The sequence below is a fragment of the Podarcis muralis genome, chromosome 17 (assembly GCF_964188315.1).
Source record: "Podarcis muralis chromosome 17, rPodMur119.hap1.1, whole genome shotgun sequence".
NCBI lineage: Eukaryota > Metazoa > Chordata > Lepidosauria > Squamata > Lacertidae > Podarcis > Podarcis muralis.
This window is the reverse complement of record NC_135671.1, coordinates 39,348,701-39,591,248: the sequence shown is the minus strand read 5'-3', so window position 1 is coordinate 39,591,248 and position 242,548 is coordinate 39,348,701. Positions and strand designations below refer to the sequence as shown.

At 47.1% G+C, this 242,548-nt stretch overlaps 9 protein-coding genes and 2 long non-coding RNA genes across 25 annotated transcripts; 6 read left to right on the top strand and 5 right to left on the bottom strand.

Moving 5' to 3' along the window:
* Positions 1 to 1,871: 1,871 nt before the first annotated feature.
* CACNA1F (calcium voltage-gated channel subunit alpha1 F) lies at positions 1,872 to 67,010 on the top strand. 5 transcript variants are annotated; one of them, XM_077921040.1, is made up of 48 exons: positions 1,872 to 2,636; positions 3,330 to 3,588; positions 3,712 to 3,817; positions 5,517 to 5,656; positions 9,253 to 9,395; positions 11,219 to 11,371; positions 13,234 to 13,430; positions 13,537 to 13,640; positions 16,225 to 16,391; positions 18,601 to 18,678; positions 19,602 to 19,692; positions 22,116 to 22,142; positions 22,242 to 22,402; positions 23,861 to 24,086; positions 24,533 to 24,740; positions 26,773 to 26,893; positions 27,538 to 27,631; positions 27,911 to 27,968; positions 29,729 to 29,783; positions 31,742 to 31,886; positions 38,987 to 39,116; positions 39,287 to 39,346; positions 40,492 to 40,598; positions 41,010 to 41,097; positions 41,486 to 41,593; positions 42,481 to 42,533; positions 43,485 to 43,631; positions 44,992 to 45,193; positions 45,906 to 46,064; positions 47,670 to 47,780; positions 49,328 to 49,411; positions 49,919 to 49,939; positions 51,996 to 52,124; positions 52,360 to 52,425; positions 52,942 to 53,033; positions 53,272 to 53,431; positions 54,622 to 54,749; positions 55,875 to 55,971; positions 56,184 to 56,286; positions 57,841 to 57,942; positions 58,928 to 59,058; positions 59,170 to 59,289; positions 61,401 to 61,624; positions 61,740 to 61,880; positions 62,528 to 62,691; positions 64,476 to 64,588; positions 64,750 to 65,055; positions 66,328 to 67,010. In XM_077921040.1, the coding sequence occupies exons 1-48, from the start codon at positions 2,615 to 2,617 to the stop codon at positions 66,637 to 66,639; spliced, it is 6,213 nt and encodes a 2,070-aa protein (XP_077777166.1). In that variant the 5' UTR covers positions 1,872 to 2,614; the 3' UTR covers positions 66,640 to 67,010. The 5 variants fall into 5 exon arrangements, with proteins under 5 accessions (XP_077777166.1, XP_077777163.1, XP_077777165.1 ...); XM_077921037.1 differs by lacking the exons at positions 1,872 to 2,636; positions 3,330 to 3,588 and having other exon boundaries at positions 3,718 to 3,817; XM_077921039.1 differs by lacking the exons at positions 1,872 to 2,636; positions 3,330 to 3,588; positions 18,601 to 18,678 and having other exon boundaries at positions 3,718 to 3,817.
* A 4,665-nt stretch (positions 67,011 to 71,675) lies between these two features.
* Positions 71,676 to 98,807, top strand: SYP (synaptophysin). Its single transcript, XM_028712069.2, has 7 exons — positions 71,676 to 71,756; positions 76,371 to 76,436; positions 87,318 to 87,442; positions 88,866 to 89,061; positions 90,058 to 90,249; positions 93,491 to 93,785; positions 96,541 to 98,807. Exons 1-6 carry the CDS (start codon positions 71,739 to 71,741, stop codon positions 93,779 to 93,781), a joined length of 888 nt encoding a protein of 295 aa, XP_028567902.1. The 5' UTR covers positions 71,676 to 71,738; the 3' UTR covers positions 93,782 to 93,785; positions 96,541 to 98,807.
* A 2,756-nt stretch (positions 98,808 to 101,563) lies between these two features.
* LOC114587595 (three prime repair exonuclease 2-like) lies at positions 101,564 to 108,619 on the bottom strand. Of its 2 annotated transcripts, none has more exons than XM_028712067.2 (2): positions 108,394 to 108,619; positions 101,564 to 106,201 (listed from the first exon to the last, which is right to left on the bottom strand). In XM_028712067.2, the coding sequence occupies exons 1-2, from the start codon at positions 108,602 to 108,604 to the stop codon at positions 105,528 to 105,530; spliced, it is 885 nt and encodes a 294-aa protein (XP_028567900.2). In that variant the 5' UTR covers positions 108,605 to 108,619; the 3' UTR covers positions 101,564 to 105,527. The 2 variants fall into 2 exon arrangements, with proteins under 2 accessions (XP_028567900.2, XP_028567901.2); XM_028712068.2 differs by having other exon boundaries at positions 101,564 to 106,205; positions 108,394 to 108,542.
* Positions 108,620 to 121,121: 12,502 nt separating this feature from the next.
* EMD (emerin) lies at positions 121,122 to 130,957 on the top strand. Of its 3 annotated transcripts, XM_077921711.1 has the most exons (10): positions 121,122 to 121,740; positions 123,032 to 123,082; positions 123,745 to 123,834; positions 125,063 to 125,155; positions 125,246 to 125,326; positions 125,611 to 125,694; positions 126,299 to 126,379; positions 128,252 to 128,355; positions 128,483 to 128,535; positions 130,303 to 130,957. In XM_077921711.1, the coding sequence occupies exons 1-10, from the start codon at positions 121,137 to 121,139 to the stop codon at positions 130,556 to 130,558; spliced, it is 1,497 nt and encodes a 498-aa protein (XP_077777837.1). In that variant the 5' UTR covers positions 121,122 to 121,136; the 3' UTR covers positions 130,559 to 130,957. The 3 variants fall into 3 exon arrangements, with proteins under 3 accessions (XP_077777837.1, XP_077777839.1, XP_077777838.1); XM_077921713.1 differs by lacking the exon at positions 123,032 to 123,082 and having other exon boundaries at positions 121,122 to 121,737; XM_077921712.1 differs by lacking the exon at positions 123,032 to 123,082.
* LOC114587421 (uncharacterized) lies at positions 130,502 to 140,321 on the bottom strand. Its single transcript, XM_028711625.2, has 4 exons — positions 140,174 to 140,321; positions 139,275 to 139,407; positions 131,776 to 131,914; positions 130,502 to 131,620 (listed from the first exon to the last, which is right to left on the bottom strand). Exons 1-4 carry the CDS (start codon positions 140,304 to 140,306, stop codon positions 131,339 to 131,341), a joined length of 687 nt encoding a protein of 228 aa, XP_028567458.2. The 5' UTR covers positions 140,307 to 140,321; the 3' UTR covers positions 130,502 to 131,338.
* Positions 140,322 to 143,564: 3,243 nt separating this feature from the next.
* On the bottom strand, positions 143,565 to 172,954 carry LOC114587406 (5'-nucleotidase domain-containing protein 2-like). Of its 4 annotated transcripts, none has more exons than XR_013391126.1 (15): positions 172,445 to 172,718; positions 167,172 to 167,356; positions 165,815 to 165,889; positions 164,410 to 164,465; positions 163,815 to 163,908; positions 161,758 to 161,886; positions 159,130 to 159,190; positions 158,344 to 158,446; positions 157,407 to 157,508; positions 156,325 to 156,406; positions 155,342 to 155,428; positions 155,050 to 155,190; positions 154,409 to 154,473; positions 153,791 to 154,004; positions 144,462 to 144,597 (listed from the first exon to the last, which is right to left on the bottom strand). XR_013391126.1 is itself a non-coding variant. In XM_028711594.2 (14 exons), exons 1-14 carry the CDS (start codon positions 172,701 to 172,703, stop codon positions 144,336 to 144,338), a joined length of 1,701 nt encoding a protein of 566 aa, XP_028567427.2. In that variant the 5' UTR covers positions 172,704 to 172,954; the 3' UTR covers positions 143,565 to 144,335. The 4 variants fall into 4 exon arrangements, 2 of the variants coding, with proteins under 2 accessions (XP_028567427.2, XP_028567426.1); XR_013391127.1 differs by having other exon boundaries at positions 153,791 to 153,963; XM_028711594.2 differs by lacking the exon at positions 153,791 to 154,004 and having other exon boundaries at positions 143,565 to 144,597; positions 172,445 to 172,954.
* On the top strand, positions 172,954 to 175,899 carry LOC144325959 (uncharacterized). The gene is made up of 2 exons (XR_013391129.1): positions 172,954 to 173,606; positions 175,663 to 175,899. It is a non-coding gene; the product is annotated as an uncharacterized LOC144325959 (long non-coding RNA).
* A 1,708-nt stretch (positions 175,900 to 177,607) lies between these two features.
* On the top strand, positions 177,608 to 179,364 carry LOC144325958 (uncharacterized). Its single transcript, XR_013391128.1, has 2 exons — positions 177,608 to 178,216; positions 178,725 to 179,364. It is a non-coding gene; the product is annotated as an uncharacterized LOC144325958 (long non-coding RNA).
* LOC114587323 (protein bicaudal D homolog 2-like) lies at positions 178,802 to 204,104 on the bottom strand. Of its 4 annotated transcripts, none has more exons than XM_028711348.2 (9): positions 203,828 to 204,103; positions 199,153 to 199,372; positions 198,829 to 199,041; positions 196,064 to 196,216; positions 193,322 to 193,729; positions 186,612 to 187,379; positions 181,254 to 181,405; positions 180,269 to 180,473; positions 179,324 to 179,466 (listed from the first exon to the last, which is right to left on the bottom strand). In XM_028711348.2, exons 2-9 carry the CDS (start codon positions 199,363 to 199,365, stop codon positions 179,461 to 179,463), a joined length of 2,118 nt encoding a protein of 705 aa, XP_028567181.2. In that variant the 5' UTR covers positions 199,366 to 199,372; positions 203,828 to 204,103; the 3' UTR covers positions 179,324 to 179,460. The 4 variants fall into 4 exon arrangements, with proteins under 4 accessions (XP_028567183.2, XP_028567181.2, XP_028567182.2 ...); XM_028711349.2 differs by lacking the exon at positions 203,828 to 204,103 and adding an exon at positions 203,249 to 203,611; XM_028711350.2 differs by lacking the exon at positions 180,269 to 180,473 and having other exon boundaries at positions 178,802 to 179,466; positions 203,828 to 204,104.
* Positions 204,105 to 206,212: 2,108 nt separating this feature from the next.
* Positions 206,213 to 219,659, top strand: TEX28 (testis expressed 28). Of its 2 annotated transcripts, XM_028711352.2 has the most exons (6): positions 206,213 to 206,313; positions 209,691 to 209,757; positions 212,984 to 213,054; positions 213,866 to 214,542; positions 217,230 to 217,365; positions 218,521 to 219,659. In XM_028711352.2, exons 2-6 carry the CDS (start codon positions 209,703 to 209,705, stop codon positions 218,833 to 218,835), a joined length of 1,254 nt encoding a protein of 417 aa, XP_028567185.2. In that variant the 5' UTR covers positions 206,213 to 206,313; positions 209,691 to 209,702; the 3' UTR covers positions 218,836 to 219,659. The 2 variants fall into 2 exon arrangements, with proteins under 2 accessions (XP_028567185.2, XP_028567187.2); XM_028711354.2 differs by lacking the exon at positions 209,691 to 209,757.
* Positions 219,660 to 220,122: 463 nt separating this feature from the next.
* On the bottom strand, positions 220,123 to 225,404 carry OPN1MW3 (opsin 1, medium wave sensitive 3). Its single transcript, XM_028711359.2, has 6 exons — positions 225,079 to 225,404; positions 224,306 to 224,602; positions 223,699 to 223,867; positions 222,837 to 223,002; positions 221,733 to 221,972; positions 220,123 to 220,725 (listed from the first exon to the last, which is right to left on the bottom strand). The coding sequence occupies exons 1-6, from the start codon at positions 225,185 to 225,187 to the stop codon at positions 220,609 to 220,611; spliced, it is 1,098 nt and encodes a 365-aa protein (XP_028567192.1). The 5' UTR covers positions 225,188 to 225,404; the 3' UTR covers positions 220,123 to 220,608.
* Positions 225,405 to 242,548: the final 17,144 nt, after the last annotated feature.

The window sequence follows — 242,548 nt, the reverse complement described above, 5'->3', positions numbered from 1 at the left end:
GCTCAAACAGCTGCTGGTGTGAGTCTGCGGACACCAAGACATCATCAAAATATGGTACCACACCTGGAAGCCCTTGCAGGAGACGCTCCATAAGGCTTTGGAAGATGCCAGGAGCCACACTCACCCCGAACTGCAAACGGCGGCAACGGAATGCCCCTCGGTGGGTGACAATCGTCTGGGCTTCAGCGGTGGCATCATCAACGGGCAGTTGTTGATAGGCTTGGGCAAGGTCCAGCTTAGCGAAGACCTTACCCTCACCCAGGGAATGCAGCAGGTGTTGGACAACAGGAACCGGATAAGCGTGCTGCTGAAGTGCCTTGTTGATCGTGCACTTGTAGTCAGCGCAGATTCTCACCGACCCGTTTGGCTTGACAGGCGTGACGATGGGGGTTTCCCACTTGGCGTGGTCAACCGGCTCCAAAGCTCCTTGGGCGATCAGCTTGTTCAGTTGTTCGTCCACCTTAGCCTTGAGAGCAAAGGGGACCCAGCGTGGCTTTAGCTTGATGGGGGTGACTTGTGGATCAAGGCTAAAGGAGATGGGCGTACCTGTATATTGACCCAAAGTGCCGTCAAAAACCTTGGCAAAGTCTTTGACCAGACTAAATCATGCTTTGCGCATGCACAGAAGTGCTGAATCGTGACCTCCGCATGCGCTGCGGTTGTGAACGCTGTGGGTTGCAAATGTGCCTCCCGCACGGATCACGTTCGCAACCCAAGTTGTCCACTGTATATGCATATATATATATATGGACGCGGGTGGCGCTGTGGGTAAAAGCCTCAGCGCCTAGGGCTTGCCGATCGAAAGGTCGGTGGTTCGAATCCCCGCGGTGGGGTGCACTCCCGTTGCTCGGTCCGAGCGCCTGCCAACCTAGCAGTTCGAAAGCACCCCCAGGTGCAAGTAGATAAATAGGGACCGCTTACTGGCGGGAAGGTAAACGGCGTTTCCGTGTGCTGTGCTGGCTCGCCAGATGCAGCTTTGTCACCCTGGCCACGTGACCCGGAAGTGTCTCTGGACAGCGCTGGCCCCCGGCCTCTTGAGTGAGATGGGCGCACAACCCCAGAGTCTGGCAAGACTGGCCCGTACGGGCAGGGGTACCTTTACCTTTATATATGAAATATAGTGGTACAGTCCACCTCAGTTTAGAGTTGGCACATGTGAGCCATTCATGAATTTTGACATACCAACCAGAAAGCAATGCTTTACATTTCCTGTCCTGTGCCAGAAGGCAGGAAAACAAAGGTTGTATACACATTATGGGCTTAATGTCATTCTTTTTCTGAAGCTGGTTTTGGGGAAAACACATCAAAATGCAGTATTTCACATGAAACAATGTGAAACATAAGACAAAACATTGCTTCCCAAACCAGTGTTGAGAGTGCACTTGATCTAGAGTAATTGTATCTCATACATGTATAGTCTGTGCCAATGTTTTACATTTGTTTGACTACCTTTTCTTTTTCCACATTTGCTGGCATCAGGCTAATATTGTTTAAAAAAAGCAACCCTATATTATGAAATAACAATAGTAAATTTTAATATTTTTATTGACTCACCAATTAATTATGCCAGTTGCTGTCCTTTTCATAAGACATTGTACCTCCATATGTTTAAAGCACATTAGAAGCAGATTTTCTCCTCAAAAAATTCTGGGCACTTTAGTTTGTTAAGGGCTACTGGGAATTGTAACTCTTTGAGGGGTAAACTGCAGTGCCCAGGAATCTTTTAAGGGAAATGATGTGTTTTGAATGTGTTTTAAAGGTAAAAGTGTTTGTGCGGTAGTGTGCACAGGAGTGCAAAAGCTGGGTCCGTTCATCCCAGAATGCCCTGAGGTAAGTGAGCAAGGCCCTGCATTGGGAACAACCATCTCAGTATCCCATCCCATCCTGCACCCCAAAAAGACATGCAAATGGGCTCCTTGTGCGTAATCTGTGCCAGGGTGACTGAGGGTGGAGGTATCAAGCCGGACTGTCTGAAGAAGGAAAGGAAACTTGACATCATAAAAGACTTGGTGTCGGTCTGGTTTTGGTCACGGAGAGATCCATCATTTACAAGAGCTCCCTTATGCTGCTTTTACACAACACTCAGGTTGGGTGTGTTGGATTGTGACAAGGCCGTTCCCATTTCAGTCACATCTTTCTCATACTACCCCTTTCCAGGCCTAGGCTGGCTTGTGTGGCTGGGATGTCCCCAGCTCTCAACAGTCAGTGACCTAACCAGCTGTGTGAGCTCCCTCCTCCCTGCCTCCTGCGCTGCCCTTTAAAGTAGGCAATCTGCCTTAATCCTCAACCGAGAGCGAGGGAACGAAGCAGGGAGAGCGACAGAAAGAGAGAGAGTGTGAGAGAGAAGCAGACACGAGCAGGGGCTCAAATCCTTTTCAGCGGGAGCACTGCTGTGGAAAGCAAGGAGCGCATCTACAGGGCTTGGAAGGCTCCTGCTTCTGCCCTCCCATGAGAGCACGTAGGGTTAAGTTGGTCCTTCCTCCCCGCCCAGGGAGAAAGGCCAAAAGAATGGGAAGCCCCCCCTTGCAAGGGGAAGAGGTAGTTGGTCTAAAGTGCTAGCATCTTCTGGAGATTTCCTCATCTGCCCTCTCACCCCCTACAACCAGTCAGCAAGATGTCCGAGTGCAACGGAGGACGTGAGTAGATGTAGATGTGTTTAGTTAACAAGGTAGGGACAAGCTGTTGGGAGGTGGGTAGGAGTCTTACAGTGCAATCCTAGGCATGTTTACACAGAAGTAAGTGTTACTGAAAGGAGTTTACATTTGGGATTGCAGCTTTTAGGGGTGTGTTCAGAAGACACTGAGAGGAATAAGACAGTGGTAAGTAAGGGCTGGTAGAAGACGAATGACCTGGAGTCCAGCTATGGGGGGCATCAGGCAAACTTTTGCATTATAGTGGTTCTCAATCGTTAAACATTTGGTCCTAGGTTAGCAAAGGGGTTGAAGTAAAGGGTAGGGGGCTTGGACACTGTTTAAGATTGGAACAGCAGCTGAAAAAAACAGAGAAGTGTATGGCTTTGGTGTTGCAATCCGAATGAGGTGTTTTGATGTATAACTGGGACTGATAATGGAAATGAATGAGTGTGAAGTCCTGAGGCCAAACCACAGGTGCCAGGCAAACATCTGAAGTTTTATTTCAGCCTGAGCTCACAGAGGCCTTAGTCTTGGAAAAGTCTCCCACAGTGGAACGTGCTCTGTCATATTTCTATATTAACCAACCTTTTTGTGTTTTTCAGAACCTTATTTCTTTTTTGTGCCTTTTCTAAGAAACAGAGCAGTTAGCCTTTAGATCCATCCTTAACTCCCCCTTGCCCTGTTTCCACCTTGCAGCAGCTGGCACCCCCGAGATCCCACGCTCGGCGGCTGAGGCTTTTGTGGAGGCAACAGGCCAGGCCCTGGCATGGACACTTGCTGGCGGCGGCTCAGATACACTGGGCTCTACAGGCAGCAATGCCCAGAAGAAGCGTCTCCAGCACAACAAGCATAAAACCCAGGGGACTAACGTGGTGCACCGTTCACCACGAGCCCTCTTCTGTCTCAGGCTGAACAACCCCATCCGCCGTGCTGCCATCAGCATCGTTGAATGGAAGCATCCTATTCTTACAAATTGGGAGAAATCTGACTCGGGGTGGGGGTGGGGAGGCCCTCTTTTTTCCTTGGGGGAAGGAGGGAGAAGAAATTCCTGTTTGTTGCCTTAACTGAATGTTCCCAGACCCTTTGATATCCTCATTCTTATGACCATCTTCGCCAACTGTGTGGCCTTAGGAGTCTATATCCCCTTCCCTGAGGATGACTCGAATGTCTCCAACCACAACTTGGTGAGTGCCTTTCCCAAAGCCTTGGAGGGAAGGGTGGGGGTGGGGGAGAGCATAGTGCAATGGCAGAGCACATATTCTGCATGCTGAAGGATGCAGTGAAAAGGATTTTGGACAGCTGGAGACCTCAGAATACTGCTGTCAGATAGTACAGGTACTGAACTAGATGGGTAGGCCCAGGGTCTGACACAGAAAGACAACATCATGTGAAGCCAGGAATATTGTCTCCAAGGTCTGCTTCCTTGCTGTAACCCACCACATGCCACCTTCCGGCTAGAGATACCCCAAATCCTGGATCACGCAGCTGCTCCTTATTTTTCTTCACCTTGTATTCCAGTAAACTCCTTTGCCGTGGCCTCTTTCTTCCTTAATGATTCCACTTTTACATCTTGATTTCTGTCTGAGGCAACACGTTAATGCTAATTAAAACTATTATCTCTTAATAACCATTAATCCACCACCTGACTGGGGGCAGCTGAGGCAACAGGCTGCCCCCTGCCCCCTCATCCCCACAGCTTCCTGGTTCACTCTGGGGACCGAGGGTCTTGCAGTGAGGCCACAGAAGCTCCCCTGTGAATTTGAAGTCATCTGCTGATTGCAGCTGGGGTCAGGGCTGGAGTTTGATCTCAGCTTCCCTGGAGTAAATCCAGAATAATCCATGACTGAAACTGGATGGGGGCCAGTTTCTGATCTCTGTTTCTCCCCTCTAGGGTAAATCCAGAAATGCTTGACACCAGTGAAGTCAAAGACAGAACTTGATCTCATTTCTCTGCCAGCCATTTTTTTAAGAATTAATTTTTTTACAGTTCACACAGTACATATACTGTACCACTGTGGGAGGGCTTTGTTGTTTACAGTGGCAGGACAGAGTCCAGAGATTCTGTTCTCATTGAAGGAGAGGATAACATTTATTGGTATAAAAGGAAAGAAGCAGAAAGTAGTGCTAACTGCATTGTGTTTCTGGTTCTCTTACTAGTGGGTCTCAGTAAAGATGTGATAGGGATGGCCTATTGATCAGGATTTCTGGGTTATGTGCTATAGCTCCACATATCTTTTCTTCTCTGTGTTTTTGTGTTTGTTTATATTGAATTGTGCATGCCGTGAGTGACAAATGCACGCTCCTCTTTTCTGGGGAGTGTGTGTGCAAGTGGCCACACTTATTCCTGTAGCCATGTATATATGTGTGATACTCCCAACTCTTTGCTCTCCCTCCTATTTCTTGCCCACTCTGTAAGCTGCTTGTGCTGGTGTTGTACTGAGATAATGCTAATCCAGAGAATTTTTTGCCCATTTCCCTTGATGGGAATTTCCAGTCTCTGTCTCTAGTGTAACTTTCCAGAACTGGAGCTTTCAAGTGGAACTCTTTGGGATTGTCCTGACTTTGGAACATGTGACTGGTTTCAAATCCCAATACAGTGGTACCTCGGGTTAAGTATTTAATTCGTTCTGGAGGTCCGTTCTTAACCTGAAGCACCACTTTAGCTAATGGGGCCTCCTGCTGCCGCGCTGCCAAAGCATGATTTCTGTTCTCATCCTGAAGCAAAGTTCTTAACCCGAGGTACTATTTCTGGGTTAGCGGAGTCTGTAACCTGAAGCGTATGTAACCTGAGGTACCACTGTAAAGTGATAGATTGCTTCTCAGGACACAAGCAGGAGAAGCTTGGAAGTATAATTTGGGCCTGCTGGCCTTCTTCCTCCACAGGAGCAAGTGGAGTATGTTTTCCTCATCATATTCACGGTGGAGACTTTCCTCAAGATCCTTGCCTATGGACTGGTCATGCATCCCAGCGCCTACATCCGCAATGGCTGGAACCTTCTCGATTTTGTCATTGTTGTGGTGGGGTGAGTTTTCTCCGTGGCATAATGAGTGAGTGCAAATCACTTCTGCAGGTTGCCAACAGTCCCAAGTATATCTCTCCAAATGGACTGCCTGGCAGCAGAGAGAGGGGAGATTTGGGGAAACTGCAGTAGCGCATCTCTTCTGCAGCATCTTAATGCAAATAAGTCTGTATAGCAAGCGATTATTAACGAAGTTGAGGAATTAGATCCAGGTCCTGAGAAAAGCCCTCGTTTCTGTAAAATGTGTGCCAAAGGATGTGTCCTCTCTGGACAAAACTGTAATGTCATAATTCTTTCAACCAAACAGTTAAAAGTACAGGAAGCCCTATTGGGGGTCTGTACCTGGCAATGTTAGTAGGAAGGGAGAGGCCCAAGTCTTGTGTTTGAGGGGACTTGAAATAGTCAACTAGCCAGAGCCAGTGCCCATAGCTAAATGCTTATGCCGTGAACATATGAATAGGACTCTTATTGTAAATAGGCCATGCAGACACAACATCAAATAAAGTAGAAGGGAACGAGCAGAGCAGCTCTAAAATGCTGATGAATTTTCATGAGGCCTTTTAAAAAATAAAGCAAACTGATGTTGAAATGTGAAGAGCTGTGCTTAAGCCTAGAAAATGAGAAACTGAAATAGACATTCACCCATCCCTACCTGTGACCTAAGGGGTGGTACCTGGTAGTTCAAAGTGTGGAGCCTGCTAAGAGAGGAATGAGGCCTACTATGGTCCCAGGTCAGGACAAGGGTTGACACCTGGCACCCTGGTGCCTGAAAGGGGAGTCTGATGGACATGAGGCAGGGGAAGGACATGGAATTAATTGTAAAAGTTCTCAAGCAAAAGAATCCCTGCGCCACACCAAGCTGCCCATTTATGGAAGCCACCTGAATGCCTCTGCTGCCAGAGGTGAAGCAGCTGGTGAACATGGACATGCTTGGTTGTGGTCCTCAGTTTGGGGAACATCCTCTCCAGAGAGTTCTGACTGGCACCTTCTTTGCTACCTTTTAGGTGCCAGTTGAAAACATTTTTCAATTATTCATCATGTCTTTTTTATATAAATTAATTTTATTTCATTTTAAATAAAATAAACAAAATGGGCAATTATCTTGCATATATGACCCAACAGAGATCATGTAGATAACACTTTATCCAAATTCACCGTGACTCTTAGATACAGTACATTTAAATTGTCTTATGCTGTTTTATTGTAGTTTTAATGGTGTTTTTGTGTGATTGCTAATTACCCTGGAATCAAAAAGTATTGGGTTGGTATATATACTTATAAAAATCAATAACACAAATAAAAGAGGACAATAGCCAGAACTCTTAATTCAGTGGGAGGGACCACACTTTGCACATAGAAAGATCCAGGTTCAGAACCAGCATCTCTGGTTGAAAGGATCAGGTGATTGGGGAAAAAACCTTTGCTCAATAACCTAAAGAGCCCGTCTTGCACTGGGCAGACCTACTTCAAGGCAGTTTCCTACACCCCCTGCCAGCCTGAGATCCTACTGTACCTGGAGGTTTCTCTCCATCGGATAAAGATCCTGAAACTTGAGGTCAGCTCCAGAGACATGGCAAGTCTGTTAAAAGGCTTTGCCATCCCACTTGTTCATTTGCTTACAAATTAACCTATGACTGGTGTGGGGTATCTGTGGCCCTTCCGATATTGCTGAACTACATATTGGCCATACTTGCTAGGGCTGACTGGAGTTTTAGTTCAGCAACATTTGGAGGACCGAAGGTCCCCTACACATGGCCCATGCAATTCAGACTGCAATATGTGCTACATACCAAGCCATCCACTGGTGGGGGGCGGGGGGATATTTCTCCTGGAGCTATAACCCTCAGGCAAGCCTTCTTTGCAGAAGTCCCAAGTAAAAACCTCTCCACCATCATCAGGGCCATCAAGGACATTTTACCACCCAAAATGGCTGCACATCATTATATTAAATGTGTGCCCCAGGACCTATTGCCATGGTGTGTCAGATGCTGGCATGGATCATGAGCCAACTGTTGAGCAGCAGTGTACAGCAGTAGACAGTGTTGGGCATGGACCAGGGAGAGCTGAATTCAGATTTCTTCTCTGCTTAGTGGTAAAGCTCACTGGGTAAGCCCAGGCCACTTTCTCACTATTTTGAGGATAAAATGGAATACCCTCGTATACAATGCCCTGAGGATTCAAGTGTAATTTATCAGATATGTGGAGGCCAGCTATTGTTGCTCAAAGGAGAGCAAAAGGAATTATGCTTAATTGCCTTTATTATACCCCACATTTTAGAGCCCAGCTCTGGTATTTTGTGGGTGGGGGGAAGGGGGAAGGCTCAAGCATCTCCCCAGACAATCCCCAAATCCTTAGTTCCCTTTGGGATTAGGTTAAGGGGAATGATCTTGAAAAGGGGATAGTCCTTATAGCCTGAGGATCAATACTCTGAGTCCTCATCCGATGAAGAACGCCGATCTCTAGAATTAGAGAGGAGAGGAGAGACTGACCACCCCCTCCTTAAGGTAGTTTTAAAAAGGATTAAAATATAGGATTGGTCTATCAATGGCTGGCACCTCAACATTGTGTTTTAATTGTTGTAACCTGCTCTGGGACCATAGAGTGGATATAATAATGATGATGATAACAATAGTACCCACCAGGGCCTGCTTCACACTGTTAACCCTAGAGAGTGAAGGCAATAATAATAATAATAATAATAATAATAATAATAATAATAAAAAAATTTATTTATATCCCGCCCTCCTTAGCCGAAGCTGGGCTCAACAACAATAAAACAGTACAAAAGTACAGCATAAACAACACTCTAAAATCATTCATTATAAAATTAATTAATTCAAGCCACTGGCAACCATTGGGCCAGAGCTCCGCGAAGATTGCCGAGGGAGGGAGTCAGGCTGTGCCCTGGCCAAAGGCCTGGTGGAACAGCTCTGTCTTGCAGGCCCTGCGGAAAGATGTCAAGTCCCGCAGGGCCCTGGTCTCTTGTGACAGAGTGTTCCACCAGATCGGAGCCACAGCCGAAAAAGCCCTGGCTCTGGTTGAGGCCAGCCTAACCTCTCTGTGGCCTGGGATCTTTAGGATGTTTTTGTTTGAAGACCGTAAGGTCCTCTGTGGGATATACCAGGAGAGGCGGTCCCGTAGGTACGAGGGTCCTAGGCTGTATAGGGCTTTAAAGGTTAAAACCAGCACCTTAAACCTGATCCTGTACTCCACCGGGAGCCAGTGCAGCTGGTATAGCACCGGGTGAATGTGATCTCGCAGCGAAGACCTCGTAAGGAGTCTCGCTGCAGCATTCTGCACCCACTGGAGTTTCTGGGTCAGTTTCAAGGGCAGCCCCACGTAGAGCGAGTTACAATAATCCAGTCTGGAGGTGACCGTCGCGTGGCTCACAGTGGCTAGGTCAGGGCGAGAGAGGTAAGGAGCCAACTGCTTAGCTTGGCGGAGATGGAAAAATGCCGCCTTTGTTATAGCTGCAATCTGCGCTTGGGTCTATGGGGCTAGAAGCTAGTTTGTCATTCTTTTATCTGTGTTTGGGTGGGCTCTTCATGGGAAGAAAGGTCCCCTGCCTGTCTCATCATGGTCCTGTCTCCCCCTCACAGTCTCTTCAGCGTCATCCTGGAACAAGTTTCCCACAAGCCTGGAGAGGCTCATCACATGAGTGGGAAGCCGGGTGGGTTTGATGTCAAAGCTCTGAGAGCCTTCCGTGTCCTGAGACCTCTGCGCCTCGTCTCTGGTGTCCCTAGTAAGCATCTTTCTCTTTTACAAACAGGGCGCCTCCGGACTGGTGTTTAATTGTTGGCGAACTTTCTGCAATATGTTCTTGACACAATAATCATACATGTAGTGGTTAATTGATTCTGCTTTAGTTTGTTGTGTGATGTCTCCCCAATGCTATCCCATTATTGCTAGCCAGAGGAGCTGTCAGCACAACAAATGGAGGACAAAAATAAACCAGAACATTTGGGGTATAAAAATTAAGGGGTTTCAGCTGGAAGTTACCGGGCATGCGCTGACTGGAAATGAAGCCGTGTGACGACTACAAAACTTCTGCAGGTGCAAACAGTATTGAAAGTGGGATCACATGTAACTGCCCAAAAAACATCAAGAGCGCAAATAATCATGATGTGCAATAAAAAGGATGTCTAGAGGGGCCCCCATATGTTTCCTTGGTAGTAGCTGATAACAATCAGTGCACCATCCTTTGTGCTTACACATTGCACTGCTTTGGGTCAAATTGAGATGCCGTTGAGTTGATGCTCTGAGCTGCATTTATACACTGTACATATACACTGTACTGTATATGGTATTTTTGCTGTACCACATATCATCTGCCTAACTGTACATACAGTGGTACCTCTAGTTATGAACTTAATTCGTTCCAGAGGTCTGTTCTTAACCTGAAACTGTTCTTAACTAGAGGCTTGCTTTCGCTGATGGGGCCTCTTGCTGCTGTTGTGCCGCCGGCACATGATTTCCATTCTCATCCTGGGGCAAAATTCTCAACTTGAGGTTACTTTTCCAGGTTAGTGGAGTTTGTAACCTGAAGCGTTTGTAACCTGAGGCGTTTGTAACCTGAGGCGTTTGTAACTCGAGGTACCACTGTATTGGTTTGGCTGCTGCTAGCTACATAGTGGCTGCACTTTGCTTTGCCAGAGTAGCTTATTGAGCAGAGAGGTGCTGTACCATGTGTTGTCGCAGTGTTCTTGTGATGCCATATCCATACTGCATTGTGCACAGTTGCACTGCTATACCACAGAGCAATAAAGACCATTCACAGCAATTTGGGGGCATATGCCACATAATGGTTGCCTTATTGCACCTCACTGCATGTTGTGGCATTAGCCAGAGTCACTTTATTTTGCCAAAACATATGCTATCGTTCTGCACTAGATCACACTGCAGTATTATACTGCAGCTCATGTTTAATCTGCTACAATGCATCACAGGCATTGCACTGTATACAATCAGACCTGCACATCGAGCTTCATGTTGGTTTCCATGCAGACACACAGTATTACCCAGAGCATACCACGTGCACATATTTGCATGCTGTCTTGCTAGGCAGCACATCGACACATTCCATGTCATTGCATTATTGTGACTTACAGCCACTCTGCAAATCTCCTTAAATACAGTTCCCACAAACTGCATGCCTGCTGTGCAGGGCCACATTAAAGCACCACTTGCATTTTAGTTCATGCTTCCACACTGTATTACATGCTATGCACAGCAGCACACAGCCGTATTCACCATGCTCTGCACTGCTGCAAGCACATTGCACAATGGATAGCAGGAGCAGCTCCTTCAATGCGGTGTATGAAATTTGACCCAGAGACAATTCATCTGCAAATGATTTAGCTTCAGGTTCTCTACGAATGTTCATTGTGCTGTGAAGGAGAATCCTCCACCCCTTCTGGTTGTATTCTGCTCCTGAGACTGAGCTCTCCACCTGCAGCCATGCGCCCCTGTATACATGGCCAGTTGTGATTGCGCTGCATGTTGCAGCACTGCTCATCATGCTTCTGCAAAGTTAACACCATGTTCTGAATCCTCTCCACCAACTAGGCCTGCACATTGTCTTGAACTCTATCATGAAAGCCATGGTGCCCCTCCTGCACATTGCGCTGCTTGTCCTTTTCGTCATCATCATCTATGCTATCATTGGCTTGGAGCTCTTTATCGGCCGCATGCACAAGACCTGCTTCATCGTTGGTTCAGGTATAGTTCTGCAAGTGGAGGGGGGGGAGGAGGTATGTAGATCATTCTTGCCTCCAAAAATGTTAAATTTTAGGGAGAGAGACCAATCCAAGTGTGTGCAAATGAACTGTAGGGAATAATCCTACTCCTTCCTTCCAGAATGGGGAATAGCACTGCTGGGATGAATTTCTGTTGAATTCAGTTTTCAGTGTGAGAGCTGCAGTTTTGAAGAATGTGAAAGGCTTCTCTTTCAAACATTTTTTCATACCTATTTGCAGCTATCTTTCATCATCATCTGCTGCTTTGTTGCTGTTGTTGCTGTTGTTGCTGCTGTTGTTATAAACTTGAAAGAGCCTTTCACAATGTGATCAGGAGCTACATAGTGAGTTTCATGTGTTACAGGGAAATTGAATGGGAGAGGTTGAGAGACCCCCCCCTCCAAGCCTTGCCTCATCACGAGGCAAGAACAGGGAGAGTCTTCACTGCACATTATCAAAACCTCATTCATTTGGGTTCAAAGCTCCATTCGCAAGGTGCCTGTTGGTCAGAGGCTTCAGAGCCCTGACGGCAGTCCCTAATGTTGAGAAAAGGAATAACAGCGGAGTTTGCAGAAGGTGCCCACGACTCCCCACGGAGCCTCAGGCCTCCAACAAAGGAAAACAGGGAAAGTGTCAATACCAAATGTAGTAATTCCCTGGTAAATGTATTTACGTACTGGCTCAATGAGAAAACTTTAGAAATCCATAAGAAATTACTCATTGTATCAGTCTCAGTTCCAATGACATTTAGGACCCAGGGAAGTGAGGTATAAAGGGAGGGGTTAGTGAGCCCACCATAATCCCTGAGATGTACAGTCATGTCTGTCTGCAGGACCTTTGCAAGGAGTTTGTACTGTGAAAGACTATATTTGATTGACAGGTACATTCCTGGATCTCAGGTTCTACCTGTGACCACACCTTTTCTGTGATGTATCTATGATGTCTTGATGATGCTTCTGGAAATGTATTATGGGAAACTTTTACAACTGAGTGCAAGTAGATAAATAGGGACCGCTTACTAGCGGGAAGGTAAACGGCGTTTCTGTGTGCGGCTCTGGCTTGCCAGATGCAGCGATGTCACGCTGGCCACGTGACCCGGAAGTGTCTCCAGACAGCGCTGGCCCCCGGCCTCTTGAGTGAGATGAGCGCACAACCCTAGAGTCTGTCAAGACTGGCCCGTACGGGCAGGGGTACCTTTACCTTTAACCATTGTTTGGGGCTTCTGGCTGCTTCGTCTTTGTGGTGGTGGGAAGTCTTGCAACAATAAAGATCAGGCCTACAGGCCGCTGTTTTGCTTCTATCTCCTGGCTGAAGTCTCTTGCTTGTGACCCCCGACCTGAACCTCTGGGAGTCAAGGTTAGGCAATTGTGGGTGCTCCAAGGGCTCCCTATTACATATGCAACCTCTCTTAGCTCAGTTAGATAGTGTGTGTTGCTGATAACGCCAAGGCCATGGGTTTGATCCCCATACGGGCCACCTGCATATTCCTGCATTGCAGGGGGTTGGACTAGATGACCCTCAGAATTCCTTCCAACTCTATTCTATGATTCTAACCCAAATAGCCAGTTTCATTTTCAGCAACATAAATGCATTACTGGATTTTAAAAGCTGTCTACTGATACGCTTAAATGCCTAAATGTTAAAAGAATATTGAACTATCAAGTGAATTTTTGGTGTTTGTGTGTTTTAGTAGTTGGGGTGGGGGGTGTTGGAAATACAGGTCACATTTTGAGAGATATGCAGATGTTTGTGAAACATAGTTTGGTTCAGCACTAGAATGAACCTGTCACTCTTCTCCCTGTCCGTCCACCCCCCCCCCCAAAAAAATCTCTGCATCTCTTGCAGACCTGGAGGCTGAGGAAGACCCATCACCTTGTGCCTTCTCTGGGCATGGCCGGGAATGCTTGACGAACAATAGTGAGTGCCGTGGGAAGTGGGAAGGACCCAATGGTGGCATCACCAACTTCGACAACTTCTTTTTTGCCATGCTGACTGTCTTCCAGTGCATCACCATGGAAGGTTGGACCGATGTGCTCTACTGGGTGAGGCAGCTTCGTCCACTGGGGGGGGGGGGGGAGCAGCACTGCCAATGGCTCATACAGAGCAATCCATATAATCTTCTGCTTATTGTCCCTCTCTCTACTCCAGATGCAGGATGCCATGGGTCATGAGCTGCCCTGGCTCTACTTTGTCAGCCTTGTCATCTTTGGCTCCTTCTTCGTGCTCAATCTGGTTTTGGGTGTGCTGAGTGGGTAAGTCGGATTTGGAGTGAGTATAGCATGTGAATCAGTTTGCCAGTGTATTTCTGGGATGTCTTTGAGGACTGCTTCTTGTGCCTACATACATGTGGTAACTGGATAGCTGGATACATAGATAGCATGTAACCATTCACACAAAATGGTTCCATCAGCATTCAAATGGGGAGGTGACTTCTGTGAGAGATCCAGAATCTGCCAAAGGTAGCATGGGTTGCATCTGTACTTTGTAATATCTGTTGAATTGATTTTGCTCATTTGCAGTATCAAATGGTTATATTTTAGTGGGAAAGATTCTGCACTGCCACCCACTTCCCACCTCGCAAGTCTAGTAGTAGTGATTCTATACTGTATTTGGTTTTTCATGGTAGCATGTAGTTTCACTTGCTTGCATGAATCGTGGAATTGTTATGATTCATTCATTGGGTGCTTAAAGTAATGTTAGCCCCACGCGGGGTGTGAGGGGACAAACCCGTTCCCATGGGTTCACAGTCAAATAGGAAGAATGAGGCGTAAGCAAAAAGAGGGTAGGAAGGACATAAAATAAAACCAGGAAATGTAATTATGGTATTGTGTGATGTCTAAATTGACAAACTATTGTTGAGCAAACCAAAACCAGAAAACTTGGTTTGAAGTACTATATTTGTTAACTATGGTTTAGTGTGATGTCTGAATTAAGAAAGCATAGTTTACAATGGTTGCTTACCTTCTCAAAGACACACCTAGTAGAAATGGGAGTGAAGTTATAAACCTGATAAAATCAGTTATAAACTGATAAAACAGGAAATGGTAGCAGACCATCTCTCTAAACCATGACATCTATTGTGTAGTTAACTGGTTAGCGTGAACCATGAGTTGGTATGATATCTTTAGCCTAGCATATGCAAGTTAGTGTGTGCAATGATTGCTGACAGTTGATGTGGTCCAGGGTCTATGCTGTACTGCTCCCCCCCCCCCCCCAGCGAAGGGAGCAGAAGAAGCTAGTGGGTTATGGATTTAGGGCCAGAATGACTGATGCCAGATGCCAGGAAAAGGGAAGAGCCATTCTGCTGAGTTACCGACTTGTCAGGGCACTTTGATATACAGTGGTACCTCAGGTTACATACGCTTCAGGTTACATACGCTTCAGGTTACAGACTCCGCTAACCCAGAAATATTACCTCGGGTTAAGTACTTTGCTTCAGGATAAGAACAGAAATTGTGCTCCGGCGCCGCCGCAGCAGCAGGAGTGGGGCTTCAGGTTAAGAACAGTTTCAGGTTAAGTACGGACCTCCGGAACGAATTAAGTACTTAACCTGTGGTACCACTGTAGTGTATAATAGTAGTGGTGACTGATTTTTTTTAGCAGGTGTGCACAGGGCCAGCCCAGCCATGAGGCAAGGTGAGGCGACAACCTCAGGCGGCAGGATCCACAGGGGCAGCAGACCCGCCCTCCAAGGAAAGCATCGCCCACTGTTGCCACTGTTGCAGTGGCAGCAACAGCTGCGGCACACTTCTTGGAGAACAAGATCTTCTTGGCAAGCCCCCCCCCCCCCCCCCGCTGCCTCTACTGCAGCCTCTTTGCAAACAGGAGGTGCTGCTGGTCTTTTCCAACTCTTGTTCCTGATATAGATCTTTATTTCCCCATTGTTCCAGGTGTAGATCTCAACTCACCCCTTCTTTCCTGGCCAGAGTGGAGGCACCATTTTGTGGTTCACTGCAGATTCCAAAATGTCTTGGGGCAGCCTTGAGTGTGACACAAGCCATGCCCAAAGCATTAGACGTTATAATAGAGACCCCGAGTGGTATGGTGGTTAGAGTGTTGGACTAAGACCTGGAAGAGCAACGGTCTAGTCCCCACTCGGCCATGAAGCTCACTTGGTGACCTTGGGCCATTCACTGTCTCTCAGCCTAATCTACCTCACAGGTTTGGGATCCATGAGTGGGAAAGTGCTGATGTGCTCATGTCCTGCTGTGGAATCTCCATAAGCATCTGGCTGGCCTCTGTGAGAACAAAATGCTGCCCTAGATCTGATCTAGCAGGGCTGCTCTTTTGTCACCCTGTGCCTTGTTATGGTTTTGCCTCTAATCTATGGATCTGTAGAGCAGAGCAGTGCAGAACTAGCGTGTCAGGCAAGAATTCAGGCCTGACTCTCGTATGCCATAGCCAGGAGTGCTACAGATTTCAGGAGTGGTTCAGAAGTGCCACGAACTGTCATAACCCCATGTCACAGGTTGACCATTTGTGGTGTATTTTCTGTTCGCTGTCTGCCTGTGACACCTGTGGCCTAGCTGAGGTGGCCAGATCTGTGGGTAGCTGGCGCGTGGATGATCCTGACATTGGAGTGTATGTATTATATGTTTGTGGAGGTAGGTGGGAGCTTGTACTTAATTTCTCATTCCCTGCTCTGACTTTCTGATGTTTTGATTCAGCCCTGTGTGTCCCTTAAGCACCCAGAGAGCTTTCCGGCTGTGCCAAACACATGACAACCAGCTGGATCAAAGGCTGTGCTACTGGCAGGCGGGCTTTGCACCAGCAGGTGTCTTTCAGCAGATGGCTAAGCTGGCCTGTGCAGCTAATTTGACCCATTTCTCCCCACAGAGAATTTTCCAAGGAGCGAGAGAAGGCAAAGGCCCGGGGTGACTTCCAAAAGTTACGGGAGAAGCAGCAGATGGAGGAAGACCTGAAGGGCTATTTGGATTGGATCACGCAGGCCGAAGACATAGAGCCTGACGAGGAAGGGGACGAGGCAGACGAGAAGCACACTCGTAAGGGCTCCGCCTGCCACCCGCTGCCAGCTTCCTAGCCCTGCTTTGCCAGAGAACAGTGCCCTGCTGAAGGAGGGGACAGTTTAGTCAGTGGCCTGGATGCTACCATCTGGGCCTTGTGGCAGCTCTGGGTGAGGGGATTAGAGAGGAATCAATCCAAGCAGCAGCGATGCAAGATTAGTGAGAACCTGAGCAAACTGGCAGCTGGGGAAGGGATCCTTCTTGTGGAGAGGAGGGAGGGGAGTCGGATGCCGTGTACCTACTGGGGAAGCAGGTGGATCTGGCAGTCGGGGACATGGCTGGATGGCAGGAACAGAACAGAAGGGCAGGCCAGGCCGATCCCTCTGTCTCTTTATTTTTCTCCCTCTGCCTTTTGCTGAGGGAAGGGATACAGGGGTTGTGCTCTTTCCTTCAGCAATGCCCAGAATTGGCCAATTAGTAGCATGCTTTTACTTGTGCGTACCCTTCCCCATGGCTATAATTTGCAGCAAGGGAAAATGGAAGAGAGTTCCAAGGGTAAAACCCCTGGCACTGAGTTAATTAGTTCATTGGGACCTCATTAGTTACTTTGGGGTCGCTGAGCAAGTGGTAAGAGCAACTAAGGTCAGCATTGTGAGTAGACAGATATTTATGAGTCTCCTATTCATCTCATCTGTATTCCCTCCCCAGTCAGCTGAGGACAAATTTGGAGAATCTTGGTCCTTTCACCCTTCTGCATCTTTGACTACCATCTCAGAAATGGAGGCAACTTGAGGAGTCCCAGTGTGCTCCAACTAGGGGCTTATCCACACTTACCTTTAGCCCTGCTCTTTCCAGGCACAGGTTTCCTTGTGAAAACCTGCTCTTTAAAGCTGAAGCATGACAAAAAGCAATGCAGGTTTCAGCAGATTGCCGTTTACTCCAATTCAGCAGTAAAGAGTGGGTTTTCACAGGGAAAGCTCTGGAGCAAGAGAGAGAGAGAGCTCAGGCACAGAGCTTTAAAGCATGGACCTGTTGTAATTAAGGCAAAGAATCTATCAGGGCTTTTTTAAAGCCAGAACTCACAGGAACTTAGTTCCAGCACCTCTCAGGTGGGTGCCATAGCCATTATAAGAAAACAAGGAAGGCGAGTACTAGCACCATTTTTTCTAGAAAAATAGCACAGGTACGTGTAATGAAAATAATCACAAGTGTTTCCCCTGCTTCCCACTGCCTCCACCCCCCCTCCTTTGTTGTTTCCTTATGTCTATTTTAGACACAGCTATATAAATAGATAAATGAGGGGAAAGTGCTCTAGCGAAAATTTCCTTTTTTAGAATTAAAAACGACATGTTGCCTTTTCAATTAGCACCATTTTAGTGCCCGTTTTTCTCTGCTGATCTGTTAGTTAGCACTAAAACACTTTTTAGTAAACTTCTAAGAATTTGTTCAACACTACTTTAAAATAATGTTTTTGATCAGTTTTAACATTTCCACTGAAATATGATGAAAAATATGGTATCGGATTGTACCTTCATAAAGGTTCATGGCTGTGTCACACCCACTTGGAGTTTAGTGGGGTGTACACAGTGGTGTCGCAATGGGGGCGCGGGGGGGGGGGCGGTGCGACGCAGGGGCCCTGTCTGGGGGGGGTGTGTGTGACAAGAAGGCACCCTGAGGGGGCTTGTGCTGCCGCCGCTGTGCAAGCAGCCACCACGCAGCCACAGCTGCATGTGGAGGATCCTCCGTTGGCGGCTGCAGCCGCGAGCAGAGAATCCTGGCGCCATCCGTACAGTGCTGGAGCGGCACCACTGGCAAACTGCTATGTACAGCGCATGTGCGGCGTCGCTACATACAGTGCATGCGTCGTACGTAGCAACGCCACACATGCACCTGCTTAGCCCCACCCCGGTTGTCCCTGTGCCTTCGTTCGCCCCTGGATGTACATCCCCAGAAAGCACAGTATCAGCTGGAGTGTGGAAAGCGCAAGTCTGGCCCTGTAGCTTTCAGTACTAGGAAGTGCAAATCGGGGGTGGAGGAGCCCTTGCTTCTTTCTTTAATCTTGGCAACTTTGACATAAGAAAAAGCAATCTGAAGAGAGCGAGAGAAACTTGTCCACTTTTCTCCATTGTCTTTGTTATGTAACTCACATTAGTTTGTTATTCTTCATTCATTTACCCCTTTCCCTAAATTATTTCCTTTCCTATTCATCCCTCCATCATGTCATTCATCCCTGCCTTGCTTATGGAAGGCGTGACTGTGGCAGACCTGACGGAGAAGAAGAAGAAGAAATGGTTCAGATACAGCAGTCACTCCACCGACACCCACAGTAATTTCCTCATTTTCTTCCATAAGTAGCCATGTTTCATTCTCTTTAAGAGCTAAGCAGAAAAATATATATTCAAAACCTATCATGTATTTCTGTCCAATCCCCCACCTATGCTTCATCCACAGCCTACTTTGATTTCATTCATATTTTCTTTTTATGTTACATCCATCTTCATGCTTAAGCTGGAGACAGGTTTTTGTCTTCCAAAGTTGAATGCAGTTTGAAAATGCTTAATATGGTTACACATTTCCTGATTTTTGCCTCTTGATAAGCAGTTTTTTGAATTGTTTCGAACACCTGCAAAACTTGTTTAATAAGAGGTGGCAGTATGTGTACACCATTGGAAGAGAAGGGTTTTTCAAACTACTTCTTACTTTTTAAAAAAAACGTTTTTGTATTCAGCCTTAGAAGTACATTTGGGAACAACAACAACAAAAACGAATTTCTTGTGTTGGGCTGAGCTCATGTTGTGGGATGTTTTTGAATTTTCTGTCTCAGAGATGGACTCCCTCCTCCCTCTGGTCTGCATTATGCTGCTCCCAGTGGACAGCTGTTGGCAGATGCCATTCCCGCCCCCCTATAATTCCCCTGGAATAATGTCACATGATGATATGCATCACTCACAAGGGCATTATGGGGAAAGCAAAATGATGGCCCCAGCCAATGGCAACTGGGAATTTCAGCACCACTGTCACTGCAACAGAGGTGGTAGCAATGGAAACAAAAGGCAGTTTGCTTTATTTCATTAATTCAGCCAAAATTTTAACTTTTCAAACTTTCAACCTACTCTTATGATGAATGGGACCAGTGTCACATTCATGATACTGAAGGGAAGTCAGTGTTGTGGTTTTAATGCCACAACACTGACTTTAATGTGGTTTGTGCTGTTTTTGAAAATCCCACTTGCTTTTCTCTCTCCCCAGCCAGTCTCCCTGCCAGTGAAACCACCTCAGTGAATACGGAGAATGTTGGGGAGGAAGAGCATCACCAGAACAATTGCTGCGATGTGTGTTTGTGAGTTTGTGAGTTTCCTTAGTCAAAGGGAGGGAGGGCAGAATGGATTAGTACAGTAATGTTACATTTTCAGTTTCTTTGGGTTGGGGTTGACTCACAGGGGAGTTTACCGGGGGGGGGGGACAAAACCCACCCACAAAATTACATAATGTATTAACAAACAAAAACAGCACCCCACCCCCAATTTAAAATGCCAAGGCCTAGGAGAAGAGGAACGTTTTTGCCTGGCGCCTAAATAATGATGACACCAGGCGAGCCTCCCTGGGGAGAGCATTCCACAAATGGGGAGCCACTGCAGAAAAGGTCTGCTCTCATGTTGCTACCCTCTGGATTTTCTGTGGAGGCACACAAAGAAAGGCCTCTGGAGATGGTTGCAGGGTCTGGGTCACTTCATATGGGGAGAGATGGTCCTTGAGGTGTTGTGGTCCTGAGCTCTTTAAAGGCTTTGTGGGTAAAAAGCAGCACTTTGAATTGACCCCAGAAACTCTCAGCCCGTGCAGTCAGGCCTGGATTGGCATTATATGCTCAAATCGTCTTGCCCCAATGAGCAACCTGGCTGTTGAATTCTGCACCAGCAGAAGTTTCTGAACCATCCTCAGAGGCAGTCCCACATATAATGTATTGCAGTAATCTAACCCAGAGGTTACCAGAGTGTAGACAACAGAAGTTAGAGGCACAGCTGGGCCACCACCAGCTGAAGCTTATGGAAGGCACTCCTGTTGCTGCTGCCCTCTTCTTCCAGGTCTAGTCTGGGCTCAGTCACCTGGGCAGGTGGTCTTGCATGATGTAAAGTGGGTGGGCTGACAAGCAAGAAGGCAGGTGGGCACTGCTGCTGAGACAGTTCTCCTCTCTGCCAATGTGTGCTGCTGCACCACTCTGGCTCTTCCTCTGTTTCCATGCTGAATGAAGGAGGCTGAGTACCACAGTGACATCACATACTCCGTGTAAAATAGAAGAGATGGAGGAGTGGTAGAGGTAGGCAGCTGAGCACCTGCAGCAGCAGTGGCAGCTAGGCAGCTGAGCGGATTAGCTCAGTGTCCTGAAAACAAGACTATGGGCAAATGCAGAGAGGCTGCAACTTTACCATCCAGATAGCTTTGATTCTAGGTTTAAAATAAGCCTAGAAAGTGCTTCATAGTTTGAACCTAACCTACATCGCTAACCACTTCCTCCTGTTTACCACAGTGTGTTCTCTCCTTTCAGGCAAGAGTGCTTTGCAATGGTGCCCAAATCAGCACTGAAGGGCGAGTGTGTCTTGCCAAGAATGTAGCAGTGGCTGGAACCAGTCTAAGGCATTTTTAGGCCCTTAAGTTAAACATGACGCAGTTCCTTTACCCCTGTGACTTAATATGGCACAATTTATCAGTGCTCTTCAGCAGCTTATATTAATTTTAGTAGGATTTGCACACGAGAAAGTCCAAGTGGATTGGGTCCCATATGTTGCTACTTGCTGGGAGGAATTCAGAATAATGCTAAGCAGATTACTCTGTCAGTGCAAGCATTCCTGCTTGCCTGGTGGAATAATCTGCCCTCTCGTCCCCCTGTACACTGTTCTGGGGGTTATCCTGATCTCTGCTGGAGCCAATTTGGCAGGGAGGAGGGAGGAATGGGGGGAGGCGAGGGGAAGAAAAGCAGAAGCCCTTGCAGTGGCTTCCGTTGGCAGGTCTAGTTACCACCCGCTGTCCCACTCTTTCTCCCTTAATAGCACTCAAAATATGCTTTCTCGGGCAACTGCCTCATCTTGCCTCAGAGTAGGGGCACCCCTGGCAGCTGAACATGAGAAAATAATTGCTAGGGTAGGGCAGAATAGAGATGGGCAGAGGGGGAGACACATTGTTGGGCTGTCCCAACTCTTGATTGTTGCTTTAACCTCTGTGCACCGTGGCTTAACCCAGTGGTTACAAGAAGGTCAGATTCCAGCCCAGATCATAAAACTGAGCAACTGCGGTAAAGCTGAGATAACTTTAGAAGGTGATTCTACGGTCCTATATTTCTACGGTCCTATATTTCTAACTTTAGAAGGTGATTCTACGGTCCTATATTTACTTTCTGATAGTAGAAACAGAAAGAGATAGGCTATTTTTTAGTGTTCTTGCCTGCAATCTTTTCTTGGCATGAAGATGCAGTGATGGGAGACATTTTGCATCTCCTTCATTTCTTCCTGTCAGGTTGCAGTTAGAGGTGTAGCATAAAGGCTAGCAAAATAAATCAATAAATAAAATGTTGGGGGGGGGGCCCCACCTGGCAACCCTAATTTGGGTTTGGGATATCTGTGAAATGTGAAATGCTGGCAGTGTCTGTGAGCCTCCTCTAAGAACTGCTGCCCCTGTATCCTTGATCAATTTGTAATTTCTCAGCTTTCAACTGCAGCTGAGAGAGAGTTGTGTTTAATTCTCTTGTTGAATTTCTCCTGTCTTCCACAGAGGCAAGCTCTCCAAGACCAAATTTGGGTGAGTAGGATGAAAGCTGCCTTCCCCTCTGCCCAGGGCTCTCCTGCTCTCTGGCTCTCATCAGTGATATCTGTCCCCCCCATCCCCCCTCTGCTGCAGCCGCCGAGTGCGACGCATCAACCGTCTCTTCCGGAAGAAATGCCGCCTGGCTGTCAAATCTGTCTCTTTCTACTGGATGGTCCTGCTCCTTGTCTTTCTCAACACTCTCACAATTGCCTCTGAGCATTACAATCAGCCCGACTGGCTCACGCAAATCCAAGGTAGGGTTGCAAGACACAGGGAATGTATACTAGCGCCAGCAAGGGAGTATTGTCCAGGAGTTAGTGCAGAGCAGGGAGAGCCTCTAAGGGGGATTGACTGTTAAACCACTCTGGAAATTGTAGCTCTGTGAGGGAACAGGGGTCACCTAACAACTCCCCACACTCTTAACAAACTACAGTTCCCAGGATTCTTTGGAGCACCATCACTGTTTAAAGCGGATAATGTATGGTATGGATGTGGCCTACAAGGGTAGCTTAGTGATTGTGGTCAGGACTGAGAAGCAGGAACATGGTTTTGAATTAATTTTTAATATACAATTGGCTGAGGTGGGGGGTGGGGGTTGTTGCCTCCCTTCCCCAACTATTGATTTTTTTGGGGAAACAACATTCGGTTGTTCCACTTCTCTTAAACAAAACCACACACTGGTTTAGAAATTCTTGACTGCCATCTACTGTTCCTGTTCTGTAGCAGGAGTGGCTGAACCATGATCCTCAAGGTGTTGCTGGACTTTTAACTTCCACCATCCGTGACCTGACACTGGGCAGCATGTGCTGGCTGGGGGGGGGGGGGTAAAGGGAACCCACTGATGCCTCAAGGGGCACCATTTCTCCATCCCTATTGTAAGGCAATTTTATCTGGCTTTTTCCTGCCCTAACAAACCTTTACCAAGACATAGCGAAAACTTTGCCCACAGTTCTATTTGCAAGTAAAAGAAAAACATGTCCAAGCCATAAGAAACACAGATATTCAGATATTTTACATTCCTCTCTTTAGATTTATGTGTGCCGAGTATGTAATATGTAACTGCATATGTTTGTATGCAATGCATTGCCTGCCCTGAGCACATGTGCTTCATAACTGGAAATCCTAACTGACACCAGCTTTGATATGGAGCATGACCACTTACACATCTGTGTGGATTTTCTACCTCTGGATGGACTGATGTCTGGAGAACAAATGAGATGGTCCCTGAGAATATTGAAATTGCCCATACTTGAGCTGATATGCATGAATTGTTTGGAAATGCATGATATAAATCCTACAGCTGCTTGGTCAGTCTAGTTTGCGGGTTACCAGTTGACCATCCCTGTTTCGAACTTGTAGGCTTGCTGAAAAATACTTGGGCAGCTGATCTCATCCCCACCCATTCCAAAGTGCCTTGTATATGTGAGTTACTCTGTAGAGAAGGATCAACAGGGAAGTGCAGAAGATGGTCAAATGGAGAGCTGAGGAGTCTCCATTTACTCCTCTCTGCTCTGCCATTTTCATCCAGCTCAAAATATTTTGAGTCTTCATCATATTATTCCCATTTTGCAGATGGAAACTGTGAAGAAGCATCTGTCCTCCAGTCTGTCTGACACCCAGTGTACTGTGTGGTACTTAATTAACATTGAGGACTAGGAGCATAATGCTGTCCCATATACCTGTTGTTGACCCTCTACTCTTTCTTGCCACAGCTTATGCTAACAAAGTACTGTTATCGCTGTTCACCATGGAGATGCTGTTGAAGATGTACAGCCTGGGACTACAGGCCTATTTTGTCAGCTTCTTCAACCGCTTTGATTGTTTTGTGGTATGTGGTGGAATCCTGGAGACTGTCTTGGTAGAGTTTGAGATCATGCAACCTCTTGGAATCTCTGTGCTTCGCTGTGTCCGCCTCTTACGGATCTTCAAAGTCACCAGGTCAGGTGGTGGTCGTGGTCATGGGTGATTGGGTGGCATTGCTTAGGGCTGGGGCATGCAATCGGGGTTAGCTTAATTCAAGGTGGTTGCCTGCTAGAAAATTCAGGTTGATTTGCTTATGGCTTGAAGATATATTACTATAGGACCCTAGGCAGGTGGTCAGTATGTACTTATTGCACTTATATTAGCCTCTTCCCTCAGAAGCTAAGATCAATTTACATCTGCTTCCTCTACATCAGGGGAGGGGAGCCTGTTGCCCTGCAGATGTTCTTGGAGTACAGCTCTCATTGTCCCTTGACTATTGGCCATACTAGCAGGGCCTGGTGAGAGTTGGAGGCCAGTGAGCCAGTTTCCCCATCTCTATTCTAGTAGTGCTGGTTCTTACCTGTGAGCTGAAGTGCCCCAAGTCCCTCGACCCATTTATCCATCCCTGGTTTGCTTTCCAGGCACTGGGCCTCGCTGAGCAACCTCGTGGCCTCCTTGCTGAACTCCATGAAGTCCATCGCGTCCTTGCTGCTCTTGCTTTTCCTCTTCATTATCATCTTCTCATTGCTGGGCATGCAGCTTTTTGGGGGCAAGTTCAACTTTGATGAGACCCAGACCAAGCGCAGTACTTTTGACACTTTCCCCCAGGCCTTGCTCACAGTCTTCCAGGTAAAAGCAGGCATGGGGTACAAGTGGGGTGGCTGGGACCAGCCTTCGACAGGTTTTGGTGCTTGCTGGGGACTGGGCTATGTAAGGGACAAATGGTTGAAGCCCCTTATTTCCCACTTGGATCCCAATCCTGTCAACTTCCCCACCCCACTATTATTATTATTATTATTATTATTATTATTATTATTATTATTTAAAAAACGTTCAAGAGGGAGGGAATGGCAACAGCTGTCAATGCAGCTTCCCATGGCTCATGGGTGATCTTAGGAGCCACTCAGTTGTGTCCTTGAAACAGACTTCAAGAACAGTACAAGGAAGCAGTGTGATCCCTTCAATAATTGAAGGGTTGTTGACCCTGGTGCACAGAAGAAAAAAGAGCTTAAAGTTCCATAGAATCACATGTTACAGTTTTAATGGGTATCCATTACAGAACGAGAGGCAAAACTAGTGTGCTCACATCGGCTCTGTGGCCAATTCCATATAAGGAAGGAACAGGTGGGCAGGGTCCCTGCGCCAACCTGAGCTTTCAACCCTGTTAACCTCTGCACCTCAGTTCTCTTTTTTCTTGGTTGGGACTCCAAAATGGGAAATATATCCCACCAGAAGTAAAACAGTTGGGGTGTAGTGGTTTCACAGCAAAAATAAAGAGATCCTTTCAATCTCCATTGAGCTTTCAATTCTTGCCCTCAGATCTGTACACCATAATCACTTCTAATTTAGCTGACCCTAAAATTCTAAAAATACAGGCCTTGGTTTACCCCACCTCATCACCACAATTATAATAATATTAATTATACATTCTGTGGGAGAAGCAACACAAAACTGTGACTGGTCCTAGCTTTCTGGGGGTTTTAAGTTTTGATAGGGAAAGAAAGACATGTATGGTGTCATGAATTTAGACTTTGTGTTCTCAGTTTATAATCACAGTCTTTTGGAAGCCCTAGGCTGCCAATTTACCACCTGTAGCTGATAAAAGCACTTTAACAAAGTGCATACCTAAAACTGTGTCATGTTCAGTTTTGGTTTCGTATACAGTAACCAGGTACAAGAGAATATTTGATTTCATCTTCTATTTTATTACCAAACAAATACTTCTAATAACACATGGATATCAAAATATAAAGCATACCCACTAGGATAAGCAACAATAGTTCTGAAACATTTCTTACCGTATTACAGAGGCTAGGTATTGAGGTTTCAGTAGTTGAAAATAGGGTACCATATTCTAAGATCCAAGTTCTTATCAGCTCCTTTAGAGTAAGGTGCTGCTAGCCGTTTAGGGGCTATAAGCAAGAGAGATTCGGATGGTAGGAAGCTGATATATACAAAGATCGGCTAATGTTTATACTGTTTCTGAATATTTTATTATGTTATATTTTAAGCTCACAATCTGAACTATCTCATAGTCCCTAAATATTTCCAAGAATTTAACATAAGCGATTACTGGTTTGTTCACAGTCATCCTAATTTGCTTGCACAAAATTTACTTGGTGGTTAGACAAAGGGTTCTTCCACACTTCTGTTTATCCCATGCCTAGAAAGCGTGAGTCCAGCCGAGTAGTTTTCTCCTTGCCCTGCTTCCTTTCCTAGGGAAAACTCACTCTTTAACTCGGAGCAAATGTCAATCTGGGGAAAACTTAAATTGCTGTTTGCTCCAACTGAGCACTAAGAGTGGGTTTCCCCCAGGGGAAAGTATGAGCAAGTCTTGGGTCTGGTCTTTATTAAGCACATATTCTGATTTGTTAACGGGATGATTATATGACAATGAGTTTTTATCTTGCATTCATCTGGAGTGTCACAAGTTCCCCATCCCCAGAATACCACAAGGAACACTGCTGTAGAGTTGAGTGTTGTGCTAATTACATTATTTATTACCTCTAATTGATTTTATTATTGATTTGTTTTAATTGCATTGTAATAAATGTATTGGCGGGCAGCATATAAGTACTTTAAATAAGTAGTTAAAAAACAACAACATTTAATTGTGGAACAATCTTAATTATATTTGTTGTTCCCTTTGCTCATGCCACAGATCCTGACAGGGGAGGACTGGAATGCAGTGATGTATGATGGGATCATGGCCTATGGCGGCCCCTATTTCCCAGGTATGCTGGTCTGTGTCTATTTCATCATCCTCTTCATTTGCGGCAACTGTATCCTTTGATTGTTCAGGTGGCGGTGAAGATTAATGGACCTTAAGTCCAAGAGGATTGATGCTAGGCTGCTAGATTGCTAATGAGAAATTGCTGAGTCGGGCCCCCAAATTTAATTCAGGTCCTCACCTTTCCAGACCCTGAAGTTAGAAATCAAGCTGACCTTCCCATGGTTACATTAGGATGGAATAGTGGTTGCTACTGCAGTGGTTAAATAGGGATCGGGTACAGGGCAGGTAGCAGCAGTCAGGGCATTTGCATCTGTGAATGCTGGGATACATGCTTTGATTGGGCAGCATATATTCTTTTTACATGCTTATGAAACTGCAGATGAGGAGCATCATCTAGAAGGAGACATTCTCGCTTCCCTCACGCACAGGATGAAATGCCTCTCCTAAGAGGATGCTGACTAGGATACACTAGTGCATAATCTAACAGCAAATAATAGTATACAACTTCTTTCAGAACTATTGCTTTTACAGTTTATATAGATTTGATTGCTAGAATGAACAAATAAAACTCGTATGATTAATCTGTTCACATGTCTTTAACGGGGGCACAGCCTTCATCCTGAGGGTGTGTTGTCTCAGAGTGGTTATTACCCCATTGCATCAGGTTACATTTTTCTGAACTTTCAACCCCAGATATTCTGCTCAATGTCTTCTTGGCCATTGCTGTGGACAATCTGGCAGATGGCGACAACATCAATACCTCCAAGGAGGGGGAACACAAGGAAAAGTGAGAACTGTAATCTCGGGGGGGGGGCAGGTTGGAGAAGAGAGTGAAGTGACCAAATGTTGCTCAGTTTCTAGCTTTGTTTTTATTTGTATTGTTTTTAAATTGCTCATTGTAAGGCTTCCTTCTGATGATTTTGTTCTGAAAGAAAGGGCACATTTAAAGAAGCCCGCCTCCCCCTTGGGTCCTCCTCCCCCTGACTTAGATTGCACATCCAAGGCAGAGCCTAGATGTTCCTTTCTATAACTCTCCTCTTTCCCCCTCTTCCCTGCCACAATTCAGAGAGGCACCAGCAGAGGGGGAGCAGAGCAATGAGAAAGAAGAAGAGAAAAATGTGAAGGTGAGAACTGAAACCCTGACCTTCATTTCTGACCTTGTTGCTTCTAGAGATGCAAGTAGTCCTCCCACAGATCAGTAGGCAGCAATTCCACATGAGTAATAGATGTATAACTTTCTGTCTAAGGCAGCTTTTGCCAACCCGATGTCCTCCTGAGGTTTTGGTCTACAACTTCCATCAGCCTTAGCCAGCTGATTTCTATGTGTCTTTATGGCCTAGTTCACTAACAGAATGATCCCAATTCTGCCCAGGGAGCAGCAGATCAACCACTGCACTTGAAACCCGGCTGGCGGCTGCTGGCCAGTGGCATGGCCAAAGCTAAAAGAGAAAGCACCCAGCACCTCCTCCCCTGTCCAGGACAAGCCAGAATGGATTCTGCATGGGGCTGGCCAGGGCAGAAGGGGTTTCGGTTCAGATTTTGCTGTGCCACTGGTAGCCTGCTAAGACCCATTTGGAGCATTTCCACAATCTGCCACTGGTGGAAGCTTCCTACCCTACTGAGTACCAAAAGTCGCCACCTGCAGAAGGTCATTGGTACTTCAACCTAACCCTGTCTAGCAGCATGGACCAGATGTAAGGATTGCACTGTAAAGAAACACAGCCTGTTTCTGGGCTGTGCCACTTCAGACTTCAGGCAAAGACTTGCAAGACTGAGCACCCCTTCATGCAACCCCCCCACCACACACACAGCTATTATGACCCCCTATCCTCCACCCAGAGGGACGCGGGTTCAAATCCGCGTGACGGGGTGAGCTCCTGTTGCTCAGTCCCTGCTCCTGCCAACCTAGCAGTTCAAAAGCACATCAAAGTGCAAGTAGATAAATAGGTACTGCTCCGGTGGGAAGGTAAATGGTGTTTCCGTGCGCTGCTCTGGTTCACCAGAAGCAGCTTAGTTATGTTGGCCACATGACCTGGAAGCTGTACGCTGGCTCCCTCGGCCAATAAAGCGGGATGAGCGCCGCAACCCCAGAGTCGGGGGTTGGGGTCCCTTTACCTTTACCTTTATTCTCCACCCAAATACAGGCTTCATCCAGGTACATAGTGCAGTAGTGGTGGATTTATACTGAACCACATCCTTCCGCTTTATGTTAGGGAAAATTACAGGATTTCAGCAGGAAGCTACTGAAGCTGGCTAGAAATGAAGCAGTGCGTCTGCCCCAAAGCTTCTCCAGGCACAGAGAGGATTAAAAGTAGGACTGAGTACAACTGCTCAGAAACCATCATGAACACAGATTGTCATGGATCCCCAATAAAAAGGAGATCTGGAAGTGCCCCTGGCAGGAAAAAATGCATCCTGAATTGAGCTGCATGTTGCATGCACGAACATGTACAAGGCAGAAGTGCTTGTCATGCCCTTCTCTGCACAGGCCCTCGTGCAAGCACAACAGTCACTTGTGCAATGGTTGACAGCCTGGAAACTTTTGAGAAGGATCTCTCTCTTGCATTCAGATCTCACCCCCCACCCCATTACACACCCACCCACCCACACATCTAAGGCAGCCTCGCGCTTGAACCCTCCTGAGGAAGTGCCCACCCCCCACCTCTAGGGTGGGGACAGTCTGCCCAAGTCCAGGGAGGTGAAGTTCCCTGCCTTAGTCCTGAAGGTCACAAAGGCTGAATTGGACACTCCTCTCTCCTCACTCTATCTGTAGCCATAGCCAGCAAATACTACAGAAACTGTTGTATTAAGTCCAGTCTCTCCTGCTCTGCCCTCCATCCCACTCAAACGTGCATTGGTGATGCCCAGTCTGCTTTCTCCTCAGGTGGAATGTGGGGAGGAAGAGGAGGAGGAAGTAGAGGAAGGCAGTGAAGAAGCAGGTGAGGAAAGAAACGTTGTGTATGGTACTATGACAATCACGAGGATTGTTACCTTACTGAGACAAAAAGGCTATTTATGTTTTCACACATGAGACCAAAGCAGCTCTTTACTGCAGCCTCGTTTGTAATTGAATGTAAAACTTACAATTGACCAGGCTGCTTATTCTGCCTCTCCTCCTCCCAGCTTTTCTCTTCCACGTAAACAACTATCAGGCATCAACATAAATTGCCTTTGAGCTCCTCTGGGATATTTAAGCCTTAAGTATGAAAGGCAGCTACTCTATTGCAGTGAACCAGGAAGAGGATCAATGGCAAGATGAGTTCAGACTCTAAGCTGGAGAACTGGCTCTAAACTAACACAATGGATTTCAATAGGGACAAAGGTAAGGTCCTTCACTCAGGCAGGAAGAACCAGCTGCAAAAATATAAGATAAGGAACACCGGGCTTGCCAGCAGGTCATGTGAAAAAGATCTAGGGGTCTTAGAGGACCACAAGCTGAACATGAGTCAAGAGTGTGATGCAACAGCAAAAAAGCTAATGCTATTCTAGGTTGCATCATCAGAAGTATAATGTTCAAGGGACTTAATAGTACCGCTCTATTCTGCCCTGGTCAGAGCACACCTAGAGCCCTGTGCCTAGTTCTGGGCGTCACAATTTAAGAAGAATATTGACAAGCTGGAATGTGTGCAGAGGAGGGCAACCAAGATGATCAAGGGTCTGGAAACCAAGCCTGATGAGGAATGGTTAAGGGAGTTGGAGATATTTAGCCTGGACAAGAGGAGACTGAGATGAGATATGATAGCCATCTTCAAATATCAAAAAGGCTGTTGAATGGAGGATGGAGCAAGCTTGTTTTCACCTGCTCCAGAGGGAACCAAAGGCTTGATGTTACAAGAAAGGAGATTTTGACTCAACATCAGGAATAACTTTCTGGTGTAAGAGCCTTTTGACAGTGGAACGGGATCCCTTGGAAGGTAGTGGATTCTCCTTCCCTGGTGATTTAAAAGCAGAAGCTGGATGGCCATCTGTCTGGGATGCTTCGGTTGAGATTCCCTTCATTGCAGGGGGTCGGACTAGATAACCTTCAGAGTCCTTTCCAACTCTGAAATTCTGTGGTTCTATGCAGCCTCCTTCTCTCCTGCTGCAGCTCACTTTTTCCATTAGCCTTTGCATAGCCTATTGGTCCTCCTCCCACTACAGAAATGAAGACCTAAGTAGGTGTTTCTCTGCCAAACACATATTCATTCCTGTCTATCCTCCCCTCAACTTTCCTCCCTTCCTGTATCAACTGTTAAATTGTAAGTTTCTTGGGGCAAGTGCACCTCTTCTCTGTTGTTACTCTGTAATGCACCATGCACATTTATGGTATAGTCAAACTTCGGTTGTTAAACATAATCTGTTTCGGAAGTCTGCTTGACTTCCGAAAACTGAAAGTGGAAGCCTCAATACAATAGGGAAATTCAAAACGGAAGCCACGTAGCACGTTCAGCTTCCAAAAATCATTCAAAAGCTGGAGCTGTTACTTCCGGGTTTTCGGCATTCAGGAGCCAAAATGTTCCAAAATGGAGGCATTCAGGAACCAAGGTTTGACTGTACTATATAATTATCAGATTGGTTCATAATAAATAGACATTATTCCCTCTCTCTCTCCCTCTCCCTCTCTCTCCCTCTCTCTCTCTCTCATTCATACACACACACACACACACACACACAAAAACACACACACACACACACACACACACACACACACACTGCTGTAATGAATATGGCTCCCGAGGAATCCTTAAAACCAAATGTGGAGAACCTTTGACCTTCTAGATGTTGCTGAACTACAATTCCCATCGCCCCAGGCCATTGACCATGCTTGTCGAGGCTCATGGGAGTTGTAGTTCAGCTTCAGATGAGGGCCAAAGGTTCCCCAGTCCTTGCTTAATCCTACACCATGCCTTGTTTTCAGGTGAGGAGGAAGAGGAAGAAGAGGCAGAAGGAGATCAGCAGAGCTTGGCAGAGTCTCACCTAGACAAACTGGAGGAAACCCCCACAGAGAAGGTGTTACCAATTCCTGATGGAAGTTCCTTCTTCTGCCTTAGCAAGACAAATCCGTGAGTACAGAAAGGCATGAACCAAGGAGGAAGAAGGTGGGGCTGGCTTTCTCTTTCAGTGGAATGTGACCTCAGTTTGGTCATAATTCTGCAAGAGTTGTAGGGTAAGGTCCAGGAATTTCCTCTTCTGGTGCCAGGGCTGTGCAGGTGTCAGACCTGCAAGCAGTCACTTTGAAAGACAAAGGTGCAGCCTACTTTAGGTCAAGACCCAGAACATCAAACAAAGGTCACATACAGGTCCATAGTTACGGCAGGCCAACATGAAGGTACAGAACAGTGAACAGCCATCAGAAGGACTTGATGCAATGTAGTCTGCATGACTGTTCTAGCAGTAGCTTTTTCACACTGAAAAACCATGTTTGAAGCACCAGTGTGCTGGTCCCGGGGGTAAGGTACCTTGGGTGTAGCAGAGTCCACACGAAGAGGGGCGAGGTCCGAGGCAGAGAGCCGGGCGGGGAACATGAACGCTGGAACAGGAGGCCGAGCAGGGAACAGGAGTACCGGATAGTCAGGAACAGGAAGCCGAGCAGGGAACAGGAGTACCGGATAGTCAGGAACAGGAGGCCGAGCAGGGATCAGGAACACAGGAAGGTCCGAAGCCAACAACGACGTTGCTCCCGCAACCTGGGGCCGGGCTGACTGGGCTTTTATCCTCTTCTAAGGCCAGGGGCGGTCCCGGCCCCCAGGAGCCCCGCCTCCTCTGGCCTTAAGGCGAGCACTCCTCCTGGGGGCAACCAGTTCCCTTCGCCTCTCTGCTCTAAGCCTCTGCAGATCAGGAGAGGCCGAAGGGTTACTGGGCCCTGGAGGAGGCTCACCTGTGGCCACTGAGTCGTCAAGCCTCTCTGGGGCCAGAAGGGCTTCACCTGGGGCCAGCTCCTGATGCACTGCCACAGGTGCAGGCTCTTCAGCATCTAGGCCTTGCCCCAGTTCAGCCGGCCCTGGAGGCGGGGACTCCTGTGCAGGCTGGGATTCCTCTGTTTCATCCTCCGAATCGGAATCCCAGGCCATCACACCATCCCCCCTCCCAGGCCCCCCCCTCAACCGAGGGTCTGGACCCGGCTTGCCGGGGTACGTCGCATGGAACTCTCGGAGGCAGGCAGGTGCGTGGACGTTGGCCGCTGGTTCCCAGGAACGGTCCTCCGGTCCGTACCCCTTCCAGTCAATGAGATACTGCAGCCTTCCCCTGCGGTATCGGGAGTCCAGGATGCGTTCCACCTCGTACTCAGGCTCTCCCCGAACCAACACTGGCTGCGGTCGGGGACGGTTCGGGTGGAAATCGTCGGGTGGGGCCACCGGACTCAAAAGGGACCTGTGGAAGACCGGGTGAACCTTCAGGGTTGCGGGTAACCGGAGACGAAATGCCACAGGAGAGACTTGGTCTACGATAGGGAACGGGCCGGTGAAGCGGGCGTCCAACTTCCGCGAAGGTCGAGAGGGGTGGAGGTGGCGAGTGGAGAGCCAAACCAGGTCACCGACGCGAAGTTCCGGCCCCACCTGGCGGTGGCGGTCGGCCTGGGCTTTGTACGCTTCCTTGGCCTGGTGCAGTTGCTCCACCAAAAGCTGTTGCTGGGACTGGAGCTCTTGAAGCCACTCCGTCACCGCCGGGACCGCGGATGTCGGCAGCACCTCTGGAAACAGCCGTGGATGATAACCATAACTGGCCTGGAACGGGGTTTGCTGGGTGGACGCATTCACCGCGTTATTGTAGGCGAACTCCGCCAATGCCAGGTGGTCGACCCAGTCATCCTGCTGGTAGCTGCAGTAACACCGGAGGTACTGCTCCAGCACCGCGTTCGCCCGTTCCGTCTGGCCATCGGTCTGTGGGTGGTAGGCTGACGAGAGGCAGACCTCCGTCCCGAGGGTCTGGTGTAGTGCTCGCCAGAACCGGGATGTGAACTGAACGCCCCGGTCGGACACCACGCGCTCAGGTAGGCCATGCAGGCGGAAGACATGCTGAAGGTACAGCTGAGCAGTTTCCTTGGCTGTGGGTACAGATGGACAGGGAGCGCAGTGCACCATCTTGGTGAAATGGTCGGAGAAAACCAGAAGGCAGGTACAGCCACGAGACGAGGGTAAGTCCACTACAAAGTCCAACGAAACCGTGTGCCAAGGGCGCGGTGGAACTGGCAATGGCTGAAGTAGGCCGGGGGGTCGCCCGGTAGGTCCCTTGGCGCGCCGGCAGACATCACAACCAGCAACGTAGCGAGCCACGTCAGCCTTCAGGCGGGGCCACCAAAACTCTCGACTGACCAGATGGGTGGTCCGATACCGTCCAAAGTGCCCCGCTGCTGGGGCATCATGGGCCATCCGGAGAACCTCCAGCCGTAGTGGCCCTGGCGGGATGTACAGACGACCGTGGTGCAGCAGAAGGCCCTGATGCAGGACCAGCCCCGGATACTGTGGGCTGGACCCTTCAGCCAGCACCCGGAGTCGTTCCTGGGCGCAAGCATCGACCCGCTGCTGTTCCCGCACCCGAACCTGCAGTGGCTGCGCCTCCTGGGTGGCCAGGAATGCAGCCGGAGGTAGGATCGTGGTGGGTTCTGCTTGCTGTACCGTGTCTGCGTTGTCTTCAGGTTTCCGGGACAGGGCATCCGCCTTCTGATTCTGAGAGCTAGGGATGTAGCGGATCCGGAACTGGAACCGGGAAAAGAACAACGCCCACCGGATCTGTCTTTGGTTCAGCTTGCGGGTGGTCTGGAGGTACTCCAGGTTCCGGTGGTCGGTTCTCACCTCCACCGGATGTCGTGCCCCCTCAAGATGGTGGCGCCAGACCTCAAAGGCTACCTTGATGGCCAGTAGTTCCCGCTCCCACACAGTATAGTTACGCTCCGCTGGTAGGAGCTGGCGGGAATAGAAGGCACAGGGTAAGAGCGGCGCTTCAGGACCAATCTGTTGAGACAAGACGGCACCGAGAGCCGTACTGGAAGCGTCGGTCTCCACCACAAAGGGTCGAGAGGGGTCAGGATGTTGTAAGATTGGTGCCCTCTGGAAACAGGCCTTCAACCCCTGAAACGCCTCCTCTGCCTCCTTGTCCCAGGAAAACGGCGTCTTTGGGCGCAGTAGCCGGGTCAACGGGGTGGTGCGATGAGCATAATCAGCGATGAAGGTCCGGTAGTAATTGGCGAACCCCAGGAAACGCTGTAGGTCCTTGCGGTTCCGGGGTGCCGCCCATTCTTGAACCGCTGTCACCTTCCCCGGGTCCATTTGCACCCCATCTGGAGAGAGCCGGTGACCAAGGAAGTCCACAGCCCGCTGATGGAACTCGCACTTGCTGAGCTTTGCGTACAAACGGTGCTCACGCAAGCGCTGCAGCACGGTCCGGACATGTCCCTCATGGCGAGCCGGGTCACGGGAGTAAATCAGTATGTCATCCAAATACACCACCACGTACTTGTCTAACAAGTCCTGAAACACGTGGTTGATGTAGCGTTGAAACACAGCAGGCGCGTTGCACAAACCGAAAGGCATAACCAAATATTCGAACTGCCCGTACCGGGTCCCAAACGCTGTCTTCCACTCATCCCCGGCTCGGATCCGAATCAAGTTGTAGGCCCCCCGGAGGTCCAGCTTGGTGAACACCTGTGCCCCTTGCACCCGCTCCAGCAGCTCCGAGATAAGGGGCAAGGGGTACCGGTCTGGGACGGTAATTTTGTTCAGGGCTCGGTAATCATGGCAAGGGCGGAGTTCCCCACATTTCTTCTTAACGAAAAGCACTGGTGCCGCGGTAGGCGAGGTGGAAGGCCTAATGAACCCACGCTCCAGGTTCTTGCGCAAGAAGTCCTGCAAAGCCTCGCGCTCTGGCTCTGTTAGGGAATATAAGCGACTCACTGGTAAAGGCGCTCCGGGTTGGAGGTCTATGCCGCAGTCAAAAGGCCGATGCGGCGGCAGCTGGTCTGCCCCCCGTTCCTCGAACACGTCCTGGTAGTCCTGGTACACGGCTGGGAGCGTGGGTGCTGCCTCCTCTGAGGGCGCGGCCGCCAGCGTTCCGGATTGAGCATGGGAACATGGGTCTGGGAAGTGCACGGTCCGTTTGACCCAGTCAATCTGAACGTTGTGGGCTTCCAGCCAGTCCATCCCGAGCACCAGGGGGAAGCGGGGCATAGAGGCAATGTCCAAAGTTCGCAACTCCCGGTGCTGCTGGAGACACAGGACCAGGGGCTGGGTCTCCTGAGTAACGGCACCTGAACGCAGAAGTCGTCCGTCAATCGCTTCCACCTGGACCGGTACTGGCTTGTTCCGAAGTGGCACCTGATGATGGGCGGCAAAAGCAGCGTCCATATAGGAGCGGGTTGCCCCTGAATCTACCAAAGCATGGGTGAGGATCCAGGGCCCACCTGGAGGGTATAAACGTACCGAAACCATAAGATGTTGCAAGTCCATTGGTGCGGGCCCATTCTGTACGGTTTGGGACCCCCGGTAACTAGGGCCATCAGCTACTGGGGTTGGCGGTTGGCGGTTTCCCTGCGGCTGGCGTTTCTCAGGGCAGGACCGAGCGAAGTGTCCACTTCCGCCACAGTAAAGACAGAGATTTCCCTCCCGACGCCGCGCCTTCTCTGCGGGGGAAAGGCGTGGCCGCACTGCCCCGAGCTGCATAGGCTCCTCCGTTAAATCAGTTGTGACCGTGGGGCTGCCGGAAAAAGCTGGTGCCGTGAACTGGAAGTGTCGGCGACCCCGGGCCTGACGACGATCTTCCAACCGGTCGTCTATTTGTAGACTCCGTTGAATGAGAGTGTCCAGCGTGGTGGGGCGTTCCATTGTGGCCAACTGGTCCAGTACCTCGTCCGAAAGCCCTTCGAGATACTGGTCCCGCAGTGCCGAGTCATTCCAGGTCAAGTCCTGAGCCAACAGCCGAAACTCCGTGGTATATGCGGCCACCGTGGACTTGCCCTGTTTCAAACGCCGAATCGCCCGGTTGGCTTGACTCCCTTTCTGGGGGTTGCCAAACGCGGCCTCCAAACGATTGCAAAACCCCGTATAGTCTGCCAGCAAGGGGGAGTCTTGCCTGAGTAGAGGCAACGCCCACTTGGCCGCCTGGTCCTTTAACAAACTAATCAAAAAGTGCACCTTGGTGCGGTCATCAGGAAAGTTCCGGGCTCGCCCCTGAATATACAGCTTGGCCTGGGCCAGGAACATGGGAAAGCTGGCCGGGGCTCCATCAAATTTCTCAGGCAAAGCCACTGGGTACTTGCCCGGAGCCGGGGCGTCGGCCCCAGGAGCCGGTAGGGCTTCCAAGCGTTGCTGAAGTGCCACAACCGCGTCACTGAGCTGCTGCACGGTGTGAGTCAAGGCCTGGTTCTCCTGGGCCAAAGCCACCAGTGCAGCCGCCTGTTCAGCCATGGCCTTTGGCTCTTCCCGAACGCACCCCTACGAAGGGGGAGTGCGGGTGTGGCGGGAGCAAACTGTGCTGGTCCCGGGGGTAAGGTACCTTGGGTGTAGCAGAGTCCACACGAAGAGGGGCGAGGTCCGAGGCAGAGAGCCGGGCGGGGAACATGAACGCTGGAACAGGAGGCCGAGCAGGGAACAGGAGTACCAGATAGTCAGGAACAGGAAGCCGAGCAGGGAACAGGAGTACCGGATAGTCAGGAACAGGAGGCCGAGCAGGGATCAGGAACACAGGAAGGTCCGAAGCCAACAACGACGTTGCTCCCGCAACCTGGGGCCGGGCTGACTGGGCTTTTATCCTCTTCTAAGGCCAGGGGCGGTCCCGGCCCCCAGGAGCCCCGCCTCCTCTGGCCTTAAGGCGAGCACTCCTCCTGGGGGCAACCAGTTCCCTTCGCCTCTCTGCTCTAAGCCTCTGCAGATCAGGAGAGGCCGAAGGGTTACTGGGCCCTGGAGGAGGCTCACCTGTGGTCACTGAGTCGTCAAGCCTCTCTGGGGCCAGAAGGGCTTCACCTGGAGCCAGCTCCTGATGCACTGCCACAGGTGCAGGCTCTTCAGCATCTAGGCCTTGCCCCAGTTCAGCCGGCCCTGGAGGCGGGGACTCCTGTGCAGGCTGGGATTCCTCTGTTTCATCCTCCGAATCGGAATCCCAGGCCATCACAACCAGTTCTGTAAGGCCAGCCTGGCTCCTGTTGCCCCCACAGATTGCCTGGCCTGACTGGCCTGGTGAGCTGCAGTACTCCTCTTTGGACATTATCGGGGTGGCACTGCAGCATGCCAAATCCTCAATCTGCAAACAACCCTGGTGGTGCAAGGTGGCAGGGCCCCTGTGGCCAGAGTCCCTGGTGTGAGTGCCCTAATAACCTACAGTGTGGTGTAGTGGGTAAGAGCAGTGGACTCGTAATCTGGGGAACCGGGTTCGCTTCCCCGCTCCTCCACCTGCAGCTGCTGGGTGACCTTGGGCCAGTCACACTTCTCTGAAGTCTCTCAGCCCCACTCACCTCACAGAGTGTTTGATGTGGGGGAGGAAGGGAAAGGAGAATGTGAGCCGCTTGGAGACTCCTGAAGGGGAGTGAAAGGCGGGATATCAAATCCAAACTCTTCTTCTTCTTCTTCTACTACATGTAGAAGCATATCTATGCTACCAATTTATATATCCATTTAACTGTTGTGTCTTCCACCCCAAAGAACCCTCGAAACTAGGTTTGGCAAGGGATTTCTAGTGCTGCCTGGGTTCCTGGGGCAGAGGGCATGACTAACCAGTGTAAGAATATGGTAAAAAATTGCCAGAGATCCTGGTTTCATTGTGCTCCCACTTTGGGGACCCATTGGTTGAGAGCAGTAAGGGGCAACTGGAGGCACTGTCTGGCTATGCTTGGGCAGACCCAGAACTGCCAGGGTTTACGCTGGTGGTGGAGTTTTAGCCTTCTTCCCAGGTATCTCAACCCAAGGTCAAGGGAGTAGGCAAATCCCAAGGTCAGTCTTTGCTTGGCTTCAGAGATTTTGCTGTTGGCTTTTCTCCCCATGTCAGTCCAGCCCACTTCCAAGGCACCACCCAGGCTCTTCCCTCTAATCTTGCCCACATCTGCCAGGATCGCCTTTTAGCTCCCCATCTCCACCTCCTGATTCGCAGGGGAGTCTGCATGTGCCTCCGGAAACTTGGCTGCTCCTATTGTGTGTTGCTGGCTCACTATGGTGGCCGCCTTTCTTTCTCTCGGCAGGCTTCGTGTTGGGTGCCACAAATTGATCCATCACCACATTTTCACCAATCTCATCCTTGTCTTCATCATCCTCAGCAGCATCTCCCTGGCAGCAGAGGACCCTATCCGAGCACACTCCTTCCGCAACAATGTAAGCCATGCCATATGGAAAGGTGGTTGGGTAGAATGGAAGAGAGAGGGCAGAGGCAGAAGAGTGTCTCACCCTCCGCTCCGTCCTTTCTCTCACTCCGCTCTTATTTCCTCATTTTTCCATTCTCTTTCTCCCCCACCTCTCTCCTGTTCCCCCCTCTCATTACACAGATTCTGGGATACTTTGATTATGCCTTCACTTCTATCTTCACTGTTGAGATCCTACTCAAGGTACCAGAAGATGAGGAAGGGGAGAGTAGCCAGCCCTCAGCGGATGCCCCATTGGCCAAGTCTCTAGGGTTGCCCACACCTGCACGTGGGCCACGTCTGCAGGGTGGCACCGAACAACCAGACCTTAGCTGCTTCTGCTAGTGCCCTCATAGCCCCATGGCTGGCAATCAGGGTTGGGGTTGGGGTTGGGGTGGAGAAGGGGGTCAGCAACTGCAGAATGATCTCCAAGTCATTGGGGAGTAGGGGGTGGGAGAGAAGATGTGGCCCCCAGCAACAAGGAGGGAAGGGTCAGGGCTGCACTTCTCAGCTCCTGTCTAGAGGCCTTTGACTCTTACTACCCACCATGAATTTAGCTCCAACACAGCTATGGACTGTGCAGAACAGTGGTGGGCATAAGGAGACCAAGATCTTTGGTAGACTGCCTGCTGGTTGCTGTGATTCTTGCAAAGAAGGCTGGTCTTGATCGACATTGTTAAGCATGAGTCACGTAACTCAGGTTCACGTGACTCAGCTGAGTTATGCCTTAGCTGTTAAAGAGATCCTGAAGATGCAGCTCCATGGAAGAGCATCTTCCCTTCACACAGAGCATCCCAGGTTCAGTGCTCAGCATCTCCAGGTAAGCCTGGGAATGCCTCCTTCCTGAAACCCTGAAACTGCTGCCAGTCAGTGCAGACACAGTGCTGAGCTCGAGGGACCCAAGGGGCCATCTTCCGGGGCCAGCTTCTTCTCTGGCTGCCAGGGAAAGAGGCCCTGGGTCCTCCCAACGTGTGTGTGGCGCTTGGGGTGCTCAGCGCTCATTGTAGGCTGCACAGTGTCGGCAGAGCCAGGGCCTCTTTTTCTGGCAGGCGCAGCAGCAGCAGAAGTAGAAGCAGAAGGAGAAGCTGGCACTCAGGATGCTTGGTGCTTGGTGCATGTGTGTGACATCACACCCAGGTGTGACATCAGCCCCCTCCCCAATCTGCCTCTTAAGTTAGCACATCTGATCTTGAATATAAAAGGACTGAGTCTGGGTGCGGGGAAGGCAGGGTCACTTGGTTGGTGCAGGGCGCCTGGGGACCTAATCTCCAAGCTTCTGGGTTCCAGCCACAGTTCTGAGAAAGAGGAGTTGGGTGGAGCCGGGGTGCTTAGCATGTCTCTGTCCTTAGATGACCGCTTACGGCGCCTTCCTGCACAAAGGCTCCTTCTGCCGGAACTGGTTCAATCTCCTTGATCTGCTGGTTGTCAGTGTCTCACTCATCTCCTTTGGCATCCAGTAAGTCTGAGCGGGGAATGGTCAAGATACTTTGGGAGTAGGCCCCCAAAAGAAGAAGAAGAAAAGGATTGTGCTGGCCTGGTCCGGGATGAAAGGGCAATGTTGCGTAGTGATGCGCCACCAACTGGGATGGCCGTCTTCCGCTTCCAGCCTCTGAAATGCCACTTGCTGGGATTCACAAGCAGGGAGAGGGCTCTTGTGCTCAGGTCCTGCTTCCAGGCTTCTTGGAGGCATCTGGTTAGGCACTGTGAGAACAGGATGGTGGACTACGTTGGGCTCTTGGCCTGATCCAGCAGGGCTCTTCTTATTAAGTTCTTAGGAGCTATTTTATAGGAAATGAAAAGAAGGTGTAAGCAGTTTGGTTTTTCAACCCCAAACTCTCCCACACCTCCCTTCCTCTTTCCACCTCAGCTCCAGTGCCATCTCTGTGGTGAAGATCTTGCGAGTGCTGAGGGTGCTGCGCCCTCTCCGAGCCATCAACCGGGCCAAGGGGCTGAAGGTGAGGGACGTCTTCAAGGGCAGGTGGTGGCTCTACAGTGTGGATCTGGAAGGAGGTCCCACAGCATGGGGGCTATGAAGATGTGGTGCCTGTGTTCCCCATCCCACTCAGGGTTGGCCCATCCATGAGGCAGGGCGAGGCAACTGCCTCAAGGTGGCAGGATCCACAGGGGCAGTGGATCCCAAGGTAGACCTTTATTCCCCCTTCTTCCCAATGTCAATCTTCACTCCCCGCTTCTTCCCTGGTGGGGAGCAGGACACCATTTTGTGGTTCACCGCAGGTGCCAAAATGTCTTGCACCAGCCCTGACACCCACAGGGTCGCCCTGTTGAGAACTGGCAAGTTCCCTCCTGGCCACCTCACATCCCTTGTACCTCCCTGTCTGACAGCACGTGGTTCAGTGTGTGTTTGTGGCCATCCGCACCATTGGGAACATCATGATAGTCACCACCCTGCTGCAGTTCATGTTTGCTTGCATCGGTGTTCAGCTCTTCAAGGTAAGGAGTGCTAATTTATTTGGGGTGGTTTGGATTAAATGAGTGTGTGCAAGATGTGTATATGTGCTTGGATCAAGGACATGTTGAGTGTGGGCGTGTTGCTTTGGGGCTTGCACCCAAAACACTTCCAAATACCATCACCTTAGCAACCAATCCTGTACCTCATTATAGACACTAGTCGGGCGGCTTATTTGTTTCAGCTGTAGGTCATCACAAGGGGGGGAAATCAGCTCAAAGAGAAAGAAAGAAAATACATGTGCAAAGGCACAGACATAGAAGTTACATGGGTAAACATAGTAATAATAATAATCATATAATGATATATGGTAAATCATCTGCATTGCAAAGTATTGCTCTTGTTTTTCAGCTAGTTGATTGGTAGCTTACCTGAGCACACACTGCCATATTTGATGAAGGTGGACAGTGAGCAAGAGAGGGAAAGAGAGACCGAGAGAAAGACAGAGAAGTATGGAGATCTTGTAAAGGAAAAGCAATGTGAAAAGAGCTTAGGCAGGCCCTTCCCCACCTCCCACCTCCACTGGGCCAGAACGATCCCAATGACTTGGGGTGGGGAAGTACATGATATGATGAGGTTGAGGCAATTTTACAGGGAGATGGATGATAACCTGACACTGACGTGGCTGAGCATAACATCTTGCTCTACCCTAAGATGAAAAGTCGATAGAAGTGGGTGTCTTATTACAGGGCAGGGTAAAGGTAAGCCCTGACTGCCCCACCCTGTGTGAGGCTAGTTTACTGTTTCCTCCATGCCCAGGGCCATGGGGGGGGGCAGCACACAGGGTAGAAAGATAAGAATTTCCCCAGGATGGATACCTTCCTTCCCCATCAGTGCCCGATCTCCAATCTCCTGCCACTTCTGTCTCCAGGGCAAGTTCTACAGCTGCACAGATGAGGCCAAGCACACTCCGTATGAATGCAAGTAAGTCTCAGCTCTGTCCTGCAAGAAGAGCAGAGTGTCCAGTTACCTTCCCCAACCAAGTTCTCCAGGTGGCATTGGCATTTTAGCCTAATACCAAGAACACCAACCAAGATGTCTAGCCACCCCACAGATCAAACCGGGTCTGTTGTTAACATTGCTGCCTGCAGTTCTCTGGCCCTCCTTTCTTCTTGTCTTTTTCTTTTTTCCTCACTCCTGGACAGATCTCCACTGCCATACATTAGTATGACAAAATGTTGCAGCAATGTAATGGATTCCCATGTATGGCTGATCTGAGATGAAAGCTAGATGGTCTAGTATCGTGTAATGGCCTGTGAATTAAGGGTTGTTTGTGGGTGTCTGTGAGGCCCAAACAACACATCACATGGGAGATACAGTAATAACCTCCTACCTTTCTTCCTTCCCTTCTCCTGTTTCTTTTGCTGAAAACTAACCTCTGAGTCTGTGATTGTGACCCAAAGAGTAACAGGGAGAAGGTGCTCCTGTTGTCTTCCTGCTTCCCCTCCCCAAGCTGCTTCTTCTCTCTCCCCGCCGGGGGGGGGGGGGGGGAGAGATAATTTTGAAAAAATAAATGGGATAAAGGGAAAAGGTTAAGAGATTCCTGCTATTCTTCCACTCAGACCTGCTGCCTCCATGATTCTGCTTTTCAGTTTAAAAATAAAGAGAGGAATAAAAGAGAAAGGTGGGAGACTATTAGCATCTAGTTTGGCCCCAAGATAGCAGAGAGGGTTCTGAGAGGCAGAAAGGAGGGTGGCTGGGTAGCTTTGCAGTAAAAGGAACTGTGGTTTTTGCAGCTGGAAATTGTGTCAGGGTTACGCTCTGGGATCTGGTCTGCCTGTCTTAAGTTCAATGACTCCCAGCTGCAGCCCATACTGATGGCTCCTTCTGCTCCTTCTTCCTTTCCTCCTCTTCCTCCTCCTCCTCTGCACACAGGGGCACATTCATTGTCTACAAGGATGGAGATGTGGCTCACCCAATGGTGCGGGAGCGTGCCTGGCTCAACAGTGACTTCAACTTTGACAATGTTTTGTCGGGCATGATGGCCCTTTTCACTGTCTCTACTTTTGAAGGCTGGCCAGCGTGAGTTACTCTACTGGGGATTGTGCATGGGGCGTGCGCACACGTGTGTATATTATTGTGTTTGTGATGATTCTCACCATTCCCATAATTCTCTTGCATGTCACTATGTAAAACAAAAATGTGAACATGATAAAGCGTAACACAGCTCTTTTGCCACACGCAAGTTATCGTGTTGTTAGCTTTCTACCCGTTGTCTTCTACCATAATAAAGAAGCTTGTGTGACTTATTGAAGACTGGAAAGGAAATCCACCCATCTTTCCACGCCTCTTCCTACTTCTGCCTTCTGAATCATCTCCCACACTTTTGCAGTCTATAAAAATTCCTGACTGGATTAGACCAATAATTGGCATCAATTTCTGGGACTCCTGGGGCAACTTGGTCAAGTATTAGGAGGGAAGGCTCTACCAGACAGGCGGATCCACCAGAGGCAAGTGGCAAAGTCCAAAGCAGAGAAAGGCTGGCATTCTGAGAGGGGCAGCTGGGGAGCAGGGAGGGCAGGGAAGAGGAACTTGGTTGGTTCCTAGCATGAGGCTTTGTAGAGTTCGGTGGAGCCTCTGTCTCATGAACAGGTGCTGAGTCAACTGGGGAAGCTTGAATTGGTGCCTTGGTGGGAGTTCTGAGGAATACAGCTCTGCTTGCAGTTACTTGGGCAGGAAGACTATGCCTCAGTGGCATGGGAAGTAAGATGTAGGAGCCTGACTGCTGCAAGGGCTGCTTTGAGACACACCCATAGCACTTTACATGAACAGAGAAAATGTATCCTGCACTGCTACAAGGAACTCTGAGGTGTGCTTTAACAGATCATAGGGCTTAGGTGTGCTGTCGCTGCCTATCCACACCCCATGTCAAGTCACAGCCAAGATGGCGATGTTGGTCTTGGTCAGTGGGGCTCCTTTATGGGTGTTGGCCCTGGTAATTTGGGTGCCAGGTCAGCACCAACACTTTGAATTGTGCTTGGAAACGTACTGGGAACAAATGTAGATCCATTAAGACCAGTCTTTTATTGTCCTGGAGGCCGCTCCCAGTGGAACCACTGCATAACAGTGCCCCTAGCTCCCAACTCCTCTAGACGGTCCAGAAGGATGTCATGGTCAATCGTGTCAAAGGCCACTGAGAGATCCAGCAGAAGCAGGAAACAGCTTTCACCTCTGTCCCTAGCTTGCTGGAGATCATCAGCCAGCGCAACCAAGGCAGTTTCAGTTCCATGATGAGGCCTGAATCTTGATTGGAAGGGATCCAAATGGTAGTATATTCTGTCCACAGAATGGTAGTTCATGCTTTTTATGGGTCTGTCTCTCCTCTTCACTGTTATGCTCTCTGTTCATAGTTTCCCTCTCTTCACCACTTTGCCCTTGCCAGGCTACTTTACAAGGCTATCGATGCCAATGCAGAAAACGAGGGGCCCATCTACAACTACCGGGTGGAGATCTCCATCTTCTTCATTGTCTACATCATCATCATTGCCTTCTTCATGATGAATATCTTCGTGGGTTTTGTCATCATCACTTTCCGAGCGCAGGGAGAACAGGAATACAAGAACTGTGAGCTGGACAAGAACCAGGTATCTCTTTCTCCTCGGTTCATGCTCTGCTGGTGCAAATCTCCATTCCCACTTGTTCCCAACTGCGCTGCCACCATGACCAACCCATCCTCATTGTTCTGCTGCCTCATTAACTTCAGCAGTCGACTACTTCAAATTTGTGCAGTTCTGATGGAGCTGGTGGAGATTGTGGCTTTTCCTTTCTGTCTCTCTCCCTCCAGTGACTGTCCCACAATTCCTTGTACTGAATAAAGCAAGGGCAGGGAACATTTTCTGTTGAGGGCTGAATTTCCTCGGCGGGGGGGGGGGGGGTATAATCTCTCAGGGGACGGGAGCAGAACCAAAAGTGGGTGGGACTATCCCTTCTCGCTCTTTTTCTCTCATCCTTATCCTTCACCCTCCCCTCTCTGTCCCTCCCCTTCCTCCCCACATAGCAGTCCACAAGGGGAATAGCAGGTTGCTCTTGCCAGAGGTCTAAACTGATTGCCTGCAGAGGCCTAGGGTACTAGTATCTACTGCTCATGCAGCAAGGCTGCTAGTCTCCTTGTGGCCTTAAATCTATATCAAGTGCCAACTTGGGGCTCCAGAACCAATACCTTTGAATAAGACCTCCCTAACATGCCTGGGATCTGGAGAGCTTTCAAAGATACCTTGAAGTGGTGATGCTGTTTATGGGGCAGTTAGTGCAGGGTTGTTCATTGTTTTCTAGCTAAAACTCTTCTACTTTCCACAGCGGCAGTGCGTGGAATATGCCCTGAAGGCCCAGCCGTTACGGCGCTACATCCCCAAGAACAAATATCAGTATAAATTCTGGTACATGGTCAACTCCACCGGTTTTGAATACATCATGTTTGTGCTCATCATGCTTAACACCATTGCACTGGCTGTGCAGGTGAGAGTGAGCAGGTAACAATGAGAAGGCCAGTGTGGGTATGTGAGGGGGAGATTGGTGATGGAAGGCAGATGAGGCTAAAGAGACAGGACATTTGTCCTTCACTTGCTTGTCCTGTTCATGTCTAAAGCCAAAAAATCTACACAACAAAAAGAGCATGTGGACGAATGAAACTGAACCCTCTTCCCTTCCTTAGTTTCCTATGCCCCATTGCCTCAGCCTGGCTCCCAATATAGGAAACTGAGTGGGCTTGAAGCACAGTGAGATAAGATCAGGAGAGAAGAGGCACACTGGTTCCATTACCTTCAAGCTCCTTTTGTTGTTTTTTAAAGGAAGAATTAGACCCACCCACCTCACAACCCCCATTTTCAAACATCAGTGGAGCAGACACATGAGTCAACAAACAAGGCAGCCCCTGCCATGACTAGTTTGATTCTTAGTGAGAAAGGTGTGAGATGACAGGCACACAGTTCAGAATGTAAAGCGAAGTTGGAGAGACCAAGAAGCTCACTTGGCAGAATAGGGCCCACTTTGGTGTGGGAGAAGTCTGTGTTGTGGGGAAGGGAATTTATGCTTAAACAACCCATACACAGGGTAATATTTTGCCTATTGTATAGAGAGGCACATGCATATTTTGATACTTGTATCATTTTTAAAAAACAACAACAACACACCAATGTCTTTATTTTAAATAGAGAGAGAAAAGGACTGAGGTGTTGGAGTACCAAGGCTTGTAGTGATGGCAGGAATCAGGACTTTGTCATGAGAACAAAGGGAATGTGATGCACAGTGGCCGTGTTCAATGGCTGTGAGGTGCCAGGGCTTCAAGGGCAGGGAAACGCTGACTCTGGGGGAGATGTTCATGTGGACGGCTATTTTTGGTATTAAAGGAGATCATCCAAAAGAGCAGTGCTATTTTTTTAGAAAAAGAGATGCCGGAACTCGCCATGAACACCTCCCTCATTTTCTTAGAATGGCAATGGTGCCCACCTGAGAGCTGCTGGAACTGAGTTCTTTCAAGTTCCAGCTGAAAAAAAGCCCTGCAGAAGAGTGAATATGAGCCAGTGGGACTTGAGGGTAGATCAGGATTCCCCTCACACATCCTGCTTTCTCAAAATACCTAGGACCAGTGAAGTGCATGGCATACTTATACTTTGGGATTTTTACCCCCAAAGGCAAGCGTACTAAAGGAGACAGGCATTCTGAAGCTGAGGCAATATTCACTCCAAAGGGAACAACCCTTGAGTGGAAGGTGGGATGCTGGAGATGATGGGGAGGAGGCAGGAGAAGCCCAGGTCACACCTAGCAACAAGGTAGAAAGATAGGTGATGGAGACAAGACAGAGTCCATGGTACAAACTTGCTGAAAGGTGTGTGCACAGAGAGTGTGCCATGGCTGATCAGTAAATCAGCACCAGAGGAAGGGCCTCTGGCTGCCAACCAACAAATGTGTGGTGTGGTAGATAGGAGCCCAAAAGAACCTGGGGATGGTGGGTGGATTTTGAGAACAAGGTTGAAAGGCACCAAATCACAACAGCTCCCAGCTTGAGGGCCACAAGATCCCCAAGGTGCTCCTACATGCTTTGTGCATTTTCTCCTTTTCCAGCACTACGAACAGTCCCAGCCCTTCAACTATGTCATGGACCTGCTCAACATGGTCTTCACAGGCCTCTTCACTGTCGAGATGGTGCTGAAGATCATTGCCTTCAAGCCCAAGGTTTGGGAGCTGGGGGTTCTACTCAAGAGATACTTTGCTTAGAGCAGAGGTGGGCAGTCTGCGGCCCCCCAGATTTTGCAGAGCTACAGCAGCCATCCAGCCTTTATAATTGGCCATGCTGGCTGGAGCCCAACAATACCTGGAGAGTCACAGGTCCTCCACCCCTGGCTTAGAGTCTCACCACAAACAACCATATGTTTTCAAGTTAATTCTGGAGCTTGGCAGGAATCTTGGCATGGTGCCAGTATTCACACGTTTCCAGCTGAGTGATAATAATCCCACAGGGTCTGAGGCTTTTAGTTTCAATCCCCTGCATTGATAACGATCATTTGCTCCAGCAACTTGTGTGACATACAATTCTGACTCCAGGATTTTGTGGAGTATCAGGCAAGGCACTCTCAAGGTTGCCCCTTATCCTGGAAGAGACAGGACATGCAATCCAATAATTCCCTCCCATTGCCTCCTATGCTCTTTGGTGCCTGTGGAAAGTCAGAAGGGAAGCCAGTGGCCATTTATCAGTTTTCAGGCCTCAGCAAATGCCTGACCTTACCAATCTTTGGATCCAGGCACTGGCAAGAGAGGTTCCAGAGTAATTGAAGCCTTCTCTGTGAAAATGGCCTTTCTTGGTAGAAATCTACAGCAGGGATTTATTGTATCTGCAGAGCCTCTTTGCATGAGATCCTGAAGCATATAAAAATATTGCAAAAGGAGCCTTCTACATTTCAAGGTAACACTTCCAAGGAGTCTGAAAAAAATGTATTTAGATACATAGCCCAACTCACACCAAAGGCCCAGAGTGCATAAGAAAGCAAACCAGGATAAAGTTTCATGTTCATTTCACTTCCTCCTCACCCTCCACCTGTTTCCAACTTACTCCTGAGCTCCAAAGGCCAGCCCAAGCAGGTAGGTCTTGCAGCATTTCCCAGAGGTGTTCACACTTGGAATTCAGCGAGTCTACAGTGGGAGGAAGCCAACCAGAAATCAGGTTTTTCAAATGGCCTGATTGCAGAGTGACTTTGACATTTGAACGGCCATTTTCCCCTTTGTTATACTTAGAAACAGAAAGCAGTTTTTACAGGACTTCAGATTATATTTTTTCACCAGCAGACAGATAAATATCTCTAAGACAGTTTATCTTGTCCCAAAAGTATTTAAGAAGGAACCCACAAGGGGTCCTTACGTAGATGTCAGCTCCCCCAATTGCCTGCTCATTCTAACCTGCAGCCAAGCCCCCAGGTGCAGACAGCAGAGATCAAAGGATTTGAGGTTCCTCCCATTCAACCCCTCTTATCTTCCAGAGTGATTAATAGTCAGACCATCTGATTGACAGTCACCATGGAATTACCTTCTATCAGCGGAACTGAGAGAAGGACAGAAGTTTCTCCTCAGGGTCCCTTGCAACTCTTCAATTCAAAGATTTTATGATTCTGTATAATTCTAGAAACTATAGGGAAAAGAAGTGCATGTGGGTCTAGCTCTGGCTGCTTTTCCACAAGAATCTATGCAGGATTTGTTCCAGAATGGCCTTTTCTCTCTCTTTCCCCCAGCACTACTTCTGTGATGCATGGAACACCTTTGATGCTCTGATCGTGGTCGGGAGTGTAGTTGACATCGCAGTCACTGAAGTCAACGTGAGTCATCCCCAGCATGAAATGTGTCCTGTGAAACAACCTCAGCTTTTTTCTTCTGCTGGGAAATGTTAGCATGTTAGCAAAGCTGCGGAAAGAGTTTGGATGTGTTGCAGCACCGCACATGTATGGAATGAATACCCTGAATACTTGTATCTTTTTGACAGCATAACTCAAACATAGTACCCCGAGGTCTGGAAATCTGCTTTTAAACAAAGATATAAAAATTTGTGCTAGATCCCAGCTTAAGTTTCTAATTTTGCGTATGCATAATGCAATAAACCAAACTGATTAGATGGTTTAAAAGCAAAGCATCTTTTGGAGTTCCTTTATTCATCCACCTTTATAATTGCCCATTTCTTTGCCTTTTGTCTATCCATCTATGTATCCATTCTGCTATTTCTCTCTCACTTTCTCACCTGTTCTCTGCCATGCCGCTGCCTCCCATTGGATGTTATGAACCCTCGTTTCGTCTTTGCCATCATCATTCCCTTCATTATCCTGCGTTAGAATGGAGGTCATGTTGGAGAGGTATTGCACATGTATTTAATCTCAAGAAAGTTTGGGAAGGGGTGGTAGAAGGGCTAGCTGCGTCAGTGCTAAGTGTATGCAACAAACAGGTTCATAAGAGAGCCGGTATGGTGTAGTGATTGTCAGACTAGGACTGGTGAGGGCCAGGTTCAAATTCCTACTCAGCCATGAAGCTGGGTGGCAAACTCTCAGCCTAATCTACCTCACAGGTTTGTTGTGAGGATAAAATGGAGAGAGACACCACATACGGCTCCTTGGAGGAAATGCAGTATATCATGTAATAAATCAAGTGTTTGCAGATGGTGTAAGCTTGGGGGTAACAAGCAGTCTTGTGGTGGCTGGGTCAGATATTGAGAGTAACTGGATGTCATGGGGGTCACAAGTGATAATTTAAGGGTCTCCAAATTCAGGCAACTGTGTGCAGATGCTGTGTGTGCTTGTGTGTGTGTGTCTATGGCTGTGAGTGTGCTATGGCTGAGTAATTGCACATATGATTCACCAGGTGTTGACAGCTGATGCGCTGCCAGACCTGATGCCCGTCAAGGTGGAGGAAGGCAAAACTGCATAATTACAAAGCAAAATTGCGTATTAATCAGCACAAGGAGCAGCAAAGCCAGCCAGTCTGCCCCAACTCTGCTTTCATAGGGAGTCAGGGACTAGTATCAATTGGTTCATTCTGCCTTTTGGCACCAGGGGGCTTTATTTGCAGGCGCGCTTGGTCTTTTGTAATCTTACGCTTTGGCTAGTGCTGGTTGGTGGTGCTCAGGCTGAACCCTCCCTCACCTGACACCATTCATCTACTGTGGCCCTGGGTCCTCCTGACACACCGTGCCTACCCTTGGGTGGGTGAACATGCATCTGGCATGAGGTTTTTGTGTGTGCAAAGGCAGCATTGGCCTGATGTGTGCAAGCATTGACAGGGTTCATGTGATGGAACTTTATCAAGGTAGTCCTGAGTGGTGGGCTGCCTGGATTTGGGGCTTTTGCTTCGCCTTATTTCTTGCTGAATCCAATCCCACTGCTGCCACCTTCACAAGCAGGCACTTCCTTATGTCACCCACAGCAGCAGAAAGATGCCCAACAAAGGAGAGCAGCACAGTTGCCTGGCAACAAGACAACCCTCTTCCCCTTGATCCTGGGCCAGGGGCAAAGCAGGCAGCTCTGAACCTGGGAGAAGTTGTAGCAGGCCCTCCCATCAGATTGCTCTGCCTTCAGGGTAGATGCTAAAAGGGCTTTTTGTTTCCTTTGTCTTGTGTATAGGATGGCCCTGTGGTTGTGGGAATATGGGTGGCCAAGATACATATGTCTTGCCTATGACAGCTATGTGCAGAGGCAGTGTTCCTCCTGGCACCAGGCGCTTTGGACAGACAGCAGGGAGACTATCCAGGCTCTGCTTATGAACTCCCACAGGCTGCTGCTGACCTGTGGATTGCTGGGGAAATGACCTGACCTGAGCCAGAAGGATCTTCCATACGTGGGTGGGTTCAGTTCAGGAGTGAAGAACTTCAGGCTCAAGTGCTAAGCATGCCCCTCCAGACCCATCCTGGCCATGCCCTCTGCCCCCACTGGCCTTGCTTTGCACCACAAGCCTTTTTGCCTGTCTGGAATGTGTCATTGAGCTCTGATCATGCCTCTTGCTGCTCTGGATGGAGGGTAGAAAGGCATGCCTGAGTGGGTGCAGAAACTAATCTACTGTACAAAAGCAAAATTTGCATTTGTTGCCTTCCCAATTTTGCTCTTGATACAGGCGCCAGCATGCAGCCCCTGGAAGGTTGCCTAGAACAGAATGTGGCCCTGGGCCTGAGAAAGGCCTTTTGCATCTGCTGTGCACCAAGTTGCGTGTAGCATGTCTATACATCATACAGGAGTGGCGGGGAACCTGTTGCAGCCCTCCAGCTTCTATCATCCCTGAGCTGTAGCCATGAGGACCAGGGTTGCTGGGAGTGGAGTCTATCAATATCTGGAGGGCCACGATCCCTCATGCCTGACTTGCATGGAGTTCTTTGTTGTCGTCATGCGGGTGCTGCCAACCTGACTTCTCTCTCTGCCTCCACAGAGCTCGGAGGACAGCTCTCGCATCTCCATCACCTTCTTCCGCCTCTTCCGTGTCATGCGCCTGGTCAAGTTGCTCAGCAAAGGCGAGGGCATCCGCACCCTGCTCTGGACCTTCATCAAATCCTTCCAGGTCAGTGGGATTTCCTGGGATGTGGCCTTTCCCTCCCACAGTAGATCAAAGCATGCAGTGCTCCATCCAACACATAGGGAGGAGAAGAGCATGCTAGAGAAATGCTGAGCACAAACAGAAGCATCCTTTATAGGCTGTGCTGTGTACTGGGCTAAACCAGGCATGTCTGAGCCTGGTAGCTGGGTGGGGGGGGGTCCAGTACTCCCAGTTCACTCTGTGTTTGTTCAACCTCCAGGCTTTGCCATATGTTGCCCTTCTTATTGCCATGATCTTCTTCATCTACGCAGTCATCGGTATGCAGGTGAGCAGACAGAACCTCCCCTACTGCTCTCCAAGCTTGCCGAGAAGCAAATTAATTCATGCCACAATTTGTGTGCTATGAGTGGGCTTTGCCTTTATTGTGCAAGTGGCTCTGGGTGCATCATGTGTGTGGGTACATGCTTTAAGAAAAGGGACACCCAGCACACTTACTTATACATGCACAAACACATGTGCATGCCTGCTATTCCAGCTGGAGTACTGCATAGGATTCTGTAGCGTTCAGGATGAATGAGTGATGTCTGTGAGAAACATGAAGTGGGCTTTCGCTTATCACCACATACAGGAAGGCCTTGGACCTGGTCCAGTGCTGTAAGCACCATCCTGCTTCCTGTCATAGTTCTAGCTGTGTGGTGCTGGTGCAGTTTCATTCTCCACTCTTTTATAGGAGAGGAGGGCTTAATGGTTTGTATTCCAGTTTGCTTCACAGAGATTCTGCAGCTGGAATCTGTTCATGACATCTTGGCATGGCTCTGAGAGTGCTTTCCTTGCCTTTCAGACCTTTGGCAAAGTGGCCATGCAGGACGGTACGCCAATCAACCGCAACAACAACTTCCAGACCTTCCCGCAGGCGGTGCTGCTGCTCTTCAGGTGCCTCTTTGCAAAAGTATTTCTGCATTTAACAACTTAAGCCCATTTTAAGACCTTCTGGTGGTCCCTCAGTGTGTGGAACCAGTGAGCTGACTGAAAAAAACAGGAGCCCCTGAGGAATAATAACATCTTCCTAAGTGCCCCCGCAGCAAAGCTTCTGCCCCTTTCCCACAGGTGCCTCAGTCCTTAGCCCAAGTGGGTGGCTTTCACCATGTTCTTTCCACCTCTCTCCCTCCAGGTGTGCAACAGGGGAAGCCTGGCAGGAGATCATGCTGGCCAGTTTGCCTGGCAAGCGCTGTGACCCCGAGTCCGACTATGAGCCTGGCGAGGAGTTCACTTGTGGCAGCAACTTTGCCATTGTCTACTTCATCAGCTTCTTCATGCTCTGCGCCTTCTTGGTGAGACTCTGCAGCAGACTTCCCTCTGCTCTCTTCCGCCTCAGCCAGTTCCAGAAAAACAGATGCCAATCCTGCTTTGCAAAGCCAGACTCCCAGTTGTAGCCAACATGTGAATGGCCTTGTTTGCACCAGGCAGTGGGCCATTTCCCAACCTTGGTCCCTGAAAGCCAAAGTGGGCATTGCATCGGGAATGGGCAGAATGTTTTTGGTTTCCTTTAAGGGAGAGCTCCTGCTCTCCATTAAAGCTTAACCCTTTACCTCCCTGCCATTTGTCCTCTCAAAATTCTCCTCCTCATCTCTTGGTTGCTTTCTTATCTGTCCTTGCCCAGAGATCTCAAAATGTTTCTGCTACGGCTCTGCTTAGCCAATGTGCAAGAGAACGACAGTGCAGGGGGAACAGCAAAGTGCCTCAGTGTGTGCCTTACACCTTTCGGTGGTATCCCTGTACCAGCACTAAATCTTAGGCAGATGGTCTATGCCACATTTAACCCATTTTTTTCACCACTGCCTCTAGCTGGCACTGGGCATTCCCATGCCATGCTTAATTGCTAACACTATGACTCATCATAACCATCTTCTGACATGAAGGTTTTCCTCACCAATCCTAAACATGTGGATTGACGGAAATGGGCTTTGCCCATGCTCTCATGCGCTCTCCTCATAAGAACAGAAGAACCTGCTGGATCAAGCCAATGGCCCCTCTAGCTCAGCATCAGCAGGTGCCTGGGGGAAACCAGGGAGCAGAACGTGAGCATAAGAGCAGCCCTCTCGCCTCCCGTGGTTGCAGAAGCACTGCCATCTCCAGCTATGGAGGCAGAGCATGGCCACATTGGCTAGTAGCCATTGATAGCCCTCTCAACTGTGAATCCTCTTTTAAAGCCATTCCATCCAGGGGAAGTGAGTTCCATAGTCCAACTGTCTGAAGAAGGACTTTCATTTATCTGTCCTCAACATGGTGCTACTTGTGCACATTCCAACACTGAGTCAACATTGAGCTCAGTTTATGAGCTCTGATTCATGGAAAGCCTTCCAATGGTGGCTACAACTCAAAAGACACTTACTTGGGAGTAAGTCCTAGTGATCTTGATATCAGAGGAACAGGCTGTTTGCCTCTGAGGTCTTGCTCTCCTTGCCTCTCATGGGCTCTTTGGGTGCATTCACTGACCTTCACTCCATTTCACCTCTTCTAGATCATCAACCTCTTTGTTGCTGTCATCATGGATAATTTTGACTATCTGACCCGGGACTGGTCCATTCTGGGTCCCCACCATCTTGATGAATTCAAGAGGATCTGGTCAGAGTACGATCCAGCTGCCAAGTAGGAGACACATGTCTTTCTTCTGCAATTACAGTAACTACTTACATGGAAATGCAATGGAATGTTGCGATCATCCAGAAATTCTGGAACTTTCCACTAGGGGCAGCAGAGAGAAGTTTTGTCCTTCTCCTGGTTTATAGTTCCATTTGCAGAGGTCCCGTGATACAATATCTTGAAATCTCAGGCAATAAGAGGGGTGTTATTTTAACATTTTTGCCGGTGTAATTGTGTGCCACAAGGGGCACTAAACAGCAGGACCATCTTAAGCATATCTGGCGCCGTGGTGCAATGCTCCCTCCGGTGCTCCGGCGCTGCTGGCGGAGCTGGAGGAGGCAAGCAGCGGCTAGAGGGCGGCTTCTCCGTCGGGGAAGAGGTGGAGGCTGGACACGGCACCTCCCGACTCAGCTGACCACTTCGTGCTGCGGTGGCCACGGCAGACGGAGGCTCCGGGCGTGGCGCTGCTTCGGCGTGGCATGGCAGAGGCAGGCGAGGGCGGCGAGCTGATGCCAGGGGGTGCCGTGTCCAGCCTCTGCCTCTTTCCTGGCGCACTCCAGAACTTGGTGCCCTGGCGCCCCGTGCCACTAGCCTTTATGGGTAAGATGCCCCTGCTAAACAGTGTACTTGGACCTGTCACTTCCTGACCCAGAGAAGCAGAGCTGGAGGAGAGCAATGGCTCTGCTTCACATAGTTCACATAAGGAACAGGGGTCTTTTCTAGGCCCTGGCTAGTCTGCCACCACTCATAGTCCCATTGAGGGAGGCAGCACCCCACCTATCCCACAGCTCCTTACAACCCACTTGAGATGCCAATGTGGTGCAGTGGTTAGAGTGTTGGACTAGGACTTGGGAGACTAGGGTTCAAAACCCCATTTGGCCCTGAAGCTCCCCTTGGAGTCAGTCACAATTGCTGTGGGGATTAAATGAGGAAGGGAAGAACCACGTACACCACCTTGAGCTCCATGGAGAAAAGAGTAGAATATAAATGCAGTAAATAATAGAATCACAGAATTCTAGAGTTGGAAGGGACCCTGAGGACCATGTAGTTCAACCCCTGCAATGCAGGAATATGCAACTGTCCCTTACAGGGATCAAACCTGCAACTAATAAATAAGTTCTCTTCCTCCAGGGGCCGCATCAAGCACCTTGATGTAGTGACTCTACTACGCCGGATACAGCCTCCGCTGGGTTTTGGGAAACTCTGCCCCCACCGAGTAGCTTGCAAGGTAATCTCAAGGGGCCCACCTGAGTGTGACTCCTGGGTTCTCACTTCCTAGGAGAACATCGTGGCCGGGTTCTAGCTCCAGAGCCTATCAGTCCTCATGGGTTCCCTTGGAGGACTTTATGAAGGGAATGAGGTGGGTGGGGCTACAGTAGAGAGGTAGCTGGGGAGGACAGGTGACAAGGATTCTTGCTTTTAATTCATTTGTCTCTGCAGAGGCTGGTGGCTATGAACATGCCCCTGAACTCAGATGGAACTGTCACCTTCAATGCCACTCTCTTTGCCTTGGTGAGGACATCCCTCAAGATCAAAACAGAAGGTGAGGTACAAGACCGTTCTCATGGCGCTTGTCCTCAGTATATGCAGAATTGTTACTAGCTGATGAGAAAGAACATTTTATACTCTCCGGGAATGATGTTTTTTCTCCAAGCACGTAACTGGATTTATGCAAATCCACTTGCCCAGTTGCTAGTAGCAACTGCAACTCCCATCTTATGCCACACACCTAGCCGAAATACTCCTTCCCTGGAAATCCACAGAAGAGAAAGTGGAAAGTTAGAAACTTCTCTCCTTTCCTGCTAGGCTTTTGCAGGATTGTGGAAAGAAATACCTTGAAAGGGTCAATGGTGGCCACAAATAAAGCGGGCTATTCAGCCAAACTCTGCAGACCCTACATTCCAAATTCCAGGGCTAAGACCCAGCATTAAAAATACGATCTGGTCCCAAAGCTTCACTTCACCTTCCCCACCTCCTGCAACTGTCCTTTGGGTCAGGCCAGAAGGCCTTGCTTCAGCCACCTCCGGTTTCCACTGCCCCACCTTCACCCCACTCCGCTTTGGCTTGGACCCCCACCCACCCACCCTATGCGCACCTCGTTGTTCACAAGGCACCCCCAGTGGTGACCCTGGGCATTTGTTTGTTTGCTTGCTTGTTATTCATTATCTTTGTATTGGGATTGCTCATCCAATCAAATTTCTTACATACCGTAATTTATAAAGGTAAAGGTACCCCAGACTGTTAGGTCCCGTCGCGGATGACTTTGGGGTTGTGCGCTCATCTCACTCTATAGGCTGAGGGAGCCAGCGTACAGCTTCTGGGTCATGTGGCCAGCATGACTAAGCCACTTCTGGCAAACCAGAGCAGCGCACGGAAATGCTGTTTACCTTCCCGCCAGAGTGATACCTATGTATCTACTTGCACTTTGATGTGCTTTTGAGCTGCTAGGTGGGCAGGAGCAGGGACCAAGCAATGGGAGCTCACCCCGTTGCGAGGGTTCGAACCGCCGACCTTCCGATTGGCAAGCCCTAGGCTCAGTGGTTTAGACCACAGCACCACCTGCATCCCTTTACATAATTCAAATAGACAACAAAATACAAAACACAATAAAAAAAACATTTTAAAAGGCACAAAAATGCAGCAAGAAACATAACTGACTAGAACATATTCCACAGAACAGCTGCCTAACCACGGAAGCAGGCAATAGGGGTGATCTGTGGGGGGCATTTGTCACCTCCCCCCCCCCCAGTCATATGTATAGATGGAGGATGGAGAGAATCATGTAAGCAGGACTAGTTCAGTGGAACAGCCATTGCAAGGACTTGGGCTTGAGCTGCAGGGCCCTGAGGAGTCACAGGCAAACCCCAGAGTGCGCTGCAAGGGCACGGATTGGTGCCAAGGCATTACTGTAACCCCCTAATGCAGGAATCTAGAAGAGGGGTTTTGTTCGGATCCACCCCACAAACTTAAAGCACATTTAAAGGATTTGGGGAATTGTAGCTCTGTTGGGCGTAAACTATACTTCCCAGGTTTTTGTGGGCGAGCCATGTGCTTTCAATGTGTGGTGTGGTCCTCATTCTCCCCCCCACTCTTGTAGGAGACCTGGATGTGGCAAATAAGGAGCTTCGTGCTGTAATCAAAAAGATCTGGAAGCGGACCAAGCCCAAAATCCTGGATGAAGTTATTCCTCCACCAGAAGGTCAGTGCCCCTTTGTCCTAGCAACTGGACTCTGTCCCATCCCCACTGCCCAGAGATAAAAACTGAACCAAGCACTCTTGGCTTTCCATCCAGAACCTACTCTGAGTCCCATTTAACTGAGTGCTGGTTTGCTCTCAGGGCTGGTCCAAGCACTGAAGTAATCTCTAGGTTGCTTAGGGCATTGTTGTGTAGCAACCGGAGGTGGCATCTGCTTTACCTTCTGAGGGCCACCTTGGCAAGTTCAACAAAGGATAAAGAAAGGAAGCTTGGAAGATATGGTTCTGTAGTGATACTTGGGATTCCTGCAGCAATGACGCAAGGAGTTCAGTGGACCTAGGGGACTGGGAGAGCACTGCAGCTTGGCAAGCATCCTGGAGAGTATTGAGTGTTTGCAGAGCACCAAGTAAGTGATCTACAGCAGGCACCGGGCAAAACCACACCGTGCTTTAATGTGTCCTACCCACATGCCTCCAGAGTATCAAGAGAAATGGGGAAGTCAGAGGCTGTGTTGGCTTGATGGGCACTTTCAGCAATCATGGACCTTGGAGCAGGTGCCAGTCTTGCCCATTGCCAGCCCTGTTTATGAAGGATCTTGCATATATGAAGAATTTTGCAATAATAATAATAATAATAATAATAAATTATTTATACCCAGCCCATCTGGCTGGGTTTCCCCAGCCACTCTGGGGGGAAATAAAGTCATATTGTATTTGGCGCAAGATGGAGATCATCTTTGGGGAAAATAGACCTTCAGATTGGCAGAACCGCCATGTTAATCTGTTTCAGAGGAAATAAAGCAGGGGCTCCTGTGGCACCTTCAAGACTGCCACCATAAATTAAGGTTGTACTCTTTAAGATGCCATAGGACACTGTGACCTTTAAAAACTAGCCCACCTATTCCATGGAGCTTTTTGGAAATACAGATGTTCCAAAAAACAAGCCACAGATTCCTAACAAGAGTGCACTTAACGTCTTCCCTTGGCAGAGGAGGAGGTCACTGTTGGAAAGTTCTATGCCACATTCCTGATCCAGGATTACTTCCGTAAATTCCGTAAGCGGAAGGAGAAAGGAATGCTTGGTCCAGATGGCTCCCCAAGCAACTCCACTGCCTTGCAGGTGAGTATCCCTGTTTTGCTGTGGGCCTCCTAGCTGCTCTAATGAACAGAGAATGCAACATGGATACCAGGCTGGCTGATCCTGCTGCTTTGGTGCTTCTCTCCCATTCAGGCTGGGTTGAAAAGTTTGCAAGATCTGGGGCCTGAGATCCGCCGGGCCATGTCCTGTGACCTGGAAGAAGAGGAGGAAGCTGAGGAAACTGTGTGTGAGGAGGAAACCGTGACGTATAAGGTGAGCCTTTGGTCTAGTTTTCTCTGAGTGAGTTAACCTCCATCTGGAGTGCACCACTTTGGACTGAACATATGGAAGAATCATATGACTGAATGCTACTCCATATCAAAACATTCCCTGCACCTGGAAAACACATGTTAGGAAGAATGCTAAAGTAGAATTCTTCTTTCTGGACATACTAGTTTTCTACCTGTTGGGATTTCTCTTTTTAACAGAGCAGAATTCAGTCATGGCAGCTCCCATGGTACAGCCCAAATATAGGTTCATCACCTCAGTGATGCCTCCTCTTTGCCCACTAATTGAGCAGGGCAGAAAAGCAGACAGAGTATTGGTTATCATGGACCACTACCATAGGGATAACTGATAGCTGGGAAACACTGGCCTGCAAGCACTCCAGCTGGAGAACAGCCTTGACCAAAGGTGTCATGGACTTTGAAGAAGCTTGAACTTAGGACGAAAAGGAGAAATGAGCTAAGAGGAAGGCACGCTTGGCAATCCCTCACCATGATCAACTCCTGCCCAGAAACCTCTTTCCCCTCTGTGGATGGACATGTGGATCCAGAATTGACCTCCACTTACAGACTCACTGTTAAGACCGTTTTCATGGAAGACAATCGTACTTGGCTACGAGTGATCGCCAGAGAGGAAGATTACCATAGGGCCAAAAACATTGTCCACTGGAGTTCAGAAGGGACATTTCACTCCACGTTCACAGTAGTTATTATCAAATCTCAGGTTGGGAAATAATTTTCTAGAGGTGGAGCACATGGAGCAGCTCAGTGAGGAAGGCAGTGGATTAATAGCCACCAGGGGCCTCCTTGCCAGTTGCCAGGAAATCTATAGAAGAGATAGATGAAGTTAGACAAAGCCTAGACAATGTGAGAAATCCACGGCCTTCCAGACATTGATGAAATGCGCCTCCATCACTCTTGTTTATTAGGCCCTAATGGCTGGGGATGGCTGCTTTAACTCAAGGCACTGCATAGTCTCTTGTTTCCTCTTGGTTTTAATTTTGTTTGCTACCACCCTCCATTCAAACTAAAGGATGACAAATTAATATTTACTGTATATAAACTTCCAGAACTGTATTCTATTCAATTATTATGATAGAGTGTCATAGTATATCTAATTAGCAGATTTGAAAATAATTTACAGAATTGTTTTACGTAAAAAGTGATGGAGAGCAAATTCTTTTGAAAGGTAAATCCTGGTTTCTGCTCTTTCAACCACCTTCCCAGAGAGCTTAGTGTGGAATGCCAAATTGGAAATGTTTCCACTAACCAGTTCTCCACTGCTTTTCCACGCCCCTTGTTCTGTTCCCAAATTGGAAAAGGCTGCAACTGAATCGCTGAGAGAACAGATGTGTGTACAATATGTTGTTCCAAATTCCAGAAGAGAAGAAATTACAAAGGTTGTGAGAGATTTGGAGGAAGGAAATAAGAATTATTTCTGCAAAGTTGTAAAGTGCTCATGGCTTGTCAATACCGACTCCAGAAGCTCAGGCACTTTTGTGCTGACAGAAACCTGTGACCACCCCAGCACTTCCGCAGGCGCAATGGTATTGAAAGCATGGTTGCATATAATTGCAGCAATAGCATCATGAGAACAAATCATGATGAATGCTCAATAAAAAAAAGATGTCTGGAAAGGCACAGAGGGTTGCTCATAGCCCAAATTCCCATTATAAAAGGGAAGCTGCCTCTGGCTGGGGTAGCCAGAGAACATTAGCCTTGTTCTCAGCATGGCATCTCTCTGGCATCCCTATATCAGGGCTGGAGATTTGCACTGGAAGTCATAAAGAAAAGCCAGTTCAACTTCATATTAGAGCTGCAAGTCAGGATGGTCCAGGCAGTGAAGGAGAGAACATCGGAGGGCAGAGGAGCCTCAGAAGGGAAGAGCTGGCAGAATGCAAATTTGAGGAAGAAAGAATATGCATAAGTGGTCCGGAGCTGGAGAGATGAAGGAGATCAAAGTTCACACATTCATATTTTAAACAAGCAGCCAGATTTTGTGCTGCAGACCTTCAGTGCTCCTGTAATGTGTGAAGTGATCTGAGGGCAGCAATGGACTGTTGGTTTTTATGACATGCCCAGGCTTCTCTCTTCCCACAGAGCTCTGAGGCGTTGTATGGCAGTGCGCCTGACCACCACGTCACAGCTGCTTCACCAGACGGGGAGAACAAGACTCTGATGAATGGCCTTGTGGGCTCCCGGCACCCCTCAAGCGTCAGCCTCTACCACATGACTAATGGACCAACCCACTATGAGGAGAACGTTGGGGGCAATGATGAACCTGCTGAACTGCCCAACATCCCCACCCGGCGCAGGATGAGCAGGTGCTGGCCAGGATGAGGTCCTGGGCTTGTGGGGGAAGGAAGAGTGTGGTGTGGCTGAGTGGGGAGGCAGGAGCCAGGATTCCAGAGTTCCTTACAGCCCTCTGTACCTCTTCAGGCGGAGCTCTGATAGCAGCGGCATCCCGCCTACAGTGCATGAAGAAGCCACACACACCGAAGACTACAGGGAGGACACCTCAGTGGAGCAGGGATACTATAGCCGGGAAGAGGACTCTGAGAGCCTGGCCTCCCGTGACAGGTAAGAGTCAGGTCCTGAGACAGAACAGAGCAACTTTGGACACGGCCCTGGCCTTATTTGCAAGTTGCCATAACAAAATGACTGCTTCCCTGTAGTCCAGTTCCACATTGTTCCAGTTAACATCTCAGTGGAGGAATAATGTGGCATCTTCTGCTGCAATCCTGCTCCTTCATGCAGAAGTCAAATAGTAAAGAATCACATAATTTCCTCCTTCCGCGGTACATAACTATGTGAAAGGGGCATCTGGACCCAATGTCGCCACTGAGGGACAGCATAGACATTGGTGTCTTTATGATATATGGCCCTCATTGTTGAAGGGCCACAGTCTGTGGACAGTAAATGATTGTGGCAAATCTCAACACCAGGAAGAAATTCCTCACAGTGCAAACTGAGAGTGGAACAGACTGCCTCGGTTGGTAGTGGTGGACTCTTCATTTGAGGTTTTGTTGACCACCTGCCATAGTGGATTTCCTGAACTGGCAGAGGGTTGGATTTGATGGCCTTTTCAAATCCCTTCCAGGCGTTTGCTTCCTTGGGGCCGGCATGCTCACTCAACGCTGAGGCTGCAAAGAACGAGGGTTCCAGGGCCATTAGGAACGAAGGCTGTTTTGTCATTCACTGACTTGTGTGCTTTCTTCCCTATGCAGGCAGCCCTGTCTTCACACTCCTCAGCCCCATCGTCGTCGTTGGGACAACAGCTATGGCGGCTCTTTGCCTCTCCCCTCCCGGCGCCTCAACAATGGGATGGTTAATGGCATGCTGGATGGGAGGCAACCCAAGCGCAGGCGCCTCCTGCCTCCCACACCCACAGGTCAGGATGACAAGGAACTTGGGTTACCTGGGCAAGTGACTCTGGGAGTGCGTAAATGGAGGAGGGCTGGATTGCATGCCTCCCCTGGGTCACAAATACACCCCCTTTTTAAATACAGTGGTACCTTGGGTTACATACGCTTCAGGTTACATATGCTTCAGGTTACAGACTCCACTAACCCAGAAATAGTACCTCAGGGTAAGAACTTTGCTTCAGGATGAGAACAGAAATCGTGCTCCAGTGGCGCGGCGGCAGCTGGAGGCCCCATTAGCTAAAGTGGTGCTTCAGGTTAAGTACTTAACCCGAGGTACCACCGTATATGCTGCGGAGTCAAGAAGAAAAGCTTTTCATAGACAGTACTTCTTCAGACTTTAGTTCAAACTTTGGTTCAAAGTTCTCCTGGGAGTGGGTGGGTAGCTTCTTGCAGAGAGAAAGCTAGCAGGGAGAAGTCTTCTGTCAGAATGCAGCTATTTTATGCACAGGGAGTTTTCTTCATGAGAGGAGCATTTAAACACTGATAGAGTTACATGCTTGATGGATCGGGGGAATGCTGTGGACATAGAGAATATGGATCAGTAAGGCTTTTGAAAAAGTTCCCCATTATATTATTGCAAGGAAGCTGGTAAAATGGGGGCTGCGCAAGGCAACTGTTAGCTGAATTTGTAGCTGGTTGACTGACCAGTGCTCACTAATGGTTCCTCAGGGTTCGTCCATTTTGGCTCCCGAACGCTGCCAACTGCACTTTGCGAACGTTCTTTGGAAGCCAGATGTCTGATGGGGCTTCCGCAGCTTCCGATTGGCTGCAGGAGCTTCCTGCCTTGGAAGGCGTGCCTTGGTTCCAAATGCTTTGGAGGTCAAACGGACTTCTGGAATGGGTTCCGTTTGACTTCCAAGGTATCACTGTATATATGTAGAGAGAGACGGTATTGCATGACACTCCAATCACCAAGCAATGTGAGATTCCAGGGGTTCTCAACACTTACCCAGGGTTCAATTTATTTGGAATGAGGGGCAGCAGACACACACACACACACACACACACACACACACACACACACACGTGTATCTATCTATCTATCTATCTATCTATCTATCTATCTATCTATCTATCATCTATCTATCATCTATCTATCTATCTATCTATCTATCTATCTATCTATCTATCTATCTGTCCCTCTCTGTCCCTCTCTGGCCTTCTGGCTTCTTCTAGCCAGATCTCACAACTCTTTTCCCTTCTCACTGCCACTCCCAGACAGGTGAGGGAGCAGCGACAGAGCAGCTTCCTCACTTACACTAATGACCCATACTTAGGTGGCCATTACAAAGAACCTGGCCTTGCTATTCCTTGCTGGATCCAGGAATTGGAAGAGACTCAGCCCCGCCCCCCCGCCCCCCCACAACTCACACTACCTCCCTCCAACAACAAGACATTTCCCCCCAGATAGACAAACAAACAACAGGCCTTTTAAACCACTATAGAGTTATTGTCTCTGCTGTGTGTTTTTGTCTTTTTGTCTTTTGTTTGCTTTGCTGTCCTTTCTTCTGTATGTTATTGTGGCGTGAGAGTTTATGTTTCTTGGTGTTTGTTTGTTTTTTAAAAACCTTTTTATAAACATTGTGAGCCCCTCTGAAAACACTGGTGTGTAATGTATCAAATGAACAAACTGTTTGGTGGTTGGTGGGTTCAGCCAAATGCGCTGGTGGGGCAGAGGGCAGCCTCCCCACACTTGTGGCCTCTTATACCTTCTCTGGCCTTCCTTTCCCCACCTCCCTGCTTTTGGTAGGCCGCAAACCAGCCTTCAGCATCCAGTGCCTGCAGCGTCAAGGCAGCTGTGATGACATCCCCATCCCAGGCACCTACCACCAGAATGCGCCACCCTGCCGAGCACGTGCACAGGTAATTCTTGCACGGGGTGTGTGTGTGTGTGTGTGTGTGTGTGTGAGAGAGAGAGAGAGAGAGAGAGAGAGAGAGAGAGAGAGACTTAGTATGTACTTCTGTTCTACTGCTGAGGCCATCCCATCCACTGGCCATCTCACCAACTCTCTCCTTTGTACCAGGGCTATGGCAGCTATGACTCGTGGCACAGTGGCAGCCACTCCTCAACAGCATCCTCACAGTCGTGGGCCACACCACCTAAACGGGGCCGGTTGCTCTATGCCCCACTAATCCTGGTGGAGGAGGATGGGTTGCCAGGGCACAGCTGGGAGAAGAACAGCAACAGCCTTCCGCCCATGTCGCGAGCGCGCTGGTACATGAATGAGCCTGAGCTGCCCTACCGCTCTTATGGCCAGCTGCGTGTGCCCGGCCCACTCAAGCACAGCTACAGCGACAAGCCTGGCAGTGCCGACAGCCTGGTGGAGGCGGTGAGTGCAAGGCAGACTTCTCTTTCTCTGGGATGCAGCTCTTTGGGACCCACCTTCCACTGCCCCCTCATCCCTCCTGCAAGAATAGTTTTTGTCACCCTGAGTGGGGTGGGTGTGGGTGAATCAGTGTTTCTCAAACTTGGACCCCCAGCAGTTGTTGGACTACAACTCCCATCATTCCTGACCACTGATCCTACTAGCTCAGGGTGATGGGAGTTGGGGACCCAAGTTTGTGAAACACTGGTATGTATTTAAATCTTTTTGTTTTCCCTTGGTTACTCAGCCTCATGCAAGTGTGCCTACAACCACACATAAATCCAATGTGGGGGGTGGGGGTGGCAAGTTGTGCCTTCCCTCCAGCTTGTGAACCTTTCTTACTTAAGGATATCAGCAGCCCCAGTATGGAAAGCTCCTCTGGTTTAGTCCTCTGGTATGCTGCTTAGGGCAGAAGAGATTTTATCGCTAGGAGGGTTGTATGTGTGCTGCACTGATAATTATTTCAAATTACATGCCAAATAAAGCCAGATTTTGCAGCCTAAAACCAAAACTGCACATCAGCTGGTGTCATCCTTATTATACAGAGTTCATTCTGGTTCTATAAGCAATGGCAGAATGAGAAAGAGCCAGAGCCTCACTCCTGGCTGCCTTCTAAGGCTGTACTGGGCACAGCTTTACAAGTTGTTTTAGCACATCCCCAACACTGTGCAGGCTAAAATCAGGCATTTGCTTTTAGCAGAAATATGTGATTCTCAAATTACTGGATTTGATATCCATTCTAGTGTTTGGCTTGTGGTATTAAATGTTGGAGGACGGGAAATGAGCAACAGTTTCACCTATGAAATCCACTGGCTCTATTAAGACAGCATGCCAAGCCATGAATTGTGTTATCCATAGTTTACAATCCAAACCATGGTTTGAACTTCCAAATATACAACAGGCTGGCTATGTTTGCTTATTTGGTTTCATAAGTGTGCTCCCACCTCCGTTGTGCAGCAGCTTCTTGAGGCAGAGTGATAACCATAACTATGGTTTGTCAGTTCAGGAATCATCCTAAGCCACAGTGAGCACAAACCATGGTTTTCAAGGTCACTTCAAACCATGATTTCTATTTCCAGTTTGCCAGCTGACAGAAAGCTAGTTTACCAATTTAGACAACATAGGTAAGCTTACTTAACCATGATTTGGTTTGATGTCCAAACTGAGCTACTGACTTGGTTGGTTGTGTGCTGCATAACTTTGACTAGCAGAACCCTTTCATCTTTCTTCTTCCAGGTGCTCATCTCTGAGGGTCTAGGCCTTTATGCACGGGACCCAAAGTTTGTGGCCTTCACCAAGCGGGAGATTGCTGATGCCTGCCACATGACCATTGATGAGATGGAGAGTGCTGCCACAGACCTGCTGAGTCGCAAGGTCCCTGGTAGCGAAAGCAGCGGCCGAGGTAGTGGTGGTCACGCCTTGTACAGCAGCGACGGGGAGCACAGTGGGGCTGGGAGCCTAGGTCCTGTTTACAGCGATGAGGAGCCCTTCCGCTCCCGTGAGGAAGAGGACTTGGGTGACGAGATGGCCTGCGTCACTTCTTATTGACCAGGAAGTGCCCCCTGGCGGGGCACAGAACTGCTGCAGCGAGATACCTAGCACTCTGCAACCTTTGTAGTCTAAAGGCATAGGCTTGCCCAAAGCTGTGCTATGGTGGGAGTGACTGCGGAAAAGAGAGGCCAAAGGATGGGAGACAAAATGCTGCCCTCCCACTGGCTGATACAAAAGCAGCTGCTAGAAACGTTGTCCTACTACTCTCCTGGTTTAGGCAGTCTGCTCCTTGCTGCCCCTTCTCCAGGCTTTTGACTCCTTCCCAGTGGCCCAGAAAGAGAAAGGGACCTCTGGATTTCTTCCTCTGAGCAAGGATTGTGGATTTTGAAGAGGTGGGGGGGGCGGGGTTCCAAGGTGATTAGACAATGTCTTTTTCTATCAGAAGCAATAAAAAGATGCTTTGAAAGATGTTGCTGCCTCTTTATATATATATTATTTTATTCTTATAAGACTATGTGATGCACATCAACCCAAAAAGAAGAAGAGAAGAGAGGCATCACAACATGTTTAGGATTGCTCCCCTATTCATACCCATATTATTCAGCCATAGTATCACATCCAATATGGGGGCTGGCCTTGTGACCAGGGGCTGCTGTCATTTCATCCCATTGTGTCTTTCCACAGAAGTCCAGGCACTGATGGGGGCTGCCAGTCATGTTCCTACCAGCTATGTACATAATAAACCATAGTTGCAGCCTCTAATACTGGACAGAAGGGGGGGGCAATTGAAAAAATAAGGTGTTCTTCTCCCTGAGTTTCCCACTTTTCCTTTTCTTTAACCTCTATCAACTCTTTGTAGAATAAGGTGTTTCATAAATGCGATCAAAATTTAATCCAGTATACTTTACGGGGCCCTTGTTTTGTACTCACGTACATGGAGAGCAGGGAGGATCCACCACCCACCTGAATGGATAATCGAACAGGACACATTAGTGGTTTTCAGTTATATAAGAAGAAGAAGAGTTTGGATTTGATACCCCGCCTTTCACTCCCCTTCAGGAGTCTCAAAGCGGCTAACATTCTCCTTTCCCTTCCTCCCCCACAACAAACACTCTGTGAGGTGAGTGGGGCTGAGAGACTTCAGAGAAGTGTGACTGGCCCAAGGTCACCCAGCAGCTGCATGTGGAGGAGCGGAGACGCGAACCCGGTTCCCCAGATTACGTGACTACCGCTCTTAACCACTACACCACACTGGCTCTCAATATATGGCTAAAGGTTGGACAGAATGCCTTCCATGAGTCACCTACCAATACAGACAGATGTTTAGTGGACTGACCACCACCACCAATCCCCACAAGGAAATTACACAATTCCCCTTAGCAGTGGGGTTTTGTTTTGTTTTGGGTTTTTTTGCTAAACTGCTTTGCTAGGGAACAATCCTCCCATCAGCTCCATATGCAGTCCAGCCAGTGTGGGTTTCATGCCAATTTCTTAATTAGACTAGCTATAATAACAAAGGTGGGTTTGTAAGTTACACTGTGACTTTTGTAAGTCCACATTTACTCAATAAGATCCCACCCAGAAGGCAGAAGATGCAAAGCAGGACCACTTTTCTCAATGTAAGACTGCCTGGAAATCTGAGATTGCTGACATCAAAACTCCCAGAGTCAAAGAATTACTTTGAACGCATATATTCGTATACAGCCAGCCTTGGCTGCTGCCTCTATAGGACCCCGCTGGGTTTTATTAAACTTGCGTAACTCTTCCTACAAATGTCTGAGGCATCAAAGACACCTTTGTCTCTGCACTAATTGCTCCACAATGGACTAAATTGGGCATCTGTGTAATAGTACAGGCGCCTCTAAAAGGAAAGGCTACCTGCTAAGTCCTGTTTCCCTTTGAAGTTCTTTCTGATACGCAGAAAGAGGATGCTTTGGCCTTCCCTTTAGGCATGGTTGAACAAAACCCCAAAAACTGACGTCACCAGAAATATGGAAGGTATTGTACAGTGACTGGCAGAAGTGGTTTGCTGTGCCACTTTATTCATCAGTTTTCCTATTTATTCTTTTTATCCTACCCTTCCTCCAAAGGAGCTCTGTGTAATATGCATGATTTCTCCCTGCTCTCTGGCACATCTCCATGCTAACGGATTGGAGCAACCACATCGCCCTGCTCAAGTTGTGCAGCTGATAGTTGTAGTCCAAAACATCTAGAGGGGGCCAGGTTGGCAAAGGCGGAAGGTAAAGGACCCCTGACAGTTCACTCCAGTCGCGAACGACTCTGGAGTTGCAGTGCTCATCTCGCTTTACTGGCCGAGGGAGCCGGCGTTTGTCCGCAGACAGTTTTTCCGGGTCATGTGGCCAGCATGACTAAGCCGCTTCTGGCAAAATCAAGCACCGTTTACCTTCCCGCCGGAGCAGTACCTATTTATCTACTTGCACTTTGATGTGCTTTCGAACTACTAGGTTGGCAGGAGCAGGGACTGAGCAACGGGAGCTTACCCTCTCACGAGGATTCAAACCACCGACCTTCTGATCAGCAAGCCCTAGGCTCAGTGGTTTAGACCACAGTGCCACCCGTGTCCCTCTGGCAAAGGCTAGTGTAGAATAAATAGACTTCCCCCCAATGAAGTTAACTAATGGAAGCAAACAAATATGAAATAATAATAAATAATAATTTATTATTTATACCCCGCCCATCTGGTTGGGTTTCCCGCGCCACTCTGGGCGGCTTCCAACAAAATATTAAAAATATATTAAAACATCAGTCATTAAAAACTTCCCTAAACAGAGGTGCCTTCAGATGCCTTCTAAAAGTCAGATAGTCATTTATTTCCTTGACATCTGATGGGAGGGCGTTCCACAGGGCAGGCGCCACTACCGAGAAGGCCCTCTGCCTGGTTCCCTGTAACCTCACTTCTCGCAGTGAGGGAACCGCCAAAAGGCCCTCAGCACTGGACCTCAAAGTGAACAAATAATGAAGACATAAAATCCTGTTTCTCCTCTTTATAAGTTTGTCTCTTTTTCTGCTGTTGTTATCACTCCTCATAAAGTTACAGCCAAGTATATTCATAAATGCAGACTGAAGAGTAGCACTCTGGCTTATGGGCTGCCACATAGATGGTGGAGCAAATTGTTCTTTTTTGCTCCAGCATGCAAGACCCACACCAACAACTTCACATGGCAAGAAAGGGAACTTTGCCTGACAGTGCAAGCTGTTCAACAATGCCACAGACTCCTGGTTTGGAGGGCTGCAGATCCAGTATGCCCTAGCGGTGGATTTACTGCGTTAGCAAGGTGTCTGGATTCCATGACTTCTGAGTACTCTTCCAACCCCCCAGTTCTCCTCTGCGTTACCTTCACAAAAAGAGATAATGCAGCCATGTTGAGATAAGGTTCTCCAGCTGTTCCTGATGCAACATTTCCTTGGCAATAAGAGTTTCTTCATGGATCAAAAGATCCCAGAATTTAGAGAGCCAATTCTCCACTACATTGGTTGCTTCAGCTCTCAGAATCTGATGTTCCATCCCAGGCAGGGGTCAGGTTTGTATCCTAAGGGGTGGGTGGGTGTGCTGGGCACATACTCCAGAGAAACAAGGTCACATGGCTGGTGCCTGTTCAGGATCTCATAACAAAGGCTGGTCAAGTAGAGGTCAGGTTCTAGCAGGGCAAGGTCAAAAGAGCTGAGGTCAGATTCCAAAGAGCAGGATCAGGTGAAACAAGAGGCCAGAACCAGTTCCAATGTCAGTCAAGCAAAGCAGAGAGCAAGTGCAGGTTAGCAAAGTCAGGCAAAGTAGAGGGCAAGGTCCACCTAAGCTAGCAAGCAAAGCGAGTAGCACCCTGGATAGCTCCAAATGGAATCTGCCGGTGGCTGAACCGTAAGAAGAACTGCAGCTCCCTCTAGGCAGCTAGAGCAGCCTCCTCAACCTGGTGTCTTCCAGGTGCTTTGGTCTACAACTCCCATCAGCCCCAGACAGCATGTTCTCAGGGGTTTATGGGAGTTGTAGTCCAACAACCTCTGGAGGGTGTTGGGGAAAGCTGAGGTCCCCCTCTCCCAACAGAAATCGTGGCTATGCAGACACAAGCAATCATGTCAGCCATTGTGGGGGGGGGGGGGGAGACGCGGGTGGCAGAAAGGGTCTCAAATGTGATGATCCTGTTCCGCCCACTGCTGGCTTCCTCCTCCTCGCCTGGAGGCAGCATGTGGCTCCTGCCAGATTCCCTGCAAGGGAATACGTATGTCCCTTGACCAACAAAAAGGTCAGCCACACTGCAAGTCTGACCATGTCTCTTCACTTCTCTCCTCTTTTGTACAATGGGGGTTACTCCCAGGTAAGTGGAGTTAGGATTGCAGCCTCAGAGTGAGTATCAGCTCTCCCCTTCTTGGGACAGGACTGGAAGTTACAAGTGAAGTAGCTTCTAGGCTTGCCATATTTTAGTCTAGCAAATCGTGGCAGCTCACATCAGTGACGCAAAATGGCATCCAGGGGCCTGTGTAACCCCAGTGCCATCCTGGGCAGGTCACCACATGGCTGGAAAACAGGCAACCGATGCCTAACAGTCGCTGTCGCCCTGTAATTTCCTACACAGCACTGTTGGTGCAACAGACAGAATGAATGCACAGCATTTCCACACACCCTGCAAAATTCCTCCAAGCTAGCAAAAAGACCTAGAAAACAAATACAATGTGTGATACAGCATAGTTGTCTTTTTATAATTTTTATTATAAAACTGGCTTATGCCGCCAGTCCATTTTGCAGAGAAACTGAAGCGAACAGAGCCCCTTTCCCCGTTGACCTTCCCTCGCACCTCCCTCCAGTGCCGCCCTTGGACTGGAAGGGTCTCGGGGCACAGACCTGCCTTCTACATATTGAGGGGTATGCATCAAGCACCACGAGGGTCCTGCTCCTTAGGGACACGGGCCAAGACAGGCAGGCAGGCAGCCCCCCCCCCCCCGCCAGCCTCCATTTCCCACGGCCCTCTTCTCCCTCTGCCCACGAAGGACATGGCTCCCGCTCCGCTTCGCCCGCCCGCCCTGTGACGTCAGCCTCCGGCTCTCCAGCCCCCCCGCCCCTCGCCCCGCCCTCCCAGCTGCCCCCCCCCCGCCCCTGCCAACCTCCCCGGCTCTGCCGCGTCGCTCTCGCCTTCCCCGCAAAGATGGAAGTCGTCAACCAGGTGAGCCTCCAAGTCAGACCCCGCCAGCAGCTCCCCGCCGCCCCCCCGGACCCCCCCGGCCCGGCTGCGGGCAGGAGCCCCTTGACGGGGGGGGCGGGGGGGTTAAGCCAGTCTCCCCCCGCCGCGATTTGCAGCAGATGCGCGGAGCTCAGGGCGGGGGGGGGGGGGCTGCGCAGCAATTGCTGCAGTGAGGGCGGGGGGGGGGCGGAGGCGCCGGGCTGCCGGGATGAAAATGCCCTCGAAATAGCCGGAGCCCCCCCCCCGCTTCTTCCTCCGCAATGGCTTCGGAGAGGGGGCTGCAGCAACGTCGGCGCGGCCAGGCGACAAGATGCTGCCGTCGGTCATTGCAGCAGATCGGAAAGCGGGCGGGGGGGGGCGGAAAATGGCTGGGCGATGCAGTAGAGCTACCCCCGGGGGGACGGCGCTTGGGGAGCCGAAGGACGCGGGGGGGGGGAGGCGAGCCCGGGATGCTCTCCGTTGCAGTAAACAGGGGCGGGGGGGGAGGGCGATCGCTGCCCCCGCACGCAAGACCCGCCGCCGGCAGAAAGCGGGGGGGGGAGGGGGGCTATGCGGGCCGCAGCAAGTGTACCCTGCGGGGGGGGGAAGGGAGACAGGTTGGGGTGGGCAAGGGCTGGGGGGCACGTGGAGTTGTTTTGCAACAGAAGGGGGGAGTGCGGGTTAGGGGTGGGGGGCGGGCGGCCTTTCTCGGCGGGGAGGCGTCGGGCAGAAGGGCCCCCTCTCCGGCTGCTGCAGCAGCAGATGGTGTTCGAGAAGCATCAATATGGCTGCAGAAGAACCTCAAGGCGCAGCGGGCGGGGGAGCTAGGGATCCTGGCGGGGGGGGGGCTCTCTTCTCTTATTTTTCCAGGATCTGTGGGAGGCGGCTGTCGGGCAATAGAGAAGGTTGGAGGGTGCAATCCGGCCGCCCCATGCTGCGAGCCCGAGGGGGCTGGCAAGGAGGAGATGCCGCGGAGGGGCGTCTTCTCACGACTCTTCCCCAGAGCAACTGCAGTCAGATGCATGGGGGGGGGGGGATTTTGCATAGGATGGGGGTGTCGCTTTTGAAGCTGCGGGGGTTGCTGCTCACTCGCTTGGGCAGCTGGCCTGGGGGAGGAGGTGCAGTGATGTGTAAGTTGAGCACAGGAAGGTGGCATTAATGTTTGGGGAGGGAATTTCTGGACGGGGCACCCAGAAATTAGGTTGGACTTTTGGTTTTACAGTGGGGCTACTAGTCAAGGAGTCAGAGGGGTGGGGGATGTCTGGTGGTGGCCATTTGCAGAACTGCTTGCCTTAATTGGGTTTGGTAAAGAGAGAGTCCAGAAATGGGGACTTGAGATGTCAGTTTGTGTTGTGTTGGGAGAGGCTGCGATCCTGAAGAGGGTGTGGGCAGTTTCTTTGCATTAAGACTCTCACAGCTCAGTCTTGTGCACATTTACCCAGAAGTAAGTTCCACTGCATTTTGGAGGGTTTACTCCCATATATGGGTGCTTAGGATCACAGCCCCACTCTCTCTTTTTTCACACAGCAGAGGGAAAAGAGAACACATCTCCATAAACCTCCAAAGGTGTTTGGTCAGTGAATCATAGCTGTTTTGGGGTTTGGGCAGCATCTGGTAGATAGAATGTAGCTAAATTTGGTACTGTTGGGCTTGTTTTGCCTTTTAAACATGTGTTAATGTTTGTGTGCTTTAAGGTGTTGTGATTTCGGATCTGGAACTGCTTGATGTGCGTTTGCTTGCCAAGCCGGCCCAGCTAGAGAGGCAAAAGTGTGCAGCCCTTTAATGGGTGTCCAGCAGCATCTGACTCCACTGTGTTAACGTCTTGGGATGGGGAACTGTTAGCTGTGCTTCTGACTAGATCCACTTTCTCAGTGGAGCGTGATAGATGTAAAGCAGGGGTGCTGATTGAGGTTACTGGTGATGGTGCCCAGGATGGGTTGTTCTGAATGTCTTTTTAGGGTTAGGGATGATTTTGTGCAGGTGCAGCGTTGTGCTGGGTCATGAGCTGGGGGTTAATTGCTCATGGGCAAGAGAGTTTTTTGCTCTGTTTTGCAAGGAGAAAATATAGACTGGTGGTTGGAGGACAGTTTGGGTCTTGGGCGATGTGCGTAGGCAGTGTTGTCGCATTGCCTCTGAGTGTGCAAATCAGGGATATGTGTGTCATAACTAGAATGGAGCTTGCCAACTGTGAACCAGTATGTAAGCCTGAGAGATGATGCATGGTGGGGCTATGGGATGCACAGACTTTGAAGTTAGTGGTGATGTTTTTGTGGGTAGAGGCTGAGAAGTGGTTTATGGTTTATGTGGGTGGTGCTACTGCTGTAGTTCATTTTACTTTCACCTCCCTCCACTTGAGTGTGCAGATCATAGAACGTTATGGAGAATGGCTGCTGCTGTTTTGGATGGATATTGTTTCAGCCTATCCCAGAACAGATAAACTCTCAAGGTGGCTTAAGTAAATCACTGTCCCTTCAGCTCTGATCTGTGATATGGGGACAAGAACACTGGCCTACCTTACATAGTTGTTGTAAGCATTACTTTTATAAAATGCGTGAACACCTGGAAATGCTAAGTATTCTTTCAGTAGATGGTGAATTTATTCCTTCAGAAGGGCAGAGTGTTTTGTGTTGTGCAAGGGAGGAGAGACTGATCTGATCTCTCTTACAAGTTGGTTTTTTATGGGTGTACTGCAGGACTAATTGCACCAAGAGAAACGTCAGGGCAGAGGATGCGTCTCACCTTGCTTTTTGTGGTCTTTGAGAGGAAATAGTTCTCTGTGGCAGCCTTCCCCAACCTGGTGCCCTCCAGCTGTTTTGGCTATGATGGCATAGTGCTTGGTATGTGGTTGCCTCAATTACGGTGGTATTAGAATCAAATTATTTGTTCCTTGAGGGCGTGTGTGGACAAAGTTCAGGAGATAGCCAGAGGAAAATCTGGCCAAGTCAGGGGCTAACCCTGAAGCATACGAGTGCAAGTAGATGCGGTGGGAAAGAGAACGGCGTTTCCTTGTGCTCTGGCATTTGTCACCGTGTTCCGTTGCACCAGTAGCTGTTTAGTCATGCTGGCCACATGACCTGGAAAGCTGTCTGTGGACAAGCACAGGCTCCCTCAGCCTGAAAGTGAGATGAGCACCGCACCCATAGTCAAATTTGACTGGACTTAACCATCCAGGGATCCTTTACCTTTTTACCTAAACCAGGAGGAAGCTGGTGGATCATTGGGTGGAATCTGACAGATAGAATCAAAGCCAATCAATCCAGAGATTGAGCTCGGATATTACTGGCTTTTTAAACACCAGCACTGGGGGTTATCTGACAAAACTCAGCTTCACTGGTCAGGCAAATAAAAGGCTAACAGGCTAGCAACCAAAGTTATTTTGGTAAGAAAATATTGTTGTCTTTGAGTCCAAAAGAGGTTATGTGTGATATGGTTAAGATGTGATACATTAGGGAAGTGCTGTGTTATATATTGGTGGTAAGAATGACTGAATATTCAAGACTTCTGTATTCCACAGGCTTTTTAATTGGATTCTTGATTTTATAGTCATAGCACATTTTTTGTTCCATTGTATTCCATATCCTGTACACTGCTTAGAGGCAACTCTAATTAAGTGATATAGAAATTGTCAAAATAAATAAACATAAGGTGCAAAGGTTTGGTTTTAGAGCACATAAGAGGAGCTCACCTTCTTATCTCTCCTCATGAGTCACTGGTTAGAAGGGGTCAGGCCAGAGCAGAGACTCACACAGAGACATGAAAGGGAGTTACATCTGAGAGCCGGTAAATGTGCTGCATCTCTGTGATTTGGGAAAGGTTAAATGCTTCAGTTCAAACTGTGCCGAGGTGGGATAAAACCATTTGCCCCCAGCGCCGCAACCCCAGAGTCGGTCACGACTGGACCTAATGGTCAGGGGTCCCTTTACCTTTACCTTACTGGTGGAGGTTAGTTGGAAAGCCAGTGCAGTTAAGAGGCGGCCTCTTTGGTGGCTTGGTATTTGGGGCTCAAAGCAGACTCAGGCCTATTTGGTTTTTATCACCTCCCCTTCTTTGATGCTGCTGATTATGCAGTGAAGGCCAGGACTTCTGGGATATGGGTAGTGCCACGATTCAGGCATGATTCCAACTTAGCTGAATTCATGCCGTTCTGTGCCCGATTCCCGGTGGGGTTCCAGGAACAAATTCCTTTTTGTATGCCACTTCTGTGAAAAATGTTCTCCAGTTAATTATTGTTTGGAGAACGTTTGTGATAGATCAGTCTTCACCAGCCTGGTGTGCTCCAGACTCTTTGAATTGCCTCCACAGTTGCACTCAGATCCTTTTGGGGATTCTCCCAGCACAGCCAGATAGCCTGTGACCCTGGAGGGCTCATTGAAGTAGACGGGACTTGCCCTGATCACTATAAGGCAGCAGCATCATATACAGCTCAGTGGGAGAGCATTTGCATCCAGGCCCCAGCATTTCCAGATGAGGCTGGGAATCCTCTGCCAGAAATTCTGGTGGTCAGAGTAGACAGTGATGACATAGGTGGAATACCATAGAAGGCAGCTTCCTAGGTCCCTAGGCAGTTCCTACAAGACAGCAGCTTCTAAACCAAACTTGTCCTTTCTCTCTTCACAGCTGGTGGCCGTCGGGCAGTTCCGGATCTTCAAGGAGCCTCTAGGCTTTGTGAAGTTGCTAGAATGGGTGAGTCCAAGTCCTCTACTTAGTCACCTTCTGTGTAGGCCAAAGACGGGCTGGGAAAGAGGCTGTCCATTCTGTTCCTCCCATTCTTTGCTGGATTCATCATCATCATTATCATAATTTTATTTGTATGCCACCTTTCCGTAGTTAAAACCATGCTCAAGGTTGCTTACATCATGAAAATATTTTCATAATTACAAACACAACAAAAGGAGCTATAAACAATAAATGAAACACAACCAAAAGTGCACAATTTCCACATCAGTCATAATATCTAAAAATAAAGGTATGAAAATTTAATATCCATAACAGCAAATTCTCCCACTTTTTACTATCTGTCAGTCTTTAGGTTGGTTGTCCCAGCAGGATTGAGCTGCTTAATGCAGAGTGCTTTCAAGTGTGGAACAAGGACCCCATCTTGCTTTACCCCACCCCACCCTGCTCTGTCCCAGCAGTAAGAGCAACAGAAGGAACTTGTGGCACCTTAACATCATGTAGGGACAGAAGGATAGATAGCAGTAGGCTTCCTCTCCACAGTTCAGAGGTAAACTACTTTGCTGGCAGGCTGCTACAGGTCCAGCTATCCTTAACAGCACAGGAGCAGCCAGGCTCTTATTTACCTGCTCAGCTGACATTCCCACATGCCACAGTCACTGTGGCAGTCTGGCAGGAGGCATGGAAAAAGCAAAGGGAAATGATGGTGGTTTTGATGTAAGGACAGGGTGCATCTGTTAAAGTGGTGTCACAAGAGGCACACACCTCGGGCTCAGATAGGAAAGTGTCAAAGAACAACACTGTGCTGGGGGAGGAATGGAAACCCGAGCAGCTCATTTCACATGGTGGAGAACAGATTGTAAGACTTGAGGGGAAAAACATTTACCTTGTTCCTTGGCCTTTTGATCTCAAGTAGAATTAATGTTGGAACCAGCCACAAGATAAAATGATGTTCTGCCACTTCCTCTGCAGCAGCCAGCTTCTATAAGAAAGCTTCTGCATTGCCATTAAGCAGGACATTCCATACCAGGGGTGGGGACCTCAGGCCTAGTGGCCAGGCCTGTCCCAAGGCCGCTGCCCCTGAGGACACCCCCTCCACTGGCCCTCCACTCTGCTCCTCCAGTTCTCGTGCCTCCCTGGAATGTGTCTGTGGACTGTAATGATGCCTTTTGCTTGCCTGGATAGAGAGATGTAAGAAAACTGGGATGGGCTGTACGAAAGAGTCACATTCATTGCCCCTCTCACCACAGGCGTGCATCTCCTTGCCCCACCCCAGCTTGCCTATGGGGGAATGTGCCACCAAGCTGAAAAATAGCTTTCAATTTCTCTTCTGTATGATACAATGAATGTCCAAAATTTGACTGCTGATATTCACATGTGTCAAGAGTCCCAGACAGATTTTGCAGGTGTCCAAAAGCTCAAGATTAAAATGTGATTGTTGGAACCCATTGATATATGTGCTATAAAAAGAAAAGAAAAAAACACACACAAAAAAAGACTCTGCAAGCAGAGATCTGAGATGAGCCTGTGGCCTCCCCCATGGGCTAGGGACTGGCTGTCTGCAGTGGAGAGCCTGCTTCACCTTCACCTTCAAGTATTCCTAAAGCTTTTCATAACCAGTGGCACATCTAAACTGCCTTCTTGGCTATGTGGATTTGAACAAATCCAGATTCTGGAGAAATACTTGATCCTTTCCCCAATAAAAGATGGAGAGGGCTTTTTAAAAAATTCATTCTTACACACATGTCCTGGAGCATTTGCAGACAACAAGCACAATAACTATTTTAAACTATATCAGTATTTGAAGAAATAGTCTCTTATCCACTGTGTATGTGTAGAGAAAGAGAGAGAGAGAGAAAGAAAGAAAGAAAGAAAGAAAGAAAGAAAGAGAGAGAGAGAGAGAGAGAAAGAGATGATGCTAACATTCCTTCTTAGGATTACTGAAAACAGATTTATTCATTTACTTATTTTTGCTGTTGGCACATACCTATCATGTTGTTTTCCAAACAATGGTAATTACAACTGAACAATGAAGCACCTTTTGTGCAGTTCCTGTTCATTTGTACAAAACGAATTTCTGGTAGGTTTTGCCCTCTGTTCAGCATTTATTTATTACATTTATATGCCTCGTTTTGTCTGAGGAGCTCAAGGCGCTGCTTGTGGTTCTCCACACTCACACCCGCCCCCGCCCCCAGTTTAATCCCTGCAAGAACTCTGTGAGGGAGTTAGCGGAGAGTGACTGGCCAAGGCTACCCAGTGACATTCATGGCTGAGGGGGGATTTGAAGCCGCATTTTCTCAACTGTGGCCTGATAAGCAGAATGATCATCAGTAACCAATAGCAAAGTATCATTAATGTAGAAGCAAATGCCTGAAAGAACAGCCTTTCGAAAAGCTGGGAGGAGCTGGAGTGTTTTGGTCTATGAGATGGAAAATCCAGGTGCTCCTCCCTAATTGACCGAGGACACAATCCTCCGGGAAGTAACCTTGTCTGCCTGAAAGGAAGGGGAGCTGTGCAAGAGCATAGCAATAGGTCTTGTGCAGGATAGTTTCCTGATGGATGGCACCTGTGAAGGGTCCATTCTGTCTGTGTCTCTCTGCCATTCCAATTCCACTTGCTGGGGCCTCACACCACTGCTGCCCTGGTCCAGTTTCCTGGGTCTTTTGTTGTGCTGGTGTTAATCTGCACATAGCAGCTCTTTTGCCTCGTCAGATCAGCTTGTTTGCCATGCAGAGGAGACCAGAGAACCAAGCTTCAAGCATGCTGTGGATTAACTAATCTGCCTTAAAATAGACCCAAGCAGTATCTATTAGCAGTGATTCTGATCCAGGAGCCCTAACCATGAGAACAGAACTGGTGGTAGACTAATTACATTAAGGTGAAAATACATATGTAATTTTATCTGGAATGTCTTCTTAGCTACAACAAAAGGGGTTCAAACCCCTCCTGTAGTACAGTATTTGCAACCAGCCATTTTAGATCCCAAGGAGCAGAATCAGGATTAATATCATATATTTCCCCCACTATGCTTAGAGTAATCTTAGAGCTCAACACAACTGCAATCCATAGCCACATCTGATACAGATCTGATAAAGCTAAGCATTACCTTGGTTTACAGAGTCATGGTCACAGTTTGTTAAATAGGTAAGCCACTGAAAATGGAGACAACAGAAATTGCTTTGAAAGGCTTAGAACAATCCACAAAATAATGAAATAATGCTACAAGCCACAAAGAATGGCCGTGGTCGAGGCATGTGGATCCTGTAGCCTCTCTGGGTCTCCTTGCAATGCTGCTCTCACCAGCCTTAGCCAGATGGCCAGTCAGGTGGGGGGGAGTTGTGGTCCCCCAACAGCTGGAGGACCACAGGTTCCCCAGGCCTCTCCCTCACAGATAAAGGCAAGATATAATGTTTAGGTTGTTATATTATTAATTCATAGAATCATAGAGTTGGAAGAGACCACAAGGGCCATCGAGTCCAACCCCCTGCCAAGCAGGAAACACCATCAGAGCACTCCTGATTAATTACAGTTGTATACCACCCTGATTAATTACATTTGTATACCACTCCTGATTAATTACATTTGTATACCACCCTATACCTGTAGATCTCAGGGTGGTTCACAACACAAAATTACAATATGAAAAAGACAAAAGACATGATAAAAATAAGAACAGAAACAAATAATCCCACCTTCTGACAACACATTTAAAGGGACATTGGCTGTCACTGAGCCAAAAGCCTGATTGAAGAGGAACCTTTTCTCCTGGGGCCTAAATATGTATAATGAAAGTGCCAGCCAAACCTCCCTGGGGAGAACATTCCACAAACAGGGAGCCACTGCAGAAAAGGCCTCTCCCTGACCTCGTGTGGAGGAGGCACACGAAAAAGGGCTTCAGAGGATGATCTCAGGGTTTATATGGAGAGAGGCGGTCCTTGAGGTATAACTTGAGGTTGTTCAAATTAAACAAACATGCACAAAGAATCAAGAGTACAAAAGTCCAGAAAAAAAGATCCCTCGGTTTCCCTAATTTTCAGGGAACAAAGGAGGAAGCAAGGAACATCAGAAGAGCCTCCTGGATTAGGCCAATGGCCCACCTAGTCCAGCCTCTGGCCAACCAGATGCCTGTGCCAAGCCCCAGAACAGGACCTGAGCACAAGGGCCTTCTGCCTTCCTGCCCTTCCCAGCAGCCTTAAGCCTCTGACAGTGGAAGTGGAAGATGGCCACTGTGCCTAGTAGCCCTTGATCACCTTGTCTTCCATGAATTTGTCTATAAGAAGAACATAAGATGAGCTGTGGAAGGTGCTTGCACCCACCAAACACGCACCAAGCACAACAGAAGGAGACAAAGGACCTCCATAGCGCTATTGTGTGATGAGAAGAGTGTAGGGCCACAGGTTTCCGCTTCCTCTTCCAAAGAGCCACAGTGTTGTTGGCATCATTAAACCTTCAATAACTACTTCAACTCACACAATGTACCCTAAACACACATGCCCATTTTGAACATTTTGCCCCAGCCCCTCCAAATGCACACACAAAGGAGAGAGAGAGAGAAAGGAAACAGTTGGGGAACTGTTGTAAAGCAGGAAACCGTGGACCAAACTGAGCTCTAATCCTACCACAAATTCAGAACATCAGCTTTCTGGGTGAAGCTTAAGCCTTCCTTGAATTGTAGAGTTGGAAGGGAGCCTGAGGATCATCTAGTCCAACCCCCTGCAATGCAGGAATCACGATGAAAGCATCCCTGGCAGATGACCATCCAACCTCTGCTTGAAAACCTCCAAGGAAGGTCCACTGTCTCCTGAGGAATCCTGCTCTGCTGTCAAACAGCTCTTACTGTTAGAAAGTTCTTCCTGATATTAAAGTTACTGGTTCGAGTCCTATCCTTCAGAGGAGGAGAAAACAAGCTTGCTGCATGTGACAGCCCTTGACATATTTGAAGATGGCAATCATACCTCCTTTCAGTCTCCCCTTTTCCGGGCTAAGCACACCCAACTCCTTCAATTGTTCCTCATAAGGCTTGGCTTCTAGACCCTTAATCATCATTTCAGCTTGTCAACAACCCTGACCATACGTTCCAGCTTGTCAACAACCTTTCTAGATTGTGGTGCCCAGAACTGGACACAGTATTCCAGGTATGGTCTGAATACAATGATACTATTCCCTTGATTGGGACACTAAAGTTCTGTGGATGCAGCCTAGAATATCATTAGCTTTTTTGGCTGCTGCGTCACACTGTTGGTTCATGTTCAGTTTGTGGTCCACCAAGACCCCTAGATCCTTTTCACATGTACTGCTACTAAGCCAGGTGTTCCCTATCTTATATTATTGCAGCTGGTTCTTCCTGCCTAAGTGCAGAACCTGACATTTGTCCCTACTGAAATTCATGTTGTTAGCTTGTGCCCAGTTGTCCAATCTTTTAAGGTCAATTTGAATTCTGATTCTGTCTTCTGCGGCATTAGCTACGTTTGGTGTCATCTGCAAATCTGAGGAGCATCCCCTCAATCCCTTCATCAAAGTTGTTTATAAAAACATTGAACAACAATGGGCCCGGGACAGAACCACTGGTCACTTTCCCCCAAGATGACAAGGAACCATTAAGGAATACTCTTTGGGTTTGGTCAATCAACCAGCTACAAATCCACCTAACAGTTACCTCATTCAACCCACATTTTACCAGCTTCTTTGCAATGATATATACTTGTATAAGTAAACCCTCAAACTCTGGTGTGGCATCCTTTGGGATCCTGCCACAGTCAGCATTTCTCCTGATGCTTGTTTTCAAATAAGTACAACTATGCTGGACTTGCGTAGAAAGCAGGAGGATAAGGTGGTGGTGGTTGGGAAACTCAGCTAACACCACTTCTTGTCATTCCTGCAGTAGAAAGAGAAAGAGAAGTGTATAGCAATCTGAGCATTAACCACAGCAGTGTTTGGAGACCTTCTGGGCTTTTGCTACTCCACTATTTCTGGCCTTTTGGCCCCATCTGCACTATGCATTTAAGGCAATATCGTGTCACTTTAAGCAGTAATGGCTTCCCCCAAAGAGTCAAGGGAATTGTAGTTTAGGCTGCTGAGAGTTGTTAAGAGCTGCCTATTCCTCCCACAGAATTACAATTCCAAGAGCTCACTGGGAAGAAAAATTGATAGTTAAGTCGCTCTAAAATTGTAGCTCTGTGAGGGGAAAGGGTGTGTTCTAACAGTGCTCAGCATCCTTCATAAATTACAACCCCCAGGATTCTATTGGGGAAGCCAAAGCTATTTAAAGTGGCACGATACTGCCTCTATCTCATTAGGGTCTGGGGCAATTCTAGACCTCCCTCGCTGGCAAAATCTGCAGCTGCCCATGTTTTCCCTGCCAAGTAGTGCTTTGGCACTTCACCCAGAAGGACTTGAGCAATGGCAATGGGGAGCCCTCCTTAGTGCTGCCACCTGGAGCACACCTAGGCACGCTCCCTGGTTTGTTCTTTCGCAGATGCATGCAATTCTTGCCACAGAGGCTTTAGATAAATCCTAAATCCCTTTATCTTTCAGGCCCACCGGCAATTCTTAATCCATCTTTTCTTGTGTGCCGTGCAGTAAGTTGTCTAGAGAGGCACACCTGCATGAAGAGTTTGATAGGGTTTGTCAGTACCTTGAATGCCCTTGCAATTCCTCTGGGGCACATGAAGAGAAAGCGCAAGCACCTTCCCAGTGGTTTTTACCAGAGAAGCAGATCTAGGCTGCATAAGGGTGTCCTCCAGTGTAATGCTTGTCATACTATTAAGGATTGATGTACGTCACACTTACTGCACAAAGGTTTCCAACAGTCCTGCAAACTTATGAGAAGCTCAACATGCACATAATCATGTAAATGGGCCCAGGATGTTTGGCCACTCCAGTCAGCTGTAGTGCACAGTCCTCACCACGTTGTAAAGAGTACAGGAGTGCAATGCTTAGATTGCACACTGCTTCACTGGCACCTTTATAAATGTTGTCACCCCAAGAAACAAGCTCAGGCTGCTTGTGCAGTTCAGCCAATCCTTCCACTGCACTCCATCTAACCAGGTGCACCAGAAGCCCCCTAACACTGAGCGTGAATGAGTGCACATGAAACACAGGTGTGCTGATGTTACTCCTTCCATTTTGGTCAGCCATGGCTGAAGCATTACAACTCTGCTCATCCTCCTCTGGAGCCGTCCTGCCCAGTCTCCCCCTCCTTTACTGATTTATCCTATACAGTATATGCTAAAAGTAAAGTCTTCAAAGATGGATCCTTATGTAGTCAATATAGCACCATCCACACAAGAGGTAGGTATTTGTAGGTTTCAGGGAACCGCAGGATTTGCCGAAACAAAATGTTAGGTGGAAAAAGCCCTAAGAAACCCAAAACCGCTCAATGGGACCCGAACATGTTGCACAGGCACAGAATGCCAGCTGACTCTGGAAGGTGAGGTAGGGAGGGGATAGAAATTGGAGTATCCTGAAAGGAGACCTTCCTGGCTGGTTGGCATCCTGAACAGCAACAGTCAATATGTTGCCAGCCCCATTTGTTCACTGTAATTGCTTCTTTATAAACCACTTAATTAGAATGATGTTTAAGCTCCTCGCTATAAAATTCACAATGACATTCTTTAAAAAGAAAGAAAGAAACCGGTTTCATCAACCATCAAAGCAAAGCATGCACTTAAAACCCTGGGTATCTCCTTCCTCCCTGAAGCGTTCTTCTTCTGCACTCTGTGCTGAGCGCAGGAATGGCGACACAAACTCGATGGGTGGCAGACGGCAAAGTGGGTCAGGTGCTGGGTTAATATCTGGTCCCTGCTCAGCCACTGGAAGGAGGAGATTAAAGGGAGGGGGAAGAAGACTCCTCTCCCCTCCTCTTTATATCTCTCATTTTATACTGAGCTCACGCTCAACTCTAAAAATACCTATGATTGCACAGTGAGTTTCTCAGCTGATCCGGGATGACCGTGAACCAAAAGCCTCCCCGCCCCCAGGCTGGGATTACTGCTCAGAGCCCCAGAAGGTTGCAGCAGCAGCAGCAGCAGCCACAGCTGGAAAAGAACCATCTGTCTGTTTGCTCCCCAGGGCACCTCCTGCTGGCCTAAGAAAAGCCAGTAGCCCAAGAAAGTCTTGCGTTCCTCTCCACAGGGGCTGGTCCTGCCTCCACAGGAGAGGAGGCAACTGGTGCTCAACTCTGTGACATTATGATTCCAGCAAGAGGGCCTTTCATGAGAAAGGAGTGTCTGGCTGTGAGAAGGGAACGTCCTCTAAAATCGTGTGTGCAGATGTGTGCATACATTGTGCGTCAAGAGCCAAGGCACATAAAATGGCACAAGGTGGTCTGCCTTGCCACTCAACTCAAATAAACGTCAGAGAAGAATGATTAAGGTATCCTTCATTAAAAAAACCTGGAGGCTTTCCTCCTGGGGATACCAGGCCCAGACATACCTAGAAAAGCGAGGGAAATATGCCACGGTAGCTGCAAGAATATTAATCGCTATGAATTGGAAAGGAGAGAAAATTCCAACTAAACTGGAGTGGCAAAGTAAACTGCTAGAATGCGCCGAGTTGGCAAAAATGACAGAGAAACTGAGAGGTCATACTGATCAAACATTTATTAAAAAATGGGACATGTACAAAAAATACCTTAAGGACTATTGTAATAATATGACATCAGTGGCAGACCTCAAATGACTTCTGTGGTATGATGGATAATTATAAGACAATATATTACTGATGAAAATTAACAAAAGAAAATGAAAACAAACAGTGCGCTAGATAGATTAAGTGGTAGATGCACAATGGGGTGATGGGAGGTCATTAGAAACACAAGAAGACCTTATTGTGATATGATGTAACAAATATTACCATTTTCTTTTCTTTTTTCTGGATAAACCTTTTGTTCGTTGTTTCCTTTTAATTTCAATAAAGCATTAATACAAACAAAAACAAATAAACGTCAGAGAAACTTGGATGTGCTCCAGATATTAAGTGCTGCCTCATTCCTTTTTAAGGCCTAGTTCACACAGAGATGGTTAATCTGAAACTGGGCTGTACATCAAAGGCAGGAAACTTGGCCCTACAGATCATTCCTGAGTGTTTTATTTACATATTTATTTATTGCATTTTTATCCCACCTTCCTCCAAGGAGCTCAAGGTGGCATACAGAGTTCTGCTCCTCCCTCTCTTATCCTCACCAAAACACTGTGAGGCAGGTCAAGTGAAGGGTGAGTGACTGGCTCAAGGCCGCCCAGTGAGCTTTGTGGCTGAGTGGAGATTTGAACCCTAGTCTCCAAGATCCTAGTCCAACAAGATCTTTCCCATCCCTGCTGTGCAATGTCAGCACACACGACACCATGGCATACACAAAAATCCCTTCCACATAGAAAACCAGCCTGTCAGCAGAAGAGGGTTCTCATGGGGTGTGTAAAGTTAGGGAAATAAAGCTTAGACAAGATTGGGTCTCTCTGAATACCGTCAAACCTCAGTTGTTGAACGTAATCCATTCTGAAAGCCTGTTCAGCTTCCAAAATGTTCGACTACTGAGGCGCAGCTTTCGATTGGTTGCAGGAGCTTCCTGCACTCAAGCAGAAGCTGCGTCGGACGTTCAGCTTCCAAAAAATGTTTGAAAACTGGAGCACTTACTTCCAGGTTTTTGGCTTTTGGGAGCTGAAATGTTCCAAATGGAGGTGTTTGGGAGCCCAAGGTTTGACTGTACTGCCACTCTGTCACCTGGACCATCTCTGTTTCCGAGTGCTTAGAATATGCCTACATCAAAGGCATATAAGTGGTTCAGTACTGTATTTATTCCCTTTAAAGAGGGTGAAGCAACTGTGTTCCTGTGATGGCAGAGTGAGGCAGCGTTGGGATTCTCTAACAGACTTTTCAGCACCCTCAATGAGCTATAATTCCCAGGAGGCTTTGGGAGAAGCTGTGAAAGATAAGTTGTGGTTATAAATCATATATGTAGCAGCAGCTGACACATATTTTCTCCCACTACCACCACCCTTAACAGCTTTAATAGCTAGAAATGAAAACTCATATTCATCTGTTCCCATCAGAACCAAAGTTTAATCTTTTTCCTAGATAACAGGGGAATGCAGCTGGGGGTGTCAGTTTTGAGTGGGAAAAATGGCTGAACAGAGAGAAGATTCCTGCTTCTTCCAAGGGGTTTCTACCCGCTCTTAAACCACCTCGTTGATGTTATAATATGCACATTTGTGCACTAACACCCGCTGCCATATTTCCCATCGCCACTGCTTTGTTGTTGGAAGCTTCCAGTAACTAGCAATGATCTTAAGTGCTGCAAGCTACAATTTTACAATCTTGTTTCCTTTGTAGAACAGCCTACACTTTCTCCAATAAAATAACAAGTGTTTCCAAAGGGAATTCTCGTTGCATTTTTAAACTCTTTTATAACTCCTTCCAAGAAGTGCAGATTACTTATACATGACCACCAAGTGGGTTTGAAATCTATGCTATTTCTTACCGCACGTCAACCTTTTGCTTGTGCAGTACCGTACTTTTTTTTAACCATTGCTGATGTGTAGTACAATGGGTACAATCATTTATGAAACCAGTGGGTTTCTGTGTGAACATTTCTAGGCCTCTTTCCTGCAGCTCCTCTTCCTGTCTCACGCACCACTAGTTGTCTTCCTACATGGAATAATACCATGCGTATGTAAGTTGTCACATGTGATGATGCAAAATGGTGGTAAACCACGGCATTAAGACACAGGGATTTATGCTCGGGTAGAATTGTTACATCAAACTATACTGGGAAGTCAAGCAGGATCCTTTGTTGATCAGGATCCACGCAGAAGATCAACGGGTTGTGGTGAAATGGCCCAGGATCCTCTGAGCACTGACATTTGCTGCCTCTCTCTCTCCCCCCCCCCTCTCCAGTTCTTTTCCATCTTTGCATTTGCAACATGTGGCAGCTACAGTGGAGAATTCCGCCTGAGTGTTGAATGTGCGAACAAGACTGAGAGCGATCTTGATATAAAGGTGGAGTTTGCCTACCCCTTCCGGTGAGTTGAATCCTCAGCAGCAATTATTCAGAGGCAGATCCATACAGTTTTATTTATTCATGTATTTGAAAATTTATAACCCGCTTTTTCATATTTCATAAAATATAACAAGGAAGCTTACAGCTTGTAAAATACAATTTCTTGTATTTTTTTATTTCCATTTGTAACCACTTACTGTCCAAAAGATCTCAGAGTGGTTTACAGTAGATAAATCCATAAGCTTATATATACTGTAGCCAATAAGCACCATGAAACCATGTCAGATGAGTCACATTACAAAATATATAAGCAACGTCCATATACATAAAGGTAATATAAAAACAGAACAAATCAGAGCGTGCCACAATATCAAATTTCCATCTATACAACGTACAAACACTCACCATCCATTTCACACAACCATTCCCTGTCTCAAGCATCACCTCCATCAACCACTCATGCATAATCCACTCACACCCAACAACATCACAACCCACACACAACAGGTCATTGCCAAGCATACATACATAAGATGCTCCTAATCTCTGAAGCACTAATGGACTCCTGCCCAACCCCCACTGAACGATGTACTACTCCTCTCCCATCTCTCACCTGAGGGTCTGTACCAGAGCAGGTCTCACTCTGGAAGGTATAGCGCTGCTTCCATCCACTCACTCCCAACTACATAAGCATAAGACGCATGGTGCACCTCAAAATCTGGTAAACACACACTGGTAGCAGACACAGACATCAAGCTCACACTCAGTAAGCACACACAGATCCTTGCATACCATGGGGGGGGGGAGGGCAGCCCCCGCTATAGTGTGAGAAGGGCAGCTAATCCACCATCAAGGGCAAGGAATTTCTCCAACCACAGTGGAAGTGGTGACTGCAACACCAAGCCCCAGCTTTTGGGAGAGGGGCTGTTCTCTCCACCTCCTGCCTTGAATTTATTTGTTGTTCATTTAACACTTATGTGTGCAAAATGCAAACACAACCAACAACTTTCCCCAAAAGCAATTCTTGGTGCAATGCCTTAGCATTGTTTAAAGAACCTCATATAAGAAGGCTGGGAAAGACCTTGGCTTGAGAGCTGCTGTCAGTCAGACTAATCAGTGATTTGGTATAAGATAGATTCAAGCACTCCTCCCCTAAGTCATTCATCATTGCACAATCCTCTAACTCAAAATTCAGCTTCTCTTGGCACCAGATGTGTGTTGCTTTGGTGCAGAATTCAAACAGCAACAGCCCAGGGTATATACAGCTCTGATGGAAGGTGGTGGACTTGGAGGTTTTTAAGCAGAGGTGGGATGGCCATCTGTCATGGAGGCTTTAGTGGAGATCCCTGCATTGCAGGGGGTTGGACTAGATGGCAGTTGGGGTCCCTTCCAGCTCTCCTGTTCTGTGATGCTATGATGACTCTCACTCTTTTTCTCCATCCCAGGCTCCACCAGGTGTATTTTGAAGCTCCTACTTGTAAAGGGAACAAGGATAAAGTTTTCTTGATTGGAGATTGCTCCTCCTCTGCTGAGTTCTTTGTCACCATTGCTGTCTTCGCCTTCCTCTACTCCCTTGCCGTTATTGTAGTCTACGTATTTATGCAGGACAAGTACAGGGAGAACAACAAGGGACCCATGATTGTGAGTGCCCAAACTCCAGGGGGTGATGCAGCACAGACATGTGGCTGAATGCAGGGACAGGATGACCCAGGGACCCTTTAGGCAACTGCCCCAAACCCTGACACTTCCTAACAACCAGAAGCAGACGTCACAGCAGCTGAAGGGTGCTGTGAGTAGTAGCACATTAGGAAAGCCTGTTGCCAGGGCCACCTCTGCTGTTAGACCAATGGCCATTAGCAGTGTCTAACTCAGTACCGTCAAAGAGTAGTGGCAACATTATGAGATAGTTATATTCTGGGCAAGGTGCTTGTTTTCCTGCCTCATATGCTGCAACATCAGGGCCATAAAACTTGGTCTAGGGATGGAGGGAATAAGGCAGGGTTTCTAAAGTATTTGGACTACAGGAAGAAAGTTGAGTGAAGAACTGAAGTTCTGAATATTGATGTGCAGCTGGACTTTAGGATGATGGTGACCCACCATGCTGGGTGCAGCCAGCAGTGATGCACGAGGGGCTCAGCAGGGGCTTGACAAACCATTTGTGTTTGTTGGGCTAGCTACCTGGGGCTTTAGAAACAGTGGCTTGACTGTGACCAGCTGGTTAGTTTACTGCACACCAGAAATTCTATGTGTGTTTCCACCAATTCTGAATAGACCAGAAGGTCCTGGGAGCAAGTGTGAAGCCGGAGGCCCAAAGCAGCTAAGGAGCTTTGCAGCAGGAACTGGCTCTGGGTTAGGGGATCTGGACAAGTGGGGGGGGGGCTTCATATTTAGCCCAAGCTGAGTGAGACACATCCAAATGGACAAGTATCACCAGCGCAGTGGTTTCACAGTGGGCCCCGGTGACTCCACCTCTTCCTGGATTTTCTTTGGACGCTGGGTAGCGTCTTTGGTCCAGAGTCTGAGCACCATTGGATCCTAACAATCCACTGGTAGCCACTTGCTTCTCCTACAAGGACCTGCCTCACCTTTCAGCAACCATAGTTGTAACCTCTTGCCCTCCCTCACCCCCCACTGCAGGATTTCATCGTCACGGCTGTTTTCACCTTCATGTGGTTGGTGAGCTCCTGTGCTTGGGCCAAGGGCCTTTCAGATGTCAAGGAGGCCACTGACCCTGACAATGTGATTGAAGGCATGGCTGTGTGCCGGAGTGAAGGCAACAAGTGCAATGAGCTGCGGGAGCCCGTCACCTCCGGCCTCAACACCTCTGTGGTTAGTCCTCCAAGCACTTATCTGCTTGCTTGCTTGCTTGCTTGCTTGCTTGCTTGCTTGCTTGCTTAAATGTTTTATATACCCCTTAACTACTATAATCTCTAAGCAGTCTGCAAAGATACAACCCAAAAACAAGTTAAAACTGTAAAATGGAACCTCGGTTAGAATACCAGATGGAATTTTGAAAAGTCTTCAGTAGGTGCCAGAAGTTCAGTGGGGAGGTGATCTGTCTGACTTCAGGGGTTTATGGAAGGGAGTTCCATAAGATTGGTCCCACAACACTGAAGGCATGGCTCCAGGTTGATCTAAGTCATGTTATTAACAGCCATTCCCCTGAGGATCTCTGTGACTGAGCCTAAGGGCAGCCAGGGCAGACTCCTGAGCCCTGGAATCAAGGAGGACGGAATGCTGCTGAGCCATAGGAGGGGCAACCTGTGCATATTTGTACTCTGGCCTCTAAGAAGGTGTCTTATAGCCTGTGCTTTCAGTACCAGTTCCAGATTTTGGAGAGCCCTTGGGCAAAACACCCTCTTTCAGTGAGTCAGATGCCACACTAATGTTATTGCTGTTGCTACTCGCTGCTTGCTTGCTTGCCAGGCAGATTGGTGCCCCTCCTGCTCCTCCCCTTCACCACCCCTCTTGTTTGGGCCAGAGCGAAAGGGGGGTGAGCAGGTGAGGCGGTGGCAGGGGTGGAGAGAAGGAGCAGGTCCAGTGGCCTCATGCCAGTTGTTCAGTATGGGCCCTCTGCCAATGCTCAGCCATGCCAACTCTAGATGCCAGTTCTGGGTGCTTTTGAGCATTCAGCTGCTGTAAAGGTGTCTTATGTGGTGGTGGTGGTGTGTGTCTGTGGTATTCATGTGTATATATGTAGTTCCGTATTTTGTAGGGTGGTAGATCATTCATACTGTTATGTTTCCTCAAAGTAAATCTGCGTAGGACACCACATCTTTAATTTGGTTTTAAAATTAATCCATTTGAAACTTTAATTGAATAATCATTGGGGCCCATTTTAATCACTGGCAACAACTTTTTATCAGTGGGACTGAGAGTTCTTTAATTTGGTTGTGTTTTGCTGGTGTTCATGTTAGTGTAAGAGAATAACAATAATCTATGCCTGCAGTAATATGTGGGTATGTGTGTTTGCCAATTATTGATTGATTGATGTTCTTTATCCACCTGTCAATAAATATTCTCTGGGAGACTTACAACAAAGTGATACTAAAATATGATATACAAAGAATTATAAACAACAATAAAAATAAATTACAGCAAGAAATAAGAGGAAAAGATGTTTGCTTTCTGGACAGAATTGCTTTTGTTCATTTATAAACATATTGCTAATCTGCAGAGATGATGGCACAGCTGCTAGCTTTCAGAAGAGTAGCTGTGTTAGGGGGAACTGACAGGTGTCAGTGCTCTGTAGGTAGTGCTTGAAGATGAAGTCCATAGTTTCCCAGGGTTGCCAGAACAGATCTCTCCCTCTCCAAACTGGCTGAAGTATCAGTGGGGTGGAGGGGAGGTAATATTTGACTGCTGTCTCCAGAGCAGTGGCTAAGGGGGAAAGGGAAGACCCTCATCTTACATCCTTATCAGAATGTTTCAGGAAGCAATGGCTGAGTCTCCATTGCCCCAGTAAGGCCAGGAGTCTTCCTTCCCTTGCCGCTTGGCCGTTTACTTCTGCCTCACCTCATCAGTCATGTTGACCAAAATAAAGCCAAAGTGATTCTTCAGATGAGATATAATCTGGTGTATGTGCTTATATAAATCAACCTTCAGTTTGCAGCGGCAAAAATGAGTGAATGATGGGAGGCCTGAGATTTAATTTTTGTGAATGTGGCTGTTGGTGGGAGCCATTCCAAGGGAGCAGCCCTGCAGCAGCCCTTTAGCTGATCTACTTGTGGCTAAGCACCTATGAATAAATGAGCTGCAATGTTTATGAAATATTAGGGCAAATGGTAATCTTCAAATTGTTGCAGGGAAACCTTTGGGGGTTTCCAAGGAGAAGGTCCTAATAAAGGACAGTCTTCCCTGGTGGGCACTTGCCCACTTGCACCCCTCTTGCCCTGCAAACAGGCAGCATCAGCTGAGTATTGGACGTGATCCAAGGGCAGGGGAGGCACACACAGTTAACGTGGTTGTCTTCCTAAAACAAAACAAAACAAAACAAAACAAAACAAAACAAAACAAAACTATGCTCTAAGAAGCTCTAGAGTTCTTCCAGATTCTCTTCAGTGAGAAGACTGGAAAGACAGCAAACAGGTAAAGCGTCTGGTTTCAGGTTCAATCCCCAGCATCTCCAGGTTAAGTTGGGAAAGACTCCTGAGTGAAACTCTGCTGCCAGTCAGTGTAGGAAATACTAGATGGGCTAAGATCCTAAGGGCTCAACCAGACTAACACGATCTTTGTCACTGAATCGGAGCAAACGTCAGTTGGGTTTTCTGCAGATGGACCTTTGCTCCAATTCAGTGGTAAAGAGCAGATTTCCTTGGGGAAAGTGGCAAGGCAAATAGGAAACTGCTCAGACCTGGCTTTCCAGGCACGGAAGAAGTGGAAATGGGGACAAGCCCTAACTCTTTAGTAAAGCAAACTTGTGTAGGTTGCAGCATGTATGCATGCAAGGTGCCCATGAGTGTTTCTTTGTTTTTCAAAAGGTTACTGGCCCCTGTTTTGCAGCATTAACATGCACGCCCGCCCAGGGAGGCCCAAGACATTTTGCTGCTCGAGGCAAATCAGAAAATGGCTGTCCTCCCAGGAATGGTACTTTGCTAAGAGTGCTTCAACAGGTGGCAGCAGGAGAGCATTGGTGGCAGCAGTTAAACCCCTCACCCGGCTTTGGGTGGGGACGATGCTGGGGACCAGCGCAACTGAGCTAGTGGCTGAGGGTGGCAGGAGTGGCAGTGGCTGGGCCCAGGCACTCCTCGCCCTCTGCCTCCTCTGCCCTGTGGGGTCACCGGGAGAGGCGCTGGGCACAGGCAGGCAGCTAATGGCATTGCATCCACAGCTGAAGGAGTAGCAGCAAAGGCCCACAAGACGTCCCTCTCTTCCCTTTCCAAATCTGCCACTGCTCCCACCTGTCTCCAGCCTGCCACCTGAGGCGACTAATGGGCAGCCCAGCCCTGCGTGCGTGTACTCTCTCTCTCTCTTCCAGACGAGGCTTCTCAAATGGCAGGGAACTGGGATTGGTGAGGAAGGCTCTGCAATTAACTGTCCTTTCTCCACCCTGTCTTCATTTTGTCCCCAGGTTTTTGGCTTCCTGAACTTGGTGCTTTGGCTGGGGAACCTGTGGTTCGTGTTTAAAGAGACGGGCTGGAGCACCCCCTTCGTCAAGTACCCACCTGCCCAGGAGAAGCCGCCAGCACCTGAGGCCTTTGGCGACGCCTACAACCAAGCGCCAGGCTATGGGCAGCAAGACACGTATGGGCAGCAGGGTGGCTACCAGCCTGATTACAGCCAGCAGGGCTATGGGCAGCAGGGAGAGTATGGGCAGCAAGGTGTCCAAGGCGGGCCCACTTCCTTCGCAAACCAGATGTAGGCGGGTGAGTTGTGCTACTGGCTGGCTGGGCAGGGAGGCCGGGGGGGGGGGGAGAGAATTCTCTTCTCTCGCCCTTGAATAAGGCTGTGCAAGCAACATGTTAAAAATATTACTCTGCAGGAAAAGCTGAGTCCTGCAGTCGAGACCCATCTTCTGCAAATTAAGCACATTTGTGTCATTTATTATGGTTTTGCTGGTCATGGAGGAGGAACAAGGAGCTATGCAGGGCACTGAAGCGTCACTCCTTGACCACTTGAACCTGATCATCACACACCAGTTTTATGAAAGGGACAGTTTGCAAGTCAACCTGTAGTTCTCATACGCAGTCCTGACACCCTTTAAGACATGAACAACCCTCAGAATGTGGCACCCCAAAAGCCGTTGTGCAGATGAGTGCACAAGCACAGGTGCCAGCTGAATAGGAATTGTGTGTGTGTGTGTGATTATAGGGTGAGGAAACCCAAAAGGTAATGTGCATTAGGTAAATACATCCATGCCCCTTCTGCGATGTGAACAACTCCATGCAAATCTGGCTAGAAACACAACCAGATGAAATGACCTCAATGCGTTTCAAGCTACTAATGTGAGCATAGCCATATTCAAATGCTTCCCCACATCCAAAGCATGCAAAAAATAATAATAGCTGTTATACTACTAGCTGTTATGCTTTGTGAAGTAACATGGCATTTAGTAACAAATGTGGTCTTATTTGGCAGCTCACTGATATTTGGGACATGCACCTTTTATCCAGTTGTATATTATAGCAGCGTAGACCCTAATACACAGTTGTGCCTGAGGCTGAAAGGTGTGGAATCTAGAGGAGAATAACATCCTACACATCTGGACTGTGAGCATCTAATTCAGGTGAAGGGAACCTTTGGTCTTACAATGTTGCTGAACTACAACTCCCATCAGCCCCAGCAAGCGTAGCCAGGGATGATGGGAGTTGTAACTTAGAAACTAGAGGGCCAAACATTCCCCTCACCTGATCTGGATTGCTGACATAATGATCGTGATCTCTGATATGAGAGCCTTTGAATGGTCTGTTGGTCTGTGTGTGGAATTTGTTAGTCTGTAGGTCTCTAGGCACATTTGCCCCAGATATCAGGTTCAGATTTGAACTCCATCATGGACTACAGAAGCAGCTGGCTGCTGCTAGGACTCCTTCCCCTCCGTTGGTCTTCGTGGCCAGAAGACCCCTCTGCCTTAGCGTGTCTCCTTCCCTGAGGAGTCGTCCTCAGCTCGTGGTGCACAGAAGGCAGCTTCCTAAGCCTGGCCACGGACCTCCGAGAGTCGAGGCTTTCTCAAACAACACACTCTCAGCTGAATCAATAAGCAAAGAGTCCTTTGTCAGGATGTAAATGAAAGCAAGGCTTTGTCCTTTGCATGCAGCCGTAAAGAATGATGTCAAGATCCCTGTGTGCAAATTTATATATGCCTTTGGGTCAAAAAGTTAATAGCAGCTCTCCTACCCACCCCAAATCAAATTGGGACTGTGGTACTTAGGGAGTGAGGGATTAAATTCCTTTCCAAATTAAGCTCCCCACTCGCTACACACCCAAGCTGCAATTTGCACCATGCCTCAGATGTTTTGCTCTGCTGACAAACAACAACTGAGAGAAATGAATTATTTTAATATGTAAAATATCATACATGTGTTTTATGAGTTGGTGGGGGAGTGATTTTAATTGGTAAAATTGTGTATGCCATGGTCCCAGCCAGAAAGAAAAACCCTCATAATCAGAAATAAGAGAAAATTGGCTGCGTGCCAGTTTTCTTTGTTAACAAATACCGATTTGCACCAGATATTTAGCTAAGACACTCGTCAGAAGAGCTGTGGTTGGGGGAAAAGTTTGCTGGCTCAGCACTCATGCAAGTAGTCTGATGAAGTTTGGGCAACTGAGTCTGATACTGCTCTCTAGCAATGGGAGTTTATTTTATTTATTTTAAAACAGCTGGGCTTCTTCTCAATGGAAGCTAGCCCATATCTGAAATCCACTTAGTAGAGTTTCATGTCTTAAAATGCATTTTGTATACAACTTCCCAGCGTGGAAATAAAACTTCGCCCCTTAACCATTCAGACTCAGGAAGCCTATAAATTTCCGGCCAGGGCTGCCACCATTTGAGGGGAACTTGCACCAGGGGCCTTCCAGGCTCTTGCCCTAAGCAAGCTGGCCAGGGAGCGGGAGGGTGGGTGGCACTGCAAGAGGGGCAGCCCAGCGCTGAAAAGAGAAGTACTGAGCAAAGCAGCTGCAGCAGATGCCGCCATCTTACCTGCCCCAGAATTCACCTGTGGCCCCACCCAGGGCTGGCAAGATAAGGCTGCTGCTTCACAGGGGGGAGGCCCAGAAAGAGGGGAAATAAGCTACATCAACATAAAATTAAGTCACTAGCAGTGGTGTGTCCTCCTGGGCCTCTGCGTTTGCCCTATCATGCCAGGCCTGCGAGGAAGACAATCATTGCTTGGCACCCATCGGCCTCTTGGCTCTGTGTGGTGGTCTTCCAAGCCTGGGGGGGGGGGTAGGGGTGACAATGCCGTGGTTGGGGACAACCCCTCCCCTAAGCCGCTGAGCCAGAAAGAGCCCTTCCCTCCGCCCACATTGGAGAAACACTTCAGAGATGTGTTTCAGTTCTGTTTAGTTGCTCCTGGTGGGGGGAGAGGTTGTGTGCGAGTGTCTCTTCTGTCACAGGAAAGCTTCCTTTTTTTCTGTGTTCATCTACTTTCTCTTCTCTCTCTCTTTCTCTCTCTTTCCCCACAGGTCCCTACCCCCAGTAGGAGGCGTTGTGTGGAGGAAGCTGCCATCCTGTCCCTGCCCCCCATGTCCCCTTGAGCAGGGGAAAGGGGGGGCTGGTGGGTGCTTGCACTGGGAGGGGGCTGGTGGGGTGTCATCCCTCCCCCTCCCAAATGAATGTAGATGTTTGTGCTGTTTATATATATATATTATATATATATGAGAAACTACAACTAGAGATAGACCGCCCCCTCTCCCATTGCCTCGTGCGCACACACTCTGCCCGATCTCATTTCCCACCCCTGGGACAGCTCTGTGACTTTACATGGCTCCCTTTTGACCCCTGCCATCTCGGCTCCAGACCCCCAAACTCCCCAGCTACTACTAGCTCTCCCGTCTCTCTCTAACCTACCCCCGCCATTCCCTTGGAACCCCACCCACCCAATGTTGTGGAAAGCATGGCATGACTCTCACCACTCTTGGCACTTTGCCCCCAACGTGTGGCAAATGCTCCTCCATCTCCCCTCCGCATGCCCCCCAGGAACACCAGCTGGTCGTGGGGGAGGGGTCTGAGATTGGAGGAGATTCAGTTGCCATCTTCAGTGTCGGAATGCCCGGCAGATTTGGGGTTTATTAAGGGGTTGGGGGTTCAATATTATATTCAGCGCTTTAATTAAGGTTTTTAACACTCACTTCTCCATGCCCAGCCCCTCCTCCCAAAAGTTTAAGGGTCAGGATAGAGGGCAACCAAAATATTGGGGGACATTGTCTCCTGCTTCTCCTCCCTGTTGGTCTGTATTAGGGATGTGGGGTGTTAAAAGGAGGGTGATCCTAATGGGGACCCACAGCACTGCTGTGTTTGTTACGGTTTGGAGGTTGTGTGTGTGCGTACGTAATCTCTGCAGAAGGGTTTATTCTGGAGGGGAGACAAAAGGCAAAATGTGGGGTGGGCTATCATTCCCACTGAGTTGTATTTCTGGGGGCTACGTTATTTCCCCCAATACCAGCATGTATGCCATGATCACCGGTGCAGCTTGGGGCCCACAGCTCAGGGCGGGGGAGGACCAAGGGGGAGACTCTGTTATACATCCTTTTTCCTTTCCCCCTCTCTTTCCTTCTCCTTCTAAGATTGCATATTCAAGATACTTGAAAGTGGAGCCACCTGGATCCCTTTTCTCAACTCATTGTACTCACAGTCAGGCTGATTCAAGTGTGTCCCCACGACCTTAGTTCTGAGGCCGTTGTGAGAAGCGCGTGGGGTTTCTGTCAGGCAAACAGCCCAACAGGAATTGCACAGGACGTACAGATTGTATGAACTGACACCTCCACACAGAACCTCTATGTAGAGCTGCCATGTTACTTCTGAGCATCTGTTGTGGCTCAGAAATGTCTTGGTCCAACGGGGAACCCAGGCAGCCTGGGCCTCTGCACAGGGTACTGAGCCCGTTGGTGGTTCCACATACAATAATTATTTATTATTATTATTATTATTATTATTATTATTATTATTATTATTTATTAGTATACTGCCCTTCATACACAGAAAGGAGGCCTATGGTTAATATGGGGATTTTGCTGCACCATGACAGTTGTGAGGAAGTGTTGTAGTTATTCTTGATTAATTCACATAGAGTTGTAGGGTGTAATCTTGTGGTTGTGGTTTCAGGTCGTAATCTTTAGCAGTTAGCTGGAAGTTGGTTCCATCTGGGTTTACTTCCAAGTAAATTTGTTTAGGATCAGGATAATATTAATCTCCCCCCACCCCACCTCTTCCCTCCTTCCCCCAGTCTCCAGTTCATTTCACTGTCTGATTTACCCTTCTCCCAATCTTCTTTTTCACCTCTTTCTTTTTCTCATCTTTACGGTTCTCTTCCTATGGACCTATTTCTTTTCCTGGCCTAACCCAAAATTCCTGCTCCTGTACTCTTAATCTGCAGCCTGTGGCCTCCAAACCAACCTATTTTCCATAGCAGCCAAAGCATCCCCCTCCCCATCTCCCTCTCCCAACATTCCCAGAGGCACTCTGACTATATATTACTCAGTGTCTGTGTATCTGATCGTGCCGTAATTGTGCGTTTCAGTTTGTCCGGCTCTTTGCCCCGGTCGATATCGTGATTTTTTCTTCCATCTTTAAATGACAAAAATACCAACGACAACAGCAGCAAAATGACAGGAAAAATATGCATTAATCCCCCAAATCTGCCCCCTCACCCAAAAGGTATAGAGAAAAAAATGGTTAAAAACCAAATAAAAAGGGAAAGAAAATGTATTAAAAAATAAGTATTTGAAGTGTCCTTATTTTGTGTCGTTATTATCATGTTTTATATCTCTTAAACTCAAATGTAAGAATGAACTAAAATGGATGTAACCACCTATGTCCTGCAGACCTCTCCCCTCTTGCCCTTATCCAAGTTTGTACACCTGCTCAGGTAATGGATGCATTAGCAAATAATGCATTTGCATTTGTTATTTGGGAGCCCTATGTCTCCCAAAATCCTCCTAGAGAGATGAAATTGCCAGACCTCTTGGAGAAAGCCAAGGCCCCTTTCATAGCATCCCTCTGGTCTCTGATTCACCCAGTCACTTCAGGTCAGTGTGAGGACTCACCCACACTTCTGCTTATCTCATGCCTGCAAAGCAAAGCACGGAGCTGAGTGGTTTTGCCATTGCCCCACCACTCTGGGAAACCTGCTCTTTAGCGCCAAATCGGAGCAAACATCAATCTGGAGAAAACCCAGTTGACATTTGTTCTCATTCTGCGGTAAAGATCCGGTTTCCTCGGGTGGTGGGGGAGAAAGCTGGGGGGGGCAAGGGCAAGTCTGGATGAGCCCCGCTACTCAGCAGTTTAGAAAAGTATCTGCCCATCATAGCTTTCGGAAGGGTGTTTATGGTTGAACTGGTGCTGCTCACAGCATCCACACAATACTATCAGCAATGAAATTGCAGTCTGAACTTTTTAAAACATTTAATCTCCCCCTCCTTTTTTACATTTTATATCCCTGCCCCCTGCTTAATGCAGAACATTTGATAAGTAAAAATAACTCAATATGCATCTGAAGTTACCTCTGGTGTGGAAGCAGGTTATTGCATTATTTTTATTTTTATTTTTGGTCATGTGGGTGGTAAAATTTTGGTTGGTGGCCTCTATTGCCACACCCTTCCCCTGCGCTAGCCACGTCCCCCAGGATCCAGTCAGAAGCCGGGGGGGGGGGGCTTCTATAATGCTAGGATGTTCTGTTTAAAGCAGAATAATTGAGAGGTATAACACTACAGTCTTTACCTTGACAAAGTTACTGTGAAGATAGAGCACAAGGATTCATCCCCATTTATGTAAATACAAGCTTGCATACTTCTGTGTCAGGTAGGGGCTGCTGAAAAACAGAAGGAACACCCCAGCCAGGCCTTTGCTGGTCATGCTTTACAGACGTGATTTTGAGGAAACTGCGCCCAGGGTTTCTTAATGTTTCCTCACAGCAGTGCTTCTGAGCAACACCCATGTGTTTCAGATAGTCATGTGCAGGAAGATCCCATATTGTCTCGCGCCCAATTGAAAGATGAAAAAATAGCCTTTCCTGACTGACTGATTTCTCCATTAAGCCCTGTTTGCTAAGGGCTTGGAGGAGGCTTTGCTGTGAGGCACAAACAATAATGCCATCAGCTGTCCTTCCAGAAACGTTAGCCCCTTTGAAACAGCATTACATTAAAAATCTGGAACTCTGAGGTCATTTTGTTCTTCTTGCTTAGGTGTTTGTGAAAAGTATTGCAGGGAACCCTGAACCCTTGAACTTATTGGGGGTTTTCAGTGATACAAACAGAAATGCCAACAAGCACCCCTAAATTATAGTTGACTATTCCTTCTTGTCTTCACTTGCAATAAACAAACCAGAATCTGGCTGGAGGCCTCCTTATTGCCATTCAAGGGGTCAGGGGCAAGACTGACATCCATTGGGGCGGGGCCAGCACCCTGCATAGACAAAATATGCATCCAGAGGTGCCTGGAACAGCTGTGCAAAAGACACTGTGATCCTTTGGCTGATGTGCAAGGTTCTTCAGCATTGGGGTACGTGTGCAGGGCTGGCCGAGGCATATTGCTGCCTGATGCAGAGCCACAAATGTCCCTCCAGACACATAGTAGCCAGGGCCAGTCAAGTTTATTTGGGGACTGGAGATGGAGAATCACACACCTCACTTTGCCTAACAGTAGAGTTGGTGCTGTGGAAAGGCTTTCTGAAAGTACAAGGTGAAACGTCACTCTTCCAACCTGAGGTCACAAGATAAGAAACAGTAAAGTACAGATGTAAGAAAGAAGAATCCAGCACTTCTGCCAAGGAGTTAGGGATGGTGCAAATGCTTCTCTTTTTTCCATTTGGTTTTCACAAGCTTCTGACATATGCTGGGCTGGGGCGATGATGAGGGATCACTGAGGGAGCTTCGTGATTGATTGGGGATTTGAACCCAGGACTCACCAGGCCTATTCCAACACTCTAGCCCTGCTGTACACTGACTCTTTTGGCAATTTTGTCTTGGTATCACAAGTGTGAGAGTTTCATGTATTTAAACATGAAGCTTGTTGGGCGAAGGAAATCAGGCTGAAAATGTGACTGCATTATACGCCCCCCCCCCCGGAACTCAAAAACCTCTCCCTCCCCCATTAAAATCCATTGAGTCAGAATGTGAGGTGCCCGACAGACACTCCTGCCATTTTAATCTGGAAATTCAGAGCTGATAAAGCACTAACTGCCAGTGCACCAATTTAGGGTGGAGAACAAATGGGCCTCTAGGTACATTTTTTGGGACTACATCTCCCATCATGCCTCCTTACTGGTTGTGGTGGTTGGGGCTAATGGTTATCAAAGACTGCCCTAATGCACGAGAAGTAGGAAAATGCCATCTGTGACTGATAGATTTTGTAAGTACCTGCATTAAAAACAGTTTTTAAAAAATCTGCTCAGTCAGGCACTATTTTAACCTACCTGATTAACTGACTAAATGTTGTACACCTCTGGCCTTGGCATTGACACTGCAAAACATAAAGCAGAAGACTAACAGCAATTTTAAAAAGAGCTTTTATTGGGCATTGCAACAGAATAAATGAGAGGCACACACAAGAAATCAGGCCACTAATGAAATATACAGGCAACAGGCTTACAGGATAAACAGGAAGTATATCCTAGGAGGAGCCCACAATTATTTATGTAATTCACTGCCCATAAGATGTTGCAATGGTGAGCAGCACAAATGACTTCTTTAAGTGTCTTAGTTAATCCAGCAGCAGATCAGGCCAATCAAAGCATGATTCAATAGAAACAAATATAAGGTTCTGCACTGAGGCAGGAAGGTAAAGGTAAAGGTACCCCTGCCCGTACGGGCCAGTCGTGTCCGATTCTAGGGTTGTGCGCCCATCTCACTTAAGAGGCCAGGGGCCAGCGCTGTCCGGAGACACTTCCGGGTCACGTGGCCAGTGTGACGAAGCTGCTCTGGCAAGCCGGCACCAGCGCAGCACACGGAAACGCCGTTTACCTTCCCGCTAGAAAGCGGTACCTATTTATCTACTTGCACCCAGGGGTGCTTTCGAACTGCTAGGTGGGCAGGAGCTGGGACCGCAGACGGGAGCTCACCCCGCCGCAGGGATTCGAACCACCAACCATGCGATCGGCAAGCCCTAGGCGCTGAGGATTTACCCACAGCGCCACCCGCGTCCCCGAGGCAGGAAGATAGCCACCTGCAAATACTCCTGAACAGCCAATACTGACAACCAGCAACTGAACATGGAAGGCACCTGGTGGTAATGATGAGAGCATAGCAGCTAATAGACTGAGCTGTGAACTAAGAAGTCCCCAGTTCAAAACATACTTCAGCACAATCTATTGGTGTCTATGCAAAACTAAGTTCATTGAGGAGTTCAACAGACTTACTCCCAGGTAAGTGAGTATAGGGTTGCAATCGCCAGCGGTAAGCCGCTTTCAGTCTGCCCCACCCATATTCTGCAATTCATTGTTAATATTTTTTTGATGCATTCATTCAGTTAAATTAGTTGTATAGAGCCAAAGCCTTCACACACAGAGGGCAAAAGCAAGGCATTCCTCTAAAATCACAAACATAAGTCTATAAAAGTCTACAGCATAGACGCTTAGCCTTAGAACACAAAATTTAAAATCACAATGCATTAATATAACAAGCAAAGCTTCTTAGCTGCCAGAGCAAATTTGGCTACAGATAAGTAATTTGTAGAGAGTTTAACTATCACTTCCTGGGGGTATCAATCTGAGAACCAATAAAAATAGGAGATAAAAATTATCTGGGCACCGTATATAAAGGGCAAATCAACAAATGGTGCAAGACATCCTCGACCTGATTACATCCATAAATGCGTTTCCATGCCATCTGAGGAATTCCAAGGTATCTCCCCTCCAAGGATGCTGAGGGCATCTGCTGAAGCCGAAGCTCAACAAAGGCCCTATGCAATTGTGGGGAAGGTAGTGAGGCCTTGAATGGTTGTCCTTAATTTGAGGGTCCCAAACAGAATAACAGGCAGCGGTTGTGGATGCTCTGGCTTGCTTGGAGTCATGGTCAAATATCCAATTTCTAAGTTCACTAAGGGATAAATATTTCCCCTCTTGGAGATTTCAAGCCCTAAGTTTGTCTTGACACTTTTGTACCCAACCTCCTGTCCTCAGTTGCTCCAACCAGCTGAGCTTGGTGAGAATATGGTCCTCAAAGTCTATGCCAGTAGCTAAGATAGGCTAGATCAATTCTGGCCGCTATTGAGGGGAGACCCAACTCAGCTCTCGGATGAGCCAACAGAGTCCCAGGAGGAAGCCCCAATACCTGCCTCATAAATTTCTTGTGTAGGACTTCTCGTTCAGATTTGACACCAGTTCATCAAATTTCAGCCCCATAAAGCACTGGGGTGCATTGATAATAATAGAGAGCAACTTTACAGAGGACAGTGATTAACAATGTATTTGGGAAATTAACACTCTAAAATGCTAAGTATGATTACTGTCATAAGTTCATTATGGCAATTCATATGTAACTTGGTATGTTCTGAATGCTTTAATTAATCGTAATACTTAAATAGCTGCTTTATACAATGATTAATGATGGGACACCTAAATTATACCCTACTTCCATATAACCTCAGGAAGAAAAAAAATCCTTGGCATCTGTTGTCTTTCTGTAGGTAAGAAGGGACAATGCAAAAACCTCACAATTGTTTATAATGTAGAGTTGTAGAAAGATAGCCATACATGCACATTTTAAAAAGTAATTCTCGCTATCACCTTTTCACCAAATTTAGTGAATTTACTTCAGTAAATACAGTGGAACCTTGGGTTACATACCGTCCTCCTTACGCATGCTTCGGGTTATGAACTCCGCTAACCTGGAAGTAGATGCTCTCAGTTGTGAACTTTGCCCCAGGATGCGAATGGAAGTCATGCTCTGGGGGCGCAGCAGCAGCGGGAGGCCCCGTTAGCGAAAGCACACCTTGGGTTATGGTTATGAACGGACCTCCAGAACGAATTAAGTTCATAAGCGGAGATACCACTGTAGACATATGGGAGAAGGTTGTGCCTTATCTCCCCTCCCCCCCCCAAATAAAAATGAATTCCCCTACAAAAAAGTTTGGATAAATTATTCTTGTTAATTCGTTTTATCACATTCATACCCTTTGTTTCCTTGGCAGTACAATCTGAGGCATGTCTGCTCAGAAAACCCCATAGAACTGTGTGTATGGGTCTACAGCCTCAGAGTTCAGAGCATCATACATGGGGCTTACAAGCAGTAGCCCACCCAGGCACTGATCAGACCCCAAGCATGCCTAATGTTAGCAACATGGCTGCATCAAAGTACCTTTAGACCAGGGACAGGAAACCCCAATGTTGCTGGACCACAAATTTCTATCATCCCTGTTGGCCATGCTGGATGGAAATTATGGAGTCCAAAGGTTAGCCACCCCTGCAGTAGAACATGTCTGGAGTGGGGAGAATGTGTCCTGGGGACTCCCTCTATCTGAAACAGGGAAGCATCATTGCTAAACTATACTACCAAATATCTATTTAGTACCTTTCATCCTTATAACACTCCTTTGCCATACGCTCCAACATTTCTCCAATGAAAACAGGGACATCCTAAGAAAAAGCAGGACGTTCCGGGATCAAATCAGAAACCAGGACGGCTTCTCTAAACCCCTAAGCTATTTCAAAGCAGTTACAAAAGTAATTTCAATAACCTACTAAAATGTAGCTAAAGCTTGTTTTTAGGCAGCACTGGTTTCACTTTTAAAAACTGCGCCCATCAGGCATGAGAGGTAGTGCCTTGCTCAAAGTTACCCACTGAGATTTATGGTGGAGATGTGACACTGAGCCCCACAACTCCAAGCCAAACACTCCACCTGCTGCATCTGCCTGGCCATCCGAGGCTGGTCATCGCAGCGTGTTGCCAACGGGACTGGTTCTTTTACTGGCTCCAAATGCAGTGACCAAATCCATGAGTGGAGGATAGGAGGTGTTTATCCTAGCTGGATTACAGACAGAATAAGCAATACTTATGGATCCTTCAGACCCTAGGAACCCCTCAGAACAGCAGTGGATGGACTCCTATAGGGGCTGGGATGCAGGGCCTTCACTGGCTGTGATCTATGCCGTGGTTCTTTCCAAGCTCCAAGTATCTCTTACAAACAAACATTCTCAGAGACTGTATGGGATCCCAGTGCTCCTTTAACAGGCAGCTGACCTTGAAACCCCACCCAGAGCTGAAGTGATAGATAAGAAATTAGCCACTTTATCAACAGGTGTCCAATACAAGATTAGAAATGCTGCAGGCACACCCCCCAAACCAAGGTCTGGGCTGGGGCGATGTCCTTGCAATACACGACTAACTTCTCACAGTACAAAAGTCTTCCACACTTCCACTGCACACAGGAAGTAGCCCTGTACAGGAGGAGAATTCAAGGTTTGATTCTGTGTGGATGTGCACTTGTGGGGAAAGAGGTCGTGTCATCTTTCTTGATATCAGTTCCTGCTTCTGCTTCGGAGGTACATAGGCGGAATCTCCCCCCAGCTCCGCACATTACGAGCTGCCCATGTCATTAGCTCAGGGGCTTTGGCAAGAAACACTAGCAGAAGAGTGACCACATCACCTTCAGCTGAGTGGGCCCTAACAGGCTCACGTCCATAGAAATGTCGGAACAGTGCCCCAAGCTGGTAGCTCATGCCAGGAGATCTTTCCAGCTCCTTCAAGGCTGGCAGTGTGTCCAGGCAGCCGGTGCTCGGGGGCAGGTCAGTGTCCACTCGCCACAGCTCTGCACGAAGCAGGGGGAAGTCAAAGCCAAGGCCATTGTGAGCCACCAAGCAGATGGGGCCCATTTGCCGCTGCAGAAACCCTTTTAGTATATCCACCACACCGCGGTTGAAATCTGCTTTGCAATTCTCCTCCAGGTTTCGGTTGCTCAGCCCAGTAATCCTCTCTGCTTCAAGGGTGAAGGGCTTTTGGGGATCAACGCAGAGAGTGAGCTTGTCTATGATGCGGGGTAGCTGGGGGGTGCCCGGCAGCAGAGAGCACTGGAGTGAACGGCGGTGCACAGCAAAGAGGCAGAGCTCAGCCAAGTGAGGCTGGTCATGGGGCAAGCCAGTGGTTTCAAGATCGAGGAAGACAAATGTCTGGAAGTCCTGCAGAGCTGCCATGGCTGGCTGGCACAAAGGAAAAGAACATGAGAATCTTTATATACGCAAGCAGGGATTAAAACCACAGCACTGGGCCATAATGAAAAGCAGTAACATGAGCACAGTTCTCCCCTACATGTGGAGAGACAGCTTCAGCTCACACGAATGCCACAGCTGTCTCAGCTGCAGAAGAGAAAAGCTCACCTCTTCACCAGGGGTAAGAGCCCCACCCAGGCTGGCATGCATAACACTTCCATGCACAATTCATGAGTCCCCCACACCAGCAGTGAATTGACTGATACAGGAGAAATTACAGCCTAAATACAAATGCACAATAGAATAAATCGTCAATAAAAATATAAAACAGCAACAACCCAGATACACCACGAATTGAGCACAAATTGCATTTGCACTCCCACCACAAAGCAACTCTCCACACCAGTGGTTTCTCCCTGGAAACAGCTGCAAATGCAGCAAAGTTCTTACAATTGCTCTCCAGGGCAAGACTAGCCGGCTCCACCTCCTGGCTTCTCAACAGGCAGCAGTACACCTGGTGCAGGAACAGGAGCAGCAGAGGGGCCAGGGAGGCTGAAGTTGGCATTTGCCTCCCAGGCAGCAATTGGTTCAAGGTGCCATTTGAAGGAGCAAATCCTTGGTATGTTGACACTCTCTGTGGGCAGAGGTAGGGCATTCTGTCACTGTGGATAAACTTTTAAATTCACCAAAAAAGATTGACAATGGGATGAAGAAGAATGCCCCTCTGCGTACTACCTCTGGCCACCCCAGTCACAAAATCAGACTGAGGCATGAGCACAGCCAAGGTGAGGCGGCAGGGGGACAGCTGCCCCTCCCTCTCAAGAGTTGTTGAGTTGTTTTGGGGAAATCATGGGTATAAATATCCCCCCAAAAGGGGCAGACTTTGGTGGGGGGGCACAGCCTCAGTTAATTGAGTACTTTCAATGCTTTAAAATGCTTTTTGTGTATCGGGGGGGGGGGGCTGCCCCCCTGGCTATGCCCATTCCCAGAGCCCTGGACTGCAGACTTCTCTCTCTCTCAGCAATCTATAATTTCACATCAGATCCAATAGGGGCCAAATCCACTGCCCATAAAGGGTTTCTGGAGTCACAGTGAAAAGCTTTCTGAAAAGTGTCGCTCTCATCTGGCAATGGAAAAAAGCTCCATTCAATCCTAGTTCAAAAGGCATGCAAGAATGAAACAGCAGGAAGCACAATGTGTGAATGTAGCATGGAAACATGTAGAATGCTCTTCTTGACACATGCACACACAACGTCACAGAACTAGAGAGTTAGCTCAAAAGGACAACTCAGTGATGAAGGGAGTGCAGCGTGTTCCAGAAGACAAGTGGCTGGTGCTTAAAAAAAATAAGCAGAAGAATACACAGGAGAGGATGAGCCTAGAGACACAACAGAAACTGCTAAAACTGCATTGTGGGGCAATATGTATTTTCCTCTCCTATTAGCAAAACTTACTGGGTTGCATCCAAAGTTTGCTTTGAGAAGACCCATTGAAATTAATGGGCCAGCACTAATCATGTCCCCTAATGTCAATGGGTCTACTCAGAGTACAGTATGGCTTTATGTTGGATACACTATCCAATCTATTTATCTTTTGGTTTAAACTGTTTCTAAGTGACCTTTCAAGACAGTAGCATTTCCAAGGCAACATACATTGATAACAAGTATACAATTTCATGAATCTCAAAGTCTTAAACATACAATGAAGTTGGCTGACAGGCGTTTCAGGATCAACAGCTATGCGAGCCAAATGGAGCCCCCTGGTCTGGGGCAGTAGACCTTTGAATACTGCGCTAAGTAGCGGGACCAAGAACAAGGGAAGGCTCTGCTTTGGGAGCGTCGGAAAGGCTCTGCTTTGGGAGCCACCGGAAAGCAGGAAGGCTGCACCGGACGGGCTTCGGTCCAGGAAAGCGATTTACATGCTCTAACCCCCAATGCACACCGACATACTCGGGAGCAAGCGCAGGAAATCATTGGGACGCGCTGCCAGAGGGGGAAAAGCAAAACAAAACCGGGTGGCAAATCCCACTCCTCCCAGGGTTTAAAAACCGAAGCACAGAACCATGCGATTTTCCTCTCAGAAATTCATTTCCTCCACCATCCCTTCAGTACTGGAGGACAGAAGAAGAAGAAGAAAACTCCCGAGGTCCCCCCCCCCCAGTGGGCCAAGTAAAACTCACCGGATGATCTCCAGCTCCCGGACTCCCCCAACAAACGCAGCGAGGACTCTGGGCGGCGCGCGGCAGGCTTTTCAAGGCGGACGGCGGGGAAACCGAAAGCAACATGCTCGGGCAAGCCCGGCCAGCCCGGCCAGCCCGCCTCCGGACGTGACGGCGCGGGGGGGGGGGGCAAAAGCGGCAGCTCCACCCGGCAGGGACCTGGAAAGCGCATCCATCAGTTCAGCAGCCAAGGGACGAGAGCCGTTCAATTGGATGCAAGCCCCTCTTTGCTCTCTAGAGGGCGCTTGCGTAAAAGAGCCGCTCATCTAGAGTCCCTAAAATGGGCAGATGAGTCGCGGAATCCGGGATGGATTATCATTATCATCATTACAGATTGATTTATTTATGCCCCTTCTTTTCCCCGAAGGGTTTTTAAGTGGTTTACATTTAACAACAGCAACAGCAGCAGCCATGCGCTCAGACCTAAATGTTGAGTGTTTTTAATTTTTAATTTTTTTTTTCTTTTTGGATTTTTTTGAAAATTTCAATAAATATCTTTTTTTAAAAAAAGGGAATGTCATTTGATATTAGGCCTAACAAAAAAGCCTCTGGCTTTTTGGCAAACGAAATCTTGAATAGTTTTTTCAGCTCCTCATATACCTCTTTCCAAAATTTCCTTACAATTTTACATCCCCACCATGTGTGATAAAAGGTTCCCTTTTACATCTCCAGCGTAAGTTTGACTGCTTTTTGTAAATCTTAGCCAATTTTTCCGGAGTGAGGTACCAGCGGTAAAACATTTTCATCATGTTCTCTTTTATCATATAACAGGCTGTGAAATTGATATCCACCTTCCACAACCTTTCCTATTTTCCAGTTGGATTGTAGGACAAAATCCTTTGCCCACTTTATCATTACTTCTTTGGTTGTTTCATCCTTCAGTTCCCACTCTAACTGCAAATTGTACATTTTAGAGATGGTCTTCTTTTTAGGTTGTATTAATTCACTTTGTAATTTTGACAAAGGGTTCCACTTCCTCAGCTACACAGAGCTCAACTTTAGATCCTTTTTTCTTCACTTTCTTTTACCTTCTTTTCAGTCCCTCTCCATGACTAAGGCTGCCCTCCAGGAACCTCTGGGAAACAGAAACAAAAAGCATCCCAGAAGAATAGAAACGAAAGTGAAGAACAGAAACAAAAGACGGCGCGGGCGGGGGGCAAAGCGGCAGCTCCACCCGGCAGGGACCTGGAAAGCGCATCCATCAGTTAAGGTGAGAAGGGACGGGAGCTATTCGATTGGATGCAAATCTCTCTTTGCGTAAAAGAGCCGCTTATCTAGAGTCCCTAAGATGGGCAGATGAGTCACGGAATCCGGGATTGATCATTGCTTGCTTGCTTGCTTGCTTACGCCCCTGACTTACTTTCTTTTCCCCTGAGGGGTTTTTAAGCAAAAATTTTCAAAGTGGTTTACATTTAGCAGCAGCAGTAGCAGCACTCAGACCTGAAACAGTAGAACCTTTTACCTTGGCGTTTGACAATTGACTTGAGATATATATATATATATTAGGAGGCACCCTAGTTTTGAGATTTAAAGTTGTTTTAAATTGTTGCTAATGTTGTGTTTAACATTGTTGTAACCTGCCCTGGGACCTCAGGGTGAATGGCAGGGAAGAAGAAGAAGAAGAAGAAGAAGAAGAAGAAGAAGAAGAAGAAGAAACTAAAATAAATGAAATTACCAGATGAATAGGAAAAATCTTGCTGTTGTTGTTTAGTCGTTTAGTCGTGTCCGACTCTTCGTGACCCCATGGACCAGAGCACGCCAGGCACTCCTGTCTTCCACTGCCTCCCGAAGTTTGATCAAACTCATGCTGGTAGCTTCGAGAACACTGTCCCACCATCTCGTCCTCTGTTGTCCATCTCCGCCAAGCTAAGCAGTTGGCTCCTTATCTCTCTCGCCCTGACCTAGCCACTGTGATCCACGCGACGGTCACCTCCAGACTGGATTATTGTAACTCGCTCTACGTGGGGCTGCCCTTGAGACTGACCCAGAAACTCCAGCGGGTGCAGAATGCCGCGGCGAGACTCCTTATGGGGTCTTCGCTGCGAGATCAGATTCATCCGGTACTATACCAGCTGCACTGGCTCCCAGTGGAGTACAGGATCAGGTTTAAGGTGCTGGTTTTAACCTTCATAGCCCTATACGGCCTAGGACCCTCGTACCTACGGGACCGCCTCTCCTGGTATGTCCCACAGAGAAATTTACGGTCTGCAAACAAAAACATCCTGAAGATCCCAGGCCACAGAGAGGTTAGGCTGGCCTCAACTAGAGCCAGGGCTTTCTCGGCTGCGGCTCCAACCTGGTGGAACGCCCTGTCGCAAGAGACAAGGGCCCTGCAGGACTTGACATCTTTTCGCAGGGCCTGTAAGACAGAGCTGTTCCACCAGGCCTTTGATCAGGGCACAGCCTGACCCCCTCCTCTGGCAATCTGCACAGAATGTTGCTTAATGGTTGCCATTAATTTGATTTTAATTAACTTTATAATGAATGTTTTTAGAATGTTGGATTATTTTGATTGTTGTTAGCCACCCTGAGCCTAGCTTCAGCTGGGGAGGGCGGGATATAAATAAATTATTATTATTATTATTATTATTATTATTATTATTATTATTATCCCCTTCTCCTTGTGCCCTCCATCTTTCCCAGCATCAGGGTCTTTTCCAGGGAGTCTTCTCTTCTCATGAGGTGGCCAAAGTACTGGAGCCTCAGCTTCACGATCTGTCCTTCCAGTGAGCACTCAGGGCTGATTTCCTCAAGAATGGAGAGGCTTGATCTTCTTGCAGTCCATGGGACTCTCAAGAGTCTCCTCCAGCACCAGAATTCAAAAGCATCAATTCTTCGGCGATCAGCCTTCTTTATGGTCCAGCTCTCACTTCCATACATCACTACTGGGAAAACCATAGCTTTAACTATACGGACCTTTGTTGGCAAGGTGTTGTCTCTGCTTTTTAAGATGCTGTCTAGGTTTGTCATTGCTTTTCTCCCAAGAAGCAGGCGTCTTTTAATTTCGTGGCTGCTGTCACCATCTGCAGTGATCATGGAGCCCAAGAAAGTAAAATCTCTCACTGCCTCCATTTCTTTCCCTTCTATTTGCCAGGAGGTGATGGGACCAGTGGCCATGATCTTCGGTTTTGTTGTTGTTGTTTTTTTTATGTTGAGCTTCAGACCATATTTTGCGCTCTCCTCTCCTCTATGCCAAGCAGGGCACCCAAGATGGACAGGTCATAGTGGAGAGTTTTGACCAAACGTGATTCACCTGGAGCAGGAACCGGCAAGCCACTCCAGTATCCCTGCCAAGAAAACTCCATGGACAAAGACAACAGGAAAAATCTTACCTGGTACCTAAATCTTGTGCACCAGAAGTGTAGCCCTGAGGATAGCATCCCATTTTTTTGGAGCAACCAACATTCCCCCAGATGTGGCCCATTAACACTAAAAGTGCCAGGGAGTATGGTCAGTGGTGAGGGGTGATGAGGAATTGGAGTCCAACAACTGTCCCCCACAGGTCCCCCCACCTCTGCTCTGGGTCACAGAAGCCATTTCTCTTCATATCCAAGAGATTGTCTTCTTCTCTGTGCCCCTCTAAATGAGCAGCCCTTGACAAGGCCTCCAGCGCCCAAGGTTTGTATGAGAAAAACACAAGTCCTCAGTATTTGATCCACCACAGTTATTAAAACGAAAGCCTCTTGGTCTTAAGCTGAGCATTTCCCAGAAGCATTGTAAAACCTTTTTGCCAGGACCGAGCCTGGTCCAGAATCGGTGGAGGAGGAGGAATCTGTGTCCAAAGACCAGGGGACCCCAATACCCACTAGGGATGCTTCCCCCAAGGTCAGGGGAGATGGCAGACAAGCAACCTCAAACATCAAAGTGCTGGGTCCAGATGTCAGATGATGCCACACTCCTCACTGGGCAGGAACTCAAGTTGCGAGTCCCCTTGGCTTTCCCCAGCATGAACAACAGCCACAAGCAGGCATGGGGATGGCGCTCTGCAGTGGAAGTATCCAAATCACAAGCCAGGCCCTTCCTCGGGCTTTCCAGTGGAACAAGGACTGGGTAAGTTCTGGCTGGCAGAGTTCCCAGGGTCAATTCAGTAAGTGGTATTCTATTTGGATGTGTTGTCCACCATTTTCCTCCTTGAAAAAATACATCAAGCCTCATAGTAAATTTTAATATATGGTATGGCCCAGCCACCAGTACTTATATCAAAAATATTTGGCTGTCCTAGGGCTTTTATTTTGAAAATACCCTATCCTCATATCACATGGGTGATATGATAGCCATGTTCAAATATATAAAAGGATGTCACATAGAGGAGGGAGAAAGGCTGTTTTCTGCTGCTCCAGAGAAGCGGACACGGAGCAATGGATCCAAACTACAAGAAAGAAGATTCCACCTAAACATTAGGAAGAACTTCCTGACAGTAAGAGCTGTTCGACAGTGGAATTTGCTGCCAAGGAGTGTGGTGGAGTCTCCTTCTTTGGAGGTCTTTAAGCAGAGGCTTGACAACCATATGTCAGGAGTGCTCTGATGGTGTTTCCTGCTTGGCAGGGGGTTGGACTCGATGGCCCTTGTGGTCTCTTCCAACTCTATGATTCTATGATTCTATGATTCTATGATTCTATGATTCTCTCTTTTTTCCCATCACTGGGGTATATAAAGTAGAGCCTCCATTGGCAATGTGTAAAACAGAGAAGTAAATTTTGGAACAGCCATCATTTTAATTGTTGAAATTCTGCTAGATAAATATAATTGCATCCCCCCATCTTTTAAGATTGCTCATCATCCCTCCCCCCCGAAAACCCCCCAGCAACAACACACACAATATTCTGTAATTCATTATTAGAGACTTTTTAGGATTTCTGGTGATCTAAGGCTCTTATTAGTCAGAGGAATGTCTAAAGATTTTGATAGTTCTGATTGTTCCTGGGGAGGGGTATGTTAAAGCACCCTAGATCTAGTGTATGAAAGTTTACATGTAACTCTGCTAGTACCTCAAATTCTACTGTCTCCCTTTTAAAATTCAGGCTTCAGGCTCTTTTCCTGCCAGACTACTTCAAGGGTCTAGAAACCAAGCCTTATAAGGAATGGTTGAGGGAGTTGGATATGTTTAGCCTGGGCAAGAGGAAACTGAGAGGCGATGTGATAGCCATCTTCCACTATCTAAAGGGCTGTCACATGGAGTTGGATGGCCATCTGTCATGGATGCTTTAGTTGAGATTTCTGCATTGCAAGGGGGTTGAACTAGATGGTGCTTGGAGGTCTTTTCCAACTCTACAATTCTATGATTATATTAAATGCCACATTTGCTTCTACACTACACACAAGAGCCTTCCCTTTCCTCTTTTTTGAGTCATTAAACTTGGATAAAACTCAGAAACTCTTCGCATCAGCAATAATATAAGAATCAATTCCAATAAAGAACTATGGGTGTCCTAAATGTAATTGTGTGTGTGTGTGTGTGTGCATGCCTGTGCACACGCACATCCAGCTAGTCAATGAGAGGTTTAGACTTAGAGTGATCTCTGAGACCAGTGGCTGCCAGACAGCGTTTTCTGGAGAGGAGCCTTCCAGAGTCATCAGGCAGCTCCGCTGAATGCTGCTGCTAACATTTGAAGATTTGGAAACCCAAGAAATACAAAGGTAATGTGTGAACAAACGAATGGTGGTGCCTTTTCATGATCAGAAACTGCCAAAGGGTTCCACTTCCTCAGCTACATAGAGCTCAACTTTAGATCCTTTTTTCTTCACTTTCCTTTACCCTCTTTTCAGTCCCTCTCCATGACTAAGGCTGCCCTCCAGGAACTTCTGGGAAACAGAAACAAAAAGTATCCCAGAAGAATAGAAACGAAAGTGTTGACAAGGTTCTCAGAAAATGGGTTGCAAAAATCCTTTCCTTGGGAAACAGAAATGTATACAGTATAAGTAACTGTATAGTAGCAGAACAAGACCCACAGCTCCAACATAATTTAACATTTAAAGTACAGAAGTCCTTCGATATAGCGAAATTTCACATAATGGTGCAGACAATGAAGTCTGTATTCAAAGTATAAATAATAAAATCCCACCATATAGAATTCAGCCCTTGGAGAGCTGCAACTTATGTGTCGTTTTTTCTGCAATAGTCCACATATTTTGGTACTGTTGCGATATTTGCAAATTCTGTAACGTTTTCCCTTTCTATGCAGTGGTGATCAGTCTGCAGCCAGCATCCAAGTCAAAAGTTATTTTGACCAAAAGTTTGACATGCGCCTGTCCATAGGTTAAATGAAGAGAGCGGTGGAGATATGCAGACAGAACATTTTAATATATTAGATATTTATCTATATATGGTTGTCCAATCTATAATAAATAAATGGTGTTCCCAAATTGTGACCCTTGGGACACTTCCTTCATAAATGGGAAAAGACCCCTCTGTCCCCAGTGGCGTAGCACGGTCTGGTGGTACCCAGTGCATAAAATTTATTGTCACCCCCAAATTGAAATTATTAAAAGAAGGAAATATAAGATACTTACAGTTGCAAGTGTTATTTTCTGATTTATTTACCGGTACTTAACATAAGCACTTAAAACCTGTTTTTCATGATGAGAATTTATTATGAATTAATTTTTTTACTTAATTTTGCTCATTTGCAGCCCACTATTGATGTGGACTGCAGGAAGCTGAGGTGCTGTGTGACTACAACTGCAAAAAAACAAGCACCAGTGCAGATATGCACCCACTCTTAAAGAGCTTAATTAGAACACAAGAAGAGTCAGTGGTGGAGGAAGGGGGTCCGGGGTGTGTGGGTCACCCCGGGTGTCATCACTGAGGGGGGTGACAAAATGACAGAAATATGAGGGTTTTTGTTAAAAAAAATTGGGCTCACGAAACACCTGTGGCATTCTGCACCCATCTACTCCCCTTCCTACTCCTCTGCCTTCAGATGTCTTCTAAAAATCAGAGAGTTGTTTATTTCCTTGACATCTGATGGGAGGGCGTTCCACAGGGCAGTTGCCACCACCGAGAAGGCCCTCTGCCTGGTTCCCTGTAACCTTGCTTCTCTCAGGGAAGGAACCGCCAAAAGGCCCTTGGAGCTGGATCTCAGTGTCCGGGCTGAACAATGAGGGTGGAGATGCTTCTTCAGGTATACTGGGCCGTTCACAGGGCAGCGCTGAATTAAACCCTGTGGAGGCCCCTTGGCAGTCAAAATCTGGGCAGGGGGCAGGCCTCATGCGCACACTGGAATAACATTGAGCTAAGAAAGCTTGATTGTCATTTTCTTTCAAGATCAAAATATTATTTTGATCCATTGTCGCGGGACCCCTAAAAAGTGTGGGGCCCATAGGCCAGTGCCTACTCTGCCTATTTGGTAATCCAGCCAGGCCCCTTTGGCTGCAGGAGAGAGAAGAAACGAAAGTTGAGGGACGCCTCCTGATGTGCTGCAGCTGTTCCTCACAATGAAATGGGAGGCTCAACATTTGTCAGGCACTTTCGGATGCTCAGCAGCCCTGTGTGGTTACAACAACCCTGTAAAGTAGGCCAGTGCTATGTGCTCCCCAATTTGCAGCTGAATCCCTCGCAGATTGGCATCCAACCTCTGCTTAAAAGCCTCCAAGGAAGGAGAGTCCACCACCATCCCAGAGAGTCTTACCATCAGAACGTTCTTCCTAATGTTTAGTCCGAATCTCCTCTCCTCCCCTCCCCTCTGGAGCAGCAGAAAACAAGCTTGCTCCCTCTTGCAGTCTTCAGATATTGGAAGATGGCTCACCTCTCTCCTCTCAGTCTCGTCCTCTCCAGGCTAAACATACCCAGCTGCCTCAACCATTCCTCATCAGGCTTGGTTTCCAAACCCTTCATCACCCTGGTCGCCCTCCTCTGCTCACCTTCCAGCTGCTCAATATCCTTCTTCAAGTAGCCTGCACTGACTGGCAGCAGCTCTCCAGAGTTTCGGATGGGGGGGGGGACATTCCCAGCCCACCCTGGAGATGCCGCCCAGGACAGAAGACCTGCAGAAGGACGCAGAACAGAAGTTCTGACAGAGGAGCATCACCTCTCAGGAGGGGCCACTGTTGCCACAGTGACAAGGACCTGCCCTCCTTTGTGACATCTCTTGCTTCTCCCTTAAAAGCCACCAATTTGCAGGTGGCCATTGTGGGTTAGTAGTGAGGCGAGTTGAGTAATAGAGTGAGGAGTTGGTGGTGGTTGGAGACAATAAGGAGAGGTGTTCATTTGATTATATTGATTTTGATTTGATTAATTACTTTTATTTGATTCAATTTATTTCGATTTTATTATTTTACTTTTTATTTAAACACTTTTACTTTTTTATTTTACTTTCCATTCTTTATTTTCATATTTTTTTATTTTGCATTTTTATTTTGTGCACATTTGTGCACATTTTGTATATATTTTGTATACAGTGTACCCTCCGGATATGAACTTAATTCATCCTGGGGCTCCATACTTACCCCAAAAAGTCCGTATCTGGAGGTAGTGCTTCTGCGCACGCGCAAAACGCACAGAGTGATTCTGTGCGCAGTGAAACCTGGAAGTATACACTTCCGGGTTTGCCGCATTCTTAACTCAAAATTACGTTACCCATAGGTAACATATCGTGAGGTACCACTGTATATTTATTTTGGGTAGAGAGGAGTAGTTAGGGGTAAGTGTAGGGTTAGGGCAGTAGTTAGGCTTAGGCTTAGGCTAAGTGCTGGGGGGGGGGTCAGAGTTAGGCTTTGGTGGGCATTTTAGATAGTTAGCTAGTTTAGAGAGGGGGTGGAATTTTCCGTGAGCAAAATGTGCAGGCTGTAAGTAGGATTCTTTCCCTTTCTCTTGGTCTCCTGGGGGCGGGGGGGGGGGGTGTGAGTCTTGGGGTCCCCTGCACAGCCTTGGCTCTCTGGAAATCAACCTGGCCAGTCTTCTCCAGAGAGCTCAGCTCCTCCACACTCTTTCCCTGCCTTCCCCTTTTCTCTCCCCTCTCATCATTTACATTTACTAGGACATTCCTAGCCCACTTTCCTCCCAGGAGCTCAAGGTGGCCTTCATGTTTTTCCCAGCCACCAATTGTATCTTCACAGCAGCCCTGCCAAGTAGGCTAGGCTGGCCCAAGGTCCACCAGGGAGCTTCATGGCTGAGTGGGGATTCGAACCCTGCTCTCCCAGGTCCTCCTAATCCAGCCCTCCAACCACCACACTCTGCCTGGCTCCATTTTGCATCTCTCCAGCTGCCCTACGACCTCGGCCTTCTCCCCCTTCCTGGGGGTCTCTCTGGCTCCAAGGAAGACTCCACCACCTTCCTCATGTTCTGCTCCTCTTCTGGGACACCTTGATGCTTGGAGGACCCTCCTAGGGGTCTCCTCCCTCTCTAGGAAGGGCAGGGCTGTCCTAAGAAGATGAGGCAGAGCAGCCCTTAAACAGCTGGCAATGCTTCTCTTTCCTTTGGGCTGGAGCTCTTGAACCCATAGCACTTGGTGCCGCTCTCTCTGCCAGCCCTTCGTGCTCTGGACTGCCTCTTTCCTAATGATGCCCTTTCAGGTGATGCCCTTTCAGGTCACTGAACTGCAGAGAGATGGAAGGAATTGGGCCATATGGCCCTCCTCACCCACAAACATCCCCCAAGAATTGGGGCTGCCGGCTTCTGAGTCACTCTCTTGTCTCGTCTCTTCTAGTTTCAGGTGCTTAAGGCGCAGCAACAGGGTGACCCCCCCTGTAAGGCCCAGAGCAGTCCATGGCATCAGGTGAGCAAGTGGTCTCCTTTTTGGGACAGAGGAGGGCAGGAATGGGCTGGGGGGGGCAGCTAGTCAAAAGATGTACAGAGCCAGATGGCTGGACCGACCCACAGTCTATCTGGGCCAGCATCTGGAAACCCAACCCCCCAGTGACCACCCCGTTTTGTGGTGTCCGATGGAGGAAGCAGGGTGCTGGGCTGCGGGGCAAGGTGGGGGAGGGGGCAGTTGTCAGTGGGAGGGGCACCTTCCCTGGGGAGCCATGTTCTGGGGAGAAGGCCAGGATTGGCCCCTAAAGCCTGGGGTGTCCCTCCCCTGTAGTAGGACTTGGAACACAGGAGAAAACTCTTAGAATAGCCTTGCCAGTGGCTCAGGGATGAACTCACCTGTCCCCATGTTCTTCTCTTTGCGGATGTGCTGGGGTTCCACATCCCTTCCCTAGGGGTGAGTATAGGATAAAACGAGAGCAGGGAGTGGATCCCTCAGACCTGCCCCCCACTGCACTCTCAGATGCGGAGGAGCCCCCCCCCCCCCGGAACTGACAGCCTGACGTTTGCATTTCACCTGCTGGAGGAAGATCAGCTATACCTCCAGAAGTGCCAGGCAGCTTGGCTCAGGGGCTCTGAACCCTGAAGAGCTCCAAGCCTTTTTTGCTGCTGCATCACTCTCAGGTTGACTCATGTTCAGCTTGTGGTCCACTAAGACCCCTGGATCCTTTTCCCATGTACTACTAGCAAACCAGGTATCCCTCATCTTATATTGGTGCAGAACCTTAGATCAATCCCTACTGAATTTCTTTTTGCTTTTGGTCATTTATGATTAAGTTATAACAAAAAAAAAATGGAATTAGGAGTCGTATTCATAAAAGGAATTAAGGCAATTTATACAGATCAAACTGCAAACCTGATTGTAAATCATGCCATTACAGGAAAAATATAAGATACAGAAAGGGACAAGGCAAGGATCCCCCCTATCACTGCTTCTTCTTCTTCTTCTTAAAAAAAATTTTTTTTTTTATTAACCAATTTCCACATAACAATTTACCAATCCTCTTAATCAGTTACATTATTTTCCCCCTTTCCCCTCCCCCCCACCAAGGACTTCCCTCAGCTCCCCTCCCTGATTTCTTTACATACCATATATTGTTTTCTGCATGTTGTAAAATTGTACATATCCTTACTTTATCTATCACATATTCAGCTAATAAATTTGTGAATGTTTATTCAAAACTTGCCAAGGAGTCCAATTCATTTTGTTGTCTTTTTATATAGTTTGTAAAAAGTTACCATTCTTCCTTGAAGTCACAGTTGTCCTTAGCACACAGTTTGGATGTCAATTTGGCCAATTCCGCATAGCTCATCAAATTTTCTTGCCACAGTTCTTTTGATGGTATTTCCTCATTCTTCCATCATTGTGCTAACAAGACTCTTGCTGCTGTTGTAGCATACATAAATAAGTTCTTTACTTTTCTTAGCAAGTCTTGTCCTACAATCCCTAACAAAAATGCTTCTGTTTTTTCCCACAAATGTCAATTTAAACATTTTTTTTCAATTCATTATATATCATTTCCCAAGGTTTTTTTTTAAACTTCCCTACATTCCCACCACATATGATAAAAAGTCCCTTCTTTTTATTTACATTTCCAACATGTGATTGACCCAGTTTTATACATTTTTGCTATCTGTACTGGTGTCATATACCATCTATTTTTCACAGTTTCCCCAGTCCTCAAATTGTACATTATGTCCTATATCTTGTGCCTATTTGATCATGACCGATTTGACCTCCTCATCTTTTGTCTCCAGTTCTAGCAAGATACTATATGCTTTCTTCAGCATTTTCACTTCTTCTTCTATAACTTCCTTTTGAAATGTAGAAGTTGTGTAACTAAACCCTTTCTTGTTGTCTTCCTTGTACATCTCATGTAATTGTCTGTAGTGTAACCAACTTTGAAAATGATATATGTAATGGTTCTAGGGGTTGCTCGTGCGTAAGCCTGTGCGTAAGCCTGTGCCAACACCTGGCTGGGTTGCCTGAGTGAACCTTTCCTGTCCGGACAGCCACTCACCCGTGGTTGTCTCAATCGCTGGCAGAATCCGTCAGTGGGCGTTTCTTAAACTTCTTCCAGCAAAGAAGCTCTTTGACGCCCAGTCACCTCCTACTCTCCCTGTGTGGAAGCCTTCTGCGCAAGGAGGGCGTAGGCAGCGGAGGACCCTTCCTCTCCCCGCTGGTCCCCAGCAAGGAGTCATGGGACCGCCTCGCCGATTCCCCCATCTGCCCCCCTTCTCCACTGGAGCTACGCTGATTCCCTTCCCCAGAAGATGGGCTGCCTCTCCCACTCCCGGGACTCTCTCTGGAATCCCTTTGGAGCTTGCTCTCTCCCTCCGGCACTGATGGCAGTTCCCTGACAATATATTTCCTCATCATCTTTTAATTTCCATTTTCCTTCTTGGTCTTTCAGCAAATCTCTCTCTATATGTAGGCCACTTCCCCTTTGTGCCAAGTGGTTTGAGTAACGAAGCTTCAATTGGTGATAACCACCAGGGTGTTTTTTGTTCAATTAAATCTTTGTATCTCTCCCACAACCTCATTAGTGATCTCCTGATTATATGGCTGTAAAATCCTTTGTGCACTTTCCCTTTCCCATACCATAAGTATGCATGCCATCCAAATCTATTATCATGACCTTCCAAATCTAATGCTTCTTCCTATTCCAGTTTTATCCAGTCCCTAATCCACACCAAACATGCAGCCTCATAATACAGTTTGAGGTCTGGGCGGGCAAAACTGCCTCTTTCTTTTATATCTGTAAGTATCTTATGTTTAATCCTTGGCCTTTTGCCCCCCCCCCCCCCAGACAAACTTAGAAATATCCTTCTGCCATCTTTTGAGGCAATCATCTTTTACCATTACTGGACCCCTTATCACTGCTTCAATCATGTATCAGTCCTAGAGGTGTTGATGCGGAGGGTAAGAAATAATTCTGACATAAAGGGGATATGGATGGGCCAACGGAATTATAAGGTAAAAGCCTTTGCAAGTGATGTGGTGTTTTCTGTAGAAGAACCATTGACAAGTGCACCTAAGTTATTGGAGGAAATAAGGAAATATGGATGTGGGTGGCACAGAAGGACGCAGGTGGTGCTGTGGGTTAAACCACAGAGCCTAGGACTTGCCGATCAGAAGGTTGGCGGTTCGAATCCCCGCGACGGGGTGAGCTCCCGTCGTTCGGTCCCTGCTCCTGCCAACCTGCCTGATGAGGGGCTTGTCTCCCCTTCTCCCCCACACTGCGCTGCAGTGAACCAGGCCGGAGTCCCGCTGGCCAAGGCGAGGAGAGACTCCCCAGCCAGCCTCCCCGCCAAGATCCCCGCGGCGTCCAAGCGGCTTCAGCTCCCCAGGCGGCGGGCGTCTCCTCTCCGGCGGGCGGCCTCTCCATTGTCGGGCCCACGGCTGCCTGCGCGAGCTGGCAAGCAGCCCGAGGGAAGGGCGCGCGACGGAGGCCCGCCCCGGAGCCGGGCGGGGTCCGCGGAGCAGGGCGGCGAGATCCCGCCTGAGTCACTCGCCGATGGTGCCCGGCCCAGCGCGCCCGTAGCAGCAGCAGCAGCAGGTAGGGCGCGGCGCCCCCCCGCTTCGCCTTCCTCGCGTCTTTCCCTCGGGCGGCTTCCCCCTCGCCGCTCCCCGCCCGCCGAGCGCCCTTCGGCCGGCCGTGGCCGGATTCGGCGGCTGCCCGGGCGGGCGGGCGGGCGGGCGAGGCCTTTCTCCCTGCTGCGTGTCGCCAGGCGGGCGAAGCGCGGAGAGCGAGGGACGCCGAGACCGAGCTGGGGCGCCGGGGGCCAGAGCAGCCGAGGCCCGTCGGAGGGAGCGCGAGAGGGGCTAGGGCTGAAGGCTGGGCAGCGCCAAGGCCGAGCGGGGCCTCTCGCTCGCTCGCCGCCCCTTCGGGCAAGCCGCGCCGGGATGGAGCACGTGTGGCGCGGCGGGTGCTGCGCTCCCTCCCCGCTCCCAGTGCCGCCCGCTCGCCCCCTCAGCCCCGCGGCCCCGCGGCCTTGACTTTGGGAAACTTGGCGGAGTCGCTTGGCGCTCCTCCCTCGGCCTTGGCGTTCCGGCTAAGGGATGCTCCGGGCGGGCGCTGCTCGGGACGGGAGCCCCGCCAGGCCTCTTTCCTCGGAGCGATACCCGAGTTGCGCGGCCCTCGCCCTCGCGTTTTGCCCTTCTGGAGAAACACGGCGCACCTGCCCGCCTCCAGCCTCCCTCTCCGCCTGCTCTTCCTGCTGAACTGCCTCCCCCATTCCGGGGCGAACATGTGCAGTTGGGAGGAGTTCAGGGAGCTCATTCTGCTTCAAATTTATGTAGTTCTCTTGTGTTACCTTCCTCACCTTCAGCTGCTCCCATTTTTTAAAAGAGGAGACCATTCATATTGTACCTTATTCGGTACCAAAAGTTTAAAATCACTTAAAATGTTTATGTATTTTAAAAAGAAACTTAGTATTTGTAAAATTTCCACTATTATGTATAAAATGTGTATCAAACACCCAGGCGGCCAGCTGGAACTAGGCTTCTGGGGCCCAGGTCTCCTTTTTGCCTGGAGAGATGGACAAGGGACCAGGTGACACATCCACCTGTCCAGTACCAGGCAAACAGGAGAATTGAATCTGGCATCCACTTCCACATACTTTGAATTTTTGCAGAAACATTTAGGAAAAAATATTTTTATATTTTTCTATAGCATTTAAAATTAGCAGGACTGAAAAATGTGTGTGGGTGTTTGCATATGTACACGTGTGTGTGAAATCTTAATCTGGATATTTTCCCAGTTCAGTTTTTTTAAAGAAAAATAATAATTGAAAATCACATATTTAGTATTAAATCCATCTGGATGTGCCTGAAATGTATTCTATTTGCAGCCAATTCTACAAGAGCAGGAGGAGGTCAGTCCCCTTCCTCACCACTTGGTGAGTAGTTGGGAAATTACATGCCCTTTCTATAGACTTTGGCAACTGTTCATCTGCAAGGTCAATAAACTGCTTTTGCTTCAAATCACATTGCCCTGCCCTGCCCAACCACTTAGCAATCAATCACTTGTAAGTGTTAAGAGCTCTTGCTGAGGCAATGCTGCCTTTGGGGCCTGTCTCACCTCTCTTGGGACAGTGGAGGAAAAAAGCACTTAATTTTCCATAGTTTCTCATGTCGCATTCCCCTCACAATCCCTTTTATTGGATACTGGATGCACAGAGCAATCCTAGGAATGTTTGCTAGTAAGTCCCATTGAGTTCCATGGAAGTTAATTCTCTGTGAACTGTGTTTAGGATTGTGGACTATTTTTGTTTCCCTGCCTTAGTTCATTCTTACGTAGTTGGTTTTGTGAGTGCCTGACTTCGTTTTGCCCACTTCACTGAAATCACCCCCACTTATGAAACGGTTCTTTGTGCAGAACCTGCCACAATCTCATTTGTTACCAGCTTGCATTTTGTTTCAGGGTGAATTGTTTTAATTGCTGGTGTCGTCTTTTAAAAATATATTTATATCTGTTTATTTCCTCTTAAAATCATGGCACGAGGAGTACTGTGTGTAACTCTCCCTTCATGCTCCCCCAACCCCATTCTGTATTTTCTAGGTAGCACCATGGAGGCGTATGAAGGTTTGACAGATAAAGAGCTTATTGCCCGTTTGAAGAAATACAGCATCCCACACGGGCCTCTTGTTGGTATGGACTCCAGCACTACACCTGTCTCTCTCAGGGGAATGAAATAGCTTTGCAATTGGAGCTTAGAAAGGGAAAACTCAGTAAGCCAGGCCTGCAGCTTACATATAAAGTGTAAACAGGGGAATCTGTTAGAGTGGACAGATGTAAAAGAGAATTGGATTGAGCAGACAAGACCAATAGGGGGTCTGATGGTAAAGAAGGTGGATTCGGCATGTGGTGTCGTGGGAAATGAGGGACAGATGCCAGGGCTTGTCCACCTGGGAAAGTAACCCATCTAGCAGAAGGAAATCTCTGATCCTAAACCTGTGGGACATCTTCAGGAGAAGAAAAGGCTAAAGGATAAATCCTAAACCAATCTGGAGTAGAGTCCCAAAGACGGTTGGATGGCACCTTGTACGCCCTCCTTCTGGCAACTCCTGCAGCCAAGCTGGTGCCAAACATATTGGTCCGCTTTCCTTTGGACTGGGCAGGTTGGCACCCCAGGTTTGCCGGTAACACACCAATTGTCTTCTCCCCACACCCCCCCCTTTTAGGCGCACTCCATTGTCTCTCGAGATAGATGCCAACAAGGGGAGGGTTTTCAGCTTTACGTACTGAAATTCCCTCTTGTATGCTGAATTTGTAAAGATGTAGTAGCCCAGTCTTGTCTTGGATCAGGCCACGCAGGGCTTTTTTTCAGCTGGAACTTGCCGGAACTCAGTTGCAGCACCTCTCATGTGGGCGCCATTGCCATTATAAGAGAACAAGGTTCCAACACCTTTTTTTCTAGAAAAAAAAAGCCACCCAAAAGCCTGCCTTCTACATAGCAGAAGGGAACAGTAGGTAAGGGAAGGTGGATCCTTCCTGTCACACACCATCCTGTCCAGCTCTTTATTCTGAGTATGGCTAGGTTGGAGAGAGAGGTGTCTGGAAGAATGGAGCGTACGATGGGGAGAATTCACCATGTCCTCCTTTTAAAAATCAATAATCACCAGCCCGTGCTTTCAAGGGGACTAAGAAAAGCAGCCACAAAGAACAAATGTGGGAGCCTTTATCTTGCCTGGTTTGTCCCTTAACATTAGAAGATAGAATGGAGGGAGAAGAAAGCTGGGTGTGTGGAAAAGGCTGCAAGGTCAGGTGGGCTTTTGAAGTGGGCAGCTGTTTGAAAGAGGCAGGAGTGAGAGTCTTGTGGGAGCAGTAAACTTTTGTCATCAAGGAGTTAACCTCCAGCTTGGATTCTGTCCTTCAGGATCAACCCGGAAACTTTATGAAAAGAAAGTCTATGAATATGAGACTGAGCGTAGAAAGCGTCCTTCACCTGGAAAAGGATCACTGTCCACAGGTGAGAATAATTGGGGGAAAACAGGGAAAGGTACCCCTGTCAGACACTTGTCCTAATGCCCCTCCTTCCCATGTGTTTTTACAAATGTAGAGCCATCCACCAGCGAAAGCTACATCCGAGAGACCTTTGTGAGTCCTCAGAGCAGGCCAAACCTCAACTATGGGCGAGAAGGTGAGACGTTTTAGAAATAACTCCTGAATTCCCAGTAAAACAGAAAGCCGGTTTGTAGGGAGGAATTTAGGGACCATTAGAGCATCAATCTAGGAGATGTGGGGAGCAAAAAGGGTAGCTTTGTCAGGGTGGAATATCATCATCACTAAGGGGATCATCTCTTCAGGGGAGATCAGGGCAGCATAGCCTGGGTGTGTTGTCAGTTTTCTAGTACTTTTGGGGAACAAAGGACAACTGCTGCCACCAAACCAAACTCTCCAATTCATTTTGCCCCTCCCTCCCAGCTCTTGGCTCTACAAGGACTTACATAACAGAAAACTATGACTCTCCAGGATCCAAGGAATACTATTCTGAGTATATAAATGAAGGTAGGGGTCTCCACTGGTCTCCACATTCAAGTCTTGCTTTCTGAAAATACAGTAATTAAAATTGATAAGCCAAACGGTTTATATTGTCTCAGCTTGGCTTCAGTATCTCATGCGTAGACTAAGATTAGTCATTTATTTCATTTCATAAAATTTATACACTACTTGATTATAAAAAAGCCCCTCAAAGCGGTTTACAAAGCGAAATCCTATGAAAATTAACTTTAAGCTAGTCTAGGATCTCTTGTCCCAATGATTTGTTGATGGGACAAAGTGCAACTAAGTATCGGTGAATTTAGGTGAGCAGTTTTGATTTTGCAGTGTTCCGACAGTCTGGGTTAGCTGTGACAAGGAAGGCACGCCCTGTAAAAATCAACATTCTGCACCTCAAACAGATTAATCTACAATCCATATAATGTGAGTGCAGAAATACAGTTTGCTGAAACCTATTCTGCTGCCTGCTGTTGCTGCCTGCCTCCCACTCTCCCCATTAACATTTCCCCACAGCCACAAGGCCTAGAAATCTCATTTTTAACAAAGCCATGAAATCTAATAGGAGAGGAAAACCCTTTTGCTAAATATCTTCCCCCACCCTGTCCTTCCCTAGATTCCAGTCCCACCAGGTCCTACCTGAGTGAAAATTACCGTTTGCCTCGCCATGAAGGACGCTCCACATATGCGACTGAAGGTATAGGGGTGGGTAACCCTCTTTGCCCTGTCAGGCCAGATCCTTATCTGCCCGCACCTCCCACACGCCAACCATGACAGGTGGGTGGGACAACCCAGCTGTCAGTCACTTAACAGCATTTTGCCATTGGATGACTAAACAGATGGGCACCTGGCAGAGGAGTGGGATAGCCCAAGTCCCTTGCACAGCACTTCCCAAACATCCAGTAATTGTTGGGTGCTTGGGAAGTGCTGTGCGGGGGCTTTGCTAGTGCTATGGGGCTCACTTTCTGCAGGAGTTGGCTACCCCAGTAGTTTCCAACTTTTTCAGACCCAGGATCCACTTTTACCCATTGCATTTGGGGACCCATTTCTGATTTTTTTTTTACCATGTATTTATATGGTGGTAATTCTGCTGTTATTGTGACCCAACTACCAGCTGAAGACCAGAAGGCTCCATCATCTAGTGGGCTTGAACTCAGTCTGTCAGCTGATACTATACTTAGCACTACACTCCATCTCAGGAAGGGGGAGCCTTTTTCAGGCTGCAGGCCACATTCCCTAACCGCCTGCTAGTGGTGGTTAAGGCCAATGCAAAAGTGGGTGCACCCAGCACCTGACACACAGGGTCTCTCACTCCCCAGCAATTAGGCTTGGTGTTTTTTTTATTTAGCTTTTTAATCGCTGGCAGGGAGCAGGGTGACCCTTTTGAAGACTGCCGCTTCCCTTTCCAGCTGCAGTTCCCATGAAGATTGCAGAAACCTCTTTGAAGATTCCCCACCTTCATTGCAGCAATTAATCTTGAATCCGGCCTCCACTTGAAGATCTTTTCCCAAGCCTAATTGCTGCATGGAGTTTGACCAAATGGGAGGTTGCAGCACATAGGGAGGGTTAATCCTTCCTAGCTGTGATACACCTGTTAAGGAATTGAGCTTTACTGTCCTGAACTGTCTGTGTATCATATGGGAATGTATACGTTTGCTTCTAAGGCCCTAAACATCAAGAAAAAGGGACCTGTCACTGCTGATGTGGTGAACTGCACGTTGCTCATCTGAGGGTTGGAGATTTGAAAATACCAGAGCTCCTGAAACATGTAAAGGGAAGGGTCTGTGATTGAAATGGGGAGCTTCTAAAAACAGATGGAACCAGGAGGGTCTTCAAATCAGGGAGGTCACACATGATATACAAAAGTTTGCTGAGCCTGGTAGGAAGCAGCAAAAGCCTCTTTGGGATCTCAGAATGATAAGAAGAAATGGGATTGCTGGGGATACAGGCAATGCAAGGGAAAACCCCATAAATAGGGATTCTCCTGAGAACCTGTTGAGTTTTAGGGTCTGAATAGGTTAGGGGTAGAGGGTTGCATTAATCCACTTTGGATTTAGGTTTGCTCCAAAGGGAATATTTTTAGTTTCTCTAATTTGGGGGAGTTGCATTTCTTTCATTGTGATATTTGCACATTCTAAATTCAATATGTCTCCATTTTAGTAAATTTATCTCTGGTTTCATAAACCTGTGTGGTCTCGGCTTAATGTAAACCTTGATGCCTATAGCAATAACTTCCGCTTCCTAAGGATGCAACAGAGAGACCCCGGGGAACTTATGGAGACTGTTTGATAAGGGGCAGCCTGGCAAATAATCTCTTATCTGGTGGCATCAAGAACCTCAAATGGGAGAAGGGTGGGTGCAAGCAGAGGGGGCACATTCTCTGTTGTGGCCAGGTCCCCCTTCCCCAGGTAGCACAGCACTCACGAGAGCTGGGATGTGGCTATCACAGCCCCCCTGGAAAAATGCTGTTGCACTATTGGCTGGGGAGATCCCCTGGGTCAGCCCTTCACCGTCTCTACTCTTGCCTATTCCATCTAATGGCTTTGCTTTTTGTCTTTGTTTCCCCCAGACTTGGATGCCAATTCTTCTGAGACGTCCACATCTTCCTACCAGAGTTACGTGTCATCGTTGACCAGTGGGGCACGTCCAGAGGCACCAAGTGCCCGCCAACCAGTAGGTTGTTCCTCACCTTTGTGGCAAGAACGAGGATGCTACCCACGCTGGGCTTACACCCAACTCACCCAGGGAAGGGTCCCTTCATAGCTGCCCTGTGCTGATGGGCACCTGTCTATCTTTTCAGATTGCAGAGCCGTATCCCTACAATTCTAGCCGGAAGGATGTCCCATCTGTGAGGTAAGCAGGGCTAATGCAGAGGCACCTGCAGGAAACAATATTCCAGGCAGAGCTGGTGGTGGAGCGAGATGCTTGGCCCCTTGCCGAGGCAGACGTGGCCCATGCTGGATGGATGCTCAGTCTCAGTATTCCCCCCCCCCCCTCCTGGGTCTGGCACCACCTTCTAGCCAGGAGATGGCTTTCCTACAGGTTTGGGGCTCAAGCTTATTCTCAGGCTACTAAGGAGCTCTGGAACCTAAATTGGCTCTAGACATAAAACTAGGGGTGGTCACAGGACTGGCTAAATGTGGTGCTACCAGGTGCCTAAAGGTGAGCCTGCCGCCTCAGGCAGAGGATGCCGAGCCCTGTAATTGTCATCATCAGCATGAGAGCTGGGAGGGATCTTGGAGGCCATTCAGCCTAATTCCGGGCTCAGTGCAGAATCTGCAATGCCAGAAGCAACTATAGCCATCGCTGGCAGGTGGCCATCTAGCCCCTGGCCACCCCCAGTGAAGGAAAGGCCACTGGCTCTCGATGTAGCCCCTTCCATGGTTAAACAACACTTTCCATTAGGAAGTTTCTCTTAATGGTTAGACCAAAATCTGCTTGCTTTCCATTTCCACCCATTGGTTCTAATCCTGTCTTCTGGAGCGACTGAGAACTAGTTATATAATGATAATAAAAGTTTAGCATCTGTGTGGTGCTTTCCAGAGTTTCAAAACACTTTGCACATATTTATCTTCTGTATCCCTTACAACTGCTCTGTAAGGTAGCCAGAATGATTGTGGCTGTATCACAGGGGATGGAGGGGGAGAGGGCTTGCTTTGTGGCAGACATGAGATTAGAATGAGGGATGTCTAGATTCATTGCTCAGGTGATAGAGCTACTGTGCTGCACCAGTTCTCAGCAGGAAGGACAATTCACCAGGGTGTTCTCTTGTATGAGCTCCACTGAAACAAACTGGAGCTGGGAAACAGCATTACTGTGCTCTGAAGCGCTTCTTAATTTCACTGAGACTTAATCCATGGATAGTGCCTCATATTAATTAGTGATAAGGAAGTTTTGCTTTTGGCAGTTGCCCAAATCTGTCATTGCACAATGGTTTGCTGAAACACTGTTGTCTGTTTTGTCAATGCCACAGCAGGGCACTACCTAGGAAGAACAGCACTTGCTAATGCTTTCCAGTTCAACCTAGCCCTAGGGTGGTCTCTTGCATTCACTATAGAAGGCTTCCCCACTGGCTGGGTACAAGGAAGGGGAAATGTGTAGTAGGAGCAGAAAGGAGACGTACCCAGACTTGTGGCTAGAATTGCCAGCCACTTACAAATGTGAAAAGAGAGGGGTCATTGGCAAACATGGGGCCATTGCCCTTTGGAAAGTTGACGTATGCGGTGGGTACCATGACAATCTGTATTAGGGAGACTTTAATTTATGCAGTCTTGCATAAATTAGGTCCTGCCAACCTAGCAGTTCGAAAGCACCCCTAGGTGCAAGTAGATAAATAGGGACCGCTTACCAGCGGGAAGGTAAACAGTGTTTCCGTGTGCGGTTCTGGCTCGCCAGATGCAGCTTGTCACGCTGGCCACGTGACCCGGAAGTGTCTTCGGACAGTGCCGGCTCCCGGCCTCTTGAGCGAGATGAGCGCGCAACCCTAGAGTCGGTCACGACTGACCCGTATGGGCAGGGGTACCTTTACCTTTAATTTATGCAGGGTGGGTGGGGCTCATGCTAAGCCCTAGTGGAAGGTGGCAGGAATGATCTCTCTCTACTCTGGAATTGCCTTTTCAGGGACAGCAGTTCCTACCAAAGCATCTTCTACCGGAAATCACCTGGCTTGTCCACTCTGGGGGTGGAGCCACGCCGTGCCATCCATCCCGAGCGCCAGACCCAAGCAGCAGAAGGGGCCACGGGGACAAAACGTTACCTACCCCTGTGGCCCCAGCTCTTCCTCTTTGTGTTGCTGGCTGGCTTCTTGGCCTTCATCTACTTTTTCCTTCAGGGCGGTGCTGACGACAACCCTTTTGTGAAGTTTCTTCAGCAGTGAGGCCTCAGCTATGGGGGCACATTGTACACCTAGGCCGTCTCCTCAAAAAGAGCCTGGGATATCTCTGTCAGGCTGTCACTAAGTGCCTTCTTGTTCGTAACCCCCAAGTGGAGGGCAGAATAGAGGGGCTGAAAGATGGAGGTATCCTATCAACCTCCCCAAATCATGGCAGCTCCCCACCTCCCTTGTCAAACTTCAGCTAGCTTAATCTGGAGTATTTTTAATCTGCTATTTTTGTACTTGTGCTTTATTAATCGGGCATGGGTGGCTATTTCACATGAGCGGGAAAGAGAAATGAGGGGATATATGTAGCTTATCAATAGCATTTTCTTTAAACATGTGTGCAAACATGAAATATCCAATAAACCCCACGAAGGGTTTTGTTTTTGTATTTTTAAAGATTGTGTCTTTCATTTTTCTCTCTATGTGGACAATCACTAATTCACCTTTTCCATTGTCACTGCTGCTGCTTATCCCCCCCTTTCCTCAGATGAAGTAGCAGGTCACTCTCTAAAACTGCAGGTAACAAGAAGCGAGACTTTCTGTTTAAGAGGGCTTTTATTTTCTGACTGACAAGTGGGGTGGAGAAGTGGGATCCAGATCAGAGCAACCCCTTGCCTTGCCCCCTTCCCTTTTAGGTTATTCCAGCTCTTGGGTGCAGTATAGGCCCAACCATTTAGGACAGAGGCTGCTGTGGTGTTGCCTCTCCAGCTCTAGAGCAGAAGGGAGCCATAATGTGTCTGGTCATATTAGTGACAAGTGGGGTGGGAGGCAGGAAGCTCATGTATTGGCAAGGGGAGCTGAGGAGAGACTGGAGCCCTTTAGGGAACCCTGAAGCTGTGGGGCTGGAGGCTTGGAGACCACAGATGAGCGTGTGGCTGAGATCCTGAAGGGCTGCCGATTAGTGAGATGAGGGCGCAGGAAGGGGCTGGATATTGGGGGAGGGGCTGCACGCAGAGGAGGGGGATCTCGTGGATAGTGTGTCCTTCGTAGGTTTTCCCGGACCTGGATGAACTCTGGTTGATTCCCAACCGTATCACCTGTTTCTTCCTGTTGCTGGTTCTGTAGACAAAAAAACAAACAAACAGCTGTTTCTCTGAGGTGCTTCTGAGTGAACCACAGAGAAGACACACACCATGGCAGTGCTGGCAAGTGGCCTTTCAGGAGAGGCAGGGAGCCACATCCAGACAGCCACAGTCCCGCTCTCTGGGTGTTACCTGTTCCCGCCTTTGCTGCCAGCGCAGCAGCTCTTGCTCCAGGGACGGCTGCTCCAGGCCACTTTCCACCCCGTCCCGGCGCCGGTTCCGGTGCTCCAGCACCTGCAGCAGCTCTGGCTTAGAACGAAGGCTCAGGCCTCTGAGAGGAGGGAAGTCAAAACAAGACAGCCGTAATTTGCCCCTTCCCACCCTCAGCAGCTCACTTCCCTGATGTCTGTGGCAACCACCCGCCAACCTACTTTGCCTTCACTGAGCCAAGTAACAAATTCAGGGCTTAAGCCAGTGCTACTGAATTAAGAGGGTGTAAGACAACTTCAACCGTCTAAGGATCCCTGTAAAGCTAACAGGGTTGTGTGTTAATGTTCCTAATCTACTCTCCACAACATTGGCCTGGAGTTGTTGCATTACTCTGGGCAACTCAGTAAGTTACAAAGTACAAGTGTAGCCCACACAGTTCTGGTGGGAAAGCCAAAGCAGGAACAGTTTGGCATAGTAAAACTACAGTATTTTATTTACAAACTGACTGTTCTCCCATTTTTAATGGCATCAACACCTTCAGAAGCAGCCCAGCTCCCTTTGCCGAAAGGCAGAGAGTAAAAAGGATTGTAGATTTTCAGCTGCTTAGGCACTGATATATTTAAAATACATTGGGCTTTTGTCTCAATGAAACTACAATTTCCAGGTTTCTTTGAAGAAAGTCCAAAGGATAGTGTGATTTTTGTGCTTAAACCCTTGCCTGGTAGCCACAGGCAACAAGGCATCTCATTACAAGTGAACAAGTAGATTTGAGTTTGCCCTTCAGTACACACAGAGAGATTTTGGGGGAATGTGGTGCGTTGGAATTCTTAGAAACAAACACTATAATGTGAGCACTCCTGCAACCTAAATATACTAAATATCCAATTTGGACTCTCTTCTCTTTAAGTCTTTCTGACCGTGGGATCTCACCCAGTAGTTCCTTAAACTTACTAAAAGCACCCTTTTTAAAGTCCAGAGTGCATGTCCAACTATGCTCTGGACTTTAAGAAGGCTGATTTCAAAAATGGGAGTTTCTTAAAGGTGAAATAATGAAGACACAATGGCAGATAAGTCTAACAATGAAGAAAAGTGAGAGCACCTAAAGAAACCTGTGTGCCTGCTTAAGGAGCTTAGAGGTGAGCTGAGGTTTAAGAAGGGCATGTACAGAAATGGAAGGAAGGGGAAATCACAAAGGCGGCTGCAGGGAGAAGGACAGGCAGGCCAAACCTCGGAATGAGATCAGGCTTGCAAGAGGTTAAAGATATCAAAAAGGTTTCTTCAGCTATGCTGAAAGCAAGTAGAAGAGCAAGCAAGTCACAGGTCTTCTGCATGGAGAAGTGCTATTGGGAGCAGAGGCATAGCATGGGGGGACCAGGGGGCTGTGGCTCCGGGCACACAATTTTGAGGGGGCACAATCAGGTGCCCCCATGACAGGCATGGAGCCCTGGCAGCTGAGGCTTGGCAGCGGGCAGATTGCTCTAGTGGGCAGAAGAAACATGGTTAGTAAAGATAGATTACCAAGATGGCGTCGTTAGTGGAAGCATTGACTTGAGCTCCGCATCAGTTGTGCGGTTTTTATTAGTTTTTATCAGTTTTTATCAGCCTCATTATTTTATCTACAACATTTGGCAGCTTTTCCTTAACTAATATACTGTATTCACAAAGCTTGAGTTAAAAGCTCAAGTTAAAAGTCTTAGAGAAAGTCCTGGAAAGTCTCAGAGAAAGCCTTAATTAGCTCCAGCTCGACTCAATCTACTAACTACTTATCAGCAGGAGTGGAGATTAATTGCTCTATTTTGGGAGGACACCGAGCTTTCTGATTTACAGCAGAAATTAGTAGCGGCTGCATCTCCAGGAAAATGACTAGGAGAAAGAAGCGACCAGTTTCAACTCCACAAGTGAGCCCACAGCAGAAGTGCAAGCAGATAAACTGAATGATTTCGTAAGAGCACAGAATTCAGAACCTACCACATCCAATAGAGCACATTCCCAGGTAGGTGGGGACACTTTAATGGGTGGAGATCACCCAGGGGAGAATGCTGAGACGAGCGCCCATGAACTATCCCATGAACTACTATCAGAGGGGGCACCGCTCTGTGCAGAAATACTCGCGGACCACTGTCTGCTGACTGCCAGAACAGTGGAGAAAAGCAACAGCAAATTAGAAAAGGCAACGTCTCTTTTGACTGAGTTGGTCTTCTGGCGACCAGCAATAGCTCCCTCAATTCTAAAGACTCCCCACAGACACAGGATGATTTGCTGGCATTGATTCCATCTTTGTAATGGGTAGAGCATTTTAAGGCGGTTTTCTTTGATGACTGTATTCCACCTGATATAGTCAAGATCATACCACTTTTACTTTTGGGGATGAGTGCCCCCCTGTCTCCATCACTGAAGTTATAACTTTAATTGACCAGATGAAAGCAGGAAAGGCTGCCGGCCCTGATGCTATTCCATCTGAATTGATCAAAGCCAAGCCAGAGTGGTGGGCTCTGATACTAGAGGAACTATTCACTATGATAGATAGATCTGGTATCATACCTAACTCATGGTAGCAATCTATAATTATCCCAATCTTTAAAAAGGGTGACAAAAAGCTGCCATCCAATTATCGGCCAATAAGTCTACTGTCAAACATCAGGAAATTGTATGCTAAACATCTGTTAAATAAACTAACTACTTGGCTTGATGAGAATAACATCATAGGTCCAGAGCAGGCAGGGTTCAGGTCAGGGAAATCTACTTTACACAACTGTTTGGTGTTATCTCATTTAGCCACTAAATACACGCGGCTTCAAAAAGAATGTCTTTATGTGCCTTCCTTGATATCAAGGCTGCTTTTGACACTGTCGACAGGGGGCTGTTATGGTCCAAATTGGAGACAGTGGGCCTAGAACCTAGATTACTTTACTTGATTAAAAAGCTTTACAGAAAGAACACCTATCGCATAAGAACACCACCAGGGAATGTAATGACAGATCCTGTCATTATAAATGGAGGAGTAAAGCAGGGCTGTTTACTCGCTCTCTCTCTTTTTAATATTTTTCTTAACGGCCTTGCTTCTTTACTAAAACAGTGGATGCCCACAGCCCAAAACTCAATGCATCAAGCATTCCCATCCTTCTATATACTGATGATATGATTTTGCTTCCACGGAAAAGAATTGGCCTAAAACGTTTGTTAAATTCCTGTATTGACTATCTGTCCAGAATGAAATTGTGCATGAACTTTGATAAAAGCAAAATAATGGTTTTTGGGAATTCATGCAAAAGCTATAGCTGGGTGTTTGGTGGGAAACCCATCCAGCAGGTATTCAAATTCAACTACCTGGGGATTACATCTCATCACAGGCGTCTATGGTCCTCGCACTGTGCAATGGCGGTGAATGCCAGTAAGATGTCTATGCAAGCCATCATGCGTTTCTTTATAACAAGAGGTAATTCGCATATCCCCTCTGCCCTCAAGGTCTCCAATTCCAAAGTTATAGCTCAATTGCTCTATGGAATTCCAGTCTGGCTGCCAGGGTTTACCCAGCTGGTAGAACGAGTGCAGGCAGCTTTCCTTTTTAACATTTTTGCTGTCCCACGTTGTGTACCCTATGCAGCCTTGTGTCTAGAGAGAGGTCAACCATAGCCTGGGCGAGATTTCTTACATGCTGGTTAAACACCTGCCTCACAACAGATAAAGATCCTCTCCTTACTGAAGTTTTGCTAGATTCCTTTCTTTCCCCGGGGCTACAACGGTTTAACATAAAGGTACAGCAACTTGGACTGTCAGTGGAATTTTTGCAATTGATGTCCCCACCATCTGCCAAGGCTATAATAAAAACTAGGTTGTGGGACAATTAATGCCAGGAACTAACAGCAGTAGCAGCAGCAGCAGCAGCAGCAGCAGCAGCAGGGAAAACATGTTCCCCTCTTAACTTTCAGCTTTCTTGGGCATATGAAATTAACCACAATTATCTTGAATTTTTGCTTAATCCTCAAGAAAGAAGGGCATTTTTGCTGGCCAGGTTTAATACAAATCCTTCAAACCTCCTATGGGAAGGTTCTCTGGAATGGTGGAAGGAGAAAGAATTTGCCCATGTGAAGACCATCAGGTGGAAACTCTTACACATATGGTTCTTAAATGTAAGCTATATGTTGATCTCTGCCAGCAGTTCCTAGATCAACTCTGCATCCCCAGGTGGAAACCAGAGTTAGAGGTCATACATTTTCTATTATTGGGGAATAATCAGGAGCTCACCAAGTTAGTGGCTAAATATCTTTATCTGGTTTTTTGTCATCGAAACACTTTGCTGATGTCTGATCTCCCTGGAGACCTAGAGATGTAATGTTAGCCTGCTTTGCCTCTTTCATTTGACTAATGTTTTGTGTCACTGGGAAGGTGGGAATTCTAGATTGATTTGCTATGGATGTTTGTATGTGATGCCAATAAAAGGTTTGATGATGATGATGATAGTTGATAAATCACTTTGATAAAATATGGGGACAGAATAATGAGATTTTGGCTGATTAACATTCTATCATTTTTTAAATGTGTTTGTTGGAGAACTGGTTATTTGTTTTTGTTTTATCATGTATTTTGTATTCTCATTTTGTATTTTTTATATATGAACCACCCTCAGATCTTGCGATGAAGGGTGGTATACAAATTTAATCAGTACTCTTTTTTTAGAAAATAAATTACGAAAACAACACAAAAATGCATTGCATATATTATGAGAAAGTGCATGCAAAAATGTGTACATTAGGCAAAATTGAATATAAAAGTTGTTTATTAAGATAAATTCACACTAAAATGTTGAAGGAATTTTCATGAGGATTTATTTTGTTTTATTTTACTTGAAAATTTCTGAAGACATGTGGATGACTGAACGTAAGGTTAGAAAAATGCGAGACCAGAAATGGACAGATTCCTCCATCTCCCTCACTGCCTGCCCCCAATTGCTTTGAGGAGGAATTTCCCCATTATCAGAGTTGGCTTGAGGGAGTGGTGGGCTTTGCTCCCCTCGCCCACATGCTCTTTCTGTGGGCAGAGCTGAGCCGCCACCCCCCACCCCTGCAAAGCTGCCCTGTCCTGGCCCCAGAAGTAGGCCAGTGAGCGTGGCCAGGAAAAGCAGCTCCCCGGTGACGCTTGGCTTGGCTGGAGGCCAGCAGAGGAAGGAAAGGCGACACCTGCCAGCCTCTTGGGCTGGGGATGCGAATCAGGTTACAAAGAGAATCCTGAGCAGAAGGATGGCGATCACTCAGGTAGGTGGGTGGAAGAGGATAGTGCCACAGTTTTCTCCAGCTTGGCAGTGGGCATGAATTGTGCAGCAGGAGTGGGGCAGCACATTCAGAGCTGGCATTATTATCAGGGACAGGGTGGTGCGGGGGCTAGAATGTCAGTCTAAGACACGGGAGGCCACAATCCGCACCACGGCATGAAGCTCACTGGGTGACCTTGCGCCCGTCCCTGTCTCTCTCCCTAACCTGCCTCACAGGATCGTTATGAGGATAAAATGGGGGGAGGGAAAGCCATGTATGCTACCTTGAGCTTCTTGGAGGAAAGGTGGAATATTAAAGTAATAAACAAAAATTATTATCAATTGGAGCTCTCTCTCTGTGTAGACACAATATTTTATCTGTGTCCCTTCCCACTTATTTCTCTCACATAAACACATTCATGAGCGAATGTGAGAGGAATTATGTAGATGTATGTATATAATTATTTACTCACATTTACACTATTCACACATAGGGTAACAATTAACAAATATTTCCGCAATGCTGTTGATTCCTGCCTCTGCTAAACCTCTTCCCATCCTTCCAGAATTACTTACGCACACAAAGAAAAAGGCAAAAATGTAAAAGCAAATAGAAGAACCAGAACCTAGTAATGGACGTGCACGTGAGCATCAGTAAGACAGCAGGGAAAATAAACATTAGACTCTCCATAACTCTTTGGTTACTGAGTCAGGCTGTAATTCTATACCCACTTATCAGAGAGAAAAGCCCCTTTGAACTCAATGGGGCTTAACTTCTGGATAGATTGGTATAGGATTTTGCTTTTAAACTAGTATCATTATTAAAAAATAATAATCCAGATACCCTAAAATATAATGGGGGGGGGGAATCAGCTCTTTTTAACAATCACAAGCACAGCCCACATTCCATGCAGCCATCCATTAATTGCTAGAAGGAGTAAAAGAGTTTTCCCTGGCATTAGAATCCTAAAAGTGGAGTTGGAAGGGACCTTGAGGCTCATCTAGTCCAGCCCCATGGAATGCAGAAATCTTTTGCCCAATGTGGGGCTCGAACCCACAACCCTGAGATTAAAAGTCTCATCCTCTACCAACATGCTTGAGTGGAACCTGTTCTGCTGTGTTACTGAGTAGCTCAAGAGGACCCTCAAAAAGTGGGCAAATATTTGGAAAAACTGAGGACTGTGGTCCATCATACTAAGGCCCTGTTCCCACCCTCCGCCCCCCAATTCTGTCACATAAAGAAAACAGCCTGCTTCTAGGGTGTTACACCTCCAACATAATTTAAATAAAGTCCACTTAGATATTGTCTATTGCTACAATAAACCACCCACCACTTCTCCTTTAACTTTACATGGTGGGAGAGAAGCTGTCACCTAAATAACAAATATGCAAATATGCTTGGTATTGACTAACACAGCACCAACTTCGTTAGGGCCATTACCCCATGAGCTGCAAGCCCAAAACTGGGTACACTCTCCTCATTCCTAGAAAAATACAGTTTTTTATGTTTCTCTCTCAAAATGGGAAACATGAATATGCACAAACTGTTACAGCAGTTTCACATAAGGCAAGGAGGTGAAGTATCATTGTTTGAGTTAATACCTCAACACATTTCTCTCACGGATAGATAAACTAGGGTGATAGTTGTGAAGCTTCAGAATACTTTTTCTCACAAGTTTACAGATACATAGGAAATATTATTCTAGCTGAAGGCCAGCACTTCAGCCCAGAATAAACTAGGAAAATTTTATTATATGTGTATAACTCTGCTTGCAGAATGCCATCCAAATTGACTATTTATTTTTAAAGTCGTGAAATGGCATAGAGAAAGGGGAGTGGGGGAGGCACTGGTGTTGCCCATCGCTAACAAAGCCACAGGTGTTCCTGACACCTCCACAAAGTGGGTCTAGATGGCAAAAACCATTGCAGTAGGCAGACCAGCAGTGGAGGCAGGGAAGGGAGCAATTTTCTGAGCAAGAAGATACTACTGCATTTGGAGTGCTGGAAAATGGATTTCCTTGATAAAGGATCTTTGGCTTCCTCTCAACAAGCTATACATTTAACGTTGCAAGAAAGAAACACAGTCACCTGGAGAGGCCTTAAGAGGGATTGGAACAAAGCTGAAAGAACCCAGAGGTGTGGGTTGTTCTGCCCAGCAACCAGCACAGACCCACTGGAAAGACACGCAAGAAACCCGAAAGAGCGAGAGCAGGCCGGGAGCTTCTAGCCATACTTGCGATGGGTGAACAATAGCTCTCGATGCAGCTGCTGCTGGTTCCGAGGGCCTTTGGCAGGGCTTGTGGCCCGCGAAGAGGCGGCAGGCTGGCCCTCAGCACCCTTGGCTGGGCTTTCTGAACGTGCAGCAGCTGGAAGGAGCAGAGGAGAAGAAGAAGAAGAAGAGGATTAATGCCTCGCGGGTGGAGGGGGAGGCCGGCTGCAACTCCGGCTGGAACATAGCTGTCAACCTTCCCTTTTTTTGCGGGAAATTCCCTTATTCCAGCGCCGTTTCCCGCTGCTTCCCAGATTGTTAGATATCCCGTAGACTGTCCCCGGGACAGGGGAGGCTGCTGATCCCTTCTTTTCAAATCCGAAAGTTGACAGCTATGTTCTTCCCCCGCCTGCTCAGGTCCCCTGCTGGGGGCATGGGGGGTCCAGGTGAAATCCTAAGGAGGGAGAGGAAATGGGGCTCGGTGCACAGGAGCTGGAGAAGAAACGGCGTGAGGCAGGATTAGGGCAACTTTGCCCCATCCTCAAATTCCTTTCCCAGTCTTCAGCCACGTTGGTTTTAGATTAGGGCTTGTCAATTCAATTCACTATTTTTAGGTGATTAGTCCTCTGTCCTTTCCCCGACCACTCTCTCAACTGTGGTGTCTTTTTGAACAGTTAGAAAGGACGGGCGAGCTGCTTCTGGCATTTCCTATGTTCACCAAGTAGGAGACCTGGAGGCGGGTGATGGCGGCTTGTTCCTCCCAGGAGAGTTGAAGAGAGTGTGAAATGAAAGGAACAGGCCCTTCCTACTTTCACTTCTGCTCCTGAGTTTTTCCATTTCCCCCCGAGGAAGCCCCACCAACTTCAGGGAGCTCAGGATGCGCGGAGCTGCTCTCTCCCAGCCCAGGATCCCGCCGCCCTCACCTGCTGCCTCCAGGCGCCGGATCCAGTTGCCCGCCGTGTCCCGCTGCCAGGTGACGCCGCCGACCCCTCGCCGCTCCCCGGCTCCCCTTGCCCCCTCCCCGGCCCGCAGGCCGCGTGGCCCAGCCGCCGCCATCCTCCCGCGGCCAGTGCGCCGCTCGCTCCCCGGCCGGCCGCTCTGCCCTGCCTCCGCCCGCGCGCGCCCGCGGGGGAAACTGGATCTCGCGCTCCAGGCCGGGGCCGGCGCAGGCTCGCCCCATTCAGGGTCGGGGCAGAGCTGGAGGGGCATCGGGCGCCACCCGGGGCGAGAGAGCCGGGCAGCCGGCCAAGAAACCCCCACCCGCCGCCCCAGCGCGGCCTCTCCGCCCGGCGCTGCTTCAGCCCGGCAGGCAGCAGCTTGGCGCGGAGACCTCGGCCCGGGCGAGCAGAAGGAGCTCGAAGGACTACCAGACTTTGAGACAAAAGAAAGGAGACCAAGAACTAATAAAATGAGTTTCAGTAAGCAAAAGTGTAAGGTTCTAGAATTAGTCAGGAAGAAGCAGCTGAACCAATATAATATGAGGGACACCTGGCTTGCCTGAAGTACATGTGAAAAGGATCCAGGGGTCTTGGTGGACCACAAACTGAACATGACATGAGGCAACAGTGTGATGCAGCAGGGGGAAAAGCTAATGCTATTCTAGGCTGCATCAACAGAAGTCTAGTGTCCAGATCAAGGGAAGTCATAGTCCCACTAGGATTCTGTTCTGTCTTGCTCAGAACATACCTGGAATCCTGTGTCCAATTCTGGGCAACACAATTTAAGGAGGATATTGACAAGCTGGAATGTGTGCAGAAGAGGGCAACCAAGATGATCAAGAATCTGGAAACCAAGCCTTATGAGAAATGGTTGAAGGAGCTGGGTATGTTTAGCATGGAAAAGAGGAGATATGATAGCCAATTTCCAATACAGTGGTACCTCGGGTTAAGAACTTAATTCGGTCTGGAGGTCTGTTCTTAACCTGAAACTGTTCTTAACCTGAGGTACCACTTAGCTAATGGGGCCTCCCGCTGCTGCCATGCTGCCACCGCACAATTTCTGTTCTCATCCTGAAGCAAAGTTCTTAACTCGAGGTACTGTTTCTGGGCTAGCAGAGTCTGTAACTGGAGGTACCACTGTATCTCAAGAGCTGTCACATGGAAGATGGAGCAAGCTTGATTTCTCTTGCTCTGGAGAAAGGACTTGAACCAATGGATTCAAGTTACAAGAAAGGAGATTCCAACTAAGCATCAGGAAGAACTTTGGGGCAGTAAGAGCTGTTCAACAGTGGAATGGACTCCCTTGGGAGCTGCTGGGCTCTTCTTTTAAGCAGAGGTTGGATGGTCACCTGTCATGTATGATTTAGTTGATTTCTGCATTGCAGGGGGTCGGACTAGATGGCCCTTATAACTCTATGATGCCGAATATCTGTGCTGTGAACTTGTAACAATACCTCAAAGACTTCAAAAGTCTGTCACCACAAGTACTTCTCTTCATATCATAACAAAAGCTCCTGAATTAATGTTCCTGTTGTTCTTAAGGTTCCCTCTCACACAAGACACCTAATTTTGAAAATTGAAGTTAGCAATTTTTTGGGTGTGTGCAAGTAGTCTTGCCTGGACCACAAAATAGCCTGGCACTGGCAGAGAGACCATGACCTCTGAGAGCCTATTGCAACCAGGAGAAACCATTGTGGGTTTTCAGGGGCAACTTTTAACATTCGCTCCCCAGCTGCAATCTCCAGGGCAGATCAGCCCCTCTCCAAGAATTTGACTTCAAAAAAGCTTTCTATTGGAGCCAGTCCAGGGTCTATGTCAAACCTTCAGCACTGCAGCTAGCCTTAATTTCAGTTGGGGACCGGGGGGGGGGGGCACTGCAGGTGCCAGGGCAGCCTGTACAACTCAGTTTATTTGTAGGACTTCCTATGCCTCTCAGCATGTAGCCAATACAGAGCAGACTTTATTTTGCAGCAAAATATTGGCAGAAATATGAATTCAACCTTTATTCCTGAAGTCTATGGTGCAAGGAATGATAGGGGTGAGAGGAGAGAGGCAGCAAGTTTGTCCAGGGCTCCCAGCAAGAGACACTTGGGGCTCAATAGCTTACAGTGCATGGCCAAACTTACTCAGGAGCCCATCTGCATTCCATGGGACCTCTTCCTGTGTCTGTGTGCAGGATTGCTGCCTGTTTAGCTTCATTGTTTCTTTATGATGTTTCTTTATCCATATAAAGAATAATGTTTCATTATTCTTACTGTTGTTTTGGGGAAAATGAGCGCTTACTCCCTTGGCTTTTAGAAGGTAAAGAAAATTATAAAGCACTTTGTTAACTATTCTAGTGACCTGCAGCAGGAGATCCCAGAGCCAAATCAAGCCTCTTAAAGAACAGCACCTCACCCCACCCTGCAAAGCAAGTACTGTAAGTTAAATGGAAGCTCTGGGGCTATGGGAAAGGATGTAGCAATAGTTCCATTTTAGGAGAATGCAGAGGGAATTTGGACTGTCACCTTCCATTCTCTCCCACAGAACAAATGGCTGAACAAGGCTGTAGCTCTGTGTGCATAAAACAGCTAAGGTAGCATTGTCTTTCTGTGTGGGCACATGGCACTAAGTAACATTCCAGACATCACTCTCCACACAGCTTATTATGTGGCCATGAGGTGGCAGCAAAGTAACACTGGACTGGGGTCAGCAAACCTTTTCAGCAGGGGGCCGGTCCACTGTCCCTCAGACCTTGTGGGGGGCCAGACTATTTTTTCTTTGGGGGGGGGAGAGAACAAATTCCTATGCCCACAAATAACCCAGAGATGCATTTTAAATAAAAGGACACATTCTACTCGTGTAAAAACATGCTGATTCCCAGACCATCTGCGGGCCGGATTTAGAAGGCAATTGGGCCGGCTCTGACTCCCAGGCCTTAGTTTGCCTATCCATGCACTGGACTGTGCAATACACAGCTTCTGCCATTAGAAAGTGTGTTTCTAGTCCCTCAAGTTAAATTTTAAGAATGTGTGGGAAATGCTTATTAAGACCAAGGATGTGAACAGCATTTCCTGTCAGTCAGGGGCAGTTTCAGAGTTCTGCATTGACCCTCATATTTAGCAGAAGCAGAATACGCTAGACAGAGTAAGAAATCTTAATGTACACTTTACTTAATTTACATAGGAAGAGAAAGGAAGATTACTTTGAAAAGGATTTTTTTTAAAGTGAGGAATATACATCCACCCCAAAACCACTCCTCATCACAGGCAAATGGTTCAGAAAAGATGAAACATGTTAGGACAAAGTAGAAGAGGGAAAGTTTGGGAGCCAAAACACGTGCCCCCCGCACCTCTGATCCTGTACCCCCTTTTCTGGCAAATAAACATACTAGGAAGAGGTTTCACACTGAACTTTATTAAAGGTACAAAATTTGACTTATGAGCTACAAACACCTACCCTCCCATTAGCACCTCCTGTCCCCCCACCAAGAGACAGGATATTTCCCTCCCAGCCCCTCCCCACAGCACCCCAGACCTTCCATGGTTGCAAGCAAAAATCGCCCTCACAAAAACCCAACAGTGGGGAAAAGGTAAACTTCAAGCACTTCAGAACACCCCTGCAAGGGGTGGGGGCGGAGTAGTTTTGTGAGTTGGAGCAAAAATAACATTTCACCCCCACCCCCACGCAGCTGCTGAGTGAGTTTGCCTGTGAAATGCATCCACCCCAGGACAGGGCAGAGAGGACTGCAAGACCATTCCAAGGTGCTCCACCAGTGGACAAGCAACTGACAGGCTTCCCAGCTTCCTAGAGCACCTGCAGGAAGAAGGCCAACCAAAACTCTGCTGTTGGGCTCCTGGCCAATTTGAGATAGGCCCAAGAACCTACTTAGCTACTGGGAATCCTGGAAAGAATTCTGGACTAGTTGGACCTTGGTCTGAGCCAGCAAGGCACTTCTGACGCCTGCAAGCAAGACTGGATACTGAAGACCACTTGGCAAAGATGAATTAGGCCTTAACAATTCAGACATTCCTAGGAAGCACTCTTGCTTTGTAAATTTGGACGAATACCCCGCAGGGACTCTTAATTCAAAAAGTCAGCCCTCACTGCTGCACTTGTGGGTCTGGGGCCGAGTCTTGAGCCTCTGCAGCCCTGCCTGCGCAGGTCCCTAGCGGATATGAGCCATCTCTTCCAAAAAGGGAGTCTTCATGCAGCCAGTGCACAGCTGATCCATCCAGAGGGGAGCCTCGTGCTGCAGGGGAGTGCGTCTTGGGTAAAAGGTGTAGTTGAGGTCATAGTTGAGCAAGCAGCTGAGCGAGGCCATGTAGACGTCCGAGAAGCGGCACAGGCGGCGTGAGAAATAGGTGGGGTTGTGGCAGGTGCGAAAGATGCTGCCAAACTGAGGATTGAAGAGGTTTTTGGTGAGTGCCCTGCAGCAAGTTTGAGGGGACACAGAGAAGAGAAAGAGAAAGAGAAAGAGAAAGAGAAAGAGAAAGAGAAAGAGAAAGAGAAAGAGAAAGAGAAAGAGAAAGAGAAAGAGAAAGAGAAAGAGAAAGAGAAAGAGAAAGAGTTATTAGGCAACAGCATACAAAATTAAATCTTTGGCTTCCTAGGTTCTGTACCTAGCTAGGTGACCTAGCAAGCTGCAACAGGACAATGTGTTTTCATGGAAACTGCAGCATGCAGTGCTAGCTGAAGAATGCACCTCTCCAAGAATCTCAGCTTTCTGTTGGGTAGAATTTCGGTCATAAAAATGAGCGTGTTATTGAAAAAGTTATTTTTATTTCAAATTGCCCCAATAATTAATAACCTAAGCTGTTTTAAAGAAGGATATTTCTTGGCAGAAGGATATTTTTAGATTTATCTGGCAGGGGAAGAAACCAAGAATTAAATATAAGATATTGATTGATACTAGGGAAAAATGAGGCTTCCCTCTGCCAGATCTGCATTTATATTACAAAGCAGCATGCTTGTGTTGGTTAAAAGAATGAATAAAGTTGAAGAACACTCAACTGCTCAATTTAGAGGGGTATGGTGTTAAATTTGGTTGGCATGCATGTCTATGGTATGGCAAAGCAAGAATACGTAAGAATTTTATGAATCATGGAATTAGGAGAAATATCTATGGAGTCTGGGGAAAATATAAAAACCTGCTAGAAAGGAAAACACATTTGTGGCTTTGACCCATCAAAACAATTGCAATGAAAAACCTAATATGGAAAAAAGATGGCCAACGTATTGAGAATTACTGGACTTTACAGATACTAGTGTAAGCCTGAAGAAGATGGAAGGAGTCAGCAACAAGTGACAGATTGGTTGCAATACTGTCAAGTGAATTAAACATTTGACGTCAATAAACAATATGGTTTCATGGAACATACCTCAGAAAGAGCTGATAGAAAATAACGATAAGTCAGTTTCTAAAATGTATGTTATTACAAGAATGAGAGACAGGATGAAATGGTGAAATTGGCAACGATTAGTTGGGCAGGAGATGTAGGCCATAATATAGTTAGATTTTTGTGAAAAGCTGTGGGAAACAGGACTGAAATTTACAACCTGCTACGCTCTTAAGAAAAACTATTTGAAAATGATTTATAGATGGTACTTGACACCAAACAGATTAGCAAAAATGTATAAGTCAGAGTTGGGTAAATGTTGGAAGTGTAAAGTTATGGATGGGACTTTCAATCATATGTGGTGGAGCCAAAGAATATTGGGAAATGATATATAATGAACTGGGAAAAAATATTTTGGAAGACCTTTCCAAAGAGAGCTGAGGCCTTCCTTTTAGGTATGGTGAGATCTGAGGTTCCAAGTAAACAAGTTAGTCTGTTTAGGTGGTGAGAATTTTATATGAACAAAGATGGAGAGAGGAGTTAGTACCTACAAAGGAGGAATGGCAGACAAAATTAATGGAATATGCAGAATTAGCAAGTTTAACCAGCAAAATTAGAGAGCAAGAAGAGAAAAGTTTTAGAGAGGAATGGAAACCATTTGTAGAATATTTAAAATTTCACTGTAAAAATGTTAGAACCTTAGCCGGTCTGGAATAAGCTCAGCAGTTAAAATTTGTAAGGAGAGAAATTAGAATGTTTAATGGATTAAGAAAAATAGAATATTTAACAGGAATGGGTAGTTTGAAGGAGCCATGGAAGGATGGATGGGAAACTGGTAGTGGCGGCGGCAGCAGAGGCAGTGGTGGCTAGTCAGAAGTCAGAGAGTCAGCAGCAGCAGGGAGGGCTGGATTTAGGACCCTGGCGGGCCTGATCCGGCCTGCGGGCCTTGAAGTCTGAAGACCCTGGGTTAGGGCAACTAATAGCAGCTCATGGCATCTATAGATGCAGGTAGGGGAGCCATTAGAGAGCTCTCCGTTTGCCCAGCCCAGACCATTGTTTTCTATAGAAATGAAATCCAAGCCCACCAGATGAGACAGAACCCAGTAGCAGCAAAAGCCTCAATTTGTGAATTCTTTCATGGAATTTTCACAGAAAGAGTATTTACCCAGAAGGAAAGGTTGCTCAGGCCGCACAACATGACTATTAGCACTGGGAGGGGGCAGGGGGGAATGAAGGGGCCGTGAAGAGCTCAAAAAGTGAGCAAGTGTAAAGGTATGCATCCTGGGGCAGCACACACATTTCTTGGAGCGATGGCAGACAGCTCAATAAAAATGTCAACCTAGTGTGCAGCAGCAGTGTAAAAAGTGAATTTTGTGCTAGGGATCAAAAGAAGAGACATCACAAATGAGACTGCCACCGGGAGGACTTTCTACAGATGTCTGGAGTGGCTGCACTTGGAATACTGCAAAGAGTTCTGCTTGCTGCACCTCAGAGGAAGGAGAGTGCAGAGCTGTGAAAGGTACAGAAAAGAGGAAAGAAAATCAACTCTCCTACATGAAATGGTTACAACATTTGTGGCTTTTTAGTTTAGAAAAAAAAGCAAGTAAGAGAAAAGATATGCTGCAATTTATTAAATTATGCATTAGAAGGAGAAAACAGAGAGAAAAATGTTCCCCTGTCTATCCAGGGTCACTGAAAGAAATGGAATGTTGGGAGATTCAGGAAAGACAAAAAGAAGCACTAATATTTTAGTCCAAATAGTTCTGGAATTTGATACAAGATGTGGTTGTGGCTGTCAACTTAGGTGTCTTTAAAAGACAAATTCACAGAGGAAGACTATCCAGGGTTACTAGTCACGGGAGGCCCTCTTGGTGACACTGCTGTCTAACTTGTTAGCTATGCTAACTTGCAAAAGGACCTTCTTGACAGCTGTTCCCTGTTTATGAAATGCCCTCTCTGGTGAGATGCAACTGGTTTCCCTCACTCAGGGGGAATTTAGAAAGATTCCTATCCACCCTGGTATTTTATGGCTAGTATACATTGTCCCTGGCAACCTTGAAATTAGCAAGAATACTTGATTGTTTTCAAATGATTTTTTTTTAAGCACTCAGATCCCCAGACCAGATGGGTGGGAGATTGCCTGCTCTTGACGGGATTACACTCCCTCTGAAAGAGCGGGCACGCAGCTCCCTGTGTCCCTCTAGGTCTCCCATGGAATGCTGTTGTGTTTACCCAGCAAATAAGAAGTTACTCTGGCTCTCCTTAGGCAACATACGGTTTTCTGAAAGAAGACCTTGCAAAGGAGGGGACCACTTCACAGAGACCAAACTGTACTGGGGAAACTCTTCCATGCCACATTCTCATAAACAGCTATTACGTCTATTTAATTAAATGCTAAATTCAGCTCAGTTCAACTTCTCTCGCCAACAGTCAGCTGAAAACCACCACTGGAGTGTTCAGAGGTCACTGGAAATCCTCTTGAAACTGCTGTGCATGTAGGATCCATACCCACAATAAATGGATTGTATTATTATTATTATTATTATTATTATTATTATTATTATTATTATTATTATTTACTCGGTCCATCTGACTTGGGTTGCCCCGGCCACTCAGGGTGGCTTCCTACAAATTATAAAACCACAGTAAAACATCAGACATAAAAACTTTCCCATACAGTGGTACCTCAGGTTAAGTACTTAATTCGTTCTGGAGGTCTGTTCTTAACCTGAAGACCACTTTAGCTAATGGGGCTTCCTGCTGCCACTGTGCCGCCGGAGCACAATTTCTGTTCTCATCCTGAAGCAAAGTTCTTAACCCGAGGTAATATTTCTGGGTTAGGGGAGTTTTAGGGCAGCAGCTGAAGAAGGAACAAAAAGGGTTTTCCTGTGTGAGTTTCTTGTGGCTGTTTAGCTGCTCTCTCTGGGCAAAGGTCAGAGGGGGCAGGGCTTCTGTTGAGGTAGGTGATTAGCTGTGGGAGGAGCTTATCAGAGCTTTAGGGCAGCGGCGCGCGCCTAGCGGCGCACACAGTTTGATCCATATTTTAGATTTAGGGGAGCTAGTCTCAAACATTTGTTGGGGGAGACCTAGGTTTTTTGGGAGGGATTTATTTGTCCTGTCTCCACACTTTTTATGATAGAGGACCACTGTAGTCACCCCCAACGACACGTTCCCAAGATGGAGGGTGAGGGAACAGCTGCAGTCGCCTGTGGTTCCTGCGCAATGTTTGCCATCTTGCCAAAGGTTGCAGGCAGCTTTACCTGCAGCAATTGCATGTTGATTGCCCTCTTAAAAGACAAAGTCCAGCAACTGGAGGAACGTGTAGCTACGCTCCAAAGAATTAGAGAGCTGGAACTCTTCTTGGAAGCAACAGAGCACACCGTCTCCACCAAGGAAGAGACAGGGGACTCCCCTGAGAAGGTGGCTAGTTCACCAACACAGGAGCCAGATATATGGAGAAACGTGACTCAAAGAAGTAGGAGGCCCAGGGTTCGCTCTGATTGTTTAGAAATACGCAATCGCTTTGAGGTCCTTTCCCCTAGCATGGAAGACGAAGAGCAGACTCCATTTGAGGATCTCTCCCTCATTACAGTCGATCAGGTATATGAAGACGAGGAGCAAAGGCAGTCCTCTGGGAATGTCCAGGCGACCTTGGAACCGACAGCTCCCAGAAGAACCCCGACCAGACCTAAGAGGAGGCGTGTAGTGGTGATAGGGGATTCCCTACTGAGGGGAACAGAAGCAGTGATCTGTGGGCCTGACAAGATGTCTCGGGAAGTGTGCTGTCTCCCCGGGGCTAAGATCCAAGATGTAACTGAACGACTGCAAGGAATCATAAAACCCACTGACAAATACCCCTTCCTCTTGGTTCATGTGGGAACCAATGACACTGCAAGCAATAGCCTCCAGAAGATCAAAAGAGACTACGAGGCTCTGGGCAGGAAATTGAAGCAATTAAATGCACAAATTGTCATCTCATCTGTCCTCCCAGTTGAACGACGTGGCCCAGGGAGAGAGGGAAAAATAGTGGAAGTGAACAACTGGCTTCGCAAATGGTGCAAACAGGAACGGTTTGGATTCTTAGATCACGGAATGCAGTTTCTTGAAGATGGACTTCTGGCAAGCGATGGGCTGCACCTCACAACGGTTGGGAGGAATGTTTTTGCAAAAAATCTCAGAAACCTCATCAGGAGGGCTTTAAACTGACTAATGTGGGGGAGGGAGACAGTGCTCCTGAAGGTAGGAGTCTATCAATTGATGAAGATGATCATCCAAATGTCATAGACCGAATGGAGCAAAGAGCATGCAGACCTAGTGGTGGGAGGAGAAAATCCTTAAATAAGAGACACGGGGGAATGATTAATGGACTTCAATGTCTGTACACTAATGCGCAAAGCATGGGAAATAAACAAGATGAGCTTGAGCTCCTGGTACAGCAAACTAAATATGACATAATAGGAATCACTGAAACCTGGTGGGATAAATCCCACGATTGGAATGTAATAATGGAGGGATACAATCTATTTCAAAGAAACAGACCAGACAAGAAAGGAGGAGGAGTGGCGTTATATGTCAGGGATGTGTATACCTGTGAAGAGATCCAAGATTTAGAACCTCAAAGCCAAAGTGAGAGCATTTGGGTCAAAATTAAGGGAGAGAAGAATAACAGTGACCTCATTGTGGGAGTTTACTATAGATCCCCAAGCCAAACGGAGGACATAGATGATGCCTTCCTGGAACAGATGGCCAAGCATGCAAAAGGAAGGGAGATAGTAGTAATGGGGGACTTCAATTACCCGGATATTTGTTGGATGTCAAACTCAGCCAAGAGCATAAGGTCAAACAGATTCCTCACTGCCCTTGCAGACAACTTCATTGTCCAGAAAGTGGGAGAAGCAACAAGAGGAACAGCCATTTTAGATCTGGTCCTAACCAATGTTGATGACCTGGTTAGTGGGGTAGAAGTGGAAGGATCATTAGGCGCGAGTGATCATGCTCTTCTGAAGTTTACTATACAGCGGAAAGGAGCAGCCAAGCATACTAGGACTCAATTTCTCGACTTTAAGAAAGCCGACTTCATAAAGCTTAGGGAAGTGCTGGGTGAGATCCCATGGACAGTAATACTAAAAGGAAAGGGAGTTCAAGATGGCTGGGAGTTTGTTAAGAGGGAGATAGTAAAAGCACAACTTCAGGCAATACCAATGAGACGGAAACATGGAAGGTGCCTAAAGAAGCCAGGGTGGCTATCTAAAGAACTTTTAACTGAGTTAAGATTAAAAAAGGATGTGTACAAAAAATGGAAAGGGGGGGAAACCACCAAAGAGGAATTCAAACAAATAGCCAGCACGTGTAGACACAAAGTCAGAAAAGCTAAAGCACAAAATGAACTCAGGCTTGCTAGAGAGGTTAAAAGCAACAAAAAAGGCTTTTATGGGTATGTTCGTAGCAAAAGGAAGAACAAAGAAACCGTGGGGTCACTCAGAGGAGAAGATGGTGAAATACAAACAGGGGACACAGAAAGGGCTGAACTCCTCAATGCCTTCTTTGCCTCAGTCTTCTCCGATAAAGAAAACAATGCCCGACCTGAAGAATTTGGAGCAAATGATTCAGCAGAGGAAACACAGCCCAGAATAACTAAGGAGATAGTACAAGAATACTTGGCTAGTCTAGATGTATTCAAGTCTCCAGGGCCAGATGAACTGCATCCAAGAGTATTAAAAGAACTGGCAGATGTGATTTCAGAACCACTGGCAGTCATCTTTGAGAATTCCTGGAGAACAGGCGAAGTCCCGGCAGACTGGAGGAGGGCAAATGTTGTACCTATTTTCAAAAAGGGGAAAAGAGAGGACCCAAATAATTACCGCCCAGTCAGTCTGACATCAATACCAGGGAAGATTCTGGAGCAGATAATTAAGCAAACAGTCTGTGAGCACCTAGAAAGGAATGCTGTGATCACCAATAGTCAGCATGGATTTCTGAAAAATAAGTCATGTCAGACTAACCTGATCTCGTTTTTTGACAGAATTACAAGCCTGGTAGATGAAGGGAACGCAGTGGATGTAGTCTACCTTGATTTCAGCAAGGCATTTGACAAGGTGCCCCATGATATTCTTGTAAAGAAGCTGGTAAAATGCGGTCTTGACTATGCTACCACTCAGTGGATTTGTAACTGGCTGACTGACCGAACCCAAAGGGTGCTCATCAATGGTTCCTCTTCATCCTGGAGAAGAGTGACTAGTGGGGTGCCACAGGGTTCTGTCTTGGGCCCGGTCTTATTCAACATCTTTATCAACGACTTGGATGATGGACTCAAGGGCATCCTGATCAAATTTGCAGATGACACCAAACTGGGAGGGGTGGCTAACACCCCAGAGGACAGGATCACACTTCAAAACGACCTTGACAGATTAGAGAACTGGGCCAAAACAAACAAGATGAATTTTAACAGGGAGAAATGTAAAGTATTGCACTTGGGCAAAAAAAATGAGAGGCACAAATACAAGATGGGTGACACCTGGCTTGAGAGCAGTACATGTGAAAAGGATCTAGGAGTCTTGGTTGACCACAAACTTGACATGAGCCAACAGTGTGACGCGGCAGCTAAAAAAGCCAATGCAATTCTGGGCCTCATCAATAGGAGTATAGCATCTAGATCAAGGGAAGTAATAGTGCCACTGTATTCTGCTCTGGTCAGACCTCACCTGGAGTACTGTGTCCAGTTCTGGGCACCACAGTTCAAGAAGGACACTGACAAACTGGAACGTGTCCAGAGGAGGGCAACCAAAATGGTCAAAGGCCTGGAAATGATGCCTTATGAGGAACGGCTAAGGGAGCTGGGCATGTTTAGCCTGGAGAAGAGGAGGTTAAGGGGTGATATGATAGCCATGTTCAAATATATAAAAGGATGTCACATAGAGGAGGGAGAAAGGCTGTTTTCTGCTGCTCCAGAGAAGCGGACACGGAGCAATGGATCCAAACTACAAGAAAGAAGATTCCACCTAAACATTAGGAAGAACTTCCTGACAGTAAGAGCTGTTCGACAGTGGAATTTGCTGCCAAGGAGTGTGGTGGAGTCTCCTTCTTTGGAGGTCTTTAAGCAGAGGCTTGACAACCATATGTCAGGAGTGCTCTGATGGTGTTTCCTGCTTGGCAGGGGGTTGGACTCGATGGCCCTTGTGGTCTCTTCCAACTCTATGATTCTATGATTCTATGAGTCTGTAACCTGAAGCGTATGTAACCTGAAGCGTATGTAACCCAAGGTACAACTGTACAGGGCTGCCTTCAGATGACTTCTATCAATCAGATAATTATTTATCTCCTAGACATCCGATGGAAGGGCATTCCACAGGGTTGGCACCACTGCCAGGAAGCCCTTCTGCCTGGTTCCCTGTAACCTCACTTCTTGCAATAAGAGAACCGCCAGAAGGCCCTCGGAGCTGGATCTGGGTGCTCTTGGGGGTAGAGATGCTCCTTCAGATATACAGGGCTGGCCGTTTAGGACTTTAAAGGTCAGCACCAACACTTTGAATTGTGCTCGGGAACATTAGTACACTTTCAACCCGCACTGAGAAACTAGCCATTTTCTGCATGGCAGTGACTGCACAGCTGCCCACTTGCTACAGGCAGACTAGGCAGAGTCAACACCTGGCAGCTGCTGGGGCTCCCTTTAAGAAACTCCACCAATTCAGGCCTGGTGCTCCAAGTGCCACCAAAAAGCTGGGTCCAGCTGCCATTTGAATTGCTCATGATGCTCATAATCTGGGCCATTGTAGTGAATTAAAAACAGGCTAGAGCCAGTCACCTGGCAATGCTTGAGAGTGCTGCTGTTGCCCACTGCCAGTTAAGCCCAAGGGAGGAAGGCAACTGATGATGGAGAAGACAGCCTACCAGAGGGCCCTGGACAGGGTCTTCTCAAACCTGGAGTCAGCTGTAAGTAGGCAGGGAGATTTAAGGGTTTCAAAAAATAAGACAAAGCATAAAGCAGCTGCCACAGGCCAACAGTAACTGCAGAAAGTTAGAATTCAGGAGGCAGCAGGAGCACAGATTCCCATTCTTAATCTGTTGAGCTGGAGGGGCCTCTTTAACTTTTTCCTACCAATCGCTACCTACAGACACAATATTATTTGCCTTTCTTCCAAATGGGCACACCTTCAGAGAGGGAAAATTCTTATTTATGTAGCTCCACCATTAGTTTGTAGAGGTGGCTCTCCACTCCAAAGTGTTTACAAATCTAAAAATAGAGCATGGGGTGGAGAAGAAATGCAAATACAGTGGTTACAATTACCTGGGCTTTGTTTCAACAGGGAAACCTAGTTCCCAATGAAATCAATGATACTGAACTTAAGTCATGAAGCTGATCTGCTGAAGTCAATGGGACCCAAGTTCAGCTACCTCAGTCCAGATTCAACCCCTTGTGTAGAAGTATAATGAGGCTAAAGGGGTGTGGAAGTCATGAATCTAGGACAACAGAGGGGAGATCCAGATGAGTATGGAATTTTCTGTGGGACAGAATAACCTGATGAGGAGCTAGAATTCAGAAGGAAAAGCAACTACAAGTAGATCAGCCTTGTATTCCATATTTTGTTGTTGTACATTGTATTTTTGTTTTGCATCGTAACCTACTTTGAGTATTATTTTAACAGAAAAACAGGGTATAAATTGTAAATCTCATCTCATCTATTCAAGCATGCAAAGAAGATATGACCCTGCAAGTTGACATTAATACTACAGACTGAAAAAGCAAAGCACCACATGTACAGCCTCGCCCCCAGCTCCCCGAAACATCCTTGGCTAGTTGGCCTGGATAAGACTCTGATTTGCCACAGACACTCAGGCATGTGGCTACTTGTAACCCTGGATCTGGCACACTGAAGTGCATGGGAACGCAGAGATAAAATGCTACCTGAGCTCTTGTCGCTCCTTCATCCAGTCCTGCAACACCTTCTGAGCTTCTGGATCCTTGAACATCTTTTGGAGAAACAAACCAAGTGGTTAGAAATGCATTTGATGATCCCATCCTGCCTTAAAACTCACTAAACCAACTTCTGCAGAAGAAATCCACCTTTTTACCTACTGATTAATGTCCACAGCCCATAAGCTAGCTAGAAACTTCATTTCTTCTATGTTAACTGGTCTTTAGGGCACCTTATTGATTCTATAACCAATGGATTGATTCTATAACCAATGGCTTCAAGTTACAAGACAGGAGATTCTGACTAAACATCAGGAAAAACTTTCTGACAGGAAGAGCTGTTTGGCAGTGGAAGGGACTCTCTCAGAAGGTGGTGGACTCGCCTTCCTTGGAGGTTTTCAAGCAGAGGTTGGGTGGCCATCTGCCAAGTATGCTTTAGTTGAGATTCCTGCATTGCAGGGGGTTGGACCATATGACCCTCAGGGTCCCATCCAACTCTACAATTCTAGGATTTTAGGATTATTGCTCTACTATTTTAGCATCCTTTGCCATCTCTCAAGAGCAACCCTCCATGAAGAGCTCTGTGCCCTTTCCCCATTCCATTCTCAGCCACCAAGTGGACTCTCCTCTACCTGCATGCGCTCCAGCAAGCCGGTCAAGGCCTGCAGCCAGGTGAGTGCTTGTGAGTACTGTTCTGTGTTCACCATTTTGGTCTCTGTTTCCAGTTCGGGAACTATGGCCCCTGTTCGCCAGCCATGGCGCAGCATCAGGTCCTGTGGGGAGGCGGGTACAGTGGAAGAAGGAAGGCATAGGCAAGCCCAAAGCAACTTCACCCACTCTCCCCTCCCTTCAACTCAGTCAGGTCACAGCTCCCACAGGCCACACTCCGTTCCTGCCCCAGAGAAAAAGGCCCAAAGATCTCACCGCCAGGTCACTGTAGAGATGATCTCCGAAGTAGAGAACTTTGGATCCACGCCAGCCTGTAAGCTGGAGGAAGTCAACGAGGTTGCCCTATATTTTATTTTTTGACAGTGGAATGAGAAAGGGTGCATTAAAATCACCAGACAGGTGATGTCAGTTAAAGGAGTTCTATAAATACAGGAACAAAATGGCTACACAATTTTTACATTAATATAGAATGAGGTTAAACATAAGAGGCTGAATTTTCACCTAGAATTGACAAAAGATATGGAATTACTTGCTGGTATGGAGAAGGCAGCCTGGTGCCAACCTCCAGAAACAGAGAGCGCTGGGCAAGAAGCCCTCAGTGGGCTTTTCTCCTCTCCCTTGCTTGCCCACTGTGCCATGGCGAGGGTGAGCCCAGACTAGGCCGTGTCCTCACCACCAGAGAGAGAGAGAGAGAGAGAGCACACAACTTAGCAAAGGGTGGCTGTTAAAAGTGGCCCTGTTGGCCAGCTCAACACCATTCCCGACTTCTTCCTCACACCCTACTTGAAACTGTAGGGCAGGGATAGGCAACCTGTGATCCTCCAGATGCTGCTAGACTACAATTCCCATCATCTTTGATCAGTGGACATAGCGGCTGAGGTTGATGGGAGTTGTGGTTCAATAACATCTGACACATCTGACACATCTGACACAGGCTCCTGTCATAGGGTGGAACTGGATTAGACCTGCAAGAGAGGAGATTACTTCCCCCATCCCTTAGGTATCTGATTTGACATCCATCCAAAGCTGCCTCAAGAATAACCAAGTGGAGAAAAGTGTTTGTGTGTGTGTGTGTGTGTGTGTGTGTGTGTGTGTGTGTACACAGAAGATGATATGCTGAAGGACTGAGATGCCCAAGTTACAAGCATGGAAAGATCTGGTATATTAATTCCATTTTTCCAGAAGACAGACAATCCCACCACCATGACATTTTTATCGTCCACAATCCATTTCCTCACCTGCTTATATACCTGCCCCTTCTCCAGCTTAGTTATTTTGTCCCACTGCAGATCCCCATTAGCATCCAGTCGCCGGAAAGGTCTGAGGAGAGAAGCAAGTGGGGGGTGGGTGGGGGGTGCCAACAAGACCCTCTGCTCTCCCAGAGCTGGGAGCAAAAGGACAGCATGAGCTCCTGGGACCCAGCACCTGGCCTCCAAACCCACAAAATCATCCTCACTTGCCCACCCTCACACTGTTTCTGTGGGGAACCTACACATAAGATTGTGTAGATGTTTTCTGCAAATTCTTGTGTGAAGTGGCTCTTGGAGCCAAGGAAAACCAGGAGCCGTGACTTTGCATTGCATTTTGGCAATATTATAAAAAGTGCAATTTAAGATGCACCTCCTTAAAGACTTATTTTCATTCTTTTATTTATTTAACAAAAATATATGTACCTCTTGATTGTAATAAAACCATTCCATGTGGTTTAAATGTCAGTAAGACACAAAAAGGGAAGGGGAAGAAAGTATACAAGATATAGGAAAGAAGGAGAAGAATGACAGGAAGTGAAAACAGAATATTCAGAAGTCATGTATAATTTACAAAGCACCCCTATCTTCATAAAAGCAGACAAGCATTTCTGTCCCAAGCCAGTGTAAGTGTGTAGCCTTCCCCACCCCACACACTTATTTTTTCTGTCTCACAGAAAAGCAAGCAGAGGAATATTTAGGGCAATCAAGTCAGTATTAAGTCACTTTTTTAAAAGTAAAGAAAGGAGGAAAATGATGCAGTTGGGCAGATAGCAGGATTTCAAATTTACACAGAATGCTCCCACCTCCAGCAACAGAAAACAAACAGAATATTTGGCTCTCTGCAAAGTGGCCAGAGGCAACCTACCAGGTTCTTAAGGCTCAAGTCTCTATACTGACTGGTGTAATCTATAAGACAGTGCATGTGTGCAAGGGCCAGCACTGCTTCCCAGACTTCAGGCTGTGCGCTCTGCCCCCCAACCGCCCAAGGTGGATGCACCAGAACTCATCCCTCAATGTGGCATACAGGATCTGGAAGCCACAGCAGGAGCTTTAGAGAGGGCCACACTTACTTGACACAATCATTGAAGAAATGAGGCTTGTCTGCCTGGACTATGACCACGTCAAAGAAGTCCCGCCAGTCTTTACCAACCATGTACCGCATCCCTTTATTGCTGGAAAGGAGGAAGATGGCACATTAGGAATAGGAGAGGGAATGTCACCAGTAGCAGACAGCAGGGGGAGCTTCTATGGGCTCTTGCAACACAGACCAAGGAAGCCTGAGAAGGGCAGAAGATATTCCAGCAGAAGAATTGGCAGAGGGCAGGAGCTCATAATAATAATAATAATAATAATAATAATTTATTTGTATTCCGCCCTCCCTGGCCAAAGCCGGGCTCAGAGCGGCTATAATTCACTCCTTTCTCACAGCCCACAGTAGTGCTCCCTGTTCATCTTCCTCCTTTATTCTCCTATCTACCATGAGACTGTCAAATTAGTGTAAGCTGTCTGCCTGAGCCGCCTAAAAGGGCTAGTAGTGTAACACTTTAAGTCAAACCTAAAAAAATCTTCGACTATCTCAAGGGCAGCACATGGAAGATGGAGCAAGCTTAGTTTCTCCTGCTCCAGAGGGCAGGACCCAAACCAATGGCTTCAAGTTACAAGAAAGGAGATTCTGACCAAACAAGAACTTTCTGATGGCAAGAGCTGTTTGATAGACGCTCCTTCACTGGAAGTGTTTAAGCAGAAGTTGGATGGCCACCTGTCATGGATGCTCTAGTTACGATTCCTACACTGCAGCGGGATGGACTCGATGACCCTCAGGCTCCCTTCCATGAAAATGCAGGAGCAGCTGGTGCAGGAGAGCCCGAGAGATTCCAACAGATTGGCTCAAGATCAGCATTTAAGCAGAGTTTAAATGAAGTCTATTGTAGATCAACAGTTTTGGACCAGGACAATGCTAATGCCCAGCCTACTTCTAGCTTGCAGCCTTGCCATGTTCAGACTCACACAAAGCTGAAAGGGCTGTTGGTGATGAGGAAGAGCTTCTTGCCACACTTGGCCAGGCGGTGCAGCACGGCGTATGTCTCATCCCCACGCAGGATGTACTTCTCTGCAGAGGGAAGATGGGCATTAAAAACTTCTCCATGCAGACAGAACCAAGAGACAAACTGAAACGAGCTTCATTGGGTGGGAAGGAGCAGTGCTGGGGGGGATTGTTGTTTTCGTTTTCTGACTTAGGCTGGGCTTTGTGTATATGCCTACGCTGTGCAAGTGAACAAAAAGTACACAATGTGGCACAACGCACCCCCCCTTTTAAAGCAAGTTTCTAGCCCTTGTTGCTGTGCAGATGCACATGAAAGCACCTGGCCAATCCCTCTCTGACTTCTGGGACGAAGGGCGGGGCTTCAGTCTCCTGGCTTCTCCTGTGACTGCAGAATTTAGCTTTCTTGGTGTGGAATGTGCTTGGTCCAGGCACAGAGAATGCACAGACGAAGAGACTTCAGCCAGGCCTGATCTTTGGTTTTGCCTTCCCTTAAGCAGTCCACTGCTCGGTTCACTTGCTTAAGCCATTCTGCTAAATCACTTCATGCAGGAAAAACAGCCCCTTGTGGAACATTTCACTTCTGACACACTAGGCTAGCTAACCAGCGTGTTTTGTTCTACAGCTTAGCTAGTGGGTGGACGCTCTTCCTTTGGGAAAGGCAGCAGGTCTGGAAAGGCCATTTGCATCCCTTGCAGCCCTCTGCTTGCGTGGTTGCCCTGCCTCCAGCCCCTTGGCAGATGGATACTCACCCAGATCCTGCATAATCCACTTGTACATAAAGCCTTTAATATGGACATCCCGGATGGCATCCTATTGAAAAACTTTTTTTAATAATAGGTTTAAAAAAGCACCTCAGAAATACACAAACAAGTTTTACAATGTGCACACTTGTCTAGCTCCCCCTGACCTGTGTTTCCAATGCTTCACCAACACCCTGAAAGTTGCTTTTGAGAGATGGTACTTTGGAAAGGAAGGCTATACAGCTCCCTTGCTCTGCACCCCTTCCAAGCTGGCTTCTGGGCTAAAGTGGGGGGCTAAGAGCCAGAATCACCCCACTTGCCCCTCTATCCCAAACTAGGTTACCTAGTTGGGTGGGGAGGCACTGCAAACTTTTGCAAACTGGCCCCAGCCTCCCACAAATCACTTGCCTCTGTTGCTCCATTGCTTTACAACATATTCCGATGGCCAAACCAGTTTAGAGATCCATATCTGGATCACTTGCTTTAAAAAGAGAAAAAAAAGTAATAGTAGCCACCAGTTGTTGTTTTTTTTTTGGGGGGGGGGGGTTAACAAGAATCCAACTGGGACTCCAGAACTGTAGGAATAGGGTTAACTCTTTCCTTTTCAGCCCTGCTTTCCCTTACAGGGATGTGGGTGGAGGGAGTTCAGAGACTTGCTTGTTTTCCTCCACAGGGCAAATAGCGGCTTCAGTGTGTCGGGGGGGGGGGCCTGCATTTACAAGGGTAAAACCTCTCCGTTTGAACCACAGCCCAAATCTGATTTGAGAAATCCCACGGGTGTTTTTACCTGTTTAAATAAATGCAGCAGACCTTGCTACAGTTACAACTAGCTTGGTCCTTGCCTGTTTCTGTCTTTCTTCCTCTTTCAAACATAGAGAAATTCCCAGCTACTTTCCAAAAAAGTGGTGCGCACACAGTGGTTTAAAATGGCTTCTAAGCACTCCATGTGTATACACTTTTGGCACTGACAACATCCCATTGGCAGCTTGCACTCTAAAATGCATTCTGCAGGCAGGTGTTTTTTTTACATTTGTGGTGACATTTTGCTGCACGCCCCTACCTGACAGCACTCCTCAATGGTCTTTTTTAAAAAATAAATCTGTTTTTTAATGCAAATCTGGCATAACAGAAAAGTTGTATCCAAAAAAAATTTGGCTGCATAGGAAAATGAATACATGTGTGCATACCCACAATGGGCCTCATGTTTCTGGAACTTAGGGAAGGTGGGGAAGTACTGAGAGGAGGGGACAATAAGAAACAGTGTGAAAACATCCCATCAACTACTAGCCACTAGTGTGGACAGGAAATAATGTGACAGTGCTTTCCATTGCTCATCTGGATAGGCGTGCAGACAAGAAGAAATGATCAATCCATAATTGTAATGGTAGGTTTATTGTAGCTGTGAGAGACAGAATAACAACAGGAAAACCCCCAGAAACCCAGAAGACAAAGGTCAGGGATTACAGGTAAGACCTCTCCCTTACAGCAGGTGCTTCTAATCTCAGCTCGTTACATACAGTGAAGATACCAGGTAGCCTGACATTTGGCTGGTTGATAGAGGATCAAATACTTCTTTCACTCATTATAATGCACACCAATCTCTGACTTTTGTCTTCTGGGTTTCTGGAGGTTTTCCTGTTGTTATTCTGTCTCTCACAGCTACAATAAACCTACCATTACAATTATGGACTGGTCATTTCTTCATCAGAAGGCAAACGGGCAAATTTAGCAGGGGATCATATACTCCCCCCCCTCACTGTAGAATACAAGCATGAGAACCCACTAAGCCTGTCCCTATTTTCAGGTGGAATTCAATCAAATACAGGCAAAGTCACATTCCGGGAGGCTAATAGAATTGTGCAATTATCATTGATTGGGAGGTCTTGTGTAGCAAACCTGCTCCCCCCCCCCAAGACTACTTGTGATAAGGAAAGTGATGGACAGATGCACTGGGAAGTGTGGGGTAACACAACGTCATCTAATCCCCCCACAAACAAATCAGAAGGTTGGCTTGCTAATGAGCATTTGCCATCTAATCTTCCTGCAAACAAATTGGAATGAATGCTCAATAGAGAGGTCTCTTGGAAGAGTCAAAGGGCCTACGTGCATCGAGGCAGCAATGGAGCAATGCTATTTATGACAATGCCTGTTCTGACCTCTTGCCCTGGATCAAGGAGACAGGCAGGCTCCAGAGAAGCTGTGAGTCTGAGAGGCAGAGCCAGATGTCTCAAGTTTCCAAAGAAACACCGGCAGAGGAGGAGAAAGAGGCCCATGCCGTGTGCCTTGGGGCAGCTGGGCTCCTTGATAAGCCTCCCTGGCAGCTAAGCAGGCAGCCCCTCCCAATTCTCTCCTTGGTTCAGGACAGCCTGTTCTGCTGTGGCGAGATACGTCACTCCCTCCCACAACAAAGTAGTAAAAAAGAAAGAACTGAACAGAGCCCTTGAGAGCACTCAAATCCTCCTCCTCAATTCGCCTGCAGGGTAAACCACAGAGAACACGGAGTCCTCCCCCCCCCACCACCACCAAAAAAGGACACCTAGCAAGCAACAATCCTCCTGCCACTTCTCAACACAGAAGCCTACATCTCAACACTCAGCAACAAGAGCAGAATATGCCGGAAAGTGGAGGGAAACACACCGTTACGTCTTTGTAGAGATGGATGGGATCGTAATCAATGTCGTTGGTGATGAAGAAGTCATTGACTACGGCCAGGAGGGTCATTTCAGGGAGAGAGAAGATGTCCATAAACTGCTTTATGGCTGGACCCTGGGAAGACCAAGGGAGGGAAGGAGAAACAAAAGATTGTTCCTGGCTTGAACAGCAACTTTCAATCAGAACTGCCTGCACTCATCACCCATTTCTTGCTAGTGCAAGGACTGTAAGTGTCCGACTTCGCAGAATTCCTGGTTCATCCAGTCCAGCTACACATCAGAGCCCAACATTCACCAACCACCTTCAAAATCCACAATTAAGTGAGAGTGAGCATATTTACTTCCGCTTCCATCATTTGATTTATCAGATACAGTCATACCTCAGGATAAATATGCTTCAGGATGTATTTTCGGGTTGCGCTCCGCAGTGACCCGGAGGTAACAGAGCACATTACTTCCGGGTTTCGCTGCTCGCGCAGACAGTCAAAATGATGTCATGCGCATGCGCAGAAGCGGCAAAATGCGGCATGCCCAGATGCGCCTTACGTTCTATTCAGGATGCGAATGGGGCTCCGGAACGGATCCTGTTCGCATCCCGAGGTACCACTGTACATAGATCCAGACTGGAGAAAAATGGGGAAGGCAAGAGACATGAAGGTTAGATAAAGGCAGCTAGGAGGTACAGAGCACCCTCTGTGAGCCCCAGGGGAAAGGGGCTGCCGTGAGACTATTTCACCGGGAAGTTATTGCCTATCCACACTGCATTCTGAGTGTCAAACAACACACTATGTTAAATGCATAGTTTCATGTTCGTTCATTTGTTTAAAAAACATAAAATAGCACCTATGGAATGTTCCGATCTGGATCAGGACCAGGATGGTGGTACCTTAGGATGTGAAAGTGGTGCATTGAGAGTGGGGGGAGGAGGTCATTGGTTTGGTTTGTTCTTGTTTTTATTATCCATTTTGTGTTTTTATCTTGTATTTTTATGCTGTGGATTATCCTTAGATCTTTGAATGAAGGGTGGCATACAAATTTAATAATTTGTATAATTGTATAATTGTACAAATTGTATAATTATATAAAGTAACGATTTCCTCTCATGTTGAGCCAAAAACACACACACGGAGCTCAGGCTATCTGCACTGTAAGAGCAGAGCTCAGGTGTTTCTTCGGCAACAGTCATCCCCAGACTGAGCCTTAAACAGGAGCTGCAGCTGTATCTCAGTTGCTGGCTCTGCGCCCATGAAGTGAAAAACTGGACACAAAAGTTGAGCTCTTTTTTGCGGGGGTGGGGTGGGGGGCAAAGTTGTTAAGTTGTTCATTGTTTTTAATGAAATTCAGCAAAACCGACACTTCTGACATGGGCTGCCACACACCCGGATTTTCCTGGACATTCATCGATTTCCACCCGGACACTGTTTACGAGGGCTGAATACCAGACGTATGGCAACCCTATTTAAAGGGGCCAAGTCTGCTTTATCTGCCATTGACTCTTGGGGAGTGGGATGGCGCTTGAGTCCTCTGAGTCAGGGCAACATTACACCTTCGGCTAGAGAGGCTCACACCTCTTCGACAAATTCCTTCTGGTTAGTTATGTACATCTAGGACTGGCTCCAAGGGCAAGGCCAGTACTGGCATGTGGGGTGCTCTGCCAACATGACGAAAACTTCGCTATGGATGCCCCTTTTCAAAGAAGACCACTTCATCCTTACTCCAGCATCTGAGTTTGCCATGCACCCTGCAGTATTCCCTGCAAAAACTCCTGAGACAATGCAATGCCCTACCAAATACTTGGTAGAGAAACCAGGTGAATATGGAGGTCCAGCCTAGAAAGGAGATGCAACTGCAGGCCAACGAAGCTCCCTTTATAACTTGGTGGACCCTGGATAGCAGAGATACACAGGAAGGCAAATAAAAGGAGCTACACTCTGCTGGCACCTGGTGCCTCTTGCTACATCTCAGTCAGAAACAGAAACTGAGCAACGAGAGACACTGGCCAATGGCCTTCAGACCAACTCCAGGGCTAGCAAGGGAACCAACCTTTCCATAGAAGCCACTAGCCTGGTGGAGGGGGATATGAAGGGTACCGTCATACAACGCCAGCACCTCGTCATCTGGAACCGGTTTCAAGCCCCTGGAGAATGCCAAAAGGGGGAAAGGTTTAGGAGCTTGGAAGTGTCGCCAGGAGCACATCATTTCGCAGCTGAAGCAAAGTACTGCATGTGAGTAATGTGGCTACGAAGTTATGAATTCCAGTTTGACTCGTGTAGACATGATGCGGTCTCCTTACAAACTAGTTTGCAAATTTTGAGCCAGAGCAAGGGATGGATGCTCCTTCCCCTCTTCCTTGCTTTGTTTGACTTAACCATGGTTTAATATTCTATGTGAACCACAGCTAGCCATGGCTAACACAAATTTAACCATAGTTTTCAAGGGAGATTTAAAAGGACCGCATGCCTTCGGGACTGCTTCCCAACTTGCAAATTCTATTTCCTGGGAGTCAGGGTTATATCTTAGGCATGACCACATAGAAGAATATTAAAAATTAGGTCTAGGAACAGCCTCAGTTCCAAAATCTCAGCTATGAAATTCTGCTCCATCTCAGCCATTGGGGGCCAATGAGAGCAACACTTACCGGTAAACGGTGCCCAGCTGAATGTAATGAAAGGCATCTATCTTCATGAGCAAGCCCTGTATGGACGACAGAAGAGAAATGTGGAGTCAGCACACAGGAAACCTATATTGCAAATTAGTTCATGAAACGACACTTTGTTTATTTATTGAATTTGTATAACACCCTTCACCTGAAGATCACAGGGCGGTTCACCACATAAAAATACAAAATATGAACACAAAATACATTATAAAAACAAGAGCAAAACAAACCAATAACACTCTTCCCACAAACACCTTTAAAAGGACACACAGGGTGGTCCAACGCATGGCCAAAGGGCGCCATGTGGCCCCCAAAGCCTTTTACGGTGGCCCTTTGCAACATTTGATGCCCCATCCCTTGCACTGCCTTCCCAAAGCTGGATTAGCAAGGTGCTGGGCTTTGGGAAGTAGGTGTGAGGGCACTGACAGGATCCCAGATTCCTCTTGCCTCCTTCCCAAAGCCTAGTTAGTGCTTTTCCAACTTTGGGAAGGAGGGCTCTAGGACCCTGCCAGAGCCAAGTGCCTTCATCCCAAAGCAGGCCCGGGTGTGTGAGTCAAATCTTGGTGATCCCACCCCCCATGAGACAAGGCAATGTGCAGCCCACTTGGTATGAGAAGTTGGACCGCCCTGATCAGCCAAAGCCAAAGGACTAGAGAAACATTTTTGCCTGGCACCTAAAGATATGTAATGAAGGTACCAGGTGAGCCTCTCTGTGGAGAGCATCCCACAAGCGGGGAGCCATCATAGAAAAGGACACTCTGGTCCTCACATGGAGGACACACACAAAGAAGGGCCTCAGATGATGATTGCAGGGTCTGAGTAGGTTCATATGGAGGAGGTGGTCCTTGAGGTATTGTGGTCCTTAGCCATTTAAGTCTTTATAGGTCTAAACCAGCACTTTGAATTGGGCCCAGAAACTAATTGGCAGCCTGTGCAGTTGGGCCAGGATTGGTGTAATATGCTCAAACCGTCTTGCCCTGGTGAGCAACCTGGCCACTGAATTCTGCACCAGTTGAAGCTTCCAAACCGTCTTCAGAGGCAGCCCTATGTATAACGCATTGCCTGCCCACATTTGTGCTACATGGATGACCACAATGGAAAAAAAGAACAAACTCTTCCCTTGGCTTACAATTAACCCCCTGCTGAAAGTGATCCTTATTTGCACAGGTGACAAGTAATAATGCTTAGCATTTATTTAAGAAGACTTTTAAAATGTTCCAGGTTGATTACGCTACTGCATTAGGCCATTGCAGTTTGGCTAAGAACACCTGGTGACTTCAGGCTAAAGTGAGATTTGACACATGCACACACAGCTCTGCTCTTCCAGCCTCTGCTGTCCTGCCAAAGCCACAACAACAGGACAAGCCACCTGTCTCTGTCTCACCTTGGCAATGTCGTAGTGTAAGCCCCGGATGGCAAAGTTCGGCCAATATTCATACTTCAGGATGCCCTTTGGATACTGATGGGACAGAACAAAACATACAATTTGCAAGGTGGTCAATCAGTTTAAAAAGTCTAGAGCATTTCAAGTGTCATTTGGAAGCGGATTTCAAATATAATACTTTTTCTCGATGAAGTCAATGCGGGGAATTGCTTGGAACCATGCTATCCATATTTATCAGCTACAATTGGGATCCCAGAGGCAAGCACAGACAGCAGGGATAGGGAACCTCTGTGGCCCTCCAGATGTTGATGGACTACAGCTCCCATCAGCCCCAATCCATTAGCCATGCTGCTTTCTGGGGATGATGGTTGTTGAGAGTCCAACAACATTGGGAGGCCCATACAGGTTCCCAAGCATGAAGGGCAAACGCACATTCTACCCATTAAGAGGCGGAGGAGGCATGAAAGGAGCAGCCATTTTGGTCTGTCTGCCCTGTTCACGTATAAGATAAGAGGCAAAAGTTAACTTTTTAGCACCTGAATGAGGAGTGCTAAACCCTCCCCTCTCCCCACTGCTTCAAGTGTCTTTTCTAGCCTGGGCCACTTTGGATAACTGAGCTGCCAGAAAAGTGTCTGCAGTGACAGAGCATGGTGAGGGAAAGACAGCAGAGGGTTCAGCTTCGTCCACCTGAACGCTCCTTTCGATGCAAAAACCAAACACATACAGTTTACACAGAACAAGACAAGCATACAAACACAACTGCCTCCTTCTCTCATGTCTCGCTTGGCCTAAGGCAGGGCTGGGGAACCTTTCTAGCTCCACTGGTCAGATCCTGGCCTTGGCTGCCAACCACCTGGTGTCACCATGATAGCAAGTGCCTTTGACTTCAAAGTGGAGTACAAGAGTCCTGCACTGTGCTTTGAAAGGCCTGCAGCTCCAGTTTTGCTGCCCACCAGCTGATGGGTGGTAGAGCCACAGCCTGTTTTCTGCAGACATCCGGTGTGTGAGGAAGTTCCGCACAGGGAGCACTTCAGCAGCCAATCCAGCGCTGCTCAGCTGACGGGTGGTATATCCGAAGCCTGATTTCCCTTGCCAATGTACAATTGTGAACATGGTTTAAGTGTACATATGATGTCAGGTGTGGGGGCAGGTGGGCAAGTTTTTGGGGAAACGGCTCATGGATCAAGCAGGTACCCTTGGTGGGCCAACTTTGGCCTGTGGACCACAGGCTCCCCACCCCCACCCAAAGGTTTTCAAACCTTCAGTCGCCACCATTTGTCCAAGCCAAGCACCCTCCAATTTTGCCAATTACTTTTCTCATGTTCTAGTCAACAGGACATGCAAGCTCTAGAGGTACCTTATACTGCTCCACAAGGATGTCCCGGGCTGTGTTGTAGATGCAAGAGTGGAGGGCAGGTGAGTATAACGCCAGTGTGTAGTCATAGTCAAATCCATAAACTCCGATAGTGCTCAGGGAAATCTCATTGTTGGAGTAGATTGTTGACGGGTTCAGAAGATTGCAGACCCCTGGGGGAAGCAAATCTGGCGGAAGATGGAAGCACAAGCAATTACCACACACTTCCAAATGGATGCCTCTTACAGACAAAAGTAGGGGTACCCAACACATCAGAAACATTGGCCTCCTGAGATTGCGCGCTGTGCTGCAATGACATGCACACACCACCATTTCTATACATTTCTCTCCATTCGACAACCTATACTGCACTCCCAGTGCCATAATAAGGCAAGGAAATCCCATTTTTTGAAACATAGAGATTCACCAAAAATAGCCAAATATATGGTTTTATTTAGTTCCAAAAGGTAATAAAATTGTGATCCAGGGATGGAGGGGAGGGGACCTGACTCACTGCATGGATGGGAGGGAGAATACAAGGAGCAGTTTCTGAGGGAGTTTTTAGATAGGGCTTGATTTGAGATGGGAGAAAGGGATTAGGATAAAATTTGTCTGAGGGAGAACTGGTTCTGATTTGAGTTGAACAACCACACTGAGGAGACAATCTACAGCAAGAGGAAGGAGTCTCACAGCTTAGATAGGAAGACTGGGTTGAGTGTCTGGAGAAGGCTAAGTCTGTGCCAGGGGAGGTAGAACCTGTGGGAATACAGACTACCTGGGTTTCATTCTAGCCAGAAGGGGAGAATTCTTCTAGGAAAAGATGACTCCCAAGCCGGAAACAAGGGGTGAGGTGACCCTCTGCCCTCAGGAGGCAGATTGTTAAGAGAGTGGGTAACTGACAAAACGTGTCCCTCACTCATGAACCAAAGTTAGTGGGATAAGTCCTCTACAACTGCATTTGCACATAATGCTAAGCCATGGTTTATTCAACAAATCATCTTGCAGACAAACAAATAAGCCGTGGCTCCTTTCTCCAAAGCTTGGTTTGGTTTCCAGATGCTCTTGCCTATGTGGCATCATGAGTGGCTGCAGGAAACAAGCAAATCATAGTTAAGCAAGCCTGTTGGGTTTGGAAATAATGTCAAACCACAGTTAAAACAGGTCATGGTTCTTAAGCCAACAACAAACTATGGCTTCATTTTGTGGTTTGTAACCAGAAAAGAAGCCATGGTTACCCGGCTGGGCTGAGTTCAGGCATTCAAACAAATACCACTTGAGCTAAGTAAAATAAGATTTAGCATTATGTGCTAACCAGGCTATAGACAGGTTGAAAGGAATGCATGGCCATTTTCTTACTGGTTTCTCTGAAAAGCAGAAGGCTAAGAAATAGGAATGTAGTTGTTAAGGGAAGGGTCAGATCCCTGAAAAAACAGGTCCTGTTCCAGCTAATCAGGACCTTCTTTTTCAACACAGAATAGGGAGAGACCAGAGCCTAGTTCTCAATGATGTGATAAACCTGTACAGTGGTGCCTCGCAAGACGAAATTAATCCGTTCCGCGAGTCTCTTCGTCTTGCGGTTTTTTCGTCTTGCGAAGCATGGCTATTAGCGGCTTAGCGGCTATTAACGGCTTAGCGGCTATTACCGGCTTAGCAGCTTTAAGAAAAAGGAAACAAACTCGCAAGAACTCGCAAGACATTTCGTCTTGCGAAGCAAGCCCATAGGGAAATTCGTCTTGCGGAACGACTCAAAAAACGGAAAACCCTTTCGTCTAGCGAGTTTTTCGTCTTGTGAGGCATTCGTCTTGCGGGGCACCACTGTATCTGGATTGCACAACTTCAGATGACTGCTAGGAGTCATATAACGAAATGCTTCTCCTTAAAAAAGAAAATCCTTGCATACAGAAGTAGCAAGGCAGGGAGAAGGGTTCCAGCTTAGCCTTCTCCCCAATATGCCAGCTTTTTATGGAGTGTTTTTGTATGAAGGATCAACCCATCACGTGAACCACTACCTGTGGCATGAAGTCGTACAGCACAGACAGGTATGCCATTTATGTAAGAACTAGGGCCCAAATTATCACAAAACTGGACCGTCTCCATTTCAGCCTCACTGCCCCCTGCCCCTCCTCCAGTGTACCATACTTAGTTCAGGGTGTTGAACTCACAAAGCTACAGTTCTCAGCATCTTTAAAAAAATAGTTCCCATGATTCTCCATAACCATTAAGGTGGTATAAGAATGCTTTAAATCAAGGGTTCCCCAACTTCTGTCCATGGACCATCAGTGGTACATGAGCTTCATGCAGGTGGTCTGTCTGTATCTGTTGATTTGTGGCTGAAAACAGGAGGGAGATGGTACATCCATCACATTCAATACTGATATTGGAGTTTTTTAAAATTGAATTTGCATTACTTCTTTTTTTTTTTTTTTTTTTTTTTGGATTTCATTTTATTGCAATACTTCAAGTAACTGTCTATCTGACCTCCTTGGAGAGTCTTCCCACCTCTTTTAAGTTTGTTCTTGCACACCAGCAATCTGTTACTACTGAACATTTCAGGAGGCATCTTGGATAGCCAGGAGTCCTTGTTACCCTCAGGGCTTCATGTCTGCCATGTCTCAGCCTCTGAATGTGCTTTCCATATAGGGCTAAGTCCTCAAATCCATGAAGTTATAAGAAACATGCCTCTAACTATGTATAGTGCACATGCCTTTCCTTACTATTGAGTGACCACAGGTAGATTCCACATATACAGGATTAAGGTACAAAGCAGACATGATGGCTCCTAAATAGACCTCAGCCTCACCCCACCCCAAGCCTTTATTTTTTTCTTAATTAAGAACTAGTCATTTGGATTCCCCCTTATTTAAATGAGCAATATGAAGGCCATTCAGTGCCATTCTATAATAATAAGAGGCTGCTGGGTCCATCACCCAATCGCCCATCTAGCTCAACATCCTGTTTTCACAGTAGTCCACCAGATGCCCACGGGAAGCCCACAAGTAGAACCCGAGGCCAACAGCACTCTCCTCCCCCACTTCTGATGGCCAGCAGCTGGTATTCAGAGGCTTCCTGCCTCCAACTCAGGAGGCAAAACATCCCTTCTTCAACCACAAATCTGCAGTCACTCTTTTAACCACTTAAATGAAGCTTATCTCCATGAACCACCATTTAGGACTGCCTGCTAGACAGCAAAGATTAAATCTCCCCACAGTAGCCTTTGCCACCCCTCTGCTCCTCCAAATTAGGTCTTCTCTAAATGCTATTATGGCTTCACATTCATGGCTGGCTTGGAAGCTGGATGGGCACCACTGGAAACAGAATGGATCTTGGCCATTCTCAACTAGAGTGTCTTCTTTGCACGCAGGTCCCAGGCTTGATCCCCAATAGCATGTCCTGGCAGGGCTGGGGAGAGCCCTGTGTGAGATCCTGGATAGCCCCTGCCTGTCCACATGAGCCAGAGGGACCAAGGGTCAGATTCAGTAGAAGGCAGCTCCTTGTGTTCCTCAGTCCTTCAGGGAGGAGCTTGAACAAGTGGCAGAACTGGTTCACAGCCAAAATATAAAGCAGCCAGTTGCCCACACAGCTCCCAGTCTTATAAGAATACAGACGGCTATACCTGGGCAGCGCATACACTTTGCTGCTCAAAACACGTAGCACTTGTGCAACAGCAGACACCCTGCATTAGTTAACCCTGTCAAGTGCAAGCAGGCACACTAATGAAGAATTTGCCTTATGCCAAGTGATGAGTCAGCTCATCTCGGAGCACGGAATACACGTTGCCTTCCGTCACCCCCCCCCATAAACTGGTTGAGCTGGAAATAAAAATTACTGTATTCAGCAAATGCTGAAATGCGTAAGATTCTTTGTGGTCAACAGGCAAAGCACAGAGGGAACTGCTGGGTCAGACAGCCTGGTGTGGTCAAATAAACTTTGTGGGTAGTGATGCCACAGTTCAAGAAACTGGCAGTGCCCAGGAAGGAAGGAAGCAAGCTTTGTAATGAATATTTTCGTGAGGTGCAGAGGAATGACAGTGGGAGGGGAAGAAGAGAGGAGAGAGAGACATAGCAATTTTTGTAGCACTTAGGAGAAAGTCAGGAATTAAGAGCAGGAGTTTGATCACTTTGTGCATCCAAATAAGTATGTCCATCCTTATTACAAAACTGGATTAAATACCGTTAACATTACACTAAATATACAAAAGCACACTATTTTGCTCTGGTTTACTTTGAAGCTAACATCATCTCTACAGGGTTTGTTAGAATCTTCAATTCCGCAGATGAACATGTATAAAAACGGGTGAGAATAGGAAGTCGTCTCAAGCTAAGTTTAGGCATCTCTGCTCTCTACAACAACTCTCCAAGGCTTCAGGCTCGGGTCTTTCCCTGTCCCTATCTAAAGATGCTGGGGAACAGTAATGGTGGTGATGTAATGCTGGTATTGTCATACCATGAAATTACATTACCTTCTAATTGTTTATCACATGTTTAAACATAAATTGCACAATTAAGTCCACTTGCCAGCCCATGCCTCCTCCCGATCTCTGTAATATTGATAAAAATCCTGACCACAGAAAAAGGGAGAAAGGGGAAGAAAATAGAAGGGGCAACAGCCCCACACAGGAAGGAACGGCTCTTCCAGATTCATAGATGCATAATCTAAAAACAAAGAAAGGCTGGCACTTTCTTCCAAAGATTTGTTTTACCTGTTTTTTGCATGCAAATTTAAATCAATTAAAACTACTGTGATAAAACAACTCCAATTCTTTAAAATTCACTGTGTTTGGTGTTCTTGCTGCAGAAGAGTCCCGTGGCACCTTCAAGACTTAACAGATCCACGCCACAGGAACTGTGAGCCTTTCCCTGTTGTTGTTGTTGCAGCCGCCGTGTGGGTCTCCCCCCCTCCCAAGCCCTGCCTGAAAAGCCAGACACAAAGCAGCCCCTTCTCCCGCTTTCCCTGCCCGGACATGTCTCCCAAAACAAAGGGGAGGGGATCCCACCACCCAGCCTGAATGCACGAGCAGAGTCACAGCAAGGGAGACGCGCGAGTCCTCGCTTCAAAATGAGTGACTAAGAATGTGTCAGGAGCCGGGTTCCCTCGGGTCGGCAAAAAGGGACCCCAGGAAGGGCACTGCTACAAAGTCCATGGAAAGGGGGGTCCTGCGGGAGGAGAGAAGGGAGAGAAGCCAAAGGGGGCGGCGGCGGCGGCGGCAGCATCCCCGAGGGGAAGGGAGCCGGGCCGGGGCCGGGCGCCTCCTCCCCAGTCGAAGCCCCTCGGCTCACCCTGCACCAGCCGCTTCAGCTCTCCGTAGCGCGCCCACAGGAAGGCCGGCCGGTCCGGCCCGGGCGGCGGCGCGCTGCCGGCCAGAGCCTCTTGGTGGGCGCCGGGGGCTGCGGCGGCGCCCCGCCGGGCCTGGGGCTGCCGGCTCCCGTACGGAGGCCTGGGCTGGGCGCTGGGCGCCTCCGTCGCGAAGCGGCTGCAGCGGGAAAGCCAAGCGCCCGCCCGGCGCAGCAGCAGCCAGCCAGCGCCGCCGCCAGCCATGGCGCGAGAAGTGAGTGTGCGGGAGCCGCGGCGCCCCGGAGGGCGGGCAGAGAGAGGCGGCTCCGCCCCGGCAGGGAGGGCCTGGCCGGGCGCCCGCTCCCCGCTCCCCCGCCGGCTGGGGGGCAGACGCCGCGCGCCCCTTGGAAGAAAAAGGGGGCCGAGATCCCCCGCCCCAGGACGAGGCAGAAGCGGCCGCTGTGGGGAGATCTCATGGGATCCCGCCGCCCGCTTCTCCGGCAGGATTCCGCCGCCTGCTCAGGCACCACCTCCTGAAGACCTTCCTTAGGATTGCAGTCCTACAGCCCGCAGCCTGCCTCTGTGGGCACCGGGAAATACTTCAAGAGAAGAGAAAGAACATGTGTATGGCTGCGGGACACTATCCCAAGGGGCAGCAAACTTTTCCAGCAGGGGGCCGCTCCACCGTCCCTCAGACCTTGTGCGGGGCTGGACTAGATTTTGAAAAATAAATGAGTGAACGAATTCCTATGCCCCACAAATAACCCAGAGATGCATTCTAAATAAAAGCACACATTCTCCTCATGTAAAAACACGCTGATACGTGGGCTGGATTGAGAAGGCGATTGGGCCGGATGCAGCCCCCGGGCCTTAGTTTGCCTACCCATACACTATACTTTTAAAGCACATTTCAGGAATTCTTGGCACTGTGGTTTACTCCCTCACGGCTCACAGTTCTTAGCAACCCTTAACAAACTACAGCACCCAGAATTATTTGAGGGAAAGGATGTGCTTTGCATGTGATTTTATGGTATATTGTATGCAATAGCCCCCTTCACACATCTATTGCATGAAGGGAAGTCCCACCTAGAACCGGGCTAAAGGCCACCGGCACTATCTCTGACATCCATAACCTATGCATAGAGCTCAACCAGGAAAAGCCTACAGGTAAGGACTTCCCCCCCACATTCAGGAACTATACACTTAATAATAATGCATCATTTTAAACAAAAAAAATCCATGTGTTCCAGGGCTAGAGAGAAAGCAGCAATCCCAGTATTGGGAGAAACAAAAGTTGGCAGCTGAAAGATCAGACATAGAAAAAGGAATGAAACAGAATCCTAGAACAGATAATTAAGCAGTCTGGGAGCACTTAGAAATGGAGGCTGTGATGGGTTTCTCAAAAGCAAGTCATGCCAGACAAATCTCATTTCTTTTTTTGGGAAGTTACAAGCTTGATGAATCAGGGGAATGCTGTGGATATTGATTTCAGTAAGACTTTTGACAAAGTCCCCCATGATATTCTTGCAGAGAACCTGGTAAAATGGTCTGGATGAGGTAACTGTTAGGCAGATTTGTAGTTGAGCTTCCTGAATTGCAGGGAGTTGGACTAGATGACCCTCTATTTATATAGAATAATAGAATTGTAATATCCATTGCAGGAAGTCATTTTATCTGCCTACAACTTTATACCAACGACAGCAATGAAGTACACATGCTATGAAGTACACATAGTAGAGTTTGGGCACTGTCAGATGGTTCCTATTCTGCTGATGGGATTTAATTGTAATAGCAGCTTTCTCTTTCTTTAGGTTTTTCCCCCCTTGTCTTTTTCCCTTTCTGCCTTTCTTCTTTTTTAGACTAGGTAGCTGTTTTATACCAGTATATTATAAAAGAGACAACTTTGTAATGGGTATGTATATCTCTGAGTATCAATAAATTTTAAAAACCAGCAGATGCAAGTCGCACAATTAAATTCACTCCCCACTTCCAATTTGTGTGTGTGCGTGACATCCTCTTCATCCAAGTGGCAGACCACACTCCCCCCCCCCCATTAAATTTAGATTTTACCAATCAACAGATCATCCAGTAAGGGAGTATCAAGTATAAAAATGTATGTTACCTGACTGTGGGTGTACTGAAGTACATTGTTGGCACTTCTTTCCCACATGTCACTAAGCACCATCTCTCACTGTACCCCCTACTTCTGTTTCCATCAACCCAGAGGAAAGAATGCAGCCTGCCTTTTTCCACTGGTTGCTGTTGAAGGCATGTCCGTAATATTTTAGTTTTTAATTAGTTCTTTCTGCAGAAGCTCTTGCATAAAACAGCCGTATTAAATATACATATAGGAGTCAGGAAAGAAAAAGCTGAGGAAAGGAAGTATCAGCCTTGCACATGAACAATCCTTGGCTGGAGTGGAGCAGCACACGTTTTATTTTTGACTGTTCTTTTGTGCACAAATCTGGAAAATTGTAAACACTTTTCTTTCAAAGTTTGGTGGAGTTTGGCTGTAGAGTGGTACCTCGGGTTAAGTACTTAATTCGTTCCGGAGGTCTGTACTTAACCTGAAACTGTTCTTAACCTGAAGCACCACTTTAGCTAATGGGGCCTCCTGCTGCTGCTGCGCCACCGGAGCACGATTTCTGTTCTTATCCTGAAGCAAAATTCTTAACCTGAAGCACTATTTCTGGGTTAGCAGAGTCTGTAACCTGAAGCCTATGTAACCTGAGGTACCACTGTAGTGGAAAAGTTAAGTGAAAAAGTAGACATTTGGGGGGAGTCAACCTGAAAGGTATAAGCTTGAGGCAACTGTGTAATGCAGCAGCAAGAAAAACAAATGGCTAGAAGTGGCATTAGCTAGCTTTCAGCACCAGGGGAAAGTATTTGTTTTCTACCTGACCTTTTGAATGACAGCACTGGCCACAGAGTTGACTGATTGAGGGCAAGTATATGCTGAACTTTATATTATGATCAGCTGTCTTAGGATTGTTCTATTGGTGTGTATGTATATTTATGTATAAGTATATCTTGGGAGAGATTTATGGCAAATTGGGTACTGATGAGGGAGCACTACTACGGTGAATCTCTCCATGCTGGAAACTTAACAGAAGTATGATCTGTTGCACACACTAGGTGTCTCATTCCAGTGTACAAAGGAAGAATGCTTCTTCTGCACAGTAACATTTCTAATGACTTGGCTTCTCTTCCTCCCTTTTTGTAGAACACTCCCACAGCCTTAGCCCAGAGGATGAAGGGCTGAGACCCATTTGACACAAAACACAGCAACAAACCCAGCTTTGCTCCAAGTACCTGAGCAAGAGGTGGGGTTTAGCCAAGCCTCCAAGCTTTTATCTGTTACTAAGAGCACTATACACCTACTTTCCACTTTTGCCAGAAGGGGGCATCAACCATCTACAGATCTTTTATTATTATTATTATTAAAGATTTTCTTGTTTTACAGATGTGTAATGTCTCTCGTTTTTTCCCCATGTAACATTTTTACAAATCCGTTTCATTTGTTGAGCCATTAGGGGGAGAAAAAAATGGGGGATGGGTGGGGGTCAGGTGGCGATGCTTCTATTATGCTTAATGTATGTAGGGTTTGGTGTGAGTGTTGCTTGTGCTGTTCACTTGTGTTCCTTTGGTGGTGAGAGAGGTTGGGGTTGGCCTAGTGTGTGGTTGTTTGTTTGTGATAGACTGTGGTGATCTTTGTTTTTGTGTGTGAGTGGGATTGGTGGGTGTTTTGGATCAGGTTAGCCATATTGATTTGTATGCTGTTGGTGGGTTATTGTCAGTCTTGTTGCGCTGTGTATGTGATAAAGGGGAGCCATACCGGGGTAAAGGTGTCTTCTTCTGTTTGTCCCTGTGTCAGTTTCAGTTTATTGGTTAATTTTTCTAGTAGGGCTGTTTCCCATACTATTTGGTACCATTGGTCCATGCTTACTCCTGACAGGTCTCTCCAGTATCTGGTTATGGTGTTTCTGGCTGCTGAAAGTAGGTGGGTTACAAGTTCTTTGTGGTGTAAATGGGCATTGTTGTCTTGGAAGATGTTTAGTAGGGCCAATTCTGGGGTGATGTCTAATATTTGCTTAGTTATTTTACATATTTCTCGTGTGGCTGTTGTCCAGAATAGTTGGATTTTGGGTCACTCCCACCACATGTGGAGGTATGTGCCTGTGGAGGTGCACCCTCTCCAGAATTTTGGTGAGGTTCCTGGGCGTATTAGCGCTAGTTTTCTTGGTGTTAGGTACCACCTGTAGGTGGGTTTCAGAGTGAGTTCTTTTCTTTTCGTTGATATCTGACCTCTTGACACTGCTTCCTCGTCTTCAAGCTGTGGTCCATTTGCTTTTTGTTTAAATGCACAGAGGCCCACACACACCACACACCCTGTGCCTGGCACAATCTGCTTGAAACAGAAAGTAGTTTTTGAAAGCTGTGCAAGCAAGCCAGATGGGCTAGTCTTCTTGGCTGAAGTCATGGACAGTTTTCCCTGCACAGAGAAAGCCATCTCCACCCAGCCATGATGCCTTCACAATAAGATTCTTAAAAATATCCTGAGTGAGAAGGACCATAGAAAAAGAAGTTGCATTACTTTGTAGCATGGTGGCAACAAAAGCTTGGATAAAGGAATTAAGGACAGGGTCTGCCCCAATAGCAATGTTTGTCATCCTTTAGATGTGAATTTGGTAAAAAGACAAAAGTGGAAGGAAAGTATTATGTAACCACCAAAACTAGGATGTTATTTACTAAACAGAAAAGTGTACCAAGGATAGCAGAATGGTTAGAGAAGCTGTAAGGATATGCGGATATAGGTAAAGGATCCCTGGATGGTGAAGTCCAGTCAAAGGCGACTATGGGGTTGCAGCACTCATCTCACTTTCAGGTCGAGGGAGCCAGTGTTTGTCCACACAGTTTTCCGGGTCATGTACCCAGCATGACTAAACCGCTACTGGTGCATGGAGGTCCATGACGAATGCCAGAGCACACAGAAACACAATTTACTTTCCCGCCGCAATGATCACCTATTTATCTACTTGCACTGGCATGCTTTTGAACTGCTAGGTTGGCAAGAGCTGGGACAGAGCAATGGGAGCTCACCCCATCGTGGGGATGCAAACAGCCAACCTTCCAATCAGCAAGCCCAAGAGGCTCAGTGGTTTAGACCACAGCGCCACCCGCGTCATATGTGGATATGAAGATCACTAAGTGGGAGTGGGTGGCATTCATGTTTTATTCTATGTTTTATTCAAGCTTGATCCATTAAAATGAAAAAGACTTAACTTAGTCATGTTCATTAATTTAAATGGGTCTCCTCTGAGCAAAACATACCGTATTTTTTGCACCATAACACTCACTTTTTTCCTCCTAGAAAGTAAGGGGAAATGTCTGTGCGTGTTATGGAGGGAATGCCTACGGGTGGCTTGCCTACAGATTTTCCTCCTCTAAAAACTACGTGCGTGTTATGGTCGAGTGCGTGTTATAGAGCGAAAAATATGGGTAGTTGAATATTGCCCAAAGCTTACAGAATTTAGAAGGCAAATGGACAATGTATTTAAAAACATGGCTTCCATTTGGGCCAGAGATTGGAACCTGTAGCCCTCCAGGATTCCCATCCTCCCTGACATGCTGACTGAAGTTGGAGTTGGAGTCCAAGACAAACACTGAAAGAGCCACAAAACCCCAACTTAGATTATCCTTTCTTGCTACTGTACATAAATGAATGGGAACACTGTTACAGTAGAATTTTAAGTGGTATAGTCTAAAATCAAAGAGTGGTTTTCATAGAATCATAGAATCATAGAGTTGGAAGAGACCACAAGGGCCATCGAGTCCAACCCCCTGCCAAGCATGAAACACCATCAGAGCACTCCTGACATATGGTTGTCAAGCCTCTGCTTAAAGACCTCCAAAGAAGGAGACTCCACCACACTCCTTGGCAGCAAATTCCACTGTCGAACAGCTCTTACTGTCAGGAAGTTCTTCCTAATGTTTAGGTGGAATCTTCTTTCTTGTAGTTTGGATCCATTGCTCCGTGTCCGCTTCTCTGGAGCAGCAGAAAACAACCTTTCTCCCTCCTCTATGTGACATCCTTTTATATATTTGAACATGGCTATCATATCACCCCTTAACCTCCTCTTCTCCAGGCTAAACATGCCCAGCTCCCTTAGCCGTTCCTCATAAGGCATCATTTCCAGGCCTTTGACCATTTTGGTTGCCCTCCTCTGGACACGTTCCAGTTTGTCCAGATTATTACTAGAAAACCTGGAACTGGACACGTTCCAGGTTTTCTAGTAATAATCTTATGTTATTTATCATATTTTGTAATAACTATGAATTAGTTAAGGAAAAAAGGCTAGGGATGCAGGGAAATCAATTATTTATTTGAGGCAAACAACCAGGGCTCCTCTTGCTCCAGACTACAAAGAAAACTGTTTCATACTCTTATACTGCTGGTGTCAGGATGGTGAGGTTAACAGGAGACACTCCTGGGTCCATCTCACAACATGTCTCATGGCTGCATGGGGGTAGTTTTCCTTCTCCCCACAATCCATGCAGTCAGCAATGTAGTCATTAACTATGTGCAAAACCCCATGGGGAGACAGAGAAGTGATGGGCCTGGGAGAGTACAGCAGGGCAAAGAAATTCAGGGGAAGGGAAGAACCCATCTTTTCACAGCCAGACCCAAAGCAGGCAGCCCTGGTCATTAAGGCAGACATCAGTGTCTCACAAAAAGGCACAGTGTTAGAGGCGCTTAGGAAAGTCAGCACTGAGGCAAACAGAGAAAAGGTGTGTGTATCTTCACATAACTCTTAAGGCACGAGGGCAGGAAGCAAACACTGGCTGGAGGCCTGCTGCTGGCACAGGGTTCCTCTTGATGGGCTACAGCTTGCAGGTGCCAGGCTTCTCCATGTTATGCAAATAATAATAATAATAATAATGAATGGAGTTCTGTGACCACAATGGAAGACACTGAATGAATGAGAAGTGCCTGGAAATCCTGCACTGGATACTGGCTGTCTCATCTCTGAAAGGAGAACGGGGACCGGGGAGAGAAGAAAGGCAGTTAGAAAGATACATTAAAAAGTACCGCTTGTTTTCCTATAGCTCTCCTGTGCTGGCCCTGGCAGAGATACTCACATTACAGCTAAGCATTCACACAGCACTTGAACTGTTTAAGGTGCCACCATATTGACCAATATTGCTGACTGGGGTGGGAGGGAGGACACTGAGGGCTGGCATAAGGCCACCTAGTGGGTTCACAAAGGCTTCAGTGTCACATTAGCTCTCAGTCATAAGGCTGCATGGAAGGTGGGGTAGGGGATTGCTATTGGACCGTGGACAATAGAGCCTTGGCTCTCACGTTTGTCATCATTTAATTTTCATTTATTGCATTTATATCCCACCTTTTTCTCTATGGAGCTCCTCATATAATCCCCAAAACAGTCTGCTGAGAGACAAGTGACTGGTGATGAGCTTCATGGACAAGTGGGGATTTGAACCCTGGTCTCTCAGGTCCTAGTCTGACATTCTAACCACATTACCACACTGACTCTCCTGGCTTATCGTCTCCAGAAATAATTGCTTGGATAAGTAAGTGTTATTAAAGCTGAACAAATACACTGGTTATACATCTCTCAAGGCTACACCTTCTCAGGGCTATTCCCTGCCACAGTTCTATGTGAAATTTGAACTGATAAATTTGAAGAAGCTGTGTATCACTCCCAAAGGCAGCTGGGCAGCATTACATCCTAAGCAGGTAAATGGCTTCAGGGGTTTTTGTTTCACCACCCACCCATAGCAGAACTCATTGCTCCAACAGTTCTTACCGCACTACCCTTGGCTGGCCTGAGTGCCCTCCTGCTACTTCCCCGTGGCCCCTCAGCCGGGCTCTCCAGGGACTCCAACCTTTGTGTGAGTGCCAGCTTCTGCTGGATGGCCATGCGCAAGAGGGAACTCAGTGTCTTCTTCTCATCCTCAGCAGCTGCCAGCTGCCGCTGCATCTCATCTAGCTGACTCACATACTGGTCACACCTGGAGACAGACGGAGGTGGTGAGTTCAAGGCGAGTGTCAAAAATGATCAACACCACAGAATCCTGGGCAGGCCTTACACCAGCTCTCAGTGCTTTGCATATACTCAGGGTCCCATCAAATGCCAGAAAAGGAATGGAATATCCCACTGGACACTAATCACTGCTTGCTGAAATCTTGGCTCCCTTTAAATTAAGGGTGGTTTCTAGTCCTTATGGTTGTGAAAGTATATTGGAAAATGCATGAGCAATGCCTGGCAATATCTCAGAAGCTATAGGAATAGGGCTTCAATAATATGAATAGTTTGGCCAACTGTCAAAACAAGTTATGAGGAATCTAAGAAATTTTGTTTTATGCTGTGCAATATATAGGCTCTATATTCCAGCCATATTCTGGTGTCACAGAATATGACAAACATTGCACAACTTGGAGTTTTGTTTTAGTTCAGCACCCCCTCAAGAGCATTACCTCGCCCCCTGCAGCTTCCTTCTCTTGTGCAACTTCTGCAGTCTAAGCAGCTTTCCATCTCTTTCTATGCATCGTGTGAAACCAGCCTTCCTAGACCACAACCAGTCAATATCACAATTACTTGATTCTCCCAATCTACATGGCAAGTCCTTGTGTGAGGATAGTGGCACAATTCCAACATGAAACAGGAGCAGCAGTAGATCTGCTGCTCAATGCCAGCCCCCACCCACTTCAAGAGTTGGCTTACCTCCAACCTCTGTCCCACTGCCCCTTCTCTACTATAGACACAGCTCCCTGGGATGCCCGTTCCTAACCTGCTGGCGAACATGGCACGCAGGGAGCAGAAAGTAGCAGCATCCTCCTTCAAGGCTTTCAGCTCATGACGCAGCTTGGCCATGGTCTCCGACACCAGAACCTTCTCACCTTCAAACTGGCCTTTAAGGTTTGAGAGGGCGGCCTCTGCCGTCTAAAAGGGAAGGTTGCCAAGGGTCAGATGATGCACTAACAAAATGAATTTCAATAGGGACAAATGTAAGGTTCTACATTTAGGCAGGAATAACCAGATGCACAAATAAAAGATGGGGGACGGATCTAGTGGCCTTTGTAGACCACAAGCTGACCCTCAGTCAACAGTGTGATGCAACAGCAAAAAAAGCAAATGCTATGCTGTGCTGCATCAACAGAAGTCTAGTGTCCTGGTCAATGGAAGTAATACTACCACTCTGTTCTTCCTTGGTTAGACTACGCCTGGAGTTCTGGGCTTCGCAATTTAAGGAGGATATTGACAAGCTGTAATGCATGCAGAGGAGGGATGACCAAGATGAACAAGGGACTGGAAACCATGCCTTATGAGAAATGGTTGAAGGAGCTGGGTATGTTTAGCCTGGAAAAGAAGAGATATGATAGCCATCTTCCAATATCTCAAGGGATGTTACATGGAGGATGGAGCTTGCTTGTTTTCTCCTGCTCTGGAGGGTAGGACTTGAACCAAGAAAGGAGATTCCAACTAAACACCAGGAAGAACTTTTTGACAGTAAGAGCTGTTTGACAGTAGAAGGGATTCTCTTGGGATGTGGTGGACTCTCTTTCCTTGGAGGTTTTAAAGCAGAGGTTCGATGACCATCTGTCACGGATGCTTAGTTGAGATTCCTGCATTGTAGGGGGTTGAACTAGATGACCATTGAGGTCCCTTCCAATTCCTTGACCTATAGCTTCTCCCCATGGAAACACCCTTCACCGTATGCAGAAAGTATCATTAAAGCACTGGCACACAAACATAGTGCACACACCCTTCTATGCTGCTCTGCATAGGAGACTCAAACAGGCAGCTGGAACCATTCCACCCACAAGAACAATCTTGGAAGAGCCAGGCACATGGGGCTACCAGCCTGCTGATAAGGAAATACCTTCAAGAGGCTACTTCACTTTCAGGTCAGCAACAGGGAACACATCAACAGGGCACCTTTTTTCAGAGATTGAACAAGTTTATGTGTCTCTAGGATTACACTCATGGGTGGCCCCATTCTTGCTTCAGCCCTTTTTTTAAAAGCAAGAGAAGATGCTCCAGCAAGGAGCCTCCAGAACACAGCCTAGGGTGCTTGAAAGATCCCAGGACTGCTCAATCCTGGTATATGTGCAAGGAGTATTCCCAATATCCAGTCTTACACATGCAAGCTCCAGGGACACATGCAAGCTGTGTCAGAAATTCATCATGTGCGTTTTTCAACAGGTGCAGGTTCAACTGCAACCACGTGGAGCTCTCTGGATGCCAGGTTGGCAACTGACATCTCCATCTTTCATCTTCATCATCATGAAGATGATGGACTTTTCGGAGCTAGTCAACCTGACCGGAAGAGTCCGCGACCAGAATGAGGAGGAGTACCAGGAAGTATGGATGAAATTTAATGATTATTTAAATACGTTAAATTAATTGGAAAAAACTTGCAATCACCAGTTAGGCTTAGGACTTAAATAAGTAATGTGATGAATTATTATGTTTAATGCTGAATTGGGAAGAAAGAGTGATGTTAAGTGATTAAGTTAAAATTATAAGAACTTTGATTTGGAAAACCGTTAAAATGATAAGCACTGAAATTCAACTAGGGGGATACGAGGAAGTCACTTAACAATGTTAAAAAGATTAGTTTTAATAAGGTTATGATTTATGTTTGTTTGTTTATTTGTTAGTGTGTTTTTAATTTTGTGAAAATCAATAAAAAAATTTGAAGGGGAAAAAAAGATATCTCCATCTGGCTGGCCCCTCCAGTTTTTTTTAAGCAGGTAAGCGGAAGAGTTTATTTATTGCATTTATCTCCTGCCTTTTTCTCCAAGGAGTACATGATTAACTTCTCTCCTCAGTTAATCTCTACAATGACCCTGTGAGGTAAGTTAAGAGGCTGTGACTGGCCCAAGGTCACCCAGTGAGCTTCATGACTGAGTGGGGATTTGAACCCTGATCTTGTAGTCCAACACTCTAACCACTACACCAAACTGGCTTCCTAGAGTACTTCTGTTATGGAGTAGTTTATATAAGTCAGGTAGGTAAATAAATATGGAGAAAGAAAAATGTCACTTGGAGTAGGATCTGAAGTGTTTTCCTTGAAGCTTGAATTTGTTTTATTCTCGATTGTTTGTTTTACTTGATGTTTTAATGTGTTGTAAACCACCAATATTTTTTTCTTTAAAATGTAAAGTGGTATAGAAACAAAATTAACAACAAGCTTCATTTAAAAAAAAGGGGGGGGGTGCCTAGACATTATGTTGTAGTGCCCATAACATAGGTTTAAGGTGCCATTTGGTGATTAGCTGAAATATCTGAGTTTCTAACACTGAATGCAAGCCCAGACCACCACGCTTTTGGGATGCAGCCCTTTCTGCCTTCTTTCCCAGGCCTGGAAAGTTGGAGGAAACCTATCAACAGCCTAAGCACAGGGCTTGTGCTGCAAACAGTGAGGAAAGCAGCAATAGTTGCTAGGAATGCAGGGCTGTGAAGAGAACAGTACTGGTGGGACCAGGGAGGAGCAGCAGAACAGGACAAGGACAGGAAGGTAAGAGTGCCCCAGGACTGCAGCCAAAGGAAGTGGGGTGGATAAACCTCTCCCAGACAATTGGAAATTCTATTAACAGGGTTGCTATAAGCCGCCACCCCCTCAAAGTGCATTTTCTTGGTTTGCACTGGATGCTGTCAGTCCATCCAGAGCTTTAATATGGCACTGGTATTTGGAAGGCAGGGCCTGCTGTCTGGGTACCTAGACAAAGTGTCCTGCTCTGCATTCCCCACCATCTAAGGTACAGCTAGTGGTTAAATGTGTCAAGGTTTTTTTTCAGCTGTTGTGCCGAAACTCTGGAACCCAGGAGGCCCACTTAGCCCCATACCCATCAGCTTTCCAAAGGCTAGTGAAAAGCACCTTATTATTTAAGCAGACCTGTAGCCTGCCTCCCCAGTCTGCTGCTCTTTGATTGTTGTTGTTATTATTTGTTTCTTAGTGCTCCCCCTGTGCGTAAGCAACGCAGCCATGCGACTAGAATTGAAGATCGCATCCTTAGAAACTTGCCTGTGGAAGCAAGTCTTCAATTACTGGTTATCATTGTGGCATAGATTACCAAATCATTACCTTGTCCAATGCTTATGGCGAGATGAATTCTCCAGCCTTTGGACTAGTAAAATTCATGCCAAACTCCTGAGCTATGGAATCTCTCCCTCAGATTCCCTAAAACTAGATCAAATCACTGCTCAAAGACTGATCCGTCAAAGACTGGATGACATCGACTTGCAGCAAAATTATACGCTGGGGGGAGGTGTTTGTTCGCCCCAGAACATTGGTATCACTTTAACTTATTGCGTTCCATCATACCTCTCCTCCCTTTCGACTGTTGCCCATAGACTGGCCTTCACCAAAGCGAGGTTCAACGTTTTCCCCTCCAATGTCCTGAGACATAGATTCTCAAAGGGCCAAGTCCCCGCCACGTGCGAATGTGATAAGGTGACGCCGGAGTCGCTCCAGCACATTATGTTCACTTGCCCCCTGTTCAATGTGCCACGGGCAAATTTGTTGGGATCAATCATACAGAAACTAGAGGGTACCCCACCAAAATTCCACCTTGCCCAAATCTTGCAGGATAAGGATTCCCACACGACCCTGAAAGTGGCTAGGTTCCTGGTCGCTGTCCTCTCCCAAAAGCGACGCCAAGGAGCGCTACAAGCTAATTAAGGCGTAGCATGCCTTTCCATCTTATAGTATTTATTGTTATAGTGGTATTTTAGCGACTGTTTTTTTTCTTTTCCCCAAGGCACAAGCTGTCACTTATGTGTTGTTTTTACCTGTATGGGCCTATGGCCGTAATAAATATTATCTAATCTATTTGTTTCTTGGTGGCTTTCCAAAAAAGCAGCTTATGAAACATTAAAACAAATGTATGCAAGGGCCTGTGATCTCAGGCCATGCCACATCACATCCAGGCCTATTTATGGGCCAAAATCATGTGGGGGCACTGAATGAGAGGTTGGGAATACAATTCCACTCCAGAGAATCTTAGTTTTAGAACATGTTTCTAGTCTTCATTGTTGTAAGCCACCATCAAAATATTTCTGTTGTGGGAGGAGGAAATGCAGCTAATAACAATCCACAGTTAACCTGACATGATGGAAGGATGGAAGCCACAAAGAGGATGATTTAAAGAGAAAGACATATGCAATGGAAAAGATGTTTTTAAGGCACTGCAGTGATGGAATCCAATGGCTGGGTTGCTCTTAGAATGGTCTCTCTGTAAACAGTTTTTGTGAGTTAATTTATGCTGTAGCTTGACACTGTTATCAGTAGGAAGGAATGTGAGTTTGGGTAAGGCGAGCACAGATGGAGGAGACAGAACTGCAATAAATCAGTGAACCAGGGAAAGAACTTTGATTTGAACATGTGAAAATATTCAAGCTGGAAAATAAATGCTGAAATCTGGAAATAAGAACGTACTGAAATACTACACATGCTGCAATCAAATATACACACTAAGTTTTTTTTAAATATATTTGCTGTTTGCAGGGTTGTAAAGGGGCAGCTGATGGAAAATATAATTAGAATTATGGGGTGATTTCAACTAGAAATTGAGAACAGCAACAGGGGTCTATCATGGACATATCTTGCAAGAAGAGCGGGAAATCAGTTTTGGAAATGGTATTGAATTAATTCAGTAATGATTTGTAATAATTTGGAAAATCAATAAAAATAATTGGAACAATCCCTTGCTCTTCCCACGATAGACAGAAGAAACCTGTGTAAAATAAATGTTGTATAATTCTGCAATTTGCAAGATCGCAAAATACTGCCTAGGCAAAGATTCATTTACTTTTAGACACAACATACTCACAGCCTGATCATACCTGTTTTGTGACTTCTTGACACATTCAGTTTTGCAGTCAGTGTAAGAAAATTCCCATAACTCTCACTGATGAGCCCATTTGGGACCAGTAGCCTAGCAGAACCCCATTCTTCTTCCTCTGCCTGCACTGTTTGGCAGGAGCAGCAGCAGCAAGATGAAAAAGGTGCTACTGGCAGTGGGCAACCCACCAAAAGGGCTCATGGCACTAGCTGAGGGTGCTCCCAGACCCAGCCGCAGGCCCACACCTTTCTCACCTTCCCCATCCTATTCACTCACAGCCAGGCTACTCCTGCACCCACCTGCTTGTTGGCCTTGAGTACTGTGCGCAGGGTGGCGATCTGCTCCCGCTTGGTACTCAGCAGGGACTTCAGCTTCAGCACCTCCTCCACCAGCGCCTCCTTGTCACGTTCCAGTTCGGCACTGTGCCCCATCAGGCCCTGCTGATGCACCAGGGAGAGCACCACCTGCAGGTGCCCTAGTTGTTCTCGCAAGACGGCAGTCAGGTTGGCCACATTGAGGGGCTCCAACCCACAGGGGGAACTGGGGCTGCTGGCGGGGGACTGGTCCCCACTGCTGCTTGTCTCCATTTCCGTGAGTAGGAGCTTTCGGGAGGACCGTCTTCTGCACATGCTCCGGGCTCCACGACCTTCCCGGTAATAGTCCAACACAACACGCTGAGGGGTGATGCTGTGGCAGGCACAGACATGATGATACAGAGCGGCCATCTCCTCAGAAAAACCCAGGAGCTCTTCCTGGGCCTGCGCCAGCCGTGACTGACTCTCCCGTGCCATCCTTCGGGCAACCCGCAGCTCCGTTTCTAACTGAGCAGCCGCCTCCCTCTCCTGCTGGGCTGCCAGCTGGGCCTTTTCTAACTCTTCATGGCAGCGCTCCCTCTCACAGGGTGATGGGTGGTCCCCGCCATTCCTAGGGCCAGCATCCAGGGTATGAAACTGCTCCACCTCATGGTTGTTGCACAGCTGTTGCTGGGCTAGAGCCTCCTGGGTGCTGCTCAGCTGTTTCTTAAGGTCCTGCAGGTCTGAGGTGAGCGAGGCCTTCTCATTTTCTGCCTAATAATGCAAACAAGAAATTAGAAAGGGGATGGGAGAGAGTTTGGTGTTTATGTTTCCCAACACAAGGAATGGAGATAAACTGAGCCATAAGCTAAATCCAGATGCAAGGAGGCCAATAGAACTCTAAGTTGTTGGGACATGCTCAAGAGCACTTTATGTCAATAACAGGCTATGTATTTTGCAAAGCTACATCCTGGCATGGAAAACAGGAACTAAACTGGGAGTAGCTGGCAAGGACACTCTTAATAGGCAAGTGCTCTGAATGAGCAAGGACAGCGCTGGTTTTGCAGCCTTACCCCAGAGATTAAGGCTGCTCAGTTCTATTCCGAAACCGTGACCCTTTTGGAGGGATCAATACAGAAGGGACAGGCTTCTCTCTTTATAGAGCTTGCCACTCCCAGGTCTCAAGTTTCCATCTGGGCTTTAAAGAGCCATACAAAAAGAAGCTGAGCTTCCGGGCTTTTGATTCGCAGCCAGGTATTTCCTTTGGCCAAGGGCTGCCAGAATGAGGCTAGCCGGAAGTGACCCAGAATCAACTATCATAGCATTCCCCTTCAGGAGGCTCTCTAAACTGTGGGTGATCTCTAATACAAGATAAGCTGTTAAAAATAGAAGGAAGATGGAAGAAGAGTGAGCTGCATTTTAGACAAAAAGTGGACAAAGGTCTCCAATACCTTGCAAGAGTAGAACAGCATTCAAACCTCCTTTGCCAAGACAACTGGCTTGGCAGGAGGGAGAGATAATCTGCAGACAAGCAGCCTGAAGGGGGTGGGGAAAGTGCAACAGGGTCAGGCCAGAGCATGACGCCAGCTGGGCAGGATGTGCAGCTGCTCGGAATAACTTTAGTGGCTTCCTGCCACTCACTCTACAGGCGACTGAGAAGCTTCCAGCTCAACCGGAGTGGGGAGACAGACAGACAGACAGAAACAAACAAACAGCAGACTCCACAGACAAGATTATTGGCAGAGTAGAAACCCGAAAGCAATGCCTCTGGCATCCGAGCGACTTGCAGTCTGAGTATGTCTGGCCGGGCAAGAAAGATTTACAGCAGGCAGGAACTTCTGAAGGTCGGGTTACAGTGTGAACAAGCTGTAAGAGCTGATTATTTTCGCCCAGATAACGTTCCTGTGGGAGTAGCCAGGCCACCGGGCTCTCCATGGATTACTATGCCTCCAGGGAGGAGGCGAAGGCGGCGTAGAGACAGGAGGCAAAGGCGGGGTTGTCGGGCTGGCGTCCTGGTAAGATTGCAGAGGAGTCCATCTAAACCACCGCTCCCTAGCATATTTCTTGCTAATGTGAGATCTCTTGCCAACAAGATGGATGAATTGAGGCTGCAGGCAGCAAAGAACAGCCTTGTAAAAGATTGCTGCGTTTTATTTGTCATTGAGACATGGCTTCAACCGTCCATACCAGACACAGCTATTCAGTTGGAAGGCTGTGTGGTACATCGTCATGACCGAGGCATGGACTTCGGAAAAACCAAAGGAGGGGGGCTGTGTGTATATGTGAACAAATGCTGGTCCAATAATTCGAAGACTGTGGGCAGTCACTGTTCACCGGATTTGGAATATGTGGCTGTTAAATGTAGACCAGCCTATCTCCCTAGGGAGTTCACAGCTGTTATGTTAACTGGTGTGTACGTGCCACCAGATGCCAATGCCAACCTGGCTTTGGGATGCCTGCAGAGCCTTATCAGCAGCCAGCAAGACAAGTATCCTGAAGCTGTGCACATCATTGCGGGAGACTTCAACCATGTTGAACTTAAAACAGTGCTCCCAACGCTCTATCAGCATGTGAAATGTCCCACAAGAGGGGACAAGACACTGGATAAAGTTTATTCGAATGTAAATCACGGCTATAGGGCTTTACAGCTGCCACACTTGGGCCAGTCCGACCATATGTCTCTGTTCCTGGTACCAGCATATATCCCACTCAGGAAACGGGCTCCCACAATATTAAAATCTGTTAAAATCTGGCCTGAAGGTGCTATTCACCAGCTGCAGGACTGTTTTGAGAGAACCAATTGGGATATTTTCGATCGTACAGACCTGGAGGAACACACGGCGGCAGTTCTGTGCTATATCAATCACTGCACAGACACTGTCACAGTAAATAAATCCATCCGGTTTTACCCCAATCAGAAACCCTGGATGAATAGAGAGGTCCAGTGCCTGTTGCGGGAAAGGAACAGGGCTTTCAGGTCAGGCGAGGTGCAGCTTTACAGTGTGGCAAGAGCAAACTTGAAGAGGGGTATTCGACGGGCAAAATTGGATTATAGGCTGAGGATTGAGGATAATTTAAGGAGCAACAACACAAGACAGATGTGGCAGGGGATTCAGCATATTACCAACTACAAACCTAACCTTGGTGCTGTCGACGGTGACCCTTTGCTGGCGGAGGAGCTTAACCTCTTCTTTGCTCGCTTCGAGAGGGAGCCACCTGAGACGCCGGTATTACAGCCACCAGCCCATAGGGGCCCCTCATTCACGGTAGAGGAGCATGAGGTGAGACAGGTATTGAGGATGGCGAATCCGAGGAAGGCGGCTGGACCTGATGGCATCACTGGAAAGGTGTTGAAGGGCTGTGCGGATCAGCTGGCGAGGGTCTTTACTAAGATCTTCAATAAGTCCTTACACCAGTCTATTGTCCCACCCTGCCTGAAGTCGTCAACTATTGTCCCTCTGCCTAAAAAATCCACAATCAGTAGTTTGAATGACTACAGACCAGTTGCACTGACTCCAATCATCATGAAGTGTTTTGAGAAACTGGTGCGCCGTCACATTATTTCCTGTCTTCCATCAACTTTTGACAACTACCAGTTTGCATACAAGGCAAATAGATCCACAGAAGACGCTATCACCACCACTCTCCATGCTGCTCTGTCCCATCTGGAGCAGCCGGGGAGTTATGTGAGGCTGCTGTTTGTGGATTTTAGCTCTGCTTTTAACACTATCCTCCCCCATAGACTGGTGTCCAAGCTAGAGGCGATTGGACTCTCCAACTCCACCTGTCTCTGGGTTTTGGATTTTTTGTCAGAACGTTCTCAGAGGGTTAGAGTAAGGTCACATATGTCCACAGCCCTTAGCCTTAACACCGGCTCACCACAGGGTTGTGTGTTGAGTCCCCTGCTCTATGCTCTCTATACGTATGACTGTACAGCCATCTATTCCAGCAACAAAATCATCAAGTTTGCTGATGACACTACGGTGGTAGGGCTCATTTCAGGAGGGGATGAGTCCGCCTATCGGGACGAGGTGGAGCGGCTCTGTGTTTGGTGTGGAGAGAACAATCTGGCTCTTAATACGGCTAAGACCAAGGAATTGGTGGTGGATTACAGGAAAAAAAAGACGGACATTCAGCCCTTGTATATCAACGGGGAACGGGTGGAGAGGGTGGCGGAATTCAGGTTTTTGGGAGTAACTATCGATCAGGGCATGACTTGGAGCGCAAATACCACTGCTCTGGTGAAGAAGGCCCAGCAGAGAATTTATTTCCTCAGACTTTTGAAGAAGAACAATCTGAGTGAGAGACTGCTGGTGTCCTTCTACCGAGGCTCCATAGAGAGCATTCTTACATACTGTATTTGTGCTTGGTTCTCCAGTTGTACAGCTAGGGAGAGGAAGGTGCTCCAGAAGGTCATAACCACAGCCCAAAGGATTATTGGTCATCCTCTCCCATCTTTGGAAGAACTGTACGGTTCCCGTTGTGTTAGGAAAGCAAACAACATCCTGCAGGATTCATCTCACCCGGGACACAGTCTGTTTGCACTACTGCCTTCTGGCAGGAGATATAGAAACATCAAGTCAAGGACAAATAGACTGAAAAACAGTTTCTATCCAAGAGCTGTGGCCTTTTTGAATGCTGTAACTCGATAGTGTGACCTGGGAGTTTGATGGGTGTTGGTGTGGGTGTGGCTGGAATGTGGTTTGTTTGGTTGTTGTTGTTGTTTTGCTTTTGTTGTTTTTAAGGGATGGCATCCAATTTCGTTGCACTTGTGCAATGTTGCACTTGTGTAATGACAATAAAGAATCTATTCTATTCTATTCTATTCTATTCTATTCTATTCTATTCAATAGCTCCTTTGAGTTCATTGTGGATCAATACTATCAAGCCATAATTTTGATCTCTAAAACCTTGCTTAGAAAATCACTTCCCAGCCTAGCATTTTCTTAGCTTTTGCCACACCCATGCTCCCCGCCCTACAGAAAGAGGAAATAGTCCCATTACAGTACATTTTAAGCTTTGAAGAACAGGAACCCACTTTTTGACATCACAGCCTGATTGTTCAAATTGCAATGGTGGCTATTATTTGTGCTGTAATACCTTCATCCTCTGTGCCTGAGGCAAAACTGAATGGCAAGCAATTCTAGGGGATGCCATCCAATGCGGCACTGGACCACTTCAGGATTGCAGATGGAAAAATCAAGGGACTACAGATCTAGCTGGAGTTGCCCTTGCCAGATAGTCAACACTAAGATATCCCACTCCTGCATCCTCTGTGAATGGGGAGGGAATAATATTTTTCTCAATTTTTTTATTTTCCCTTAAAGAAGAAATAATGCAAATAAAAATGTGCACCCCACCATGAGACTATCATTTATCATAATGATAAATTTCCAAAAATTTAAGACTTCTTGAGATGGTTTAACAACATGAACTCCAGAAATATTCTCCATATTTTCTCAAAGTCATTTCTCTTCCATATTCCCCTTCTTACTTTAATAGCACACGTTAATTTATCATTAATCGCTATATCCCACACTTCTTTGTACCATTCTTCTATTCAGCATCCACCTTGCTTTTACCATTTCCTAGCTTTGATAACTCTTGCCGCTGTCAACAAGTTTTTAAGTTCTTCATAGCTTGCGTACAGGGAGGGAATAATTCTGCTGGGCACAAGAGACCACTCACTCTCCCCAGGTTCTCTGACAATCGTGTGGCTGGATAAAAGCAAGGGATAAGTAAAGGTAAAGGGATCCCTGACCATTAGGTCCAGTCGCAGACAACTCATCTTGCTTTACTTGCTGAGGGAACCAGCGTACAGCTTCTGGGTCATGTGGCCAGCATGACTTAAGCCGCTTCTGGTGAACCAGAGCAGCGCACAGAAACACTGTTTACCTTCCCGCCGAAGCGGTACCTATTTATCTATTTGCACTTTGTGCTTTCGAACTGCTAGGTTGGCAGGAGCAGGGACCGAGCAACGGGAGCTCACCCCATCGCGGGGATTCAAACTGCTGACCTTCTGATCGGCAAGCCCTAGGCTCTGCGTTCTTTGCAGGTACAAGAGGGCTCTGGGCAGGAGGGGAAGTGGAAGAGAAAAACAAGGGGTCTTGCCTTGCCTCAGCACACTGGGCTTTGCACAGCTAGTGCTGTTTATTCCCCAAGCCCAGCATAAAGTGAGAACTGAAGCACATCCCTCCTAACAAGTTCCCCACATGCACAGAGGACTCTTGTGTGGGAGATCAATGACAACTGCCTATTAGCCAAAGTAAGAGATGGACTGTCCAAGGAAGAAGAATTTTGTTTAAATGACGCCCTCCTGTAAAAAACAAGTCTCTGTACATTCAAATATAAATTACCAGGGGCAAAGAGTAAACTAGAATCTTCTTGCCAATACTAGCTTTGTTTTTCTACAATGGAGCATTCAACAATTTGATTCCCTCCCTTGAAGTATTACACAGTAACTACAGAGACAGGGGCAAGGACTTTTTCAGAATTTGAATACACAGTACATGGCAGTGGACTGAATCTCTAACAGAGCTGCAAATCCCAAGTTAGCCAGCTGGGGTAGGGTGAGGGGTGGGGATAGCTAACCATTCGCATTGGCCTAAAACATAGCACATCTTGCTCCACTGTGCAACAGGAATGCAATTCACATTTTTAGTCATCTCATATTGAAACCAAACCTCTCCCTGATCCACAGGGCTCAATCTGCTTACCTGGAGCAGCTGTTGCTGCAGTTTGTGAATCTCTGCCAAGTTAAGCTCACTGAAGAGGTCTGCCACAAGACCAGGTGCAGGCCGGATGCTGTGGGGTGTGGAAGCCATGCTCCCAATGCTGCTGGCATTGGCAAAGCCACTATCCTGTTCCTCTGCACGGCTGTGGTTAAGCTCTTCTAGGTTGGCTTGCAAGCTGCTTAGGGAGTCATGGCGCCCTCCTGTGCAGATGGCCAGCTCTCGCCGCAATTCCTGCTTCTGCTCACGCTCTGCCTGCAGAGCCTCTAGTGCCTCCTGAAGTTGGTGTTCTGCCAGGTCCCGGAGACGACCCAGCTCCAGCAGCTGAGTCCCAGCAAGCACCAGCTCTTCCTCTCGGCAGCTAAGGGCATGCTTGATGCTCTCAAACTCCACCTGAGGAAGGAAAAAAGGGCACAATACTAGGTGGTTGGCTGCTGCTCATCAGGCCCTGCCTCCCCCAGTATTTCATTTGAATTACTGACATCCACATCTTTCAGCTTCAACATCACTTGGACCAGTTTGGCATGACTGAATATGACACATGCTTACACTTTCTTTCTGCACCAACAGATGGAAAACAATCCCCACCATCCTTTAAGATCCACCAGCAAGCCCTTCTTCCATGTCCTCTTATGCAAGTGTCAGACAGAAATGTGGAATTGTGGTCAGGCACCTGTATTGTGGAACTTCCTATTATCACCGTTCCAGACACCAAAACAAGAAAACCTGAGTGAGTTTTGAGTGGCCTATTCATGACGTAGATAAGCTGGACAGGCATTTAAGAGCTATTAAACAATTATGTTTTATTCATCTTGCACATTATTCTGCAACAAGCTCAAAATAATTTTAAAATGCAAATCCTATATCCTAGTAGCAAAGGTGGTGGTCCTGTACTTTTTAGTGAAACAAGGCCATCAGCAAAGTCAATATGTCTGCATAATTGTGGGACTATAAAAAAATTAGTTTAAATCAACACAGAAAGAGACATAGCAACAGGTATTCGAATCCAGAAATAGGACTGTGCGAGCAATTAAGCATCAGTAAAAAGCAAGGGGAAAGGAACTTAAGAGATGGAAGGGTGGAGAGAACTGGCCTGCTCCAGTCCCCAACTATTAACACCACTGCAGAGAAATCAGTATTGTGGGGTGCAAACTTGAGTATAGCAATTACACCCCCCAGAGCTTTTAAGAGCTCTGATCCCTTTGAAGTTAAGAGCCTTGGAGAAATATGTTCAATCTGATAAAAAATACTTCCTCCAAACCCAATTAATCGCACAGATCCCAGGTACACACACACACACACTGTATATAATTTCAATTTGTATACTGCCCTTCATATGAAGATAACAAGGGGATCACAACATAAAAATAAAAAATGAGAACATAAATTCAACAAATATTAATAGTACGTTAACACCGGAGGCCTTCCAAGAGGCATCCCCTGCCATGCCTAAACTATTGAAGGTTCTTAAGGGTCATTCCATATAAGGTGATCCAATGTACATTTGTTGATTGATCAAAACTTAAACTTAATATTACAAAATATTAAGGAAGAAAATATTAAGAAAACTGGATGACATGAGGTAAAAAAAACTGCATCACTTGATATGGAATGACCCTTAACTCAGTTGGTTAGAGCATAATGCTGATAATGCCAAGGCTGCAGGTTCAATCCCTGTAAGGGACAGCTGAATATTCTTGCATTGCAGGGGATTGGACTAGATGATCCTCAGGGTCCCTTCCAACTATGATTCTATAAGAGGCTTGCTTCGCGTTCCTAATAGTGGTACCTCAGAAATCAAACAGAATCTGTTCCGGAAGTCCGTTCAACTTCCAAAATGTTCGAAAACCAAGGGGCAGGAAGCTCCTGCAGCCAATCAGAAGCCGCGGAAGTTCTGTTGGACGTTCGGGTTGCAAAAAGTAACACTCACTTCCGGGTTCGCGGCATTCGGGAGCCAAAACATTCAACTTGCAAGGCGTTCAGGATCCAAGGTATGACTGTACTACAGTCTTTCTAGCAGCAGGCAAATACTTTCTTTTTTAAATTCTCCAAGACAATTAAAAGGTTTTAAGATTTTAAATGGCTAACACTTTAAAACAGGGCTGGATTCAACTAATGTTGCGCTAGCAGGAGCTGGCACAAGTCCAGGTAGCACAATGTGGCTTCCCTGCCTCCTCCTGCACCCCCATATCAGCTTGGGAGGGTCAGGAGAAGCTTCAGAACAGTGCAAATGGGGAAGAGGAGAGGAGAATTCTACCCTGCAAGCAGAATTCTTGCACTGGTAGAATGTTCATATTAGTACGACATTGAATTCCACCCTTAACGTTTTGAACTACAGCTTTAAATATTTTTAGACTGTTTATGATGGTTGGTTGCATGTTTTAAGTCCTATAAGATTGCTCTTGCAATACTGCTAGACTGCTGAGGTTCAGAATCAACCAATCAAGGCTCAGAGTTCAGCCATCTTAGAAGTGTCTCTATAGCAGCTGTATTAGTATCACCCCACTTCCATCCACAAGCCAGCAAAGGTCCATTGGGACATGGTTGTAGGTGAAAGCAAACATACATTTGCAAAATTCAAGCAGGTGAACACAACTGAAGCAGTACTCCTATAAAGCAGGTGCTATACAATGGCGTGGTTGACATTTGGTCCACACCACTGTATGAAAGGTACACATTCAAGTGGTCAGTGCCAGGCCCACTATAGTATGTGGAAGATACCAATACCTGACTGCCCTTGAGCACGGAGACCTGCTTCTGCAGAGAGATGTTCTCCTCTTCAAGTTCAGCACAGTCCTGCAACTGACGCAGCTCCCGTGTCTTGATCTGTTTCATCTCCTCACATAGCCGGGCCTTCTCGGATTCTAGGATCTGACGTTCCTGGGAAGACAGGGGGAAACAGGAACCAAGTCAGACATGCCACAAACCACCCATCATATGGTATTGCATCAAGGCAGGAATGGATAAGGAAGAACTTGATATAGGATATGTTAATGGCAAGATCCAATACCCAAAGCAACTTCATCCTACCTACAAACACTTTTTAAAGCCTTCTTTTTCCATGTTAATTCATGGAGGCTCCTCATTAAGCTTTAAAACCCTGCTTTTCTGGGGGTCAAAGCTGCATGAGGAGCCTCCACCAGAAGAAAGTACTTGTTCATACAGCTCATGCAACTTGCTTCCAAAGGAGTCAGTGAGGACCAGCACCGTGGATGGCTTTAAAAGAGGACTGGTCAAATTCATGGAGGATAAGGCTACTAGCCATTATGGTGGCACTCTGCCTCCATAGTGGGGAGACAGCTTTGCTTCTGAACACCAGTTGCTAGAAATCAAAGAGGGGAGGGTCCTCTTGTTCTTGGGTCCTGCTTGAGGGTTGCCTACAGTCATCAAGTTAGCCACTGTGAGGACAGAAAGTTGGTCTAGATGGCCTACTCCAGCAGGATTCTTCTCACATTCTTGAGCACAGGGACCCCTTGAGCACAGGGACCCCACCCAACCCCCATTTCAAAGCTTTGTCCTCCAACTTGGAGGATAACCAGCATGGCAACGGGAGGCAGAGCTAGCATGATTGTCCCTGTGGTTCCCTTCATCTTTTTAACATGGCCCAGTAATGCCTGAGGACTTGATTATTAAATCAAAGTGAGGGAGAAGTGTCCACATGGTTTCACACTTAGAAGTATATCTAACACTTACATCAAGCTGAAAGTACAAGCTGCTATTGGTGGTCAACCACAGCAGAACATTTTTATGGCATGACGGTGAATTTCACCCAGAGTACACTGTAGAAATAACAAAATGCAGGGAGCAACGTCTCACATTCTCATGGACGTCTTAATACTCCAGGAACAAATCACTACTACTTTTCCCATTTCACAGCTAACCATTTTTGCATTCTGGTTTGTAGGACCATTGTGTTAGATTCCCCCCTTTTTGCTACTCTGTTTTTCTATGTTATACACTACCAAAGAGGCCCACACATTTCGGTTGGCTGCCTACCAAGGCTAAATTCTATGGTTGCCAAGATCTTGGTCCTCTCAAAAGCAGAAGGGCAAAACCTTATTCCTGATTTTGCACTGTGTGAGGACTTGGAGCAGCTCAGAAACACAGCACAACTGTGGAAATGATCCTCCAAGTTACCTCCCAACTCAAAGTCTGGGGGAATTGCCACACTATCATTCTGAGGCATTAGACACACCTTTCAAGCTGCAAAATCAAACAACCACTACAGACCTCCCCTGAAACTTGGAGATGGAAGTAGAACATGCTTGAGGTACTTAAAAAACCTTGGAAGCAATGAGACACAGACAAGCCCCGGCCCTCCTCCCATTATGAGGGTTACCATAGTTGTGTTGTGCTTTATATAATAATAATAATAATAATAATAATAATAATAATAATAATAGTAGTAATAATTTTTTATTTATACCCCGCCCTCCCCAGCCAAAGCCGGGCTCAGGGCGGCTAACAAGCAATAATAAAAAAACAAAATGAAAATACAACATTAAAATATTGAAACATTAAAATATTAAAATGTAGCCTCATCGCAGGAGGAGAAAGGAAAAGAAAAAAGAGGGGGAGGGAATCAAATTGGCTCCAAGCCAAAGGCCAGGCGGAACAACTCTGTCTTACAGGCCCTGCAGAAAGAAATCAGATCCTGCAGGGCCCTGGTCTCATGAAGCAGAGCGTTCTACCAGGCCGGAGCCAGAGTTGAAAAGGCCCTGGCTCTGGTTGAAGCTAATCTGACTTCCTTAGGGCCCGGGACCACTGGGGTGTTGCTATTTATGGACCTTGAGGCTCTTCGTGGGGCATACCAGGAGAGGCGGTCACGTAGGTACGAGGGTCCTAGGCCGTGAAGGGCTTTAAAGGTCAAAACCAGCACCTTAAATCTGACCCTGTACTCCACCGGAAGACCTCTAAAGCACAGCATGATTTCTGAGATGATTCCCCAAAGCACCTCCCCAGCTTCAAGTTTCGGATGACCTCCAGGGTTCATCAAGCTCACCAGAATGGGTGGGATACTCTAGCTTTACAAACTCTAAACCCATAAGCATTTAGTTCAGTATTCTATGTAGCTGGCTTTCATTAGTTTAAAGAACAAAAAATATAACTTCCAGTCTTGATGGCTGCAGAAATAATCTTGAATACACATGGGCAGTGGTTGGTGAGATTTTCTGAACGGAAACAAACAGGACTTACAGTAGCCAGATACTGGGGCTGCAGTGCTTTATATGACTTGAGGGCCTCATCTGCCCCTTCCTATCTTAGAAACTATTATGGCATATAGGTGGCACATCAATCAATAAAACAGTGTAAACAGAATTGTGCAAAATGCAGCCAACTGCTTACTACAAATATTTCATTCCTTTATCAATTTAGCAACTAACCTAATACACTTTAGAAAATACATATGTACAGACTTGTGTGCTAGACAGTCCTGAACTACAACCCGTATGGACCACCCCCACCCCAGTTTCTTAACACAATCACATTACCTTCCTCAAGTCCCGCAGAGCCACACTAATACGCTCATTTTCTACCCCACTGTTGTCCAACTGGGATCTCAGATGCTTCACATTGTTCTGAAGCTCCTCAATGGTCTGAGTCAGGCAGGCTTCTTTGGAAGCAGTTTCTCTGAGCAGACATTCTTCTCGGCTCTCGCCGTCAGCTGCTGCCCGTTTGTGACTGCTGTGGGACTCTGCTAAAGCCTAGGCAAGATAGAAGGAGGAAGGAGATTATGGTTAAGAGCACATTGCCCAAGCTGGAAACATGCTAAGGGCATCCTTGCCCAAGGCAGAACAGGGGAAACTTTCACTCACCTCCTTCATGTGGACCAGCTCCATGCGTAGCACCTCCAACTGGCCTTCCAGCTCACCACAGCGCTGCTTGAGCTCGCCATTTTCCTCCAGCACAGCCAGTCCATACTGTGCAGCCTGGACTTTTTCTCGGGTTGCCTCCTGCAGCTCAGCCACCAGTCGCTCCACCTCTGCTTGAAGCTTTTCTGGATCTTGGGCCATGGAGGCTGCTGGCATGCTGCCCCTGGCCAATGACAGATAAATATTTGCTAGGAGGCAGGAAAGCATAGGTGGAAGCACAGAAGATAAAACTATCAGGCTTCTCTATCCAATAGACAGAGCTGCCAGTCAATCCCCTTTTGAATCCCATTATGGAGATCCCTTGCACACCCAGATTTCATCTCCCCTGCTCATTCAAAACTCAAATATGCCACTGGTGCTCCAACTAAAATCTGGGGTGTTCTTAGGCCACCTCTCAGCATGGATGAGTAACATCTCCAGGCAAGTCTAATCTATTGATCACTTTGACCTATACTAAAGAAAGAGACATATTTTACTCATTTTTATTTAACAAGATATGCCGCTTGGTTGTAGTAAAACCTCTAAAACAGTTATAGGCAATTAACTGAATAGACATGTATGTGGTAAGGCAACTGCACAAGTAAGGTTTAATTTGTGGCTTCATACAGTAACATTTACAAGTCTGACTTGACCTAACCCCCACCATGGACAAAACAGGCCAAAGATGGCTCAGATGTGCATTAGCTAGGAGTTAGCCAGGAGCTTGAGAAAACACAAACAGCAAATAAAGATACAAAATCAGAGTACTAGCCTCCACTAATCTGATTACTGCACCCCAACACATTTTGAACTTTTATGGAGCTAATGATTCAAAGTCAGGCAAAGAGTTATTGTTCTGGGAGGCATCTGAGAAAGAATAGTTTAGATGTTAGCCCCAGACACCAAGGCATAAAATATTGTAAAGCACAGCATGATTTCTGAGATGATTCCCCAAAGCACCTCCCCAGCTTCAAGTTTCGGATGACCTCTAGGGTTCATCAAGCTCACCAGAATGGGTGGGATACTCCTGACCATTAGGTCCAGTCGTGGCCGACTCTGGGGTTGCGGCGCTCATCTCGCTTTATTGGCCCGTACAGCTTCCGGGTCATGTGGCCAGCATGACTAAGCTGCTTCTGGCGAACCAGAGCAGCGCACAGAAATGCTGTTTACCTTCCCGCCGGAGCGGTGCCTATTTATCTACTTGTACTTTGACGTGCTTTCGAACTGCTAGGTTGGCAGGAGCAGGGACCGAGCAACGGGAGCTTACCCTGTTGCGGGGATTCGAAACCCCAACCTTCTGATCGGCAAGTCCTAGGTTCTGTGGTTTAACCCACAGCGCCACCCGTGTCCCTCCTATAAAATATTTACTGGGAGTTTTAATCTACTATCTCAGCATGCAGGCACAACTACTTAAAAATCAATCAACATGTATGATTCATCCTGCAACAGTCGCAGCTAGACCATTACTGTGCCAAACATTGGTGCCTATTTGGTCAGAAACATCACAGTCCTCAGCCCAGCAATTGTATCCCACTCTTTCTTTCTCCAAGGACTTCAGAATGGCATAATTAATGACCAAGAGGGAATCAGATGGAAAGATAATAGTACCACCGGGAGAGGCAAATTCAACCTGCCCTCAAATTACGTTTAATGAGAGCTCCCCTGCTCACAATATATGTGGCTGAATATAAATGTATTGCTTCTAGAGGAGACCTTGGCTTTGATAGACCCTCTGGAACTCAAAAGAGCATCCAGTGAAAACACCTCCATGCAAAACCTTGCCTATGGAACATGCTCCTTGAAGCATACTAAGAGAGGCTGCTACTGACAGACTGTACTGACTACAACATGACACATGGAAGGAGTTGCTTTTTAGGGATATAGGGGTCAACATTGTTTTATAATTTAGATAGAAGTGGCATCTTCCCTATGAGAAGAACTGACTTACAGGAAAAGACCAAGGGATGTCTGGAAACTGGGGAGATGCCTTTCAGATACTCAGAACCCCAGAGTGAAGGCAACTGTCATTCTTTACGCAGCATCCAGTACCGCCTCTGTGCATGGAAGTATCATTTAGGAATATGCAAGCTTCCATAAGGAATATGGAAAATATAAGCATTTTTGGTGGTGGTAGTGGTGGGGATACAGAGAAAGCATGCAGCCATGCTTAGGAAGGTCAGGAGTGAGGTTTGCTTTCCTTGTAATAGGGAGGGGGCAAGCAGCAGCAGAACAAAGCTTCTCACACTGGCTAACCATTATAACTGCAAGCTTCTCTAAAAAAATAACACAAGCAGTAATCAGAATAAAATATCACTGTCTAACGGGTGGAGTATCAGATTAGAGTTCATGTCACTGTTCACAACAGCTATAACTTGCTTTTTGTTATAACTTGCTTTTTTGTTTGCTGTTAATGCTTTGACAATTACCACAAATTACACAGTCAGGTTTACATTTAGGGAAATTGCAGGGATCAGCACACCCAGAGTGCAACGGATGAGCCTCCACTCAGGAAAATTCCTTCAGGATCAATGTATCTTCTACTACCAGGCATTTGGCGAAAAATGTTTTTTGATTGGCCAGACATCCAAAACCAAGCTATATGCTGACCTAGAAGATATGTGCCTTGATTTCCATTGCTCCCCATTACAAAATATAACAAAATGTTGTCATCCACTCCTTAACATTAACAAGCATTTTAAAGGATGTAACAAAACAACTCCATCAAAGAATGGTCCACCACAGACTTGTAAATACCGTATTTTTCGCTCTATAACACGCACCCGACCATAACACGCACGTAGTTTTTAGAGGAGGAAAATCCGTAGGCATGCCACCCGTAGGCATTTCCTCCATAACACGCACAGACATTTCCCCTTACTTTCTAGGAGGAAAAAAGTGAGTGTTATGGTGCAAAAAATACGGTAGTTACTTGCCTAGAAAGTAAATGTTATTTGCACCAGTCTATCTTGAGACAATGGAGTGTGCCTCTGCCTTCCCTAACACCCCAGAAAATAGATGTTACTAGCTGGAGAAGTACTGGATAGCAAAGGTGGAGAAGGGTGCCAGGCTTCCCTTTACAACCCAGAACACCTTATTTGCAGCCGTCCCGCTCCAGGAGTACCCACGGAACCAAATACTATACTGCAGTTTGCAATCACAGGAAATGAAGCAAGTTGTATCTTCTCCAGATCATTTTGCTAAGAAAACAAAGAGCCTTATGACACCTTAAGTCTAGTAAGATTACCACAGTTCCTACGGTGGGTACTAGAGGAAATGAGGATATAGCTAAAAAAGCTAGAACTAAACTCTGCTTTCGCAACAGTCTTCAGAAAGGCTTGAGAGATTTCTGCTTTGATGACACATAAGCTGATCAACTACCACTTGACTTCCCTCCACACCAGTGCAATGAGAGTTACAGACTACAGTGCTACCTTTATGAGTCTGTCAATGACTGAGTGCAGGGCAATGTTAGTACTGTAATAAGTGCAGAGGCCTACTTGCCGCCAAAGTGAAATGGATTTGCCAGGGCTGTACCAATTTAAGACCACAGGCGAGGGCTCACAATGGACTGTATGAAAGAGCACTACATCACACAGGCTTTCACCTGGAGGTTCAGTTGGTATAGCCCTGAGGCAAACTGGCCATTTTAAAGAGAACTATGCTAGAGCTGAATGTATGAGCAGGTGAGAAGGAGGACACAGTCAAACAGCTGAAACCCAAAGTTAAAAAGGCAGTAAGCAACAGGAGTCAAAACTGCGGCAATCAAGATACCACAAGTATCAAAGGAATGCTCCCATAAACAGTAAGAACAGTTGCAGAAAAGTGCTGTAATATCCTGTCTTGGAGAAACAACACACGCATACCTACCATCCTTGCACTCCAGAAGAATGACCACCTCCTGCCATTAATCCCATTTTACCCATGAACACATGCTAGGGCATTGGCCAAAGTAACTAATCCAGATAAGCAGTCTAGGAATGTGTAACTTGACTTCACATCTTCATAGTGCAGAAGATTGTTGCTTCACATTCTGTATTAAGTAATGGAACACGGTACCCACCTTTAGCTGTGCTTCCAGCCACAGAATCAAATCGGACCCTGTGCTCCAGCCACAAAACCCCACACTTTCTCCCCCACCCGCTGCTTGGTGCGACACCTTGCCAGTTTCCGGGATCTCAAAACCTCACTGTTCTGCGACATTTTGGTTGGTCCCAATAAAAAAAGGTACTGCCCTGCTGTGGATTTCTGAAGGGTTTACGTCCCCCTTCCCGTCTTCTAAGTGACCGCTTATTTCGCTTTTTCACGCATCTCAAAAGAAGGTGGGAAGCACCAGCCTCCTGCGTGACTGGCAACAAGAGTGCCGAGAAAGCTGCTTTGCAAGCTCGAGTAAGGAATATTGTTGGCGCGAATCCGTTTTGAGAATAACGCCGCTTCCCCTCCCCACAAACCCCCCCACACCCAGCCCCGTGTTATAACGCCCTCGGGTTCCAGAGGCGCTAATGAAAAGGCACTCGGCTGTCACTTTCGGATTTGAACGCGGGCCGAGGCGAAAGGACGCCGCTCCCGCGGGGCCGAGGCCGGGCTCGACGCGCGCAGCCCCGCCAGCGCTTCCCCCTCAGAGGAAGGCGCGCAAACTCACCTGCGCCCTCACCTCGCGGGCGAGGGGCGTGGCCTCCGCCTCAGCGTCCTCCAATAGCAGAGCGGCAGCGCGGCTGGGCGCGAAGATCACTCCTCCGACACCCGGCAGAGGCCGACGCGGGGGATTTCCGCCTCAGGCGGGGCGCCTCCCTCTTCTCCGCACGCGGCCTTCCCAGGCGCCGCTCCGCGCGGCCGGCGTCAAGCAGTGACACTCCGCGGGCCAGCCGCGCCAGGCGCCGCCGCCGCCGCCGCCATCAACAGGCTATTCATCCTCCGCCCGCTCCTCCCCCTTATAAGCCCCGCCCCTCCCCCCTTCCCCCTCGAACGTTTGAAATTCCTTGCGCGCCATTATGTCCGACAGAGCGAAGGGCAGCTAACGTTGATTGGTCTCTCCGGGCAACCGACTCGGCGCGCCCTAGTTCTAATTGGCCGGTTCTTTCACAGAACGCTCTTCCTCTGATATGATAGGCTGAGCAGCAGGCGGGGTGGGAGTGGGCTGTGCTATATGGGATACGCTTTGCTATCGGCTTCTCAAAACTGCGCCCCTCCTGCCTTCTGTTTGGCTAGATCCTCCGGGAGCCACGCCCCATATTCTATTACCAGGTCCCGCCGTCTGCCCTACGGAAGCCTTTTGCCCCTCCCCTCTTTTGGCGGCCAACGCTCTTTCCTGGTCCCCTCGTGCTTTCCCCTTTATAACGGTCAACGACGGAGGGCCTGATTGACGTGTGTTTGGGCCAGTGAGAATGCAGCTTCGGCAGATTTAATTTGTAGGAACCTCCCTAATCCTCCCGCCCTCCGAAATCTGCGTGAGGTGAGGGAGGGTCGGGAAGTTTAGGAATTAATGGTCGCTTGCATGATACTTACAGGTGTTGCTTTCTCTCCTCAGAGGAAGACAGAGCCCCATTCAAGTGCCTTCAAACGGATCGTGGATGGGCGATAAGGGGTCATTTTTTTTCAAGGGGGCCAAGCGCTCTCTGAAAAATGTATAATAATAATAATAATAATAATAATAATAATAATAATAGCAATAAAGGAGAAAAACAAAAAGATAAGCATGGTGTTTCTCTGCTCCTTTATATTTTATTATTATTATTATTATTATTATTATTATTATTATTATTATTATTAATATTTATTTGTACCCCACCTTTCTTCCTCACAAGGTTTCAAGGTGGCTTACAGATAAAATATACACCCCAAAAGACACAGACTTCTGAAGGGGAAGGAGGGAGTGATTTTAAAGAAACCCAATACCGGTGAGGATGATTAATAAGAACACTGCTAATTTATATGGCTCCATCGATGTGACATTTTCCAAAAGAACAGCCATATTAGCCTGTTGCAGCAAAAACACAACCTACAGCCTTGCAGAGCTGTCAAGATCCACAAATTTTCCACAGCTTTCAAGTGGGAACACAGGGAGCTGCCTTGCACCAGGTCAGTTGCCTAACACTGATGGATCTAGCTCAAGGCCGTCCACTCTGACTGGCAGCGCCTCTCCAGGGTTTCAGGCAGGGGTTTTCCTGGCCCAGCCTGGAGGTGCCTTTGGGGATTGAAGCTGAGATGTTTTGTATACAAGGCAGATGCTCGGTTACTGAGCTAGGACCTCTTCCCTTTTACACACACACACACACACACACACACACAAAATATTATTCACCACCTTGTTTGTTCTTGCTTAAATCTGTTTCCTGTAAAATGCTGCAAAGTATTGTTTTCAACCCTCTGGGTCTTTTAAACAATATTGTGAAGCTAAGTTTTGCAAGAGATTACGTATGCTACTACAGCACAGCAGTACAGTGCATCTTGCAAAATCCTGCTTCCAATATAAAAAAATATAATTTTTCAAAATTACAAATAAAAGCAAGGCTCTTGTCCAGGGGAAATGTAGTCAATAGAACTTAAGTTTGTCCCAGCAAAATCATGCTTTCATTTCCCTCCCAGCAGCGGACAATAATGAGGACAGGGCAGCAAGATGTCTGGCCATGGCTAATTTTCACTACGCGTTACTGAGGGGGTGGGGAGAAACTCAACGTGGGCTCTAGTTTTCTGTCTTAACATCTAGTTCTGCTCTAAAAATCTCTCTCTTTCCCCCTGCCTTCCATGCATATGCTCAAACCTTCCTCAGTTTTTTTCTGTCCTTTCACTACCTCTTACTGTTATGAAACAAATTATCCAGAAAGGTAACAGTTGAGAACTTCCTGTTTTTTATTGACTTGCTGGATGTGCATTGTGAATAGCAGATATAGTACATATAAAACAGGAAGATGGTTGCAATCTATTTCTGATGGGTGAGAGTAGAATTAAAATCACAACAGGAACGTTAGGCAAAAGCATTTATGTGACATCCCATTGCATTTCTGCAGGCAAAACTAACTAAAGCCAGGAAACATTTACTACACAACAGGGCCCTGGAATGTCAGGCATGAGAGAAGAAAGCCAAGTAGGGTAGGAGCCACGTACAGGAGTAGGTGTCAACAGGTTCAGGTAAGACAAGTACTATTTGGTCCACATATAATTGCCAGGAAGCTTTTGAGCCCAGTTAATACAAGAGTACCGTAGTTTAAAAATCAAGTACCATGGCTTAGGGATGGAGAAAAGGGTAAATTGGACAGGTCACAGCCTGTGAATGTTAGCATTTATGTCAAAACTGGAAACAAGAAGTCAAAAAGTTAATGTTTGAGAGATATCTTTGCTCTTTTAAACCCTCACTTTTCATAATTCCATTATCCCTTCCACCAAAAGGCGGAAAGCAGTATTTGTTGGCAAAGGTACTCTTCACAGCTCACAGGGGACCTACTACAGTACTTAACTTCTAGATTTATCTATGCCACTTTTCCTGGGAGAAGGAGCCTGCAAATACAGAAAACATGGTCATTGATTCTTAACCAAATGCACCTCTATTTGGCTTAAGAAAGGAGAGATAAGTTATGAGGAACTATCCTGGGATAGCTCAGTCAGTAGAGCATGAGACTCTTAACTCAGGGTTGTGGTTTTGAGCCCCACATTGAGCAAAAGATTCATGCATTGCAGAGGGATGGACTAGATGACCCTCATGGTCCCTTCCAAGCCTATGATTCTACAAAGTTGTTTATACATGCAGATATGACTGGCAAGCCAACTGGGCCAGATTTAATCTGTATATCATTTGTTGTGTGTTCCCAAAGTACACTTTCCCCCTTACAGTGGAAGAGGACTTTTACAATGACTTTTTCTTCCTACTTGTTCTAGTGAGCAGGGCTATGCAAGTTAGCTTTGGGATAACCTTCCAGTGTGGGAGTGTGCCTCTGCTCAGTTCTGGTCTTCCTGAGCTCAAAGTGACAATGTGTTGACAGAGCTCTACCAAACTTTCTATAAAAAACCCTCTCTTTTCAATTGGCAGGAGGCTATTTAGGGTGGGAAGAGGGAGGTGGGAAAGAGGAAGGTTAGATGTTCACAAACAGGCTACTGCAAAGCTGTCAATCATATAACATTTCAGATCCATAGATCCATTTCAGTCCGGATTCCATCCTGGTTTCGGGACCGAGACAGCTCTGGTCACTCTAACAGATGATATCCGTAGACAACTGGATCGAGGCGAGTCGGGACTGCTGATTTTCTTAGATTTGTCAGCAGCCTTTGACATCGTCGATCATGATCTTCTGGACCACCGCCTCGCTGACGTGGGGATACAGGGCATAGCCCCAAAATGGCTGTGCTCCTTTATCTCTGGTTGGGGACAGAGGGTGGTGCTAGGGAGGGAGATGTCGTCACACCACTCCTTGGTGTGTGGAGTGCCGCAGGGCGCAATCCTCTCCCCAATGCTTTTTAACATCTTTATGTGCCCCCTTGCCCAGATTGTCTGGAGTTTTGGGTTGGGTTGTCACCAATATGCTGATGTCACTCAGCTCTATCTGCTGATGGATGGTCACACCGACTCAGCCCCGGACACACTGACCAGATGCTTGGAAGCTGTGGCTGGATGGTTTCGTGGGAGCCGATTGAAACTAAATCCTTCGAAGACAGAGGTCCTCTGGCTGGGTCGGGATGGCATAGGGATGAGGGACCAACTCCCTTCTCTTGCGGGGGCCCAATTAGTGCCAATGCCTTCCGTTAAGAGTTTAGGTGTAATCCTTGACGCCTCCCTTTCCATGGAGGCGCAGGTTACAGCAACAGCCAAGGCAACATTTTTCCACTTTCGCCGCATCAAGCAGTTGGTCCCTTACCTTTCCCGCCCCGACCTGGCCACAGTGATCCATGTGACGGTCACCTCCAGGCTTGACTACTGTAATTCGCTCTACGCAGGGCTGCCCTTGAAGTTGTCCCAGAAACTCCAGCGGGTGCAGAATGCTGCAGCGAGGCTCCTCACGGGGTCTCTGCCATGGGAGCATATTCATCCAGTGCTTTTCAAGCTGCACTGGCTCCCGGTGGAGTACAGGGTCAGATTTAAGGTGCTGGTTTTGACCTTTAAAGCACTTCACGGCCTAGGACCCTCGTACCTACGGGACCGCCTCTCCCGGTCTGCCCCACGGAGAGCCTCAAGGTCCATAAATAGCAACACCCTAGTGGTCCCAGGCCCTAAGGAAGTTAGATTGGCTTCAACCAGAGCCAGGGCCTTTTCAACACTGGCTCTGGCCTGGTGGAACACTCTGCCTCATGAGACCAGGGCCCTGCAGGATCTGATTTCTTTCCGCAGGGCCTATAAGACAGAGTTGTTCCGCCTAGCCTTTGGCTTGGAGCCAATTTGATTTCCTCCCCCTCTTTCTTTCTTTTTTCCTTTCTCCTTCTGTGTTGGAACTCCTATTTGGGGCCTTCCCTGGCCTTTTTCTGGCCCATGTAGGACCTGTCTGGATAGTTAGCCTTGGTGAAGACTTGACATTATCATCCCCAAAAAGTTTTTGATTTGAGTTTCCACTGAAATGAGGCTGCATCTTAAATTTTAATGTTGTATTTTAATCTGGTTTTTTAAGCTGTATTTCAACCAATTGTTTTTATATTTGGTGTTAGCCACCCTGAGCCTGGTCTTGGCTGGGGAGCGCGGGGTATAAATAATTTTTTTAATTATTATTATTATTATTATTATTATTATTATTATTACTGTAGCAGCAGCAGTGTTCTCCCCACAAGTAGAAGACAAACCTGTGCTGTCAATAAATTGTTTGGGGAAACTCTTGGAGAGGGACATCAGGTAGATACAAGTCGGCACAGAGAGCAAACTTTGTGGTGGTGGCACTGTCTCCTCAATAACCAGGGACCTAGCCAAACCCAAGGAGGAATACTCAGATGGTAATAAGCCCAAGCTTGTGCAAGTACTTAACCACCCTGCCTGCAAAACATAAAGCTCCTGAGATCAAGTCAGAAGGATGGGGGCAGGCTAGCATCAATCAGTGGGGATTGCTTCCACCTAGCCTGTTGATGGGAAATCCCTACAACCCAAGTTTTGCTGATAGATCTGGCAGATTATTATTAAGGTCCTAGCACATGGGTAGGCACACAGCCATCCACCAAGAGAGTCCATGGTGCACAACTAAAAAAACAGTTTAAAACAACCTTCTAAAACAGTTTAAAATTCCTAAAAGCAATTACCTACACTCAAACTAATCATAACAGAGTTGCTAGGGACAGAATTTTCAGCCATCAATTGGCCAAGTAAACAGGAATCATTTTAAATATATCCTAAAAGTTCACAGTGAAGGAGACTGATTCACCTCCTTTGGGAGGGCATTCCACTTTTAAATTTTTTTTTAATTGCAGGGCACTTGGAAGAGTGGTGATATTCCAGTGCTAACATATAGCCACACTTGTACAACTGGCAATTGCAGACACAACATGTCATCAAAAAAGCAAGATGAACCAGAATTGTCTTGAATAGTTTCTCTTCACAGGCATCCTGTGCCATGGTTCCACAGTCACAACCTTCATTCCCCAGTCATTTTGAAGCAAACATGATGAGTAAGTTGCTTATTCTCTAGTGATCCTCAGCAGTGGTGATTTGGCCTCTGATGGCTATGGCATCGGAGGTTATGGTGGCAGCATCCAAGTGTTTGATTATAAAGGGATATAGATGCTTAAGAGGAAGCAAAAGATCAGAGAATTCCACAAGGGGGGGGGGGCGGAAATATCCCAGCATTCCATTGCCTTGTTTGGCCAGCTCAGCAGCAGCTGCAAGGGCTGCATGGACTGTAGCACATGCTTCAATAACTGTAACCTGGTCAGCATCGCTCTTATGCACAACCTATAAAAGACACAGACAAGAAGCACCCCATATGCAGAAAATGACTGGTCAACTAACATAATAAAACAATAACCTATTGCAACCTTTGGCCCTCCAGATATTGCTTGACTACAACTTCCATCATGTCTAACAATTGGCCATGCTGGCCAGGAAGTTGGAGTCCAAAATACAAATGGCTAATTCAAGCTACTGCTGTTCTCTAGTGGAAAGTAAAAGGGCCCATGTGAACTAAGAAAATGGAGGAGGCCTGTTCAGCATCAGACATCGCCCTCAAAAAGTAGGCTGTAAGTGGAGAGCAATCTGCACTTTATTCTTATACTACAGTAGATACTGTAGATACTGAACCAAAAAAAGAAAAGAAAAGAAAAGAATTACTGTATGCACACTTGTGCACAAAGCTGGGTTACCAAGATGATAAATCATAAGTGGTTATCAGTATAAACCTTTTCACTTGCTTTAATAGCAAAATGTCCTTGTGCTGCAAATCTCTGCTTCCTAGGGAGATTTTGACCAGAAACCCAAGGCAACTTTTGAGAAAGCAAAATGTAATGTAATTGAATTGAATGAACTCAAGTCATGTAGTTCCCCCCCCCCCCAACCCTCAGTTATGATACCTACTTCAATATCTGCCTGAAGACAGTCTCTCTATTATTCTGGTGGAGCTAGACTTTATGTCTGCAGCTGGAAACTGGTGAAACATGACTTCTAGGCAGATTACTTGGGAACAGCTTATGGCTGTGCAATATCTCAGGCCTATTATAGCAATTTCGTGGTATTATGGCCAGCTAATATCAGTCATCTGCCATCTAGTGGTAGATACGTGTATGTCTCAATGATGCAAGTACTTACCAGTATGTACGGTACTTTTTTTTTGGTATGACGTATCAGAAATGTTGGCCTTTGTCCAAAGAGACTGATTTATGTTACAGCCTTGGCTCTAGTATATAGGTCATAATGACAACCAATTAGTCTGGGCCTAGCATTCACTAAGTTTTTTGGCATTTCATAATATCTGTTAACATTCCAAATCTGCCACATTCCAAGTATTTTATGTAATCAGAATGATGTACAAGCATTATTGAGGCAAGGATTCAGTGAGAGCAAATTCACCATGCGTTGGTTCAATTCACAATCTTTTCCAACCTCCATGAGTGTAATTAATTAAAAAGTCTAGTTTTGTTCCAGAAGTGCATCCTCCTTAAATTGAATCTGTGGGGGGGGGGGGGGAATAAGTGAACACACAGCATCCTTCACATAAGTAAAACACCTGGCTGTAGTATAATAAAGAAACACTACCACAAACAGGCCTACCTAGTGTTGTCAACAGGGAGAGATGAAACTTTTAAACACAGAGAAAATAAGTCACATTACCTAGTTCACATCTTCAGTGAGATAGTATGTCACAGGTGGAATAACCAATACAGCCCCCTCTGCCTTTCTTAACACCTGAGGAGGCAGACTTTCAGATATTTGGGGCCTCCGTTAATTAGGACTTTTTCCTTCTATCCCTAGTGGTTACGGAAGTTGGCAAACCACTTTGACTGTTTGGGGTTGAGGTGCTGGCTCATCACCCCTCACACCCACCTCTAAATGTCCTCCAAGACACCTGTTTGCTTAATATACATGCAACCCCTACTCAAAGGAGATCTTACCATGAGGCAAATGAGGTGTTTGCCTCAGGCAGAAAGCTGAAGGACATACAACTCTTAACACATAAAGCACAATGCACCAGGAAATTCTCTTGTAGAAAAGTCTTGTTGGCAGAGCTCTTGGATTGATTAGTGGGAAGGGGAAACTGCATTATATGAAGTCAGGTGTGCGGAATCTGTTGTACACCAGGTGTTGTTGGATTACAACTGCCATCACCCCTGACCATTGGTCATGCTGACTGGGGGAGCTGATGGGAGTTGGAGTCCACAACATCTGAAAGGCCACAGGTGCACCATCCCTGTATTAAGAGGATTGAACTTGTTCACATTTCAATCACAAACAGTGGCATTGTGTCCTTTATTGGCACCCAGGGCGCAGACGGTTCACAGGGCCAGGCTGCGCCACCTGCCCACCCACCCATGCAGGAGGAGCCCAGGCGACCAACACAGCCCTTGGCAGATGAATTCTCCCAGCACTGGCCAGCCGGTCATTCAGTGAGGGGAGGCCAGGACAGGCTGGGCTCCTGGGCCCAAAGACCTCCGGTGACAGGCATGGTGGGGATCCTTGCTTGGAGGCTGCCTGGCTCACACCCCCTCAAAATCATGCATTCAGGGCCCCCAGTCCTCCCCAAAGTGTTCCTGATCACAAACATTTTGGGGGGGAGAACTCTAGAATATATTATGATGCTTTTAATGTGTTTGCTTGTAAGCTTTTGATACTTAACAAATGGGATGGGAAATGTCTAATATTCATTTAATAATTAAGGATAATGATAGTTACAGATGGGTAGCCGTGTTGGTCTGCCATAGTCAAAACAAAAAAAATTCCTTCCAGTAGCACCTTAAAGACCAACTAAGTTAGTTCTTGGTATGAGCTTTCGTGTGCATGCACACTTCTTCAGATACGAAGGATAATGATGACGATGATGATGACAATGTTGATAAAGACTTGGAGTAATGGAGATGAAGGTGGACACATACTGTCCCTTGCGCAGTGTCTCATGGGGCCCTTAGCTTGGGTCCAGGATGAGATAGAATCATAGAATTGTAGAGCTGGAAGGGACCCCAAGGAACATCTAGTCCAACCCCCTGCAATGCAGGAATCTCAGCTAAAGCATCTGTGACAGGTGACCATCCAACCTCTGCTTAAAAACCTCCAAGGAAGGAGAGTCCACAAGGGAGACCGTTCCACTGTGGAACAACTCTTACTGTCAGAAAGTTTTTCTGCATGTTTAGTTGGAATTTTATTTCTTGAATGAATTGCTCTTTGATGCACATGCCTGTCTCCTTACAGCACCCATGGTGGATCTCTGTAATTCAACCAAGGGAGAATCCTTTCAGCAGGCAGAAGACTCTGCCAGTTCAGTGAGTGACCAAAAGATACAGCCTGATTTCCCCCAGGGCATGTGGCTCTCTTGGGGAGACTCTTAAAAGCCCCAGCCCATGTTCCACACATTAACTGCCCACTATCTGAGCTGCACCTGCCATGGCTTTAGGGGAGAAAACATTATGATGTCACTGTGTGCACAGAGACCCATGACAGGAGAAGTCAGGAAACATTTCTCTCTCATGCCTTACCAATGCAGTCAGCAGGGACCAAAGGAAGGCTTTGCCCCTCAAGTCCTGCTCACTCACTAAACCTGGGTCCCTCCCCAATGTCAATGAAGAATAAGTGCCTAATCCCCTTGTGGGGAGAGGCAGGTAGTGAGGATGGAAGATGGTGAACAGGGCTCAAGGCTATAATTTCAATAGTGTGATGTTAGTCCTGCTTAGCTTGAATCAAGGAGTCAGGAAGTGTTGGTGGTGAACAACCTGAGTGACTGTTTAGCCTACAAGGAGTGCTTGCCAAGTCAGCTGTCTCTTGTTCAGCACCCCAGTCCTTCATCCCAAGTGACTGGAGCAGTATCATGTACATTCAAATATTATTGCCCAATTTATTTTTAATTGTATTGTTAAATTTATGATTAAAATTGTAAATGGTATCAGTCCTTAGAGGAAACACAGCAGAGTGCTTTGTGGGATAGATAAAAAGATCAATAATGGCCATGGCAGAATGCATTCTAGATGAAGTATAATTCAGTGTCTTGTGATGTAGCTAGTGGGGACCCAGCATGAATTCATAGCTGATGTCATTGGCTCTTTCTCTGATCATCTCCCCACCTCGTCCCTGTGGTAGGTGGAGCCCCCTCGGCCCCGCAGTGTCTCTGTTGTTTCTACCGCTTCCCAATTAAGCAGTCGCAACCCAAAGGATGTCCTACGCCATCGCATATTCCACTTATCTGAGATGCTGCGGGTGGAGAAAGCCAATCGGGATGACAATACCTCATGCTATGTGGAGTTGGTGGGCAAGGCAGACAGAGAGAAAGCACCTTCCATCCGGCAGGCCTTTGAACGTATCAACCAGCGCTCCTCAGCCAATATTGCCCAACTAGAACAGCGTCTGCAGGATTCCTGGGCTCAGCTGAAGAAGTTGGAACAGAGGATTTTTACAAGCCAGGACAGCAGCAGCAGCAGCAGTGCTGCTCCTGCCCAGCAGCAGCTCACCACTCCCAGGAACAGCATGTCTCACCAGCCATCCTTCAGCATACCCAGAAACCGCACTACAGAAACTTGCATTGTTGAGGAACTCCTTCCTTCCATCTCGGAGAGCAAAGAAAACAGGTCTGCTCAAGAGGCTTCCTCAAAGCAAATCCTTGAGGAAGAGATCAAGCAGAGGGTTCAAGAGTTGAAAGCTCAGCTGCTTGATCTTAGAGAAGACCACAAGGTCCTGGAGGATGAGTGGCACAAGCTGGATGAGTCATGGAAGGCTGACAAACAACAGATGATGGAACTGCTGCAGGAGGAGAAGAAGAGGTGGGCACCCACATTAATGAGGGCAGTTGGCTCCAGTATCCCATCTCCTGACACCCCATTCTCAGGTTTGATGTTTCCTGGTCTCCTGTCTCCTTGACCCCTGCTCAGTCTCACAGGTTCAGAGCCTGTGGCTCAAGATCTGTTAGGGCCAGAATCTAGAGTTGTGTGCCAAGGCCCCATGACCCCACAGTTCTCTAGGGAAATGACACAGGACAACAGCATACAGTGGTACCTCGGGTTAAGAACATAATTGGTTCTGGAGGTCTGTTCTTAACCTGAAATTGTTCTTAACTTGAGGTACCACTTTAGCTAATGGGGCCTCCCGCCATCGCCGCACAATTTCTGTTCTCATCCTGAAGCAAAGTTCTTAACCCGAGGTACTATTTCTGGGTTAGCTGAGTCTGTAACCTGAAGCGTCTGTAACCTGAAGCATCTGTAATCCGAGGTACCACTGTATTGGGTTTTTGCCTTGAACAATTTTGCCTGTAACAATTGGTTACAGTAAATAATGGTTTGGCATAAGCATTGGGTAAAGCTGTTACTATTCCACTCCAGTGCATCTGCTGGAAGTGCATCAAAGGATAAATCACATCTTGGGGAGGGGGGAAATGCCCTTTGACCTATATCAAATAGGGGTACCCCCCACAGGGCCCCCTTTGGAAGAGTGGTGATCCCCCCGCCCCTGCCTAGATGTCAGACAGAACCATTCCTCCTGGATCCTTTTAACAGGATACCCTTTCCCAAAGGGGGCAGGCAGAGGCTACAACCTCCCCTCCAGCCAAGATCTAGGCTTACCCAATTCCTAACCGCCTTACAAAGTTGTGATTTGCTATGAGAAAGGTGAGAACCAGATGGTGAGTGCCAATTTGCCAAATGGAAAAATTCCTGCCCAGCCCTGAATATGGTGGCCGGCTTGGTCCATAGCAAGGTGAAAGCACAAGTAAAAGCAATCAAATTAAGGGGTGGGGATCCAACAAAAAAGGCAGGGAAGTCTTCTGGGCAGGCTGCAATTTAACGCCCCCTGGGAGTGGGCCCAAGCATTCCCATTGACTGGTTGAGCCCACCACCAGGGGAACGCCCATCCAAGGACTGCTGGTATTGGCCAATAGCTGGGAGCTGGGCGATCGAGCCTGCCATTCACTGGATCATTTGCATGGTCTGAGGCCTGGCCGCAAGACTGCCCACCAAGGAATGTGATCAGACTTCTATTACTGGATACATGGGCTTTTTGAACTGTGTGCCACATTTCCTTTTCCATCTGCATTAACACCAGGGCCAGCACATTGTTGGGCACCTGCAGAGGTCCACATTCCTGCAGGTGGCCCCCTGCCCACTCTCTGGAGCACCCTGCTCATGCTCCTCCTAGTTATTTCTGCTTGTGCATCTTGTCCTTTCCAAACATGCCAGCATTGACAAGAGTGAGGTGATGGAGAAGCAACCTCCATTTCCCTTGTGCTCTGCCTCTGGGTAGTTGTGTGGGTTGGAAACAGAGGGGGAGGGCAAAGAACTGGACAGTGATGCTTTGGAGAGGGGTGCATTGAGTGTGAATTGGCCCCCACAAAAAAACCCCTGGAACTAGCGCTGATTCACACAGAGGCACAGAAGCAAACCCCTTTCCCCCCATAGCTTATACTGTACCTATACCACGGTACAGGATCCAGCTCGCCAATTCCTTCTGATCTCCATGCTTTTTCTGCTGCAGTTACATTACATGGGAACCAAGGTCCCAGTTTTCTTGTAATGAGGAAAAGGGAAGAGCTATCATGTCCTTAGAAATGAAGGAATTCTGAATGTCTTCAGTTCAAAGAAGAGAGACCTAGCCTTCACAAAAGGGCACATTTTTAGAGCAATGGACATTCTGAAAGCACATTAATGGCAGCTGATGCAAATGTGCCTATTTTCCTCCAAGCTTAAGCTCTGGCTGGGGAAAATGTTTGGCAAGTCTGAAGCAGAAACACAATATTGTTTGGCTGTGCCAGTGATGTCTCAAAAAAGTTTTTAAAAAATAAGGTAATGAATGAACTGCTTATGCAACACTTTTTAAAAAATAGAAAAGTAGACAATCCATCTGATGCATAGGATGAGGGGCAAGGCTGATGGCTGAGCTAGCATTTGATTTGCTAGTAAACATATTTGTCATTTCAAATAGAATGGCAGTGTTATAGAAGAGTTTGCTTTGATAACCGCCCCCCCCCCGACAATTCCACTTTAGCAGTGAGCAACCTGCCTGGTATTTTTTCTATACTCTATAGAATACTTAGCATAACAGCAAATTCAACACAGCCAGGATCACATTTCCCCCAGTACCAATTCTTGGGGTCAAACTATCCTGGAAAGATGCTCACGTGGGGCCTGATCTTCAAGGACACCCAGAAGTGTTTCTTCTCACTCTTCTTTGGTTCAGCGCCCTAATATTTACCACACACTACTTGGTGCCCTTGAGTCTGCTGGGTAATCATGGCCATCTCTCTTTCACTGCTCACCTGTGTCTTGCCACTGGAAGTGTCAAATGAGGGAACAGAGCCAACTCAATCATAATCCATTTACCAGCAGTGTTTTAAGCTCAGGCTGTAATAAGATCAGCCAGCTGGCTTGGGGGGTGTGTGTGCAAAGAGGGAAGCAAGGGATAAAGGACCAGACGGCAGAACTTCACTCCGCCCTCCCTTGACTGTGCCACCCTTCTCCAGGTACTACCATCTCGAAGTGCAGGTGAATGATGTGATACAGATAAATCTCAATGAGATCACCAACCTCAAACATGACCTGGCATGCACGGAGGAGAAAATGGTCTATCAGTCTTATGAGAGGTCCCGGGACATCTGGGTAAGGAGCTCCCATGTCTAGGAGCCCAAGATGTATGCATGGCACTATTATGAAGGGCAGCGAGTAGGACAGTGGAGTGATCCTCATGTTATTGGCCATGACAGAATGTGTGGATGCAGAGGCAATGAGGTATATTACATTATGGGGTAGGCCATAACAGTCAGCTTTAGATGCAGCAGTGTGTTTCCAGAGGGATGTCATGTCGTATTGCCTATGTCAAAGTAGATTGCTAGAAAGCTCAGAGGATTCAGGTCAATATTAATTATATAGCTTGGAATATTGGAGGGTGGGGTGGCATTGACCTTTTTGTAGAGTGATACCCAAGGTGGGTGGGTGTGTACTGATTCAAGCTGGCCAGTGGATGGTTTTATTACCCATATGCTGATACGTTCCTTATTGGCAAGTATTTCACTTGCATATATTGTAACACCATTATCACATGGACTATGGGACCTATAACAAAATTATACAGTGGAGAATGCTCCCATTCAGGATGTTCCATTTCAGTCCCCTTCCCAATCACAGGAGCCAGCTCCTAGGGGCTGTGGGGGCTTTGGCTCCCACAATAAAATATTTGAGGGGGCTGGGCCCCCACAAAGTTGATGTGCATTCCCATTAAAATGGTCTGCATGCACTGCCTCATGTGATTGATTATGCAGGGTGGGGCTTACCTGGGTCCCCACAATATTTTATTCAAGTTGGCACCCCTGTTCCCAATGATTTTATTTTCCCCCTCTTCCCAATGATTTTCTGTTTCCCATCTCTCAGTAAGCACTCTATTGCTACAGAATGTGCTTGAACTACATTGGGCTGTTTTGCCCCCCTCTCCAATTTATGTTCACCAAATATTTTTGTGTACTACTTCTGCACACCTTGGGCTCTCCCTGAGCATGCTGATGCCTCCCTTTTGTATGAGCATTGTGCCATTTGACTACCTAAGAACTGGCACTTGGCAAACTGAGATTGCTAACAGGATATAAGGTAGGACCATCAAAGAATAGCATTATAATTTAAGATTTGCACATTCCAGGCGAGAAATAAGGGTGTGGGAACCCAAACAGGTTTATCTGAGGGAAAGACCAGCCATTGTGGGGACAGGTGGTCTAGAACCTGATCTGATCTGGACCTCATACCTTCTCCTTGTACCCCTGCCAGGAGGTGCTGGACTCCTACCAGACCCGGCTGTCCAAACTCGAAATGCAGCAGCAAGCCCAGCAACAGGAGGCAATGGAGCTACCCCAGGCCAGTGTGTATAAACTTTATGGACAGCTCATAAACCTGCTGCTGACCATTGCCACCATTCTCTTGGTGTGTGTTTCCACTATTTCAGCCTGTTCCCTTCCTCTCCTGCGCACTCGCTGGCGTGCCCTGGCCACTCTGCTTGTGATTGTCATCATAAGCGCTGCCTGGAAGTACTTCCCTGTCATTCGTGAACAGGAATGGAGAACATGGCTTCCCTCTGCTTGGTAGGCAGAGAACAAAATGGCACACAAATTTCCTTATCCATCCTGATGCTCTCCAACACTCCTTACTCTCAATGCTTATTTAACTACTTGTTTGTTTGTTTGTTTATTTATTAATTAAAAATTAAGAGCCTATTCCCCTGTGCTTTCCCACGTGTCTATTTCTCCCTGTGGCTATGCCAAGCTATATGTGATAGTTAACTGAAAAATCATTCCAGGTGACAAGCCTAACTCTAGGTTGCAACATCCAAGATGGGTCAAAAATCTGTAAGGAGCTTGGGTGGTGGTATCCATGCTAAGCAAGGTGATTCATTAGGAAGTAGGCAGAGAGCTAGGACACACATGTTCTGAAAGCTGACTTGAGTATGAAAAAAAAACCCACACAAATGGAACTTGTCCTGAGGTAGAAAAACCTAATTGCATCTTATTACCCCCTAATTAACAAAAGGCACTCTCCATGGCAGTGCTTTTCATATTCAGCTCTTGCTCATGTCAATAGAATTTGCACACAATAACTTTCCAATGGATTGTGCCTGGTGGGTTAGATCTCTTCTCCCCCATTCTTCAACTCTTAATAGTACTGAAAACCCTCCTGCCAGAGGCAACTGCTTCACCTTGCCTCATGGTTGTCTTGATTGATTGATTGATTGATTGATTGCACCTGCAAGCAACGAAAACTACTCTCCTCTCTCCACAGTTATTACTCTGGCAACTATTGCACCCCCTTCCCATGCATCAAACACTGTTTTGTTACATAGTTTGTAGGATAAAAACTGGGCTTTTATACAGAAGTTAAAAATCTTTATTTTCTATCTCATTCTTCTTGCTGCAGTCAGTCCCCCCCCCCCATTTCCCCCATTGCATTTCTAGCTAGATGTCCCAGGGACACAATAGGCTTTAGTATCAAACACTATGTACAGAAAGGTTCCAGTTGAGCCATGTTGGGGAGAAGCACTAAGTCCTCAGTGGTGTCCAAGGTGGCTCGTGCTGATTCTCCGTGGTTCTGTCCCACATTAGAATTACGTCAGCTCCTAGACAGAGCTAGAACTCAATACACCCAACCTTGCTGAGGCACAGACACCTTGGAGGACAAACTTTATTCACCTGTCCACCCCTGTGATGCACTCTCTGGTACCAGTGATTTTTTTTTATATAGGAAGGACAGAGCAAAGGGGAATCAAAATAGGTGCTGCATGGTCAAATTGTGAATTATATTGGTTCACATCCACCACATCACATCCATCACATCCATCACATCCACTCATTCATCCACAGGAATCAGTGTGTTGAACTTCGGATGTGTGGTCTTCGGGGCAGTTTCAAGAAAGGGCCTTGGACAGAGTTGCTTTACAAAAGCTATATACTTCCCACAAGGAGCCCCCTTAGTTCTGCTCCCTTCTGGGAGACAGAGTTACAAGTGGGAGACTACTTAAGGATCACAGCTGAGGAGAAGGAGTGTCCAAGCAACCCCTGATGTCCCAGGAAAGGTGCACAATGCTGGTATATTTGAGCATGGAATTCTGCATCCTTCACCCCCATCCAAAAACAATTCTCGGAGAAAAATAGAAACATTTCCCTCCCCCAACCACAGGAGAAACAGCAGTACCCCAGCCTGGGGCACAGTCTAAGTTGAAAGGAGAGGATCTGTTGAGATGGCAGGCCAGTATTTCATATGCTCAAAGGGAATCCATACGGCACAGAAGGAAGGGGAGGCTCACAATCACTGGGGCTCTCCTGGGAGGCAGAGTTCTGTCACGGTGTCCATCCAGGCATGGGGCTCTTATGATGGCGATACAGAAGAATTAGAGACAGAGGAGACTTCAGTGCGGGAAGTGGAGGAGACCTCAGAGCCATCATCAACCTTCTTGCCAAAGAGCTGCAATATGCAGTTACGGAACTGCAGGAGAGAAAGGAAGAGGTAAGGTTCCACAAATGTAAGATTCCACACTTATGAAAGAAGAACCAGCTGCACTAAGATGAGGGACACATGGCTTGTCAGTAGTACAAGTGAAAAGTATTGAGGGGGTCTTAGTAGACCACAAGCTTAACATGAGTCAACAGTGTGATGCAGGAGCAAAAAAGGTTAATACTAGTTTAGGCTGCATCAACAGAAGTATGGTGTCCTAATCAAGGAAAGTCATAGTACCACTCTATTCTGCCTTGCTCAGACCACACCTGGAATATTGTGTCCAGTTTTGGGCACCACAATTTAAGAACGATGTTGACAAGCTGGAAAGTGTGCAGAGGAGGGCAACCAAAATGATCAAGGGTCTGGAAATCAAGCCTTATGAAGAATGGTTGAGGGAGCTAGGTAAGTTTAGCCTGGGGAAGAGGAAACTAAGAGGAGATATGATAACCATCTTCAAGTATCTCCAGGGCTGTCACATGAAAGATGGAGCAAGCTTGTTTTCTCCTGCTCTGGAGGGAACCAAAGGTTTCAAGTTACAAGAAAGGAGATTCCAACTCAACATCAGGAATAACTTTCTGATGGCAAGAGCCATTTGACAGTGGAATGGGATCCCTCGGAAGGTGGTGGACTCTCCTTCCCTGGAGATTTTAAAGCAGAGGTTGGGTGGCCATCTGCCATGGATGCTTTAGCTGAGATTCCTGCATTGCAAGGGGGTTCTATTAGATTACCCTTGGGGTCCCTTCCAACTCTACAGTTCCATGATTCTAAGAGAGAGGGCAAGTGGGTGGAGGAAATGGAGACAAAGTTAATCAGAACTGGCGAGCAGTTCTACATGCCTCCAGTGTGTATAGTTATACAACATGCGTCATCTACAAGGCCATTCATCCGACATGGGGTTTTCTGTCCATAAATCCCTTCCCTTACAACTCTGGTTTTCAGTCTTTTAATATCTTGGCTAACCTCTTAATTCTCCATTTTACAATATAGCAGATTACCTGTCTGTTCATGAAGACGTAGATAATGGGGTTGTAGATGGTGGCGCTCTTTGCAAAGAAGGCAGGCAGGGCAGCTGCAAGGGGGTGGAAGGCATAGCCTGGGTTGGCAGCAGCAAAGCAGGCAAAGATCGTATATGGTCCCCAGCAGAAGCAATAGGCGATGATCATAACCACTACCATCCTTGATACTTCCCTCTCAGCTTTCTGTGTAGATTCCGACTCCTTCTGCTGGGCAGCAACCTGTACAAGAGGAAGAGGAGGTGAGATTAAAGATGGTGTTTAGATTATTCCCACACACAGAACATGGGGGAGAGGGATTCAACCTGCAACAAACCTGGTTTAGGTAAAACAAGAGAAGGTCTCATGGGAGACTATATCCAGGTATCAGTTACAGATAGGTAGCCGTGTTGGTCTGCCATAGTCAAAACAAAAAAAATTCCTTCCAGTAGCACCTTAAAGACCAACTAAGTTAGTTCTTGGTATGAGCTTTCGTGTGCATGCACACTTCTTCAGATACGTACACATATAGTGCATGCACACGAAAGCTCATACCAAGAACTAACTTAGTTGGTCTTTAAGGTGCTACTGGAAGGAATTTTTTTTGTTATATCCAGGTATGTTTCAACCAGGCTATCTTCTCACAAGCAATATACAGCAAGCCATGGAAAAGGGAAGGAATCCAGTGGAAAGGAGGGGGGGGTGCCAACTGGATCTGGATAACAGGGGCTCACCAAGAAATTAAGCAGGGGCAGAGAGTGGGGTCTGCTACAGAAATGAAAATCCCACTATATTTGTGGGGTCTTGTCTGGCATGCAGCTATGGAGAGAACATTCTACTGTTGGTTGCAATGTGAACAAGGGGATTCCACAGTGCAAGTAGTAAAATGAAGGCATGGTAGAATGTTAGCAATTGGTAGTTTGATGGCAGACAAAGATCCCAGAGGTATGGTAGCTCAAGTTTGGGAGAGATGCAGTTTCAGAAATAGGAGAATCAGCAAAAGGGACAGGATTAAGGGTGACTGTTCCTGTGTGAAGCTTTGTTCTGAGCCTGAGGGAGAGTCAGGGCATGCAGAGGTGGGGGTCCTAGGATAGGGTGGGTGCTCACCGCACGGATAGCGAGCCACACTTGCAGGTAGCAGAGAATGATGACAGCCAGTGGGAGGAAGCAACAGGTGATCATGAGCACAACCATGTAAGACTGAACTCCAGGGTCCTCACTGCCACTGAATACATCTGGACCGCATGATGTCTTCAGACCATGGGGCCAGTACCTGCAGGACAGGGAGAGGAAAGAGGAAGACCATTTTCACAAACAGGACTTAAATCACCTTTGAGTCTCTTCCACCACTATTTGATGAGAGAACGACTGTCTCTCATCCAGAGCAGTTCAAAAGAGAAAACAGAGCAGTGCAAGGGCGTAGTGGGAGGGGGGAATAAAAAAATACATAGCTAACTGAGGTTCTCCCCCCCCCCCACAAATCCTGGCTACACACATGGAGTGGTGGCCTTTGTGATATGAATAAACATTCTAACCATTCTGTAGTTTTAACATTCCTGTGACAAGCTGATTGACACAAACTGCTTTAAGCCTTATACATAAATGTCCATTGCCTGAGGCAGTACTTGAATAGAATACCCTACTTAAGCTTCACAACCCCAGGAAAATTTCCCCTGCCAAAAGCTACATGTAATATCTCACGGACTGTAAAAGGGGCAGATTTTCTCACAGCAAGGAACTCCATGACCTCTTCTTTCCCTATAATCTTTCTCAGTGGACATTGCCTGGCTTGAACAGTTCTGTGTTACTTTGGCAAAGCTTGTGGCACTTGTCCTGCGAGCACAGTTGAAATGGAATAGGGTCTAACCTTCCCAGTCCCCATCATCAGCCCTTCTTTTTATGTACATGTGCTTACATTACTTGCTTCTCTCCACAGCTGCTGCCGGTCCAAGTCTCTCCTCACACTCACCTACTCCAGCCAAAGATGGGTGGTGCTGTCCAGATACAAGACCACACCCAGGAGAAGACAATGCCAGCCATGGCCAATTTGGCATCAAACTTGACATTTCCAAAGGGCTTGCAGACAACAACCCAACGCTCCCAGGAGATAATGGCTAAAGACCAGAGGGCTGTTATGCCTGTGGGAGAGGAAAGAACAGAGGGCGCAGTTGTCACAAAAAGGGAGTATGGATTCTACCATGAGACTTTGGGACTGTCCCATTTCATCTCCCGTTGCCTGGCTTTCTCAGCAACTACAATCATAGTTGAGGGCATTGTAGATCAAACTTTTGCACTTGCTAAACACCATAGCTAAAGAGTTCTGGAATGCACAGAATTCATAGGCGGAAGACAAGCAGGGATAAGGGTGGGGCTGGCATTCCTTCTACCCCATAAATTCCTGACAAGGAGAAGCAGGGTGGAAAGAGTGTGGTGATCTTGGAAGACAACAGGACTCTGGCTTGTGAGTAAATGGGGGTAAATATATGAGCCAGGAAGGAAGGACCCATGGGGAAGGAATAGGATGGCAGAGCATTAAGCAGAAATTATTGTAAATAAGAAATCCCTTGGCCTCTTACCACAAGCAGACACGGTGTATCCTTCCAACACACACATGGGATGACCAAGAATGAAATAGCCAAAGATCTGGTTGATGACGCTGATGGTGCTGGCAATAACTGTCTCACCCAGATCAGCTATTGCCAAGTTCACCAAAATCCAGTTGAGTGGATGCCGTAGCTTCTTGAATTTGGCAGTGGCCACCAATACCAAACCATTAGTGAAGACTGAGGCAACGACCACAAAGATCATCCAGAGAGAAGTGATGTTATAGACCCATCGTGGTGCAATGTGATAGTTTGGACCTTCAAAAGGGTCTGCGAAGGAGGGAAAAGGTTAGGAGTTGGAGGGATCCTAGCCTGCCTCACAAGATAATCCATCAGGAATCTACTGTACCAAGACTTGGGAAGGCATCTTCCCATATTTTCTTAGTGTCCCTTCCCTTGCAGACCGTACAGGGTCCTTCCCCTTCACAAGTCATACACCAGGAAAGGGGATAAGGTCACACCTCTCTCTAGTTGCACACGGAGACCTCCACCTGGACCAGCTGAGAACCCTTCCTTGTCTAGTCCCCAAAACTTTCCAGAACCTTTCCCAAAAAACCGTGGGCAAATTCCACTTTTCGAACACTTGTCCCCTAGACAGGCTTGTAACCAACTAACCATCCCCCTTGCTGCATCACCTGCTCTATCAAGGTTCAACTAAATCCCAGTGCACCCCCATGTCTAATCCCCAATTTTAGGCTTCCAACACCCCCCCCCCCCCATTTCTGCTGCCCTGTTGCTGGGCTCACCCCGAGTATTGTTGCTGTTGGTGTAAGTAAACAAGCTGTCTCTGGTGGTATCATCATCTTCATTGCGCCGGCGGGCAGCAAATACAGCCACATCCCAGGCTTCTGTCATGGCCTTTGCTGCCTTCTTTCCCACCTTCCACCTGCACTTGTTTGCTGCCCTGTCCCACTCCCTCCCTTTTGCTTTTTCTTTCCTACTAGATTCTCTCTGTCTCTGTTGCTCTCTGTTTTCCTCTCTCTTTCCCTCGCTACCGCTCAGTCTCTCCCATCCGCTTGTCTGTGCCAGGGTCCAGGACAAATACTCATTTATATACCTACCCCCCCAGGTGGATTAAGCACCCAGCTTGGAGCACAAGATCCCCAAAGCCCTTAAATGTTTTATCCCTTAATTGGGCTGCGATTTGGCCCCCTCCCTGTCTCAGCCCCCCCCCCATTTACCATGGCATGAAGGACTCACGCGTACCCTGCGTCACCATGGGTGTCTTTGCCGGACACTTCAGGTGAGGGATGAGCATGGAAGGGTGATTAGAGAGTCAAAAGAGCTCAGCTAATCCCTCTCAGAACGGTCCTTCCTTGCAATTTCCTAATGGCCCATTTTTCTAACTAGGCCAAAGGACGTTTTGGCCCAATTTTCCTACAGCCGGAGATAGCTGTTCATCACTGAAGGCAAGGTTTCACCCCACCATGGACTCACCAACCATGGTGCCGCAAAGCGATATGCCTCAGAATTGCCTGTCCTCTGCCAAGGCCAAAACAAACCCCACAAAATGCTTCCTTAAGCAGAACGACAACCATCTTGTGCATGCCACCCCAAGCTCCGAGCGATGCAAGATTCCAGGGCTCTCTGGGTTTGTGTTTCCTTTAGAATGAACCACAGTGGAAACTGGGGGGTCTTTATGTTATATGTTTCATTAAACATATATGCAACCTGAGCCTGTGATGGAGGGGTTCACAGCATGAACGCCCCAAGGGAGTCTTGCTTTCCCCATAACTGCAGCCTTGGATTCAAACAGAAATCAAACATCTTTTGAGAAAGTCCCCCATGTTATTCTTGTGAGGAAGCTGGCAAAATGTGGGTTGAACAAAGTAACTGTTAGGTGGATTTGTAGCTGGTTGGAGGACCAAAACCAAAGTTGCTGAATAACTCCAGGCACACCTGGAAGAAGCAGACCATTTGGATCCCTTCCAGTCGGGATTCAGGCCTCATCATGGGACTGAAACTGCCTTGGTCGCGCTGGTCAATGATCTCCGGTGGGCTAGGGACAAAGGTGATAGCTGTTTCCGAGTTCTGCTGGATCTCTCAGCGGCTTTTGATACAATCGACCATAACATCCTTCTGGACCGCCTAGGTTATCTGTTTTCTGACATGATTGAGGATCGCAGAGCCAGAGGCAAAGAAGTCTGGAGAGATAAAATTGAGATATGGAAATATGGAAATATCGATGAGAAGCAGGACTGAGATTTGGATATGCTTTGAGGTTCAGACTGTGGGAAGCCGATAAATCAAAATTAAAATCAAAATTACAATTTGGAAGACAATTTGATCTTTTTATTTTATTTTTATTTTTATTGGATTATGATTTGATATGTTAATTGGATTTTTTTATTGGAAAATTAATAAATGCTCTAACAAAAAAAGAAAAGAAAAAAGAAAGACCTACATTGGCTTCCAGTACGTTTCCGAGCACAATTCAAAATGCTGGTGCTGACCTTTAAAGCCCTAAATGGCCTTGGTCCAGTATACCTGAAGGAGCGTCTCCACCCCCATCGTTCTGCCCGGACGCTGAGGTCCAGCACCGAGGGCCTTCTGGCGGTTCCCTCACTGCGAGAAGCAAACCTACAGGGAACCAGGCAGAGGGCCTTCTCGGTAGTGGCGCCTTCCCTGTGGAACGCCCTCCCACCAGATGTCAAAGAGAAGAACAACTACCAGACTTTTAGAAGACATCTGAAGGCAGCCCTGTTTATGGAAGCTTTTAATGTTTAACAGACTATTGTATTTTAATATTTTGTTGGAATCCGCCCAGAGTGGCTGGGGAAACCCAGCCAGATGGGTGGGGTATAAATAAATAAATTATCATCATCATCATCATTATTATTATTATTATTATTATTATTATTATTATTCCTCATCATCCTGGAGAAAAATGACAAGTGGGGTGCCACAGGGCCTGTTGTTGTTCAACATCTTTATAAACAACTTGGATGGAGGATTTGAGGGGATGCTCATCCAATTTGCAGATGACACCAAATTGGGAGGGGTAACTAATGCCACAGAAGACAGAATTGGAATTCAAAATGACCTTAACAGATTGGAGAACTGGTCCCAAGCTAACAAAATGAATTTCAGTAGGGACAAATGTAAGGTTCTGCACTTAGGCAGGAAGAACTAGATGCACAAATATAAGATGGGGGACACTTGGCTTACTAGCAGGACATGTGGAAAGGATCTAGGGGTCTTGGTGGACCAGAAGCTCAACATGCGTCAGCAGTGTGATGCATGCAGGAGCAAATAAATAAATAAATAAATAAATAAATAAATAAATAAATAAATAAATAAAAATGCTAATGCCATTCTAGAATGTATCAACAGAAGTATGGTGTCCTAATCAAGGAAAGTCATAGTGCCACTCTATTCAGCCTTGCTCAGACCACACCTGGAATATTGTGTCCAATTTTGGGCACCACAATTTAAGAACAATGTTGACAAGCTGGAAAGTGTGCAGAGGAGGACAACCAAAATGATCAAGGGTCTGGAAATCAAGCCTTATGAAGAATGGTTGAGGGATCTGGGTATGTTTAGCCTGGAGAAGTGGAGACTGAGAGGAGATATGATAACCATCTTCAAGTATCTCCAGGGCTGTCACATGAAAGATGGAGCAAGCTTGTTTTCTCCTGCTCTGGAGGGAACCAGAGGTTTCAAGTTACAAGAACTGAGATTCCAACTCAACATCAGGAATAACTTTCTGATGGCAAGAGCCATTTGACAGTGGAATGGGATCCCTCGGAAGGTGGTGGACTCTCCTTCCCTGGAGATATTAAAGCAGAGGTTGGGTGGCCATCTGCCATGGATGCTTTAGCTGAGATTCCTGCATTGCAAGGGGGTTCTATTAGATTACCCTTGGGGTCCCTTCCAACTCTACAGTTCCATGATTCTATGATATCTCCCTCCCTCCCTCCCTCCCTCCTTCCTTCCTTCCTTCCTTCCTTCCTTCCTTCCTTCCCTCCCTCCCTCCCTCCCTCCCTCCCTCCCTCCCTCCCTCCCTCCCTTTTTCTTTCTCTCTCTGACTTCTGCCTGCTTCTAACATCTAGTTCACACGCCTCAGCTATCAACTCTTGCTTCTGAGTAAGGCTTTCATTGCATACCACCCTGATTTTATTGTCTTCCTTTCATAACCACTTTGAAGGGGTTTTTAACAATCGAACTATGTATAAATTTTATGAAATAATAAATAAACCACAGATGAAAGAAGAGGAGAAGACGAAACAGGCTGGAGACTTAAAAACAGAATGGAGGTCCTCCCCTTATGACTCCAGATGTTGGGGAGGGGGAAGGCAGATCCACTGTCTCTCTTCATCACCCTTCCTATGGAGTGTAGCACCTCATTGGGGAAGAGCATGGGGGGAGTATTTCACCCATTCAGGGTGAGGAGCAAAACAGGGGGAGGAGGCAGAGCTGGAGATAGAGGAGCATTGCTTCCATAGGTGAAATCAGACACACTCACCCAGAAGCAGTGTACATTTGAACATGCAGGAGTCTCATGGGAAGAGAGCCTTGTAAGTGAGCTTGCCCCATCTTGTATTCAAAAGCTGGGGAGGAGATGAGTGAGACTGTTGGGACATATTCATTGGTGCTGTTCAGTTCTGCATCTCTTGCCTTGCTTGTGTCCCTTTGGACCATGACTTTTGGACTCAAATCCTGCTGCCGAGTTTGCACATTTATTAGCCTGAATAAATATCTATATTTAGTTTCAAGTAAGAGCCACCGTTGTCGTGCTTTGGGACAGGAGCATGACACAGGGAGAAGAAAATGGGTAGGAGAAGCCTGTTCACCACCTCAAGCTTCTTGGAGGAAAGCAGACTATAAATGCAATAGTAGTAGTAATTTAGTGTAGTTGGTTCGCAGACCATAAACATCATAAACAGTATAGAGTTAACACAACTAGAGCAGTGAAAAACCACAATATGCATGCATATAAATGTAATTAATAAATGAAACAAGAAAGAAAGAAAGAAAGAAAGAAAGAAAGAAAGAAAGAAAGAAAACAGAGCAATAAGACAGCAAAAAGGAATTTAAGCCAGACTAATGCTGAGGATAACATGTTGCAGAATGTCTTAGCTTTGCAACAGAAAGACACCAGATTTGGTGTCAGATGGGATTCCCTGGAAGGGTGTTCTGCACTCAGAGGGCCACACCTGGGAATGCCGTCTTACTTGTCACTACTTGCCTAATTTCAGAAGGCAGGGGGTCGGGGGAGACTCCAACAAGGGCCTCAGGGGATAAGCATAACATCAGGAAGCGTTGGTGGTCCTTCAAGATACCCAGGTCTCAAACCCTTTAGAACTTTCTTTATTGTCTTCACATATTAGCTCTTTTGTTTGGCTGTGTTAAAGATTTAGTCCCATCTGGTGATAGGGAGATATAATAAGGTATGAGAAAACATAAATCCGTACACTTTGTTGGGAATACTTTGAGACTCCAGTGAAGTTTTTGAATACTAGTTATTATTTATTTAATTAAACATATCACACACTCAAGTGTTTCTATTTCCTTTTTTTCTGTATACAATAAAATTCTATATATATATCTGATATGTTTAACTAAATGAATAATAACTAGTATTCCAAATATGTGTGTGTGTGTTTAGCACCCACACTTTGAAAAACCATCTGAAAATCTGGTAAAATCCAGCTCTTTTATGGAATTCTGGTCATAATAACTGAACAAATTGGCTTCATTCACTCCTGTGAATAGCACAGCATGTATGACTGCCCCTGCCATGTCCATTTTCCATACCTTTGCTATTACACAGGAGGTTTAACCAGGCAGTATGAAAGTCAGCTCCAGGGAAGAGGAATGTGGGTTTCAGAGAAGCAACCTATAAGTCAGCAGTTATGTTTCGGGGGTATGCGGGAGGCACGGGGATTTGATTCAAAATCCACATTTCTCTGAATTTTGCAATGCAGTTCTCCAACCAAAGAACTTGTCCTAAAAGGCATATGCTAGGGTAAAGTATGCATATAAATGCATATATTTGTGAAGATATATAAAAATGCATTCTACTATGAGAAACTGCTTTGTAAAAAATGTGTATATTAGGAGAAATTTGCATTAAAATGCCAATGAATTTTCATAAGGACTTTTAAAAAATTCAAACTGATATGGAAACATGGATTGAAAAAATGAGGAACTGACAGAAGCCCAAATGGACATGTTGGTAAACAGCACCTCAAAGATTGCTTCACTGGACATACAAGAGCACTGTGGCCTAAATAAGGAATGCAACAGCCCCCTCTATCAGATGGCTGCACAGACTTAACAGGCCCTCTAGTCGCAAAATGGCCGTGCAGGGGCAGAACCTGTCACAAAATGGTGGCAGCTAAAGTCATCAACACTCAAAAGAGAGGAGAGGTATAGGTCTGTTGGTAGGAGTTTCTGACTCCCAAAATATTGAACAATAGCAAGTTGCATGTAAAAAGAAATAAATAACTCTTTCCTGTAGGGTGGGGGAAGAGAGGAGTCAGTAGACTTGAAGGAACACAAAGGTTTGTAGAACTGCAAAAAATGTTTAGGAGACCAAAAATGCAAAGGGGATCACACACCTCAGTGGCTTTGTCAGGATGGAGAATGCTTAGTGTGCACAGAATGCTGACTAGGGTTGCCATATGTCCAGATTTTCCTGGATACGTTCTTTTTTCCAGGGGTAAAAATCTCTGGAGGAATTTTTAGAATTTGCAAGTATGTCCAGGTATTGTTCTTTCATTCCAAGGGAGCATATGCATGCAGTTGTGTCCCTCCCCAGTGCCCTCAAACTGGCTGGGAAGCTGCCCAAGGACCAAGGTAGTGGGGAGGGGGAAATAGGGGGGCAGTGTGTGTGTGTGTGTGTGTGTGTGTGTGTGTGTGTGTGTGCAGTGGCATAGTTAGGGGGAGGCGGGGAGTACAGACATGTATTGGGGCACTTGTATTGGGGGGCGGCAGCGCATGCACCTATTCACTGCTTGCCCGCCCCGGTCCCCCCAGCTCCTTGCCTGGCGCCATCTCTCCAGGTTCACAGCACCGAGCTCCCCTGGGCCAGGAATCCCAGAATCCCTCCGCGAGCCCTGCCGCCCGCTTCATGGCGAGGGAAGTGCAGGCTGAATCTCTCTGGAGGAGTAGGGAACGGCAAAAGCAGCATTGGTGGCAGCTCTGCCATTCTCAGCGGGGGGGGGGGGGAATGTATGTGTGTGTGTGTAACTGAGTGTGTGAGGAAGAGTGCAAGGGCAACGTGGCAGTGCCGGTGGCACAAATGTGTCCTCTTTTTTGTCTTCAAAATATGGCAACCCTAATGCTGACTGAATGTTGGCCGGGGCAGAAAATCAAGTAGGAGAAAAAGAAGAATATGTTGGAGTGTCCTGGTTAGTGCTCCGCAATGCACCCCCTGAATGACACAGAGTTGGAGGCCGTAACAAGGCACGGCCTCTTAACTTTTCCACCTGAAGAAGCCAGTACAATAAATGACTACATCTCACTTAATGGTAAGGGGGCATCTGAATCATGTGGATATAGCATCAAGAATCATGGTGGCTGAGTCTGGAAAACAAGCAGTCATAAGGATATTTTTAAAAGGTGTGGATCCCACATGTTGATGGTCACACTGATGACTTAGAAGTTTTGTGAAGACGGCAAAATGAAGTGGAACTTTTTAATAGACTCTGGTTGGCCATATTCCTTGTGATGGGCCAAATAGCTGAAGGGCTACAACACGCAAGAGAGAGCAAGCTTGTTTTGTCCTGCTCTGAAGGGCAGGGACCAAGCCAATGGATCCAAATTACAAGAAAGGAGATTCCAACTAAACATCTGAAAGAACTTTCTGACCCTCAGAGCCGTTTGATAGTGGAACAGACTCATGGAACCATAGAATCTTAGCATTGGAAGGGATCCCAAGGATCATCTAGTCCAACCCCCCGCAATGCAGGAATCTCAACTAAAGTCCCTTGGAAGGTTGTGTACTCTCCTCCATTGGAGATTTTTAAAGAGAGGTTGAATGGCCATCTCTTGAGGATTTTCTAGCTGTGATTCCTGCATTGCAGATATTAAGCTGGGCTGGGTCACTTCCATTGCTGCTCCAGAGTAAATTGCTGTTATATCACTTGAGTGTACTGGTCAGGGCAAAGGTCCAACTGGAGCACCCAGCAGGGGGAACGAAATAAAGAGAAATGCTCTGCTGAGAGCAGGGACAGGGTGACATTGGAAAGCTGATGTGCCTAACTATGAGAAATATCCAGGAAATTGCATTTAAACAAGAGTGTGGTTGTGGCTTAAAAACTTCCCTCGCTTTCTTTGTCCTATATTGCTGCTGACAGCTGTATTTGGATCACCTTCATAGGCAGGACAGTCCCCTGTCACAGGTGTTCCCAGACTGTGATCTTCAAGCTTAATTCTGTGGTCTGCAGAATTGACACTGAAGATGAAAGAATGCTCAACCATTGTATTAAATATTCATATTGATTGTCAGTTGTATTTGTATTGCTTCTTTTATTTCTCATATGCTGTATTTTAAGGTAAAGGTAATCCCTGCCCGTACAGGCCAGTCTTGACAGACTCTAGGGTTGTGCGCTCATCTCACTCTATAGGCCGGGAGCCAGCGCTGTCTGCAGACACTTCCGGGTCACGTGGCCAGCGTGACGAAGCTACTCTGGCGAGCCAGCGCAGCACACGGAATGCCGTTTATCTTCCCGCCAGTAAGCGGTCCCTATTTATCTACTTGCACCCGGGGGTGCTTTCAAACTGCTAGGTTGGCAGGTGCTGGGACCGAGCAACGGGAGCGCACCCCGCTGCGGGGATTCAAACCGCCGACCATGCGATCAGCAAGTCCTAGGCGCTGAGGTTTTACCCACAACGCCACCCGCGTCCCATGCTGTATTTTACTGTATCACATTTTTAATTTATTATTTTTTTTAAATGCTGTATTTTACTGTATCACATTTTTAATTCTATGGAATTCAAATTGTAATACAATATATGAGAAATAAAAAGGCAATAAAAATACAATTGTCAATCATGCAGCAATGCAGCATCCAGCACATTTGCAACTGATCCTACAGGCAGGAAAATCACGGAGTGGTCAGGCAAGTCTTTGAAGGTTCGGAGGGAGGGGGGGTTATGAGCCACTCCCCTGTCAGGATGGAGGGTGAGCCCATTCTTTAGAGAGAGTAAAAGGAAGAGATGAGATGGGACTTTACTCCTCTCCTCTCCAGTTGTATAAATAGAAAGCAGGACAAAACATTAATGGAACCTTAATTGCTAATTAGGATTAAACAGGAGATCAGAGGAGATTAAAAGCCTGGCAACATTGTGCACAGGTGAGCGCAAGAAACAAGATGGGGGGGGGGGACAAAGAAGTCAAGAGCTACAGGAAGGGAAAGGCGGAAGGGTGTGTGTCTTTGCAGCACCACAAATCACTGCTGCCATTCATCCAAGATGCTGACAGAGCTGGGGCCCAGACCAGTTGGAACAGAAGACCCTAAATTTTCTGACAATACAGTGGTACCTCAGGTTAAGAACTTAATTTGTTCCGGACGTCTGTTCTTAACCTGAAACTGTTCTTAACCTGAAGCATCACTTTAGCTAATGGGGCCTCCTGCCGCCACTGCGCCACTGCTACGTGATTTCTGTTCTCATCCTGAAGCAAAGTTCTTAACCTGAGGTACTATTTCTGGGTTAGCGGAGTCTGTAACCTGAAGCGTATGTAACCTGAGGTACCACTGTATTCACTTCTCTCTTGTAACTCATATACATAAGCTAACTGGGGTCTCTGCCAGGGCTGTTGTGTGAAGAAGGCAGGGCTACACCTTGAGAATGACTGCCTCAGAAGGAAATGGGAGCAGAGGCGATTTTAGAGCGGTGTGCTTCAAATTTTAGTGTTGCACTGGGCACCATTGAAATCTGACAGCCCAAAGCCCACCACTGGTGGGAGGTGGTAACACCCAAGACAGCAGTTTTTTGGTGCCATTAATGGCATTGGAGTGGGAAACAGACAGTGGTGATCCATAATGAAATGGATCACCCCCAATGAAATGAGCAGAAGCTGTATAGGAATATACGGTAATCAAGTTGCTTTATAGTCCCCATTAATTTCTGTGGGTAATAACCAGTGCTAATCATACTCAGAGTAGGCCCACTGAAATGTGTGATAACACTGGCTCTCATCCATACTCACCAACGCACCAAGTGGCCACTTCAGTTGCCTGAGATGTTTCTGTTTATTTAAGCCTTCCCTGAGGGATAACTTTCAAAGGGAGGTAACCTCTCTTACAAAATCATGTTCCATACAAGTCTTGTTGAACAGCGAGTACTTTTGTTGCATCTCTCAGCTGCCAGGATTCCGTTATTCTCCAAAGGTTCATAAGGAAAGCAGTGAAGGACATTCACAGGATGTCAGCAGTTACAGAATCATAGAGATGTGTGTAACTGTACAGCAACACAACAGCCAACTCTAAGTAGGGCTGCATCCAGACAGGTCGCTCCAGTGCCCAATCATTGCTCTTCCTTTGAAAGCTGCAAGCAGAATTGCAACTGATTTTCTGTAGTCCCAAGAGTATTGCACTGTTTCTGTGCTCCCAGGCCACTCTGTTCTGTCCACAGCCATGGGCTTGACACTAGAACCACTGAGCATCATTCTATAACCCATTTTAAATTGACCTTTTAATTAGGACTGCAATACTTTTCCTGTTATAATTTATTCTTTTATGAAAGAGAGTTACAGTGTTCTAGCACCATGAAGCTATCATGTTAATATTTAATTTTATCATTTTTTAAATATCTTTATCTAGTCACCACCTTTAATTGTGTTGACAGAAAAAGGTTTGTTAGTTTTTTTAAAAAAATAATGTTAGTGCTTTGCCTCTCTTTCACTGAAGGTCAATATACAGTATAGTGTAATGAAAATACTGATTAAAAATGAAGGTCATGCTGAATGTGTGCTGGTCTATGATAGCCTCTACTTCCTGAGTTCATTCTGCCCATTTCAAAACCCTGCCTTAAAAAAAAAAGTTGTGCTAAGACATGGTTCTATTCTTCCATTCTGAAAAAAGCTGGACTTTTTGCAGTTTAAAAAACACTAAAGAGCCAAACTGTGGGAGGGGGATACAGGATGACAACGAGGGGTTGGTGGCATCATGTGGTTGAGTGTCCCATAAGAAGTGAATGAACAAAGCATGGCAAGTCCATATTACTTTGGGTTGATTGAATACTTGATTGAAAGAATTTCAATTACCAGTAGAAAGAAATAAAGTGATACAGAGAAAAAAAGAAAAAGAAAAATGTAGAGTCGGAAACAACATATAAAAATTCAATGTAGTATACTCCCATACATTATTATTTAAATATATATGATGTTATTATCCTAATACATATGTAGATATTAATAGCCTACTACATTCTTCATAAACTCATTCCAAATGTTGTCATATTTATCCAAAGTCTATGTCTGTAAGCAGCCCATTCATAAGTTGTGAGTGTTGTCATATTGTCAATCTATTAGTTAAAGGGGATCATATCTTCATTTTTCCAATTCATCAGTATCAGTCTCTTGGTCACCATTTTCATTGTCCCATTTTTAACTTCAATACAATAGGTATATAGTTAAAAGAATATTCTCCTCTAAAAGTTACATTCTGAATATTATTTTCTGTTGTATAAGTCTTAATTTAAACTCCATCAATACCTTGAGTTTCGAGGCTAAAATACTTTCTCACTGTCTGGATAATACTGAAAGTTCCACTTCATCTTCCTCATCTATTAGCAGGTCCAAAGTTAACACACCTGCTTCCATTCAGTTTTTCCATGTTACTATCTTTTTTGCAATTTTTGGAGTAGGGTTTCTCCACAAGGTAAGTTAAGCATGTGAGAATGAATCAGATTTGTTTTTATTAGACAATATATTCCATCTAACTGACTTAGTGGTTTCCAGAGTCACCTGGGATTTTGAATATTTTGATCCTAGTATTGTCCAACAATACTAGGGGACGCGGGTGGCGCTGTGGGTAAAAGCCTCAGCGCCTAGGGCTTGCCGATCGAAAGGTTGGCGGTTCGAATCCCCGCGGCGGGGTGCGCTCCCGCTGCTCGGTCCCAGCGCCTGCCAACCTAGCAGTTCGAAAGCACCCCCGGGTGCAAGTAGATAAATAGGGACCGCTTACTGGCGGGAAGGTAAACGGCGTTTCCGTGTGCTGCGCTGGCTCGCCAGATGCAGCTTGTCATGCTGGCCACGTGACCCGGAAGTGTCTCCGGACAGCGCTGCCCCCCGGCCTCTTGAGTGAGATGGGCACACAACCCCCGAGTCTGTCAAGACTGGCCCGTATGGGCAGGGGTACCTTTACCTTTTACCTTATTGTCCAACCAACCAAAGGTGCTCTATGTATGTATTTTAGAGTTACCCATGTCAGAAAATTTATACCAACAGTGGTTTTCCAATATTTAATACTTGACAGCAAATAAGCATCATGATATAGTTCCAAATTTGGAATTTCAAAACTGCCTTCTTTAATTTGTAACTGCATTCTATGCAAGGATATTCTTGGTGCTGTTAAGCCCCAAATACATTTTCTAAACAGGGAGTTTATCTTTTGGAAGTATGATCCAGATAGAAAAACTGGAAGTCCTCTCAAAATATAAATAAACCTGGGAATAATATTCATTTTGAGAGCATTCACCCTTCCCCAATTCTAAATGCTCACTACAGAAGCAGTTACACAGTCTACCCAATATAATATTACACGCCACTCCCCATCTCTGTCAAGCAGTAGCCAGATTCCAGGGGGTTCCGGGTTATGTTTCGGCTGAGAAATCAAGGCACAGCTAACAGGACCAGTGGTCAGGGATGATGGGAGTTGTAGTCTCAAAACATCTGAAGGGCTGAGTTTGCCTATGCCTGGCCAAGACTCTTCAACATTCCTCAGAGGAAAATAGGCACATTTCTCACCCCCCCCCCACTGGCCCTCCTCGGCCCCACATTTTCTGTCCCTCCCCCCACTTGCATAGCATTTCCACCACCACAACACCAATGGGACACAGCACACACACCCTCCACCCTCCTGAGAAAACCCCTTAATCCGGATTTGATTTTATTCTTTGGTAGATTTGCAAAAAGAAAAGCACACACCAATAAATTAATTTTAGAAAGTGGCCAGATGAGATGCGAGTGCACAAAGTATTTTTTAAAAATCAAGACTCCTTGTGCTGCGCTCCCCCTTCATGCTGTAGCAGGAACCCCACCCCCACCCCAATCATTCGGTTTGTACAAACTTCACACACACACACACACACACACTCACACACTACATACGCCACATTTCTGTTATAAATTCATAGAAAATCAACCATACATTGGATTTGCACTGTTCCATTTTTATTTTACTCCATATGACAAGAACTAACAAAGGGGGGTGGCTTGGCCCTGGTCAGCCATAATCCCTTCACTGTCTCAGCACATCTGCAGGAGCCCTGCCCAGATGATCCCAGACAGAAGACAATCAAGACCACAAAGAACTTGCATATGGGAGTGGATTCAGCATGGACTGAAACAAAGGACAATGATCAGATCTTCCCTCAGGGGGCAGGAAACTGCAAACTCCCCTTTGTCTCTTGGAAGTGACTCATGGGGAGGGGGGAAAGGAGGAACCAGCCAGGTGACAAGACACTCAGGTTACCACCAACTCCTCCCTCAACCCCTCCTTTCTGTAATGTATGCATGATGTTTCTGGGGGTGGGCTTGACCTAGAGGAGGGGAATTTCAAAAGTTTTTATAAGACCTGGCACACTATTTTTCTGGGTCTTTCCTCTCTCCTGCAAGTGAGGGGAACACCCTGATGCATCAGTTCAATAAAGGCCAAGCCTACAGGCTGCTGTTTTGCTCCAAGTTATCCTGGTTGGTGTCTTTGTTTTGTCCAAGGGAGCCCTCGGATTTTTCCAGTAACAATGCCCAGGGTGACCCTGCCTTCTGCCTTGTGGGGCTGGGCCTGGGTGGCTCCTGCAGACCTGCTTGGCCCAAGGGAGGAGGCCAGGGGCCAGGGAGAGGCAAGAGGGTGCTCCCTCGCAGCTGCCACTGCTCAGGAGAAACACCGGCTCCTCCTCCTGCCCAACCAATAATAAAAACAAGTTGATTAAAATACAACTTAAAAAACAAGATTAAAATACAACATTAAAACACTAAGATGCAGCCACTACACAGGAGGAGAAAGGAAAAAAGAAAGAGAGGGAGGGAGGGAATCAAATTGGCTCCAAGCCAAAGGCCAGGCGGAACAACTCTGTCTTACAGGCCCTGCGGAAAGAAATCAGATCCTGCAGGGCCCTGGGCTCATGAGGCAGAGCGTTCCACCAGGCCGGAGCCAGTGTTGAAAAGGCCCTGGCTCTGGTTGAAGCTAATCTGACTTCCTTAGGGCCCGGGACCACTAGGGCAGGGGTCAGCAACCCGCGGCTCCGGAGCCGCATGTGGCTCTTTTACACCTTTGCTGCGGCTCTGGGGCGGATACTAGCGAGGGGAGGAGGCGCATTGTGCGCCCCGACACTCCCCACTGTGGTGGGTGCTGTACTGGCTGTGACGTCGCATGGGAGCGGTGCGTGCGTTAGTCACGCACCGTCCCGACGTCACCTTCCCACCTGCTGTCAAATCGCGGCTCCGGAGATATATTTGTTTTAAATGTCGCAATGGTTTTGCGGCTCCCAGGTTTTTTTTCTTCGGAAACGGGTCCAAGTAGCTCTTTTTGTCTTAAAGGTTGCAGACCCCTGGACTAGGGTGTTGCTATTTATGGACCTTGAGGCTCTCCGTGGGGCATACCAGGAGAGGCGGTCCCGTAGGTACGAGGGTCCTAGGCCTAGATGCTGGGATGGCTTTCGTAATTCTGGGACTTTCCCTGAAAAATAGGGACACTTGGAGGGTTTCAGACCCTCCCAGTGTCCCTATTTTCCAGGGACAGTCCTGGATTTACAGAACCCGTCCCAGTTTCTCATTTGATCCTGGAATGTCCTGCTTTTCGTTAGGATGTCCTTATTTTCATTGGATAAATGTTGGAGGGTATGGAGTTATGCAACCTCCGAACCAAGGAGATAAGTAATTATACAACCTTTAGAAGACATCTGAAGGCAGCCCTGTATAGGGAAGGTTTTTTAATGTTTAATATTTTATTATGTATATATATATATATATATATATGCTTTCGTAGATTTTCACGGGTACAGGAATGCAGGTTTTGGTGTCCTCGGGTGTCTTCCCGTGTAAAAGATGGGGTGTCTAGGCGACGTTTCGACGAGGTCTCACTCGTCATCTTCAGGCTGGTGCTTTCGGCTTCTTGTTACTGGAACAGAGCAGGATCTCAGTGTTTGAGTTCCTATAAATACTGTTGAGGAGGTGTGTTGTATAGCCTCCAATGTTCTGGGCAGAGAGGAAGTTCCCAGGCTAGTGTGCCTTTTCTTCTTTTGTTCCTTAATTACTTGAGGGATATCTTGAGTGATTTCTTGAGTGATATCCTGAGTACCACTTAGGTGGGTCATTAGGTGTGGATTAGTTGCTAAGGCCTTTGTGTCTTGACCTCTTGAACTTTGTGAAGAGTTTTTCTGAGAAGATGGCTGTACTGAAATTAGTTGTGCTCTGGCTTGGCTTCGTGTATAGGGGCGAGCTGTGGTTTTGTGGCCTGTGCCAGCCAGATCTGTGTAGGGATTGCAGGGGGGTGCAGCATCCGGAGGTGCCACCATGGTTTGGCTACTGGATGGTGTCTGTAATTTATCTGTGGAGATATGTTGACGACACCTTTGTAATTTGGCCACACGGGAAAGAAAAACTGGACAGCTTCCTCACACATCTCAACAGCCTACACCCCAAAATACAATTCACTATGGAAATAGAAGCCAACAACCAACTTCCCTTCCTTGACGTCCTAATCTACAAAAAACCTGATGGCTCCCTAGGACACACTATCTACCGGAAAAAAACACACACCAACCGCTACTTACATGCACAATCACACCACCACCCTGCACAAATAAACTCCGTAGCCAAGACTCTCATCTCCAGAACCAAACGCCTGGCTGACAAAGACCACCTGACAACTGAGTTACAGAATCTCTCAAATGTGTTAATTGCCAATGGATACCAGCAAAACAGGGTTATGAAGCTAATCCAAAAAGAAACACCCCCCAAAAACCAAGACACAGAAGAAAACAATGGCATGGCCCTCCTTCCTTATATCAAGGGCACTACAGATAAAATTAGCAAAATCCTCCATAAACACAATATCAAAACAGCCTTTTGCACCAACCAAAAAATAGCCAATATCCTCAGAAACCCCAAGGATAAAATCCAGTTGGAAAACCAAGGGGTCTATGAAATACCCTGCAAAGTCTGCCCAGCCACGTACATTGGACAAACAAACAGACGAATAAATGCACGTATTGCAGAACACAAGAATGCCGTCAAAAAAGAAGAAAAAACTTCCTCTCTTTTCCAACACATGAAAGAAACAGGACACGAAATTAATTTTGCAGATTCCAAATTGCTCTTTAACATGGAACATCACCACAAGAGAATAATCATGGAAGCCATCGAGATAGAGAAACACCCTCACAACATGAACAAGCGTGACGACACATCCCGCTTGCCAGACATCTGGAAATTAGCCCTCCCCACAAAAACTGACATCAGATCCAGAGGCACACAGAACGCCATCACCAATCAACCACACCAGATCCAAACCCAGACCCTCTCCACAGTTAAATTACAGACACCATCCAGTAGCCAAACCATGGTGGCACCTCCGGATGCTGCACCCCCCTGCAATCCCTACACAGATCTGGCTGGCACAGGCCACAAAACCACAGCTCGCCCCTATACACGAAGCCAAGCCAGAGCACAACTAATTTCAGTACAGCCATCTTCTCAGAAAAACTCTTCACAAAGTTCAAGAGGTCAAGACACAAAGGCCTTAGCAACTAATCCACACCTAATGACCCACCTAAGTGGTACTCAGGATATCACTCAAGAAATCACTCAAGATATCCCTCAAGTAATTAAGGAACAAAAGAAGAAAAGGCACACTAGCCTGGGAACTTCCTCTCTGCCCAGAACATTGGAGGCTATACAACACACCTCCTCAACAGTATTTATAGGAACTCAAACACTGAGATCCTGCTCTGTTCCAGTAACAAGAAGCCGAAAGCACCAGCCTGAAGATGACGAGTGAGACCTCGTCGAAACGTCGCCTAGACACCCCATCTTTTACACGGGAAGACACCCGAGGACACCAAAACCTGCATATATATATATATATATATATATATATATATATATGTATGTATGTATATGTATATATATATATATGTGTGTGTGTGTGTGTGTGTGTGTGTGTGTGTGTGTATATATATATATATATATATATATATATATATATATATATAAAACCACCCAGGGTGTCTGGGGCAACCCAGTCAGATGGGCAGGGTATAAGTAATAGAATTCTTCTTATTATGGAATAGGACATCCCTAATTTCATTGGAGAAATGTTGGGTGGTATGGGGCATGAGCACCGCATGGAGTTCTCTTTAACTTCCTCATTCTTGTTTCCCAAACACCTTGCCAAAAAACACCTCTGTGTAAAAGGACAACTCTTTTCTGAGTGACATCATGCCCACATTGCCCTAGCAACCTCCCTCTGGGTTACTGCCAGGGTCTTTTGTCTTCTTTTGTCTTTTGCGATGGGTTAATGGCTGGGCCATCATCTCCCTCTGCCCCTCTGTCTGGCCCAGCCTGTCAGCTCACCTTAATCCTCATGGCTTTGATTTAACCCCAGCACTTAGAGGGGGAAATCTGGCACCCAGGGATCTGGGGGGTCCCTGTTCCTCCACTAACCCATAAACATAATGAGATAACATTGATCTCAACTGTTTCCTTTAGAGCTGCACTAGCTTAAAATGCAGCTAGATTGTTTATTTCCCACATTTTAGATTGGAGGTGGCTTGGGGAAAGCACATCAAAATGCAGTTCTTCATAAGAAACAACAGTCTTGTGTGCACTGCTCCTAAATCAGTGGCGGGAGAGCACTGGATACAGATTGAATGGGATCCATTCCCCCTTCCCACATCTTCTTGAATCTGTTAGAAAAAACTGCTCCTTTTCCCTATCCAAGAGCCCATATAGAGTCCTTATGTAGGTTCTCTATTGGTAGGAGAAAAATAACAGAGGCCAACCAGAGTATATTGAGAAGCAAAGCAGCTCGTAAGCCTGATCTT

Bases quoted from the DNA above. Each gene is read 5' to 3' on its own strand.
- CACNA1F (XM_077921040.1), top strand. From the start codon at position 2,615: ATGTCCGAGTGCAACGGAGGAC. The intron at 27,969-29,728 runs GTGAGAACTGAA...CTTTCTCCTCAG, and splicing joins AAGAAGAGAAAAATGTGAAG to GTGGAATGTGGGGAGGAAGA. The intron at 40,599-41,009 runs GTAAGTCTGAGC...TTTCCACCTCAG, and splicing joins CTCATCTCCTTTGGCATCCA to CTCCAGTGCCATCTCTGTGG.
- SYP (XM_028712069.2), top strand. The intron at 87,443-88,865 runs GTGAGTTGAATC...TCTCCATCCCAG, and splicing joins GAGTTTGCCTACCCCTTCCG to GCTCCACCAGGTGTATTTTG. The intron at 90,250-93,490 runs GTTAGTCCTCCA...TTTTGTCCCCAG, and splicing joins CCGGCCTCAACACCTCTGTG to GTTTTTGGCTTCCTGAACTT.
- LOC114587595 (XM_028712067.2), bottom strand. From the start codon at position 108,604: ATGCGCTTTCCAGGTCCCTGCCGGGTGGAGCTGCCGCTTTTGCCCCCC. The intron at 106,202-108,393 runs GTGAGTTTTACT...TGTGCCAGCCAG, and splicing joins CGGGAGCTGGAGATCATCCG to CCATGGCAGCTCTGCAGGAC.
- EMD (XM_077921711.1), top strand. From the start codon at position 121,137: ATGGGCCAACGGAATTATAAGGTAAAAGCCTTTGCAAGTGATGTGGTG. The intron at 121,741-123,031 runs GTAGGGCGCGGC...GTATTCTATTTG, and splicing joins CGTAGCAGCAGCAGCAGCAG to CAGCCAATTCTACAAGAGCA. The intron at 128,536-130,302 runs GTAAGCAGGGCT...TTGCCTTTTCAG, and splicing joins AAGGATGTCCCATCTGTGAG to GGACAGCAGTTCCTACCAAA.
- LOC114587421 (XM_028711625.2), bottom strand. From the start codon at position 140,306: ATGGCGGCGGCTGGGCCACGCGGCCTGCGGGCCGGGGAGGGGGCAAGG. The intron at 139,408-140,173 runs GTGAGGGCGGCG...TGCTCCTTCCAG, and splicing joins CCGGCGCCTGGAGGCAGCAG to CTGCTGCACGTTCAGAAAGC. The intron at 131,915-139,274 runs GTATGGCTAGAA...CCCTCCTCTCAG, and splicing joins CTATTGTTCACCCATCGCAA to AGGCCTGAGCCTTCGTTCTA.
- LOC114587406 (XM_028711594.2), bottom strand. From the start codon at position 172,703: ATGGCTGGCGGCGGCGCTGGCTGGCTGCTGCTGCGCCGGGCGGGCGCT. The intron at 163,909-164,409 runs GTAAGTGTTGCT...GGCATTCTCCAG, and splicing joins CAGCTGGGCACCGTTTACCG to GGGCTTGAAACCGGTTCCAG. The intron at 155,429-156,324 runs GTGAGGAAATGG...AATAAAATATAG, and splicing joins AGGGGCAGGTATATAAGCAG to GGCAACCTCGTTGACTTCCT.
- LOC114587323 (XM_028711348.2), bottom strand. From the start codon at position 199,365: ATGCCAGCAGCCTCCATGGCCCAAGATCCAGAAAAGCTTCAAGCAGAG. The intron at 181,406-186,611 runs GTGGGTGCAGGA...CTTCCCTTTTAG, and splicing joins TACTCAAGGCCAACAAGCAG to ACGGCAGAGGCCGCCCTCTC. The intron at 180,474-181,253 runs GTTAGGAACGGG...GTCTGTCTCCAG, and splicing joins CGTGCCATGTTCGCCAGCAG to GTGTGACCAGTATGTGAGTC.
- TEX28 (XM_028711352.2), top strand. From the start codon at position 209,703: ATGGTTCCACAGTCACAACCTTCATTCCCCAGTCATTTTGAAGCAAAC. The intron at 213,055-213,865 runs GTGAGTGACCAA...TCCCTGTGGTAG, and splicing joins CAGAAGACTCTGCCAGTTCA to GTGGAGCCCCCTCGGCCCCG. The intron at 214,543-217,229 runs GTGGGCACCCAC...ACCCTTCTCCAG, and splicing joins CTGCAGGAGGAGAAGAAGAG to GTACTACCATCTCGAAGTGC.
- OPN1MW3 (XM_028711359.2), bottom strand. From the start codon at position 225,187: ATGACAGAAGCCTGGGATGTGGCTGTATTTGCTGCCCGCCGGCGCAAT. The intron at 224,603-225,078 runs GTGAGCCCAGCA...CCTCCTTCGCAG, and splicing joins CAACAGCAACAATACTCGGG to ACCCTTTTGAAGGTCCAAAC. The intron at 220,726-221,732 runs GTAATCTGCTAT...TCTCTCCTGCAG, and splicing joins ACGTCTTCATGAACAGACAG to TTCCGTAACTGCATATTGCA.